This window comes from Mustela erminea, chromosome 13 (assembly GCF_009829155.1).
Source record: "Mustela erminea isolate mMusErm1 chromosome 13, mMusErm1.Pri, whole genome shotgun sequence".
NCBI lineage: Eukaryota > Metazoa > Chordata > Mammalia > Carnivora > Mustelidae > Mustela > Mustela erminea.
Genome location: NC_045626.1, coordinates 52,228,667 through 52,517,024, shown reverse-complemented (window position 1 = coordinate 52,517,024; position 288,358 = coordinate 52,228,667). Strand labels below are relative to the sequence as shown.

The following is a 288,358-nucleotide window of genomic DNA, read 5'->3' as shown; positions in this document are numbered from 1 at the left end:
CAAAAACTTTGTATATACAATTCAACTGTATTTAGCTATACCTGGCCATATTTTTTTTTAATTAACATATAATGTATTATTAGCCCCAGGGGTACAGGTCTGTGAATTGCCAGGTTTACACTTTACAGCACTCATCATAGCACATACCTTCCCCGATGTCCATACCCCAACCACCCTCTTCCTACCCCCCCACTCCCCCCACCCCACAACCCTCAGTTTGTTTTGTGAGATTAAGGGTCTCTTATGGTTTGTGTCCCTCCTGATGCCATACCTGGCCATATTTAAATAGCCATTGTTTTTATTTTACACGTAGTACAAAATCAACAGGAATGATAGGATTTTTTCCAATTTCAGCCATTTACTAATAGATCTTGTTAATATTTAGAGTTAAATAATCAAGGTACAAAATATAAGTCTGGGTAAGGAAAGAATTACTACTTGCCTAAGAGACCGTCATGGGTTGGAAATGTAGGTTGCTTTTTTGATGGAAGCCTAGGGAATACTGTCATTGCTAAGCAAGTAGTAAGCAAGTTGGCACAATGACTGTGGAAGACTTTTCGCACCTGGGAAGTGGCCCAAGAAAGAAGTAATATCATAACACTCTGAACCTGCTTAGACAGGTAGAAGTGGAAATTTTATGATTATAGTTTCTCACTCCTTTCCCACTTGGAGTGTGAATATGTTTGTGTCATAACTCAAAGGGGTTAATTTGCTTTTAGAAGGAGCATGGTGAACTAGGGCCTGGAGGCAACTACCTTTGAACAGCTGTTCCTTTGGCAAGTTTTGCTAGTGCAGGGGAATGAATGCCACTGTTATTTAATTCGGATCCCCCCCTCCCCCCCACCCAAAGTTCAGCCTTTTTCATTTTATGATAGTATTCAGTAGTCCAGCTGGAGCTTTTTTGTCCCTCAGCTGAAACCAGCTAAGTAGTGGTATGAATACCCTTTTCTAAGGTATGAAATTCCTGCAGCCTACAAAAGCCCATTGAAGAGTTGTCACGTCAGAGTGCTAGAACAGGAAGAGACTTAGAGCTGTCATTCCAGCTCTGCTGTGTCACGCATGAAGAATGACCCTCAGAAAACAATCTGAAGCTGGGAACTGGGGCAGAGCTGGACTGACACCCATTTCAATCCAGCTCTCTCTTGAAGGACAGATATATATCATTTTTACGTTTCACTTAAACAACAGGCAGACATAACATGGATATAACAACTAAAATATCTCCTTATGTTAATATAATAGCTAAAATATCTTGTTATGTTAACAAAATGTGTGCTTTTAAATATGAAGTTAGAGTTTGTTCCCAGGCCGAAGTGACATAAACATACCCAAGTCCTTATGTCCCCACCTGTCTTCCTCCAGCTTCTACCACTAAGTGAGCACCTGCTGCCAAGGGAAAGAAACTCAGGGAAAAAACAAAGGGAAAAAAACAAGGGAAAGAAACTTCCCAGGGTCTGAGTTCCGAAGGGGAGGAAAAGGGTTGGAGAGACGGAAGGACAAAACTGGACGGCTGGATCAGTTAGAGAGCTAGAACCCATTTCTCCAAATTCTCAGCCCGGTAGTTTACACAACTTGTAATTGTTGTTTTCACAAGGTAAGAACAATAATAAAATCTGCTTTACACCCTGGTACCCTGATTGGATTTGTATCAGATATGTTAGATTCCTTACACCGTTTCATATACAGTTTTTTTCTTTAGAGAAAGAAGTTCAAGTCTATGGTATAATGGGACAGGAAATCTAAGGCATCTAAGAGAAGCTGTACTATGTACCTTTTCTTTTTCTTTATTCTTTTTCCTTCCTTCTTTCCTTCCTTCCTACCTTCCTTCCTTCCTTTTTTTGTTTTTGTTTTTGTTTTTGTTTTTGTTTTTGGGGTAGGGATGCCAGATACTGGACGCCCAGTTAAATTTGAATTGATAACAGGGACACACTCATAAAAAACATTATTCATTGTTTATCTGCAATGCAAATTTGACTGGGCGTGCCGCATGTCTATTGGTTGTCTCTGGCAGCCCGTTGGGCTGCGCCCCACTGAGCTCCACTCAGTGGAGCTGAGCTCAGCTTCCGGAAGCAGGTTATTTGCCAGACTTGCTGTGGAAGTTGGTTTGAAGTTATTTGGATTTGATGACCTTCTCCTTTACTCCTTTATGCAAGAATCCACTTACCAAGGCGTCTAAAGGAAGTGGTAATCAGATACTGCTTTTTAGAAACTATTAAATAAGCAGTTGCCATCCCTTTTTCTCCACCTTCCTTCAGGCTTGGTGACGGGATCACTGGGATATAGTCACTCTAAATTCTGTTTTGCATACCCTTTATTGGAGTAGCGTTTTTTAGAATGGCATTTATTTATTCAGTTATATTAAACCTGTAACTGATTTTTTCTTCTGGAACATGTGAGCAGGAGGTGAGGAGCAGTCTCTCTCTCTTAGCAGCTGGGATTTGGTTCATTTCTGCAGATAGAGACGGGCCTTCCTGGCTGTCTCCCTGGGATTTCCCGGGGTACAGCGCCTGGGCGCCCAGTGAAGATGAACAGTAACAAGCACATGGCCTCCAGCGTCTGACGGCTCTGCCACCTGCTACCTGTGTAACCAAATGCCGTGACTTCACCTCTCCACGCCTCATTTTCACATCTGTAAAACGAGGATGTTATTATGAGGATGGCAGGAGTTAATAAAGGCGGTTAGAACCTCGCTAAGGCCATTAGTGCTCGCTAAGTGTTAAATCAGTAGATCAGCCTCCTAGGCAGTTCCTGTTTTCTCTAGAAGCCACTAGTTAAGTGGTTATAACTGTTCCACCCAACCTATAAGAATCCTAAAGGAATGTCTTAATAACTCGGGAGGAGTACAGGTTTAGAGAATTTGGCCATTCTGTATGGGAAAAATATAAATTGTTATCATCAGGGATGGATCCTTTTTAAAAATCTGGGAAATTTTAAATCACAAAGAAGGACATGGGGGTGGCGGAAGTACCCTTTCCACTCCTGGGTAGCAGAGGGAAACAGGCAACTATTGGCGCGGATGCAGAAAACGGGGAAGCTTCTTGCACAGTTGGTGGGAATACCACTCTGGAAAACAGTATGGAGCTTACTCAAAAAGTTAAAAATAGAGCTACCCTATGATCCAGAATTTGTACTACTAGGTATGTAGCCAAAGGATACAAAAACAGTGATCCGAAGTGGCATCTGCATCCCAATGTTTATAGCAGCAATGTCCACAATAGCCAAAGTATAGATAAAGCCCAGATGTTGTCCATCAACAGATGAATGGATAAAGGAGATGCGGTAAACACACACACACACACACACACACACACACACACACACACAGAGGAATATTACTCAGCCTTCAAAAAGAATGAAATCTTGCCATTTGCAACAACATGGATGAAGCTAGGGGGTATTATGCTGAGTGAAATAAGTCAGTCAGAGAAAAACAAATACCGTATTATTTCACTCAGATGTGAAATTAAGAAACACGATAGATGAACATAGGGGAAAGACAGGAAAAAATAAAACAATAAAAATAGAGGGAGAGATAAACCATCAGAGACTCAGCTATAGGAAACAAACTGAGGGTTGCTGGATGGGAAGTGGCTAGGGGGTTGGGGCAACTGGGTGATAGACATTAAGGAGAGCACTTGAAAGAATGAGCACTGGGTGTTCTGTGCAACTGATGAATCACTAAATTCTACCCCTGAAACTAATAATACACTATATGTTAACTAAATGAAATTTAAATAAATTTTTTTTTAACTAAAAAAATTAAAATCTGGGAAGTTTTAGATCACAAAGAAGGATATGGGAAAGTGGAAGTACCCTTTGCACTCCTGGGTAACAGAGTGAAATAGGCAACTCCTCATTACTGACTCTGAGCTACTCTGAGTGAGTGACCCATGTGGCTGCTCTGAGGCAGAGCCTCAATGGATCCTGCTTCTCCTGCAGAGCTGATTACCCAGTCTCAGCCTTCCTCCCTTGCCTCCACGATATTATCACCAAACTGGCAAAGAGAGGATTTGATAACACATTCGAAAACTCAACAAGCACAGCACTAATAGAAGACCATTGATCATGTTGTTGTGTGCCAGCAGGTATGGAGAGAGAGGAGGAACAAGCTTCTTTATCGGGATAAATGAAATGTAGATAATGGCAAAAAGGATATAAAAATTTTTAAAAAATTGAAAACAAACAAACACTGCAGCACTAAATTATGAAAGGAGCTTCACCATAACACTTGGTGTAAATGTCTGCTTTGAACACTAGGAGTCATCACGTCTTAGGCCCTTCCAGTGGTGGTGGGTATCCAGTAGCAATAGAGTCTGAGCACGGAGTTTTTGTTGTTGTTGTTTGCGGGGGTTTTCATTTGTTTGTTTTTAGAGAAAGAGGTGGCAAAGGGAGAGGGAGAATTTTTTTTTTTTAAGGTTTTATTTATTTACTTGCCAGAGAGAGAGAACACAGGCTCCCGCTGAGCAGGGAGCTGCTCACCGGGATCCTACCACCCTGGCTGGGATCAGGCTCTAAGCCAGAGGCAGTCATTCAACCAACTGATCCACACAGGTGCCCTGAAGGAGAGAGAATCTTAAGCAGGCTCCACGTGCAGCTCAATGTGGGACCCCACACGGGGCTCGATCTCACAACCCTGAGCCAAAATGAAGAGTCAGACACTTAACCGACTGAGCCACCCAGGGCCCCTGGGCACATATAGTTTTAAAAAGCTCCAGGGGGTAGGCATAACCAAGTTGGCAAGTTCTAAATCCCTCACTTAACATTATTTTACTTAATCCTAGCAAAAGTCCTACCTGTTAGTTTCTGTCTTTCTTAAATTGAGACCCAAGAAGGTTGAGAAGCTTGCTCAGGTCACACAGCTCACATGGGCAGGACCTCACTGTGATTCTAGGTCTTTGTGGCTCCAAAGGCCAGATTCTTACAGCAGACATGGTTAACCCCTCAGTGTTCCTAGCTGCTCAAAGAGAGTTCGAAGGTCTCTCTGCCCTGCTTTGGGGTTCTGCCTTTAAAAAAAAAAAAAAAAAGAAAGAAAGAAAGAAAAGAAAAAAGTTTTTTTTAACTGTTTAAAATATACAAATAAAATTTTACCATTTTAACTATATATAGGATGCAATTCAGTGATATTAAGAACACTCACGATGTTATGTAGCCATCATCACTATCCCTTTTAGAACTTTATTTTTATCATCCCAAACAGAGGATTCTTCTTTTTTAATAGGAATTTTCTGGCCACAAATAATGAATCATGTGGTTGGATGCAAGAGGCTTTCTTTTTCTTATTTTTTTTTCATAAGTAGGCTCCACTCCCAACGTGGGGCTTGACCTCATGACCCTGAGGTCAAGAGTTGCATGCTCCACTGACTGAGCCAGGCAGGCACCCCAAGAAGCTTAAAAAAATTTCTTTTTATTTATAAAACCCAGTGAAGAAACAAAACATGGCAAAAATAAATCACATCTTAGTGACATCTTTAGAATTGTAAGGTTAGATATACTTGAGAATTATTAGATAATTTTAAAAAAGCAGGATAATTTAGAAGGATCTCTGTTTGACTTGTGCTTCACGCAATTCTCAAACCTCTAATTCCACTCCACATCTGGCTACAATCTCTCCTCAGCCCCTGAGGCTGCTTGATCTGACTGTGGCAAGACTTCTAGGCAGAGCACAGCCTCACTGGCCCTGTCAGTTCCTCTCAAAACGCGCCCCACTCATCACGCAAATGTGAGTTATTGCATGCAACATCTACCAGTGGAGTCCTGCCCAGTGACTCCTTGTGAGACCTTGACATGAAATGCATGGGTTTCCCACTGTCTAGCCCAGTGTTGGCCCAGATGGGGGCCCAAGAAGGAAGATCGGGATGCTATGTATATGAGGCTCAGGGCTAGAGAGTAAATACATCATCCCTCTATTTTAGCCAAAAGGGCCCCAGTAGTAAGCACAGAGGAAAGAATGAGACACTTGGGGCTGGATGGTAGAGAAAGCCATTTATAGCTTGGACCCTAAATAGACAATCTTCCCCATATCATGAAGACTGTAGAAACTTCTGTCTTATTGTACTACGTGGGGAGGAGCCTCAGAGTGGTTAAGGGAGCTCAGAGAGAGGCCAAGAGGCAACGGGGCAGGAAACACAGTCTAGCTTCACAGTTAGTAGGCAGATAGTATTCTACAAAATCGTCTCCAGAGTAGTTTCTGAAAATCCCCATCTATTTTTTTTTTTTTTTTTTTAAATAGGCTCCATGACTTGAGCTAAGATCAAGGGTTGGATGCTTAACAGACTGAGCCATCCAGGTGCCCCACTGAAACCTCCATCTTAAAATCTACACTATGAGCAGTTGTAAACAGAGATGGAAAATTGGTGACATAAAGGAACAGACTTCTAAGAGTGGACAGTAGGACACTGTTCCTGACACAGGGCTCCTGAACCTGGTAAGTTCCTAAGTGATAAGAAAACTAAGAGCATCTTTTGTCCTAATCTTTGACCCTGGTTCCTGACATAAATTCCCTGGAATTTCCTGGATGATAGGAATGTCTTTTATTCTAATGAAGCAACTCTAGATGGGGTTCTGGGTGGCTTCTGGATGGGGGCTGGTCACTAGAAGGACCAAGCCAAGATTAGAAGCTTGGAACTTTCAGCCCCACATGCCATCCTTCGGGAAGAGGAGTGGGCTGAAGATCAAGTTAATGATAGATCATGCCTACGTGATGCCTCCACAAAAACACCACAAGTATGGGAGGTGGGAGAGTTTTAGGTTGGTGAACGTGTTTATAGGCTTGGAGGGTGTTATACCCCAACTCCAAGGGGATAGGTCCTACCTTATACATCCCCTTTATCTGGCTATTAATTTGAATCCTTTGAAATATCCTTTGTAATAAATTGGCAGTAGTAAGTAAACTGTTTTCCTCTGTTCTGTAAGCCATTCTAGCAAATTATTGAACCTGAGGACAGGGTCATAAGGACTTCCAATTTGTAGCCAAGTCAGAAGTTGGGGTAACTTGAAGACCTACCACTTGCAACTGGTGTCTGAAGCGGGGGTGGGAGGGCAGTCCTGGAAGTATAGGGTCTGGGCTAACTTACCTACTCTAGGAATTCAGTGAATCTGACACCCAGCTGGTGTCAGAGAATTGGGGGATGTGGGAAAACCCCACAAATAAGGAGACAAAACTATTGTGTATGAGAGGAAATGAAAATATGTGTTTTTCCTAGACAGACACATAGAAATAGGTCAATGGAACTTTGACTACAGAAGGAAAAAAAAAAAAGGCTAAAGGATTCTAGAACTGAAGTAGAATGAAGACAGCCTCCTAAAGCAGTTTAAGTGGAGACAAATTGGAAATTGGCACAAGAAAGTCACCCTGAATTATAGTATGTTTGCATGTTTATATTAACAATAAGCTGTGGATTGCAGGTATTCCTTGGTGTGCATTCAGTCCTGATTAACTCTTCTGTTGCTTCAAATCAAGTCTGATTTAAAGTTCTGTCTAGGGGCGGAGCCTAGGTGACTTAATTGGCTAAGCATCTACCTTCTACTAAGGTCATGAACTCCTGGTCCTGAGATCCAGCCTCACGTTGGGCTCCCCGGACTGGGGAACTTGCTTCTCCCTCTCACTCTGCCTTTCCCCTCTGCTTGTTCTCTCTCTGAAATAAATAAATAAAATCTTAAAAACATATAAATTAAAGTTCCTTCTAGATATTGGGTCTCAGTAATTCTCTGGATCAGATGGCTCCCCTTAACCATGAAAGCCAAGAAGGTAGTTTCACGAGTTGGGAGGTGAGCGCAGTTCCTTTTGTATTGTGTTAGCTGTGTTTTTTTCTTTCCAGCTGGACCACATGAGGTGCATGGTTGGAAAGATTGGTAGCCTTAGACGTGTGTCTGCGGATGTTGGGACAAGTTCATGAGCATGCCTGGCATCATAGAGGTCTGGAACTCTCCAAAAGAAGATCACCATATTCAAGTATGAAAGCCTTTGAGAGCTGAGCTGTTGGTGAGAAAGCTGGAAATTAAAGCCTTGTTCTTCCTGTTACTGAGCCGGTGACCCAAGGACAAAAGCTTGGAGTAGATTAAGCTGTCAGAACCACAGTTACAACATCACCCTTCCTAACTTCCTTAAGGAACAGGTGAGCCTGCGCACATTGGAAAACTGGAAGGCCCTATCTAAATGTACCACAGTGCTTAATAAGCACCTGGGCATATTAATATCATGTCTAGGTTTAGCCAGGGCCCCTGAGTTGCATTTGTTACGTAGTTTCCAAGGGCAACCATTCTGTATTACATGATGCAAATGTGTGCTATGATTCTTTAATTGTTAGCCCCCAAGGACAGGTGCTGGAAGTAAACTTCCTAAAACAAACTTCAAGTCGGCCATCCCTATGAAACATTCTTATTTGGGCAAACGGAGCGAGGCTTACAGAGGTTTACAAAGGATTTCACGATGCAGGCAGTGCCAGCATGCAGAAAGATCACTGTTGTCTTCATAAACTTCCGTGAGCATTACAGTCTCCCAAAGGAATAGTCAGTCCCCTTATACCATCAGGGAACTGGCTGCCCCCTGTCCAGTCCAGGCTCCATTTTTTGTAGAGTTATGTCACAGTCATAATTCTACAAAAGTTATGACCTTTAGACAAAAGGTCTAAGGTGAACAGTTTCTCAGATTCTGATTCACACTTATCAAATTCACAAGAGGTAGGTGTATAAAATAGAATATCAACCAATATCAACTGATTAATTAAAATAAAGTATCAATTAATTGATGGAATATCAGTAGTACAGATACTCATGTTTGCTGATTGGCATGTTCATTCCCTGAAGACAAAACTTTGAAGAAATTTAAGCCTCCTTGCAGAGCACAGAATCAGAACAAAGGAGGGTTGGGAAGTGCCTAGTGCCACTGCCACTGAGCTCTCAGCCTGGGACATCATTTCTAGCTCAGGATGACCCCATCACATGCACCAGCGGGGACCCACTCCCTCCCTTTCCCCTGCCACCCTATGAGGTGGCTAAACAAGTATAGTAGGTCAGGGCCACAAGGTTTTAAAAAAGAAAATAGAAGATTAAAATGCCAGAACGAATTGTATCTAGCAAAAGCAAGATTTGTTTAGTGAAATTTTTTTCGGAAACAGGAAGGAAGCAAAGAAGGAAGAAAGGGCAGGAAAAAAGAAAGAACTGGATCTTGCGTGGGGAAAAAAATGTGATTACTTTCCCCAAAATGTATGCAAGTCGCTCCTATTGAGACCCTGACATCTTTTATGTATTTAATAAATATCTGTTGGGTGCCTTCTCTATACCAACAACTCCTCTCATAGAGATTACAGTGGGGGAAAGGATTCTGGGAGAGATTAGAAAAAAGGAAGCAATGAAGAGACAGGTGAGATAAGACAGGCACTAAATAAATAAAGTACCCATTGGGTTTCCCCTTTTTGTAGTCCCAGTATCTGGTGACAGCCACTCTTGTTCCAAGTACCGCTGGCGATGGGCTCATCCAGTTCCACCGTCCTGGCGTTACGCCTGCCCACTGGCTCCCAGGAGCGTCCTTGCTTAGACAGATCCTTTGCAAAGCCACCGCCTGTCCAGTGTTCCTCTTCTACCTCTCTCAGCTCCTCGTGGTGCATATTACCCACGTACATTCTTGAAATAGCCCTGTGATTTTTTTTTTTTTCTCTAAAAAGTTATCTGAAGATAATCAGGCAAAATACCACCTAAATGTACATTTCAAGGGCCTGAAGGAAGAAAACTAGCAGAATGTGACATAGCTGGAAGAAATCCTGGAGCCCATCTTCTCAATTCCCTTCTTTTCTTCTTCTTTTTTTTTTTTTTTTTCCTTTTTACGCTTTTATTTACTGACAGAGAGAGACACAGCGAGAGAGGGAACACAAGTAGGAGAGAGGGAGAGGGAGAGGGAGAAGTAAGCTTCCCACCAAGCAGGGAGCCTGATGTGGGGCTCGATCCCAGGACCCTGGGATCATGATTTGAGCTGAAGGCAGACACTCAATGACTGAGCCACCTAGGTGCCCCACAATTCCCTTATTTTCTGTTGGAGAAACTGAGATCCAAAAAATCCCAACTTGTTCATGGTCAAAGTCATTTGGTAACAGATCTAGCTCTAAAAACCTGGGACTTAGCCCCCCTGTCCAGTGCTCTATCACTCTGTCATATAGCCTGTTTGTTATCAACTGAATGATTATGTGCCCCTCTAAATTCATATGTCAGTGCCCTAACACCTGATGTGATAGTGTTTGGAGGTGGGATTGGAAGTTCAGAGGGTAGAAGACTTCATGGAGAGTGGGACCCCCACCTCCAGTGGGACATTGTTGGCCAGTGGGATTATTGGCCTTATAAAACGAGAACGAGATTTCCCCACCTTCACCCAAACATGCGTGCACTATACAAAGGTCATGTGAGGACACAGCAAAAAGAAGGTCATCTACAAGTCAGGGAGAGTGTTTTTATCAGCAACTAAGTAATCCAGTACCTTATTCTTGGCCTTCTATCCTCCGGAATTATGAGAAATAAATTTGTTAAGACTCCCAGTCTATGGTATTTTTTTATGGCAGCCCAAGCAGACTCAGACACTGAACAAAACAATATCCCAAAGAGGACACAGAGACTGCTTCTTTCTCAGGTTGCTGGATGCAGCCTTGTCTTGTTATTCTGTGGTTCTATAACATAGCAGGTGTGGCCCAAACCAATTAAAACATTTTCATGATGAAAGAGTGAAGGAGTTCTATTGTTCACTGGGGTAAAAAAAAAAAAAAAAAATTTAAGATTTATTTATTTACTTGATTTGTCAGAGAGATAAAGAGAGAGAGAGAGAGCACAAGCAGAGGGATTAGCAGGCAGAGGGAGAAACAGGCTCTCCGCTGAGCAAGGAAACCGATATGGGGTTCAATCCCAGGACCTTGGGATCATGATCTGAGCTGAAGGCAGACACTTAACCAACTGAGCCACCCAGGCATCCCTGGGGTAAAATTTTTAAAGCATTTTGTGCATAGTTTTAATAAAATCTCCAATCTAGTAACTGAATTTATTCATTCGTTCATTCATTCATTCATTCATTCAACCAATAGGTACTGAGCCTTGCTATGAACCAGGCTGTGTTCTAAGTGATATATCAGGGATTATTTGAGAGTAAGACCCTGCCCTCACACAGCTTCATAAAGGGGTGGGGGAATGGGTGATAGACACAAAGATGCCCCCTCTTGAAGGAAGAGCTTGCTGCCCAGCTGTGGGGAGTGATCAGCAGCGGACTCCAGCTGTTGGCTGTTTCAGGGTTGGTTCAGCTTCAGGCTGCTGTCTTGCCTACAGTCAGCCCCTTCCCAGGGCAGCGCATAACCAATGGCTGAGCAAGGCAGTGGTATAAAGGCCTTTTCACTGGTCATTTCAGCCCAATACAGGGCCATTCTTCTTTTCTTTTCTTTTTTTAAGGTATTTATTTTAGGGGTCAGGGATGGACAGAGGAGGAGGGAGAGGGACAAGCAGACTCTGTGTTGATCCCATGGCCCTGAGATTATGACCTGGGCCAAAATCAAAGTTTGAACATTCAGATGGGCATACTTTTCTCTTGAATTTCCCACCAAATTGGCCAATAATTTTTTGTGCCTCCATCAAAATTTGACTTCACCATTTGCCCTCCTGCTTCTCCTAGATCTTCCTTTCACAACTGCTGATCTCTAGTAAACATCCTGCGTCCCAAACTCTGGCTCAGTGTATGCCTCTAGTCACTGCACCAGGGACTATTGCATGTAAGTGTGACTTTTGTGTAATTGTGGTGAAGGCTTTTTAAAATAAGGTAATATTTAAGCATCTCAGTAAAGACCTGGAGAATGTCAGGGAGCAAAGCCTGCAGAGATCTGAGGGAAGAGCATCTTAGACAGAGGGAACAGCTAGTGCAAAGACCCTGAGGCAGGAGGGCATTTGGCAGTTTGAGGAACAGCAAGTGAGCCAGGGAGTTAGAGCAGATGAAGGGAAGGAGGAAACAAGATACAAAATTCGTTAGGAGTGAGGGTGAGGGGTGATTGAGTCCATCATGTATGGAAGTTTCACCTACAAGGAGCTGAATTAGTTGCTGTGGAGAGAAGACTGGTTAGAAGTTGTAAGGTAAGAGAGGGAAAGAACATAGAGTAGATGGATAAGACAAAAAGAACAAATCAAAACACATTGCCTCATATTTTGTTGAATCTGTCCCTGAGTCCTGAGCATTTAACAAAAGGCATTCCTACTGAAACAAAAAGAAAAACAAAAGATCAATTGTTGGAGTCATCAATAAACCCTGTTTTTGAGTTCAGAGTATAGCCAGTCAAGATTTCTAGACATTGTGCTAAAAGCACGTTTAGGTGGTAGAGGGAGGCAATCTGACAGATTTTACTCAAAGTCACCCAGCTTCAGCTTGCAGGGTTTTGGGAAAAAGATAGCTAAAAGACAATTTAGAAGCACGAATAAAGATCTGGGCAGTTGGGAGCTGGGTTTTGGTGATGCCACATCAAGAAGGTGGGAAAGAAATTAGAAACATTAATTTGGAGGGCTATAACCTGGTACTGAAAGAAACTAGAAGAACTGAGATTTGGGTAAGGACTGACAGAATGTCCAAGATGGCAAGATTGAGTCCAGTTCACAGGTAGACAATAAACCTCCAAGGACTGGAATCTGATAACTTGTAAGAGTGGGTTAAAACCTAAAATTCACCTCTAGAGTCACTCATACTTTTGATCAAAGATAATCAAAGAGAGATTATTTTTGCAAAATAAGTCTAGTCTCATCAAATTTGGCCTAATTATCTCTGTAAGTGCAACAACAATGGTAGCTGACCCCACAAACCTTTTTTTTTTTTTTAGTTTACTTTGCTGGAACTTTCCATAAAGAATCTCAGATTGGACTTTTCAAGCCTCTCAAGGGTAGGAAGTCAAGCCAAAAACTCACTACCAGACTCTACTTGCAGTATCTATAGATTTGGGTGAAATTCTCTCCTTGAGGTCCCCAAAATATCCTAAGTTTCCTGAGCCTACCAGGAAGTGACCCTAAGTGACCCTCCTTACCTACCTGTAAGATTGGGAACTCCATAAGCCAGGCTGGTTTTTCCAAGAGTAATTTGTAAGCATTGGATCCATGTCGTAAAACTGTCTGGACATATCTGATTCTATGTGTATCATTCTTAAATGACATTCCAGTAGAAGCCTTGGTTATCTAATCAGTGTTTCCAGTTGTGTTCTCTTATGGGGAGGAACAGTCTTTTTGAACTTAAACATTTTTGGCTTTAGGTGGTCACTTTTGGTAACTCTTTTGATTATGTTTGGTCCCTCAAGAGCTCCTGATCAGAGTTAGGGGCCTAAAGCCAGAGTGACTGTGGGTTGTTGAGCAGCTGGAGTATGAAGGGAAGGGTCTGGAAGTGGTGGGCAGAGGGCTGGAGAAGGTAAGCATCTGAAGGGGAATATATCAAAGGGGCTGAAGGGAAAATGGAAATTGGTAAGGGAAGAGGAAGGAGTGGAGATAATAAGAAAGGAAAGATCTTAGAGCTACCAATTTGGAGAGATCTTAAGTTTTTCAAAGTAGCCTCTGAAGTCTCAAATGATCTTTAGTAAAAATCACAGCAATAAGAATGGAAGAGGACAGTTAGAATAAGGTAAGAATGAAGTTTGCCTCCTTGGCAGACTCTTCCTTTCATGGGCAATTTCTCTGTAGCCTGCAATGTTGTTTGATAGCATTTTACATACAGTAGAACTTCTTTAAAAATTGGAGTTCATGCTCTCAAACCCTGCTGCTGCTTTATCAACTAAGTTGTTATGGAATATTCTAAATCCTTTGTTGTCGTTTCAACAGTCTTATGGCATCTTCACCGGGGTAGATTCCATCTCAAGAAATTCCTTTCTTTGCTCATCTATAAGAAGCAGCTCCTCATCTGTTTAACATCATGAGATTACAGCAAACCAAATATAATAATGAAAAAGTTTGAAATATTGCCAGAATTACCAAAATGTGACACAGAGTCATGAGGTGAGGAAGTGCTGTTGGAAGAATGGCTCCAGTGGACTTGCGTGACGGAAGGTTGCCATAAACCTTCAGTTTGTAAAAAACAAACAAACAAACAAACAAAAACACCAGTATCTGTGAAGCCCAATAAAGGCAACAGCAATAAAATGAGGTTAGGTAGTTCTAACCAAAAAGTTTTCTCCTATAAATCTGAAGTTTGGAAAATCCCTTTTAGAAAACACAGATTAACAGGACAAAGACAAGGTTTACTTACAGGTGCACAGGAACAAGTACCATAGAGCAGAGAGGTAAAGGTTTACTTAACAAAAAGAGGGTGAATTTTGGTTTCAATGGGAAAATATGGAAGATTCTATTAGTCTTTTTGATGCCAACAGTAGCTGAATTTTCACTTCCTAGTGCTAATTGTCAAAAGGGAACCTCCCTCTGAGGGGCTCAAGGGCAGCTGTATTTTCAGGAGGCTTTGCTTAAGTTTAGATATTGTTTCCTTCTGTGCCTGCTGGTTGTTCAGCTGTTTGTTTATTTTTATTTTTTTTAAAGATTTTATTTATTTGAGAGAAAGCAAGAGGACACAAGCAGGGGGAGCCTGATGCAGGGCTCAATCCCAGGACGCTGGGATCATGACCTGAGCAGATGTTTAACCAGTCGAGCCACCCAGACGCCCCTGGATGTTTTAAGTTTACAGTGATTTCCATACCGCTTTGATGGGGTACTAATCCCTTCATTGGTTAGCTTTGGGAATTGGGCATAACTATTCTCTAACCTCCTGTAACAGAGTCATAGGCTGAAGAAAGCTTGCTTTAAGAGAAGAATACCCCCATAAAGTTGAGAACCCAAAAACAGGATTTCCAGGTAACTTGTCTAGCCTAAATCATGTCAGTTGAATTACCTTGGAAGTTGCAAACCAATAGTCAGACAAGTACAGAATTCAAATGAACATCATTTTAATACCACAAAAGAATTATGAGGTCCTAAGAATAAAAAAGAATGTAGGAATTAAGCAAATTCCACTTTCTTTAGAGAGTCAAGGAAATTACAGTTATATATTTTCAAAACCAAAGAAATGCAAAACCTAATTAAGTGCTGTAGGGCGGGCAAGACTTCTCTAAGGCAAGAATCAGAGAGTCTTTGTCTTGGGTTATTTGATCCATGCTCTCCTGAAATTAAGGGTAATTGATACAGCAACGCAAGTACTACTCAGTTCCTCACAAGTAAGAATTCAGTTAGCATCCTGGGTTAAATATTTGGTGTTTATGCAACCTCAAGCAATAATGACATGGGGAAATCATAGTTTGTATGGGAAGTACTTATGTCCCCAGAATGATTTGAGGGAACCAAATTTGTGGTATTTGTGTTTTTGGCTTAAGGTATGTGCACTTATTTGGTATCTTTTATACTTGTCATGTTCGCAGGTAATTGAAGTATTAAAGTAACTGCCTCGTCAATCCAATTTAAAATGTGCAAATACATAATTGATTTGGAAAGTGATTAAGTATATTTCCAGAACCGAATTATTTAAGAGAACTCCACATTCAACAAGTGATAAGTTTAATTTAACATATCAGATTTATAAGAATTATTTCATTTACATGGCCATACAAAAGGATGAGATCACAACATTTGGACTGACCTAGAGGATATTATGCTAAATGCTAAATGAAATAACCCAAGACAAATAACATGATTTCACTTACAGACGGGATCTAAAAAAACAAACGAATGAATAAACAAACAAAAAGTAGCATTAGAATCAGACCTGTAGGGACACCTGGGTGGCTCAGTTGGTTAAGCAGCTGCCTTCAGCTCAGGTCATGATCCCAGCGTCCTGGGATCGAGTCCCACATCGGGCTCCTTGCCCCGCAGGGAGCCTGCCTCTGCCTCTGACTCTGCCTGCCACTCTGCCTATGCTCGCTCTCTCTCTGACAAATAAATAAATAAAATCTTTAAAAAAAAAAAAAAAAAAAAGAATCAGACCTGTAAATACAGAAAATGAATTGATGGTTGCCAGAGGGGAAAGGGAGTGAGCAGATGGGCAAACTGGGTGAAGGGCAGGGGCAGTTACAGGCTTCTGGTTATGGAATGAGTAAGTGACAGATTTTAAAGGCATCGTATAAGAAATACAGTCAATGATATTGTAATAGTGACATAGGGGGACAGATGGGAGCTGTATTTGCTTTGAGCACAGCGTGACATGCAGGTTGTATGCCCGAAACTAATGTAACATTGTGTGTCAGCTGGACTCAAAAATTTTTTAAAAGATTTTATTTATTTGGGAGAGACACAGCTAGAGAGAGAGAGTGTGTGTGCGCACCAGAGCAGGGGGGAGCGGCAGCAGGAGAGGGAGAAGCAGACTCCCCGCTGAGCATGGAGCCAGATACTGGGCTCCATCCCAGGAACCCAATCCTGGGCTCCATCCCAGGACCCCAAGATCAGGGACCTGAGCTGAAGGCAGAAACTTAACCGACTGAGTCACCCAGGCATCCCAGCTATACTCAAATTTTTTAAAAAAGAATTATTTAGTGCTCAGGAATGTTTTATTTATTAAGTCAGATGATTATTTAATAAAATCAACATATATTAAATTTACAAGTGTAATTTCAAAGGTCCTAAAATATTTGATTATGTTTATAAATAGGACCATTTCGATGAAAGTTTTTTTAAAAGTCATTGCCAAACGTGTTAGAGTTATAAAAATAGAATTTATAAGCTAGACTTAAAAGCCTGAGAAAGGATTAGATTGTGAGATTTGTATTTTAATATATTGAATTTTTTTTTAAGATTTTATTTATTTATTGGACAGACAGAGATCACAATCACGCAGAGAGGCAGGCAGAGAGAGAGGAAGGGAAGCAGGCTCCCCGCTGAGCAGAGAGCCTGATGTGGGGCTCGATCCCAGGACCCTGGGATCATGACCTGAGCCGAAAGCAGAGGCTTTAACCCACTGAGCCACCCAGGTGCCCCTTTCATATATTGAATATTAAGATTAAAATTAATTTGGGGAGCATCGGGGACTCAGTAGGTTTAGCATCTGTCTGACTTTCTGGGATGGACCCCACCTCAGTCTCTGCACTCAGCAGGGAGTCTGCTTTTCTCTTTCCTTTTCCCTCTGCCCCTCCCCTGCTCATGCTCTCTCTCAAGTAAATAAATAAAATCTTAAAAAAAAATTGGGGCGCCTGGGTGGCTCAGTGGGTTAAGCCGCTGCCTTCGGCTCAGGTCATGATCTCGGGGTCCTGGGATCGAGTCCCGCATCGGGCTCTCTGCTTGGCAGGGAGCCTGCTTCCCTCTCTCTCTCTCTCTGCCTGCCTGTCTGTCTACTTGTGATCTCTGTCTGTCAAATAAATAAATAAAATCTTTAAAAAAAAAAATTTTTTTTTTCTGCCCATAAAACCACCACCAAGGACAAACCCAAACTCACATTTGACGTAGATTGTTGTGAAGATCAAAAGCAACAACCACCATGAAACAATTCTGAAAGCTCAACATGCTCTGTAAATATAAGGGGTGAGGGAGGCCACCGTGGGCTTTCCAGCACCATTGAGCTCCTCCAGGAGCTCTTGGGGAGCCTATTCCCTTGGAAATGATTGGTTAGGAGATAGCTATTGTTGTGTCTTCGTGTGATTCCCATGATATCAGTGACCATCTAGTGAGAAAACCCAGTCTCAGGGTGAAGCCCACACAAGGCAGAGGAAAGAGAAGAGAAAGGGGAGGATACGGGCGTAGCTATTAAGATCAGGCTATGGCTAATTAACCTCAAGATTTCACGTTGTAATAAACTTTGTTATTGTATAAGTGGATCTGATTTATGGTTTTCTATTATTTGTAGCCTAAACTATTTCATGGACATCAGAGATTATTTTAAAATCCATAGGGCAGTGCTTCTCAAGCATTTAAACAGGTAAATAGCAGAGCTGAATTTGATTTCACTTATTAGCCTTGTGACTGCTCTGGGCAAGTTTGGCCTCTGAGCTTTACTTTCTTACAAGGTTGTTGCAAAGATGAAGTAAAATAAGTAAGGTTTTAGTGTCAATTTCTTCAGCTATAATATACAGTATTAGCAACAAATAACCCAACTTTAAAAATGGGTAAACAAGGGGCACCTGGGTGACTCAATCATTAACCATCTGCCTTCAGCTCATATCATGATGCCAGGGTCCTGGGATCCAGCTCCGCATCGGGCTCCCTGCTTGCCGGGAAGCCTGTTTCTCCCTCCCCAACTCCCCCTGCTTTTGTTCACTCTCTTGTTGTGTCTCTCTGTCAAGTAAGTAAAATCTTTAAAAAAAAAAAAAAAAAAAAAGGAGTGAACGACCCGAATAGGTATTTCTTAAAAGAAGACACACAAATGGCCGATGAATATATGAAAAATTGCTTGACATCACTAACTATCAGGGAAATGCAAATCAAAACCACAATGGGATATCACCTCAGTCTGAGTGGTTATTATCAGTAAAACAAAAGACATGTTGGTGAAGATGTGGAGAAATTGGAACCATTGCACATAGTTGGTGGCACAGTTGCTATGGAAAATAGTACGAAAGTTCCTCAAAAATTTAAAAGTAGAGGGCATCTGACTGGCTCAGTAAGAAGAGTGTTGGACTCTTGATCTTGGGGTCATAGGTTCAAGCCCTACATGAGATCAGCAATCCCACTTCTGGGTACATACCCAAAAGAATGAAAATCAAGATCATTGCAGCACTCCTTACAATAGCTTAAATATGGAAACAATCTAAATTTCCATACACACACACACACACACACACACACACACACACACACACACCATGGAATATTATTTACCCTTAAAAAAGGGAAATTCCGGGTGTTTGGGTTACAGACATTGGAGAGGGTATGTGCTATGGTGAGTGCTGTGAAGTGTGTAAGCCTGATGATTCACAGAGCTGTACCCCTGGGGCTAATAATACATTATATGTTAATTTAAAAAAACAAAAAAGGAAATTCTGTCATCTGAGTGAACATGGGTAAACCTGGAGGACATTATGCTGAGTGAAATAAGCCAAACACAGAAAGACAAATAGTGCCTGATCCATTATATGTGAAATCTAAAAAAAGTTAAATTCGCCATGTATACATATAACAAAATACCACATTGTACATCTTTAAAAAAAAAAATCTAATTAATTTGTTTAATTTAGAGTGAGATGGACGGGCAGAGGGAAATGGAGAAAGAGAATCTCAAGCAGACTCCACTCTAAGCACAAAGCCCCACGTTGGGCTCTATCTCACCACCCTGAGATCATGACTTGAGCCAAACTCAAGAGCCTGCAGCTTAACTGACTTTGCCACCCAGACACCCCCATCTTAAATATATATAATTTTTTGTGTATCAGTCACATTGTGGGGAAACAAGATCTCAGGACAGTGCCTGGTACATAGCTAGCGGTTACTATTACTGATATTTTAAAATACCAAAACCGACTGCAAAAACCCTCAAGAAATGTCTCCCAACAGCTGCGCCTAAAGGTGGATTTTTATAGCCTTGGACATTCCCTCCAACCTCTCCACTATCCCTTATCACCCCTGCCAGGTCTTCAGTGGAGCATTTGGAGAATTTATGGGTCTTTGGAAATATCCCCCCAAGGGATTCTGGAGGTTTAAACCAGAGAAGATGGAGTTCTCGTAGTAGTTTATGTCTGTCCCTCTTTTCCCTTAACGTGTTTATTGACACGGGGGATACAGAGATGAACTTCAACCCTGTAAACTCACAATCCAATGGAAGCAGAGACCAGTCTATGGAAAAAGTTCATTAACTCACGCCAGGTGCTGTGAGGGAACTCTGCAGAATGAGTAACGAGGCACAAAGGAGAGAGGATTTTCTTCCTGGGGAAGTCGGGGAATGACTCAGAGGTGAGGTGCTGGTGGGTTGCTGGTGAAACGTTGAGTAGAAGTTTGCTAGATGGATTCAAGGGGGAGGCGGGACAGGCGAAGAGCTTTTGCTGAGGAGGCAGGATTCTAAGGCAGTGGCTTTCCACCGTAGCTGCGCTTTAGAATCACCTGGGAAACTTCTAAAAAACAAAACAAAACAAAAAACAAAAGAACCCAAAAAACTGGTATTTAGAACAGTTAAATTAGAGAATTAGAATCTCTAAGGGTGGGGGCAGGGGCGGGGAAGCAGAAAGAGGACAGGTAGTAAATGTTTAAAAATTTTTCACATGATTCTAATTTGCAGCCAACATTGAGAACCAATGACTTAAGACCAGGATTTCTATAAAGAAGGGGCCTGGGGCACCTGGGTGGCTCAGTCAATTGGGCCTTCAGCTGGGGTCATGGTCCGTCCTGGGATCGAACCCCACATTAGGCTCCCAGCTCACTGCAGAACCTGTTTCTCCCTCTCCTCCCCGCTGTGTGCTCTCTCTGTCTCTCCCTTGCTCTCTCTCAAGTAAGTAAAAAAAATATTTAAAAAGGGGAAGCATGATGTGAGGTTGGGGAGCATTAAGGGGGAGATGGGTTTGAGTTGGCAGGATGGGCAGAAGTCACATATGGAAGATGGTTAAGTAGGCCATATAGGTAGTTTTGCTCCAGATTTAAAAAAAAAGAAAAGAAAAGAAAAACCACTAGCTGCTAAGAGACTACCTTCATGGAAATGTTACAATCGGCAGCTGTAGGAAACTCTTCAGCTTTATTTATTGAATGAGTAAGCCAGCAGCTCAGTCTTTAGAAATTAGACTACTTTCGAATCCTTACCAGTTTCTCTGTTCTTCCAATGTTCTAATCAAAAGTCTGGCCAGCTTGGCAGTGATAGTCATCAGTCAACGGTATTCAGAATTTTGCTAATTCTATCTAGAAAGACATTTTTTTCATCGACCTTTGACCTTGGATGGAGCTATAGCTACTTCCAATGTCGGCAGTTCAGATTTCAAAGTATCTGAGTAACTAATATTTTCATTTTGTTAACATTCCCCAAATCTTTCTCTGTCTAGTATGTAATTTGAGGAAGCAGTTGGGCTTTTGAAGTACTTGGCAGCCCTCTCGTCTGGTGAATATTTTAGTACCTTCAGTAACCCTTCAAGACTGGCAATACTCTTTCTAAAGATTTATTCAAGTAAATGTGATAATCCAAAATTAAAACGCTGCCAGATTTTGCATTTGCAAAAGTAACTTTGATAGCATGGGGCGAACAAATGGATTTTTGTCAACCATGAATGCGGCTGTTTTCTTTACTGATGGGAAGGACGGGAAACAAAAATTATAGGGTAACCTATAGGCATATGACAAATTCTTTGACTCTTCTAAACGCTAATAAGTTCATTATATTTTATTGGATTAGATAAAATACATTGCACTCTATGGTAAAAGAAATAAAAAGTGTTAGAGTAGAGTTCTCCTAATAGCTTCCTAGAACGAAGTGTCTGAAGCTATTTAACAGATTCATTTAAAATCCCTATGGGGGGCACACCTGGCTGGCTCAGTTGGTAGAGCGTGCAGCTCTTGATCTCCAGGTCATGAGTTGAAGCCCCACGTTGGCTGTAGTGATTACTTAAAAATAAATAGATAAGATCCCTTATTGGTAAAAAGAAAAATCCATAGATCCCTGAAATTCTTAATTTAACAAAATCTTGAGGCATTTTCTGTTTGGGGTTTTTTGGGTGTTTTTTGTTTGTTTTGTTTTACTACCTATTCAATTCACACAAAAAGAAAAATATTCTCAAAATATAATCTGTAAACCTACTGGGAAAATCTTTCCTAATTAGACATCAGATAGAAGATAAATTTCATGGCTGTTCCGTAGTGCATTCATTCATTGCTGCATAGTATTCTATTCTGTGAATATGTTGTACTCTCTTTATTCGAGTTTTGATAGAAATTGGGTAGACTGATTCCTTCTGCTTTCTGCCCCCCCCCAAATTTGTTTTAGCCATTATAGTTCCTTTGCCTTGTCTTATAAATTTTAGACTGATCTTGCCTGTATCTACAGAAAGTGTACGGAGATTTTGAAAAGAATTGTGTTAAACTCGTATATCGATTTGGGAAGAACTACCATTGTGCGGTGTTGAGTAGCCAGCCCATGAACACAGGACAGGCTCTGGAGTGTTTGCCTATATGGCTCCTCCCTGGGTCCTTGGACAAGAGAGAAGAGGCTTTTCTTGTTTTTGTTGTTTTGTCTGTGCCCGTCGGCCTTTCTGGGTTGGCGGCTCCTTCAGCCATAGGTGTTGGCCATCGGAGGCAAAAAGCAAGCCCAGGGCTTGCTTGTCTTGAGGTCCCTCACTGATCTGCCTGCCTCTCTCCACTTCTCAGAGCTTTCTTTTGTATGTTTTACATACAATGTCCAGGGCTTGGGGTTGTATTTACTGGGAAAATAGGTAAAAGTACATGTGCTCAACATTTCCAGACACAAACAGCTCTCTCCCATATTTTTAGCACAGAAATGTTCTTTCACTGTCTTGGTGGTAATGTGATTTCCATTTTGCAGACCTAAAAATCCTGAGAGAACCTTTTAAATGGACACATGTGACCTTGCATGACTGATAAAATAAAATAGGCTGAATGGACACAAATCTGAAAATACTTCTACCCTTTCCCCATGGTCCTCCCCCCCCCCCCCCCCCCCCCCCCGCAGAGGACTCTAACTCTAGCTCCTCCCTCACCACCTCCTCCTCTTCCTTTCCCATTTCCTCACCTTTCCTCCCTTCCCTGCCCCTCCTCTATTCCTTTATCTCTTTTTCCCTGGGTTTCATTGTGATAATTTCAAAAACCGTGCCTGTGGCAAATATACTCTCATACACTTTTCAGAGGGCTTAAATAACAAACAATATTTATCAGTCACCTCTGGAGATTTGCTCAGGGCAGAGAGATGCTTATTTTTGTAGCTCAAAGGAAGGTCATAAAAACTCCTAGAGATTCTTAGGAATTCTTGTGGGAGTAGTGAAAGGTAGTTGTGGGTGATAATTCTTAGAGCAGTGAAGGGTTTCAAGTCTGGAATATATTTCAGGTGTGCCCCAACCTAATGACTGAATTCATCACTAATTATTATGGAGTGTCATTTTTCCTCTCTGTAAATAGACTTGGTCCGACCAGCTGTGTTCAAGGAAGTCTGGGAAGCCAGATGCAAAATAATGTGGTTGATATTCGGCAGTTATATTTCTGCCTGAAGCAACATCAAGATAGGGTATTGTACTTTGCCTTCTTGAAGGATTAGCAGGTAGCTGTTAGGATGAGCTGATAGCTGTTAGGCCTCCTAGATCAGAGAGAAAAATCTACATGACTTAACCAGGGAAAACTCTAAATGTTATGCAAAGCATAATGTCTTTCCTTTTAACCTGGTTGCTCTAGGAGCTGCCCTATCACTCACTGTTCAAGGCTCAGGGCACAATGTAGCCCGGGAAGTGTACATTGTGTTTTAATCTCTATCAGTTAAATTGCAGAAGATGTGCCCATTAGGACATTTTTTTTCCCTGAAACTAAATGAGGGACTGAAACAGTGCAAATGTCAAGTGCATCTTGATAGTTTTTACTACGGTAAGCAAATCTTGTTAATTGTTAAACTTCTGAAATGATCATAGGATAAAATGACAGGCTGATAAATGCAAAACACCAAACACTTAAAAGACGAAAGGGACCTCTCTGTGAAGCCAAATATGAGGAAGTACAGGAAGGCTGGTAATCTTACTTCATTTCATTCTGATCTTAAAATCTACCTCTTACCATATTTTTACATATAATTGACAAAAATGTAAAAGATTGGTAATGCCCAATGTTGGCAAGGGTGGGAGGAAATATATCCTCTAACGTGCTTGGTTGGAGGATAAATTGGTAAACCTTTAAAAAGGTAATTTAACACAGTCTACTAAAATTTAAAATCTGCTCGTCAGGGCACCTGGCTGGCTCAGTCGGTAGAACCTGTGACTCTTGATCTCAGGGTCACGAGTTTGAGCCTCACACTGGGCGTGGAGCTTACTTATAAAAAAATGCACAGAGGCATGTTGGTGGCTTAGTCGGTTAAGCATCTGACTTCAGCTCAGGTCATGGTCTCTCGGGTCCTGGAATCAAATCCCACGTAGGTCTCCCTGATCAGTGGGGGGTCTGCTTGTCCCTTTCCTCTCCCTTTGTGCCGCTCCTCACTCGTGCTCTCTCTCTCTCAGTCTCTCAAATAAATAAAAAAAATTTTTAAAAATGTACTCATTGGGGCGCCTGGGTGGCTCAGTGGGTTGAAGCCTCTGCCTTTGGCTCAGGTCATGGTCTCAGGGTCCTGGGATCGAGCCCCGTGTCAGGCTCTCTGCTCAGCAGGGAGCCTGCTTCCTCCTCTCTCTCTGCCAGCCTCTCTGCCTACTTGTGGTCTGTCAAATAAATAAAAATCTTTAAAAAAAAAAAATGTACTCATCATTTGACCCAGTAATTCTACTACTGGAAATTATCAAATGGGATATGTTTGCAAAAGTATGCCCATTTAGAGGCATGGAGAGTTGTTCATTATAATATTAATCATAATGACAAAATCCAGGAAATAACGCAAACATCCATTGTAGGAGACCAATTAAATACATTATGATGCACAATGTTGAAGCCTGAGGTAACTTTGTATATTTCATGAGAAAGATCTGCAAAATATGTTATCATGTGGGGAAAAAAAAAAGCAAACTATAGCAAACAGCATCTAGTATGAAGTCATTTGTGTAAACATTTTAAAGTCTACATACGTATTTGCATAAACATTTCTTAGAGGATAAGTAGTTACTGACACTAATTATATTTAGTCAGTATAGTCTAGGGGACTAGAATTTGTGTAAAGAAAAAAAAGTCATTTTATATCCTTCCATACTGTTTGAATTTGTTTCTATGTAATTTCTTATATTTTAAGACAGATTTATTTATTTATTTATTTATTTATTTATTTATTTATTTGAGAGAGAGAGCACAAGCAGGGGGGATGGTGGGCAGAGGGAGAGGGAGAAGCAGACTCCCCACTGAGCAGGGAGCTACATGTGGGGCTCGATCCCAGGGCCCAGGGATCATGACCAACCCAAAGACAGATGCTTAACTAACTGAGCTACCCAGGCGCCCCTGTAATTTCTTATTTTTTAAAAAAATCACCTCTCCCTTGGGGACAGATAACTATGCAATTCATCTACTCAAAGAGTCTACAAAATTCACATTTTTGTAGTCTCATAATTTTAGAGCTATGACCTCTTACCTCATAAATAAGAAAAGTGAGGCCCAGAGGGTTCAGGCAGCTTGGGCAAAGTGAGTAAGCTGGTGACAAGGCCAGGAGGAGCAGTCAAGTCCCCTAGGCCCTAGTCAAGTGACCAGCCATTGCACTTTGCTACGTTGCTGTGTCAGCTCTGGGAGGTTGCTCCAAATGCACCTGACATTTCACTCAATTTAGATCTCGTTGCTAAACAACCATTCCCTGAAAAATACCCTATTTCATATATGTTAAACAGTGACCTCATAATTCTTAAATGTTTTTCATTAAATAAGTTTGAAGTAGCCTAAATGCATTGAAATAAACAATCCCTTTCAAACTGAGGTGGCCAGACACCACCCAATTCACTGGTACCTGGATCTGTTTGCAACATGCAGTATGTGAGCCCCACATCGTACCCACCAAACACAGCATGTGAGGGGTCAGGCAGCCCAGGCAGTGCACTGTGCTAAGGGGGCTAGAAATGCGCTTTGGAAGCTTAGGTCGATCTTCACTAATTTTTAAATTCTTTTTCATGAAGATGTAACTTCCATTTAGTAATGGGCCAAGTTGTAAGTGCTCAGCTTGATGAATTTCCACACACACACACACACGCGCGCGCGTGCACACACATGCACACACCCTGTAGCCATCACCCAGTTCAGGCACCCAGCAGGCTTCCCGGATCACTTCCTGTCAATATCCCCAATAACCCCTATTCTGGCCTCTGTAACCAAGCATTAGTTTTTAAGCCTCCATTATTCAAACAAAACAAAACAAACAGAAAGCACAGCTGATGATATGGGGTAGTGAACTGGATCAGAAAGCGGGGTCAAGAGTGCTTTAATCTATTCCATTTTTTTTTTTAAGCATCTTGTTATCTTTTAACTTATCGTCCTTGTTCACAGTGTTCTTTTTTAAAAGTAGCGTGTGAAAGATCTTACACGGAATACATCTCTTTTAAAAAGACTTTTTCTAGACCTCTTTTGTTGTAATTTATTTGTGCTTGAACTTTGACACGCTCTACAGATCAGAGAAAACAACGCGGAAGGAGGAAAAGAATTACAGAGGGACATTGATTGTGTGTGTGTGTGTCTTAAGTTCTGTGTTTCATACCTGCTGTACTTCTCACTGCTTTTACTCAGAATCAGTGCCTCCCTCTACCTTCCCCAACATGTGGGTGTATATCTATTATGTTACATATTGTTTCTATTATATATAAACATCTATTATATAACATCATCTATTGAAAGATTACTGTTTCTTATTTAACGGTTAAGAATAACTGCAGCAAGACTGTAAAGTTTGATTATAAACACTAGGGAGAGAACAGGTCCTTAAATGGACTTTGAAGTTTGGAAGTAATTACTCGGGAGTCCCAAAGCACTGACTTAGATGATGCTGAAACTAGACCCCAGTCCAAAGGGAGTGTCTGGTGTGGGATACCAGTGTGTTGGGGGTGGGGGAAACTCCCAGCTGAACACAGCACAGCTCAGAGTTTTGGTATCTGACCATCAGCTGACCTCATGTGATCTCACCTACCCAGTGCAGATCCCCTCGGGGGTTACAGGGACGCTGGGATCGAGAAAACTCCAATACCCTTTCCCCTGTGTCAAAGGAAGCTAAGAAATACATTTCAGGAGAGACTGGAGAAGGCAGTGACAAAGACAGCTGTGACTCTTGTAGATAGTGACACTTAAGGTCCGAGAGCTAGGATTTGAATAGAAAAGCTTTGAAAGCAACTGGTTACAAACTTCCTGTGGTGTTGTAGCAAAAGGCAAAGGTCAAATTCACCACTGATCTGGTGTATAACTATAAAGTCAGTTCTTCAGTATAAGTCTGAAATGTTGAAACAAAAATGATAATTGATACTTACTGAAAATCCTTAAAATCGATGGTTTCCACACCCTTTAAACTAATCTTTATAAATCTCTTTTGCCACGTTTACCAACAAATACAAACATTCTAGGAATGGCAAGAGAAAATCAGAATCCTGACGATGAAGAGTAAAACCTCAGGCTGACACGAAATGATATTTTGCTCCAGAAATCGGAATCTGGAGATGAGAGGCTACAAGTCCCATTCTTGTGTCTGCTTTCACAGAGGGGTGAAGTCTCCCCAGATCGAGGCTTGATCGTTGCAAGAGCTCACAGTAATGGCTGCCGTTCTTGCAAAGAGTTCTGATTCTATCCAGTCTCCTGTAAGTTAGGATTTCGGAGCTGGGGGAAGAACAAAGACTACAATTCATGTCTCATGACCCGGGTGGGCATATTCAAATGAAAACCAGAATCAGCAGTACATTCCCCTGGGATTTACATTTTCTGGGAAAAAAAAAAAAAAAGGAAAAGAAAAGTCTCTGCCTATCCAAGATGGATATAAAATGAAATACCCCCCACCCTCCCCTAAAAAAGCAAAGCTACTGAACAATGTTTGTTAAAAAAAAAAAAAAAAAATCTAATTGCCACAGTTACCAACCAACCTGAAGGACCCCTAAGGGTTAGTTAACATAATAGAAACACATAACAGGGAAAATGCAGAATTGTCTTCCTCACAGGGACACGGGCTAAAGAGTGAGTCATCAATATATGACAGCTTTCTAGATGCTGAGGCCAGTATTATCATGGGGGGGGGGTGCTGTTTACAACATTAAGTGTCCCATTAAAACAAGGAGAGCAAAGAAAGAAAAGAAAGTTTCACACTAAAGTGTAGGAATCTAATTTTGAGGTAAATACTGTATTTCTACTCCTGTGTAGCACTCAGCTGTGTTTAAGCAAAGATATTATTGGTAAGAGCTCAATAAATGTTAGTTATAGTTATTATATATTTATTGTTATTATTCACTCTAATCAGGCCTTTTAAATGAGCCAGACTGTCGTTATAGACCAGTCTGGTTTTTTCAGAGACAGCTATCTAGGGAGAAAAATACTAAAGATGTGTCTCATGAAATAAAAATCTATCAGTAAGATAGTTTTTGAAGCTTCCCTTAGAATCCCTTTTTTTTTTTTTTTAAGATTTTATTTATTTATCAGAGAGAGAGAGGTGGGGAGAGAGCGAGCACAGGCAGACAGAATGGCAGGCAGAGGCAGAGGGAGAAGCAGGCTCCCTGCTGAGCAAGGAGCCGGATGTGGGACTCGATCCCAGGATGCTGGGATCATGACCTGAGTCGAAGGCAGCTGCTTAACCAACTGAGCCACCCAGGTGTCCCTTTTAGAGTCCCTTTTAAAGTGTCATAAAATGTCTTCATTTACTGAGTAAAAAGTATTTCTTGGGCTACCATAACCAATAGAGTTAGGAGCAAAAAAATAGCCTGCAGCACAGGAAAGGAGAATATTATTATTCTTGGTGAAATTTTAATTTTATAAGTAATCTAGTACTTAGTGTTCTATGAAAAATAGAAGTGTATATCTTTGGGTAAGTGAGAGTCATCACATGTCATTCTGGATTACTACAGTGTCCATGACAGGGACATAGGAGCCACTAAAGAGATGAGTTTTTCTTATTCTGATAAATTTATCCACTCAATTTAAAAATACATATTTTGTCTCCATCTAGGAATATTTGAAGAGGACTTTGGGATAAGATAAAAAAAAACTGGGAAAGCTAGATCAGAGCATCTCCTAAAACTAAATGAAGGGAACAAAAAAAGAAATGCACAGCAAGCTACATGTGAAACCCCTCCTTCCCCCTGCACACGGTTGAAACCCACAGGCTTCCTTTATCTTTTCTTTCCTCCGTTGGCAGGGGAGTGGTGTGGCTGCCAGGGAGCGGCAACTGGCAGGTGAAGCAGAGGGGAAGGGGAGGAAATAAATGCCTATATTTTTCCTTAATCAGAAACAAAGCCTTCATGGTTCTACTCTTAATTGGAGAGCCACTAGAGTCTAAGAGTATATATACTCTATCGATAAAGTGGGATGCATTTTAGGACAGTGGTTTTAACCCAAGTACAGCCAAAAGAGCAATGACCAGATCGCCCAACATGAGAGCCCATGGCCTGCACAAAGCTCTTCTCTCCTCCCATCCCAAACCCCAAGCCTGGAGACACCAAGAGTTGTACCCACTGTCTGTTCTTCCCTTCCTCCTTACTTAAAAAAAACCAACATTTTTACTGGGCACAGGCACTCAGAAAAAAAGATATTTCTATGCTACCCTTAGAGTGAGGTACTCATAGGTGTTAAGCTCTGGATAATGGGATATAAGCTGAAGCAACTGTATACAACTTATGGGAAGGTAGTTAAATGGAGTGGGCATTCCCATTTCTTCTTGCCTCTTCCTTTCTGGCTGTAAAGCAGCTCTGATGGTTAGAGCTAGTGTGATCTGGGACCACCTGGTGAACTTGAGTTTATGACCCTAACACTACAAAGTATCATATCAACTGGGAGGGTTGGCCATAGACTGCTAAGTGAGTGAGGAACAAACTTCCTTCTGGTTTAAGACACTGTTACTTTGAATTTTCTTTCCTGTAGACGAGTCTAATTCTCCCAATAAAGTCTCCCTTCAACCTGTCCTCAGGCAAAAACACAAAAGACTCAGTCTCAGACTGAATTTCTAAAAGGAAGAAAAACAGGTCTCAGAACGTTGTGAACAACATTGTAATAAGAATTCACCCATGGGGCGCCTGGGTGGCTCAGTGGGTTAAAGCCTCTGCCTTCGGCTCGGGTCATGATCCCGGGGTCCTGGGATCAAGCCCCGCATCAGGCTCTCTGCTCCACGGGGAGCCTGCTTCCTCCTCTCTCTCTGCCTGCCTCTTTGCCTACTTGTGATCTCTGTCAAATAAATAAATTAAATATTAAAAAAAAAAGAATTCATCCATACCATATCTGTGAAAATAGGAAATCTGGATGCCCCCCCATGTTAAAAAGTAAGATGAAAGGAAGATTGTACAAAGACAAGAAAAAAACACTATATGGAAAAAGAGCATGAACAAAAGATTAAATATATCTGGGAAGAAACATATATTCTACAAAATTCTAAGGCAAATGCCTTGTATTCTATGAAAAAAAATTAGAAAGTATATAAATTCAGTGAAACAAGAAATCAAAAGTGAGCTAAGGCAATAGAAGGCTAAGATTGCAATGTGTGATAGTTAATCTTATGTGTCAACTTGATGGGGCTCCAAGATGGCCAGTCATTTGGTCAAACATTGCTCTGGGTGTTCCTGTGAGCTGTTTCTGGATGAAATCAACATTTTAATCTGTAGACTGGGTAAAGCAGATTGCTCTCTCCAATGTGGATGGGTCTTACCCAATCAGCAGAACACCGGAATAGAAGAACTAAAGGGCTGAATAAGAGGAGCTCCTCCTGCCTGACTTCTTCTGGGACATTGTTCTTCTCAGGCCTTTGAACTCAAACAGAAATATTGGCTCTTATTGGGACTTGGGCCTACCAGCTTTCTTACTGGAACTTATGCCATCAGTGCTCCTGGTTCTTAGGCCTCAGGCTTGGACTGGAACCACAACATCAGATCTCCTGGATCTCCAGCTTGCAGCCTGCAAACCTTGGGGTGTTTCAGCCTCCATAATCATATGAGCCAATTCTTTAGGTCTCTGTCTCCTAACAAACAGGATATACATAGATATAAATGCCTTGTGCATATATATATATATATATATCCCGTTGGGTCTCTTTTTCTGGAAATCCCTGACTAATACAAAACAATAAATTAAAAAAAAAAAAAGGAAGAAACACAATAATGCATTGTTTTGTTTTTGTTTTTCACCAATGCATTGTTTAAAAAATTAAGAACAGCAAGAAATGAAACACACGTGGCTGAAAACTAATTTAATAACATGAAGGAAAGTTCTGCAGTAATCACAGAGAATGCAGAGGAAAAACACAAAGATTTTAACAATCTTAGGAAAGAAATTAGATGCAGCGTAGACAATAATAGTCTGACATCAGGATGGCTGGTATCCTGATTCAGAGACCACAATAAATGGAATAGAAATCATATTGAAAGATCCCATAGAAGAAAAAAATTGAAACAAAGAAATACAACTGCATGTGGAAAGGTCTACTGTGTTCTAAGATGAATTGCTTAAGAAGGATCAATACTAAACAATATCTTAGCTAAGTTACTAGGTTTTAAAACAAAGAAAGAATTCTTCAAGCTTCAGGGCCACGAAGGTAATCACCAATAAAAGAGAAAAACGGGACTGGGTGTCAAACTTTCCCAGATCAGTAACAGACTATGAAATTCTAAGAGGGAGAAGAATTTGACTTGAGAATGATAAACTGAATCACATTGCCTTTAACTATAAAGGCAACACACAAACATTTTGCACTTGTAAGGAATATAAAATTTATGAACCCTTGATTTAAAAAGACTCTGAGGATTAAACAAAGCTAGCCCAGAAATGAATCAAAATACAGGAGCTCGGATAGAGTAGTGATTCCCAGAGTGTGGTCCCTGGACCTACAGCATCAGCATCACCTGGGAACTTGTTAGAAATGCAGTGTGGGACCACGACCCAAGAACTATTAAGTCAGATATTCTGGGGGTGGGGTCCAGTAGCCTCTGTTTCAGTAAGTCAACCCTCCAGGTGATTCTGATGCATACTGAAGTTTGAGAACCACTAGAATAGAGAATCTGTGGTCACAGAAGAGGTCATGGGCATTGAATCCATTTAAATAAAGAAAGGAGTTTCAACAACTAGAGGAAATTAAAGAAGAAGATAAAAATTTTATTTTAAAAAAGCACTGAAAGGGGTGCCTGGTTGGCTCAATAGGTAAGCATCCAGCTCTTGATTTTGGCTTAGGTCATGATCTCAAGGTCATGATCTCAGGGTCATGAGATTGAACCCCACACTGGGCTTGGCATGGGTCTGGTGAGATTCTCTCTCACCCTCTCCATCTGCCCCTACCCCCACTCACGCATGTACTCTCTCTCTCTCTCTGAAATAAATAAAATCTTCAAAAAAAAAAAAAAATAGGGGCGCCTGGGTAGCTCAGTCAGTTTGGTGTCTGCCTTCAGCTCAGGTCATGATCCCAGGGTCCTGGGATGGAGCCCCATGTCAGGCTCCCTGCTCAGTGGGGAACCAGCTTCTCCCTCTCCTTCTCCCTTTTCCCCTCCCCACCTGCTCGTGGTCTCTCTCTCTTCTCTCAAATAAATAAGTAAATAAAATCTTTAAAAAATAAAATAGAATAAAATAAAAACACACTAATATGTATATACGCACATACATGTAACTAGCAAAAATCAGGAGATAGGGACATGTGAAAGGAAGTCTAAATGTGATAGTTTTTCACCCTTTCTAATGCAGAGTTAATAGATAACTCTTTACATTTTATCACTAAAAGATAGATATTTCATCTATTATATCAATTCATAAAAGGTAACTATTAGAAGACCTACAAGTGGGAGTGCCTGGCTGGCTCAGTTGGTAAAGTGTGTGACTTTTGATCTCCAGGTTGTGTGTTTGAGCCACATGTTGGATGTAGAGATTACTTTAAAAAATAAAATCTTGGGGCGCCTGGGTGGCTCAGTGGGTTAAAGTCTCTGCCTTCGGCTCAGGTCTGGGATCAAGCCCCACATCGGGCTCTCTGCTCAGCGGGGAGCCTGCTTCCTCCTCTTTCTCTCTGCCTGCCTCTCTGCCTACTTGTGATCTCTGCCTGTCAAATAAATAAATAAAAATTAAAATTAAAAATTAAAAAAAAAAATCTTTAGGGGCTCCTGGTGGCTCAGTGGGTTAAAGCCTCTGCCTTTGGCCCAGGTCATGATCCCAGCGTCCTGGGATTGAGCCCCACATCGGGCTCTTTGGTCCTCGGGGAGCCTGCTTCCTCCTCTCTCTGCCTGCCTCTCTGCCTAACTGTGATCTCTGTCTGTCAAATAAATTAAAAAAAAAAAAATCTTTATAAAGATTGTTCCATTTAAAATAAAATAAATAAATAAAATAAAATCTTTTTAAAAATAAATTTATTTATTTATTAGAGAGAGATCACAAGCAGGCAGAGAGGCAGGCAGAGACAGAGAGGGGGGGGATGCAGGCTCCCTGCTGAGCAGAGAGCCCAATGCGGGACCTCTGGGATCCTAGGACCCTGGGATCATGACCTGAGCCGAAGGCAGAGGCTTAACCCACTGAGCCACCCAGGTGCCCCCAAAATAAAATCTTTTAAAAAAACCCAACAGGGCCGCCTGGGTGGCTTAGTGGGTTAAAGCGACTGCCTTTGGTTCAGGTTGTGATCCCAGGGTCCTGGGATTGAGCCCCCGGATCAGGCTCTCTGCTCAGCAGGGAGACTTCTTCCCTTCTCTCTCTTTCTCTCTCTCTCTGCCTGCCTCTCTGCCTACCTGTGATCTCGGTCTGTCAAATAAATAAATAAAATCTTAAAAAAAAAAAAAAAAAACTAATGTTGGACAATAAGAATAAGCCTTTCAAATTACCGAAAAGAATGTACACTTTTTTTTTTTAAAGATTTTATTTATTTATTTCACAGACAAAGATCACAAGTAGACAGAGAGGCACGCAGAGAGGGGGAAGCGGGCTCCCTGCTGAGCAGAGAGACCAATAATTTGGGGTTTGATCCCAGGACCCTGAGATCATGACCTGAGCCTAAGGCAGAGGCTTAACCCATTGAGCCACCCAGGCACCCCAGGAATATACACTTTAAAGCAAGAGAAATAGAAATCATGAAGTAAAACAAAGGGTGCATTAAAAAATCTAAACTATATTATGACAATATTAAATATATAGCATATGAGCAACTATAAAAGTATTAAATACATATTTTAAAAGAATGAAATTGTTTAGAAAACAATTAAATGCTGAAGAGAGTTATCAGAAACAAAGTTGTTCAGAAATATTGAAAGGGAAAGCTAAATCAATGCATCTCAGGGAAATGAATACCATAAAAACAGAGCCAGCATCAAGATCAGTTAGGGATGAAGTCAGCAAAATAAAAAAAAAGTGAGAAAGGAAAAAGAGGGGAATTTTACAATGATAAAGCAGTAAGGATATAAACTGTTATAAATCTGTACAGATCAGATTTTATATTATTGAACTACATGACAAAAAAATTACAAATGCAAAGAGAATTGGGAAGAAGACAGTATTACTAGGAGACATTAACTCTTGGAAACTCATTTCCAATTCATCTTTGGAAAATAAATATACAAGAGTAGCCAGGAAACAGCAAGGAAAATAAATAAGAAAAAAAAAAAAAAGCTAAAAAAGAAGAGAATTGAGGGAGACTAGTCTTACCAGATATAAAGCAATCAAATGCTAGGAGAAAATGTGGGAATATTTTAAATATATAATTTTGAAAAGGAACTTCTTTCTAAGCAGAGTATACCACCACAAGCCAAAAACAGAAAAGACATGGATTTAGGGGCACCTGGCTGGCCCAGTTGGTAGAGCATGCAACTCTTGATCTCGGGATTGTGAATTTAAGTCCCATGTTGGGTGTAGAGATTACTTAAAAATAATAAAATCTTTAAAAAAAGAAAAGACTAGCATTTAATTTTATAAAAATGTAAGATTTCTGTTTAACTAAAAATCACATCATACAGTTTTTTAAAAACAAGCAACAATATTGGGGAAATATTTGCCACATACAATACTGAGAAGAGCTAATTTCAACAACAGATTTAAAAATTCTTACTAAAGGGGCGCCTGGTGGCTCAGTGGGTTAAAGCCTCTGCCTTCGGCTCAGGTCATGATCTCAGGGTCCTGGGATCAAGCCCTGCATCGGGCTCTCTGCTCAGTGGGGAGCCTGCTTCCTCCTCTCTCTCTGCCTGCCTCTCTGCCTACTTGTGATCTCTGTCTGTCAAATGAATAAATAAAAAACTCTTAAAAAAAATTCTTACTAAAAAAAAGTTTGGTTAAATTGAATTTGTGAAATGTATGAGTAAACATACTACCAACTCCTGAAAACTTTTGTTTTTTAATAGCTTTACTGAGAAGTGAATAGCTTTACTGAGTGAAGTGAAGTGAATTTGGTCAGATTTGACATAGGATAAACTATGGCCACATGAAAATAATTATCTGTCCCCTCCAAAGTTTTCTTGTGTCCCTGTAATTTCTCTGTCCCTTGTTCCTCTTCCCCATCCTCAGTCCCCAGGCAACCAGTGATTTTCTATTAATCCCTATAGATTAGTTTGAATTTTGTGATTCCATATAAATGGAGTTATACAATATATACTCTTTTGTTGTCTGGCTTAAAGAAGCCAGAAGCATAAATATTTTGAGATTTATCTATGTTGTTGTATGTATCAATAATTCATTCCTTTTTAAAATCATTGATTAGTATTCCATGACACTATATATTTTTAGATGATGTCTTCTTATATTGTTGATTGGTATTCCATTTATAGATACAACTTGTTTAGCCATTCACCTGTTGACAGTCATTTGGGTTGTTTCCAGTTTGGGACTATTACAAATAGCTGCTATGAGCATCATGTGTAAGTGTGGTATGGACATATGCCTTTATTTCTTTTGGATAAATACCTGTAGGTGGTATATCCTGATCTGTAAGGTTATCCAAAATGTATTACTCATTATAAATTAAATATAACATGTATGCTTTGATCTCCTGCATGTACATTTTAAAAATATATACGCTTTTATATGTACTTCAGCACCAATTCCACAGTTTGACTGAATTCCAAATGGCTGGCTGTTAAAATCAATATACAGTTAAAACTAAGACTGAAACAGATGATACCACTATAGGATGAACTTCTGGGTTACTACAAGAATAAGGCTGAATTTTTATTGAAAATTTAAAAATTATGGGGTTCCTGGCTGGCTCCGTCAGAGGAGCATGAAACTCTTGATCTTTGGGCCATGAGTTTGAGCCCCATCTTGGCTGTAGAGATTACTAAAAAAAGATAAATAAATAAATAAAATAAACTTTGAGGTGTCTGAGTGGCTCTTTCATGCAGTGTCTACCTTCAGCTCAGGTTGTGATCCCAGGGTCTTGGGATCAGGCCCCATGTCGGGCTCTCTGCTCAGCGAAGAATCTACTTCTCCCTCTGCCTCTGTTCCTCCTCCTCCTCTACCCCTGCTCCCTGCTCATGCTCTCTCTCAAATAAATAAACAAAATCTTTAAAAAAATCAATCAATCAATAAACTTTAAAAATAAATAAATAAATAAAAATTCAAATATTAGTTAAATATTTAGTAGTCACATCTTTAAAGATTGCCATCATGGTTCAGGAACAGGGATTCCGCAGCGGGGTCAGAGGGTCAGCATGTCCTGTATTCACAGCACTGCACATTTATGACAGGGAAGTCAGGTGTTCTCTTTCAACCGGCTCCTTTAATAACATCATGTGTGTGTATTCTAGAGAAGAATATAATTTAGGAAATTCAGTAGCATGTTTTCTAGGAGGAACTTTGAACCTCAGATTTATAGATTGGGTAACTCTCCAGAATCTTTTTACTTCAATTATTGAAAATAGTTGACAGTCAATAGAAGTCATTTCAGCAGGATTCTGTTTATATATTTTAGCTCAATGGACTCAAAGCTATAACGCCATTGTCTTCTTGAAGTATTCTCATAGAATCTTTTTTTTTTTTTAATTGTGGTAAAATACACATGATATAGAATTTACTATCTTGGCCATTTGTAAGTGCACAGTTCAGTGGTGTTAAGTACTTTCACAATGTTGTGTAACCTTCACCACCATCCATCTCCAGAGCTTTTGTCATCTTGTAAAACTGAAGTCCTTGACCCATTAAACAGTAACTTCCTATCTCTGTTCCCCACAGGCCCTGACAACCACCATTCCACTTTCCATCTGTATGAATCTAACTACTCCAGGTACCTCGTAAAAGTAGACTCACACAGTATTTGCCCTTTTGTGATTGGCTTATTTCACTGAGCATCATGTCCTCAAAGTTAAACCATGGTGCCCGGCATTTTGAAGTTAGAAGAGTGAAAACAAAATGTGTTTGGGGTACCTCCTTTTTCTCTGTACCTCTATTTAATCTTCATTATGTCTAAATGTGTCGCAGTTGTTGTTACATGTGATGGAGTTTTCCTTCTCTGGACAATCTAAAATGATAACAAAGCTGACATTCTGCATTTAATTCATCTTTAGAAGATGTGAGGAATTCTCAAATAGGATTTTTTTTTTCTTGAAATAATATGGCCTAATTGGAGTTAAATAGCAAATAATCAAAATTCTTAAGAGCTATTTTATTCACTCGCTTTATCAAACAAGTCTGTAGATACTAGCCTTTTGATACTCTCTAATCTTACTTATTGTCCTTTGTATTAATGCTTAACTTTTTATAAACATTTACAGACTCAAAAAGGACGTTTTATTCTTTCCTAAATTTCTAAAATTCTGTCTTACTTATTTGCATTATTCATTGTCAATCTATTGTCTTATTTAAACTCTGAAAATTCTCGGTGATGGCTTTTGTTTACAAACTTAACTTTTACTGCATTAATTATTAGAACACTTTTTTTTTTTTACAGTGGTAAATACAAATTTATACTTTAACTGAAAGAATTTCAACATAAAACACTTGGGGGAGATATTTCTCTCCAAATTATATTTAGAATGCCTCCTGTGTTTACAAGTGACTTCAGATATTAGCACTCAATGTCTTGCCTTGTTTGGATTGTGGGTGTTTTCATGCTGATTAGCTGTGATGATAGCTATTTAGCCTAATCAGAATTCGCAGACCTTTTCCCTAAAAGGCTGGAAATGAAATACTTTGGGCTTTGCAGGCCAGTTTCTGTTGCAACTATTCAACCCTGCCACCTAGTGTGAAAGCAGTCATAGACAATTATACGAAGGAATGAGTGTGGTGGATTTCAATAAAACTTTATTTACAAAACAGAAGAGAAGCCAGATTTGGCTGATAAATTGCGGACCACCCCCCCCCCCACCCCGCCCCGCATCGATAAGTAATTGTGCACAAGACTCAGAGTGCCCCGACTGAAGGTGAATTGGCATTTAACTGACTATTTAGTCTTCCACAGGCCTAAGCTGAAGCCAAATAGTGATGCAAGGCAGTTGGAAGAAAGGCAGGTGGGGATAAGAGGCCCTGCCCTAAAAGGAAATCACCCTTAACAGGATTTTACACCACCCTAGAAGGAGCCCTCCACCCTTTCCCAAGTGATAGGCTGATAACAAAAACCTGATTGGGTGACAGATGCAGGGAGGGTTAATGAGATTAAAACAGCCCACCAAAGAGCCCATAAAAGCCCCTAGATTTAGAAACTTTGGTGGCAACCTTCACGGGTCCCTTCCCTCTTCTGGTGCTTCGTACTATTGCCCAATAAACTTTGGCTTTGCTGCCCACCACTCCGTCTGGTCTACCTCTTCATTCTCCAGAGCGGGGTGACCAAGAACCGTAACACCGAAGGAGAAGAAATCCTGTAACAGTGGCAGGATTTGGCAGAACATTTAGGCCAAACTGATGTACAGAGCTTCTAGAATATATACCAGTATGAGCAAAAATAAATAATAGGCAGTCTTGGTTCCCTCTGGAGAGGAGATTGGGGTAGATAGACTTTCTTTTCTTTTTCCATCCTTGTTTACTCTATGAATTTTATATCATCTGCATTTTACTGCTTTAAAACAAGTCAAAGAACATCTCCTCACTAAATGACTTGGGGTACACAGAATGGGAGAGTTTGATGTTTTTGTATCAAATCCTTGCTGTTGTGGTATTTTCTTTTTAACTGAAAGATTAAAATTAGCAGACCTCCTGAAATTCCCTGATGCTGATAATATGTGGCAACTCTTACTTAGGATAATATGATTTAGTCTGTTTTCTGGCACACTGCCAGCACTGCAGACTCAACCTCGGGGTGGGGGTTGGAAGAGTGGGGGTTGTCAAAAGGTACAAACTTCCGGTTATAAAATAACTAAGTCATGGGGTTGACTATTGTGAATGATACTCCATTGCATATTTGAAAGTTGCCAAGAGAGTAGATCTTAAGGGTCTCATCACAAGAAAAAAAAAAGTGTACCTTTGTATGATGACAGACGCTAATTAGACTTACTGTGTCCATCATTTCACGAGGTGTACAATATACAAATCTCAAATCATTATGTTGTACACCTGAAACTAATACAGTGTTACATGTCAAGTATACCTCAATAAAAAAGTAAAATAGAATAAAAAAAATCATAGAGTAAAAAAGAAAATCAACCTGGAATTCCAGTCCATGTGTTCAGAAGAGTGTAAGAAGCACAAATAAGGAACATATTGGACTAAATAAGATCGGAAGGTGAAACAGTTTATTTGGTTCCTTGATTATGTTTTTAGTCGTCTCTTAACACAGTGATCATATTATTAACATTTTTTTTTTACCTAAAGTTATTTTATAATTCTTGATAATTCTGTGCTATAAATCAGAATATTTATCAACAAGCCTTGGAGAAATATATTAATGACTGAAGTGTCTTGAATACTTGTAATGAGCCAGACATTATGATAAGTGCTTACCATGTATTATAATAAATGCTCATAACATCCCTCTGAAGTGGGTGCTAATGTTATCCTCATTTTACAGATGATCAAAAATTAGGCTTAAGGAGGTTAACAATTTTGTGCAAAACAAGACAGCTAATAAGTTCAACTAATAAGCTGGTAAGCACTGAGATTTGAACCTGCACAGCCTGAGTAGAGTCCTTCTTACTCTCAGTATTTGACCTGATGAGGGAGAGGATGGAGTGGATAATTCAGGAAGCCTTTCAGATTGGCTGTGGAATGCACTCGACCTCCCAGAGTAGAAGGGGTGAGAACAGTTACAAGGGGCCCCAGAGTCACCTCCCTAAATGTTATTGACCGAGGACGTTGACTATAGCTGGCATTCCACTTCTGACCAAATGTCATTTGGGCTCCAGGGAAAAACAGTACTTTTCATAGCATACTTAAAACTTGTTCAGGTTTTACAATTTATTGGTGTTAGTGGACCTGCTCACTGAAAAATGCTTGTAATAAAAAGAAATCAACATCACTGGTTCAATTCCTCCTTGAACCTAAAGGTTTTAATGCAGTGAAAACACTGCAGGGTTTCTCAAGATGCTTTGGAATGCCCATAAAGACAAACTCAGAAGCAGACTGAACTTGGGTGAGGGCCAAATGTGACAACAGAAAAGAAACAACAGGCAAGATCAGAAGGAAGTGATGAGTGCCGAAGCCAAGGCCGGAGGAGCCAGAAGATTATCTGCAGAGCATGAAGCAATGTGTGCCACTCGCATATGTGGCTGTAAAGAGGAAATAATGTAAACATTTTAACAAGGAGGCTCCCTCAAATCCTTGAAAGCCTGTGTTTACCCTCTGAATGACCGAAGCCCATATAAAGATAATATTCACAACCAAGCCAGTACTTTGCTGCAAACCAGGGCTGTGTGAGATAAGTCCGCCGAGGAGATGGGAAGGTCAAGGTCATGTGGATCGTGATGGCGCAGCAGGCTGTTACTGTTGTGCTTGAATGTTACTCTGTTTTTACTTTTTCTTCTTTTTTGCTGAAGTCTGGCTTTATAACTGAAAACAGAACACTGAAACTTATAAATGCTTTACAAATTTTATTTCTATTTTTCTTGTCCAAGCTCCAGTTCCTTCAGAGCCTGGCGACTCTATGGTCATCTAATTAATCTGAAAATCCAGCATAATTGGTCTGTGAATGGTGTCATGTATGAAAGTGTAAACACCACACTCCTCCCCAGAGTTTAAAGTCACTGGAGTGCTTAACCACTATGCTTTAATGTCCCGGCTGTTAAATGAAATAACACAGATCCAGATTACCCAGTGCCCACCAAGAATGAAAGTACACTGCGAACCCCACAGTGACTGGGGTTCACTGTGGAAACGTAGGGCGCTGGATGTAGTTCAGTGGCTTCTACACCCACTTTACATCAGGATCTCCAGAGGTTTCCTATGAAGCATATTCCTGGGCTGTTTGTTGAGAGATTCTGATTGGAGGGGTCAGAACAAGACACTGTTTTAACACACACACACCCCGCCCCCGCCAATGTGCTTCTGAGGTTTGGGACTGGGTTTTGAGAATTGGTGTTAGCAAATGATCTTCACAACCTCTGCCCCTATTTTTATCAGCCAGGCCTTACCTTGCCTCATGCCCCTGCCCCAAGGCCCTTCCTTCTGGAGTCTTGTAGTTGTTTCTCTTCTGGTCTTCTGCCCAATCTAGGCCTTCTTCCCTGTCACACTGGCATGTCCTCCAACTTCACAACTACCAAATACACTCCCTCCTGTCCTTAAAAAGTACTTTTACGGAACACCATTGGTATAAATTGGGCAAAACCTTTAAATGGAAGGGTTATAAGGATACCAGTAGAAAACTTCCAGAGTGCTTAAAATATGTGTTTTGGAAGGAATATTAAAAGTTAAACAAGAAGAAGTGATAATAATAAAAAAATAAAAGTTACAGAGGAAGGTCGCTTTGTATATAAAGAGCCTCCACTTAATCCAAAAGATCTAACTACCAGTTGAGAGAGGACACAGGGTCAGAGTTATGACATCATGGGGTGAAATCATCAAAATCTAGACAGGAGAGAGCTCTAGAGTTTGCTAGTCTGAATGTGGTCTGTGGTCCAGTAGCATCACCTCACCTAGGAGCTTACTAGAAATGCGATCTTGGGCTCCCTGACCGATCTTTTTTTTTTCTAAAATATTTTAAAAAGATTTTATTTATTTGACAGACAGAGATCACAAGCAGGCAGAGAGACAGGCAGAGAGAGAGGAGGAAGCAGCCTCCCCGTTGAGCAGGGAGCCCGATGTGGGGATCCATCCCAGGACCCTGGGATCATGACCTGAGCCGAAGGCAGAGGCTTTAACCCACTGAGCCACCCAGGCGCCCCTAAAGCAGAATCTACTTTCAAAATAAGATCTCAGATTGATTTGTGTGTAGTTTAAAAGTTTGAAAAGTATACTGTACTGAACGAGACACTCAGTATCTTCAACAAATAAATTGTGAGGGGAAAAAAGAGAGAAGGAAATGTATACATTAAAAGAGATTAAGGAATCTATTCAACAAGATGCAATGTGGGGGTTTGTTTGGATCCTGATCTGAACAAACTAGCTGTAAAAAAATTTTTTTTGAGATGCTTTCCCTTTTTTTTTTTTTTTTTTTTCAGGTTTTTAATTTGAATTCCAGTATAGTAAACGTAGTGCTATATTAGTTTTAGGTGTACAATATAGTGATTCAACAGTTCTATACATACTCCGTGCTCATCATGATAAGTGCACTCTTAATTCCTTCCAGTCACCTATTTCACCCATCCCCCTGCCGTAACCATCAGTTTGTTCTCTACAGTTAAGAGTCTGTTTCTTTATCTCTTTCTTTTTTTCCTTTGCTCATTTGTTTTATTTCTTAAATTCTGCATATGAGTGAAAGGATAGGGTATTTATCTTTCTCTAACTGACTTATTTCACTTAGCATTATATACTCTCTAGCTCCATCTATCTTGTTGCAAATGGCAAGATTTCAATCTTTTTTATGGCTGAATCATATTCCATTATATATATACATATATTCCATTGTATACCTTCTTTATCCATTCATATATCAATGGACACTTGGGCTGATTCTGTAGTTTAGCTATTATAAACAATGCTTGCAATGTAATTTTAACACTAAGTACCTTTTTAGGGTCTTTAGGTACTTAACACTAAGTATCTTTTTAGGTCAAATAACAGTGTAAAGCTCTAATCTCTCACAAGACTGGCCTCCGTTCAGACACCAGCCCTTGGGGCCCACTATAACCAGAAACATAAAACAAACGAAATTCTATGGAGAGTAGTTCAGTGTAGCCAAATTGGTGTATTACAAGGCCTCCACACCAATTAATAAGTGCCTGGAAATAATTATTTAAGGGCCAAACAACTGCATAAAGAAAGCCTAGACACACATGGCAAACCCAGCCCACACAGGAAAAATATTTGCTTTGTCATGAATTATTCCTTCTTCCCTCCAGTATAAGAGCATGAGATATCCCATCAATTCTCTCTGATCTGAATTCCATCTTTTTATGCTCTCCCAAGGATCATGCTTCATCAATTAACCTCACAAAAATGTTCTCACTAAGAGCACCCACTACTTCTCTATTGTCAAGTCCAATGGACACCTGTTCTATTTCATTGATGCAAGAGACTTTGTTTCTTCTTTCTTGAGACTCTTTGCTCTTAGCTTCCACCACATCTCTTGCATTACTTAGATGCTTTCCAGAATGAATATGGCCCAGATGGCCATCAAGCACCTACCATTCAAAAAAGTTCAACACTTAACTCATCATCTTCTTCTTAGAACTCTTTCTTCCTGAACTCTCCACCTCTCACTATTGTACCCACCCAGCTACTCAAGCCAGGAAGTGGATGACCCTAGATTCCTCCCCACTCCCATAGATGTGTCCTACATTGGTTCCTTTAGGACTTCTAGAACAATCACCAGGAGCTGCGGGTGTCCCACAAAATCAGGCTACTGTGGTAACTACTTGCACTTTCTCCCTTCATGCTCTGCCCCTCCTGGGCTTAATTCCCTCCTCTTGGTTAAGTTTGAACTACTTTCTTACTTAGTCTTTGATCTCACATATGTTTTGATGCTGTCTGGTCACTTCTCCTAAACTCCTTTCAGTTCATTCAGCCTGTAGTGATATCCTAACCCCTTGTTGTCAAGGAAGGAAAATCAGAGTTGTCCATACTATGGGTTTCATCTCTTTTCTTGCCTTTTCTGGCAACTGCTGCCTCACTTTACCATCTTATCCCTTCTCTGCCGAAATGCTGCAGAGGCCATTTACCTGGTCTCCTACCTCTAATGTTTCTACCCCTGATACATTCTCTCTGCTGCCTTCAGTTATCATTATAAAACACAAATCTTATTAAACCATGTGATTCTCCAGCTTCGGATCTACTCAAATGCCTTAGTTTGACATTTAAAGCCCTTTATCAGGCACCTGGGTAGCTCAGTTGGTTAAGCTCAGTTGATTAAGCCACTCTGGCTCAGGTCAAGATCCCAGAGTCCCACAACAGGCTCTGTCTCTGCAGAGAGTCTGCTTCTCCCTCTAACCTTCTTCCCTCTCATGCTCTCTCTTACTCTCTCTCTCCCTATCTCAAATAAATAAATAAATAAATAAATAAATAAATAAATAAATAAAATCTTTAAAGCCCTTCATCTTTCCTTGATACTTCTGTCCTGTCTCAGATCTTATGTTTTCAATATGCTGGCAACTTGTAGTTCCTCATGAACCATGGTCATTTCTCATTTTATATACTATTACCTCTTTCTGAAATGCCCCACATTCTTCCCCACATCTGCTCTCTTGCCAGCAGTCAGCAACAGCACACACACCCGTCACCACCACCCCCACATGGCCTGCTGGCACCCTCCCACATGCCCTTCCAGCCTCAACTTGATCATTTCTTTTATCAGCACAAACCTAGGCTGGTTTGAATGCTCATGGAAGATGCCCCTATGTTACCCTAGCTTAGGTTATATAAACACTAGATGATCAAAATCCTATACATTTAAAAAAAAAAGATTTTATTTACTTATTTGAGGCGGGGAGGGGCAGAGGGAGAGAGAGAGAGAATCTCAAGCAGACTCCACACTGGTTGAGGAGCCCGACGCGGGGCTCCATCTCACAACCCTGAGATCATGACCTGAGCTGAAATCAAGAGTTGGACGCTTAAGTGACTGAGCCACCCAGGGGCCCCTAATCATATACCCCACTAGATTGGGAACTTTTTCTAGTCCTACATCTCTAGAGCCTAACACAGCTTTTGGCCTATGGTAGGTTTTTCATACACATTTATTAAATTAATAACTAAGTAACCTAATAAGGTAAGCTACATGAGATATATGGCATCTACGTTCCATCCTTTGACCAGTCTCTTTGTTCTGGGCTGTGTGCAAGGAGGGAGAAGCGAACATGCTGGAGAATCTGAAAGGAACTGGAGAAAGCCCTGGATGCATGTTCAGGAAAAGTAGATGAGTGCCCGTCTCGTAGTGGCGGCAAGAAGTGAAGCAAGATGACATAACCGAAGGGTTATATGCAACTGGATATTCCACTTGCCTGGATGCCTGAGGAGCGGGGAGGAAAGAGGGTCTCCACATACTGCTTCTTCAGTATCTTCTAATTCATTCATGTTCTTAATTCCCCACTGCTCTAGCCTTATTTAGGTCGGGTCCTTCCAAGAATATGGAGCTTTCAGCAACAGGAGCAGAAAGGTGTCATCCAGGCTCAACCAATACAGACACCAAAGTCCTCAACGTCTTTTCCATAGCACTGTTATCAGGAGCCCCCCAAACTCATGGTATTCAAGAGTGTTTTGCTATGTGGTAACATATTTTTGGCAGATCTTAACCATTTTTGTAGTAAAACAATCGTGTTTTACTATTTGCTAAACATGCCACATTAATCCCTCTTTCATCTGAGGTAACAAGCAGGATTTTATCCCTTTTGTGCAAAAGGAGGAAGTGCTTTAGGGGACGACTATTAGATTGACCCTGCATTATAGAATATATTCTCTTGTTGATTATCAGAGTTTTAATTTTTAATGGGAAATGCAAGCATGAATTCCAAATTCTCAAAAAAGTATTTACAGTGAAATTAAGTCTCCCTCTCATCCTTGGCCCGTGGCTACCCAAGTCCCTCCTCAACGGCAACCATCTTCTTGTACGTCTTTCCAGAGACATTTGATGCATTTATGTTTGCATGATTACACGTGTGTGTACCCACAGATCCATTCTGAATATGAATATGATTTCTCAATGTGGTATGAACTTTATCTGGACTCCACTTTAAATCGAGGCCACAGATTTCCATATCGGCTTGCCACTCCTGGCCTCTATGACACAATGAAGCATGAAGGTTGGGGAAATGCACTGGACCTCTGCCTCTTCCACCCTGACCACCACTCCCCCCACAGGTCAAGGTCAGTCTGTTGGTCAGAGGTAACTGCCACTGGTCAGAGGTAACCCATTCTGCTGCCTACTTCCAATTTAGCCCAGATGCAAAGAAAGTAGGGTGACCTCTTTGTATTGTCTAAATCAAACATGTCTTTTCAAATAAAAGAAAAATGTGCCACAGAAGACTTTAAAAATTGAGGTCTGTTTTGAAATACTCAAGTCAAGTAGCAAAGTGGTGAAGGTGACAGGCATCTGGAACACAGGTGGAAAAAGAAACAAAAATCCACCACAAAAACCATATGCACGCATACAAAGATGGATATATACTGAAGAGATAAGCAAAGATACTAACATTTTCAAACTCCACAATTGTGGAGGGATAGAAGTGCTTGTTTTTTGTCTCTTTGAAATGCTTTGGTCTGTTTCCACTTTGTATAAATTTGATTGCATCCATTTCCCCTCCATTTCACTTTATTCACTCAGTTCTTGGTCAGTCCTGCCAATTTGAAGGGCCAGCCTGGATTTGCACATCTTTCCAGTGTGACCATCTCAGACCGGTGACGGGTTTTTCTCCACCCACTTTCTGGGTAGTACACAGTGGATTTGCTTCACATCAACCAGTCAACTACGAGTCATGGATCTCCCACTCTGCATGGCAAGGCTGTTTAAGGGAGGTTCCTGCTCTGGTTGGGTTGATGTTACAGAAGAGGTTGGGGCTCTCGACTCTGTCTTTTATCAGGGAAATAGCCAGATCGCAAACAGGGTATGTGTGTGTGGGGGGAGTTCCATGAATGTGATATAGTTTAAGAAGGATTCTACAAAAAAACTCCCTGGTTCTCTTAGAGACCTGAAATGAGGGTAGGGTGAGAGATTGAGATACAAACCTTTTTTCTTGGGAAGTTTCTAAAAATCACCGATTAAAATCTGCCATTACAATTGTTCTCTGAGACTGCTCTGTTTATTCCCATGGATGCAGGCATTGTTCCCTGTTTGTGTCTCTGTTACCAGAGTCTTCTCTTTGTATATCCTTTCAAGGCCCTTTCAAGGGCCCCAAAGGTGTAAAAACTCAGTGTGGGGAAAAGTGAGAGGGAGAGTGCTGAGCTCAGGAGCAATGTAAAAACAATGGGGAAAAGCTCTTGGGTTGGACACAGCAGCCAGTTCTGCCCAATAAACTGGGTGAGGGGGAGGAGGCCATGGGAAGCTAGGGAGAGCCCAGAGTAGGAGGCTAGTTCTGCCCACAACTGCCTATGATGTCTCCAGGAAGATTGGAGGGATCAGAGGCCTTAATCTTCTGACCTGAGAAGTGGGAGCTTCTCTCCAGATGCCTTTCCGCAAGCAGACCCACCTTCAGTGTTTATAACCTGGTAGGGACCTAACATAGAAAATATGTTGAATTTCTTTAACTCCAAAATAAGAAGGAAATCTTGAATATTTTCCATATATTCAACTTTTTAAATTAAGGTCTTAAACCTTGTTTTAGAGAGAGAAAGAGAGCACACAAGCAGGCAGAGGGAGACAGAGAAGCAGGATCCCCGCTAAGTGGGGAGCCTGAGGTAGGGCTTGATTCCAGGCCCTTGAGATCATGACTTGAGCTGAAAGCAGCCACTTAACTGACTGAGCCACCTGTTTGCCTGAGCTCTTAGTTACCATTGTTTCCTGGTTTGAAAGCAAACAATGGGAGTGCTGGGAAAATAAGCATCATTGTTAGAGCATTTTATAAAAACCATCTTTGACCTCTCTGGTGAGCTGTTAGGCCATCAGCTGTAGTCCCAGCACAGCCACAGAGAACAGCTGTGTTTGGGGTTCTGGGAAAGGGAGAGAACTAACCTTTATTACAGGCATCCAGAGAGCTAAGCTGTCAGACACTTCCAGAAAGTAGGTTCAGAATCTCTATGTTATTCACAGCACTCAGACATAATGTCCACTTCAGTAATTAAGAACCGAATAAATAAGTCACACATAAGAAGATAACTTGAGAAAAAGTACAATGAGCATAACCTCCTAACATGAGCCATTGTTAATTTCCATTCAGATTATTACAAAACGTGAATCAAGTATTCACATTCAGTTTTGCTGTGCTGGTTAGCAACGTCCATGAGGAAATATGCTTCGTCATCATGTTCATTCAGAATGGGTGTCTGAAAGGCAGGATTGTACACTGGGAGCAAAATCAATTGCAGCATAAGCGAGACCAATAAAAGATTAGGCTGCCTTCCTGCAAGACCTGTTGAAACAATATTTATTCTTACACACACCCGTTCATACACACCCCACAACATACTCCTGGTATCCTTCTGCCAAAACACTTCAGATCTGTTAACTTCATTTTTGGTTCTGACGGTATTTTCTTTTCTTTCTTTCTTTCTTTTTTTTTTTTTTTAAAGATTTTATTTATTTATTTGACAGAGAGAGAGACAGAGAGAGAGAGAGAGAAAGGGAACACAAGCAGGGGGAGTTGGAGAGGGAAGCAGGCTTCCCGCTTATCGGGGAGCCTGATGCCGGGCCAGGACCATGGGATCGTGACCTGAGAGCCAAAGGCTGACACTTAACGACTGAGCCACCCAGGTGCCCCTCTGATGGTATTTCTAAGAGGTTGAGGCAGGAAACACTAAGAAGCTGTCTTGTGGTCATTTGTGTTGGGACTGATCTTATTTAATAAGCTTAGCTGTGTGACTTAATAGAGTATATTATATAGAACTACTAATAGAAATGGCTCTCAACATTCTTCAAGTAGTAGTAATATTCATCCATAGAACATGATTTTACAAAGTATTTTCATACCCATCCACTGGCTCTGTGCCTTGGTCTTCTCATCTCTAAAACAGAAGTGATAATGATAATACTGACTTGCACAAGAGGACCCTGTCAATAAATGGAGGTCTCCGGGCTTATGAGAGCAAAGGCCATAATCTTACTTCCATCAAAATTCCTTACTTCAGTGTGAAAATAACGAGAACGTTGCTGAGGTCTTGGCATCTTCCAGTCAATAAGTATTTGTAAGTGAATGAATGATTGATTCATTGATTGAATGGATGAGTGAACGAATGATACAACATTGTAAAAAGGAGTCTGAGAGATTGCTCCCTGAATTTTGGGGTTCACAAAATAGTATGAATTTCACTGCAATAGACTTTTTAAATTAATTCTTTCCCTTTAAGAAGCAATTTTGATAATGTCATAGCATTGTTGGGACTAATATTCTACATATTTATTCTTTTGCTTTATCACTCAAGTTCATGAAGGACTGTTACGACTGTACCAAGAATAATAGTGCCATCTAGTGACACTTCTGATTATTGTCTCTAAAATTGTATATGACAAAAGGTGATGTATGCAATCTGTGATCCTCAGCATTTTTCTGTTCAAGAACTTTTCTCAGAATTTCAATGTGATAAATTTTCACATTCCCATTCATATTTCCCAATGATATATTCACAGAGCCTATTCATACAAGATTTTTCAGTAGTTTATGTTTATATTTCAAAGACTGTTTCTTTTAAGATTTACCGGTTTTGAATGGCAACAGATACAATTATTTTTCAGGATAAATAATATTATATATAGATAATAAAACATCCTGTTTTCAAAAACATTAAAATTTTTTTAGAAGATTATATTTATTTATTTATTTGACAGACAGAGATCACAAGTAGGCAGAGAGGCAGGCAGAGAGAGGGGTCAGCAAGCTCTCTGCTGAGCAGAGATCCCAAGATGCTGGGCTCAATCCCAGAACCCTGAGATCATGACCTGAGCAGAAGGCAGAGGCTTAACCCAATGAGCCTCCCAGGTGCCCCTAAAATATTTTTTAAAAAGTCAATTTACAGTCAAGGAAATTTATTCACTATTTATTCACATATGGATTGCTGAATTTTAAAAATTTAGTTCTATGCAATTATTTTATTAGAAAAGATAATCCATTAGATGTATAATTAAATATAATTTTTAATAAATATTAATGGTTTTCATATATATGATATAGAGTATACATAAATTTACAAATTAGAAAAAACTTTGGTTAGGCTACAGATATTATTTAATTAGGAAACTATAGGTTCAATGGGAAGCCCTGTAGCTCTTAAAAAGCTTGAAAGCTAGTCTTGGTTCAGATACTGTCTAGTTATATCAAGCTGAGCAAGTCAGGGAAAGTCTGCAACTCAGTATTCTCAACTGTAAAATGGGTTAACAATACCTACCTTATCCACCTGCCAGAGTTTGGGAACTTCTTTCTGATGGTAAGAAACTAATAGTGTTATTTCCAATAATCATTTTCCTGGGAGGGCAGTTTCTGGAACTAGACTGGCTGAACTCAAGGTACAGCTGCATTGCCTCCCAGCTGTGTAACCTTGTAAGTCACCTCTCTGCTCCTCAGTGCTTCATTTGTAGAACAGGTGTAATAAAAATACCCACCTCAAAGGGCGGTGGGGTAACACGCTTAGTACATAGTAAATATTCAGTAGTACAGTTTTAACTATGAGATTGAACCACACATCCCAGTGTGATACCCAAAAGATGAACTGTCAACTTGAGATCATCACTATGTGGTTCTCAAAAAAGGGAAAGCTACTAGAGTTTTCACCATCATCACCAGCACTTACTGAACACCAGAAAGGAACAGGGTCCTAACTCAGGTGCCTTACAGTACTGGATTCCACAACTCTCTTTAGAGATCCTATAGTCAAAACAGAAGGGGATAGGTCAGGTCAACGTAAGATATAAGAAACAACTGCATTTTTTATAATCTTGAAAATTTCTTCCCTTCCAGTCTTTTAAATCTGCCCTTAAGCGGAGCAACAGAATAAATCAAACTGAGAGCAGCTGGAATGATGTCCGACAGACAGCAGTGAGGCAGGGTTGGGGCAGAGGAAAGAGATAGGGAGAGGCTTTTTCTAGCCACCTCCTCTACTATTTCTAGAGTCCGAGCCGCCCTTGCCTCTAACCTGGATGACAGTGATATTCTCCTAACTGGAAGCCTTCTTGCTTCTCATCTTGCCCCTCCTTTTTATACACAATGGCAAGGTTAAGTTTCCAAAACCCGAACTCATCCTTCTTCCCTCCCAAAACCCTAGGATCCCACACTTAAACTAAGCAGTAAATACCATCCCGTGTCCTTGTCCAATGCTCTCCCCATGCTCCTGCGTCGTGGAAGGAAAAGTGACCTCTTCTTGTCATGCAGTTCTCTGCTTAATGTCTCATCTCAGAGGCCCTCTGCCACACTTGCTCTATTCTTTGTCCTACAGTACTTGTGTCATATTTATGGCTCCCTGACCTGCCTCTCACCAGAGAATGTGAACTCTAGGAGGGCAGGCAGCATGTCTGTCCTGCCTCCCGGTTATCCCCAACGCTTACAACAGTGCCTAGCATAGATCAAGTGGCTGATCAGTCTTGGTTTAATGACGGTCAAGACTGTCACGGTAGATTTTTCCCCTTTCCTTAATGACATTCAGCGATCCTCCACCTGGTGTGACGCTGAGTGGTGACTTGAAGCTTGGACAGTTGCTTTAGATCTCACTAAAAAAGCAGGAATAACACTTGCCCTACCTACCTTGTGTGCTGTGAGGATTTGATAATAAAGGTGAAAGATCTCCTGAAGTGAGAGCACTCTCCTAGACCGTGACAATGAAACTGCTCTCTCATTTTAAAGATGATGAAAAGGAACCCCTCAAATATTAAGTGGCAATATGTGGCCAGGATTTGCCTACCATACCAAGCTCTAAGGTACAAATATTAAATGATATGAAAATGCATTCATTTGCAGCAGATAAAATACCAATACAACACTTTTAAGAGAGGGAATAGATAGTTGAACAAGACTGGGAAAATTTTTATTTTTTTCCTTTTCTAGGTTTTCCTCTCTAACTTTGCACATGGCCTGGCCTTGAGGATTTTCAATGAGCTCTGAAACAGCCACGTCTGTTTTCTAGTCCTTGCTATAGCCTATAGTCTATACACCACACGAACACCCTTCACACATAATCTTGCTTAAAATCGTTTGTCTTCTATTTTTTAACGTGATACTTCTCTGAAATTCTGTTCAAATAACCAATTTCCACAAATTACTTCAAATTTCAATGACTGCAAAATCATGTTAGAGTGTAAAGGAAATGTCTTGACCTTTTAGGCGTTTGGGGCTTTTCACAGAGAGCAGAGGGTTCCAGGACTATAAGCTCTGGAGTCAGGCCCCCAGGTTGTAATCCTCTTACTTACTCTAGTGACTCAATCACTCAACTCTGCAGAGCTCAGTCCCCCAACCTGAAACACAGAGCTAACAAAAATCTGTCTCACAAGGTCACTGGGAAGATTTAGTGAAAAAAATCACCCACATGTGGTGCTTTATATACAGTAAATGTTAGTAATAACTATTCTTTTCTTCAGAATTTTGCCTCACCTTCTTAGGCTCTAAGATCCATAAAACGTTAAACGTTTTCTCAGATATATCCTATATATATCATCCAATAGTTTAAACATCTGACTTACTATAAGTATGAAAAAAAGAAAGGCAGTAAGTAGTTTTTACTGCATAATGTTAATTTGTACTTAGAAGTTCTGAAGAACACTGTCTCACATTAAGTGAAAAATCAGCTTTACCATGAAATTTGAATGTGAAGTTGAAAATCTGAAGAAAGAAAAAAAAAGACTACCCCCATGCAGTTTAACTTTCTATTAACTTTCTATTATATTTCATTTGAGTCAGCATAATCTTTATTTCAAAATAATGTTTTTATTATATAAAAATGTAAAAATCCAGCAAAACCAGAAATACCGGATATATTTTCCTGGGCTTTCACATTTGTTGATTTTTATTCGCAATCTCTTTTTCAGCACAATTTACAACCTCAACCCCATTTGCAGTTTGATTATACAAGTGCTAAGTGGCAGAAAGGTCTAGAATAAATACATCAAAAAAAGAGGCCAAGCCGTGAAACTAAGTTGCATGCAACAGGTCTCTATGAGGGTGGGGGAAAGTGTCTAGGAAATAAAATGGAGTAAGACAAAGCAATTGGAAGGTTTTAGCTAAAGTTCTTTCAATCATCTTTGTCTTTTGCTCCATGTTTAAGGATGCGCGTGAATTCGATATAATTGAAATTTCCCTTTTTGTCGATAGGCGCTTCTCTGTACAGCTCATCCACCTCCTCGTCTGTAAACCGATCTCCCATGGTTGTCAGCAGCTCTCTCAGGTAATCTTCCTGGATGGTGCCTGGCAGGCAGGAGACAGAAGGAGTCACGAATACTTCCTGGCACTTTAATGGTTCATTTCTAAACTAGGTCAGTGTTGCAAAATACGTCAGAATATCCACATTTACATGAACAAAGTAAATTGGTATGCTAAGGCAGTATGTAACTATATCATTATGTTTGCCTATTATTTTGAGTTCTTTCATTTCAGAATTAAAAAAAAAAAAATTATTTATTTGAGAGAGTGTGTGAGCAGGGGACAGGCAGAGGAAGAGGGAGCAAATCTCAAGCACACTCTGCATCAAGCACAGAACCCAACATGGGGCTGAATCTCGGGACCCTGAGATCATGACCTGAGCTGAAACCAAGAGTCGGAAGCTTAACCAAGCTTAACCCAGGTGCCCCTAGAGTTCTTCCATTGTAAAAGCACAGTTAATACATTATAATGCTTACAAAATTAATTTGAAGCAAGTGTTTTCTAGAGGAGGAAAAAGAAAACCCTCTGTATTTCAGAAGACCAAATGTGCATGAGGAACAGTGCAGTTGTGACAGGTAGAGACAGGAAGGAGGGTGCCAGGTGTATCTGAGGAAGTGTGCAGGTGGCTGAGGAGAGGGTTAAGAGAGAAGAAAAGGGGAAATGAGAGGAGTAAGAAATGTGAATAGCAAGGCTTTGCTATCTCTTTAAAATGAGAAAAAAAAAAGATTTTAACTGTTCAAGTAACTTAATTATACTTTTTGGTGAGATTTAGAGTCACTTGAAGAAGTTGTTTTCATTGTCTAAAAAAATATTATTTAACAGACAATTCCCCATGTGGCTTTCAGGCAGCTCCGAACCAAATTCAAAGATTAATATCATAAACTGGGCAGCTTTATGACCTATATGCCCGTGACCTCCCATTCGTGGTCATATTATACTATTATAAATGGTAGTTTATTCATTTTTTTAAAAGTTTTATTTTAAAAAAATGAATAAACTACGCCTGGGTGGCTCAGTTGGTTGAGCGACTGCCTTCGGCTCAGGTCATGATCCAGGACTTTCGGGATCGAGTCCCGCATTAGGCTCCCAGCTCCTTGGGAAGTCTACTTTTCCCTCTGACCTTCTCTTCTCTCATACTCTCTCTCACTCATTCTCTCTCAAAATAAATAAATAAAATCTTAAAAAAAAAGTTATATTTTACTCATTTTTTTCATTTCCTAAAAAGTGTTTCATATAGTTTGGAATGAGGGTGGGCATGAACAAATAAAGAGCACTCACCAGTTGCTTCTTCATCAAAGCATGCAAAAGCGTTTCTGATGACATCTTCTGGATCTGTGCCATTTAACTTCTCACCAAACATCGTGAGGAACATGGTAAAATTTATGGGCCCTGGAGCCTCATTCATCATGGCCTCAAGGTATGCATCGGTTGGATTCTTCCCTAGAAGATTTCACATTTTAATGTTTAAGGACAAAGAACTAATTTCAATACATAATTATTTTGCTACTGCCTTGCTCCCCAGTATATTTTTAAAGTACATCATCAGCACATGGAACTATTTTTTCAATTAACTTGCATTAAGAACCTTTTAAAAAGACAGTTTTTAACAATGTAAAAAATCTTTGCTATATCATTATAAAAATGTATTGTGGACACAGGTTGAATGTTTTTCATTCATGATACTTTCTGCAAGCTTTCTTTCACTATTTTCATCAAAAACAGGCACCTGAGGGACACCTGGAGTGGCTTGGTCAGTTAAGCGTCTGCCTCTGGCTCAGGTCATAATCTTGGGGTCCGGGATCAAGCCCCACATTAGGACCCTGCTCAGTGGAGAGCCTGCTTCTCCCTCCCCTTCTGCCTCTCCCCCCAGCTCATGTTCTCTCTCACAAATAAACAAACAAACAAAAATAGCCCCCCAAATACAGGCACCTAAAACCATGAACCAGGTAATGACACATTTCTGCATCTTGAATGTCAATAATGTTAAAAGTACATCATGGCACTTCGAAGCCCGTTGCTTAAAAAATTGAAATACTTGTATTTCCAATTGTGGCACAGTTGCCCATAACTGGTATGCGTCAAAAATTTTATTTAGTAAGCTGGTCATTTAAGCCAAAACTATTAGGTTGGTTTAGAACCGAGAGCTCACTTTGAACAATGTTATCTATTAGTCAGTTGCCAGACATGATTTACTCATATGGTGAAACTAGTTTAGTATTGCTCATAATGGGAAATCTTCACCTCAGTTTCAACGGAGACCACTTCTCCCTATGGAGGGAGAGTCCTCTGACCCTCTCTGTGAGGTCAGGAGAAAGTCCCCTGGACTGGCCAGTCTTGGCGGGAACAACAAAGCGCTTCTCTTGGTCCAGGTATTTTTGAGGCTCCCAAGGTGAAGGAAAAGCAGCTCTGAATAGAAGGTCTTGAATAGTGAGTTTGAATCCCAGTTCTGCCACTGACTGTGTGACCTGAGGAAATGTGGCAGCTGTCTAGGATTTACTTTTTTTTTTTTTAAATTTGTAAAATGGACTAGTTAAACGTGGTATCTGAAAAGCCCCTTCCAACATTAAGTTTGTAATGATTCTCCAGGAAAAGTACATCTTAAGTTAGATACTCATATCTGAGGAAGCATCTGAATGTTACATCTAGCTAAGTGCTAATGACAGTCAAATCAAGAATTATGCTTTATATGTAGTTTTCCTCCTGGGAATTTAAGTGAAATTTAAATGCCAAGTGGGAACCTGTCTTACTGTATATTACCTGTCTCACTCATTATACCTGTTCAACATAAAAATACAAAAATTAGGCTAAAATTAGTTTCAAGATTCACTGAATAAGTGAAAGGATCCACTTTTCTACCTTCATATTTAATCCAACTCTATAGCCATAGTTTTGGGGGGAAAATGTCTAAACTAAAGGTGTCAAGAAAATCTGGGTACCGAAAAGAAGCAGGGACTTAAAATGAATTGGTTTAGGTTAAGCACCTATGGGCCCAATTCAGGGCATCCGATATAATTTGTTGATTTGAAAGGTAAATGAATACATATCTTTAAAAAGCATGCGTTCCCCAAAATGGAAGACCCCAAAGTCAGTCTCTTCCTCTACTATCCCTCATTCACCCAACAAAAATAGAGCATCTACTATGAGCAGGGTACAGGCTTAAGTGTTCACTTTTTTTTTTTTTTTAGATTTTATTTATTTATTTTAAAGTTTTTTTTTTATTTTTTAAAGATTTATTTAAAGAGAGAGAATGAGTAGGGATGGGGAAGATGGGGAAGAGGGAGAAGCAGGCTCTCCGCTGACCAAGGAGCCTAATGTGAGGCTCAATCCCCAGACCCTTAGATCAAGACCTGGGCAGATACTTAACAACTGACCCACCCGCGTGCCCTGAGTGTTCAATATTTGTAATACAACTAAGTCCTTCAGTTTTACTCCACCATCTTTTCATTAGTGACCTGTCCCAAAAGAGGACACTTAAGTTAAAACACTAGGGTCCAACCCACCTCCAAGTTAATAACTTAGTTCAATATCCTGATTTTACTCTCACTCTGAATTAAGAAAATGTAAAATGTTAAAAATTGGTGCATCTAGGTAAAAATGTATGCATGTCCATCACACTGTTTTTTCAACTTTTTGCAGGCTTAAAAGTTTTCAAAATAATATGTTAGAAAAAAGAAATAAAATAGAGGAACAAAACTGTGTTCTGGTTACTAAGCAGAAAAGAATAACAACCTTTCTCTTTGCCCTCTCGCCTCTGAACTGTCCTTTTTGGCTAATAGTCAAGAACAAGCAGAGAGCAGAGCCTAACTATAGGCTATCCCTGACCTGCACCCCTTCTTTCCCAGCAAGTCTACAGAGAACTAGGAGGCTCACCATTTCTAGCTGTAAAATCGCTGCTGACTTGGGGCAGAACGTGGAAGACCCTTCCTTCTCATCCTTCTTTTTAAGATTATACCAAACAAGAACAAAATCATACAAGGAATAATAAATTAATACCCACATAACCAGAATAACAAAGGGGCAGTTTGTTTGCTTTAAATCTTGTATCTTTATATTTTCTTTACCTTAATTGTAAGAAAATTATAAATAAAATCCTCTTGTGACTGGTCAGCCCCAACTTGGCACTTCCTACCTAGACATCTCTCACTAGGCCTTTGAGATAAGGAGAGAAAACTTACACATCACACAAAAAAATAATTCAAAAAACACTGAAATATTATTTTTGGGAGGTGGGCATATTAAGAAGATAAAAGCCTACCTAGAGAAGCAAGCATATCATGCAAATCCTCCTTGTCAATGAAACCATCTCTGTTCTGATCAATCATGTTGAAGGCCTCTTTGAACTCCTGAATCTGTGACTGGTCAAACATGGCGAATACGTTGGATGTTGCGCGCTGGGGGCGCTTCTTGGTGGTCTTGGTCTTTGCCTTTTTGCTCGACATGGTGGCTGTTTAATTCTAGAGTTAAAAAGAAAAAACATGAAGCAAAAAAGAATGCATTACAAAACACCTCAAGTTAGTGAGTAAAAATTTCTTAATGTAGAATTATTACTTCAATTGTGTAGGAATACATTTCATTTTTATTTCCAATATCACAATTAAATGGTTAGGAAAAAGCAGTTTTGAAAAATTTAAGAAGCAGAATAGAAATCATTTAATAGCTTGCCTCCAAATTTCATGAGACTCATTTTTTTTAAGTGGAAATTAATTTAAAAAATACACAGCAATAGCTAGCATTTATTGAGTAGCTTACTATGTGCCAAGTACTGTTACGAGGATTTGGGGCTCCCCTAAAGAGAAAGACTCCAAAGCTGACATTTCATTTAACTTTTTACAAGGATCATCCTATTGGATCCTCCTAATAATCCACTGCAATAGGTACTCTTTTTACTCCATTTTTTACCAGTATTGCATAACCTCTCTAAGCCTTGGTTTTTCAAAACACAGTATGAAAACCAGGGAACCTCACACAACCCTCAGTTTTACAGCAAAACAGCCTCTATTTCAATGCCAGTGAGACTTAAATGAGAAAACATTCACAAAGGAACTAGTATAGTCACTGTATGGTACATGTTCAAAAGGCTCTCATCTTAAAAAAATGATTAAAACCTACTTTTTTTTTTTTTTTTTTAAAGTGATCTCTATACCTGACATGGGGCTTGAACTCACATGGTGCTTGAACTCAGGACCCCAAGATCAAGTCACATGCTCTATCAACCGAAGTCAGCCATACACCCCAAACCTACTCTTTAATCGTGCATCCCTTCTAGCTTCATCCTCATTTCCCCTTTCCTTTGACAAAATGTTTAGAATAGCAGTCTGATCCTCTCAACTGTCTCCCATTTTCTCATCTTTCCAGTCACTCCTCAATTCTCTATAATATGGTGCCAATGGTAGCTTCCAATACTCTGATGAAAGCCACCAATAATTTAGATGTCAAATAGGAGGTGCCTGGGTGGCTCAGTCAGTTACAAGTCCTACTCTTGATCTCAGCTCAGATCTTTTATCTCAGGGTTGTGAGTTCAAGCCCCATGTTGAGCTCCACACTGGGCATGGAGCCTACTTTAAAAAAAAAAAAAAAAAGTAAATGTCAAATAGCATGAACACATTTCATTCCATTTTTTATTTGCAGTTTTAAATAAACACAATGCAAAAATACTGTCAACTTTGGAATTAGAAAGTCCTAAATTCAAATCTCAGCTCCACCATTACTAGCTACTAGCTTGGAAAACCCAGAAAGACCAGATCAATTTTTCCATCCAATGTCTTCATAACTGTCCTATGAGATATGTATTATCTAGGTTAAAATATAAAACCAATGGCCCTATGTAGTAAACAATTTTGTCCAAAGAGAGTCTTGGCCTTTGTCCTCTCTGCTTCTGGGAGGTAATCTCTAAGCCTGTGGAGTGTCCTGCCTATATCTGGGGTCTTGGGTCACATCAGACAATCTAACAATGTAATTTATTATGGGGGTTATGGGTCATGTTATCAATTTGACCTCCCAAGGGGCTAGAGACTAAGGTCAGCCACAGAGTAGCTAACAGTATCTATGTGGTGGAGCCCCAGTAAAAACTATGGCTATCAAGGATCAAGTGAGCTTTCCTAGTTAACAATACTCCATGTATACTGTCACATCTTGTTGCCAGGAGGAGTAACACTGTCCCTGGAAGAGGACAACTGGAGCTCTGCATTTGGAACACTCCTGGACTCTGCACCACACATCTCTTTCCTTGGCTGATTTTAATCTGAATCCTTTTACTGAAATAAACCATAACCAAGGATATAACAGCTTTCAATGAATTCTGTGAATTCTAGCAAAATTATCAAACCTGAGGGTTGTCTTTGGGGGCCCAAACTTGCGATTGGCATCAGAAACGAGGGTGGAAGGGGCGCCTGGGTGGCTCAGTGGTTTAAGCCTTCGGCTCAGGTCATGATCCCAGGGTCCTGGGACAGAGTCCCGCATCCCGCTCTCTGCTCAGCGGGGAGCCTGCTTCCTCCTCTCTCTCTGCCTGCCTCTCTGCCTACTTGTGATCTCTGCCTGTCAAATAAATAAATAAATAAATAAAATCTTAGAAATAAATAAATAAATGAATAAATAAATGAGGGTGGTCTTGGGGGCTGTTGTTTCACTCTGCAGCCCCATAGTATGAAAGTAAATGAATGGCTGGGCAGTGGCTGACCAAGGCAATTTTGGACTTTGGTCTCTAGGACTTTTATTTTTTTTTTTTATTTTTTTTTTAAAGATTTTATTTATTTATTTGACAGACAGAGATCAGAAGTAGACAGAGAGGCAGGCAGAGAGAGAGGAGGAAGCAGGCTCCCCGCTGAGCTGAGAGCCCGATGTGGGGCTCGATCCCAGGACCCTGAGATCATGACCCGAGCCGAAGGCAGAGGCTTTAACCCACTGAGCCACCCAGGCGCCCCTGGTCTCTAGGACTTTTAGTCATGAATTTTCTTTTCTTTTCTTTCTCTCTCGCTCTTTTTTTTTTAAGTAAACTCTATACCCTACATGGGGCTGGAACTCACAACCCCGAGATCAAGAGCTGCATGCTCTACCAACTGGGCCAACCAGGCACCCTAGTCTTGGGCTTTTAATCTACACTGTTTACTTCTCTTTCTTCAATTAAAAAAAAAACCAAAAACCCAAAACAAACAAACAAAAAAAAAACCACCCTCCACCCCAACCCCAACCCTGGGTATTCTGAAGCTTGGCTTAGTGGTACAAGTTTGAAGTACACCAGCCTTAGAATTCTTATTCTAAACAAAGAGTTCATATTCCAACACCTTCTCTACTCCATGTAAGTGTTAGTTTTCTCCTCTGTCCTGTAACAGTTTATTTGAGTTTAGTTATATTGAAGGTTAAATCAGAGACAGAATGTGGTCCACCAGCAAGGCACTTGTCTATGCTTTAATTCTTCTTCCTATTCCAAAACTAGTGATTACAACTTTTTTGTGCTAAAAATTCTGATTCTATTTCTTTAAGATATAATATGTACAAAAGACAGTAAATCTGAAGGCAAGTACTAGTTCTCTCAATATCTACAAATTATATTTGTAATAGACTCATTTAGAAAAACATCCCAGAGTAAATTTTTATTTTTATTAAAAATAGCCAATTGTGTCATGCTAACCCTACAGCTACCCCAAAAGTCTATAGTATTGAAACATTTCTGAAGCTTGGTTGGGGTTCTCCAAGAAGCTAATGCCAAGAAGGGATTAAATATGCAAAGGTTTTTATTAGGAGCAATTCCTGTGAGAGAACGGAAGGTAACCAGTAAGGCCAGAAATGTCACTAGATGGTAAGGCAAGTCTGACCCCAAAAGTGAAGGCAACAGGGAAGGAAGGTGAAAAACAATCAAGGGCAATTCATCAACGGCCCTAATCAAAACAGATTACAGAACAGGTAATAAGCTCAATGTAATAACACCATAATTTCTTCTAAAAAAGTTTTTCTCCCTGTACTTCACTTTAAGACAATACACATTTATATATATATATATATATGAGATACCTATATGCTACACACATACACACGTATCAGCTGAAAAGTGAGGTAAAGTTGTAGCAAAGCAATCAATCTGAAAGAACTATCCCCTCAGAAGAAACTACCATCCTCTTTCCCCTTTCCATCTGAGATAAGGAACTTGGCTTTCTCTACTTTCTCGCTTCCCACTCACTTTCAACCCATCACAACCTGGCTTTTTTTTTCCCTCTACTGCAACTGCTTTCAAACTGCCAAATCCAGTCTAACTCCTTGGATCACTCTGCTGTGTTTGACATCATTTTATGCCTCTTTTCTTTCTTTTTTTTTTTTTTAAAGATTTTATTTATTTATTTGACAGGCAGAGATCACAAGTAGGCAGAGAGGCAGGCAGAGAGAGAGAGAGAGAGAGAGAGGGAGAGAGAGAGGAGGAAGCAGGCTCCCTGCAGAGCAGAGAGCCCGATGTGGGGCTCGATCCCAGGACCCTGGGATCATGACCTGAGCTGAAGGCAGAGGCTTTAACCCACTGAGCCACCCAGGTGCCCCTATGCCTCTTTTCTTCAGAGCCTTAACAACTCTTGGCCTTGGTGACCTGTCCAAGACAAACCATAAGAGACTCTTAATATCACAAAACAAACTGGGGGTTGCTGGAGGGGAGGGGGCTGGGAAGGATGGGGTGGCTGGGTTATGGACATTGGGGAGGGTATATGCTATGGTGAGTGTGTAAAGTGTGAAGTGTGTAAGCCTGACGATTATAGACCTGTACCCCTGGGGCTAATAATACATTATCTGTTAATAAAAAATAAAAATAAAATTCTAAAAAAAAAAAAAAGAAATGAACTGTCCAAAATGGAAAAGGGCAAGTTTCCCAACCTTGAAGACATTCTGTTATAACAAGGGAGACTTTTTAAAAAAAAGAAAAGAAAAAAAAATTATTTCGAGAGAGAGAGCACAAGCAGGGGCAAGAAGCAGAGGGACAGGGAGAAGCAGCAGGAAGCCGGACATGGGGCTTGATCCCAGGACCCCAGAGTCATGATCTAAGCTGAAGGCAGATGCTTAAATGACTAAGCCATCCAGATGCCCCACAAGGGAGACTCCTAGTGATATTGGAAAGGTTGGCTTATGTACAATGCTACATTTGACTTGATGATACCAATTTACTCTTCTCTGTTCTACTTCTATGACTGGTCCTCCTCCATTTCTTGTTAGGCTTTTATCTTCACTCACCTACATATTCATGTTTCCCAATATTCTAGCAGTCCATGGCTTATTAAAATTCTTTCCATTCTGCTTTCCTTGAATGATCTCATCAACTCTCACTGGTCTGACAACATTGATGACTACCAGGTCTGTATGTTCAGGCCTGACCTTTCCCTTGGGCTGCAGACTCTTTTTTTTTTTTTTAAAGATTTTATTTATTTATCTAACAGATAAGAGATTACAAGTAGGAAAGAGAGCCAGGCAGGGAGAGAGAGGAGGAAGCAGGCTCCCCGCTGAGCAGAGAGCCTGATGTGGGGCTCGATCCCAGGACCCTGGGATCATGACCTGAGCCGAGGGCAGAGGCTTTAAACCACTGAGCCACCCAGGCGCCCCTGGCTGCAGACTCTTAATACCCAATTGCTTGTGAAAGGTACCCATCTGGACACCCCACAGACACTCATAATCAATGTGTTGAACACCAAATTCATTATCTTCCTGTTTCTAAATTTTCTTAGCTTTCTGTCTTCTCTCAGTTAATGACACCATCATTTACCAATTTGCCAAGCCATAAACCTAGAGTCATTCCCAACTCCTCCCTCTCCCTGGTGAATCAACCCTTGCTTCTTGAATATTTCTCAGGCTTGCTCATCTTCCTCATTCCTCCCCCACCACCCTAAACTGGGTCTTCATTATTTCTGTGTAGAATATTTCTATAGCCAAATAACATATCTTCTTGCTTTTTCATCCCTCTAAACTGCCCTTTACATTCCAGCCAGTGGTGTCGAACATATGAATATGACCTTACCTTTCTCTTAAAAATCTTCTTTGGCTCCCCACTGCATATAGTGCAAAGTTTAAGTTCTTAAGCATGGTCTACCAGGTCCTCCTTTCCATACACTAGAATGACTTCTTGTCACTGCTTGTATGGAACCATGCAGCTTCTTACTTTGTGTACTTCTGTTCTTGCTATTTTTCCAGCCCCCAAATGCTTTAAGACCAGCAAGAAAATTAAAGGTTTACTTAACTTAGGGCTCCAATACCATTTACTGAGTGACTCATGTGCTAGGCACATTATGTGCGTTAAACTTCACATACCTGCTTTATAAATATGAAGAAACTGAAGATCGAAGCTATTAAAAAACTTTCCCAAGGTCACCTAGTGGCAGAGCTGGGATCCAAACCCCATTTATTAAAGGTTATTTTTACCTTTATATTACTCACTTTGTACTATATGTTCTAATCATTTTACCACAATTTTTTTTTTTTTTTTGACAGAGATCCCAAGTAGGCAGAGATGCAGGTAGAGAGAGAGGGAGGGGGAAGCAGGCTCCCTGCTGAGCAGAAAGCCTGATGTGGGGCTCCATCCCAGGACCCTGGGGTCATGACCTGAGCTGAAGGCAGAGGCTTTAACCCACTTCAGCCACCCAGGCGCCCCTTACCACAAAATTTTTAAAAAACTTTCAATACTGACCCTTTTAAAAAAAGATTTTATTTATTTATTTGAGAGAGAGAGAGAGTGTGCAAGAGGGTAGGGGGAGAAGGAGAGAGAACTTCAAGCATATTCCTCCCTGAGCAGGGAGCCCCGTGTGGGGCTCAATCTCACAACTCTGAAATCATGACATGAGCCAAAATCAAGATGAAAACACTTAACTGAGTCACCCAGGCATCCCTCTCCTCCCCTCTCCCAATGATTTCTGAGCAGTGACTTTCCTTTGAATTCAAGTCCTCAAGTTTTCAAATAAATTCAGACAATAACTGGGGAAACCAACGTACAGAATAGAACTGCATAGTGGAATGGACTGTGTAATCTAGATTAATTTAAAGTGACAGTATTTCCTACCAGTCATGGCCCTGGTTTGACATCATAAAGGCTTGAAACTTTTACCTTGGACTGTCAAATTAATGTTTAACCTATACATGTTAAAGAGAAAACAATAATCCAACCCTATCCATAAAACTATAATTACAGAAAAAAATGCATATAGACCAGCATATAATGTAATCAAGAGCCCTCAACAGCAGTAAAAATTTCTCATTTCCTCCTCAAAATTTTTATTTCATTATTTTGGTAAATTTCTCATATAGTGTGAACTAAAGGTTATATGTCCTGGTCACAGAGTTTACAAGAAGGGCGGGGATATAGGAATACTGGTATATGTGGCTGTGGTGTCAATGTATTTACATAATAATCTACATGTCTGCAAAACACTTGCAATACTGATGTATAAATCAAACCATGGGCACGGTAATCACTAATAACAGAAACTGCTTGTGAACTTCATCAGCCTATATGACTTTATTGGCTTTATGGGGCATATTCTGGCAGCTACCTAGGACATTCCTTTGAGGCTTCTTCCTTTAAGTGTTTTAAGTCAGTTGGTTGCTGTCGCCATATGGCAAGTAAACATTCTCTCACGGCAGTTCACCTTCTGGTCTCAATCTTGGCTGCACATTAGAATCATCTTGGAAGTTTAAAAAAATTGATGGCTAGGTCCTAGTCTGCTCTAACCCAAACTGAGTGATGATGGGTGGGGCCCAGTGACTGCTATTTTAAAAAGTGCATTGGGCGATTCCATGCAGGAGGGTTGAGAATGAAAATTAACCATTTAGAAGGCGCTATTTATGTACTGAGTCCCTTCAGTTTTAAAAATTTGGTCATTATGTTTTAATGGAGATGTTAGAGACCTGGATACTAATGCCAGTTCTATCATTCACAAGTTACATGACCTTGGGTCATTTTGGCTTTCCTAAGCCTCATTGTCCTCATCTATAAAATAAAAGAAGCAGATCAGAAGTCACAAACTGCAGCTACCAACTATATGCAATTTTCAGGGAGGTTCATTTAATTTTCCCAGGGGTGATTTTTTAAAATGCCTCTTTATTTTTTTAAAGATTTTATTTATTTATTTGACAGACATAGATCACAAGGAGGCAGAGAGTCAGGCACAGTGAGAGGAGGAAGCAGGCTCCCTGCTGAGCAGAGAGCCCAAAGCGGGACTCGATTCCAGGACCCTGGGATCATGACCTGAGCTACAGGCAGAGGCTTTAAGCCACTGAGCCACCCAGGCGCCCCTAAAATGCCTTTTTAAGTAACTGAATTAGTTTGCCAACATTTTAAAAAGCTGAATAGTTACTTTAATAAAAACAAATTTCAGACATCTTGAAAAACTGTATAAGGGGTCACTTGACCGGCATTCCCATGTTCCTGTAATAAATGAGTATTCAGTAAGCAATTCCCACTACTCCCTACAGCTTCCTGTCACAGCTGGAATTTGTTTATGACTGAGAGCGTCTGAGAGCTCTGAACTTGTTCCTTGGCCTCCAAGAGCATCTGAACTTGTTCCTTGGCTCCAATGGTATCAAACTCCAAGATGGCCCTGTTGCCCTTGTGCAATCCCATCCAACAGTGAAAAGCGCTGACCTGTGTAGGGAGGTAAAATAATTTTCCTTCTACCCTTCTGACTTCTTGGCTGACACTTCTGTAATTATAGAGTCACAAGAGACAAACAGAAATTTACTAACATGTATATATATGGGAGATACCCAGGCAAAAGCTTATTCTGAAATGTAACTTAGAAGTCAGCTTAGACATCATCTCCAGCTAAAGACAAAGGGGGAAGTATGTGTGAGGGGAAGAGGCTAGTTGCAGAAGTTGCACAGTAAACAGGGTAAGGCTTGTCATGTAGACTAAAGTCAGGGTTTTCTCCACTGATAAAAGTCTAAAGTTGTCTCCTGAGGGTAATCTTTGTTCTTGGAGGGGAGGAAGGACACCGTTGTACATTTATGTCCTGCTTTTAGGCAACTAGGACAGAGAGCTTTTCTTTTGTCGGTTTCTTCAACTGCCTTCAGCTCAAAACAATCTGTATGCCAAAGTAGCTTATTTTGGAGTGGCATATTCTGCTACTCTTCATAACCAATAGGATATTGCAAAAATGATGGTGTGTGATCTTGTAATATACCTTCTGCCTTGCTCTTCCTCAAACTACTCAATCTGGGGCAAGCCAGCACCAGGACACAAGGGCCCTACAGAGCCCTATGGAAAGGTCCATGTGCAGGGAAGTGAGGCCCCCCGCCAAGAGTCAACACCAACTTGCTAGCCATGTGTGTCAGCCATCTTGGATGCTGCTCTTCTTTCAAATGATTGCAAATCCAGGTGACACCCAGACTACAACCTCATGAGACTCAAAACCACTAGCTAAGCTGTCTTGGAATTCCAGACCCTTGGAAACTGTTTATTGCTTTTTTAAGGTACTGAAATTGGGGTAATTGGTTATATAGTACTAGAAAACAAGTAAAGCCACTGTGTTTCTTTGGCCTCTTTAATATTTAAATAGGACAATGATTTATTTCAGAATTATGGCCACAGTCAAGTTTGTATTAGATAGGGAATTTTGATTCCAGGTTAGAAAATTTTAATTCCTTCTATTCTCCAAGTCTGTGGGCTTTTCTTTTTTAAAAAAGATTTTATTAATTTTTAAAGTCATCTCTACACCCAATAGGGGGCACAAACCTACAATCCTGAGACCAAGATTTGCATGCTCTACCAACTGAGCCAACCAAGCACCCCTCATTTTTACCATTTTAAAAAGATTTTTCTAGTAATTTATAACCATTCCATATAGGTTTTTAAATGTTAGGCCAGAGTTACTCATACTATTTAATTACTTTTTTAAAAAGTTTATTTATTTATTTTTAAGTAATCTCTTCCCCAACGTGGGGCTCAAACTCATGATCTCCTGAGATCAAGAGCCGCATGCTCTGACTGAGCCAGCCAGGTGCCCCTTAGGTAGGTGCCTCTTTGAACTGCAACAGAGTCACCACTTCCTCAACATTCCCATCAACACTATCCTATTCTTCTGATGCCTATGCTGATTTTGCTAGTTCTTCTTGCTTCCTAATTGGAGTTTTTTCCAAAGATGTACTTGAACTATAGTGCCTTTCTCAGGTACTGGTTGAAAAATCAGGAGCATAAAGCTTCCTTTTAAAAATGAGATAACTGGAGAGGGAAGGGGAGCTGATTTTGTGAGCAAAGTCATGATGAAGAGTTCAAGTTCCAGCCAAGCTCCAGCAGAATGGTAGTGGAGGCCCAGGGCCAGGATGCTTAGGGGATCTCTCCTCTAGCAAGGCCAATTTCTAAATAGAGGCACAAGGTGAGGCCTAACAGTAAATGAATGCAAAAAAGCACAGAGCGGTTCTGCTAAAAGTTAAGGTCATTTCTGATTTAATTCTCACGCTCAGCATGGTCTGTCAGAAACTTTAGAAATTTCTCATGGATTCCCATGGTCATTATTGTAGTCAAGACTAATGTTAGTGCTAATTAGGAGGATCAAATGACTGGATACATGAGCAACAGTCTGAAAACAGCAATCATAAGGAGAATTTAGTATATAATCAAGCCAGAACAGTTCACAAAATTAACCTCATATACTTAATGACATATCACTGTTTTTATACTGCATATTTAGGCCAGTATGTAATCAGTTCAATAAATTATTATATCTATTATTTCTTTTACAGAGCCAAACACAATTTTTACAGCTTTCCTCTTGGTACCAGCTAAGCTTTCCTCATAGTATATGTATTTTAATATTTACCACATACATTATAATGCTGTCATTTTTAAATTACGGGTTTTATGATCATCCCAGCTGGCAATAAACTTTCCATCTCCTGAACTCCCATATATTATTTTGTTTTATTGCAGTGAAATTTATATATGGTAAAATGTAGAGATCTTAAAAATGAGTTTTTATAAATGTGAACCCCCATGTAACCACCATCCCAATGAAGTTATAAATGTTAACATCACTCAAGAAAGTTCTTTCCAAGTCAATGACCCTCTCCCATAGGCAACCATTGCTCAGATTTCTATAAATAAGAAATTTATTTTTTAAAAAATTTGAAAAGATTTTATTTATTTATTTGACAGTTGGAGATCACAAGTAGGCAGAGAGGCAGGCAGAGAGAGAGGAGGAAGCAGGCTTCCCGCTGAGCAGAGAGCCTGATGTGGGGCTCGATCCCAGGACCCTGGGATCATGACCTGAGCCAAAGGCAGAAGCTTTAACCCACTTCAGCCACCCAGGCGCCCCTATAAATCAGAAATTTATTAACTATAAATTAGTTTTGTCTGCCTTTGACATTTTTTTAAAAAAGATTTTATTTATCCATTTGACAGATAGAGATCACAACAAGTAGGCAGAGAGAGAGACAGGCAGAGAAAGAGGAGAGGGTCAAGGCAGAGGCTTTAACCCACTGAGCCACCCAGCGCCTCTGTCTTTGATATTCTTCTAAATGGAATTATATTCTTTATTCCTGACTTCTTTCACTCAATATAATATTTCTGAGATTCATTTATCTTGTTGCTTTTATCAGTGGTTTATTCTTTTTTTTACTGCCTAGTAATATTCTCTTGCCATGTCATTTGCTTACACATTTTTGTGACCTTTTTACCTTGGATTGTATGGTATAATAGTGCCTTATACTCAGTAGGTACTCCATAAATATGAGTAAAGCAAATACATACATATGCCTCCTTCCTATCACAAACTGAGATACACATACATATATAAGGTAGATCCTGGATCTGACTCCCAAAATAATCTTTTCTCTATGGTCTATCCATAGTTCAGCATTAACTCTACTGGAGTCTTCCCCAAGAGATCCTCAACAAAACTTACCAGCTAACCCGTTCCATATCTGGAGGAAACAACGCAGATAACAGACAATAACTGAGTGCTAAATATGTGCTAGCTCTTGGTCTAAGCATTTCACATATATTAACATATTTAACCCTCTGAATTAATGATATAGGTGCTGTGATCTCCATTTCTCAAAATTAGGGCAAAGAGAATAAACAATTTGCCTACAGCCACACAGTTAGAAAATGGTAGAGTTTATATTTTGTATCTGTAATCAGGAAGTCTAGCTCCAGAGCTTGTACCACTGGCCCTTAATATCCTATATATATATACAGCTCAAATTCTCTATCATGAAAACATGGATAGCTGGTTGGGGGTACCAAGCAATGTTACCACACAGCTAAAATGCAGAATAAGGAAAATACGAAAGGTGCTGGCAATGAAACTCATCCCCAGATATCTGATGTCTTTGAATCCCAGAAAGGAGGGACAACCAGCCCTATTTATAGGCTCTTTTAGTTCCTAATACAATGACCTTCACCTGGGGATCTATCCTTCAGAAGTTTCAGTTCATCCTGTCCAAATTCAGTCTCATGAAAGCATAAATGATTATCAAGCCAGCCATTATAAAAGTTGTTTCATTCAACAGAGCTGAACAAACAAAAAGCTGTGCACTTAGTTACGAGGTCCAGCGGGGTCCACCTAATGCTTACAGAGAAAATGGACGGCACATGTGAATCCTTCAAGTGACCTCGGGCAAATTATCTCACTTTTTCAGTTTCCTCAACTATAAAATTGAAGATAATCTATAAAACAGATAATCTATTTCACAAGATAATCTGTAAAGTTTTTGAATTCAAAAATGTTATGATTCTTCTCTTATCAAAAGACCATTCTAAAACCATCTTAAACAAAGGCTGCCAAACTAATCCTCTAAACACCCCCTTTCTTCATATTACTCCCTTTCTAAAGAATCCAAAATGACTGCCTAATGCCTCTTACATAATCTCTTATTTCTCCGTCAAGTTTTCAAGACATCTGTAAAAACACCTCACTTATTTACCTACCTACCCTTATATCCAGCTATTACTCATTATATTTCTTGTTCCATTCAAGCTAGTCTCTCCCCCCGCGGCCTCTTTCTCACACAACACAATTCCCACTTTTTCAGCTTTTAGTCTTGTTACCTCCTACCACAGATCCTGCCAAAAATACTTAAGTTCTACCTCCTAGGGCTAAATCCAAGGTCTTCAATAAGGTCATAATTCTTTCTCCAGGAAATCTTTCTTGACTTTTGTTATTCGTCCTTTTCTTCAATCAACACGAATGAACTAAATCTTTACAAGATGCAAGACACAGTGAGAGTTACAACTCCTGCGGAAATCCTTACATTTTAGCCTGTACCAACCATGCACCCCGACACAGGTGCTCTAATAGTTTCCTCGGACACTTCATCTAAGGCAAGAAGCAGGCACCAGTAGACTCCTACCCACCAAAGCACCTAGCACCATGTCGGGACACAGAGCAGGTGCTCAACACCTTCATCGGCCGACTGGGCCCGCGAGGGCAAGGCGCTGGCAGCGAGGCCTCCGGGAGGTCGGAGGCACCAGGTGGGTGAAGTCAGCCGGGTGACGGAAGGGCTGGTCTACCCTCTGCTGGGGACCCAGCCACCTCTTCCGACAGGGCGTCTCCCCAGCCAGGCCTCATCTGCCCGGCCGCTGCCCGGCTTCTCAACTTCCAGACGGAGGCCGGGCCACTGCCAAGACCTTCTCGCCCACCCTTCTCGCCCAACCTGACAGGTCCCGCAGTCCCCGGCCCCCCGAGCCCCGGCCCCTTGGGGCGGGGTCCGGCGACAGGCGCTAGGCCGGAAGGGAGGAGGGACGGACGCGGCCCGAGGGGTGTCGTGCGCGGGGGCAAGTGCCACTCACCGCCGCCAGACACCAGAACCCGGGCTGCCCGGCGCGAGACGAGGTGCGACGGCGACGATGGCTGGGCTGCGGCGCGACAGTGGCGGCGGCCGGCACTTCCTGCCTGGAGAGGTGGACCGGAAAGCGCACCGGAAGGCGCGGCTGGATCCAACTCGGGACGGGGGGGAATGCGAGAGGTGTTCTCGCTCAAGACCGAGAGAAGTGCACTCTGTGGGCCTCGGAGCCGGGCTAGGGCCGGCGAACCACAGCCTGGCCTTTAGTTGTCTTCTGTGGCCTGTGGGATCTGCAGCTGCATCCCCCCTTTGCGTGCTGCTGCAGGCCCGCGGCCCGCCCTCCTCCCCCGCCCGGCACGGCGAGTTCCCGCGGCCCTTCCGCATTCCCCGGCTGCGGGGCGCCGGTCGGGTCCTGGAATTTGACCTGGTGGGGCAGGGCGGGGCTCGCTGCGATCCCTCAGGATTTGGGGGGTCCCCCGGCGCCAGAAGTCGCCTATCCTGGACTCTCAGAGTTAGCACGGGGAAGTAAAGCTCGCGTAGTTCCATTTGAACTTGAGGTAAAACAAGTGATTGTTTAGGGTGCGTCCCACGTAATACGGAAGGTAAGAGGGCGGCGGCCGGGCGGACTCTGCCTGCTGGAAAACCCTTTCTTTTTCAACCGGGCTCCGACCGGAGCTTTTCTACCGTCACATTTTAAGGTTTACCGCCTTACAGACCACGGCCAGCCTATGACCGTTTCACTCCCCTTCCAACCACAAGAAAGTCTTATTCAAAATACTCGTTTTCCGTTGGGTCGATAGATGACAAAATTGCACACACACATACTTAGAAGCGCTCACACATTATAAAATGTTCTTCGTCAAAACAGGAAACCACGAAGCTACGTTATTCAAGGTTTGTTCTAAATAGTGTTTGTGCCCATAACCTTCAGTTCCCTCACTTGGAATAATAGAGATGAATAGCACTGTCTGGGTAATGGAGAGTAAGTCAACTCAATACCAAACCTTTATTGAGCACATGTGACTGAAAGTGTGACAGATGTTGGGGGGAGAGGAATAAAAATGCCTTTTATATTCTGGAAGTCTTTGATGAGAAATTCCTTGATAGTAGGAGCGATGGATTCAGTATTCTATAGGAGTTCTTAAACAACAGCCCTGCAAGCAAAACCTGAAGGGCTTTGGAAGATTCTTGAGCCCAACCCCAGATAGTCAGATGTAGTAGGTCGAGGCTGGGGCCTTAATTTACATTTCTAATAAGCACCCTGGGGATGCTGATGCTGTGGTCCAGATCATTGCAGACTGCATTTTTCTCATAATTCGAAAAGCAATTTATGAAGTCACACCTGGTTCTAAATATTTACTTTCCCTTGGCTTCAGTCTGCTCTTTGGTTCAATAGTGTCATTTTTAAATTCTACTCGGAATCAAAAGATTTTGGCTTCCTTAGGTCTATGTCGTAGAGTTCTTCAAGAGGTTTATTACCATCCTATAGCCCTCATTTTGGCCACCTTAATTAAGACCCTGACTGTACTTTGACTTTTTGATCTCCATTATGTCTTTATAGAATTGTGCTTTTCAGTATAATGGTCATTAACTACATGTGGCTATTTAAATTGAAATTTAAAACTCTATTCTTGGGGCACCTGGGTGGCTCAGGTGGGTTAAGGTCATGATCTCAGGGTCCTGGGATTGAGTCCTGCATCGGGCTCTCTGCTCAGCAGGGAGCCTGCTTCCCTTCCTCTCTCTCTGCCTGCCTCTCTGCCTACTTGTGATCTGTCAAATAAATAAATAAAATCTTAAAAAAAAAAACCTCTATTCCTCAGTTTTATTAGATATATTTTATGTGCTCAATAGTCACATGTGGCTAGTGTCCTTATTGGAAAGTACAGAGGGGATTTCTATCATCACAAAGTTCTACCGGAGAGCCCTGTTCTAAACCATAATTCTAGGGTATACTGTTTTCTAGATTCAAAAGAAAAATGTAATATTTATTAATGAAAAGCTGACTATCTTAATATCTAACATTTAGGTAATGGCTAATTAAAGCATATCCTTGTCAAAGATAATTGTGGTCATTGAAAAGAATGGTTAAAAATAAAAATGGTGGCTTTACCAAAATATGAAAAGTAAGTTAAGGTGTATTAAACTACAGTAATGAACTGTATATTCATTACAACCATAAAATGTATGTGGATAAATAAGAGACGTTATGGCGTTATTTGAGTAGGCAGATAGAATCTAGGGTAAAAGGATACAGGGACTTGGACATTCAAGATCAAGTGGAAATGGGAGAAGTAGGATTGGGAAAACTGGGCATTTCTTCCATGTGATGAGTTCTGGCAATGCCTTCAAGGACAATAAAAAGCCATGTTTCAGGGAAATCAAGAAATTGTACACTTAAGGAAGACGTAGAAAGATACAAGTCTACATATTGGATCTACCTAGGAAATCTAAAGTGAATTATTTGATCATCTAGTTAGTACCAGGAAACTAATAGGCTTTTTAATGTACTCTCACTCAATCCTGATTACAACCCTTTAGTATAATAAAATTCTAGTTTGAGCTAATTTAGTATCAAACAACTATGGACCTTTCTCCTAACCTCAGCCTTTTATTCCAACTACCATTAAACTCCCATCACCTATCCTTCCCTCTTTTAAGGGGAAGGAGTATTGATTTTTATTTCTCTCAAAGGATAATCCTACAACATGTGATCTAGGTTCTATTCCTTCCTGTCTCCTGGATATGATTCATTTTTGTGTCACTGATTGTTTCCTCTACACCTCCTCCGTCTAAAGACAGGTTTGAATCTCTAAAGATGAGCCCTTCGATCTTGCCGTTTCTTTAAGCTTCTCTTCATTGCCATGCTTCAGAACCTCCATTGGTAAACAAAACAAGAATAATTTTTGAATACCTACTGTGTGCTTTAGTGTTTCTCATTTTCACAGCACACTTGGGAGGTTATCATCCCTGTTATATAGGTGATGAAACTGAAGAATGACCTGCCCAAGGATACAAAGCTAGCGTGAAGTAACAGGTGAAATTCACTCAATCAAGTCTGGTCCCATATTGCTCTTAGTCACAAAAAGTACTACTTCATATATTAATACATTATGTTCCTATTATGAACCAATAGCATTTCTTCCATTTTACAAATGAATAGGGGTCCAGGGAATTTAATTTATTTAAGGTTATGAAGCCATATAGAAAAAATGGGATTAAAATGCAGATTGGCTTGATCCCTAAACTTAGGCACTGTCCGCCATTTCATGCTGCACTATGGATCCTGCATTCAAAACTCTACCTAGGGACACCTGGGTGGCTCAGTCAGTTAAACATTTGCTTTCAGCTCAGGTGATGATCTCAGGGTCCTGGGATTGAGCCCTGCATTGGGCTCCCAGCTCAGCAGGAGCCTGTAGTCTGTTTCTCCCACTCCCTCTGCCCCTCCCCTGCTTATGTTCTGCCTCTCAGATCAATCAAGTATTAAAAGAACAAAGAAACAAAACAAAACAACCACCTCTACCTAATAGAGCTAGCAAAGGTGACCAATGACTTGTCAAATCTCGTGGCTCCATTTAAATTTTATCATATACTCAGCTTTTCTATGATTTAGCACTGCTGATTAACCTCACTCTTAAAACGATTCACTTGATTTCCACAATACTGTTTTTGTGGCTCTACCTCTTCAAGCCCTTTTATCATCTATCTGATCTTTCTTACAACTCTTCTGCACATCCCTAACCTAGGTGTTACACCTCTTGTGTCCTTTTTTCCTTCATACTTATGAAATGATTGCCTTTCCTTTTCAGAATATGATTTTACTACTCTCATATGGTTTGGCTTTCTCCCTTTTCCTCCCAGTAGCACTCATCACTTCCTGCTCTTGAGTTCTACGCTCCTTGACTGACTTCAACTTGGACCGTGGAGTCCAGTGATAATATAATCATAAGCAGGTGGATAAGGGACGCTACTGCAGTAGGCTGGGTTCATGAGAACTTTGGAATGTAGGACTTTCTTCATGGAGACTGTTTTTTTAGTCAAATCCATGTTGGAGTTAGATGCTTTAGTCTTTCTTGGCAATTGTCTTTACTTAAGTAAAACCTAGTTACTGTGTAGAGAATGCTGTTACCATATTAGGAGACTTATTTCATGCATGGGAGACCATTCACTATTCCTAATGGAAGCTGATTCTTTGAGCAGTTATTTGAAATGAAGGGGATACTGCAAGAGCACATTTTAGTAGATGAGACCACATTGTTTCTGTAGTGGAAACAATGTTATTTGGAAATTTATTAAAAACAGAAGTGACCCATGTTTTCAGTTGAAATGGAAATTCAACAAACAAGATTTTGGCATCATGGCTATGAGCCTAGGAAAAATATATTTTGCTTAACTCACTGCATGAAATTCAGAAACACATAAAAGGCAGCGAGTTAAGGGTGCTAAGATTCTAATCTTGAAGGGTGCAGAAACAGTCTTGTTACTGGTCTTTCTACTTCTGTTCTATAAAGTTGGCCACACCAGATTAAAGGATCTAGCTCACCTATCCTGTTGAGTGCAAAGGTCTGCTGCCTTGAAGGCATTCAGTAATTGTTTATTGAATGAGGTAATGGCTTTGTCCAAGGATAGTCTTGTTAATAGTAGCATAAAACATAAAGTTGTTAGAGTAATTGTCAATTACTCATTTTTGTAGGCCATCAACCCTTCTCAGCCAGCTTTTTCTTACAATATTTCAAGGACCTTTTAAAATTTATGAATATTTTAAAGTTAGATTTTTGAAGCCTAAAGCAAATGAAACTCTATCACTTCCTGATTAACTCTGAAACAGTCCTGCATTTCTGCAAATAGCAGAAGTTATTTTTAGGGCTAAAATAATGATCTCACTTTCCCAGGCATGTAGCTTCAGCTGTTTTGATTGTGGGCAGGTCAGGAATGTCCAAAATTCATACATGGCCTCATGGTGACTCTCTGCATAAACAAACGTGGTATTTCAAGAGGGACCGTTGTATTAAAAAAGAAACTACATGCAATAAAAAATACTGGATTGTATTTCCAATATTTTGAAATACAATACAAAAAAATTTTTTGGTAAGAAACATTCCATAGAAACTTTTGGGCCTAAAATAGTTTAAAAATTAGGACAAATTAAAATTACACTCAGTGGCCTGGTCTAATTTTAAATGACATCAAGTAATGCACAAAAGCTTAGAACAGATAAGGAGGGACGTTGACAGGTATGTTAAACTTTAGGGTTTAAAGCTACCAAAGCTAGCATGTCTATGCAAATTCTATAGAAAATTATTTTTAAAACTGAAAGACAAAGTACAGGAACCCCGATTAAGGCAGTTAAAACTGGATTTCTTTGGGAGGGGGAGGAATATATAGTAGAGAGAGGATTGTTAGGGAAACTGGAAGGAATAATGGAGAGGTCTAACAACCATATCATTTTCTAGGATTTGTCTCATTTACCCTTCTTTAGAAGATGCAACTAAACAAAAAAGCCGATTTTGGTAAATAAGTTTTAAACAAGTAAGTTTTTTATCATAAAGTTTAATTATGGTTCAGAAAAAATTGAGTGAATAACTTTCTCTGAAAAAATATACTGACTCTGTGTAGACTGCAGTTATTTTGGGGGGCTGGTAAGTTAAATTGCCCTTTTTCTATTCTGAAAATCATAAAAAACCCCATTTCCAGTCTGATTATAGAGATGCATGTGCCCAAAATGGCTGAGAATAAATACAACAAGAAAGGCAAAAGCTGCAAAGCTCAGGGCATGCAACAGACTCTAAGAGAAAGTCTCAGAAATACCCAAAGTGGCAACAAGGAACGTTTGGCTGGAATCTGAAGTTCTTTTCAGTCATCTTTGTCTTTTGCTCCATGTTTAAGGATGCGCGTGAACTCAATATAATTGAAATTTCCCTTTTTGTCGATAGGCGCTTCTCTGTATAGCTCATCCACCTCCTCGTCTGTAAACCGATCTCCCATGGTTGTCAGCAGCTCTCTCAGGTAATCTTCCTGGATGGTGCCTAAAGAAGAAAGAACTGGGGATCAGAATACATACTACTCCGAGGTTTACAAGGAACATCTACACTTGAGCAAGTGTACAGTTCATGTTAAGAACTATAAACATGCAAATATAGGAAATATGGGCTCTTCACATGCTTAAGCCAGCCTCAGCAGACAGCTGCCTAGCTCTATCATCCTGCTCTGCTCTATCAACTTCTGTCCCCAATCTTCGTAATAGGGCCTAAATCTACACCTAAACAACAATAAAGTACGATTAAGGAATCTAAGCCTCAGGGTTCCTTAAAGTAGCATGAATGTTTACAGTTAGTCTTTTTTTTTTTCTTTTCTTTTCTTAAAGTAAGCTCTACGGCCAATGTGGGGCACCCCTGGCCACACTTACTCTGTAAGCAAGCAACACTGAATACCATTATCATAAACATCAATAAAGTGCTTCAGTAGAAAGAATACTGGAGTCTTGAGGTCCAATTCTTTGTTTTCAAGATTTTATTTTTAAGTAATCTCTATATCCCAGGTGGGGCTCCAATTTACATCCTGAGATGAAGAGTCACATGCTTTACTCACTGAGCCAGCCAGGTGCCTTAAGGTCCAGTTTTAACAAGTTACGTTACTTCAGGCATTTCACTTTATCTCTGACTGTAGGTTGTTGGTTTTTTTAAATATGTACAAAGAGATTTTTAATTTCTTTTTTCTTTTTTACACATCTAATTTAAACTTTATAACAAATACAGCCAGGCCCTGAGTGTGTAAAAACATCTGAGCATGTATCTGAGCATTAACTGTCGCAGACACTGGGCTAGGATTTGGGAACGTGGAATGCTGAGTCAATGCTTTTTACTCTGGATTTGTAATACATAAGATTGGATTATACATCAAAATCACCTAGGGAGCTTCAAAAAAAAAAAAAAAAAGTCCAGATGCCACTCTTGATTTATTACCTGGCACTGATTTTTTTTTTTTTTTTTTTAAAGATTTTATTTTTAAGTAATCTCTACACCCATGGGGCTCAAACTCATGAACTGGAGATCAAGAGTTGCACACTTTTCCAGCCAGGCACCCCACGGCACTGGTATTTTTAAAAGGCTTCCCAGGTAATTCACATCATGATGGAAAACCGCTAATGTACTAAGACAAAGTTGACAAATGACCAAACAGAGATTTTTGAAATCTGTAATGTAAAAAGAAAAATCTGATAATATTCTTGTATGTGAAATTAAGCTAAAACATAGACAATATATTCCTATAAAATGAGTTTTAAGAAGGTCCCTTCACAAAAGAAACTCTAAACTTACAGGGTTTTTGCTAATTCCACTCTACATTTAAAAATGTTTCTCAAATGTTAGACTTCTAGCTTGTAGAAATAAATCCTCATCTCCAACCATGTCATTCAACTATCACATAAACCTATCGTCGACTATGTGTGAGGAGGTGTGGTAGGTGCTTAAAGGGGTTACAAAGATGGGAACCTAACACGAAGACAGCCATTGCTCTGAGTGTGGGGAGACTGTGATGACTGGGATTAAGTACACAACTAAAATAGAAGGTCAGGAAGAGAGATAATAAAATACTTCAGATGTAAAACGAAAGGAGAGGCTTCAAGTTTTCTTGGGACCAGGAGAAAACAGTATAAAAACATAAGACTCTATAAAGAATGTGATCATTGAGATGAGTTTGAATAGGTAAAGACATTTTACTCTTTTATGGCTTTATTCCCTTCCATTAAAAAAGTAACAACTGCTCACAGTCAAAAACTCAATCAATACAGAAGTGCCTTTAGGAGGAAAAAAAGTAAGTTTCCTCTGCCTTTCCCTCCCCACACCCAATCCTTTCCAGGTATGACTGTTCAGAATTTGAGTTTTAAGAGGGAAGAGAAGGAGGTATGAGGAAGGCACAGAAGCAGCAATGGTGGAGAGAAGTTAGGACAACAATGCATAGAAGAGCTTGGAAGTTGGGAAGATAATACAATAGTCAAGGATGGTATACCTGAATAGGCCTGATAAGGCCATACTGTGTGTGGAGACCATGCTTCCAACAGCAGACTGCACTTGGACTATTTCAGATAGTTCAAGTAGGGGCGCCTGGGTGACTCAGTTGGTTAAGAGTCCACCTCTTGATTCTGGCTCAGGTCATGATCTCAGGGTCATGGATCGGGTCCCACATCCAGCTCCGCACTAGGCATGGAGCCTGCTTGAGATTTTCTCTCTCCCTCTCCCTTTGCCCTCCCCACCACCCCTCTTTTTCCCTCTCCCTCTCTAAAATAAAATAAGCTAAAATAAAATAGTTCAAGTGATATGTAACTAAAGGGTGTGCCTCCCTTCTCAAAAAAGATGCAATGTGAGTTACTCCTTTACGTGTCCCTTACATGCACTTCTGCCAAAGGATCAAGCATTTATGTAGTTAACTTTTTTTTTCCTTTTAAGATTTTATTTATTTATTTGGCAGACAGAGACCACAGTAGGCAGAGAGGCAGGGAGAGAGAGAGAGGAGGAAGCAGGCTCCCTGCTTAGCAGAAAGCCCGATGTGGGGCTCGATCCCAGGACCCTGAGATCATGACCTGAGCCAAAGGCAGAGGCTTTAACCCACTGAGCCACCCCGGCGCCCCTAACTTTTGGGGTTTTTTAAGAGTTAATTCTATGCCAGCAGTACGCTAAGCACTTCATATATAAATTATCTCACTTCCTCATTTCATCCATACAAGAACCCTATGAGGTAGGTAATATTACTGCCCATTTTGTAGTTATAAAAACAGAGGCTTAGAGTTAAGTAATTTGCCCCAAATCACACAGCTATCATATAGAAACCGGCATATGAAACCAGAGAGCCTGATTCTAGAGCAAAAAGTTTAGATAACTAGATGTAAACAATCTGAGGGCTGAGAGGTACCTGATAAATATAGGACTGTACTAGGGTCATGGCCTATAGCAATCCAAACTTTTTCCAAGATTGCTCTGGTGAAAGTTATTCATTCAACACAATTACAGAGAGACTAACCCTTGTGGAGTTATTCTAGTAAAAGGGTAACATAAGTTTCCTAGAGAAGTTCCAAATGCACCTATTAAACTGTAAATTAAATATTTAGGGGTAGAGGCAGTAAAATGAGTGATTAACATGCCACAGGAAAAGCCTGTCCCTAAAACAGGTATGGTATAAACCTGAGGATATTATGTCATCATAGTTCAAGTTATTATATGTTTTAGTTACCACAACCAAAAATTAAATCACTTGGTAATTAAAGGTTACCTCAGACTTACCAGTTGCTTCTTCATCAAAGCAAGCGAAAGCATTTCTGATGACATCTTCCGGATCTGTGCCATTTAACTTTTCACCAAACATAGTGAGAAACATGGTAAAATTTATGGGCCCAGGAGCCTCATTCATCATGGCATCCAGATACTCATCAGTTGGATTTTTTCCTAAATAAAAAGGAGGGTCATAATTTTAATTACATCACAAAAGGCACCAAGTATTCAACATACTGAACATTTTGACATGAGAGATTATCATTTATACACTTTGCTGTTTGTATTCACAATAGTAAAACTTTGGGGAAAAGTCTTCTCAATGAATAAGGCCTGTATTAAGAGTCTAGAAATTGTATGCTATTCCACTGGGATGTTAGGAGGAATAATACTGTTGCTCTCATAATACCAGTGTTTAGAACACACACATATAATACACTGGCCCCCAGCTCAATCCTGAGACCTAGCCAGGTGGTCCAAGGACCACACTTTGGGGAACACTGTTCCAGACTTTCAATCTTGGTAAACTACAACATTATTAGATTGGTTTCACAGGCATTATAGAAATTCTATTTAGTCTTTAATATTAAAACTGATCATTACCTAAGGAGGCAAGCATATCATGCAAATCTTCCTTGTCAATGAAACCATCTCTGTTCTGATCAATCATGTTGAAGGCCTCTTTGAATTCCTGAATCTGTGACTGATCAAACATGGCAAATACGTTGGATGTTGCGCGCTGGGGGCGCTTCTTGGTGGTCTTGGTCTTTGCCCTTTTGCTCGACATGGTGGTGTTTAAATCCTAATTAGGAAGGGAAATGCAAAAAGAAAAAAAATAAAGATTATTAGAAAGTAAACTGAATAAAACTTCCTGACATGTCTGAGCTACTTAGAGATGTACCTAAGAACTACTCAGCAGAATAGTACCACTTAGCAAAAAAACTCACTCAACTAATCAAACTATTACTTACAAAACCAAACTAAAAAGAGAAAAGCCAGACTCATGTTTTCATTTTGCTCATCCTTAGTAGTCACGATATCTAATAAACAGCCTGTCACTAACTTCGAATTCCAGACTAAAACCAACATAAATTCAAAGCTCAGAGCCTATGAACAAGATTTTATGTCTCCCATACTGCTGGATAGCCAGATAAAGTACTGATAACCAAATCTACTGGTTTAATAGCAATAGAGAAAGCAAGAAGCAAAATAGAGGTACCCTGGGGAAATAGAACTGGTTCTATACTCCAGTGTTATGGCAGTACAAGGGAATACTAATTCATCTTCAGCAAGTCTATCCTGCAGCCCTAGCCTAAACTAGGTATCCCACTCTAAGGCAGACAGAAAAGTATGAAGGAAGACTAATTGATGGAATAGATCTTCATCTCTTAATTTCCACTGTCAAATAGCATTCTTCCACTTGCAACTAACAATTTTAACTGTACCCTCGCTTCTGGAATCCAAGTAGTTTTAAAAACGTATTTGTTGAAAAGCTAACTGAAAAGTATAAAAAACTATGAATTCAACTATAATTTATTTCCGCTCTATCCAAACCAATTTCTTGCACAGAGCCAAGCTAAATCACTTGAGGTGACTACATTCTCTAGACAAAAATCATAGCACAACAGTTTTAAAAGCTCTTTAGTTCTTTTTAAAGAAGTTTTAGAAAGCATTTTAAGAGCTATGGAAGCGAACTTTGTTCTCCAATCTAAATTTATCCCCGTAAAATTTAAGTTAAAAATTAAAAAAAGAAAAAGCCTAATAATGCCTAAAATTGAAAAGGCAATTTTCCTTTCAACACTCAATCTTTAAAAGACTACAAAAATTCGCTTGGAATGAAAAGCCACATAGCTGTCAGATAACAAAATTTTACCGTACCATCCTTCAGAGCCGGGGTGGCAATGGTAGTCTGCAAAACCTCTACCAGCAAGACTAGGCCACTGTATTGAGTTATATTCTTCCAAGCAGGCCTAAAATAGGCACTCCTGATTTCACTCTCTGACCAGGACAACAATTTTAAAGCTTACGTTCTGAAAACAACATTTAGCTATGATGTAGCAAAACACTATGCCCTTGCTCTAAAAATAAATCTGTGGACTGCAAAGAATGAAGTACTACCTAGATCTCAGCACTGCACAGTGACCTCAGAATACAATGGTTCCTATGAGCTTAAAGTTATTTCTTACATTCTTCTTTGATGATACCACATCACCCAGACTAAATTCAATTATAGAAATAATTAGAAAAGCTCTGCTTCAGATTTTTTTTTTAAGGCTAAATCTGTTCTCAGATTTTAGTAGGAAATTCCACAAAGGAGAGTCACAAATTCCAGGCTGTCCAACAGAGCACTCGGTGATACATTGGAATGTGGTTTTTGGTAAGATATACCCTACCCAACACAGAAGTTATGATATACACTCCTCCCCAATTAACAAGGTTTCTTTAATCACAATTTGGGAGGCTGCCTATCATAATTTATCTGCACCATTCTCGAATGTTTATTATTCTGCAACACCTTTTGGGGTAGTGAATACCATTATTATCTAAACTACACAGGGCTGTAATTTTTCCCTCTATTCTAAATGTACTTGCAAAAACTACAAAGAATTACAGTGCATATTATTCCTCCATCTCTTAACTGTACTCAAGGACTTGGGCGAGTGTCTGAGACCCAATGAGTGACACAGATTGACCAGTCCACCTTTTTAGTATTTTAGGCATGCCATGTCTTTGCAAACCAAAGCATGTCTTTAAAAATAGTCTGTTTTGACAACACTGTCTTCCCCTCATGAGGCAGGAATGCCAGCTATTTTAAGAACAAAGAAACTGATGAGAATCATAGGTCAAATGGTTGGCAGATTTTTTAAAACTATAAAACCTCATAATATTAAATTTGGTGGGCAACCTCTAGGTACCTTTTAAAAACACTTAGTTTGCACTATAAAGTTATATATATTTGTTTTAATTTTAAAGTATTTCCCATTAGTCATTCTTTTATTCATTTTATTTTTCTTTTTAAAAGATTTTATTTATTTACTTGACAGAGATCACAAATAGGCAGAGAGGCAGCAGAGAGAGAGGAAGGGAAGCAGGCTCCCTGTGGAGCAAAGCCCCGGACCCTGGGATCATGACCCGAGCTAAAAGGAGGGGCTTAACCCTCTGAGCCACCCAGGCGCCCCCATTAGTCTTTCTTTTAATCATACGTTATTTAAATCTGTATTTCATTGTAAAATAGTTTGTAAAAATTATAAAGGTTTTTGGGATTTTTTTTTTTTGGTCATCACTTTGTCTCACGAAGAACTTTTCTTTAGCTCAATGAATACTTAATCATTAGTCTTTAATATGATCATTTAATGACATCAGTGTACATCAAGTATCAATAGTGTTAAACACTACTTAAGAATTAAGAAATGTAAGGAAGTGTCCTATCTTCAAGAAGCTTGAAATCTAGTTGGGGAAGCAACTCTAAAGAAATTAAATGATTGGTTAAACTTATGATATGATTCACAGTTTTCATTCCTGAAACAGGACTCTTAAGTTAAAATAATGTGTGACAATAATGAAAAATAAAAGTGGTAAATGATTATCAAATACTGTAAGCTGAGAAAGATCTTTTTTCTAAAAGATTGAGGAAGTGGGGAAAGACCTTGAAAAACCTTGTACCATTTAAGAGCTGCAAGACATCCTTAGTATTAAGAGATTCAAATAATAGTTTTAATTCTAACAAATTAAGGTAGTTAATTCTACCAAAACTGGTAGTATAATGTTAGGCAAGTTACTACCCGGGCCTTTTTTTTTTTCCAAGGAGATTGTGTTCTTGTGTATGAGTTTATCTTCCACAGAAACCAGGAGCCCCCCAGCAATAGGCAGTTCAGCTTCACAGTAAGTTGCTCTAAAGGGAAGTGTGGCGTTTTTTCCCTACCAAACTAAAAGTATGGGTGGAGGGGTGCCTGGGTGGCTAAGCTAGTTAAGCATCTGTCTTCGGCTCAGGTCATGATCCCAGGGTCCTGAACTGAGTCCCACATAGGGTTCCCTGCTCAGTGGGGAGCCTGCTTCTCCCTCTCCCTCTGTGCCTCTCCCCACACCCCTCATGTACACGCATGTACTTTCTTTCTTGCTCACTTGCTCTATCTCGAATAAATAAAATCTAAAAAAAAATATATGGGTGGAATAAACACTGACGTAGAGGGACCCAAATAAGTGACAGTGCTATAATCCCAAAGAGCAGATCACTTATGATATTATCACTGTCTTCCCTTCAGTATGATTCTAGTTCATTATCCACTTTTACTTTCCCCAAACGAGTGAGACTAACTCTCCTCATGTAACAAGCCTTCAGCAAATGCACAACTCCCACAGAAGTTTAGAAAGTTAAGGTAAGAAACATTGAAAATACTTTATGCATCAATGTAAGCATTCTTTATATAGGACGGGAAGATGTAGGCATCTGAGATTTTCAAGTTAAGAGTATTCTCACTCATTGTAAGTAAGAGCCTGGAGTCTATTTTTGAAGCACTTAATGAAAGATCTTTGGCGTGAAGACGCATTTGTTGTATGAAACTTTAAAGCAGGGAAACTTTCAGTACAGGTGTCTATGAAATATTAAAGAATTTCAGATGCACAAGAAAGTGAATGAAACAGTCAGTGGTGGTCAAGAAGATTCAGTTTACAGATTTACAGGACTATAACCTTGTTTTATTTATTTTTCTTTAAGATTTTATTTATTTATTTGACAGAGAGAGAGATCACAAGTAGGCAGAGGGGCAGGCAGAGAGAGGGGGAAGCAGGCTCCTCGCTGAGCAGAGAGCCCAATGTGGGGCTCGATCCCAGGGCCCTGAAATAATGACCTGAGACCAAGGCAGAGGCTTAACTCACTGGGCCACCCAGGGGCCCCTAACCTTGTTTTAAATCAGGAGAGGTAAATGTCGGAACAATGTATTTGTGTGTGTGTGTGTGTGTGTGTGTGTGTGTGTGCGTGTGTGTTTTAGTTTGATCAAATAGGAAGAGACTCAATTCAGGGTTATGACAAAAGGAGGAATAAAAATCACATAAGGAAGATGTTACATAGATAAAGTGGTAGAAGAGGCTTTTCCGACACATCAAGGGAAACCGGAACATTTTTCAGCCTCTCTACATACTATGGTTTCATTTATAAATTGGTATTGATCCATACTAATATTAAGATTACTCTAGTTATAATCCTAGAATGTAACATTTATGAAGTGGTAATAAATGTAAAATAATCTAGAGGTTTTTCTCCCTACAGAACAGACACCCAAACTGATCATATTCTAGGAAAATATACATTCTTCAAGGAAAACACCAATCTTAGAAAACACTTCCTAGTGGTGCGCCTGGGTGGCTCAGTCAATTAAGTGTCTGACTCTTGATTTCAGCTCAGGTCTCAATCTCAGGGTGTTGAGTTCAAGCCCTGGAGGGGTTCCACCCTGGGCCTGGAGCCTACTTAAAGAAAAAGAAAACAAAACAAACAAAAACACTTCCTAGTGTAATAGCATGTAGTATCCAGACCAAATCAACTGTTTCATTTAATCAATGTACTTTATCCTCAAGCTAAGCATGTGATTTTTTGGAGCCAACCGCAGTTTTAAAAAAAATACATTTTCAGGCTGGTGCTTCCTTTCCAAATGAACCAAGTTTTCACTTCCTACGCAAACTTCCGGTTGAAGGTAGGATTAGATCTCAGACTGCCACACCCAAAGTTCTTAGCGTTCGACAATGGCAATTAAGTTGTCAGGGTTTGCTTGCCAGTAAAGCCTCACTCTTGAAAATGGAAAGCTTTTCTGGTTAAGTTTTACCAAAAGCCTTCCAAAACATAAAACAGACAGTAGTTATTTTAAGAAATACTCTCTCCTTTCGTCTTCAGATATAAAACATTTCGCGTTTAACTTAAAATCTCAACTGAACCCTTATTTCTGTTCCCAAGTTCTGTTTAGAAATATATTCTTTCATATACCTACTCAACTACTGTAAAAGGAAATATTTCGGTAAACTGACATAACCCAAAGTCTCCATCCAAAAGGAATTTGGTGTTGCATTTTGGAATTTTCTCAAGCTGCAAACTACACCGATAACCCCTTTGTAAAATATCACTTAAGAAAAGTTCTAATCATAGAAGGGGATGCTGAGCTGAGGAAATTGCTAATTTGAGTTGGTTATTCCTACTAAACGTGGCCACACAGCTGCAACAACAGCTGCAGCATGGGGGACACTGGGCTTCGGATTTTGCGCAAACTCTCCTGAATCGGGCAAGTTTACGTTAGAAACTAAACTTAGTGCTGGAGTCAGCGCCGCAGGACTCGGGTTTCGCAGGCCCGGCTGTCGCCGGAGTTCGCGGCGCCAGCGAGCTAAGTCACATTTGCTGAGCTCCAAGTTTGGGCAAAGGGACAAAGTTCGCGCCTCGGTACTTCCGGGCGTGACTTCGATCCCGGAGCTCGCCCTTGAGCCCGGAACCAGGGAACCCGCCAGTACACCTGCCCAGGTGCGCTCCCGGCGCTGGCGGCCCGCCGCCAAGCCGCAGCCCACCCAGCCGCCCCCGAGGAGATGGGTCCCCGGGATGGGCCTCACGCGCCGGGTCGCGAGCACCACTCACCCTGCACAGCCGCGAGAATCCGAGCACTTGGGTAACCCCCTCGCTGCCCTGGCTGCTGCTATCAACACTCTTCTACTCCCAGACCCCCTAAAGCCAATACTTCCGGCCTCCGCTCAGCAAACCGGAAGGGAGCCCAGTCACCATTGTCGGCCGACAGAGTGGGCTTGACTTAATAGAAAGGGGACGGGTGGGGGGAGTCCCCAGTGTGCTGGAAGGGTGCAGTTTTGAATGAGTGCACGGGAAGGTGTATAAAGCGGGAGACTCCGAACACAGAGTATTCTGTAATGGTTCGTGTAAAGGTTCGACTGAGTTTTTGTCTTTTTATACCTCCTCTTACAAGGTAAGCTTTTCTTTCCCCCTTTCCTGTTGGCAAATGGGTGAGCCTGTCCTGTAGGTCGGCCTCCCGGCACATTCCAGAGCACGGCCAGGGGCGGGGCCCGTTAGCCCAAGTCCTTTTAGGGACATCGCAGAGAGGGCTGCGGGCCCACGTGATCCGCCCCCGCGCGGCTCCAGAGCGCCAGGCCCCAGGCGCGGGCGGGTCGTGCGCGTGCGCGTGCACGTACGCGCGGGGCTCGCTCTCGGTCTGCGTCTTGGCCTGTGAGGCTTTCGGGTGGGAGGCTTAATCTCTGCCTACTGTGCTGTCTTTTGAAGAGTCCCACCCCTCCTACACTGGAGCAAACCTTCGGAAGTCCCCAGGGCCCTCAGCCAAGCGGTCACTATCTTTTTTCGGCCCTGACGGATTTCGTGAGGTCACGAATGATGAAGAATTCTTCCTTCTTCAAAAACGTGGGCTGGTATTTTTCCCACCAGCGCCCCGGTTAACAAGGAAAGACTGGATCTGACTAGGAAGGAAGACCGATGACCGGCAAGAGCTAATTGAATCTTGCCCCTACTTCTCACTGTGATGCAGACTTGTGGCCTGGTGAAAATAGGAGTAAAAAGTCGGGCCTCTTTCTTAGCTCTCCTTTCCTTGGGCAGCTTCTAACAATGCATCTTATTAAAGGAAAGCCCTCCCCAGTTCTGTCCTTTTCCGTCCAAGTCTGGTGAGGAAGACTGGTGCCGGTCACCTCAGCTCTTCTGAGCTCATCTGTGACAGGAGTGAATTGGATCCGGTAACGCTGAGATCACCTCAGCACTAATTAAGTTCCAGTGCCTAATGTGGGTCATGTAGCGAGAACAGTTCAGACTTGGGGTGGCCTATGGCTCTTGCCTCACACTTGAATCACCCTGCTGAAAAGGAAGGTAAAAGCTGCTGAATAATCTATTCTAAATATTAACTATAGGTTCGAGGACACCAGGAACATTTTATCTGTTAACCAGTGGCATATTTCAAAGTTAACATTGAGGTAAAATCACTGAAAAATAAATGCCCTAATTCTGTAGTGTGAGTGACACAAAGATGATTAGTTTCGTGCACTGCCTTGATAATAAGAATAACTTGTTGTGCTGGTTAAAAATACAAAATACTGGTGCCTTACCTCCAACCTAATGATTCAGAATCTTCTAGAGCAAGTCCTGTGAAGCCATCTATTTAACTGGGGTCTAAGTTAATTTTACTCTGTGGGGATGCAGAACTAGACAGCTTAGGGCCTAAGACTTACACAGTGACAGGGCCAACTCCAGATGGCTTGGTGGTAGGGAGCCGCAGTTTGGTTTTGGAGTTTGACTTGGGCAGCAGTGTGAGCACCCTGCAGTGTACTCACACCTCCACAGAGTGGTGGCCTGCCACCACTGAGAGCAGGAGCCTTTCAAATGCTGTCCATATCTTTAATCCACAATGAAATGGGTAGTTCAGTGTTCTCAGTTCAAAAAGTAGCAGGATTCTTTGCTTCTATATTGTCAGATGTGCTTGGTTTGTCTTCTTTCTTTCCAGTCAGTCAACAGGTATTACACAGCAAATGCATTTCCAAGCAGTGTGGTGGGTATTATGGTTTACGCTATTTGAACTAGGGCATAGTTGCTACCTCTGGGATGGAGGGAGAGGGAGCAGAAAGAGTTGCAAATGCACAGGGAGTATCAGGGAACAGTTGTAAAACAGATCATTGCAGTGCAATTAAGTCAGGCATTTAGAAGGAACACAGAGAAGGAAATAAACCTGTCTGGGGATTTGTGGAAGGTGGCCCCTAAAGGACTATTAAAGAACTGATTCTAAAAGTCAATGGGGAAGGGCACCTGGCTGGCTCAGTCTCCAGAGCATGTGACTCTTGATCTGGGGTTAAGAGTTCCAGCCCCATGTTGAGCATAGAGCTTACTTAAAAAAATAAAATAAAATAAAAAAGAAAAGAAAAAGTAAAAGTTAAAAAAAAAATCAGTAGGAAAGGAAAGGAGAGATTCCAAGCAAATGGAGGAGCATGCTTGATTGTCTGAAGGTGATCAGTAGAACTGGCTGATTGAAGATGAACAGGAATGGTGTGGTCAGTGTTCATTCATTCATTTATTCATTCCATAAGTAACTCTGGGTATTTAAAGGTTAACAAGCCAGTGTGGAAAATAAAAATCTTAATAAAATGTTTTTCAAATTTCCATCTAGTGTACTGATACCTAGTTTTAATGATTGGACCCACTGCCAAAGACCTATGACTCTATGATATCTCTGTTCTGAACCTCACAGGAGACTTTTGCCCTCAGGTAACAATCTCCTTTTTACCTTATTACTAGAAGTTTAGAGACTTGGGTTCTTCATATCTTTCCTTTAGCCTACTCGGTAACACTGAGGGTGGGTCCCTCAGCTGCTCTGAGCCCCAATTTTCTGATTTGTAAAATGGGAATAACATCCGTCCTGCCAGTTTTATAGAGTTTTCTGATTAAACGAGATAGTTGATGTGAGAAGTCTTAAGTACAGTGTCGCTCTCGCCAGCAAGAACGACCCGCAAAACGTGATGAGGAGCAAACTTCTTTATTAGGGTTTCTTTGTTCTCCTCTTCTACAAGCAAGTTCTGGCAATATATACATGTAGGCGGTCCAGCCCGACTATCCAATCACTGCCCCGTGCACGCGGTCTCCTCGTGGACCCTTACGTAACCGCGTAGGGCTCTATTGTTCTCAAGCAGTGATCATGCATTTCTCTCTTGGCTCCTGGTGCTGTTCATGTGTCAGCCACGAGCGCACCCAAACCCTACCTAGCCAATCATTCTCACTTCCTCAATCTTCAGGCATTTTCGTCTACGTGACTCCTTGCATCTGCTGGATGGCTCTCCACAGTACAGAACAGTGGCTTTCAAACTTTTGATTGAAACTCAGTGTCTAAGAAATTTGTATCACTGGTACCTGTGTGGCTCAGTTGATTAAGTGTTTCTGTTTGGTTCAGGTCATGATCTCAGGGTCCTGAGATCGAGCCCTGCATCGGGTTCCCTGCTTAGTGGGAAGCCTGCTTCTCCCTCTCCCTCTGCCAATCCCCCTGCTTGTGCTCTCTCTCTCAAATAAACACATAAAATCTTAATTTTTTTTCTAAAAATATTTTTTTTCTAAAAAAAAAATAGAGATTTATATCACTAAGCAGTATTTGAGTACCTATGATGTTTTCTATTCTGTGTCAATTTTATGTCCTTTAACTTTTTAAAAATGCTCCTTAAGACCCACTACATGTGAGTTTATGATCCACTAATGCAGAGGTTCTCAACCAGGGGCAACTTTTTCCCCTAAGGGAATATTTGGCAATGTCTGGAGACATTTTTGATTTTCACATCCAGGGAGCTGCTACTGGCATCTTGTGCAGAGAGGCCAAGAATACTGCTAAACATTCCACAACGTACAGGCTAGCCCCCCACGGCAGAGCATTATTTGGCCCATAATGTCAGTACTGAGGTTGAGAAAACCTTGCATTAATGTTTCAGGAACTCTGAGTATATAGTATTTGATTCTTGTGGGGTACTGTAATTCTTAAAAGGACACTATTGCTCTTGCCTTGAGGTGAGGCTTTTTTGTGAGTCCAGAGAAATCCAAAGGGAGAAAGAAAAGGAGTTTACATTAGTACATAACTATTATGTGCTTGGTATTCTACCAAAGCATTTTTATCATTTAGTTCTTACAACAACCCTGTGAGGTGGGTATTATTACCTTCATTTTACAGATTAGAAAACTAAGCTCAAATACTTTAATGATTTGCCAGTGTTACCCAAAGGATAATAAGAGAACCAGGATTATAACTCTAGTCTCTGTGCTTGTCAGGGAATAGGATAGAAGGGAGGACTGGGGCCAGAATTTCTTACTCGTGTATTCCTAACTTCTAGGATAGTGCCTAATTATCCATGAATGCCAGTAAATATTTGGTAACTGGTTATTTGTTCAAATGCACATAACTGGTAAATAGCCTAACCCAAAACCCACATTTTATTTTACAATCCTGTGCTCTCTTTGGTTCAAGAAGGGAAACTCCTTACCCAAACAACAGGAAGCATGGCTGAATTAACCTTTAGCATTTACTGCCGAAGTTGGTAATTTCCTAGTGATCACTTAAATTTTTATCGCATGTAAGAAAATTTTGAATGGTGAGAGACATGGCTTACATTCTGGTTTTGCCTACATAAATGGAATTCTAATCCTTTCTACACAAACTAGGATGTGACAAATTAGCATTAATCCAGGAAAACAGTAGGAGGAGCTCCTTTCTTTTAAATGAAGTTAAGACCTTTAAATTAATCTTTATGGAAATTAGTTTTAAAGCTCCAAAGCTACAAATAAGTGTATTAAAAGGGAATAGAAAGTTATACATAAAGAATTCTTTTAAAAATTAATTGCAATTATTTTAAAATTCAGGAATGATATACAAGATAAATGAAATAGTGTGGAATTGAATTAAGAATATTTGGGGGGTGGGGTGCCTGTTTGGCTCAGTCGGTTAAGCTGCTGACTCTTGGTTTAGGCTCAGGTCATGATCTCAATGTCCAGGGATTGAGCCCCATGATCACTGAGCTCCCAGATCAGCAGGGAGCCTGTTTGAGAATTCGCTCTACCTGTCTCCCTTTGCCCCTCCTCCTGCTTGCATGTGCTCTCTTTTCTCTTTCTCAAATACATAAATCTTTAAAAAATAATATTTGGAAAAAGTTATTATTTTCATACTAATAAATTTGGAAAAAAAATTCCTTAGAAAAATTAAAATGCTAAAGAAGATTCAAGAAAAGAGAATATGAATAAACCAAACCAAGAGAAGAAATAAGATTTATCTAGAAAATAATTTACCTTACCCTGATAATTAAAGAAATGCTTCTCTAGTGATTAAAAGACAAATACAAAATCACAAACTGTTTTGAAATATATAGCTTAATGATACTACTAATAATTTGTTAATGAATGAATATAGTAATCAACTTATATTTGCTGAGTTAATCTTGTGAAGCAGATTTTTTATTAAATACTCCCAAATAAAACCGATACTTAAAGCAAAAATTATGGCTTAGGCTTACTTCAGTCAGTCCTTTAGTTTTCTAATCTGAAAAAGGGCATAATGATAGCATCTACTTTTGTCATCCATTGTGGGCATTAGGCAAAACAGTCCATATAAATTTCTCAGAGAAATATCAACTTTAGTTGTGTTAAGGCAGTTTGGAGTTTGGAGTTTGGAGTTAAGGCAGTGTTTGGAGTTTGTAGAGTAGTTATTCTACCTTAACTAATACACCAATGCTTTGTCTACTCAACTGGAGGAAACAAACTGAGTGGTCACAATTTAAGTAATGACCAAAGACCTCAAATGGGCCCTTGATGTTATCTTGATGCTCCTGCTCTCTTAGATGTCAGTGTTATAACTTTTATTTCCTAGTACCTCCAATACCTTTTCTCCCATCCTTGTTCTCCATTGAGGACCTTATTTCTAAGTCACTGAGAAAAAACAGACACTCCCATAAGCTGTCACCACTGCATCTACCTACTGAACAGCATCTGTCCCCATATGTTGTCTTCTCCCTTTTTTTCTGTTAAATAGGGGAAGTACCCTCCTTGCTCCTATGGAAACCAGTTCTTCCATTTGCTAACTCCTGTTACTCTAGTGATTCTACCTTCTCCTGCATCACCACGTTTTCTCTCTTTCTCTCTTTTGGATTATTCCCATCAATAGGTATGCAGTAATATATTCAGTATGTAGCAGTTAGAAACATGGTTCCCCAAAGATGTCCATGTCCTAATCCCCAGAACCTGTGAATATGTTAGGTTACATGGCAAAGGGGAATTAAAGTTGCAGATGAAATTAAGGTTGCTAATGAGCTGGCCTTAAAATAGGAAGATGTCAATGTGAGTGACATCATAGCTGGAAAAGCAAGAAAACAGATTCTCCCCTAGAGACTTTAGAAGGGAACATAGTCTTGCTGACACCTTCATTTTAGCCTAGTGAGATCCAAGGTACAATTTTAATGGTAGAAGTGTAAGATAACTAAATTATATAGTCTTAAACCACTAGATTTGGGGTAATTTGTTACAGTAGCAATAGAAAATTAATATATTACAAACAAAAACAATAACAACAGAAAACCCTCTTCCTGGTGCACTTTCCTTCTCCAGCTATTGTCCTATTTCTTTGTTGGCCTTTATAAAACTCCTTAAGAGTCACCTAGCTCCAATTCTCTCTTAAGCCCTCTTTAATAAGGCTTTTGTTCCCAAGCACTTCACTGACCATGTACTTATCAAGGTCACCAAATGACCTTGTCTTCCATGTCATCATGGACAATTCTCAGTTTTCAAACAGATTTGATAAGGTGATCACTCCCTCACCTTTGAAACACTTTTCCTCTTTTTTCTAGGATGCCTCACTCTCCTGGTTTTCCTTGTTCCTCATGGCACATTCCTTATGGCTACTCTTCAGTTTCCTTTGCCAGTTCCTCCTAATTTCCCCAATTCCTCAGAGTAGTTAAAGATTTAGTGTTTGCCTCTTTTTTCTGTCAATACTCCTTCCCTAACTGATCTCATCTATTTTCATGGCTTAAAATACTACTGAGATACTGATTAATCTCAAGTATGAATCTTGGCCAAGACCTCTCTCTGCTCTGGATTCTAGACTTACGATATAGTCACTTAACATCTCCACAAGGAGGTTTATTAGGCATCTAAAATTTCAGACTCCCAAATTGATCTTCTAACCTTACCTGTAAAACCTGCTCTTCCGGACATTTTCTCCATCTAGGTTAATGGCAATTTCATCCTTTAAGTTGCTCAGGCCAAAAATATTTTACTCATCTTTGTCACCTCTTTTTCTTTCCTGACTCTCATCCAATCTTTTAATCAAACCATCTCCAGGGTCTAGAACAGCAGTTAGCCAAACCTATTGGTTAAGTCCTTCAAAACATGTCAATCTGACTATGTCCCACCACCCCTACAGCTACTATCCTAGTATAGGTATCAGGCCTGGATTTTGCAGTAGCCTTCTAACTGGTCTCCTTACTTCCATGTCCCCCTAAATTCTAGTCTCCACAGCCATAGACTCATCCTTCTAAAATAGAGATTAGATCATATCATTGTTCTGCTAAACACCGTCCAGTGGTGTCTCAACTCAGTGAAAGCCAAATGCCTCTAAGCCCGCAAAACATCAGACTGAATGAACTTTCACTAATTGCTCAGCCATATTGATCAGGCTATTTCTTGAAGGAGGTATTTTTCCTCTTCAACATCTTTGTGTTTGCTGTTCCTTTTGATTTCAGTGATCTTTCTTCTAATGTTTTCATTGCTTTCTCCCTTAGCTCTCTTGAGTCTTCACTTACCACCATCTCAGTAATGCCATCTCTGGTCATTTAAGATTTCATCATTCTTTTTCCACCTACAGCATTCTCTTCTCTTGCTTTACTTTACTTTACTTTTACTACTGCATTTATTATTCTGACATAAAACATACTTTTTTTTTGTTTAGTGCTTATTTTGCATACTAAATTCTGTGAAGACAAAATTTAGGGGATTGTTTTGTTTACTGAAGTATCCCAAAGCCCAGAACAGTAAGTAGCACATTACAGGCACTCACTAAGTAAAAATACATATTGGGGGTGCCTGAGTGGCTCAGATTGTTAAGCACATGCCTTCGGCTCAGGTCATGATCTTCAGGTCCTGGGATCCAGCCCCATGTCAGGCTCCCAGCTCAGCGAGGAGTCTGTTTCTCACTCCCCCTCTGCCTCCCCACTACTTGTACTCTCTCTGTCTCTCTCAAATGAATAAATAAAAAAAAAATCTTAAAAAAAAAAAACCCAAAACATTAAAAAATACACATTGAGTGAATGAAGAACTGGAAGGTAGAATGTGAAGGGAAAATGGCAAAAATATGAAGCCTAAGAGGTAAGCAGAGACCATGTCCTGAATGACCTCTAAGCCATGTTTCTGAAGGGTTAGTGGGATACCACTGATCTGCCTTACTTATGGGATTAATATGATCAGATTTGTATTTTTTAAAAATCGCTCTGATAATAGTATAGAGGATTATTAATAGAAGGTAGGCCTCAGAGAAGAAGGAATCAGGATTTCTGACAGATGGTAATGCCAGTCACTGAGATAAGGAACATGGGGAAGAAATAACTTGTAAGGTAGTTATGGTGATGTTAGGAAATGACCATTATAGTTTTGGACATTTTGAGGTAGTGGGTTAGAAGATGGTACTGAGGCTTTCACCAAAATGTAGCACAAAGAGACAAAAAAGTAAAAATATAAAAGAGCTGTCAAAAGTTATGGAGGATGTATTGAGATAGTCCATTGTATATTTAATAGGAAACCCAGAGCAAGATAAAAATGATGGAAAATGATCTTAAAAGAGATAATGATTGAGAGTTTTCCAGAATTGAAAGAGAGTCAATATAATCTTTATTCAGGTTGAAAGTGCACTCCACATTCGAACAGAAAAAATAGATCTGTACCAAGTCATGTCCCAGTGAAACTTCAGAACATCAAGAGTAAAAAGAGAACAGTACAAACCTGAAGACAGAGAAGAGACTGCCTACAACAGAAACAACAGTTGAGCAGCATACTTCGTCCAGCAACAATACATGCTGCAGGAGGGTGACTGATCCCTTCAAAGTGCTGAGAAGCCCCACCTGCTCCTCACACCATGTATGTGTGGAATCCGTGCACAGAACACTGACAGCTCTCTCCAAAGAATTCGGTGTGCTGGTCTCTCTAGAATCTTTCAGGTCTAGAGATTGGTCTCCTCTTCTCTTCTAATTCCTGAGGCAGAACATCATCTTAAGGGGTCGCAAAATTGATTTCATAATTGTAGCATATCCTGAATAGGTATTCTGACAACTAATGTTTGCAGCCTTTGGGACATCTTCCAAAATTCTGTGATGACAGGAACTTCATATTTAACATCCTATTACACTGAAAAACATTAAATCACTTTGGATTGTTCTCTGCTTTTTCATGTGTGTTTGCTTGCTTTCCAACTAGCTTGAAAAACATACCCTCTATTAGTTTTACACTTGGTAAGTAGAAGTTTTTCAATGTAACTTTTCACAATAATAATCAATTAATGGATTATTTGTTGGGTACTTCTTTTTTTTTTTTTTTTTTTTTTTTAAATATTTTATTTATTTATTTGACAGAGAGAAATCACAAGTAGATGGAGAGGCAGGCAGAGAGAGAGAGAGAGGGAAGCAGGCTCTCCGCTGAGCAGAGAGCCCGATGCGGGACTCGATCCCAGGACTCTGAGATCATGACCTGAGCCGAAGGCAGCGGCTTAACCCACTGAGCCACCCAGGCGCCCATTGTTGGGTACTTCTGATAAGTCAGGCACTTGAAGTATCTTCTTAACATTACCTTTCAGTCGTTGCTGTGAAAGATGATGACTTTCACCTCTGTTTTGCAGATGAGGAACTTGAAGCTTAGAGAGATTAGTAACCTGCCCAAGGGGAAGAGAAAAGCAGGAATCTAATTTGTGTCCTGAACTTTTAGCCTCTATGCTATATTGATTGGTAAAACATGCTAATTATTGATAAAATTGGGGGTGCCGGGGTATCTCAGTCAGTTGAGTGGCTGCCTTCAACTTGGGTCATGATCCCTGTGTCTGGGATCGAGCCCTGCATTGGGCTTCTTCCTCTCCCTCTGCCTGCCACTCTGCCAACTTGTGCTCTCTCTCTCTCTGTCAAATAAATAAATAAAAATTTAAGAAATTATAAAAATGATCATATTAATAATTTGGAGTGGGGATATTTGCCCGAAATGTTGACTTATTTTTTTGTTTTTCCCAGGAAAAGAAACTCTGTGGTCTCTTGCACACTTTCCAGCAAGAATTAATGCACTGAAATCAGTGCCTTGGGGCAGTATCTGTTTTGCCAGCCACCTGTAAGTATATTACAACTTTTGATTCTGAGTTCTTCTTTCTCCTGGAGAAAGAAGTTTCTGTTTTGTATGGATTGTCAACATTTAACACCGAATACCTCCTTTTGCATAGATTCTGTTTTGCATAGATTCTGTTTTGTATAGACTGTCAATACTTAATAATGAATACCTCCTTTTGCATCATCCTGTGGAGTGCTGATTCCATAAGGCATTAGCTCACTGGTCTGACAGCACTACCCAGTAATCCTTGAAAGACCAAAAAACCAGAAGTTAAATTTGAAGGGGCTTTTCCAAGATAATTTCTTGCTTCAGGAAGATGAAAGAGGAAGGTGATAAATGATAGATGAAAGAAGAAGATGATAGGAAGGTACATATACTTCCCAAGGGTGCCACCTTCTGTTTTTATTTCCATGACCTTGCACAGTGCCAGTCCTGTCATGTGTGTGCAGTGCAACCTAAATTAAAACGGTAAGCCTTATTCAAGAACTTTGAGGCCAACGTGTTAGAAAACAATAAAGGAGACTTAGGAAGAGGGTGAGCGATGGAAGTAGTCCGGTATTAAAACGCAAGCAGATGTATGTTATCAGACTTCTGTATGGCCGCTAGGTCCAGAATGAAAATTTTCTTGGTACAGAATGTAGTTGTTGTGGCTGGATTAACCACAGATAGATTAGAGCTTGTTTGGATATATAAGCCCAATAAAAATTACTGCTCAAGATGGGAGAACAATGAATAAAATCTTGTATGTTAGTCTGTTAATTCTTGTAGTAATTTTGTCTATTTAAACTCTTTTCATATAGAGTACATTAGATGTTTGTTAAAATAATGTGTATAACAGTTACATGAAATAAATTTCATGTAAGTATACAACAATAACAGTGTGTGTGTGTGTGTGTGTGTGTGTACTAACATTAGCACCCTTGCCTGATGTGATGTGCTTTACATGACTTTAAAACATTACAAATATCACAAGGGAACAAAATTCCAGACCTCTAAAGCAGATAGTATTAGGTTTAAAAACAGAAAAATTGGTCAAGGAATGAAAAATGTTAATAGAAATAGATTGGAAACTGTAGGGTTCAGCATATGACTTCTCAAGTGTAATAAACAATAGTGACAGAAATAGCTATTTATAAAAGGTAGTTGAGAAAGAGAATATTAAAACTGAGAAAAATAAACTTGATTTAAGCCCTCATAGCATAAACAACAATAAATAGCAGGTGAGTTCCAGTCAAGGATAAAGCATAATAAGTTGAATGAAATAGAATTGTGTAAGTGTCTTAATTGGAGAGAAGAGTATTTGTTTTGAAAAATGGTATAGGGGCTCAAAACCACAATGAGATACCACCTCACACCAGTCAGAATGGCTAAAATTAACAAGTCAGGAAATGACAGATGCTGGCAAGGATGTGGAGAGAGGGGAACCCTCCTACACTTGCTGGGAATGCAAGCTGGTACAGCCACTCTGGAAAACAGCATGGAGGCTCCTCACAAAGTTGACAATAGAGCTCCCTACGACCCAGCAATTGCACTACTGGGTATTTACCCTAAAAATATGAATGTAGTGATCCAAAAGGGCATGTGCACCCGAATGTTTACAGTAGCAGTGTCCACAATAGCCAAACTATGGAAAGAACCTAGATGTCCATCAACAGATGAATGGATAAAGAAGATATGGTATATATATACAATGGAATATTATGCAGTTATCAAAAGATATGAAATCTTGCCATTTGCGATAACGTGGATGGAACTAGAGGGTATTATACTTAGTGAAATAAGTCAATCAGAGAAAGACAATTATCATATGATCTCCCTGATATGAGGAAGTTGAGAGGCAATGTTGGGGGGTTTGGGGGGTAGGAAAAGAATGAAAATGAAAATGAAACAAGATGGGATCAGGAGGGAGACAAACCAGAAGAGACTCTTAATCTCACAAAGCAAACAGGGTTGCTGGGGGGAGGGGACTAGGGAAAGGGTGGTTGGGTTATGGACATTGGGGAAGGTATGTGCTATGAATTGTGTAAACCTGGCGATTCACAGACCTATACCCCTGAGGCTAATAATACATTATATGTTAATAAAAAAATAAAATATTATATTAAAAAATGGTTTAGGGGCATCTGGTTGGCTCAAGTGGTTAAGCATTTGACTCTTGATCTCAGCTCAGGTCTTGATCTTGGGGTCATGAGTTTGAATCCCATACTGGGCTCCCCACTGAGCATGGAGCGTACTTAAAAAAAAGAGTTTAAAGTATTATTGGTATATAGTAAACCACACATATTCAAAATGTATAAATATCATTAGTTTTGACATGTGTACGCTTGTGAAATCTTCACCACACTCAAGCTCTTGAACATATCCATCACCCCCAGACTTTCTTCATGCCCATTTGTAAAGCTTCATTCCTGACTCCACTTCTTACCTTACTCCACATTCAGGCAGTCACTCTCTGCTCCCTGTCACTATAATTTGGGCAAATAAAAGTTTTTGACCAGTGAAAGTATTACTGATTATAAGATTGATGGTTCTACTTTTATAAAAGTCAAAATGTAATGAAAACAAGGAAAGAATTGAAATGGAAATGTTTTATCATAAATATGACAGATAAAAGCTTAATATCCATAGTATTTCAAAAATTTATTAAAAAGGATGTTTTATTTTGACTTGTTTGATAGCAAGAAGAGACACAGGCCAGTCAGCTCAAGAAAAAGGATGCCTATGTTAGGGATATACATGAACTGCATCTAAACTGGAGAACTGCCAGAAAGAGAGGTAGCTTCAGGTATTTGACTCTGGTTTTCCTTTCATGGGCTAAATGATTGTTCTTGGGTTAGGTCTCTACTTCTTTAAGCACATCTACTTAGTTTTTTCTCTACCAACTATCTTTCTCTGCTAGCCCTAGTTTCTAGTCCCTCATCATTTCAGTTTATAGCTCCTCTGACTCCAGTATACACAAGGCAGCTCTTTGTTCAGCCTTTTCCACTTTTGCTTCTCCTGTTAAGTGCATCAACACTCAACATTTCTGAATTCAAATTCTTAAGAGAGGAATGTGATTGGCTTAGCTCACCATTTTGGACCAGGCCATACACAGCAAGTTGCTGGCCAGGATATTCATCAGTTACTTCTCGGTCTGAAATGACCCTTCACTGTGGGTCAGAGAGCAGGAATCACATGGTGCAAAACATTAGCATGTACTATAAACAGGACAGGCACTGAGTGCTTACCTGTCCAGTAAAGAGGATAGTCCTTGAGAGCCAGATGGAGGTGGATTCAAATCCCAGCTCCACTATTTATTAGCTATGTGACTTTGGATAACTTGCTTAACCTGTCTGAACCTTAGTTTTCTCATTTATAACTTGGGGATAATAACTGCCTTGTATAATTTTGTGAAAAATAAAATACATGTAAAGCATGGTATAGTAACACATAGTAGGTCTCAATTAATGGTAGCTATTTTATTTTGTTTATTATTATATTAACAGATTGATAATGCTCTCAAGAAAAATAATCATCTCCATGGCAAAGGTCAAAAGAGCTCACATATAGACAAAAACCAAATAGTTAGCTGACATTGAAAAAAATGTCGGTTTTACAACTTTTTAGTGAACTTAAAAATAGCTCTGAGATAGATATATCTCACATCTGTTAAACTTGCTAATAAATTAAAACTATACATTGCAATATTGCTGTGGCAATAAAGAAAGAGTACATTCATATTTGGTAGATGACATTGTAGATCAGCCTCATTATTCCAAATAGCAATGTCATAAAATGTACACTTTAATTCATAGATCCTTTTTGGGGAAGTATTTCCCAAGGAGGTAATTGAAAACAAAAACCTATATTTGTGCAAAATATTTATAGCTCTCTTTTTAATTCAAACACTTTCATCTTTTTAGAATGGAAAGAGACATAAGAGATTATTTTTCCTTTGGGCTGCACATTAGAGTCACTTAGGAGCTTTTAGAAATACTCATGTCCCATGCCCAGAGATTTTGAGGTAATTGTCCTGATATATGGCCTGAGCTTGAGTGCAGTTTAGAAACTCCTTAGCTATTCTAATGTGCAGCAAGGAAGGAGAACCACTCTTCCAGTCCCACACATTAGGGAAACTGTGAAAAAAACAGAGCCAGGGAGGTTAAAAAGGACGCTGAAAGGAGCACACATAGATGTAATAAAAGAGCTAGGTTGAAAATGGAGATTTTGTTCCTAATTCCTAACCTTTACTTCTAGTCTTTTTTTTTTTTTTCTTTTTTAGATTTTGTTTATTTAAGAGAGAGAGAGAGAGAGAACATGAGCAGTGGGGCCGGGGCAGAGGGAGAGGGACAAGCAGACTCCCCACTGAGTGGGGAGGCCAGTGCAGGGCTCAGTCTTAGGACTTGGAGATCATGACCTGAGCCAAAGGCGGACACTTAACCAATTGAGCCACCAAGCACCCCTGACTTCTGGTCTTGATGAATAACTGGAAATGCCCATGTGTCCAATATTTAGAGACTAGGTAACAAATTATTATGCAAAAGTACAGTGCATTCATTAATTGTTATTGGCTATCTGTGGACAAGGTAGAACATAGTATGTACACACTGATGAGAACCAGGTGTGATAGTGGTGTATCTATTGCTATCCTCACCAAGAGAGTCCCAGCTGAACTGTTGAGTTCTTCCTTGGGAGGAGAGAAGCATGGTTCTCCCTTCATGCTCTACCTCCTGCCCAAGGTGGCCAAGTTCCCTGAGTGCCCATCTCTGTTATGGGGAGTGGGGTTGTTGATGTCCAGTACTGCTGAACTGTGGGCTGTCCATGCTGAACAACAGGGAATCAGAAGTTATGTTTTAAAATTGTGACATATACATAACACAAAATTTACCATCTTAACCATTTTTAAGTCACACAGTTCAGTGGCATTAAATATATTAACATTGTTGTACAGTCATCACCACCATCCATCTCCAGAATTTTTCATCTTCCTCAGTTGAAACTTTCTGCCCATTAAACAATAGCTCCCCATTTCCCCCACTCCACTGCCCCACCCTCTGGCAACTACCATTCTACTTTCTGCCTCTATGAATATGACCTAAACACCTTCTATAAATAGAATCACACGTGTGTCCTTGGGTTTGTTTTGTTTTGTTTTCTTTTGAGAGAGAGAGCACGAGTGTGTGTGCATGTGCATGAGAGGAGGAGGCAGAGGGAGAAAGAGAAAGAGGGAGAAAGAGGGAGAAAGAGGGAGAAAGTCTCCTCACTTCACGCCCAGTGAGGAGCCTGACACAGGGCTCCATCTCATGACCCTGAGATTGTGACCTGAGCCGAAACCAGGAGTTGGACGTTTAACCTACTGAGCCACCCAGGTGCCTTCAACACGTGTCCTTTGTGACTGGCTTATTTCGCTGAGCTTAATGCCTTCAAAGATAAGTGTCAATTTTTAAGGATATATATTCTTTGTTTTTCTCTCTACTCCCTTTTTCTTTCTTCCAAAGGTCACTTTCCTTCTGGGTTGAGGTCTCCGCATCCCTCCTATTGGTCCTTGCTCTCCTGCACAAGTGGCTACTATGCCTTTTGCCTCATCTTTTCTAGGCTCCATATTATCTAGTGAGCAGAATTTGGAAAAGCTTGCTCAGTCAGCTTGTACCTGAAATTTGCTAAGTCTGAAGGTTTGTTTTGTTTTTGTATCTTTGTTTCTGTTTTCAGTGTGGACTCGGAAAGAAAGGGGAGGGGACTCTCAGAATATGAAAGAGAGAAGGAAACAAAGAACATAACCAAATTAGTACTTGAAGATACATGCCTGCCTCAGTTGTAAAACTGGTATCTACCTAATTAAGAAGAATTGAAGAAGTTACAGAATTGTATCACAAGTGGATTGTTTTAGGTATGAGCAAGTATTGCATACTGGTTAAATGTGTAAACTCTGGATTTGGGTTATCTGAATTTGAATCTTCACTCTCTTTTTCTTCAGTTTTATTGAGATATAATTGACATACAGCAATGTAGAAGTTTAAAGTATACGAAAAGTCCATTAGAAGGCGCCTGGGTGGCTCAGTAGGTTAAGCATCTACCTTCAGCTGAAACTATGATCCCGGGGTTCTGGGGTCTAGTCCTGCATGGGGCTCTCTGCTCAGTGGGGAGCCTGCTTCTCCCTCTCCCTCTGCTGCTGCTTTCTCTCTGTCAAATAAATAAAATCTTTTTAAAAAAGTTTATTGGAGGGGCACCTGGGTCGCTCAGTGAGTTAAGGCCTCTGCCTTCAGCTCAGGTTGTGATCCCAGGGTCCTGGGATTGAGCCCCACATTAGGCTCTCTGCTTAGTGAGAAGCCTGCTTCCTCCTCTCTTCCTGCCTTTCTGCCTATTTGTGATCTCTCTCTGTCAAATGAATAAATAAAATCTTTAAAAAAAATAAAAAGTTCATTGGCATGAACTGGGTATTTGAAGTATAGTGGCTTTTCATTGGCTGAGTTATGACAGTTTCAAATTGACTGGGCTGTTGCAGGGGGAAGAGAAAAACCTTCCTTCCTCCTGATGAAATAGTAAAGTAGAAGCTAAGTAGTATGGCTTGCAGGGTGCATCTCTTCTGGGGGATCTGCAATTGACCTCAGCTGGAATGGCATGAGAACTCTCCCCCCAACCCCTGTGGCCTTCTGACTCCATTCTAAATGAGGTTTCCTTTTATTAATTTTTCTGTGTTTATTCACATTGTTGTGCAAATATCACCACTATCGATCTTCAGAATTTTTGCATCTTCCTGTATTGAAATTCCACCCATTGAATATTAACTCCATATTCCCTCTCCCCCCAGCCCCTGGTAACCACCATTCTACTTTCTGTCCCTGTAAATTTGACTACGCTAGGTACCTCATGCAGTATTTGTCCTTTTGTGTCTGATTTCACTTACCATAACATTTTTAAGGCTCACCCATGATGTAGCATGTATCAGGACTTCATTCCTTTTCCCCATTGTATATGTTCACAGTTCTTGACACTAATTATAAAAAAAAGAAAAGAAAAAACCCACACTATTTGGGAGTTACTATTGACATTGGCTGAGTATCACTCTAGACATCTATTTGTGAGTGGACAGACAGAAAACTAGGTGGATATAAATAATGTTAGAAAACGGGCTTGAGGGGGGGTGCCTGGGTGCCTCAGTCAGTTAAGCAACCAACCTGTGATTTCAGCTTGGGTCATGATCTCATGCATTGTGAGACTATGCCTGCATCAGGCTCTGTGTTCGGCAGGGAGTCTGCTTGAGATTCTCTCCCTCTGCCCCCTACCCATTCACTTTCTCTCTCTCAAATAAATAATTCTTAAAAAAAAAAAAAAAAAAAAAGGAAGAAGGAAGGAAAGAAAGAAAGAGGCCGAGGAAGAAAGGAAAAAAAGAAAATAAATGGGCTTTGGGGTCTTGCTTTCTAATACAAATCTAAAGTTCCCTTGACTGGACGATAGGCACAGGTAGGCTTCTGGGCTTAGAGACTTAGCCACTCCTAGAACCCAATCACCAGCTCCCAAGCAGTTCCCCTGCCCTCAGCCAATCAATGGTTAGTTGGCCACCATAACTCTGCTTTTATGTGCTTCCACCTCTAAGTAGTTCTTTAGTCCTGAGGATTTTTTCTGTATCACATTTCCTACTTTTCTTTATTTGACAATTATTTATTCATGCCTGTCTTGTGCCAAGAGCTATGCTAGGTACTGGGAGTACTTAGACAAAAGATTCCTCTCCTGCCCTCTAGTAATTCACAGTACAAGAGACAGAAAAGCAAACACAAGCATTAAATATAGTTTTATAGACTTCCTATCCTAGTGGAATTAAGAAAGTCTTCCAGGAGAGATGGCCTCAGGATAAGAAGGCTTAAAGGAGTGAGAATTAAGGAAGTGAAGAAATGTACATGTGCTGGACAGGGACAGGGAGAGCAGAGAAAACAGCAGGTATGAGGGAACTGGAGTAGATACCTGGAGTTTATGGAGGCACAAGCAATGACCTGTTTTTGGAATTTCACAAGGCAAGAAGGCAAGTGGCAGGGAGTAGAGCTGGAGAACCGTGGAGGGTAAAGTAGCAAATATTACCTTATGTCATGATGCCGTGATTATTTTTTAAGTAACCACCCACCTTTGTCTACCCAACTGCACAGTGTCTACTTTAGAGACATGAGTTAGTCACTCCTGGACCCTGAGGCATGGCGTAGTGCCTGACATAGTAGGTTTTCAGTACATGCTCTTTGTCCATGTATTGGTGCATGTTTTGTAATTGTTAACTACTACCAGCAGTTTTAAAAAAAACTCTTGATTTCAGTTGGAATTTAGTTTTTGTTTCATTTGCATTGCATTTCTAAAGAAGATTTCTTTGTTTATTCCCTCATACATAGACTAGTGATATGCTACTATTTCCTCTACTATAAAAGGAAAATTACTAAGTGGCTAATATAATTTATATATTTGTTTTGGCTTTTAGGATACACTACTGTTCATGAAACTCAGCACTTCACATTTGTAAAAATGTTAATACTCTATTTATTTGTTTTAAATTAAAACAGTTTTTTTTTTTGTTTTTTGTTTTTGTTTTTTTTTTAGTAATGTCTACATCCAATGTGGTTCTCAAACTTGCAACCCCAAGATCAAGAATCTCATGCTCTCTGCCTGAGCCAGCCAGGCACCCCCAAGAATATTAATACTATTAAAGTTAATTTGAAGAGAGAATGTATCTACTTTATTTTTAAAAAATATTTTATTTCTTTATTTTAGAGAGAGAGAGAGAGAGTGCATAAGCAATGAGAGGAAGAAGGAAAAGGAGAGAATCTCAAGCAGACTCCATACTGAGTGTGGAGCCTGATGTAGGGCTCGATAATGATCTGAGCTGAAACCAAGAGTCGGATGCTTAACTGACTGAGCCATCCAGGCGCCCCTGTATCTACTTGAAAATTACTTAAAAAAAATATGATTCTGAAAGCAAGTATTTAATTTCCAGATTTTACAGTTAAATGCTTTTTTGCTTATTTATTTGTTTTTAGGTTTTTTAAAATTATGTTATGTTAGTCATGATACTGTACATCATTAGTGTTCCAAAATTTATTGTTCATGTATAAGGTGATGGGTTATAAGGAGGGCACATATTGCATGGAGCACTGGGTGTTAAACATTATGCGTTGAATGCTTTTTAAAACTATTTTCTGTTAGATGGTTCCCTGGGAAATTTGAAATTAATAGTTGGTTAGCATTCCATTAAGTTTTGAGCATAATCACACATCTGTAAGGGCATTATGATTAAATCAGAGTAATTGACACAATGATTGTTCATCTATAAGGGAATCATGATTGAATCACAATAATTGATTTTTATGAATCCAGCTAAATTTTTCTTTTTTAATTTTAGTTTAATTATGCAGTATACCACCATAGGTGTGTGATCTACAGAGCTGTATTTTAGATAACCATGTTGTTAAAAAAGGCTGAATCCAGATCATGCTATTGCAGAAAGATCACTTAATTTACTAAGCTGGGTCTAGCTTATGCTTTTTTGTCAAATCTTATTACATATTTGTTTGAAATAAACTGTTTGACTTTCACTGGGACCCTGAGTGTCAGTGAATAAATGATACTATTTTAGTTTTTCCACAAGTGTGTGTGCACTTCTCTAATGTTGTATTCTTTTTTTTTTTTTTAAAGATTTTATTTATTTGACAGAGAGAAATCACAAGTAGATGGAGAGGCAGGCAGAGAGAGAGAGAGGGAAGCAGGCTCCCCGCTGAGCAGAGAGCCCGATGCGGGACTCGATCCCAGGACCCGGAGATCATGAGCTGAGCCAAAGGCAGCGGCTTAACCACTGAACCACCCAGGTGCCCCTCTAATGTTGTATTCTTAACACAGATCAAAAGTTCAGTAAATATTTTATTGATCTAATAATTGTCTTTTAAACAGGAAGCAAAACTGAAATTCTTTAGTAACAGTTCTTACTTCTAATGGACATCGGCACATAATCTCTCTATATACACATACAGACACCCACTTAAATTGTTGAAAGGCAATATAGTATGATATATAGGGGACTATGTCCTGAGTTGAACAAAACTGAGTTTAAATCCTCTGTCACATTTAAATCTTCTGTCACATACAGTTGTGTGATATTAAGAATATCAGCCTCTCTAAGTCTCGACTTCATAATCCATAAAATGTTTTTATGTGTAATTGTTCAAATAAGGTATTATAAAACAGTTAGTATTAATTTCTGACATATAGCAAGTAGTTATTAAATATTAGCTGGTATTATGATTTATATCACTTATTTTTGTTTACTTTTCTTCTCTCCTGCTTTGAGAAGATTTGAAACAACTTACCATGTCCTATATAGAAACAGCTCAGTGGGAACCATTACAATGCGTGGTAGATAAAACTCATAAGCACTACCATTCTATATTAGATGTTTAGAGAACAAATGGATGCTTGGGGAACATGAAACTTCAAAAACTCTCAAATGGATTCCAAATAGCTAAAACGTCCATATCCACACTCATAGAAGGTATATGTAGGTGAAGAAATGCCATGTTGAATATTACCAGGAAACAGCATCAAACTAAGTGGAGTATATTCTTTTGCACAGTTTGCATATCTCAGAAGCTGCTATTTGTTATGAATGGAGACTTCAGTTGTGCTTAAAGGCCATTTCAAAATATCTAGGTTCTTGTAAATGAAGTGTCACCAAAAAAAGTGCATGGGATTCAGTGTCCAAATATGGACTGAATGAATTGCACTTGTCATTTACTAGCTCTGTGATCTTTGGCAAATGACTTTGCCTTTTGAAGCCTTGATTTCTTTGGCTGTTTAATGACGCTAATAATACCTGGCTTGCAGGGCACCATGAGAATTGAGTGAGGTAAGTAAAAAGTATGTATAAAGTACATATAAAGGTGTGTATGAAGTGCTCATCACAGTGTCTCCATGTTAACTGTAGTTATCAAGTAGACTGTAGTTAACTGTAGTTATAAAGTAGACTGTGATATTGGGTGTGTTCAGTATTTTGACAGATACAAGTGATCTGTATTCAGTTGAGGTAATATTGCTGTAATATCATGTCAGAACATAAGCAACCAGCTCAATATGTATAAACTGAACAATGAGTTTTCAAATTATTTCTGTAATAATAGTTGATGTTCACAGAGTATTATGGGCCAGTCACTGGGTTAAGTGCATTATTGCATTTAATCTCCACAGCATTCCCATACTTTGGATATTATTTTGTAGAGAAGGAAAATGAAGTGTAAGAAGGAGAAATAAATTGCTTGAGGTTGGATGGCAACTAAGTGCCATCCATGGCCAGGAATCTAGCTCTGGTCGGCCTCCAAAATGTAGGCTCTGACCACCAGGTTATACCACCTATTAATTTGTTACATAGTCTGAAAAGCGAAGAAAGAGAATCTCCTGTTAGACATACTGATCCTACTCTGAACTTAGGAAAGATAAAATGTGTTGCTTCTCAATGGCTTTAATTAATGAGTAAAGGGATTCAAATACTCAAGCTACAAACTATGACTTTGAAAACTTTCCTGATAATAGAGAAACAGTGACTGTATTGTCAGACCAAAATCACCACCATGTGTAACCCATTTTTTAGCTTGTTTTCTTTTAGTTAGCCTCAAGTTCTTTTTTCACCTTGTGTCTTTTAAATGTACTGTACATGTGTTACGAATAGCACACCCAGAGCCATATCTTGGCATTAAAATTCCATGAAGTCCATTTTGGGAGTCAGATTACTACACCTATTTTTAGTTCTCAACCACAAATTACTTTTTCCATTACACTTGTAAATAGTGATAAAGAGATTGAAACTAGCTCCTACAGCCAAATAAAAATCCTACATTCGGTTTAATCAGGGCAGACCCATTGACTGGCATTAATGTAATTACATTACTGAGGCAGGCAGCTACCTGTGAGTGCCTCTTTCTTTCTCTCGTTAGGACTCCCCTCCCCATTTGCTGCTATATTTGTCTGCCTCCTTGGCCATAAAAGGCTGGCTATGTGGCTCTGACATTCTACTGCCTGACCACATGCATTATTTTTGAACTGGTCCCCCGGGTCCTGCCTTTAGCCCTGCCTCTTCACTTTTTTTTTTGGGGGGGGGGGTTATTCAACCGCTGTGGGTTTTTCATTCTCCTATCCAGCTCCACAGCCACATCAGAGCATTTCCACCACCGCCACTCCTTTGAGCAGGGGTAAGTGTGACACTGAGGTAGAAGAATGCACTTGATATTTGATGTGCTTAACAGCATTGCATGCGTGTGGTTCTATCTTGTGAGTTCAGTGGTTTTCTCAGAAACAGGTCAGAAGAGCAGAGAAATAGCGAAGGGGAGCCCCTGGGAAGGAAGACAAAAGCAGCAGGGTGCCAGTTTTCGCTGGCACAGCTCTCCTCTCACATCCACACTGTTCTTTTTAAGTTAAGCTACTATTCCTGGAACCATAAGGGGATCATGGAACTGTAAGTGTGAGTCCAAGTACTCTTTCCAAGTTATAGTTCAGTTGTTTGGTTGAAATCTGGAATGGATGAGGTGGCAGGATATAATGTGTTTTCTATCTTCCATATGCCTACAATAGTCTCTGATTATAAATCAGACCAAAAGGAGGTAAATTAACTCTGAAGTCCCGAGTTTCTAATTCAGTGATTTTGTTCTGGCAATGCCATGTGGATAGTGTGAGAGTGGATTATGATATTTCTAACTTGGAAATAGTTAAATAATATTTCAGTGGCAACATAGAGACCCACAGAATGACCTAAAGTTAACATTTTCTGTGAATGACTTTAGTCAGCTTTTGACCTCTAATGCCTATACAAAAGTATCATATCAGGATTACAATCATGGAATTTGTATTTCTTCCAAAATTCCCAAATTGTGTTCAGAAAGGAAATGCGGGTCTTAAAGGAACAGAAGACAACCAAATCATCTTTCTTCCCAACATACTCTAACTGTCATGTGTTGGGGATAATCTTCACTTACTTGATGAAGAATGAAGAAGGTAGCTGTACCTTCAGTCCAGAGGTCAGAGTGGTGACAACCATCTCTGATGGCTTAAAGCCAGGCCCTTGTAATACATTATGGATGTGTCTGCAATATGAAGTACTATGAAAAAGAAATATTTTGGGGAGAATATAGAAATAGAGTAGGAAGTAGCATTGGGGAAAGATATTCAAACATTTTATTTTGTGAAAATGACAGCATTTCAAGTCATGTTAGCATATATGAACTTAGTTTATAACATAATGCATAGGAAGGTCATTCATGATTTATTTGGATGTCCTTTAAATAATATTTGCCATGTTATGATGTACTATGTATCATTAAAGAAACTTACCTATTATCTTTATAACTGCTTAGCATACTTCTGTATTAGTATAATATAATCCTTTTGTTTTATCAAAATTTATCTAATAATTATTCATTACATATGGTAATTATTTCTGTATGTTTTAGAACAGAAGAAGCAATCTATTTAAGGGTTGAAGCAAAGTTGCTTGCTAGTAGCTATTTTTTTCCTCTTGGGAAATGCCATGTAGACTGATATCTTCCATGAGCCCCAAGATAAATATTTCTGGAGTGCAGTTTGCTGGATTTTCTTCTCTAGGGAATACATACCGGCTTTTAAAAGAGTTTAAATAAAAAGTAGATTTAAACTTGACAAAAAACATGACAAGTTTAAAAGGAGTCATTCCTTATTTAAAATAATCAAAAAAGAGATTTGGAAAAACTGATTATCCCACAGACAATTTTGCTTATAAAATTTAATATTTAAATTTTAAAATGTAATTTATGTTTATTTACTTGAATGTTTAAATGTAATTTAAATGTTAAAAAGAACATTTCAGAACACCCACAGAAGCATTAAAAATTGGGGGAGGGGCTTTCATAAAACTATTACTGCATCCAGGTAAGTTAGCAATGTGGCTGATGGACTTCTGTCTGCGGATACAGTATTCAAGAAGCTCATACAATGTGAAGCCTCGCCTTCCTGTGCTAAGCAAACTTACCTTGGTTGTCAATTAACTATTAGCTCAAGTTCACAATACAAATGGCTACAGTATGACTGACTTTTGTACTTCTTCATGTAAGAAGCCTAGAAGTCTTCATATTCTTTAAGGGAGCAAATAGTTTGTTTTGATGCTATACACTTTTGAAGTGTTTGTGAGATTTGAGAGAGTTCATTATAGGATAATACTTGGCTCTTGAACAACATGGGTTTGAAATGCATGGGTCCTTTACACACTATTTTCTTTTTATAAATATAGTACAGTACTGTGAGTATATTTTCTTTTTGATTTATTAATATTTTATTTTCTCACTGTATGGGCCCACTTATATGCAATTAAAAAAATAAATATAGTGCAGTACAGTAAACATATTTTCTTTTTGATTTATCAATATTTTCTTTTCTCTAGCATACCTTGTAATAATACAGTATAAAGTACATGTAAGGTGCAAAATATGTGTTAATCCACTGTCTATTTTATTAGTAAGGCTTCTATTCAACAGTTGGCAATTGGTAGTGAAATTTGGGTGGAAATCAAAGGTTACTTGTGGATTTTTTACTGTGAGGGTTGGGGTGGGGTTGGCACCTCTAGTCCCTACATTGTTTAAGGGTCAACCATATAAGCAGACTCCAGCGTTCAGTCCTATGGCTTCTCATCTGTTTTTTGGCTTTATGTACCATCTATATATTTGTGACTGTTGAATGTATATGTCCATCCTGGACCTTTACTCTGAGCTCCAAAGTCATGAATCCAACTTACCATCCCACTTGGATGTCTAGCAGGTATCTCAATTACAGAATATTTCAAACCCATCTCCCATTCTTTCATCCCTAACTCTGCTTTTTACACTCCTGCCCATCTCAGTTAATAGCAACTTCGATCTTCCAGTTACTCAGGAGAAAATCCTCAGGACCATCTCTCACCCCTCTTTGTTTCATGGACACAAACCCGCAACCCTGAGATCAGGAGTTGCAAACTCCAACGACTGAGCCAACCAGGTGCCCCCATAACAGCCTTCTTTCTAATTGGTCTCCTGGCTTTCATTCTTTCCCCTCAATAGTCTATCCTTCATACATAAGGAAGAGTAAGTCTCAGCTTGGAACCTTCTGATGGTTTTTCAGCCCTTTCACAGTGAAAGACAAAAAATCACTACAGTGGCTCATCAGACCCTACACCATTCCCTCACCCCTAACATCTCCTATACATCCACCCTGCACCCTGCTCCTTACAGCTTCACTGCCTAATTGAACTTCACTACCTAGAGTACAACATGCATGCACACACCCTAGTGTCTGCAATGGTCTTCCATCACGGCCACTCTTCCAATATTATTATGCTCAGATGTCACTTTTTTTTTTTCCCCCCAGACGTCACTTTGATGCTCAGAAAACATCCCTGATGAGGCAGTTTAAAATTGCATCCCCCGTCCCTTTTCTGATTTATTTTTCTCTGTTGCATTTAGCCCATTCTGTTGTATCTTACCTTTTACATATTTTCTCTATTGACCATCACCTGCAATAGAATAAAAAGTTCTATCTAAGGTTATCAGAGCAGGGATTTTGTTTGTTTCATTCATTTCTGTATTTCTTTTTCTTTTTTTTTTTATTTTAAAGATTTTATTTATTTATTTGACAGAGATCACAAGTAGGCAGAGAGGCAGGCAGAGAGAGAGAAGAGGAAGCAGACTCCCTGCTGAGCAGAGAGCCCGATGCGGGGCTTGATCCCAGGACTCTGGGATCATGACCTGAGCCGAAGGCAGAGGCTTTAACCCACTGAGTCACCCAGGTGCCCCTCATTTCTGTATTTCTTGTGCTGGAATGGTACCAGGCTCATAGTCGGTGCTCATAATTATTTCTTGAATGAAAACCACGTTGGCTGTACACAGACTCTCCATCATTATATATTTTCCCAGATGAAGTCCCTATCAGGATGAAATGCCAGAAAAATTGAAATACACATTATGAAAGGTCTGAGGAAAAACACAATAGCTAGGCTAGGGAAACTTTGTAAAGACCTCCTAGATATCAAAACAAAATCCAAAAAACCAAACCCACACAAGAAGTTGGCTCAGTGGTGGTAGGGGGCTTATGTGGGCTATGAAGTAGAAAGTTTGTTAAGTAACCGGTTAAGCTAACCTTCACATCCTTTCCATTTGCTCTTTGGAAAAGATTAGAGTATCTATTTTTACATATTGATTTAGATACCTTGTTTCTTAGTAGTTCACTCAAAAGTTGCTGCTTTCTTGTAGGTCACCTGGTTCCCTCCAGGGCACACCATGTCTCTGCCCTTTTATCAGAGGCTCCACCAGCACTATGACAGCAGCTACCGTAACAGGGACCTTCGCAGCACCATGAGCCAGTACCAGGAGGAGAAGAAAAGTTCTGCCATCTACACCCACGGCTCGACAGCCTACAGCACCCGCTCCTCTGCTGCGCACCGCCAGGAATCCGAGGCCTTCAGCCAGGCGTCCACTGCCTCCTACCTGCAGCAGGCCTCCCGGGCCGCTGAATCCACCCATGCATTCGCAGCCAGTCGGAAGACAGCCTCAGCCTACGATTATGGCTATTCCCATGGGTATGTCAAAAGCAGTTAGCAGTTAGCTTTGAGCAGTTAGCAGTTAGCTCAAAGCCACACTCCGAAAAGCCCTCCTACACCATGTTTTCTTTTCTTTTTGGTCAGGCAGCCCTATTTAATCAGGTGTGGAGTGGGGGACCTGAGTAGCTCAGTTATTAAGCACCTGACTCTTGGTCAAGCAGTCTCCTTGTCCCTCTTCCTCTGCTTCTCCCCTCGCTCCCTCTTTCTTATTCTCTCTCTCAAATAAATAAATAAAATCTTAAGAAAAATAAGTCAGATGTGGAGTGAGGCCATGTATTTGGGAGACCTGGGACTTATGTGTACCTGTTTCACTTTACCTTTTGAGTTTCACAGCTTCATAATCACACTGGCATGTCTGGCTTTCATTGCCAAGTGTGATAGTGCTAGAAGCAGAGAAGTTTTGCCACAGATTGATTTCAACATTCAGTAGCAGCAGAGCCAGAAAATATCATTTCAACGCTCACAGCGGGTTTCCTTGCCCTCAGAATGTTTCTACTTAGATGGGAAGCCAGTATAGAATTTAAAATTCACAGGTCACAGGCACCCAAACTACAGCAGAGATGCGTTCTCCTTTTTCGGTATCTGAGAGCCAATATTAGAATTCCGAGCCACTGTTCAGGCAGGCAGCAGATATTTCTTTTCTTTCTTTCTTTCTTTTTTTTTAAATAAAGATTTTATTTATTTATTTGACAGACGGAGATCACAAGTAGGCAGAGAGGCAGGCAGAGAGAGGGGGAAGCAGGCTCCCCGTTGAGCAGACAGCCCGATGCGGGGCTCAATCCCAGGACCCCGGGACCATGATCATAGCTGAAGGCAGAGGATTTAACCCACTGAGCCACCCAGGCACCCTAGCAGATATTTTCTTTAGCTAGAGCATTTTACACAACCATGCCCCATCTCAGTCAGCCTAAGAATACCAGGAACAATCCTATATTCTGATAAAAGTAGATGTATTAACCTACTGCAGTGAGGGAGACAACACAGCAGAGGAAAAGAGAGAGTTACTATATTAGGAGTTTACATGCACGTCTGGTATGCAAAGCAAACCCAGGGTCCTGTTTCTATTGGAAACAGTGAAATTGAGATAAATTAGGACTGTTCTATCCAGAAGCCTTTAATGTGGAGCTCAACCCCTGGGTTGGGAACTGAGGTGGCTGCTTTGTGTCAACAGCAACTGGAGTCATCCAGGCAATGTCTCATTCTTGCTGATAAAATTTCAAACAGCAAACTTACTGATCATCTTTGATATTAGAGAAGAAAGTTTCTCAGTGAGTCTGTAGTCTCTTAAAGAAGGTTATCACAACCCTTTTTAGCAGCAGCATCCCTGGGAGAAACGTTTCCTATGAACTTTGCCATTGACTTCTCTGTCTGTTGTTCCAGCCTGATGAATGCTGGGCAGATGCTTACTTTCTCAGCCCAAGCCAGTTTTTATTTTCTTGGTATCCATAATGAAATGTTTCATGGCGATTAAAAAATACTTGCAAGATTCATGTGATTTTATTAAAAATCTATCTATAGTCCGCAGAAGGAATTGCTGAACTTGAAAATGTAAACATTTCTGGGATATACAGTAAATAACCACCTGCTGCCTCCATTCCGCCTCTCCAAAGCATCTGGCATAGATTGCATTTTCTTAGTTATCAACATAATATAATTTTAAGTCTTACAAAATTTAAGCCCACAAAATATCTGTTAGGACAACTAGAAAAGGGTTTCTTTCTGGAAGTTAAAGAAGTTATTGAGGGAATAGTGCAGTGGTTTGTATGAATAGAAATGAGGGTAGTTTCTGAAGGCAGAAATTACTGAATCCGTGTTGGGTTTAAGCAGCACCTGATCTATGGCTGTGGTTTCTTGGGTACTGACAGGGACCTCCTGGGAGCTTGTGCTCTGTTTAACAGAACCAGGGTCTGCTGGGGTTTGCCTGGAATGTCTGATGGCCACATTATGAAATTCCATTTAAAATGGAACAGGATCATTTTGCAATCTCGCTTTCATGGGATATTCACCAGGACTTGGTCTTGGCTGTAAATATGGAAATATTGCCAGTAGGGTGAATTAATTTCTTTTAGCCCTTGCTTTAAATGAACTGCCTTCCAAAGGAAAGTTGGGAGGAATTAACACCATGTGTATGTGACAGCATCATTTTGTTCTGAAGAATGTTCCATAGAACATTAAGAACCCCGTTTAGGAAAGCAGCTGTCTTTTAATAGAGGAGGATTACATTTTAAATATCCATGTTCATGAACTGTCTGTGCTGAGTCTATAGAAGATGTTAATGTAACTGCTTGTGTACTTCCTTCATTTCACCAGGGCTAAAGAATCTATAGCATTTTATGCATTTGTATTTTAAAGAGATTTTTACTTCTTCAACTCGATTGCTAAATTTTATGTTAATTTAATTTAATTATTTTTAAAAAGATTTTATTTGTTTATTTGACACAGAAAGAGACAGTGAGAGAGGGAATATAAGCAGGGAGAGCAGAAGAGGGAGAAGCAGGCCTCCCATGAGCAGAGAGCCCGATGTGGGACTCGATCCTACGATACTGTGATCATGACCTGAGCCAAAGGCAGACGCTTAATGACTAAGCCACCCAGGTGCCCCAAATTATTTTCATTTTAAGCAAAATCTTTTAACCACATGTGTAATACTCTTATTTATTTATAATGGGATATATTATATTAAACATTAGTAATTAAACCTTCGAGCAATTTTATATTTTGTTCAGAAAACATTTACTCTGTGTTATCTTTCGAAGACTTAGCCATTTCAGCTTTAAAAAGCCTCAAATAGTAAGGTTTTTACAGGAAATGGAACTGTAATCATTTTTCTACACTCAGCTTCCCATCATGTTCTTTCCTTCAATGTCTATATTTATGCTGGTTGGTAAGTTGGTAGCTATTCATTAATGGCTTAATGTTTGAGGAACTCAAACTTCTTGGTAGAAACATGTTGACCAGAAATGTTGACCTAGAAACAAGAGAAGAAAGAAAATGCCAATATTTTTTCGTTTGTGTAATGTAATGTAAAGGAAAAGAAAGTCAATCTAATCCTGGGGTTATTTTAGTTTTTCTTTTTTTAGACCTAGAGCTAACAGGTGCCGATAATATTCTTTGAACATTTCAAAATCTTCAGAATTCCTTTAGGTTGTGTTTTTGCTCTCTCAAAATGGAATATCGTTTGCCTGCTAAATAAAACATCTCTTTGGATTATGAAAAGTGTTGATTCAAACCCCTAGGTTTAGAAATGCAATTCTATGCAATGTATGAAAACACTAGGCTTGATCTATTTTTAGCCTCTGCTTTGTAGTTAGATGTCCAGTAGTAAAGTGGAAACTATGGAGATTTATATGTGCTCAGGGCTTGGCTGACCTCAGTAGGTCTTAAGAACAATGGCCTGTTCAGTGTCAATGTGGTTGTAAGCACAGATCAGTTACCAATTGAATTCTGAGCCAAGGGTTATAAAATAAATCCTGGAAGGCTTATTCTAAATGCCTTTATTCTTAGTCACAGTGAGGAAAAAAACCTCCTAAATTAAAGTAGTTCAGGAAGACAAAATGACACAAGATTATTGTTTTATGCTAGCAATCCATAAATACTATCAGAGATTAAAGGAGAAATGGCACTCATAACTACCATTAGGCAATGATTCTTAAGTTCTATCAATGAATGGAGGGTCTTAGGTGATCTGAAATTATGTGCAAAATTAGGCACAGTTGAGAATTTGTTTTTGCTGTGAAAGATGGTAGCTTTCACTAGATTCTCAGAGAACCCCATGACTCAACAAAAGTCAGAACCACTGTGCTGGAAAGTCAACATACAAACATCAGACAACCCCGTGTGTGGCCTGACTTAATGCCAATATTATATGAAATTAGGGTGAAATAAGGCAGATATTTACAGGGGGTATGGTATTATGAGAATTAGGGTCCCTTCCTTTCTTTGTTTTGAGTAAGCTGGATCATACATTAGGTGGAAATAATAAGTGAAATATTTTGTTATACTTGATAGAAATGAATAACTTTCAAAAAGCAGAGACAACACAGCATAGTTCTTGGATGATGGGGGGATTTAGAGTTGTTCCTCAACACTTCATAGAAATGGTAGATATTTAATTGCTTGGTTCTAAAGAGATTGACATTCAGCCCATATGATGCAACTTAGCACAGCACCCTCTATACCACTGTATCCTTACAATAACCCTGAGAGTTTGAAATTATATCCCCATTTTTTAAAATGAGAAAATTAGAGACCAAATTGAGAAATAAGAAAATGAAAATTAAATTATGCCCCCAAATTAAAAATGAGAAAATAGAGACCAAATAAAGCAAATTGATTAAATAACTTTTCTCTCTTGCACTAAGAAGTGGTAGAATAATGATTTGAATCCCTATCCTCTCCCAAGCCCCCCATCCTTTACATGGGTACCCAGTGACAGTTATAATCATCTAACTCTCCATGACCTCCTGGCCACCAGATTTTTCTTGAAGCATCAATATATAGCTTTTCATTATATTTCCTTTTATTTGCCCTCTTTCTGGAGAAGCTATTGAGCACCAAAATAACTAAGATTCAGAGTAGGGAACAGGTGATCTTAGGAGCATTCACGAATGCCAAACCTGGAACCTCACAGACTGTTTCACTTGTCTCTTAGAATGAGACACAGTGACTTGCCAGGGACTATAGAAGTCACCGGTGTGGAGAAAACTGAGACATGAGTGACTTGCCTGGGGCATTCTGCCCAACATTGCTTTGTGTTCTCATCTATGCTCATATCACATTGATCAACTGCCCTCGGTTGTTACCGAGATAATTAAACTATTGTTATATTGTTTTGAGACTATTGTTATAGTTTGCAAAGAACATGCTAATGCTCAAAACAATTCCAATTAAGACAGAAAATAACAGTGCTAAAGATAGAGACCACTAAACACAGAAACATTCATCTCTTATTGGTGATGAATGGATTATAGCAGAGACTGAGGGGGACCTGAAAACTTGCTCCGTTTCCCACCCTAGTGTGGTTTCAAAAGACGTTACCAAAGAAATCTACTGCCTGTGGACATTTTTGTATCTTGACCTCAGCTGTTGGCATCAGACTAGAATCCACTTTCTATGTATTCATTTCCAGATGTTATAATGCAAAGTGGATAGTCTTTGGGGTCAAACAGGCCTGTGCTTCCTTGCAGTTAGGCTGGTGACTTCTGAAGCTAGTTAACCTCGCAGTTTCTTCATCTGTGAAGTGGGGAAAGAGTTCATCCCTCATGTTGCGAAGTCTAAAAGAAATAATGACATAAGGTACTTAGTATAATAGCTGGCACATGGGGAACAGTCATGGAAGTTTAGGTATTGTTCATTCATTAAACAAATATTTACTGAGTGCCTTTTGTGTGCTAAGCACTGCACTAGGTGCTTGGGATAAACTGCTGAACAAAACTGACAAAGGTTCCTGCCCTCATGGAGCATATATGCTAGCATGGAGAGGCAGGTCATAAACAATAAACAGAATGAAAAAGACATTGAATTTTATATCATGCTAGAAGGTAATAGATGTTATGGAAGCAATAAAAAATAGAATAGGCTAAGAGGGATCAGGTATGTGGGGCACGGGTGTAAGTCGGAATTTTAAATAGGGTAGTCAGGCCCCTTCAAGAAGGTGATCTCTGAGCAAAGACATGAAATAGCAGAGGGAGTTATCTGGGGGAAAGTTGCACCAGGCATCAGGAATAGCCACTGCAAGGCCTTTCAGCAAGGAGCAGGATCAAGGCCACTGAGGGAAGGGAGGAGGTGAAGATGACAGAAAGGGCAAGGACAACCATATAGGTACATCATGGACCAGTGTAAGAATTTTTTATTCTGAATTAGAGGGAACAAGTTGTGACAAAGTTTTGGGCAGAGGAATGACACGAGCTGACTTAAGTTGTCACAGGGTCGGTGTGGCTGCTGTGTGGAGCAAAGACTGACACACAAGCAGAAGCAGGTTTCCCAGGTAGGAGGCTAATGCTGTAGTCCAGGCAGGAGCAGATGGGCAGTCAGAACAGATATGGTGGTCTGTTAGTTAACGCTGAATTCTGAATTCCACCAGATTTTTTTCCATAGGGCTTTTCAGCTCCCGTAGCCACATAGGTTTGAAGCTGGGAAAAGATCCATGTAGATATTCTGTATACAGTGAATTTTCTGAGATTCTCTTTAGGAAATATGAAGATGGTAAAACCATATGCTTATTCTCCATTCCCCAAGATCCAACAAAGTAGCTTGTCCCATTGTTAGTGTTTTTTATGGTACTGAAGAAGAAAAGCACCTGAAATAACCATAATTTTATGGGGATTTGAGTCCACCTGTAGAATCAAGTAGCTGAATGTGAATTACAAAAAATTACTGAAACATAGACTGTTGTGGGGAATGAAGTTTGCTTAGAAAGCTACTGATACATCCAGGTTGTGTATTCTTATCTTTTCTCCTCTGGAAAGAGTCTTATGGCCTCTTTTCTAAATAAAAGTTTAACTATTATGTATAAGGAAAAAGCACCATGGTTTCTGGGTTACAAAAATCAGTAGGTCAAAGGAAAATCCAGTGAAAGCAGAAAAGCCAGTTTCTTTTCTCCCCCAAGAAATAGAAATACTTCCCCCCCCCCCAAGTTTATTGCCAATTGCTTCTTGAAAAGGCAGTTATGCTCTGAGTCCCAAAGACATATCCTGAAGTCCAAGGAGAGTAGCCCTCACCATGTGTCAGTCTCCTGTCCTTACTCTCATTACTTTAAACATGTGGCCTGGATGGATAGAGAGAACTAGAAGTATCACCCCTGATAATATCAGCTTTATATAAACAGCAGTTTGTAGATCCATGGAAGTGAAATGGGTGAAGCAGGAAGAGATCAAAAGGCTCATCTAACTCAAGCCCTTCCTTTCACAGATACTTACATTGAGGCCAGGAAAGATGTGGTTCATTCTCTGCTATCAATGCTTTATTTCCCAAAATATTATTTGATGGGCTCTTTTACAAGTTAAATTCAAGTTTAGGTGATACAAGATACTTCCAGAATGGTATTCATCTTCCCCAGACAGGTGAACCATCCTGTAGGAAGGAAGGCATGTAAAGTAGGAACAGAAGGAGTCAGCCAAAGGTGGAAGAAGGGCAAAGTGGTACCTCCCAGGCTCTGATATGAAATATTAGCTCTGTTCCTGGCTGGTTGGGCAGTGAGGTGTAACTGAGCTTCCCCACCAGTCTGTGAACTCTGGAAGCCCACAGGAACCGTTGCAACAGGCTTGACCTTTTCCATAGCAGCCTTTCTAGATGAAGCAAGAGAAAGCAGTAACGTCGCAAATGAGGAAGGTAACTTCCATGCCACCCCAGGGACCATCCTCAAAGAGGAGTGGGGTGTGGGTTTCTTGGCTGTCTTGTAAATAAGTTAGTAAGACTAACCTTAAAAAGTCACAGATAATTTTTAGTTTGCAGATTCAGACTTTATAAGGCATCTCCTGATACTGTCTTCAAGCATCTTGCATAATACAGAATTAAGGAAGTAAGGAGTAAACACTTTCACTCCTGCTTAAAAATTGCTAAAATAGTCAGAAATGGATAAAACCTGAAGGGTATATGTAGATAAGAACCATAAAATATTTCAGTCTCTCAGTGTTTTACTCCTGCGCCTTTTCTAGAACACATGATTGACCTACATTCATGTTGAGAAGTGGTTGAGACCCCCATGGTACTTGCTTTTAGATCATGGCTATGCATTAGCTGTGGAAAGTTACCAAAAGGAAGATAAAATGTTACTTATCATTGGAGATTTAAATAGTGGAAAAGTAAAGCAATATATAGAAAAAAATGTGGTTATATTCCTATTTAAGTAACTAAATATTTTTTAAAAACTAAAAAGGAGATATTTCTATGGATGAGAGTGAAATGGAGAGGGGGAGAAAGGATAAGTTTAAGACAAATATTGCAAAAACAAAGAAAACCCCAAGGATGGTTGTTTATTATGACACTACTTGTCAGTAAATTTTGAGAGTGATATTGATCAAACTAAGTTCATGTTTATATCTTATAAGAAGCTTTTTCTGCAAAGTATATTAGCAAAAAGAAAGGACTCAAAGCCTCCTACTTATCTGCTAACTTTGATGTTCTCCTGAAACCTCCACAAGTGTTGAGATTGGGAAACAAGGGAATTGAAAGGTCAGTAGAAAGTGTTGAGCCTGACATGATACCCATATCAAAGGAGGATCACAGAATGAAGTTGCTCTAAATCAGAAGTAGATACAAAACAACCTTTTTATAAAACCCCAAAGAAAGTATTGTCTTTCAAGTTTTGCAAGAGGGAAAAATGTGGCTGATGGAAAAGTAAAAATGAAAAAAGAGCTGGCAAACTTCAACTGCTTCTTCCTGACCCTCCAGGGGGTCCTGAAGATGAAAGAGATGGAACTTCAGATGCAAGAAACCCCCAGGAGTGGCTGACTAGATGAGCAAAGACAGCCAAAAAGGATGGTTTTCTAGAAGCTGACCCGTAGTTCTCTAAAACCACTGCCTCTTCCTTTCTTCTGGTAAACAGCTGAGCACTTTGTTTATATGCAACGGCATTAGGTTGTAAATATATATGAAGATGCAGTTTTAAAGGGAAACTGTTTTAATAATAAAAAAAAATGAGTCCAGCTCTTTTGTGACCACGCAGTAAAGCCGAATGACAACACATATCTACGTCAGCAATAAAAATTGAGTTTTTATTTATTTTTTTATTTTTTCTTTTAAAGATTTTATTTATTTATTTGACAGAGAGAAATCACAAGTAGATGGAGAGGCAGGCAGAGAGAGAGAGAGGGAAGCAGGCTCTCTGCTGAGCAGGGAGCCCGATGTGGGACTTGATCCCAGGACTCTGAGATCATGACCTGAGCCGAAGGCAGCGGCTTAACCCACTGAGCCACCCAGGCACCCTTGAGTTTTTATTTTTAAGTTTTTGTACCTACCACTGTGTTATCCTAGGATGACCTACCCATCTTTAAATGTCCAGCTCTTCCACAAAGGAGTCCCTGATAACCCCAGACAGAAATCGTCTTTCAAGCCTGTGGACTCAACTTTTTTTTGCACTAGTCTTTCTGCTTCTTTGCCTGCCTTCCTCTGTCCTTCTGTGCTTTCTTCCTTGATTGACATTGTACAACACGTCACGCCTGGTAGCTTTAATTCCGTACTAAATTGTAAAGCTCTCAGAAAGCAAGGGTCTTTAATATATCTTCATATCTCTGTCCAGCCTTAGTCAGCCATAGTATTTTGCAGACAGCAGAATGAGAATAAATCTGTTTCTAGACTCTGTTGAATAAATCAAATGGTTAAAGAAAGTTAAAAAATAAACCTGTGAAAATTTCAGTGCTACTCTAACATATAACACAGACCAAAAGGCTATTTTTAAGTTAACCTTCCTCCTGTACCTTCTAAGATATCGGCTGGATTGTATGCTAAGTTGATGTTTTACTTTATGAGAAACTATTCAACTGCTTTTTCCAAAGTGACTTTACTGTTTTACATTCCCATAGCAATGTATGAAGATTTCAGTTTATCCACATTTGTTATTTTCTGTCTTATTTATTATAGCCATTTTTGTGGATATGTAGTGAGTTTTTTTTAAAAAAAATATTTTATTTATTTATTTGACAGACAAAGATCACAAGTAGGCAGAGGGTCAGGCAGAGAGAGAGAGGTGGAAACAGGCTCCCTGCTGAGCAGAGGACCCTATGTGGGGCTTGATCCCAGGACCTTGGGATCATGACCTGAGCTGAAGGCAGAGGCTTTAACCCACTGAGGCATCCAGGTGCCCCTGTAGTGGGGTTTTAAATTGCACTTAATAACTAATGATATTGACCACCTTTTTATATGCTCATCAGCCATTTGTATATCTTCTTTGGTGAAATGCCTGTTCAAATCTTTTGCTTATCTTTTAGTTGAATTTTTTCTGCTTATTGTTGAGTTATCAGAATTATTTAAATATTTTATATACAAGTCCTTGTTTAGATATATATTTGCAAATTTTTTTCTCATTCTTTTCATTCTCTTAACAGTGTCTTTCAAGGATCTGAGCTGAAGGTAGATGTTTAACCAGTTGAGCCACCCAAGCACCCCTCTCTTTATCTTCTAAGAGTTTTAAAATATTAGCTTTTACATATAGAAATCTGATCCATTTTAAATTAAGTTATGTGTGTGATATTGAGTAAAGTTCTAAATTCATCCTTTCACGTATGGATGTACAATTGTTTCAGCATCATTTGTTGAAAAGACTTTCTTTCCCTCTTTAATTCCTTAGCACCTTTATAAAAGATTAGTTGACCATAAATAGAAAGTTTTTTTTTCCCTCTCAGTTCTGTTCCACTGATCTATATGCCTGTCCTTACATCAGTATCACATGGGTTTAATTACTGTTGCTTAGAAAAAATTTTGAAATTGGTGAATATAAGACTTCAAACTTAGTTCCTCTTTTACAAAAAATCTTTTGCCTATATGTTCCTTCATATTTCTATATAAATTTTAAGGTCATCTTGACAATTTCTACAAAGAAAAACATTTGCTGGGATTGTGTTAAGAATCATATTGAAACTATAGAACAACTTTGAAAAATGTGCCATCTTAATAATACTCTCAAGTCTTTCAGTCCATGAATATGGAATTTTTTTTTATTTAGACTTTTTTCACCATTACCATAATAATGTTTTATAATTTTCAAATACAAGTTTTATACTTCTTTGTCAAAGTTATTCCTAAATATTTTATATTTTTGGTACTATTATGAATGCGGTTGTCTTATTGGATTTTTGCATTGTTCATTGTTAGTACATAGCAATATAATTAATTTTTGTGTTTTGATTTTGTATCTTGCAACCTTGCTGAACTAATTTATTACTACTAGCATTTTTGTGTGTAATTGTATTTCTTAGGATTTTCTACATACAGGATTCTCTCAGCAACAACTAAAGATAGACTTCTTCCAGTTTTTGTTTTTGTTTTTGTTTTTGTTTTTGTTTTTAACTGCCTTGGTTGGAAGCTTATACAATGTTGAATAGAAGTGCAAGAGCAAATATCATACCCTTATTCCCAATCTCAGGAAGAAAGCATCTGTTTTTTTTAGCTATTAAATCTGATACTAGCTATAGATTTTTCATAGATGGCCTTTATTGCATTGAGGGATATGCCTGTTTTGTTGAGAGTTTTAACATGAAGGAATGCTGAATTTTGTCAAATACTGTGATCTATTGAGATGATAATGTGATTTTGTTCTTTATTCTATTAGTATGGTATACTATATGAATTGATTTTCAAATGGTAAATCAACCTTGCATTCCTGGGATAAACTCCACTTAGTTTTATATTATATATGTTGCTGGATTCAGTTTGCTAATATTGTGTGAAGGATTTCTGTATCTATGTTAATGAGGGATATTGGTCTGATGTTTTATTATAACGTCTTTGTTTGGTTTTGATATCAGGTAATACTGGCCTTATAGAATAAGTTGGGAAGTGTTTCTCTGGAAGAAATTAAGGTGCAACTGTTATTATTTCTTCTTTTAATGTTTGATGGAATTGATCAGTGAGGCCATTTAATTGTGCAAAGATTTTAAAGATTATTTATTTATTTGACAGACAGAGATCACAAGTAGGCAGAGAGGCAGGCAGAGAGAGAGAGGAGGAAGCAGGCTCCCTGTGGAGCAGAGAGCCCAATGTGGGGCTCGATCCCAGGACCCTAAGATCATGACCTGAGCCGAAGGCAGAGGCTTAACCCACTGAGCCACCCAGGCGCCCTAATTGTGTAAAGGTTTTAAATTACTAATTCAACTTTTCAATTTGTTACTATTGGTCTGTACAGAATTTTAGTTTCTTAAGCTTGTTTTGGTAATTTGAATCTTTGTAGGAATTTTTCTATTTCATTTAAGTGATTGAATTTCTTGATAAAAATGCATCTACCATGTTTAATTGTGAGCCACTTAATTTCTGTAGGGTTGTATTGATGTTTCCTCTTCCATTCTTGACTTTGGTAATTGTGTCTTTTCTCTTTTTTCATTGTTAGCTTAGTGAAAGGTTTGTCAATTGTCTTGATCTTTCCAATGAACCAACCTTTGTTTCACTGATTTCATTTGCTGTTGTTCTTTTTTTTTTCTATTTCACTGATTTCTTCTATAATCTTTATTATATCTCCCTTCTCTTTGTTTCATGTTTAGTTTAATCTTTTTTCTAACTTCTTACAGTGCTCAAGCTATTAATTTGAGAACTTTCTTCTTTTCTAAGATAGACACTTAAAGTTACAAATTTTCCTCTAGCCTCTGCTTTGCTGTATCCCATATATTTTGATATGTTGTGTTTTTTTGTTTTCATGTAGTTCATACCTTCTACTTCTACTATGATTTCTTTTCTCACCACCAGTGAGTTATTTAGAAGTATGTTGTTAGTCTCTTGATACTTGAGGATTTTCTAGATTCCTTTCTGCCTTAGATTCTTATTTAGTTCTTCTGCTGACAGATAATAAATTTTATATAATTTAAATCCATTTAAATCGATTGAGATTGTTCTGTGAGATAGCGTATGAATTGTCCTGAAGAATGTCGAAAAGAATATGTACTTTGTTGCCATTGGCTAAAGTATTCTAGAAAGTTCATTAGGTCAAGTTGATTGATAGTGTTATTTAAGACACCTACATCCTTGCTTAATTTTGTCAGTTCTGTCAGTTATTGAGACTAGATTATTTAAGTCTCCAGTCTTTTTTCTATTTTCTGTTTTTTCTTTCAATTATGTCACTTTTTGCTTCATGTATTTTAGGACTCTGTTTGTAGGTGCATATACATTTGTAATTGTCATACTTTTCTGAGGAATTGACCCTCTTATCATTATGAAATGTTTCTCTTTGCCCCTAGTAATATTTTGGTTTAAAGTGCATTTTTTAATATTAATATAGCCATTCTGGCTCCTTGTGTTTGTCATTTGCACAGTATATCTTTTTTTTTTTTTTAAGATTTATTTATTTATTTATTTATTTGACAGAGAGAAATCACAAGTAGATGGAGAGGCAGGCAGAGAGAGAGAGAGAGGGAAGCAGGCTCCCTGCTGAGCAGAGAGCCCGATGCGGGACTTGATCCCAGGACCCTGAGATCATGACCCGAGCTGAAGGCAGCGGCTTAACCCACTGAGCCACCCAGGCGCCCCTGCACAGTACATCTTTTTCATTCTTTTACGTTAGCACATGTGTGTCTTTGAATTTTTTTAAAGCTATGATTATTTTTAAGATTTTATTTATTTATTTGACACAGAGAGAGAGATCACAAGTAGACAGAGAGGCAGGCAGAGAGAGAGAGGGGGAAGCAGGCTCCTGGCTGAGCAGAAAGTCTGATGTGGGGTTTGATCTGAGGACCCTGAGATCATGACCTGAGCTGAAGGCAGAGGCTTAACCCACTGAGCTACCCAGGTGCCCCAAAGCTATGATTTTTAAGTAATCTCTGTGACCAAGGTAGAGCTTAAACTCATAATCCCAAGATCAAGAGTGACCTGCTTCACTAACTGAGCCAGCCAGGTACCCTTATGTGTCTTTGAATTTATGATATGACTTTCCTAGCAGCATACATTTGGACTTTTAAAAATCCATTCTGACAATCTCTGCTGTTCCTTCTTTAATCCCTTCACATTTAATAAAATTACCCAAATGGCTGGATTTACATTTGGTATTTTTGTGGGTTTTTGATATATCTCATATACTTTGTTCATTTATTCCTCCTTTATTGCTGTTTGTGTAAAATAAGTATTTTTAGCGTACTATTTAATTTCTTTGTTTCTTAACTTTATTTTTTGTGTTTTTTTTAAAGGAATTGCTTTAGAAATTACAATACACATATTAACTTACTCATTCTACTTCATATTTATGCTAATTTGTTACTGGTAGAAATAGAAACTTTATTTCACTACAGTTTCATTTCCTCCCCTGCGTTTTATGCTATTATCATATATATTACAATTATATATATTATAAACCCAACCATGGACTGTGTTAACTATTGTTTTATGCAATCTTATATCTTTCAAGGAATCTAAAAGAATAGAAATATATTTATTTACCCAATCATTTACTTTGTGGTGCTCTTCACTTTTTTGTGTGGATTTGAATTTCTGTCTGGTGTCATTTCCTTTACACCTTAAGGGATTTGCTTTAGCATTTCTTGTAAGGCAGGTCTGCGAGCAATTAAGCAGTTTTTATTTGTCTGGGAGTATCTTTACCTCGCCTTCAGTTTTGAGTGATAGTTTTATTAGATACTGAGTTTTTTATTGAAGTATAGTTGACACACCATTCTACATTAGTTTCAGTTATACAACATAGTGATTCAACAAGTCTTTACATTATGCCCTGCACACCACAAGTGTAGCTACCATTTGTTACCGTATGACAGTGTTACAGTACTATTAATTGTATTCCCTATGCTATAAACATCATTTCCATAACTTATTAATTCCATAATGGGAAGCCTGTATCTTCCACTCCCCTTCACCCATTTTGCCCATCCTCCCACCCGCCTCGCCTCTGGCAACCATCAGATTGTTCTTTATGTTTATAGGTCTGTTTTTTGTTTTTGGTCATTTTGTTTTTTAGATTGCACATTAAGTGGAATCACATGGTATATGTTTTTGTCTGACTTATTTCACTTAGCATAATGCCTTCTTGTTGTACCCATGTTGTAAATGGCAAGATCTTATCCTTTTTTTTATCATTGAATGATATTCCATTATATATATATGTATACACACAGACACATACATACATACAAAGAAATATATATATGTATGTATGTATGTGTGTGTGTGTGACATGTTTTTTATCTATTCATCTACCAATGGACACTTGGGTTGCTTTCATATCTTAGTTATTGTAAATAATACTGCAGTAAACATGGGGTGCATATTATCTTTTTGAATTAGTATTTTCATTTTATTTGGGTTAAATACCCAATAGTGGAATTACTAGAATCATATGATATTTCTATTTTTTAAAATTTTTATTTATTTTTAATTTTTTAATCTTTTATAAACATATTTTCTTCAGGGGTACAGGTCTGTGACTTATCAATCTTACACAATTCACAGCTCTCACCATAGTCCATACCCTCACCAAAATGTCTAACTCAGCCACCCAATCCCTCTGCTTACCCCCCAGTAACCCTCAGTTTGTTTATTGAGATTAAGAGTCTCTTATGGTTTGTCTCCCTCCCTATCCCATCTTATTTCATTTTTCCCTCCCTATCCCCTACAACCCCATGCCCTCCCTCTCAAATTCCTCACCAGAGAGATCATAGATAATTGTCTTTCTCTGATTGACCTATTTTGCTTAGCATAATACCCTCTAGTTCCATCTACGTCATTGCAAATGGCAAGATTTCATTTTTTGATGGCTGCATAGTATTCCATTGGATTTTCTACTTTTAATTTTCTGAGGTGTCCCCATACTATTTTCCACAGTGGCTGCACCAACTTACATTCCCACTAACAATGTGCAAAGATTCTTTTTTTCCTACATCCTCATCAATACTTGTTTTTTCTTATCTTTTTCATTCTAGCCATTCTGACAAGTATAAAACAGTAATCTCATTGTGGTTTTGATTTGCATTTTCCTGATAATTAATGCTGTTGAGCATCTTTTCATGTCTCTTGGCCATCTCTGTGTCTTATTTGGAAAAATGTCTATTCAGTTCCTCTGCCTGTTTTTTAATCAGATTTTTTTAAATGTTGAGTTGTATAAGTTCTTTACATGTTTTAGATATTAAACCCTTACCGGATATATTACTTGCAAATATCTTCTGCCATTCAATAGGTTGCCTTTTTTTTGGTTGATGGTTTCTTTTACAATGCAAAAGCTTTTTATTTTGGTATAGTCCCAATAGTTAGATTATTTTTGCTTTTGTTTTTCTGGATGTAGAATTCTTGATTAACTTTTTTTCAGAACTTAAATATGTCATATCAATGCCTTCTGGGATATATTGTTTCTGATGACAAGTCAATCTTTAATATGTTTTTCTCTGGTATATGATTAACCATTTTACTCTTGTTACTTCCAAGATTTCTCTCTGACTTTATCTAGGTGTATATCTCTTTGTGTGTATCTTATTTGGGTTTGTTGAGCATCTTAGATCCATCGAGTAATAGTTTTCATCAAATTTGGGGAGCTTTAGGCCATTATTTCTTTGAATATATTTTCCTACTCTTTATCTATCCTCTTTTCAATATTACTGTTAGTAATATATTCATATGTTTAATATTATTCCACAGATCTCTGAAGGTTTTAAAAATTTTCTTCATTCTTTCATCTTTCTGTTTTTTTATTTTTTTAAATTTTATTTTATATTTTTAAAGATTTTATTTATTTGTCAGAGAGAGAGAGAGAGAGCATAAGCAGAGAGAGGAGCAGAGGAAGAAGGAGTCTCCCTGCTAAGCAAGTAGCCTGATGTGGGACTTGATCCCATTGTCCTGGGATCATGACCTGAGCTAAACGCAGACACTTAACCAACCTAGGCACCCAGGTGTCCTGTCTTTCTTTTTTTTAGATTGGATAATTTTTATCTTCAAGTTCATGGATTCTTTATTCTTCTATCTAAAATCTGTTGTTGAGTCCCTTTAATACATTTTTCATTTAAGTTATACTTTCAAACTCCACAATGTTCATTTGACTCTATTTTATAATTTTCTTTTTTAAGGTTTATTTATTTAGAGCCTGCTTCTCCCTTTCCCTCTGTCAACTCCCCCACTGTGCTCTCTCTCTCTCAAATAAATAAATAAAATCTTTAAAAATTAATTTATTTATTTGAGAGAGAGAAGGCATGCACATATGAGTGGGGGAGGGACAGAGGAAAGGAATCTTAGGCAGACTCCCTGCTGGGTATGGAGCCCAATGTGGGGGTCAGTCTCACAACCCTGAGATCATGAACTGGGCCACAATCAAGAGTTGAACATGTAGCTGACTGAGCCACACCCTTCTGTTTTGTAATTTCTATGTCTTTGTTGATATTCTCTCTTTTTTTGACTCATTGTCATAATAATTCCCTTTAATTCTTTAAACATGGTTTCCTTTTTTAGTCTTTGGACATATTTATAATTACTGTTTTGAAGTCTTTGTTAAATCCAACATCAGGGTGCACCTGGAGGCAGTTTTTACTTACTGATTTTTTTCTGTTGGTGTGGATTACATTTTCCCATTTCTTAGCATGTCGCACAATTTTTGTTGTTGCTAAAAATTGGACATGTTAGATAATATATTGTAGCAATTCTGGATTCTGAATTTTCCCTTAAATGAGTTGTCATTGTATTTTTTTTTATAAACATATAATGTATTTTTATCCCCAGGGGTACAGGTCTGTGAATCACCAGGTTTACACACTTCACAGCACTCACCATAGCATATACCCTTCCCAATGTCCATAACCCCATTCCCTCATCCAAACCCCCTTCCCCCAGCAACCCTCAGTTTGTTTTGTGAGATTAAGAGTCACTTATGCTTTGTCTTCCTCCCAATCCCATCTTGTTTCATTAATTCTTCTCCTACCCCCATAACCCCCCATGTTGCATCTCCACTTCCTCATATCAGGGAAAGCATATGATAGTTGTCTTTCTCTGATTGACTTATTTTGCTAAGCATGATACCCTCTAGTTCCATCCATGTCATCGCAAATAGCAAGATCTCATTTCTTTTGATGGCTGCATAGTATTCCATTGTGTATATATACCACATCTTCTTTATCCATTCATCTGTTGATGGACATCTAGGTTCTTTCCATAGTTTGGCTATGGTAGACATTGCTGCTATAAACATTCGGGTGCATGTGCCCCTTCCGATCACTATGTTTGTATCTTTAGGGTAAATACCCAGTAGTGCAATTGCTGGGTCGTAGGGTAGTTCTATTTTCAACATTTTGAGGAACCTCCAAGCTGTTTTCCAGAGTGGTTGCACCAGCTCGCATTCCCACCAACAGTGTAGGAGGGTTCCCCTTTCTCCACATCCTCGCCATGTGTCATTTCCTGACTTGTTAATTTTAGCCATTCTGACTGGGGTGAGGTGATATCTCATTGTGGTTTTGATTTGTATTTCCCTGATGCTGAGTGATGTGAAGCACTTTTTCATGTGTCTGTTGGCCATCTGGATGTCTTCTTTGCAGAAATGTCTGCTCATGTCTTCTGCCCATTTCTTGATTGGATTATTTGTTCTTTGGGTGTTGAGTTTGCTAAGTTCTTTATAGATTTTGGACACTAGCCCTTTATCTAATATGTTATTTGCAAATATCTTCTCCCATTCTGCCATTTGTCTTTTGATTTTGTTAACTGTTTCCTTTGCTGTGCAAAAGCTTTTGATCTTGATGAAATCCCAATAGTTCATTTTTGTCCTTGCTTCCCTTGCCTTTGGTGATGTTCCTAGGAAGATGTTGCTGTGGCTGAGGTCAAAGAGGTTGCTGCCTGTGTTCTTAAGGATTTTGATGGATTCCTTTCTCACATTGAGGTCCTTTATCCATTTTGAGTCTATTTTCATGTGTGGTGTAAGGAAATAGTCCAATTTCATTTTTCTGCATGTGGCTGTCCAATTTTCCCAACACCATTTATTGAAGAGGCTGTCTTTTTTCCATTTTTGACATTGTTTCCTGCTTTGTCGAAGATTAGTTGACCATAGAGTTGAGGGTCTATTTCTGGGCTCTCTATTCTGTTCCATTGATCTATTTGTCTGTTTTTTTGCCAGTACCATGCTGTCTTGATTATGACAGCTTTATAATAGAGCTTGAAGTCTGGAATTGTGATGCCACCAACTTTGACTTTCTTTTTCAATATTCATTTGGCTATTCGAGGTCTTTTCTGGTTCCATATAAATTTTAGGGTTATTTGTTCCATTTCTTTGAAAAGAAAATGGATGGTATTTTGATAGGAATTGCTTACATATGTAGATTGCTTTAGGTAGCATAGACATTTTCACAATATTTGTTCTTCCAATCCAGGAGCATGAAACATTTTTCCATTTCTTTGTGTCTTCCTCAATTTCTTTCATGAGTACTTTATAGTTTTCTGAGTATAGATTCTTAGCCTCTTTGGTTAGGTTTATTCCTAGGTATCTTATAGTTTTGGGTGCAATTATAAATGGAATTGACTCCTTAATTTCTCTTTCTTCTGTCTTGTTGTTGGTGTAGAGAAATGCAACTGATTTCTGTACATTGGTTTTATATCCTGACACTTTACTGAATTCATGTATAAGTTCTAGCAGTTTTGGAGTGGAATATTTTGGGTTTTCCACATATAGTATCATATCATCCGCGAAGAGTGATGGTTTGATGACTTCTTTGCCGATTTGGATGCCTTTAATTTCCTTTTGTTGTCTGATTGCTGAGGCTAGGACTTCTAGTACTATGTTGAATAGCAGTGGTGATAATGGAAATCCCTGCCGTGTTCCTGACCTTAGCAGAAAAGCTTTCAGTTTTTCTCCATTGAGAATGATATTTGTGGTGGGTTTTTCCATAGATGGCTTTGATGATATTGAGGTATGTGCCCTCTATCCCCACACTTTGAAGAGTTTTGATCAGGAAGGGATGCTGTACTTTGTCAAATGCTTTTCCAGCATCTATTGAGAGGATCATATGGGTCTTGTTCTTTCTTTTATTAATGTATTGTATCACATTGATTGATTTGCTGATTTTGAACCAACCTTGCAGCCCTGGAATAAATCCCACTTGGTCATGGTGAATAATCCTTTTAATGTGCTCTTGAATCCTATTGGCTAGTATTTTGGTGAGAATTTTCGCATCTTTGTTCATCAAGGATATTGGTCTGTAGTTCTCTTTTTTGAAGGGATCCTTGTCTGGTTTTGGGATCAAGGTGATGCTGGCCTCATAAAATGAGTTTGGAAGTTTTCCTTCCATTTCTATTTTTTGGAACAGTTTCAGGAGAATAGGAATTAGTTCTTCTTTAAACGTTTGGTAAAATTCCCCTGGGAAGCCGTCTGGCCCTGGGCTTTTGTTTGTTTGGAGATTTTTGATGACTGTTTCAATCTCCTTACTGGTTATGGGTCTGTTCAGGTTTTTTATTTCCTCCTGGTTCAGTTGTGGTAGTTTATATGTCTCTAGAATTGCATCCATTTCTTCCAGATTGTCACATTTGTTGGCGTAGAGTTGCTCATAGTATGTTCTTATAATTGATTGTATTTCTTTGGTGTTAGTTGTGATCTCTCCTCTTTCATTCATGATTTTATGTATTTGGGTCCTTTCTCTTTTCTTTTTGATAAGTCTGGCCAGGGGCTTATCAATCTTATTAATTCTTTCAAAGAACCAGCTCCTAGGTTCATTGATTTGTTCTATTGTTTTTTTGATTTCTATTTCATTGATTTCTGCTCTGATCTTTATTATTTCTCTTCTCCTGCTGGGTTTAGGGTTTCTTTCTTGTTCTTTCTCCAGCTCCTTTAGTTGTAGGGTTAGGTTGTGTACTTGAGACCTTTCTTGTTTCTTGAGAAAGGCTTGTATGGCTGTATATTTTCCTCTCAGGACTGCCTTTGCTGTGTCCCACAGATTTTGAACCGTTGTGCTTTCATTATCATTTGTTTCCATGAATTTTTTTCAATTCTTCTTTAATTTCCTGGTTGACCCCTTCATTCTTTAGAAGGATGCTATTTAGTCTCCATGTATTTGGGTTCTTTCCAAATTTCCTCTTGTGATTGAGTTCTAGCTTCAGAGCATTGTGGTCTGAAAATATGCAAGGAATGATCCCAATCTTTTGATACCGGTTGAGACCTGATTTAGGACCCAGGATGTGATCTATTCTGGAGAATGTTCCATGTGTACCAGAGAAGAATGTGTATTCTGTTGTTTTGGGATGAAATGTTCTGAATATATCTGTGATGTCCATCTGGTCCAGTGTGTCATTTAAGGCTTTTATTTCCTTGTTGATCTTTTGCTTGGATGATCTGTCCATTTCAGTGAGGGGAGTGTTAAAGTCCCCTACTATTATTGTATTATTGTTGATGTGTTTCTTTGATTTTGTTATTAATTGGTTTATATAGTTGGCTGCTCCCACATTAGGGGCATAGATATTTAAAATTGTTAGATCTTCTTGTTGACAGATCCTTTGAGTATGATATAGTGTCCTTCCTCATCTCTTACTATAGTCTTTGGCTTAAAATCTAATTGATCTGATATAAGGATTGCCACCTCTGCTTTCTTCTGATGTCCATTAGCATGGTAAATTGTTTTACGCCCCCTCACTTTAAGTCTGGAGGTGTCTTCGGGTCTGAAATGAGTTTCTTGTAGGCAACATATAGATGGGTTTTGTTTTTTAATCCATTCTGATACCCTGTGTCTTTTGATTGGGGCATTTAGCCCATTAACGTTCAGGGTAACTATTGAGAGATATGAATTCAATGCCATTGTATTGCCTGTAAGGTGACTGTTACTGTATATTGTCTCTGTTCCTTTCTGATCTACTACTTTTAGGCTCTCTCTTTGCTTAGAGGACCCCTTTCACTATTTCCTGTAGAGCTGGTTTGGTGTTTGCAAATTCTTTCAGTTTTTGTTTGTCCTGGAAGCTTTTAATCTTTCCTTCTATTTTCAATGATATCCTAGCTGGATATAGTATTCTTGGCTGCATGTTATTCTCATTTAGTGCTCTGAATATATCATGCCAGTTCTTTATGGCCTGCCAGGTCTCTGTGGATAAGTCTGCTGCCAATCTAATATTTTTACCATTGTATGTTACAGACTTCTTTTCCTGGGCTGCTTTCAGGATTTTCTCTTTGTCACTAAGACTTGTAAATTTTACTATTAGGTGATGGGGTGTGGACCTATTCTTGTTGATTTTGGGGTTCTCTGCGCCTCCTGGATTTTGATGCTTGTTCCCTTTGCCATATTAGGGAAATTCTCTCCAATAATTCTCTCCAATATACCTTCTGCTCCCCTCTCTCTTTCTTCTTCTTCTGGAATCCCAATTATTCTAATGTTGTTTTGTCTTATGGTGTCACTTTTCTCTCGAATTCTCCCCTCGTGGTCCAGTAGCTGTTTGTCCCTCTTTTGCTCAGCTTCTTTATTCTCTGTCATTTGGTCTTCTGTATCACTAATTCTTTCTTCTGCCTCATTTATCCTAGCAGTGAGAGCCTCAAGTTTTTATTGAACCTCATTAATAGCTTTTTAAATTTCAACTTGGTTAGATTTTAGTTCTTTTATTTCTCCAGAAAGGGCTTTTATATCTCCTGAGAGGATTTCTCTAATATTTTCCATGCCTTTTTTTGAGCCTGGCTAGAACTATTCTGAACTCTATATCTGACATATTACCAATGTTTGTATTGATTAGGTCCCTAGCCTTCAGTACTGCCTCTTGTTCTTTTTTTCGTGGTGAATTTTTCCACCTTGTCATTTTGTCCAGATAAGAGTATATGAAGGAGCAAGTAAAATACTAAAAGGGTGGCAAAGACCCCAGGAAAATATGCTTTAACCAAATCAGAAGAGACCCCCAATCATGGGGGGGAGAAAGGGGATAAAAAGAGGTTCAGAAAAAGAAAGAAACAATTAAAAAAATAAAACAAATAAAGAAAAAATATAAAAAAGAAATAATATATATATTAGATACACTAGTTAAAAAACGTTAAAAAAGAAAAGGGTAAAAGTTAAAAAAAATTTAGCAGAAGAAGAAAAAAAATGAAAAACAAAACAAAACAAAACAAATTAAATTAACTGCAAGACTAATGAATCATGGGGAGAAAGCCATGAGTTCAGTGCTTTGCTTTCTCCTCCTCTGGAATTCCGCTGCTCTCCTTGGTATTGAACCTGCACTCCTTGGTAGGTGAACTTGGTCTTGGCTGGATTTCTTGTTGATCTTCTGGGGAAGGGGGCTGTTGTATTGATTCTCAAATGTCTTTGCCCCAGGCAGAATTGCACCGCCCTTACCAGGGGCCGGGCTCAGTAATCCGCTCGGGTTCACTTTCAGGAGCTTTTGTTCCCTGAATGCTTTCCGTAGAGTTCCGGAGGACGGGAATGAATATGGCGGCCTCCCAGTCTCCGGCCCAGAGGAGCCAAGAGCCCGGGGCCCCCACTCCTCAGTGCGCCCTCAGAGAATAGCGCCCAATAACTCCTGTCTCCCTGGCCTCTGGCCGCGCTCCAAGCTCACCCAGGCTGTGACCGGTTCAAGGTAACCCCAAGCTGAGAGCTCACTCCTCGGCTCTGTCTCTGTAGCCGGCTTCCCCGTTCTAATACCTGCAAGCTCTGTGACACTCAGACATCCCTGATCCTTCTGTGACCCTGCGGGACCTGGGGCCACGCTGACCCCACGTGGGCTTCACCCCTGTTTAACCTCTGGAGCGATGTCCCTCAGTGGAACAGACTTTTAAAAGTCCCGATTTTGTGGACGCCTGGATGGCTCAGTTGGTTAAGCAACTGCCTTCGGCTCAGGTCATGATCCTGGAGTTCCGGGATCAAGTCTCACATAGGGCTCCCTGCTCAGCAGGGAGTTTGCTTCTCCCTCTGACCCTCCCACTTCTCATGCTCATTCTCTCTCACACACTCTCTCTCTCAAATAAATAAAATCTTAAAAAAAAAAAAAAGTCCCGATTTTGTGCTCCATTGCTCCGCCGCTTGCTGGGAGCCAGCCCCTCCCCCCGTGGTCTATCTTCCTGTCGCTTTGGATTCACTTTTCCACCAGTCCTATCTTTCAGAAAGTGGTTGATTTTCTGTTTCTAGAATTGCTATTCTTCTTCTCTTCGATCTCCCATTAGATTTGTAGGTGTTTGCAACGTTTAGATAAGCTATGTAGCTGATCTCCTGCTACCTGATGTAGCCTCAGCCTGCTACTTCTCCGCCATCTTGACTCCTCCTGTCATTGTGTTTTGTTTTAATAACTTGTCTAAATGAACTTACAGAATCTATTTACTGTGTGTGTATAAACTGTGTGACTACTGATGTCTCTACTCAGTTTCTTTTTTAAATTATCATTCTCATTTTTAAGCCTGAATTTATAGGGATCACTTTGTGTTTGCATGGATTAAGGACAAGTCAATGAATGATGACATATTGTGCTTAAACAAAAGCTTTCACTCTCCGGCAGTAGATCTGTATGTTTTTTGGGGAGGACATTTAAAGTTCAGGTAACTTTTAAATATATACAGTCTATCTTTGCTTACTTCTAGACTCTCTTGTCTGTCCTCTGCACCTGAACACAGGTCCAGTCAGCCAGTGATGTGTGGATAACTTGCGTCATCTTGTTTTTTCTGTGTAGGCACGTGAAGACTTTTGAAGGCTTCCCGTGGTAGTCTTATTTCACAGATCTTCCTATTAAATTGCCGGCTGATCTGCCAGTCTGGACTTTTCCCAACTGTGATTGGAACCTGAGGCTAACTGAGTCACTGGTCTTCCCTTGTTTGTTTACCATTTAGATTGCTAGTGTTTCTCACCGTGCTGCTGGATATGGAGTTTTATCATGTTCTGCTCCAAATCAAGTCAGCCCCCTCTGGCAGTGAACACTGATAGTCATGCCTTTTTCTGCTTTGATAAAAATACCTTATAAATTGACCTGGGGGAGAAGTGGAGGGGAAAAGTCTAGGCAGAATGCCACAGAGATTTCCATTGTTCATACGTAGAGTTCAGTGACTTTTTAATGAATAACTACTTCTTGGTGTAATATATGCCTTTGGTTGATTTTCAGAGACCTGAATGGGTTGGTTTTGACACCTGTATCCAGTTTTATCATTGCTTTTGGGGAGAGTAATTACTGAAGTACTCACTTCATCATACTATAAGTCCCATCTCTATATTGGTCATTTTAAATAACTCCTCAGCCAATTCTGATGTGAAGCCAAGGTTGAGAATCTCTGGATTAGGGTATAATGACAGAAGGATGAATGATTTAACTTCATTCAATAAACATTTATTGAACACCACTGGGCACTGGACACAGTGCAGATACAAAGATAACTGAAACTATCAGTATCTATGAGTGGTCATAGGCAGTGAGAAGGATAGAGAAAGCAATAATGCACTATAACCTGAGCATATAGGGATGGGTGATGCTGGGTTTGGGAGCACTGTCAGCAAAGGGCAATGCCTACAGCCCATCATTCTTCTGAAACATGCCAGTAGGTTATCACATTTCAGAAAGTAATATAGCCAATAAGCAGATCCCTACTTAATATAAGTATGAATAAAGTTACTCTTCCTGGGGAAGTAGGACAATTTCCCCCAAATTATATGATAATTACAAACATAACTTTGAGGAACCAGCACTTTATTTCAAGCAAATTTTAATGAGTTTTTTAATGCCATATTTTCAACTGAACTGTGATGATTTTATAACCTATGAATAAATTCAGAAATAATGTATCACTATGGGAGTCATTACAGGCAGTATGATTTGGTATTATAGCCTCCAAAGTGGGGTGTCCACAAAGGCAAACCATGGAAAGATAGGAAGAAATATTAGCACTACTATTTTTTTAAAAAAGTCAAATTTGGTCTTTAGAATGTTTCTATTGACCGAATGTTTTATAAAGTGTGACTATTTATATAGAAGTATATGCATAGACCATATAAATAAACATATATAAGTGCATGCCCCCAGTATTTTTGGATTAGGAATACTAAGTCACAAAAGTCAGACCACTAGTATAGTGGTAAGAACATGGACCTAGATGGGTGCTAGTCCCTACTTCAGCTACCACCTTGCTGTGTGACCATGGGCAAGTTACAAAGGCACACTTATGTCTCCCAAATCTTTAAAATGAGGAGGTATTCTTCAAAGAGCTGGAGCAAATAATCCAAAAATTTGTATGGAATCAGAAGAGACCCCGAATCGCTAAGGAAATGTTGAAAAACAAAAATAAAGCTGGGGGCATCACGTTACCTGATTTCAAGCTTTATTACAAAGCTGTGATCACCAAGACAGCATGGTACTGGCATAAAAACAGACACATAGACCAATGGAACAGAGTAGAGAGCCCAGATATGGACCCTTAACTCTATGGTCAATTAATCTTCGACAAAACAGGAAAAAATATACAGTGGAAAAAAGACAGTCTCTTCAATAAATGGTGCTGGGAAAACTGGACAGCTATAAGTAGAAGAATGAAACTCGACCATTCTCTTACACCGTACACAAAGATAAACTCAAAATGGATAAAAGACCTCAACATGAGACAGGAATCCATCAGAATCCTAGAGGAGAACATAGGCAGTAATCTCTTCGATATCAGCCACAGCAACTTCTTTCAAGATTTGTCTCCAAAGCAAAGGAAACAAAAGCAAAAATAAACTTTTGGGACTTCATCAAAATCAAAAGCTTCTGCACAGCAAAGAAAACAACGAGGCAACCCACGGAATGGGAGAAGATATTTGCAAATGACAGTACAGACAAAAGGTTGATATCCAGGATCTATAATGAACTCCTCAAACTCAACACACACAAAACAGGCAATCATATCAAAAAATGGGCAGAAGATATGAACAGACACTTCTCCAATGAAGACATGCAAATGGCTATCAGACACATGAAAAAATGTTCATCATCACTAGCCCTCAGGGAGATTCAAATTAAAACCACATTGAGATATCACCTTACACCAGTTAGAATGGCCAAAATTAACAAAACAGGAAAAAACATGTGTTGGAGAAGATGTAGAGAAAGGGGAACCCTCTTACACTGTTGGTGGGAATGCAAGTTGGTGCAGCCTCTTTGGAGAACAGTGTGGAAATTCCTCAAGAAATTAAAAATAGAACTTCCCTATGACCCTGCCATTGCACTCCTGGGTATTTACCCCAAATATACAGATGTCGTGAAAAGAAGGGCCATCTGTACCCCAATGTTTATAGCAGCAATGGCCACGGTCGCCAAACTATGGAAAGAACCAAGATGCCCTTCAACGGATGAATGGATAAGGAAGATGTGGTCCATATACACTATGGAGTATTATGCCTCCATCAGAAAGGATGAATACCCAACTTTTGTAGCAACATGGACGGGACTGGAAGAGATTATGCTGAGTGAAATAAGTCAAGCAGAGAGAGTCAATTATCATATGGTTCCACTTATTTGTGGAGCATAACAAATATCATGGAGGAAAAGGGGTGTTAGAGAGGAGAAGGGAGTTGGGGTAAATTGGAAGGGGAGGTGAATCATGAGAGACTATGGACTCTGAAAAACAATCTGAGGGGTTTGAAGTGGCGGGGGGGTGGGAGGTTGGGGTACCAGGTGGAGGGTATTATAGAGGGCACGGATTGCATGGAGCACTGGGTGTGGTGAAAAAATAATGAATACTGTTTTTCTGAAAATAAATTAATTAATTTAAAAAAAAGAGCTCATTATAAATATCCTTGAGATCACTTCCAGTTCTGGGATTTTTTAAGTAGTTTTGTTCCTTATTTTCCGTCAAGTATAATTATGAAGTTGAAAGAACAGAAGGTTATCTTTTGTTGTTGTTGTTTGGTATTTGAATTGGATGAAGGTATAAGCCTATTTCTGAGTTTCTGGAATATTTCCAGAGAGAGCTCTCTCAACTTCAGCTACATCCATTCTCTATGGTGCTGCTGGTTGTAGATGTGACGATGCCATACACACGATGAAGTTTCTTTAAATTCTGTTAAATTTAGGCATAAATTTAGGCAGAGGAGATACTCCAATTAGTAGCAGGACACAAAAATTTGTACTTAGACACAGTTACAGATGTGCAAGTGCGTGTATACACATACAAATCAATCTTTAACTATTGCTTAATTTCATCGCCTTCATAAACCGAAATTCAGAAAACTTCAAGAATTAAGCTCAGTACATAAAGAGCATTAATTACAGTTTTAATAGTTAAAAGACCCAAATAGATCCATGCACATCAAGTTTAGTGTCTACTCAGTAACTGACTTTAAGGTGGAGGATTATTTTTAAAATTTAGATATAACTAAAAATCCAAGAAGTTAGCAAAACTTTATTTCATCTTTTAAAAAAATTATTTAGTTTAGTTTTATTTTTCAGGTTAGTTTATAATATAGGGTATTATCAGTTTCAGGGCTAGAATTTAGTGATTCATCAGTTGCATGTTATACCCAGTGCTCATTATATCAAGTGTCCTCCTTAATGCCCATCACACAATTACCCCATCTTCCCTCCCTCCCTCCCCTCCAGCAACACTCAGTTTGTTTCCTAGAGTTAAGAGTCTCTTATGATTTGTTTCCCTCTCTGTTTTTATCAAATTTTATTTTTCCTTCCCTTCCCCTATGTTCATCTGTTTTGTTTCTTAAGTTCTGCATATGCGTGAAATCCTGTGGTATTTGTCTTTCTCTGACTGGCTTATTTTGCCTTTTGATTTAAATTAAAAAAGGATTAAATTTTACATATTCTTCTTAAAATATTCTCCTCTAAAAACAATATTCGTCTTTAGAGTTCATTAGAGTAAGATGTTAGACCTCAGTGTTCTTGGATCATAACAAAATAGACTGTTGATGGCTTTTTCTTCAAATAATTAGTTACACTGATTGTTATATAGTTCCTTAAAACTCGATGTTTCTCTGACTTCGTTTTGTTTGCTATCTTCAGTAAGTGAGTTATTGTTAAATAGACTGTTGGAATAGTATTTTAACCTCTAATCCCTTACATGCTTTTTTTCCTCTTTTTTTTTAAGGTTTGCCCATTAATTTCAGAAAGAGAGAGGGCAAGAGCTGGAGAGGCAGAGGGGGAGAGAGAGAGAATCCCAAGCAGACTCCTTGCTGAGCATGCACAGAGCTCAGAGCTCAATGCAGGCCTGATCTCACAACCATGAGATCACGACCTGAGCTGAAACCAAGAGTTGGCCACGTAACAGACTGTGCCACCCAGGCACCCTGGACTGTTTTTTTTTTTTTTTTTTTAATTAGTATTCAAAAGCTTGAAGAAACTTTAAAGAACATAACAAGGATTTTTTTTTTCTAAATGCTTTGGATTTTCTAAATAATACTATATAATGTAAAACATCATAATGCTTTTTGTGAAGTTTTTTGTTCCAAATAACATGAAATGGAAACTGATGATAAGACCATGAATCGTTACCATAATGTTCAATATTAAAAACCAGCTGCTGCGATTTACCTGTGAGGATGGAATAATCACCTTCTGGCACACTCTATGTAATAAGTGCATCATTTTAAAGATTCATCTTAAAGGGAAAGTGACAGAAAAAAAGAACAACAACACAACAAAAAGAATGACAAGTCATAGCTGTTTCAGTGTGAATAAATGTTGAAAATATGAGCTCATGAGAATGATTATAGACACTAGAATGAAAGTAAAAAAAAAAAGAACAAAAACAGAAAAGTGAAAGCAAAATGAAAAAAATGCGAGTATCCTATAAATGGGAAAAAGGAAACTCTTAAACTCCAAAATTAATTTTATTTTGCATGGTAATGAGTTAAAGAGGGGAAGGAAAATACCACTTTAAACTTAGACCTGTATTAGCACAGCCTGTACTTTGTAATCTTCTGGGGGTATAGAATGCAGTCATTTTGCTGTTGCCTGGAACAGGCAGCCGGGAACAAATTTCACTTAGCCTTCCAGTTGGTAACCAATCCTCAAGTTTGAATTCAAGGTTCTAACCTGCTGACGTAGACTAGGACCTAGATATTCACCCAAGGGAAGGAGCTAGTTAGTGGGAGAGGAAGAAGTTGGCCACTCTCTTTGGGGGGCAAAAGGCAGTAGCCCATCCTATAACACCAGGCCCAGAGCCATTGCCTGCCCCCCCAACCCCCGTGCTTTCTAGAAGCCCTACAGTTCTGTGCTACTTGTTTAGCAGAGGATATATTCACTCGCATTATTATGTATTCCTTTTGCACTATGTATATGTTTGGCCTGTCTTCTGATTTTGATTTAGGTCATCTCTTTGCTTTTCCTAATGCTTCTTGAAGGTTGAGAAATGATCAGGTTTGGATGATTTGGAAGGTTTTTCTGTTTCAGCTGGGCAGCTTGCTCTTCCCATGCCACATCACACACAAACTTTACTTTCTTCCCACATTTTCTCTAGACAAGGGGACTTCTTAATACTGTTTTGTTTTAGGATCATTTCAAATTACAAGGATAGTAGAGAGTTCTGGTAGAGTTCCGTATTGTGAACATCTTTCATTACTATGTAGACCAGGAACTTTTCACATGAGTCCATGAATTAATTAGAAAGAGACCATGAACTCCTGAAATTCATGCCCATTTGTATATATTTGAATGCAAATGCATTTCATTTTATTCAAGAACTACACAGGTTAAGATTGATTGTACTTTTGGTTTTATCAGTCCTTTCTCTAGGTACAGTCTCTGCTCTCATGTTTCCTGCTGTGCTAATACTTTTTTTGTTGTTTATTTAGAACACCGTCTACCTCCAAATGCACATTTTCACAAATGTGCATGGGCAGATTTTTGTGTACAACAAAACTGACGAAAAAAAAATTTTTTTAGAGATTTTATTTATTTGACACAGAGAGAGAGAGAGAGAGAGAGAGATCGCAAGTAGGCAGAGACGCAGGCAGAGAGAGGTGGGGGTCCAGGAAGCAGGCTCCCCGCTGAGCAGAGAGCCCGATGCGGGGCTCGATCCCAGGACCCTAAAATCAGAAAATGTTCTTTATTACACCCCTGAAACTCTCTCAGTCAACACTATGTTTACACAAACTATATTAACTCTTGTTTGATAAACTCAGTGTTTCTTCTAAAATAGGAGTCTGTCTACACTACATAAAGGCCTCAAAGGTGAACCTAGGTGTCCTGCATCAAGATGGTTTGGTGGAGAAAGGAGAAGGGCTCCCTGTCCAGAACATTTTATATTTTGTCAATCCCCTGAAAAGATTTGGATAAAATCATTTTTATAGACTTACTAAATTTCCTGAACTTTGAACATTAACTTAACAACAAAAGGGTTTTGGATCTATTACAAAAGCACTGCTGTTTTTCCTTGAAACTTTTGAGGAGGGCGATGGACAAAGCCATGAAATTATCATAAACCAATTTTTCTCTTGTGTCTGTATAGAGTGCATTGTATGAGGTCTTTCTCACTCCACTTTAGTTCTAAAGATAAAAGGTACGATAACATTAGAAATCTAGGATTCTATGAAAACTCCCCCAAGTTGAAACTACCCAATAAGCATTTTTTAATATTTTCTTTAAGAAAATACTTTTTATTTTCTTATAAATTATTTTTTTATTATTTATATTTTATTATTTATTTTCTTATACATTATTTTCTTATTATTTGTATTATATTATTATTTATTATTATAAATTATTTTCTTAATATTTATTAGAGAGAGAGAGACAGATGGTGAGAGAGGGAACACAAGCGGGGGAGTGGGAGATGGAGAAGCAGGCTCCCCACTGAGCAGGGAACCTGATATGCGACTTGATCCCAGGACCCTGGGATCATGACCTGAGCTAAAGGCAGACGCTTAATGACTGAACCACCCAGGTGCCCCATTTTTGAATATTTTCAATACAATTTTTGGTTATTAGCTAATATTGGGGGTTTTGTTTCAGACTTACAGATTCTAGTCTCATGTTAGAAGATTATTCATCCAAGTTGAGTCCCCAAGCAAAGAGAGCCAAGAAGAGCTTTCTCTCCGGGGAAGAGAAGGAAAATCTGCCAAGTGACTATATGGTGCCCATTTTCTCAGGACGGTATGTATGCATTCTTTTCCTGGCTTTAAATACTAGAAAGTGAAGAGTAATGTTGTCAGGTAGTCATAATAATTGCAGTTGACATTTATTGAGCACTTAACTGTGTCCTGATTGAGTAAAGTCTGAGGAACCTTGGAACTCTGCACTGAGGGAGACATGTTCATTGTGAAAATCTGCCATCATCTAGGATGGCTACATGACAAAAGAGAATGATCAGGAACTTAGTTCTAGTGATGTAACTGACTGAAATTAGAAGGAGAGCATTGGATGCTTGTGATTGGACACTACATATAGTCACTAGAGTAGAAAAGAAAGGTTCAGAACTATAAAATACTGGATAAACTTTTAAAAAAGTGGTCAGATGTTATATTAAGGCAGAGGGAACCATTGTGGTTGCCAGTGTGGTTTAATTATTATTCATTAGGAAGAAGAAAAATCTTAGATAACATAGACTAAGAACAAGAATGGCCTCATAATTTGAATGCCTGCCTATTTCCCTATATTTGTTTAATGTAAAAAAGATTACTATTTATCTTGGGGCAAACTTAAAACAGAGTAATCATGAAATCACAAGTCCATTAATGCCAAATTTCTGTGTTTATAAGGTAAATATGTGTGTATGTGTGTGTGTGTGTGTTCTTTTTTAAAAAATATAAACTTTTTTTTGAATGATTTTAATAGGTAGGGGAAACATGAAACCTGCAGGAGACACCAAATTAAGATTTAATGGGAACCTTCGGAGGCTTTCCTGTTTATTTTCCTTTGAATGCTAAACTCTCTACAGGGCTAAGGTGATACTAAAAATGAGGGCATCCTCTCAGGGCAAATGCCATCAGGAAATTCAGGAGGCAATGACCTAGTTGTCATTGTTGGTGACCTACTTCTGTTGCCATGTGTTTTTCTTCCCATTCTTCTCTGATAGATCCTTTTGGAATTGTTTCAGAAACTAATGTCATAATTATTCCTCTGATTTCAGTTAGGAAAGTAAGGGCATAAATAATATGCTATTTTTAGCTTTTTCTTTGATAACTTTGATATCTCTGATTTTTTTAAGTGAACTTTCTATTGAAATATGCATATTTTGCTAAGTATGCTTACCCATTCTTAGCCCCTTCACAGTTGGTTTAATATACATTGACATTCTTTATAGGAGATGACTAGTCTAGAGGAATAAAATATTTTATTTTCTGCTTTGTTCCCACTCCTTTTTAAAAAAATATTTATTTTTTTAAATTTTTAAAAAAGATTTTATTTATTTATTTATTTGACAGATAAAGATCACAAGTAGGCAGAGAGGCAAGCAGAGAGAGAGAGAGGAGGAAGCAGGCTCCCTGCTGAGCAAGAGAGCCTGATGCGGGGCTCGATTCCAGGACCCTGGGATCATGACCTGAACCGAAGACAGAGGCTTAAACCCACTGAGCCACCCAGGTGCCCCTAAAAAAATATTTAAAAAGCATGTTAAGTTAGCATTCTCCTACGTGGTATATGTCTCCATGAAATGAGGCTTCTTCCTTTCACATGAAATGAGGCTTCTTCCTTTACCACATGAAATGAGGCTTCTTCCTTTCAGTGACTTCTTTCTTCTAAATGAAACCATTTTGTCTCCTCAAGGCCAGTCTCAAGAAATGATCATTTACAAAAGAAACTGTAATAAAATAAAATGCAAGGAAAAACGTATCCTCTTGGTTTTATTTCTGGTTCTCCTTTTTCCCTTTTTAAATACGGATCCACCTCCTATATTCCACTACTGTGTTAAAAATAACACTTCATGGGGCGCCTAGGTGGCTCAGTGGGTTAACCCACTGCCTTCGGCTCAGGTCCAGATCTCAAGGTTCTGGGATCAAGCCCCGAGTTGAACCCTAGTCAGGCTCTCTGCTCGGCGGGGAGCCTGCTTTCCCTTCTCTCTCTGCCTGCCTTTCTGCCTACTTGTGATTTCTTTCTCTCTGTCAAATAAATAAATAAAATCTTTAAAAAAATAACACTTCATAATGGTGTTGACAGTATTAACAATCTAGGAAGAAGATGGGGAAACTTTGTTGAATACCAATTGTTTTTGGTATTAAGATTCTCAAATCTTACTAGCTGCTTTATACAGACTATCTCGGCTTAAGGATCTCATGTAAATTTAGAATTTATTTATATATACAACAGTTCTGGGCATTGCATTATATCAGCTGAGTTAAGAATCCAGACCAAGCACATAGTCCCATATCAGGATCGCAGACACATAAACGATATCTTATTTTACAATATCATAAGTTAATCTTTTATTATAGACTCAATCCTATTTAAATGCCCTAAAGAAACCAACAAAATGACCGTCAATAAGTTATCTAATTTCTCTGAGTTTTATTATCATATGTCTAAAGTAGAAATGATAAGAGTTTTCCTCATAAGGTTATTTTGGGTGTAAAATGAGATGATGTTTGTAAAAAAACACTTGGCAACAGCATGGCCACCGTAGGAATTATTATTGTTACCATTATGGATTAAGATGATAATCACTTCTGTATATGAAGAGTTAGATGCTGATTTACCAGGCTTTTCTTTGTCAGGTTTTCTTTGGGTACAGTACACAACGTCTAAGTTCTGATACTTTGAAATTAGTAAAAATTAGGCAATCCTATCAGTGCCATCCACAGTATCCATGTTTTGCTCTTATTATATTTTAGCCAAATGCATGTCAGTGGAATTACAGATACGGAAGAAGAAAGAATTAAAGAAGCTGCTGCTTATATAGCCCAGAGAAATCTTCTTGCTAGTGAAGAAGGAATCACGGCATCCAAACAGTCCGCTATATCCAAACAGTCTGCTGTCTCCACACAGTCCGCTGTCTCCAAACAGTCTGCTGTATCCAAACAGTCCTCAGTATCCAAGCAGTCCTCAGTATCCAAACAGTCTACATCCACTCTTCACCAGGAAGAAGCTTTTGAGAAGAAGTCAAGGAAAGTAGCAATTCGAGAGAAGGCAGAGCGTGTGTCACTGACAAAAACAGTAAGAAAAGACAATTTAATGTAATTTACAAATGCAGAGATGCATGCAAGGAGAAAGACAGCAAAATATATGGGTCAAAGAAAGACTTAATAATTTTAAACTCCATGAAATTTTAGGTTCTACAGAAATTATGGTTCTAAAGAACTTTAAGAAGTCCACCTTAGGGGAAAGTAAAATATGTTGCTGAGGCTTAGAATGTTAAAAATTAAATGTATCTTTTTAAAAGGGGAAAAGAGGGGCACCTGGGTGGCACAGCTGGTTAAGCATCTGACTTGATTTCAGCTCAGGTCATGATCTCAGGGTCCTGGGATTTAGCCCTGGGAAGAGCTCTGAGTGGAGCCCAACATGGGGTTCCATGCTCAGCATTAAGTCTGCTTGTCCCTCTCCTTCCCCTTCTGCTCCTCCCCCTCGCTAAAATAAATAAGTAAGTAAGTAAATAAATAAATAAATATTTTTTTAAAATGGGGAAAAAGAGAAGGCCTTTGGTCTAAATACAAAAGTAAGCCTCCAAGTGGAAAAATGATAACTTGGATTTTTGTTATTTTAGTAGCACAGGTTACTTTGATTTCATCATATTTTGATTTTTTTTTTTTATAGTTAGAAGAAACTGAGGCATTTCATAGAAAGTTGAATGAAGATCATCTTCTTCATGCTCCCGACTTTGTCATTAAGCCTCGTTCCCACACTGTTTGGGAGAAAGAAAGCGTAAAATTACATTGCTCTGTATCCGGCTGGCCAGAACCTCGTGTCACATGGTATGTTATCTATATGAAAATTACTCACAGAATCTATTACACAAAACTAGTTTTACCTTCAGTGAAGATATTCAGCATTGTGATATGCAAGAGTCAAAGAAAGTACCTACAAGTTTGTACAGATTTTTAAAATAGTGCAGAAAGGATTCCAGGACAAATATTTTATGAATGAGAAGAAAGAACAGTCTCGTGTACATTATGATATATTATGATACTTCATAATCCTGCTAATCCTTTTATAAAAGGGGTCTTTATCTTGCATAAAGTATTAAAATGTAGCCAACATACTTACATACAAAGAAAATATATGGCTATGACTGCTATGGGCCATACAATTTAAATAAAAATTTTCTCCCATATACTATAGGAATTATTTTGTGATCAGAAACAATACTCTTTTAAAAAAATACTTAAAACCCAGAGGGCTTCATCTCTACTCCTCACATGTGCTGAGGTCTTAACATACTTTCTAAAGCCAAATGAAAGAGGGAAACCAGATGGAAGATGTTATTCAATATGGAGTCTTAAGAAATTTTCTTTCCATAAAGAATAGGCACCAATCTTCTCTTTCCATCATATATCCTATTGCAGTTGTCAATGACCTCGTGATCCCTAAACTCTAAACTTTCCTGTTATATGTTATGAGTACCTGCCACAGACAGCAGAAGTACGAAAATGTTGGAGCCAACCTAAAGAGATGTTTTCTGTTTAATTCCCTGACACAGATATTTTGCATGCTGTTTTTTATATTTAGGAGTGGAGGTAAATGCACCCTATGTTGCAGTGTAAATGCCACATGAATGTCATTACCACCTGCAAAGGGCCTGACTCCTCCTTTCTTGTCCATTGTCTCTGTTGGTTAGCCACCAGGCTAGGACTAACAGAGGTAACTGACAAAGAACACATTACAGTGAAAATTAAGTTTAAAAAAAATCAATTTACAAACGTTAAACTATAAAGGTATACTAATTTTTTTTTAAGTATAAACGTATACTATACAAAGCTAGGAATCAATCAGTCTTGGCCTCACCTTTCTCTGCAACTATGGAGTTGCATATGTTGGCCCATGAAAAGGATAGTTCCTCTTAAGAAACTGATTACTTCTCACCTCATAAAAAAAATCTAAACTTTCCAACCGAAATGTGTGAAGAGTAACAGATTTTCAGCTCTAAGAATTACTTGGTCAGTAAGACATTCCTCTTATGAATTAAACAAATAATTGGAGTCCTTAATCAAGTAGATATACTTATTACACAATATTCTTTTTTTTCTTTCTGCATTTTAGAAATTAGAGTTAAAGATGATTCTCAAAGGACACAAAGGAATTTCTGGGAGATAAATACTAATCTCTTAAGCAGTTGCTTATTTTGCTAAACATGTAGCTGCTAAAATACAACACAATCATGCCATGTACCACTGATGTTGTTACTGAGCTAGAGTGATGTGTTTTCACAAAGGAAGAGCTCAAACTCTGTCAGAGATTAAATTCCTGTAGTATGTTTGTGTTGGCTGAAAAAGAAGGATTTTAAAAACAAGCAAAAAAATATAAAAACTCCTTACAAAAATATGAGATGACTGAATTGTCAACTCTTTGAATTCTAGTTAAATTGAAAAATAGAAATACTGTCAATTTTCAGTTATTTTCATTAATGAAGCTGAGAATAGTATGATTGGCTCCCCAAATCTTTCATATCTGGCTTTGAAATACTTTTTTTTCTTAATATGGAACTATATGTCCCAGGGACTCATTTTAAACCAAAAAGAAGACAGAGACTTAAGATTTGTCTCAGGAATAATTGGGAAGCGATTCATTTACTGGAACAAGTCTTCTCAAGTTCTTGCACATCCTTTAGTGCTTGGAGAAGACAACTCCATTCTTTATAAAATTTTCTCCATAGGGATAGATCAGACCATGTCACAGAAAATCCAATTGCCTTGCAAGTCAAGTATAGGATAAATATGAAAACAAGAGAACCAGTGGACCACTAAGAAAATAGTTAACATACTTCAGAGAGTAAGATTTGCCCCTGGATAAAGCTTAAATTTAGACAGTCATCAGGCAGATAAGTGGAAATTAGCTATGGCAGTAAATAAGGTCAGATCCAGGTTTTGCAGGGCATGAAGCTCATACAAGTGGGGGACAGTCTTTACAAAAAAGAATGTTAATAATATAAATTAGGCAATGAGGTTTCAGGAGAACCTTAATAATGAGTGACCCTGAAGCTCCCTTGGCCTCCAGGTAAACCCTCCCTGGAGGTAAACTGTGTGTAGGATTAGTGTACCTTCCTGGGTATGCTGCCTTTTAAAAAATAATCATTCAGCGAAGCACTAATTTACTTGGTAACACTGGTACAGAGTACCCAATCTTCAGTAGGCATTCATCCCCTCAATGAGCAGGGGACCCACAACCCAAGCACAAACCAAGGTTGTTGGTGAGTACTTTGCTGACATTTGTGTCTTTTTATTACTCAACTGTAGCCTTCTGGGCCTGACACAGAGTACAAGTATGAAAGAAATAATTGGGAATGGCCTTCCTGAATAGAAGGAGGTAAATCACGGGAACAATTTTGTGAGGATGCTTTCTGCATTTGTTCTACCTCCCCTTGTAGCTGCTAGGTCCTTAGACATGTTTTTCAAGGGCATGTGTGCCTGGGCCCTGGCTTCCTTAGATCTAGCCCTTTCCAAAGAGGGTTAAGTTCCAAGTTTCCACTAAGCACCCACGGGACATGGAAGTCCCTGAGGTCTAACAAATGATACGAACAGGCAGCAGCTGTTCTTTGGCCAGTCCCATGTACTGACCAAGTCCATCTAAATGGAACCTAGAGGTTACCCAGAAGCACTAATGACAGGAGCACATATCACTCATCAGGGCCAGGTGCAGAGAGGCCAAGGAGCACTGTCCGATTCCCAAGTCACTTTGAGAGCAGAAGGAAACCTGTTTATGTGTTGGGTCCGGGAGAGAAGTTAGTTACAAGATGCTTCTGCACCACAACAGTGAAGCTAGCTATCCTGAAGGAGGGCTTTGTCAACACAAAAGGAAACATATATATATATAATAGATAATATATATATGTTTATTATATATTTTTCACCATATATATATGGTAAAAAATGCTAAAGTTGTTTGACTTAATTTCATCGGCTAGATTTATATAATAAATTATATAATAGGCTATATTTTGGTTTGAAAGAAGAGAAAAAAAATTTATGTTTGTATTTGTTTTACTTGCATAAAATAAACTTGGGAAGGATTCATAAGAACTCAAGGAGAACAGTAGCTGTGGGAGTAAGCTGGATGGCAGACAGAAATGTTTGAAGGAGACCATTCCTTGTGTACCTTTATACTTTCTGGTTCTTGATCCATATAAATGTATTGCCTATTTAGATTTTTTTAAATTATAGGAAATAGGGAAGAAGAGAAAAGTTCTCTCTTAAAAAGGGAAGGAATTGAGTTAATTTTATACTTTTTAAAAAAAGATCCAGATTTAATTGGATTTCCAGTCCAAAGTCTAGATCAATTTTGTGAATGAAAATCTGGATTGTAATCTGTGGGGAGATTCATGCAAGCTCATTGGTTCAGTGTGTTGGTGTTAGTGAGTAGCAGTTCATTCATTTACTCACTCAACACCCATGTTTTTGGATCTGTCTGCAAATACGAGGCTAGATCATCAAGCGGGACATTTAAATACTTGTTTGGAATTCTTCACATTGCCCCTAGAGTTATTGCCAAAGAGACACTTAAATTTGTCATTGGGCATAAAAATAGTTCAAAACCCTCAGGATAAAGTAGTATAAGAGATGTATTTCAGAAAGACTGTGGATATTTGGAAAAGTCTTATTCTGTTTTTCAAATTATGAGAACTTATAAATTCCATAATAGAATAATACATTGAATTTACTTATAAGATTTAGAGTTATTCATGATATTATTTAAAGTTAGCTTTAATTACTACTGTATTATTTTTGGAAAACAACCTACATTTAAAATAGTTTAAAATTAAAATTATTTATAATTTACAATTACTTCCCAACATAAGGGCTTGGGGTTTTATTTTAGATTTTTCTTATTTAGTAAGTCCACAGTCTAACCTGATGGGATAGATCTCTCTTAGCCAACTGGCTTTTAAAGTGGGTAATAGCTATTTATTAAAAATATGAAGTTGGATGCTAAGTAGTAATCAGAGTTTGTGGTGAGATTCAGCATGTTAAAGATCATTTTGGCATGCATTGCTTGTTGATAGATAAAAGTCAGAATGAACCTTTTTGCTTGGCCATGCCCTACACTGCCAGAGAGCTTTCACTGTTTCCTTGTTGTCGAGTTAGCCCAAGATTCAGACATTTATTTGGGGGAACGAAGTCTGTTTTACACACATAAAGGAAGAATATTATTCTACAAATACAGTATAATGAGAGCTCTTTAACTAGTAAGTAGTTCATAAACTCTCCGTGAAAATGGTAAGGAAAATGGTGTACCTCTGAATATTCACGAGAATTTCAGAAGGCTTGGGGCACCTGGATTGCCTGGCACAGTCAGTTAAGATTCTGACTTTTGGATTTGGTTCAGGTCATGATCTCAGGGTCCTGAGATTGAGACCACATAGTCAGAGAGCTCCCTGCTCAGCAGGGAGTCTGCTCCACCCCCCCCCCCCCGCAACCGCTCCTTCTCCCACTCATGCACTCTTTCTCTCTAAAATAAATAAATAAATCTTTAAAAAAGAAGAATTTCAAAAGCCTTTTGACAAATAATCCCAGAGTCTAGGTTACTCTCCAAAATTAGCCTCTGACTAGCCTGTTTGGAATTTCACTTTCCAGAAATAACAAGCTGTGAAGAATATACAGAGCAGGCCAAAAATCCTTCTTTTCTTCCCTGACCTCATACTGGAAGACAGGCAATTTCACAGTGACCCCAAACCTGAATGACTAGGTAAAGTTCTCGGAGAAAGAGAATTGCCTCCTAACTCAATCCTTGTCTGCCGCCTTACAACAGGCTTTTCTTACACTGACATCTGAAGTTCCAAAGGAAAGACTAGGGGATCCTCAAAGTGTTGGGTGTCGTGCGCGTGTAAATTTTAAACCGACGTCTCGCGCCAGGTGGTCACATTAGAAAAGTCATGGGTATTTAGCGGGGGAAGGAATAAAGGTGCTAAGTGGGGTAGTGCTGGAAAGCAAGGAAGGTGAAGCAAGCCCTGGGAGCTATAAGATTCTGTTTTAACTCAAAGTTTATGGAGATATGAACATCATTTTTGGTCAGAAGTCAAATTGAGTGTCACTAAATTGACTGCTCAAGCACCACTTGCCATAGCCTTTGGTGTTCTATTTCTCTCCTTATGCTAAAAAGAACTACGGAAAACCCCAGCTCATGCACAAACCTGAACAAGAGGGAACTTTTGAGTCAAGTGTGAAATTCCTGAGACCAGCCTGAAGAACATGCCGATTAACTTGCTCTACCCTGTCATTCATCAAAATAAGGAATGTTTGAAATTAGGCGCACAGAGCAGATTTCTCCTTCTAGGCCATCTCTGCTCGAGTAGCCCTGTCTGCCTGGAGCTCTGTGATGAGATGGCCAGCCAAGGACGCTCTGGGGCTGGCAGGGAATGGCTAGCGCTTCTGCTGTGGGTGGGGTGGAAGGCTGTGCCTCCCCACCTGCCGTGCAGCTGTCATTCCTCAGCCTGTGCAACCCTCTCACTTCACAGCTGAGGGAACCAAGACACAAAGAGCCTCAATTTACTTTCTTGGCTTGTACTTATTTTAAATTATCCATGTCATGAAGTACGTGTTTGTCGGAACTCTGTTCCTTCAGCCGAACATTATGAAGGCACAGTTAATCTATTGTTACACAATAATTCTGTTCAAGCCAATTTAACAAACACTGAGTGCCTAATATTTGCCCGTACGTGACTCATCCTTCCTTGAGAGTGGGAATAAGTAGAATAAATATAGAGTAAATATGCATCAGACACTACCCCTGTCACAAAGGCAATGACAGCTTAATAGAAGAGACACCTATCCAACCATAAATCTGATGAAGGTTCTATCTTGCAGCTTGACGCAAGTAACAATGGTATAGAGAGGCAGGAACAGTTAATATCGTGTGGGATTTCAGGGAGGACTTTATTTAAGAAATGGCATTTGAGCTGAACCTCGAAGGATGAGCTGGGATTTTGCTAGGTATAGGAGAATGGCACATTTTTAAAAGTACAGAAAATGAATAAGTTTTAGGGACATAGGGTGTGTGTGTGTGCGCGCGCTCGTGTGAGTGTGCAAGTTGGGGAGAAGAAGGAACTGACGGAAGATTATTTCCTTTCTTTATTTCCCCTTTCACTACTTTCCTTGCTCCCAACCCTCGTTATAATCATTTACAGAAGTCTAACGAAATAAAATGCAGCTAACCAGAGAATATTTGGAAAATGGAAGCATCATATGTTGTCACGAGCTGGATGCTTGGGTTCAAATCTCAGTTCTGCTATCTAGCTGTGTGAACTGGGGCAAGTTACGTAACCTCTCCATGCCTTGGTTTCTCCATCTGGAAAATGATATTTAAAATAGTGCTATCTCAGACAGTTGTCATTAAGAATTGAATTTTCTTCTTCTTTTTTAAGATTTTACTTATTTATTTGAGAGAGAGAGAGAGATAGCAAGAGAGAGCACGAGCAGGAAGGTAGGGACAGAGGGAGAGGGACAAGCAGACTCCCACTGAGCAGGGAGCCTTTTGTGGGGCTTGATACCAGGACACAGGAATCATGACTTGAGCCGAAGGCAGACACTTAACCGACTGGGCTACCCAGGTGCCCAAGGATTGAATTTTCTTTCTTTCCTTCCTTCCTTCCTTTCTTTCTTTCTTTCTTTCTTTCTTTCGGGATTTTATTCATTTATTTGACAGAGATCACAAGCAGGCAGAGGCAGGCAGAGAGAGAGAGAGAGAAAGAGGAGGAAGTAGGCTCCCTGCTGAGCAGAGAGCCCGATGCAGGACTTGATCCCAGGATCCTGAGATCCTGACCTGAGCCAAAGGCAGAGGCTTAACCCACTGAGATCCAGGCACCCTGTGAATTACCCTAAGTGCGTAAAACACTTAGAATCTTCCTTGGCTCATAGTAAATGCTCTGTCTCCATTGTGATTATTAGTGTTATTTACATTTTGCACATGAAGCAGGGCGTCTAAAGGGGAAACAAGTGAAATCTAGCTCTTCTTTTGGATGGAAAATGGCTTCAGCAGAAAAGCCTGGTCTTACTCCGTAGTCATTGGCTATTGAGGGCAAGAGGACGGGGTAAAGAATCAAGGTGCTACTTCCAGACTCAGGAGATGGTGTCTCAAGAGGGGTCCTTCCATGTAGGCCCACCGTCTGAGGGCTGAGAGGCTTAACCAGGAATAGGACAGCCAGAAAAAGGAAATCTCTCAGCTTTTATTTGTCAGACTTTTTCTTTCATGATTGGTATTTAAGTTCTTCCAAGCCGAGAGCCATGCTTGCTTTTAACAGAACAAAACACTTAAATACAAGAGCTTTCAATACAATGACACTGTTTTTAACAACAGGCAAGAATGTTAGTAGGAAGAATGTTTTGCTTTCATCCTACACAAGACAGCCAACAATAAAACCCCCAACACAAAGACTTCCTTTCTGTGTTGCCAACAGTGGATAAGTTTTTCTTTAGGTCTTTGATTGGAGTATAATATACACACACAAAATGTCCATATTACATATAAATGTAGAGCTTTGATGAGTTTTTGTAGACCACACACCTGCATCACCAGCACCCAAACATGAAACCAAAAATATCATCCCCCAAGATGCATCCTCCATATCTGGGGTCTATACCCCAGGGAAATCACTCTCTTGACTTCTGACAGCAGTAATTTGGTCTTATATGATTTTGTACTTTATATAAATCAATCATTATACTATGTACTCTTTTTTAAAAGTTTTTATTTTTATTTTTTATTTATATGAGAGAAAGGGAAAAAGAAAGAAGTAGACTCCCTGTTGAGCAGGAGCCTGATGCAGGGCTTGATCCCACGACTTCAAGATCATTGCACCACATTGTTATAAACAGTCAATTTCTTCGTGTAATATTTGTGCTAGAGGAGAGGAAAGCACACTCATCAAGAAGTTTTATTGTATTTATAGTGTATTTTATTTAGTCTGCCGTAGATTTGTATTTATTGAACAGATGCTGCTGCTAACCTCAGTGTCGTGTTTACAGTTGTCCCTTCAAAAACTCAGAATCACTTGTGTGTGTGCTTCTAATCATAAAGCTATTTTTATTTCCACTTACTTTGCCTTGTTTCCATTGTTTCACAGGTATAAAAACCAGGTACCGATCAACGTCCACGCAAACCCTGGAAAATATATTATTGAGAGTCGATATGGAATGCACACTCTGGAGATCAATGCGTAAGAGGATGCCGGGGTCCATGTGTGTCGCTTGACAATTACCTGGGGAGGCATCCCAGCAGTTAACTACCACTGTCCCCCTTTCTTCCCAATGCAACATGCTCACAAAGTGATCTTACATTTGAATTTAAAGATGATGAGAAAAAAAGTTCATTTGTACCTTTTAGCTTATCCTTTTATATACTTCAGAGCTTTTCTTAGAAATTAGTGAGAAAATAATTTACATAAATAGGCATTTATATTTAATGATCCTTCCCCATTCCAAATCAATATTATCACCATCATCCTTTTTTGCCTTGAATCAGCAAAGGATGGAGAATGAGGTGAGTAGCAGTGAAAGGAAGCTGCACTGGGATAAATTCTCTCCTTCAGCTCCCCAGGAAGTGCAGGAAACTATGTACCAAGCCTATCAGACTACAGATGGAGGCAGGACTGGACATGGGATTTTTTAAAGCAAAATTCAAAGCAAAATTTAGAAAGCCAACCCCACATCAAAATTTCTGAGTCCTCAAACGTTTATTCTATCTCCTAATAGAGTTTTGAAACCCAAGCCTGGTTATGTAGATGAAGCAGTCCCACCATTTTCAGTTCACATGAAACCATGACATGCTGAGATGTCAAAGTAAAATTTATATCATTCTGATCAGAGCAGATGACACACGTGGTACTGGGTTTCAAGAAGGACCCTAGGGCCCTGGGACATTGGTCAAGCACTGACCTTGACCTAAAGGCACTTTAGTTCTGCCAGTTGGGGATACTACTGAGGCTGCAGAGAGCTACGTGGGTGCTTTATAATTAAATAGTTATGAGAAAGGCAACCATATTGTCCTTCCTGGAGTTCCATTGATGTCCATAAAATTTAAACGAGAAAGAATTTTTCACAAATGACACTAAATCCAGAAGGTCAACGAAGAACACAGACACTGGTTATGATGAGACACAAAGTGATCTGCTTTGAAATCTTAGCTTGTTCATCTCTGAGATCATTCTCTCTTTTACTCCATTATTAAACACATCCCAATTTCTGTATTATAACTTACAGGAACTTCCAGATGGCACTGTTATGTTGTGCTGTGGGCTGAAACTCCAAGTGTAACCTGAACCTTAGTTGAGTTGAGAGATAAATACCATATTTGTACTTTGAAGCTACAACACCAAACCACACATTAGACAGATCCAGATCCAGTTCGTAGCTCAGGGAGGCTGTGGGAGTCCTGCAGGAGAGGCTGTGTCTTTCCCTCTCAGTTGTTGCCTCCAGAGTGAAACTACCCCCAAGGGAGGTCAGCAGGAAGGCTGTACCCCTGGGGTGCTCTGGAAGGTTATCTGCATGGCCAGACATGTTCTGCTGTTGACACCACTTTAGACTGGTCAATTGTTAACACTATTCATGCTGTAATGTACATGCTCAACAGATTGTTGACATGGGGTGTTTTGGATATTTTAAATGAACCTGGACTAGGGTCACAGTGGACTGTAGGTGTCCTCCTTCCACACTGTGCTGCTGGCCTGAAACTGTAGTAGGTATCTTGTGTTATGTAAAATCCTGCAGGGAGCTGGATAGGGGTCAGCTTCATCAAAAGTCCCCCTGAGCCACATGCTGGTCAGTGATTTGCAGTGTGCTGTGTTAGCAAAGAGATCCTTGATAGAAGAGCTTGCAGCAGTGCTCACTCATCTCCATCTTGTCCTTTCAGATGTGATTTCGAAGACACTGCTCAGTACCGGGCCTCTGCGATGAACGTTAAAGGGGAGCTTTCAGCATATGCTTCAGTTGTGGTGAAGAGTAGGTTTACTCCCCATGTTTTATTCAAAGTGTATTTAAAAAAATTTTTTTTTTTATGGCTAAAAAATAAATCAGGAAGCAAGTTCACGTGCATTTCTGCTTTCTTTTTTAGGATATAAGGGAGAGTTTGATGAGACTCGCTTCCGTGCTGGGGTTTCCACCCTGCCCCTCAGCTGTAAGTTTAAAAATATATTTGCTAAGTGTCATCTCTATTTAAAAGACAGCAGCATAAGCCATTCCACAATGCTGAAATAAAAGGATTATTATAATATGTGCTAGTATGTGTATAATTGCTATTTACGCTGGGTTTTACTTTTTAGATTCTTTGGTTACTATTCTCTTTCTGAATATAACTGCTTCATTCCGGTTTTCTAAAAGCCCAGATATGATGGGCTAAAATGGCAAATGTTTTTAAGTCTTTCTGTGTTAACTGAAAAAGATCATGACACAAACCTGGGTGGGTGATTTAACCATGCTCACTACACCTCCCCCCAACCCCCCGCCCCACCCCAAGTCTGTCCCGTATCAGAGCGTCCAGGTAAGCATCACCTTCTGGAGAAATCCATGTATGACTCCCACTGCCACCCCCACATCTACTCAGTCAGGGTTGGGTGTCCCCGGTGAGACCACGGCACCTCTATCACAGCATCCACCACACTGAATGCTGTTAACTGGCTTACAAGCCACTTGAAGGCAAAGCTGGACCTTTTATCTCTAAACCCCAATTCCTGACACAGAATACAATGAAGGAATAAATAAGTACATTAATTTATGAAGTGCAATTTAAAATGAAATCTAGGGGCACCTGGGTGACTCTGTTGGTTAAGCACCCAACTCTTGATTTCGGCTCAGGTCATAGTCTCAGGGTTATGAGGCCAAGCGCCATGTTGGGCTCCACACTGGGCATGGAGCCTATTTCTTAAGATTCTCTCTCACCCACTCCCTCTCCTTCTCTGAAAATAAATAAACAAACAAGTAAAATGTTGTCTAAATGTGCTTTAATAATAAACTATTAAAAATACTCTTTTTTTAAAAAAAAAGATTTTATTTATTTGACAGAGAGAGATCACAAGTAGGCAGAGAGGTAGGCAGAGAGAGAGGAAGGGAAGCAGGCTCCCCGCTGAGCAGAGAGCCCAATGCGGGGCTCCATCTCAGGACCCTGGGATCATGACCTGAGCCGGAGGCAGAGGCTTTAACCCACTGAGCCACCCAGGCGCCCCTATTAAAAATATTCTAATCTGTGGTAATTTGTGAACTTCGGTCATTTCACCTATGTCAGAACATCTTTTCATAGAAGCAATAAAAGTAAAACCCTTAAGGTTGTTCAAATAATTCGATGCTTTCAGGGGTCAGACCGAGAAAGGTAGCCAAGCCTGAACTTATTTTCTGATTACTAAAAAATAAGTGATAGTTTTGAAAATGCTTGATGAAGATATTTTCTCATGTGTCAGTTTTTCACCTTTCTGGTTGGTTTGATCTATTTCATGGGATGGCTCCTAATTTTAATATTCCAAGTTTTCATTTTTGGTATCAATACCACGGGTGGTTGGGAGGCAATGATGGTAGGAGTGAAGAAGGAACACACCCCAAATCATGCTTTTCTCGCATCAGTTGATTTATACTGAGATGGAATAGTTGAAAATTCTGAACCTATGACTGACCTTCCATTGTCCCTAAGACAGGTTTATTAATTATTTATTTTCAATCATCTGAATGTATCCTGCTCCTTCCCCTGCCATATCATCATCCATATTTCTTCCACTTCTCGCTTCTCCATCAAACCAGGCTCTAAAAGCCCAGCTCAACCTAACTTCTCTAACTTCTTAATCTTTCAGATCTTTCTCTGACTGGTCCCTGAATTGAGTGCAGTTGTTCCTAACAAAGAACAGAGGGCTTTTATTCATTTACCCAACTTATATATTATGCATCTGCTATGGCTAGTTATAGGTTTAGGTGCTTGGAGTATGCTGATAAGTATCATAGATAAAGCTCCCTGCCTGTGGTTCTGTTTTAATAGTTATTATATACTGATCAGTTGTACCAGACAGCATACTAAGACATTTTGTTACATACAGTGGTTGTTTAACACTCTCTCAAAGCCTATAGGTGTCTTTTATCTGTGCTGCACAGATGAGGAAATATTTTTCAAGAGGTTAAATCATGAGGTAAGACCACACATAATGGTAGAGTAGGGACTTATAAGTTAGTCCTTCTAACTCTAAACCATATTCTTTTTTTTTTTTTTTTTTTTTTTTTTTGGTGGAGTGAGGAGCAGAGGAAGAGGGAGAGAGAGAAGGGGAGAGAGAATAAGCAGGCTCCATGCCCATCACAAGCCCAAGGCTTGATCTCATGACCCCAAGACCATGACCTGAACCAAAATCGAGAGTCAATTTTAGTATATGTGCTGCCGAAGCGAGCACCCAAAATCGAGAGTCAGATGCTTAACTGACCAAGCCACTCAGGCACCCCTCTAAACCATATACTAAAATAGGAATTGCCATTTTCTGTAAAGGACTCCTGTAATTGTAATTTGTAAACTAACTAACTTGTAAATTATAAATACTTTAGACTTTGTGGGCCGTATGGTCTTTGGCACAACTACTCAATGCCACCGTTGCTACACTAAAGTCACCATAGAAATGATGAATGAATGAGCATGACTGTGTTCCAATAAAATCTTATTTATGCACATTGAAATTTGAGTTTCCTATGACTTTGCACATGTCACATCTTTGATTCTATCTCAACCATTAAAAAATCAAAAAATTATTTCTAATGGTGCAAAGAAGGAGGCAGTCCAGATCCAGCTCACAGATTTGCCAAACCCCGATATAACCCATATCTCTATTTTGTAACCCTTATCTCTACCCATAGGCAGCTTTGGAGCCCGCCTGGCCTCCCAGACAACAAAGTCTGATTGAATTGTTTCACTTTTGATCTCAGTGGGACATCATCATTTAGAAATTGAGTAGATGGAAACTGTGCTTCAAAGAGTTGTTTCACTCTTGGTTAGTGGCTGCCAGAGGACACACAGATTCAAGGCACTATCATGTATTGCTGGAGAGTACAGCTTCTGGAAACAGCCTGCCAGGGTAAATCCTGGCCCTACAGGGTCATTATGGGCAGTTAATTCGCCCTCCCTATGCTTCTGTTTCCCCACCTATAAAACAGAGAGATGAGAATGGAACTTACCCAAGAGAGCTGTTATGAGGTTTGAGTTAATAGATATTTAACACTGGGAACAATACTTGGCACAAGTTGAACTCAATAAATTCTGGCTTGCATTTTCAAATTACTTCTAAGAGGCGTTAGGAAGAGAGATGAAATATCAGAGATGGGCCTAAATTCTAGAGTCAAGGCAGCTATGGGTTTGAATTTCAATTTCACACATAATACCTTTGAAACCTGGACATTAGTTGTGTATTATTTTTGTGAACCTCTCCATTCTCATCTGAAAGAGAGGGAAAAAAAATGTGCTGTGGGGTTTTTGTAAGGATTAGACAACATGTCAAGTTCAAGTATGTGGCATGGTAAACTGTTAACAAGTCATTTTCCCAAGCTCTTTCCCTTGAGAAAAGAAGAAATAAAACCTGGGAGGCTTTTTGATGTAGGTATTCACTCAATCTGTAAGTAAGATATTTTTAAGAAAAATATTTTTTAAAGTCACAATATTATAAACTTTTCAGTTTAAAATTTCTTATATTTTTTTTTCTCACTCAGATCATTAAAAACACTGAAGCAAAGAATTTTTCCATTAAGTTAGAAAACTCTGTTTTTATGAGTAATTGATATGGCTGGTTTGTCTGGAGAGTACAGTGGCTGAGTTTTAAATGAACTAGGAATCTAAAAAGTACATATATTGTGCTAAGTATTTAAGTCTAACCTAAATGTGGTATTCACTTACATCCTGTGTGAGGTATTATGCCTGCCCCTTAAACCTGCCCCTTAAAATTCTATTCATTGCAATAATAAAAATAAATATTGAGCTTATCTGACCAATGAAGCAAGAATTTCCATTTCACATCATAATATATGGGAATGTGCCATGTACTTCTTTATAAGATTTAATTTTTTCCCAGATAACTCTTTTGATCAGTGTTTGCTGTGACCACTTATTAAAATGCTAGTGTCTCTTTGATGAGAAAAAACAAAATTACTGATGTTTGTTTTTGTTGTACCCAGTTGGTGTGACCCCTTATGGTTATGCATCCAAGTTTGAGATCCACTTTGATGACAAGTTTGATGTGTCTTTTGGAAGAGAGGGCGAGACAATGAGTCTAGGCTGCCGTGTAGTTATCACTCCTGAAATTAAGCACTTCCAGCCAGAGATCCAGTGGTACCGAAATGGTGAGCCTTTATGATGAATTCTCACTTAGGTTCTTATTCACCAGATGGGGAGCAAACGGGGCTTGGCACCAGAGCACAAGAGTCCATAGACCACAGACTTGTTTATCAGAACTGACAGAATCTGGACATTAGAAGGCATGACCTACTGGACGTTGAAAGAGTTTTTATACTTATATCAAAGTAGCAGGACTTTTGTAACATATTTGCGGAGGTTGTAATTTCTTATCACCAAGTAATCTGTGGAAAGGATGACAAAAAATGCACTTTTGTAAATTACTTATATATTCATTTTATAAGTTAATATTATTTCGTAAAATTAAGGGAAGTCCACTGAATCCATTGGGACTGTGGAGCATGCCCACTGACCCCTCAGCATGGTGGGCAGAGAGCAGTGTGCTCACTGAGCAGTTGGCCTGAACTTCAGTTGTGCACCCCAGTACCTGGAGCAGTCTGGAGCATCTGGGTCCAGACCGAAGCCAGTAATGGCAAAACCACTGTGAATGGGGGAACATGGCCCCAAGGGAAGAGGAGGAGCTCCAAGTGGGGGCAGCATGGGAACCTGTAGTCGGAGCTTCCCAGCCTATCTGTCCTTCCCCAGAGCTCATTGCTATGCAGTCTGCACAAATACTAACTTACTGCCCTGAGCATCCGGACAGGAACTACTAGCAAGCAGGCAGTAAACTTTGTCAGTAAAATATTATAAAGTAAAAATCATGTAATAGAGACATTGCAGTAAAGTATATGAGGCAGTTGTTGGAATTCCGTAAAAAGAGTTTAGAATCCCTGGTTTTGAAAACTGCTATAAATGTACAGCAAATATTCAGAGGCTTAGAAATGTAAATTACATTTAAAGATTGTCACATTTGATGAAAAAGAACACTATTTTCATATGAAACTGTGAATGAAGCAGTATTCACAAGGAAGATAATCTTAAAATTAATTTTTCCTTGTAATTGAAGATACAGCGATAGAATGCATGAACTGACACATGAATTATAAACAAATCATTTTCAGCCTCTTGTATACCTTCCACAATTTACTGAATATGATAGAGAAAATATCAAAATATTATTATGTAAAATTACATTTAAAATTAAACTCAGACTTATGTGAAACTGATCTACATAAAGTCAAATTTTCTTAGAAATTTTGTCCCCTAAGCATCATTAACTCTAGAGTACTAAAATTTATATTTTGAAATAATGTACCAGAAAGTTAACCAATGTAAATGTCACAAGAATTTATCTATATAATTCTCTATAGTATAAAACTATATAATATTTTAAGTATGTAATATCCTAATAGCTATAGTAATAGTTGCATCAGCAGCAAGATCCTTCTCAAAATTAAAAATTATCAATTAATTTCTGATCTTGAATTTGCAAAGAGTGACTGACTGAGGTTACTTTTTTTTTTTTTTTTAAGATTTATTTCTTTATTTGGGGGGAGGGAGTAGTGAGGGGAGGGTCAGAGGAGGAGGGAGAGGAACAAGTAGACTCTGCCTGAGCACTATTGTGGGGCTCAATTTCATGACTCTGAGATCATGACCTGAGCAGAACTCAAGAGTTGGCCACTCAACCGACTGAGCCACCCAGGTGCCCCTCAATTATACTGAGTTAAAATGAAGTTGCTGAAAGTATAAATCTGATGACCTACTTGAAAAGCAAGCCTGAAATATCTTATCAATCAAGCTATTACATTAATAAAAATTATTTTTGTATATAAAACTTATTGTGAGAAAATATTTTTTGCCAATTGTGTTACCCCAATTATATTTTATATAGAGTAAAATATTTTTGGAGGAAAAAGCCTTATATATTAGTGTCTGTAACTGTATTTTTTCTCTGCTTTTTGAACAGGGGCTTTGCAATTTCATTTTGCACTGGACCCTGCAGATTATGTATTTGGCCCTGCTCCCTTCGCTTCTGATATAGTATTTTTTATCAATGTAAGCATGGCAGAATGGCTCAAATCCCTAGAGACTTCTACTGACAGTAGACTGAAGAGCTTTCAGTATGGAAGAAGAGGGAGAGCGAGAGGGAGGGAGGGAGCCAAAGAGGGGGGGAAGGATGGGAAAGGAAGGGAGCAATGGAGGGAAAACTCAGTTAATTTTCTTACTTTTAAAAAAATTTCCAGGAGCACCTATTTCTTCATCCAAATGGGTGCAAACACTTTGGAGTGGAGATCGAGCGACACTGACGTTTTCTCATCTCAACAAAGAAGATGAAGGCCTCTACACAATCCGTGTACGAATGGGAGAATACTATGAACAATATAGCGCTTATGTCTTTGTTCGAGGTAAGGCCCAGCAAAAAGCAGAACACCCAAGAAGGTTTAAAACACGGAGGCCAAGTCAATCTATCCAAACATGGTTTTTGTAAGATGAAAGAGCCATTTGAAAATTCTTCCAGAATACATGGCATAGAGTTGTTAACTTCCAATAAAATTAGAACTCCTATAAAAAGGTTAATCCTGAGGCACCAACCCAAAGCTACCAGAGCCAGACTGTGTTACTGTCAAGGATTTTCAGGATTCTATCCTCAGTGAGTTACCAGTGCAGCTCTTTACAGGTGTTAGAGTAGAGATGCTCTATCCCAACAATACAAAAAGCCATTTCAATTTACCGAAGCTGCCATAAAAGAGTGGTGGGCTACAGGGGACTTACTCTTTAATATCTATTCCAGGGAGCAATTTCATTATTTCACTCCAGACCCCTTTTTTATAGTTTCACCTTTAATGAACTAGGAAACAGGGTGCTACAACTTAATCCTTAAGGCAAGCTGTGTGATTTTAGGAGTCTTTCTTTGTTCACCTGTGTCTTGAATGGTTTGGCTCTCTACAAGTGGGGATATTATTTCTACATGGGATCGCAGCACATCTGGAAGACCACTGACACTTCCAGGCAGCAGGCCTGTTATGTGTTCTCTTCTGTGCTGTTAGTCAGGTGTGGCCACAAGAGGGGACACAGGAGAAGATCGGGAAAATAAAATTTATTGTACTTAGGGAAGGAGCAGAGGGAGGTGAGACCTTAGGCCATGACTTTTATTGGCGTTTCTGTGGGAAAGGGGAGGCAGGGCAGGATAAACAGTTTAGGATTGGCTAGTTTGAATCATTTTGGTAGACTCTAAGCTATAGGCTTGGTCCCTAGCAGCCTGCTCCCTGGCCCTGCTAAGGTGTGGCCTCCTAGGGTGTGCAGGCCAGATAGAGGAGGCACAGCTCTGGATTGGTAGTTTGCTTATCAAAGGCCGGCTCCTGGCTGAGTGGCTGCGATCTCCAAGAATTGGCTAGCCCTGGGTGTGTGGGGGGGAGGGTAGTGCCTTCGCAGTCAGAAAGGCTTTTAAGGTGTCAAAACATCATAATATACAGAAAACTAAAGTATAAACAATATAGGAGACTTACTAATTTTTAAAAAGTCTTTTGTGTACTAAAGAGAATCATAAACTCATAGGAATTTTGATCAAAATGGAACTTTAGAGGTCAGGTGTCCTTAACTGGGATCCACAGACTCTCAAAGGGTCTGATTAAAATTGTATTTCAATATATTTAGTTTCTTTGGCAATCTCATGTATGTTATTTTATGCATTTGGAAGCATTATTTCAAGAAGGGGCCTCTAGACTTTGTCAGTCTGCCAAAGGCTGGCTCAAAAAAGTTAAGATTCCCATTCTAGTCAAATCCCTTAATTTTAAGATGCAGAAACTGAGGTTCAGAAAAATAAAGTGATTTACCAAAAAAAGCCTCACGGTTAGTTAAAAGCAAAAGTGGATCTAGGATACAGGTCTTCTGATGCCTAACCTAGGATTTTAATTAGGCTAAGCTGATGAAACAAAAAAGCTTATTTCTCCCCTATGTCTATCAATTCAGAAATAGGGGCGTGGTTCAGAGTCCCAGGTCCCATCTACATTGTTATTCCATGGTCCCCATGGTGCTATCCTGTGTTCTCATCCCAGCCTATGGGAAAAGGAGAGAGAGGAAGTGGATGGGGACGTGCAGAGTCGTATACATCACTTCTGCATGGTGAACGCTTAGCACAGGCACATCTCACAGTGAGGGAAGCTAGGGTGTCATGTGTTCAGCTGAGTGGCCATGTTGCCTACTGAAGCTGGGGCTTCTAGTACTAAAAGGAAAATGGATACTGGGAATGGTTAGCAGCACACAGCCCCCCAGGGAACAGTAGTAATTGTGGAATTCTGTCCTAGAACAACTGATAAAGATACATGAATATTAAAGAGAGAGAGAGAGACATGAATATGTACATCATCTGAAAATGTTTTAGACTTTCTACAACACAAAAGTATTGTGGGCAAAGTCAGATGTCAGGGTGTTAGCCTCTGGATAAATCACGTGAAGACAGACACACTGAAACTCATCAGCGAGTAAGTTTATGTAGACAAACCACCTGGAAAAATCTGGTTAGATAAGGACTGTATCTCTGGTGATTCAAGAAAAAAACCTTAATTACTTATGCCTTGGCGATTCTTTCATGGGCTTTGTCTAGAAACTCTGATACAGTCTAGGTTTTCTCAGTAACATTTCTCCATGCCTATATCCAGAATTGTGGCTCTCCACCAGATTTAGAGCAGGCTTCACATTATTGACTATAGACAGAGAGATGGCATCGAAATTTGGAATTTATACTTAAGCTAGTTTTCAAATCTACAAAATAAGGAAATGGAAAGATTCTAAAATTGATCAGTTTAGGGTAGAGACCAACAAGTGGAATTGCTGGGTCACATGTTAAATTTGTGTTCGACTTTTTAAGAAATTGCTAACATGTTGTTTTTTGGGTTTTGTTTCGGTAAAGATTTCTTTTTAAGTGATCTCTATACAAAATATAGGGATTGAAATCACAACCCCCAGATCAAGAGTCTTATGCTCCACCACCTTGGCCAGCCAGGCACCCCAAGAAATTACCATTTTGTTTTAAAGGACACTTTATGTGTTTTATATAAACTTATGTGAGAGAACTGAGAAGATAAATGGGAAAGACAAAATTGGAAAGATAAATTTCAGTAATTGCTTTGTGAATTTACGAACTTTTAGAAAAAAATGTTACTTATAAGTTTATTTTAAATGATATATTTTAGATTCTTTTTTTTAAAAAAAACCTTTATTGAAGTATACTTGATAAACTGAAAGATCCACCTATGTTGAGTAGACAGTGCTTTAGAGTATTTACAGAGGGTGCAGTCATCACCTAGCATCCGTTTAAGAACATTTTCATCACCCCTGAGGGTTTTCTTTGCCCATTCCACACTGTCATTCCCAGACCAGCCCATAGGCAACCACTAACTTACATTCTGTCTCTGTTTGCCTTCTTTGGACATTTCTGGATATGGTATGTGGAATTTTATATCTCTCTTCTTTCAGTAAAACATCTATTTTGAGGTTCGTTTATGTTATAACACATTTTAACAGTTTGTTCTTTTTTATTGCTAAGTACTACTATTGCAATGTATGGAGAAGACTCTTTTGGTCCATCCATTCACCAATTGGACAGTTGGATTGTTTCTACTCTTTGGCTATGATGAATAATTCTGCTATGAACATTTATGTTCATATTCATGGATGTATGTTATTATCTCTCTTGGGGAGAGACATATAAGTGGAATTACTGGGTCATATGTTAAATTTAAGTTTAACCTTTTAAGAAAGTGGTAACATGTTGGGTATTTTGGTAAAAATTTTGTTTTTAAGTAATATCTACACCCAACTTGGGGCTCAAACTCACAACCCCCTGATCAAGGGTCAGATGTTCCACCACCTCAGCCAGCCAGGAATCCTAAGAAATTACCGGCATATTTTAAATGACACTTTATGTGTTTTATAAAACTCTGTATACATTGAACTGCATGACACCATTTCAGTGCATTTTTAGAGCTCAGATGTTTTTGCTGCTCAGAAAATAGCTTCTGCACCAGAATGATCAGTGTATAAAGCACTGTGTCTGCAGAAACCCATTCCAGAGCTGCACATATTTTATTACATAGGTAGTGTGTGTTCTTTGTAAAAAAAAAAAAAAAAATTAGATCATGTAAATAGGCAAAGAAAAAAAAGAAGAAAGAGAAAAGCTATTCCAATGTTATTATTTTATTACATATTTTTCTAGACTTATGTATTTTGTATATTCTTTCCTCCTCTACCCCTTCCACTGCATGGAGGGAGAGAGATGATAAAGTGGTAAAGGACAGGCTAGAAATGTCTTGAAAAAACAATTACAAATGACAAATAGATGAAAAGGTTTTCACTAGTAATCAAAGAAATGAAAATTGAAATGATGTAACATTTTTATCATATTGCAAAGATTTAAAGGATTTTTAAAATCCACTGGGATAAAGGAATGAAGGGAATAGCACTCCTGTCCATTGCTGGTATCAATTGTTTCAACATTTCTCAGGATGTTTGCTACTATGTATCAAGAGCACATCCATCAATTCTAGTTCTAGGAACTGAAGTGGGCAAAGGTAAGAAAAATGTATTGGGAAAAACTAGAAGAAATCTAGATACCTACCCATGGGAGTTATAAAATAAAGTATAATAAATGCTCCATGTAAACAACAGAATACCACACAGCAGTGAAAACAAATGGTGTATATCTATTCTTACTGATATGGAAATACATTAACATGAAACTATATAGTCCAATCTTGTTTTTATTTAAAAAAAATCACTTTTGAGCTTATAAATATAGAAAAAAATCTAGAAAAATCTAGGCCAGTATGTTAGTAGTCGTTGTCTCTGAATTATGAAATTAAAGAGGATTTTAACATATTTTTTGATTATCACTTTTTATAAGAAAACACTGCTTTTATACTAAAGAGAATAGAGTTACTTATATTTCTAAAAAAGTTATTACTGGCTTGTGTCAGAAGGCAAAATATAGAGTAGCAGTCTAATCTTTTACACAGTTAATCAAAAGTACAAAAGTTTTGCTTTTTGGAGGGTTGGGAAAAAGGACACGGGCTAGGAAAAGGCCTGCCGCTGGCCAAGTGGGAGCAGTGGTCAAGCGTTCTCCAGCAGCTGCTGAGAGCCAGGAGCACAGATGTGTCCCAGCATAACACAGTATCTGGATTTGGCTTCCAGCAGCTCCTACACAGAACCTGTTTTTAGAAAGACTGTTTAGCTTACCCTAAGAATGGCATGGGCCAAGCAATGTTATAAATATGCTGAAAAATGGTTCCCTGGATTCCTACTGTCTGCCACGCTCTGTTACATACTATGGATAGTCTGAACCAGGGATTCCTTGTTGTTACATTTTGGGACTGTAGCAAAAGAACATGGATGGAGGTTGCCAGCTGTCTCCTCCCAACTGAGCGGCTTTCTAGCATCCTTCTTCTGTCACTTGAGGCCTATTAACCTCAGCATCTCTACCCCTTTCTAGTTCTGCTCTAACTTCACCATTAGTAGGTTCTCCCCCACCCCCAATCCAGTGCTTTCAAACCCTGGAAGGGAAGAATTTTCTTCCCACCGAAACGCTCGCTTTTAGGGTCCATGATTTAGTTATGTTCTCATATAGTACTCATGCCAGAGAAGTTGCCTAAAACACTTTCCTACAGGTTCGTGGGGGCAAGAGACAGAATATTCAAAACCAAAGTGATCTGAGCTCCTCACAGGCAGTGCAAACCTATCCCAAATTCAGAAGTGCACAAATATTTCTGCCTTAATATCAAATGGCTTAGTAATTCATAAGAGTTACAGAAGTATATAGCTCATTATAAAAGAAAAGTGTTTATACAGTCAACAGAAGTGTTTTCCTTGAGATGAGTGGTTCCAACACGTCGCAGCCTCCTCTCCGGCCAACTGCAGTTATGAAGAAGGGGACCAGAGGTCAGGAGAAATTGGCAATGTGAACCCCACCTCCAGGAACCCTGCCTCTCACTGAAAGGGTTATTGACCGATTATTTTCATCCCCCTTGGCTCTCCTCCTGAAAACATCTCTGGTTCACTCATTTAGCTGTGCCTGAAGACACTGCTGAGGAAACCACTGTCAGAGGATCTCATTTCATAAACAGTCACTGCCCTCTCTTGTATAATCCTGAACTTGTACTAAACTCTGATAAACTAAGCTCAGATGTGGATATTGCATCAGAATTCCTTTCGCAAGTGTCTCCAGTCTGGGAACAAACATTTGATTAAAGTGAATGTTTTCTTTTCTCTCCCAAAATGGGAGTGACCAGCAGAGGGAAGGGCGAAGCTTCGTGGTTTTTATTTGTTCCCCTTCAGAGAGGTTGGTATTTCTGAGTAACGCTGTATGCTAGATATTTAAGAACAGACTTTCTGGCTCAGCTTCCCTTATTAGACTTTTCTGCTAGTGGTTCCTATATCTCCATATTTATTTCCTTTATTTTTTATTTTTAAAAAAGATTTTATTTATATTTGACAGAGAGAGAGAGGGAGAACACAAGTAGGAGGAGCAGCAGAGGGAGGAGGAAAAGAAGGCTGTCCACTGAGCAAGGAGTTGATGCAGAGTTCAATCCCAGGACCCTGGGATCATGACCTGAGCTGCAGGCAGATGCTTAACTGACTGACTCCTGGGCGTCCCATATTTATTTTCCTTTAAAACATTTTGGGCAGGCGAAGGCCATGAGGCAAAGGTCATGGATTCTTTTTAGAGCCCTTTCTAACATAATGTTCTTTGTACTGATGATGAAAAGCACACATTGTCATGTTGGTAAGCAAATTCTAAGACCAGAACTCACTCTGCTTGGGCCAAAGATGTAGCTACTATGGGTGTGGTAAGAAATGTGTGCCCTAAGCTGGGGATCGCTTGACTGTGATAGATCTTGTCTGAGAGGTTTAAAGGGATCCTTCTGTACCTCCACAGATGCTGATGCAGAGATCGAAGGAGCTCCAGCCTCTCCCTTGGACGTGGTGTGCTTGGATGCCAACAAAGATTATATCATTATCTCTTGGAAACAGCCAGCTGTGGATGGAGGGAGTCCTATTCTGGGATATTTTATTGATAAGTTAGTACTTAGTCTAGTTCCAGTTTGAGTGATTTAGTCATAGAGATGCATGCTTGACTTCTTCCACCATTTCTACATGAAATATTTTATATTCTGATCTCCTCCTCTTTCTCTCTCTCTGTCTCTTGCACACACAACCCTATCTATTGACCTAAATTCCAAAGATAATTTTTGAATTTGACTACCAATACGAGTCACTTATTTGGCAAGAATGCTATGAATGTGTAGACCTTTTAAGAGGCCACTTTGGAAACAGCTTGTGTCCAATATATTTAATGTCTACATTCCTAGTATGCCAGTAATTTAAAAATATTAAATAATTGAAAGAATAATACTTTAGGAATATATATATATATATTTTTTAAAGAATTTATTTATTTATTTGACAGAGAGAGATCACAGGTAGGCAGAGATGCAGGCAGAGAGAGAGAGAGAGAGGAGGAAGCAGGCTCCCTGCTGAGCAGAGAGCCCAATGCGGGACTCGATCCCAGGACCCTGGGATCATGACCTGAGCTGAAGGCAGTGGTTTAACCCACTGAGCCACCCAGGCGCCCCTACTTTAGGAATATTAACAAAAACTTATTTATTTCATAGGGTGTGGTTTCAAGTTAGACAAAGAAATAACAAGTATCAATAGTATTAAATTGTGTTCTTTCTACAATTTTTTCTATTTACGTTCTCCAAAACTTAGAACCTCTGATATTTATAGTAACTGGGTCTTACACATTAATTATCCAGTGAATTTGGACAATACAGACAACAAATTTAGATTATCAACCTAAATACATTATTATCTGACTTAGTTTCTATTCAAATAGTTGCTCCAATTCTCTTCCATTTTTCAGTAATAGAATCTAATTGTAGAAACCACTAGGGACAAATAATCTGTGCCACTGTGGTACAACAGGTTTGTACCAAGGTGTATTAAACCAAATATTTATGGTAATAAGTAAATATATGCCCATTGGGCTCAATACCATCCAGAGAAATTTTTATAATAAATCCTATACTATTTAACCCTATACTAAATACTTCCACTTTATTTTGTCATTCAGTAATGATGACCTGTGAAGTTTTTGGTAGATTTTTTTTACATCCTTAGAGACTGCTTTATTGTCTTTGGCAATTTCCGAGGGATCTGCAAACTTAATCAGTGTAAGACAAGGGACAATCAGAAGTCCATTTTGCTCTGTCACAATAAAAAATAACCATATTGCAGCTAATATTTATTAAGCATTACCAATGTGCATGACACTGTTCTAAATACATCACATATATTAACCATTAACCATAACCACCATTTGAAAGGTAGCTACTCTTATCATGAGTAGGAAACAGTTGCTGGCCCAAAGCCACATGCTAGTGAGAAAACAGTAAGTTACCTAAAGTCCCACAGGTAATAAGTCGCAGAACTAGAATTCAAATACCAGCCTGGCCATGTATTTGTGTTTCTTTCTGCTCCAAAATGCTGTAGATATCTCCAGAGCAGCTACATTCCCCCCTTTCTTTCTGCCCACATGAGGGTTGGGAAGCACACTATAGTATCACTGGGTCACCATGACAGCATCTGCACCGGGAGAGAGGAGGAATCTCTGGAGACAGGGGCAGCTTGAATAATCATCGTAGGCCTCTCAGCTCCCTCCCAAACCCTACACTTAGCAACTCCAGAATTTCTATAAAGACAAGATTTAAGGGTTGGTGGGGGGCAGGGATTGAAACCATAGTACATAGCACTTTACATAAGGTTGAGGAAAAGTCTATTGTCTTTATCAAATAATGGAAAGGTGAGGCTGAGGAAGCAGAGAAACCTCTTGCCCTGATCACCTTTGCCCTGCCATTAAAACCCGTCCCCCATGCGAATTATTTGGGAATTAGACATGTTAGACATGGAGCCATCTTGGGGCAGTGACATAAACTAAATTTCAGTGCTCTGCTCATAAAAACTGATGAGTTAGTTAATCCTAAAGCTGTATAATTTAAGCACAGGCTGCAAGCCCCTCACCCCCTGCCGATCAGGCCACTAACATAATATGAGCTGCCATCTTCATCTCCAGGATGTGACCAGTCTATCCCAGACTACTGTAAAAGCACCTCACCAGAAATCAGAGGTTCCAAAGCACGTAATCTCTCCCTCCCAGGTGTGAGAGTTTCCCTGCATCTCACCAATCTCATCTGTTAAGAAACAAATATGTTACAATACTCTCCTCCCCCTTCTACCCACACAGCATGTAATGATCATCAAGTGGGCTCTTTCCAGGGGTGACTGGCTAGCGCAGTCTGTAGAGCATACAGATCTTGATCTCAGGGTTGTGAGTTTGAGGCCCACACTGGGTGTTGAGATTACTTAAGAAAAAAAAAAAAGCATGCTCTTTACTGTATGCTACAATATAAATAGGTATATTTAAGGTGTTAACTAATTCAAACAGCTTTATTTTTAAAAGAAAATGTATAAAGACGACAAAGAAGTCACCAATGGTGGAACTGAAGACATCAGCCAGGGAGATGTTTGGAGGATCTTTCCATTCAGTCTCTCCAATGTATAGATTGTACATACCTACCTGTTGCTTCTGTTTCTCCCCCAGAAAGTTCTTTGGCTTAGCACACTAGGCCCCTCAGCTGCTTGCTTTTAGGGAGTTTAAAGGAAGTATGCATGTTTAGGAAGGATCTGAGGTATTTTTATTTTTAAAGAAGACACATTGCAATTGAATAGAACTGAGTGGATGCAGTTAAGTAACTATTGAACCACACACTTGAGCTGGGTATGTTATGGGGAGGTCTGAAGCAATTGGTGGGGGAGGGATTTGCAGATTTGGAGCTATTAATTTAGTCACACTTCTTTTAATATAATTGCTGACCGCTCTCTTTCCCTTAGGTGTGAGGTGGGCACAGATAGCTGGTCTCAATGCAATGATACACCTGTGAAGTTTGCTCGTTTTCCAGTCACTGGGTTGATAGAAGGTCGTTCTTACATATTCCGAGTTCGAGCTGTGAATAAGAATGGAATAGGTCTACCATCTAGAGTTTCTGAGCCTGTGGCTGCTCTGGATCCAGCTGAGAAAGCTAGACTTAAAAGTAAGCATTTTTCAATTTTCAGGATCTTCTTGAACCTTTTTGTCATTGTTTTAAGTAACTACAATATATCTCTTTGCAAGGTTATTCCTCCCCCCTTCCACTAGAGGGAGAAGAGACTAGGAAATCCTTTATCTATCAGACTATCCTAGGGGGGAAAAACGAAACGAAAACCAATTTGTTTTTAGACTTGTCTCTTCACTAAAGGCTTTATTTTTTGTCTTATTTTTATTTGATTCAGAAAACTTTTCCTTGTTAAACTGAGTTCTGGGCATTCTATTTGAAATGAAATATGATAAAAGCCTGGGAAGCATTTTTATTTTTTGTTAGCACACTCCAAATATACTTTTCTTTTAATTCTTAATATTATAAGGTAAGTTTCTTAACCTAGAATTTGCCCCTTAGCACATTAATACTCAACCCAGTGAGCATCTTTATATCAAAGGAAAAACACATTTTTACAACATTATATCTCTATACTTGAGTTACCGTATTAGACAATCAAAAATAATATTTTCATATATTTAAATTCCACATCTAAACGTCAAAACCATGGTACCTGATTTATGCTCTACATTTATTTCATGGGAACCCATATGTATCCTCAGTAATAGAGACCATAAAATGACATTAAAAGATTGTTGGAAATTAACACTTCAGACCACACTGGATATTTCAAACTTGACTCTATAGACATTTAAGCTAGGTAAGTATTTGTCATGGCGGGGGTTGCTATCCTATCCTCAAGGGGCAAAATCATCGTGGTTGAGGACTACTGGTCTATGTCATATTTGCAGCATTATTCTTACCTTAGGTACATGTGTGGCATTGTAAAAAGCTAAGTAAAAAACCTTTCTCTAGGGACTTTTTCTAATCAAACTCCTTGATTGCCTGATTTTTTTTGCCTGCTGTCTGACTTCCCTCCCTCTTTCCTAATTCCAGCTCATACTTCATTTACTCCTCTTTTATAAATTCCAATGAAAATAAGGTTGAGTTTGTTTGAGTTGAAAATAGGTTATCTTGCAAATCACCTTTCTGTTTTTGTATTAGCTCTGGTGAAAATCTGTTGATAAAGCAGGAGTTAAACCATTCTCTCTATCTCTTACTTGTGGGAACACAGCAATGAATTTCCTCTTCAATGAATGAATAAATAAAATGAATTTAAATGGATTTTCCTCTTTTCCTGCCCATTTACCCACTTTCCTTCCTCCAGGTCTGAACTGGTTTCTTTTGTAGATAATACTTTTCAAAATATAATGGAAAGAAATTGCTTTCATTGAATTGTACTGTAGGATTAGCTCCCCTCTCCTTTTTTTGGCTGCATTATTACACATAAATAACTACTGGGCTTGCAGTTGTTCCAGAAACATTTCTCCCAAATACATGCTATCTCTTAAGGAGAGATGAGAGAACTTACATATTTCCAGAGATCTATACTGAACAGTAAATGAACTTAGGTTATTTACCTTGCTTGTGAAACTACAGTTCCAGAAATGTTGACTCCAAATAGGTGGGCTCTGTGCTCTATCAGATTGTGGGTTCCTTGAAGACACAACACCATATATATGCTCAGTAAGATTCATTAGGAAAATATGTAAGTAAACTAGTTAATCAAGCCAATTTGTGGCTACTATGGCCAGTTTATGAGTGCAGTTGAAACCGCATTTATGAACTTTGTGATTTTTACATTTATCTCTGTTCAGGTCGCCCGTCAGCACCTTGGACTGGACAGATCATTGTCACTGAAGAAGAACCTTCAGGTAAAAGCTCAGTTTTCCCCAGATACTGTTGCCAGTGTTTTGCCATGTGGTTTAGCCTTTATTATGAGGTTAAAGTGTATATTATTTAAGAAATTTTGGGAAGAATATCCTGAAATATGTAGAGATCATAAAGTAATGTATATTTTCAGAGAATCACTGTTTTTAAAAAAGGTTTATTGAAGGGGGTGCCTGGGTAGCTCAATGGGTTAAAGCCTCTGCCTTCGGCTCAGGTCATGATCCCAGGTTCTTGGGATGGAGCCCCACATCAGGCTCTCTGCTCTGTGGGGAGCCTGCTTCCTCCTCTCTGCCTGCTTCTCTGCCTACTTGTGATCTCTGTCTGTCAAATAAATAAATAAAATCTTTAAAAAAAAAAGGTTTATTGAAGTACGATTGACATAGAGTAAACTGATTTCTGTAAAATGTACAATTTGGCAAATTCTCCATGTGTATATACCTGTGAAGCTGTCACCATGATCAAAATAATGAACATAACCATCATCCCTAAAATTTCCTCATGCCCCTCTGTAATTCCTTTCTCCTGCCTCTGCCCATCACCAGGCCATCACTAATCTGTTTTCTGTCACTCTAGTTTGCGTTTTCCACACTCTTAAATAAATGAAATCTTACTCGTTTTTCTCCGGTTTTCTTCACTCAGCATAATTATTTTGAGATTTACTCATGTTGATGCATGTATCAGTTCAAGTTTGTTTTTTATCCATTTACTGTCAAAAGCTTCTATGAACATCCTTATTAAGTGTTTGTATGGACTTATGCTTTTTATTTTTCTTGGATAAATACCTGGGAGTTGGACAGATAGGTCATATGGTAGTTGTATGTTTAATTTTTTTTGTATATGTTTAATTTTTTTTTTTTAAGATTTTATTTGTTTGACAGACAGAGATCACAAGTAGGCAGAGAGGCAGGCAGAGAGAGAGAGGGGGAAGCAGGCTCCCTGCTGAGCAGAGAGCCCGATGCAGGCCTTGATCCCATGACCCTGGGATCATGACCTGAGCCAAAAGCAGAGGCTTTAACCCACTGAGCCACCCAGGTGCCCGTATATGTTTAATTTTTAACTGCCAACTGTTTCGAAGACGTTTGTACCATTTTACATTCCAATCAGCAGTATATGAATTCCATTTGTTCCACATTATCACCAGTAATGATGTTTCATAGTGGGTGCATAGTGGTTTTAATTTGCATTTCCCTAATACTGTTGGAAACCTTTTTTATGTATATTGCCATTTTTGCATCATATTTGAATCTTTGCCAAATCAAGTTTACTTAGATAGTTTTCCTGTTTATTCTAGAAATGTTATAGCATTAGCTCTTAGATTTCAATCTACGTTCCATTTCAAATTAATTTTTTCTATGTTATGCAAAGTAAGGGTCTTAAGTTGTTATCATTATCGGGATATTTTGCATATGGCTATCCAGTGATTTCAGCAATCAGTTAAAGATTATCCTTTCCCATTGAATTGCCTTGGCACCATTGCCAAAATCAATTGGTTGCATTTTTTTTTTAAATCTATTTCTAAAATCTCTGTTGTCAATTTTATTTTCTCTACACCAACCACACTATCTTGACTACTGTGGCTTTAGGTTGTTGTTGTTGTTGTTGTTTTTAAGCTTCCAGTTTTAAATAAATAAACAAACAAATAAATAAAAAATTTTAAAAGCTTTGTAGTTTTGAAATTAAGTAATATTTACTCCTCTATTTTTTTCCCCCCAAAGTTGTTTTGGCTATGCTGCCTTTGCATTTCCACATAAATTTGAAAAATCAGCTTTATCACTTTCTATAAAAAAAGCCTACTGGGATTTCAACTGAGTGTTTTATATCCGATCTTCTTGTTCTATCGGTTAATAGAGTATTGGTGAAATCTCTGACCGGATGGTAGATTTATTTTTTTCTTCTTGTAGTTCTACCAGGTTTTGTTTCATACTGTTTGAGGCTTTGTTATTCATGCATAAACATTTTGATTGTCATATCTTCTTATGAATTGACCACTTTGTTATTATAAAGTGACACTCTTTATCCATGGTAATGTTTTTTGCTTAGAAATCTATTTTGATACTAATATAATCATTCAAGGGTTTTTTTTTTTTTAATTAGTATTAGCATGGCATATACTTTCCATCCTTCTACTTTTGACCTATGTGTGTCTTTATATTTAAATTGTATTTCTTGTAGGCAGCATGTAGCTGGGTCTTGGTTTTTATCCAGTTGGGTAATCTTTGCCTTTTTATTGGAATGTTTGAACAATTACATTTTGTGTGATTATTGATACAGTTGGATTTAAATCTACCATCTTGCTATTTGTTTTCTATCAATCCATTTGTTTCCTTTCTCCTTTTTTTTCTACTTTCTTTTAGATTGAGTACTTTTTTATTATTCCATTTTCGCCATGGTATCTTATTAACTATAATTCTTTGTTTTGTCTTATAGTAGTTTAGAATTTTAATATATGTCTTATCACAACCTCCTTCAAGTAAGATTATACTACTACATGCATAGTTGTAAGAACTTAAAACAGCATTATCCCATTTTCCCTTTCAAGCCTTGGTGCTGTTATTGCATGGATTTTATTTGTGTATTACAAATTGCACAATACAATGCTATTATTTTGGTTCAAATAGTCACTTATCTTTCAAAGAAATTTAAAAGTAAGAAAAAACTTTTCAGTATTCACTCATATTTTTATCATTTTTGTTCTTCATTTCTTTGTGTAGATCTGGATTTCCATCTGATACCACTTCCTTTGTACGTGAAGCATTTCCTTTAATATTGCTTGTAGTGCAGTCCTGCTGATTATGAATAATTTTATTTTTGTATGTCTAAAAGAGTCTCTATTTCATCCTTCTTTTTGAAATAGATGTTCACTGGTTGTACAATTCTAGATCGACAGTTTTTCTTTCAGTACTTTAGAAATGATGGTCCACTATAGTGCAAATGTGCACTATAAAAATGACGTTGTTGGGGCACTTGGGTGGCTCAGTTAAGCACCTGTCTTTGGCTCAGGTCATGATTTTAGGGTCCTGGGATTGAGACCTGCATTGGGCTCCAGGCATTGCGCTCTGGACCCGCACTGGGCTCCCAGCTCAATGAGGAGTTTGCTTTTCCTTATCCCTTGCTGCTTCTCCTTATCCCTTGCTGTTTGTGCTCACTCTCAAATAAATAAATAAAATCTAAAAAAAAAAAAAAAAGAATGACTATTGTTATTCTTATTTTTGTCCCTCAGTATGTATCTTCTTCTCTCTACTGCTTTTAACAGATTCTTTTTGTCACTGGATTGAGAAATTTGTTTGTGATATGCATTAGTGTTGTTTCCTTGATGTGTCTTGTGCTTGGGGTATACAAGTTCCTTGGATTCTGTGAGTTTACAATTTTCATCAGCTTTGGAAAATTCTTCAGCATTATTTCTTTAAACGTTGTTTTTTTTCCTGTATCCCCTTCTTTCTTTTCTACCTCAGGAACTCCAGTTACATGCTACTTGAAACCAGGGGTCACTGATGCTGTGTTCATTTTCCCTTTCAGTGTATTTGCTTTGTGTGTTTCATTTCAGATACTTTCTGCTACTGTGTCATAATATTTTCCATGTCTTTATTTAACATGTTTAATCTTTGCCCTTTTGAACATATGGACCGTTCTTACAATAACTGTTTTTATATCCTTGTTGACTAATTCTATAATCTGTGACATTTTTGGTTTTGTTTTCATTGATTGATTTTTCTCCCCAGAAAGGGCTGTATTTTCTTGCTCCTTTGCGTACTTAATAACGTTTCATGAGATGCCAGACATTTTGAATTTACATTGTTTGGTGCTGGATGTTTTTAAGTTTTTATAAATGCTCTTGAGTTTGTTCTGGGGAAATGATTTGATCTTTCAAGGCTTGCTTTTGTTAAGTGAAATCAGAACAGACTTTAGCTGAGGCATAATTTGGCCATACTACAGAGGAAATAGCCTTCTGAGTAGTACTCTACCAGATGCCTGTGAATTAGGAGATTTCCACTCTAAATGGTTGGAATATGGACTCTCCCAGGTCCTTTGAGAGCTTTGAGGTTTATTCTCTTCAGTTCTGTTGTGTGGGTTTTCCTCCACCTCGGGTGGTTTTCTCACATTGATGTGCTAGTTAGTATTCAGGTGAGCACTCCAGAGGTACCCTCTGAACATCTCTGAAGCCTCCCTCTCTGTGCAGCCCTTTCCTCCAGTATTCATCCTTGTGACTCTCTCTGTAGGTACCTTCCCTTTCTGGAATTCCAGCTTCTTCTCCTCCACTTGGGGAGACTCCCAGGTTCTACCTGGGTTCCTCTTCCTGAGCTGCTGTCTTGAGATTCTCTCCAGACAATAAGCTAGGACAGTGGTAGAGCTCACCTAATCTGTTACTCTTCTATCAGGAATCATTGTCCTAAGCCAGCTAATATCCAATGTCTATAAATAGTTGTTCCATGTATTTTGCTTGGTATTTTAGTTATTGGATGTAGAGGGTCTAAAGTTTTGCCCTACTTACAAACTAATACGTTTCATACCACAGTTTCATTGATGTTGGCAAAAGATAAGAGATTACTAGGTCAGAGACAAAGGATTCTTTAGTCACAGCACAGTTAGACAGCACGAGCTTCCTGTTCTCATTACTTTCCTTTGCATTGTCCCCCCGCCAAGTTCCACAGGGTGGTAGGGAGCAGCACAGATGGATGCTGTACACACAGTAGATTTATGTTACATCTGACAAACCCTGTGCCCAAGCTTTCTCTGGAGAAGGGCATTATCTTTACTCTCCTGGTGAGAAAACAAGTCAACTTTCTGCCCTAGAAAATATACTATCTTTATATTCCAAGTTTGTTTGCTATCCAAACATCCTTGAAAAGATATTCTATACAAAGCTGATATAGGATGTATAGAAAGTATAACTTATGTCATTACTGTTTTTTAGGATCAGTAAGAAAATCAAAATTGCCAAGCAAGGAAAGTAAAATTGTGGCTTTGAATGAATGAATGAATGTTTTAGGAAGAATTTCAGAGATGAGGTAGTTCTTTATACTGTGGAGCAGTAATGAACTCTTTCTCCAGTGGGAGAGGAACATCTATGACTCTCTGCATATGCTGGTCTTCCCAGGGTGTGTGCTTTTCACTTTTCCTTGTTGTTTTTCAGAGGGTATTGTTCCCGGCCCCCCCACAGACCTCTCTGTCACAGAGGCTACCCGGAGCTATGTGGTGCTAAGTTGGAAGCCCCCTGGCCAGCGTGGCCATGAGGGCATTCTGTACTTTGTGGAAAAGGTAAGATCCTGGGATCAACATTATTACCTCAGGCCTCTTCTTAAAGATTTCTTTAAAGAAATAGAGATTAAATTTCCATTGCGTCCCGAACTCTTTAAACCCTTATAAACTATAAACAGTCTTCACCAAAAAATTGTATATCACATGGAACTTTGCCTGAAAGTTCAGGGGGCTTCTGGATCCATGGAGCTCACCCATAGTCTTCTAAGAGGTCCACAGACCCCAAATTATGACCCTTCTAAGCAGAGAAATGTTCCTGAAACTGTAGTTTGTTCATATGGCCCTGTTTTCTAGACACTCCCTTTGTCTCCCTTCCTCTAGTAATGGCTTTTCATTTCCCTACAACTTGTCTTCCGCAGTCAGAAATGAACATTCATGAGGGTAGATGAGCCAGAGGAATAAAAGTTATAGTACTTTCAGAATACCGTCAAAGAGCTGGAGAGTTAGAGAAAGTCCTTATGTGCTGCCATGCACTTGGCTAGTACTACTCCAGTGTAGATAGTAGTGTGGCATCAGGAATTACAAAACAGCATGAGACACTGGCTAGTGCTTTCTCTCAACTATCTTACAGTTTTATTGTAATTATGTTAGAGAGGGCAGCATATAATGAAAGCCTAAAATGGGTGGAATGATGAGAATTATATGTGAATCCATCATTTACCTGGGCAGCTGTAGTAAGTATTTCTACCCAGAAAATGGAGGTGAGCCACGACCTGGATAGGGTGTTATTTGTGGGAAGTGGCCAGTTGCAAGTGCAGCAGGAGGAATGATGGCTAGGTAAGGCCTCACTGCTCCAGGCAAAGGGCATTTAAAGAGAATTTGCTTAAAATGAGATTCTAATCCATTTGTTAAGAAAGTCTCGATTAAGATGTAATTGAAAAATGAAACAAAAGTAAGTTTATTTTATGTTATCTGTAAGAATGTTTACATTTTTATAACAGCCACGTACCATTTTATTTATTTTTAACACACCATTTTTTTTTAGAACAATGAATGGAACAATTGCTGTACTTTTTTGTGTGTACTTCGTTTTTATAAAATTTTGTGATAGCACAATAAGCTATCATTTACTTGACATTTTACTTTCATAGCAAAATTGTAGAAAAGGTCTTTATTTGGCAAATATCATGTAGCTCAGTTAGTTTTCCTAAGAGCTTTTCTCTTTCATCCTTAATGGTTTTCTGATCATTCAATTTCAGAACACCTACTAGGTCACCTTCCCTGGCAATTATTATAAGAGAATAGATATTGTAGATACATAAGTGTGTGCAAATATGCAAATATCTGCAAATCAGGTAACAACATAAAAGCAAAGATGACTATCTTTATGGCCTTTTAGTTATTTCAGATCCTCAGAGAAAATTATACTAAAACTAAATTCTAGGGTCTGTGGTTTTCCTATTTTAATTAATAAATTTATTAATTTATTTCCATGATAAAGACATTTAGTTCATATCTTTGAGGAGCACGCCTCACTTCTCCTGATCCCTAGCAAATTGGTAACAATAAATGGAGTATCTCTATAACATGCAATATGGGCATCTTTCAAAAGAGTCTGATTTTGGGCACCTGGGTGGCTCAGTGGGTTAAGCCGCTGCCTTCGGCTCAGGTCATGATCTCAGGGTCCTGGGATCGAGTCCCGCATCGGGCACTCTGCTCAGCAGAGAGCCTGCTTCCCCCCTCCTCTCTCTGCCTGCCTCTCTGCCTACTTGTGATCTCTCTCTGTCAAATAAATAAATAAAATCTTTAAAAAAAAAAAAGAGTCTGATTTTACCAAAATAATATTTAAAGTCTTATTGGTATTAATTTATATATTTTCTAGATGTTAGCCTCAAATTAAATATAACTTGAGTAGCATTCCTGATTTAAATTTTTTTTCCTGTATTTTTTTAAATAGAGGACAAGACTAGAGTGGAAAATGTTTGTTTCCTGGTGTGCTTAATACATACCCTTCACTGAATCTTTCTGAAATGCTCCACAGGAAAAGAGTTCTGAATAAGCTCTGTGACAATAATTACCATCCTTCCTACAGTAATGACATAGTAACAACCTACCACTGAGGCATTTTCTTTAGATGAGTCAACTTTAGCTGCCGTTGAACATTTCCTCTGGTCATATAAACTCTAATTTCTCCAGGAAAATCTATAACTTCCCTAGACCTAAATGTATGTGAGGCTGTGATTAAAAAGTGTTAAAAGTGTTATTCCACCAGTGAACCTATTAGTCTGGAACGGAGGGAACACTTATGAGTGCAGTGTGAGTAGACAGGTCTCTCTAGGCACTGCTGACATATACAAAAGGCCTAGGATGTTGACATATTGGGGAAGCAGAACATGCCCAGAGACTAGGGCACATTTACAGAAGAATTATCCAAACGTCAAACCATCCTACTCAGCTGAGTCTCAGGTTATTTCTGATAAAAAGCAGCTTCTAACATGTTGACCTTTCTAAAGCGCAACGTTTCACATGCTCTTGTCCTGCAGCTCGTTTTCCTCCCCAGAATGTGGATGCCCATGGGAATGTGCTTCTTCAGTAACCCCCAAGCTTGCACCTCTTTATAGAACTTGTTTCCAGAAATTGCATGCACATATAGTACAAACTTGCCTTGTGTGGCTGCACCTTATGCCCAGTTCTACCATGTTTGTGAGCCCTGGAATGGTTGGCATTTAATAGAGGGCATTGATGGGGCATACAGTTTGCTCAGGGTCACACAGTTAGAGACATAGCTAGGATTTGAACCTGGGCAGTCTGGCTCAGTTTTCATATACTGTATCCAACTAGTACACATTGTTGCCTTTCAATCTTCCCAAGCCTGCCTTCTCTGGAAAACTGGGATACTCACTCAGTGCTACCCCCACAAATTCAGAGCATAGTTGAGAGGATTAAAAAGTTACAATGCCATAAAGCTCTTAGCATAGTGAAAAGACAGCTATTATTTTTATAATGAAAGTATAAATGACTGATAATTGTTATATGTTCCCCAGGGGAGAATGTGTCAAAATGAGTCAAAGCCCTAAACTAAAGGATTAAAGGTCTGGGAGAATTTCATCCCTCAGTTAGCAGCAGATTGACTGTTTAGGGGGAATTTATCCTTTCTACCCTCCCACCAATAATGACATAATCGTGGAAGATTCTACAAAGGACTTTCGAGGTTACCTTGTCACATTTGCTTATTTTATGAATGATGAAACTGAGACCAAAGAATACTCACGTGACTTTTCCAAGGTCACATATCTTGTTATTAACAAAGCTAAGACTGCAATGAATGCCTCCGGTTCCTTTGCACGATACCACATTGCCTCCATTTCAAGTCAATGAAAGTTATGCCAAGCAATATATCAGTATTCTTATAGTCCCAACAGTGTATCATCTTTTCAGTTGGTCACTGTATCATGAGGGTTGGATTTCTAGAAAAGTCTCTTGAAAATGTTTAAAAGTTCTGAAGCAAAATCACTTCTGCTAACCTTGGGGCAAAATTGAGGGTTCAAATAGGCAGGATAAAGGATTACTGAAGACCAGTGGTAGTTTTCTCACTATATTCTCTACCAAAGAACAAATCAATACCACATCCTTTTAAGGATTTCAGAGTCACCCTAGATTATTTTAGTTCCAAGAAAAGAATTGCTTTAAATTTAGTTTTTCCCATTATTTATTCTAAAATATAGGGAAGGGAAAAAAGAAACTCTAATTCAAAACAATTCATTCATTCAGAAAAAAAAAAAATTGTTGATTATCTGGTATGTGCCAGATACAATTCTAGGCTCTGGGGTATAACAGGGAACAAGACAACTCCCTGAACTCATTTCATTGAGGAGATGACAAATAAATAACTTAATTTCAAATACAGATAACTGATTTTGAAAAAAAGAAAGCAGAGTAAGGGATAGAGAATGATGAGAAAGGAACAAAGAACTCTTTTAGATTCTTTGATAGACTAGGCAGGGAGTGATCAAGAAGGCTTTTTTGAGGAAGTGGTATTTGAGTACAGACCAGAATGAGATTATGAGTCATTAAATAACACTCAATTAAAATGAAACAGTTTATAACAATGAAGATTTAAGGATTTTGTATAGCATAATAAATCTATTTACCTCACAAAGAATTAGAAAAGTATCTGATCCCAAACTGTCTTCAAAATAAAGTCTTTTATAAGTAGATCGATGATCTTAGTTAACAAGTCAGTGAAGTATTAAAGTAGCATATTTATCAAATAATCCAAAGACATATTTGATTTAGAGAATCCTCTGGACTACAATGCTTCATTCCTAATTTCCTCCATATCGCTTCTCCAGTTCCACTCATAACAGGTAAGTAGTTTGTTGACTGATAAATAAGACTGCCAGATGCCTGGCTCAGAGTTCCCATCTATTCTTGCTGTGCTGTGAATGGGTCTCTCTGTTGGGTCTGCAGTGTGAAGCAGGAACAGAAAACTGGCAGCGGGTGAACACAGAGCTCCCTGTGAAGTCGCCTCGCTTTGCTCTGTTCGACCTGGCTGAAGGGAAATCCTACCGTTTCCGTGTCCGCTGTTCTAACTCAGCAGGAGTTGGTGAGCCCTCAGAGGCAACGGAAGTGACGGTGGTAGGGGACAAACTTGGTGAGTAGAGAGTTTGGTTGAACAAAACTGATTTGAATTCAATTCAAGAAAAAAAAAATCCCAAAAGCAAGAATCTCATTAGAATGTACCCATCCAGAAATAGAAGTTGTGGCATTCTTCTTTCACATTATAAATTTAACTGATGACTATACCTGACTGATACATTTTAAAAGTTATTATTATGAGCTATGAAATTATGAAAAGTAAACTTCTCCAGGAGTTTCAACAATATTGCTAATGTATTTTTTTTCTGGAGTATTTTCATTATGCCCCCAAAATAACATTAATTTTTTAAATTTTCTGCTTTAACAAATATAAAATAAAACAACTGTATGTTTGATATGATTACTTATATAAAATTTATATATGTATGTGTGTGTGTTCATATGTGATAAGATCAAATTTTTTGAAACCACCTGAGTTTGATCATTATTTTCCTCCTTTGTCAGATATCCCCAAGCCCCCAGGCAAAATCATCCCAAGCAGAAATACAGACACATCAGTGGTAGTTTCGTGGGAGGAATCCAAAGATGCTAAAGAGTTGGTCGGCTACTACATAGAGTCAAGCATTGTTGGCTCGGGCAAGTGGGAGCCTTGCAACAACAACCCTGTGAAGGGCCCACGGTAACCGCAATGTTGGGGTAGAGGGGTGCTGTGGGGAGCCTTCTGACTCTAGAGCAGGGAGGCTATGAAGAGGAAATGTACAGCAAATGAATCATTGAACATTACATCTAAAAGTAATGATGTACTATACGTTGGTTAACTGAACATAATAAAAAATAAAAATAAGAAATTAATTTTTAATTTAAAATAAAATTATGATCCCCCCCTGAAAAAAAGAGAGAAAATGCAGCCATGGACCCATAGAGCAGCACAAATATCCAATAGAGGGAGTTTGTTTTTTTTTTAAACATTATACTTTAGAGGCACCTGGGTGGCTCAGTCATTAAGCATTTGCCTTCAGCTCAGGTCATGATCCCAGCATCCTGGGATCTGCAGGAGGCCTGTTTCTCCCTCTCCTTCTCCACTGGCTTGTGTTCCTTCCCTGTCTCGCTGTCTCTCTCTCTCTGTCAAATAAATAAATATAATCTTAAAAATAAACATAATCTTAAATAAATATAATCTTAAATCTATATTTAAAAATATAATCTTAAAATAAAAAAATAAAACATTATACTTTAAATACCCAAATGAATTTAAAATTGAACATAATCTACTGCCATATATTTGGGGAAAAAAAGCCTACTTATGATCTTGAACACTTAGAAACACTAATGCCAGCTATGATGAATTCATTTTATGGTATTTTTCTGATTCTTTTTCTTCATACCATTTGTCCTTTTTACCCCTCTGTTCTGGTCTTTAGTATTTGGTGTGATACTAAATTTCAAGGATCTAGTAGACTCTAGCTGACATAAAGTACCCAGGCATTTTATTTATTTAATTATTTTTTTAAGAGAAGGGTGTGGTATAGGTGCAGGGGGAGAGGGAGACAGAGAATCGTAAGCAGGGTTCAGTCTCAAAAACCCTGAGATCATGACCTGAGCTGGAATCAGGAGTTGGATGCATAACCTATTGAGCCACCTAGGCTCCCTTCCCCTAAGCATTTTAAGTGAACAGGAAAGAACTATCAGCATTTTACAAATTCTGAACATGGTTAAACTCCGTGCTAAGGACACAGTAACACCAACAGAGGGGCATTCAGAATACTTTGCAACTTCTTTATATATCTGTTTCTAATCTGAAGAGAGTTATTTTTTTCTTGCTTTCAAATATTTTATCAATCAGCTTTGCAGGTTGATGATGAATTCTGACCTGCAACCAAACTCTGAGACTCCTTTGATTTACAACTAATCTGAGAGGAGAATTCGACCCCCAAAGTTGCCAAACAGGATTGTTATTTTCTGGCATGACCACATCAAACTCCAAGGACCCCCATAGGATGAGTTGTTTCTTTTGTAGAACAGGAGAATAGAGGCAAATCAATGAATGGGAGAAAGCAAGAGATTCATTTAGCCCATTTGTTCATTTCACTTTTACTGTGCATTCCCAGCCTTTTCCTGGGACCATATAGAAATATTTATAGAGGGTTAGGCAGGGTCTGCCTTTCCACAAACAGATAAGAACTTCTCAAGGACAGACACCATTTTTTATTCATCTTTGTGTCCACAATACCTAGCTCAGTGTCTGGAACACTGAAGTGCTCAATAAATATTTGCTGAACTGAGCTGACCTGAAGGATTGGCCTAATTTATGACTGCCTTCATTAAATAGTCCAACATTACTAATGGTGATAGAGTCATTAGCAGACCTGTTATTTCCTCTGGTTATAGTCTTCAGGATGGATTAAAATGTTAGAGTGATTCATGAAATAGCTACTTATAGCCATAATAGCTATTAAGGAGTAAGGTTGTTTTATGTGTAAAACTGCCCATGAATTCACACCTCATTACAGGATCCTTATATCTAAATGGTAATCTATATTTCATCTTATTTTCAGATTCTAGTGTAATTTCTCAAGTAATTATACCTCCCTGGCATGCAGGGAAGCAGGGACTACTAGGCCTCTATAACAAGGAGCAGCCAATGTCTTACAGTCACAAGTATATACCTGAAATAGCCTTTAATAATATTAGTACCACCTATTGTTTACTAAATGCCTCTTATATGCCAGGCCCTGAAATAGGCACTTTAAATACCTTTTCTGGCCTATCTTACACAAAAATTATTATGGAGGCATTATTATATCCATTTTACTGATGCACACACCAAAGGCTCAGAAAAGTTAAAGTACTTATTCAGGAAAAAGCCAGGACTCTGCATTGTTTGATGGAGGGAGTTTAGAAAATTGCCCTAATTAGCTTCCTTCTTGTCTAATGCACGAACGTTACCTGATCTCTGTCCCTCTGCTTCCTCCTTTTAGAAAACGAATGGTTTTTATAAAGCCAGATCATTCAGTTAAGCTAAAACCATCTTGTCTAATTTCCCCCCTCCTTTCCTTTTAGATTTACTTGCCATGGATTGGCGACTGGTCAGAGTTATATCTTCCGGGTTAGAGCAGTGAATGCAGCTGGACTTAGCGAATATTCACAGGATTCAGAAGCGATTGAAGTTAAAGCTGCTATTGGTAAGTTCCTTATGCATAACTTGGTAGATAAAAATGGATTTTTTAATAAGTTATAAAGGAAGATACCATCCTCTCCGGTAATTGTCTAAAGCTTCTAGTACTGCTTGATGATTCCATCCCCAGGTGATCATTTTCTGATTCCAGGCGACAGCTAACCTTCTGTAGCCGTCATTTTACAGATCTTCACCACTTATCCAGATTCTGTGTGCACCCATAGCCTTGTCATCTTCACAAGTCCGAGTTTCCTTAGATATTTCCCACTGTGTGAAACTCCATTCTAACTTCGTTCTCATGCTGGGAATGTGGAGGGCCATCCGGTTCCTTGAAGCGGTATATCACCCATAACACGGATCATTTTGTACCTAAAAGCCATTTCACCTGCGACAAAGCCTGGCTTGTTTTCACTAACTACACATTAACATGCTCTTTATAAACTCCTCTAAATTTTGTGCAAGACACATGTGGTTGCTTAATCATATGCTACATCTCTGCTCACAAAGTAACCCGCAGAATAAAACTGGTAATAAAGTAATTGTATGCATGTACATAATGTGCCTCCCAATCTTCGATAAAGTAGGGAAGGGACCCAGGTAGTTCAGAGCACCAAAAACGAAGTCTGTGATAGAGTAACCCATATTTGAAGGGAAAGTTATTTCATACCAGTTATCTTCAGTTAGCATGCTGTATTACTTTTTAATAGTCTCTATAATATGAATAATAGTGAACTTTTTGTTTTTTTGAGGTTGGGAGGTACAGGCCATTAATTATCCAATAATGTACATAATTCTAACTGTTATAAAATCAGGATCTTTAATGTAAGTCTTGTGTACTTTATGATCTTTTCCTCCCCTCAGTCTGTTGAATAATAAGCCTTAATTTCTTTCAAAAAACGTCAGAGGTTTGCTTTTTTTTCTTAAATATACTTGGGTTCTGCAGATCAAAATGGTTCCTGTTCTGTTCAAGGTTTTCTGTTTTCATTTCTTCTTTTCCCAGAATATGGAGAAGTTGAGCTGTTTCCTTGGTGTAAATTATGAGAAACGTATCCATATTTCTTGCCAGCCTGAGTGATTTCTGTTAAACTAAGATTACTTTTGTTCTGCATATGGTCCTGTTTTTCCCTTTGTTCTGTTAAGTAAGAGCAATTTGTACTGTGTCTGGGCTTAAAGTGTTTCTGTTGTTATCTGGCGATTGTAGGGGGAGGAGTGTCTCCAGATGTGTGGCCTGAACTGAATGATACACCTGGTGGACTAACAGACTCCAGGGGAGGCATGCATGGAGCCTCCCAGCCAACCTTTAAGAAAGATGCTTTGCTTGGTAGCAAACTTAACAAACCTTCACTACCCAGTAGTGCTCACAACTTGGGCCAAACAGAAGTGAGTAAAGTAAGTGAAACAGTTCAGGAAGAGCTTACCCCATCACCACAGAAGGCAGATATTAAGGGGAAAAGTAAGTCTGACCCTCTGAAAAAGAAGAAGGACATAGGTGAGAGTCGAAAAACTACAACTGTTCCATCTGTCTCCATCAGTGTCCTCACCTCATTGTCTAGATCACATTCTTCCATCTGTGTTTACTTTCATCTATGTTTATTCTTCATTCGACATGTTTTCAGCTATCCATTTGCAATACTTGTGTCTAATGAATTGTAAAAGTAATTTTATATGAGTTTGGCTTTTGTATTTACTTCACTGTGCTTAATGACAATAGAGTATTTAAAGTATTTTGGTTATAGAGTCCTTTTTGGTTTCCCTGGCAGACACAACTCTGGCCTTATTTTGCTAAGAAAAGCAGAACTGAGAGCTGGAAGAATTTGACAATCACAGGCCATATAGGGTCCTTTGAAATATTCATGTTTAGTACAGGTATAGGAAAAATATTTTACAAAGAAATCCCATTTCTTCAGGATCATAGTTATTAACTTCTGTTGTTCATCTTCAGGTTTTCAAGTTATCCTTCATATTTAACTCAAATAAATATGAGTAACAGTATCTCTTTGAGGAGCCATGAAGAGTTTAACAGGGTATCATAATCACATAAAGCTAAATTCTGTGCTGTATGAATCACATTCCCAGAACTGATTTATTTAAGACTATTTAGCAGCAAGCTCAGAATTTTCTTATTAGGATATTTGGTACTTGTGGCTTTTATATTTTAGATGACAGTGTTTTCTTAACAAATAAAAATGAAATGATAAGCATATACTGATACTCCACCCCAACTTCTGTCACTTCCATTTTTTTAAAACTTTATTGTCCCCTCAGCTCAAGATGAGATATTCATTTGAGAGTTGACGTTTAATATTGCTCTGTAATAGGAAGAGTGAGAGTGAGAGAGAGGGAGAAAAAGTTTTTTTTCTTTTTTAATATAAAGAATGAAGGAGGTTTGTGAGGGGGAAAGAGAAACAAATGTATTTCATTTTTAAAATCTTTATTCTTCTAAGACTCTTTTGAATAAAAATAGTGCTTTTTTCCCCTGTAATCCAAATAAATATTCAGAAAATTCTATGATGTTATTGCATATCTAGATGGGTTTCTTTCCACCATCTGACCCTCTCTTTCTTTATCAAAAACTATAATTTAGTAGTTGGGTAAAAAGTTGATCAGAAACCACATAAATGAAGAGAGACTTTTAAAACATCCTCCAAATGTTTTTCTGGTTAAGAACTAATAAACACAGTGACAGCTATATAGTATTTTGTACTACATGAATAATAGTCCAACATCAGGTTAAAAATAACTCAGCAAAAGGTATTATATACTAAAAGAAAAATATCATATGGCAGATTGTGCCCGTTTTTTGTTTTTTATTTTAAAGATGGCATTTAGCTGAGCTCCAAATAAGATTTTTTTCTGTGTGTAGATAGAACTTGTTTAGTCATAAAGTCTCACAAGGGTATGTATGCCTGAATGGTGAAATGCTAATCATTTGGAAATAATATGGAAATTCTCCGTAAGTACATTGAGACAGAAATTGATATACATATTTCATTTTCTTCAAGGAGCAAATAAAAACAAAACCACGTAAAGAAATGAAATATATATCTGGGGAAAAATATTTCTTCTTATGGGGAACAGAACCATTTTTCAGAATATTGCACCATTTTACTTTTAGTATTTCAAAAATTATTCTTCTGTGGAAGTAGGGGGGCAGTTCCTTTTTGTCTTTGGAATAATAATTACAGTACACTTTTCAATGTTTTTTTTTTTTTTCCTCATACACCAAACTGGGTGCCAAGTTACGGATCTGTCTCACATTTTAGTTTTATACTGCACGACCCTAGTGCCCTCCCATGTGGCACAAATGAAACAAGCTTAATGTGCTTAAAATCATAAATGCATTTCTGTCTACTCATTTGCTACTCATATTGCAACAGCTGCACCCTCTCCACCTTGTGACATCACTTGTCTTGAAAGTTTTCGTGACTCGATGGTTCTTGGATGGAAGCAACCAGATAAGACTGGAGGGGCTGAGATTACTGGCTATTACGTGAACTATCGTGAGGTAATTGATGGAGTACCAGGAAGATGGAGAGAAGCCAACATCAAAGCTGTCAGTGATGAGGCATATAAGGTAAATGACCTTCTGTAGTGTGGTGTCATATATATGATGACATGTTCACTTGCACACACATGCACACCCACACCCACACTCAGCGCCTTGTAAATGATTCATGTCATTTCTCCAGTGTCCATTGTCTACGTGACTTTTGTCGGAAATATACCAAGGTAAATAGAAGTAATCTGACTGATCAGGAAGGATTGGTATTTTCTGATTCACACATATAAACATAATAACTTCCTAGAATATTTACTATAAAATGTTTACTTGTGGTAAAAGTAAAAGTTTATTTCAAAACTTACAAAATTTCTCTAATCAATATGCTGCTAGCATCAAGGGTTCCAGGATCCAAATGACTGCATTTTTAACTTTCAGTGTTCAAATCATAAAGAATAATGGCATGAGTCTGACGCCCAGCCTCAGCTCACCACTTGTGAGGTATCCCCCACCATAGTGTCATCACGAAGGAGTAGTCCACATGTGTCTACCCACAATTTCTTTTCTTCACTGCTTTGTCCATCTCAGAGTACTTGAAGGGTCTCACTGTTGCCATAACTACGGCTCCCCTCTTTGGAGTGTTGTCAGCTAGAGGAAAGTCACCTCCCTTTATACTTCCAGAACCCCATCCTGTGAGGACAAGAGCAGGGTAAGGCTGGGTGAATGAAGCTTTCCCAAACTCAATGCCATAGTTCCTAAATTTAATGCTTAAAATTTATGAAATATCACAAACATACTGAACACATAAAAAATAAAACAAGAATACATAAAACAAAATTGTATTTTTATTCCATGTTGGTGTGTAGCTATGACTTCATTATTGTATGATATTCTGTTGTATGAGGGTCTCATAATACACTTTTCCATTCAGTTATTGATTGATGTTTGGGCATTTTCACATTGATAGCTATACCAAACAGTGTACCTATGAACATTTCTGTACATGTCTGCTGGCACATATATGCACTAGTTTCTCTAGGTTATTACCTAGAAGTAGAATTGCTGGGCCAGAGAATCTGTTTATCTTCAATTTTAGTAGATCGGAGTATGAGAACTCCCAATTGTTGCACATCCCTTTAACACTTGGTATCACACATTTTCAGTTTTGACAATCTGAGTGTCAAATGAGTCTGAATATCTTTTGCTATATATACATACTCCATTTTGAAATCTCCATTTATAACATGCCTGTACAAAGTTTTTGCCCATTTTTCTAAAAGATTTTCTTACTGACTTGTGAAGTTCTTTATATATTCTGAGCTTAAAACCCTTGGTAGCTGTGGAAGTTGTGTCTATCTTTCTTGCTCATTGGATAGTATTTTCTTCTCTTTATGGTAACAACACTAATTTTAATACCAAACTCATGATTCCCAGACTTAATGACATTTGCCGTGCCACTAGTGATTGCTCTGCTCCGCCCCCCCCCTCTTTTTTTTAAAGAGATGCCTTTACCATCCAAAGTCGTGGGGATATTGTACTAGATTTTCTTCTATAAGCTCTGGTTTGCCACTCACATTAAAGTCATTACTTTACCTATAAATTTTGTGTGTGATGTAAAGGTCAACATTCATTTTCCCCCTGTAGGAACACCCAGTTGTCCCATCTGTTGAAAAGTTTGTCCTTTTTCTGCTATTGGGCTAGGCTATCTGTATCATGTATTAAGTTTCTTTGAGGTACTTGTCTGCTTCTGTGTTTTCTGTTTTGTTCCACTGCTCTGTTTGTCTACCACTGGACCAATACCACATTAATTTAATCATTACCATTTCATAGCACATTTGATAACTGGTAGATCAAGTTATCTCAGTTTATTTTTTTTATTCCAAGGCTATTTTTATCCCTTTGTATTTTGATATAAATTGTATAATTAGATTACCATGTTCTACCAAAAAATAAGACAAGCAAGAGCAAACACAATAAAAAAAATTATACTAAAACATTTGAGAATTCTGATTGGGATTGCATTGAATCCATAAATAAATTGAGCAGTAAATAACATCTTTAAAATATTAAATATTCTAATATATGAACATGATATTTCTGTCCATTTATTTTGGTCTTTAAAGTTTCTCAATAAAGCTTTATAATTCTCTATAGAAGTTTTGCACATCATTTATTATTTTTTGTAGGTATTACATATTTTCAGTGTTTAAATAGTGTGGTTTTTTTTTTTAAGATTTTATTTATTTGGCAGACAGAGATCACAAGTAGGCAGAGAGAGGGGGGAAGCAGGCTCCCCACTGAGCAGAGAGCCCGATGTGGAGCTCAATCCCAGGATCCTAAGATTATGACCAAGCCCAAGGCAGAGACTTAACCCACTGAGCCACCCAGGTGCCCCTAAATAGTATGTTTTTATATCATTTTGTTATTGCTGGGATAGAGAAATATACATCATTTTTATATAGGTTTTTGCTAAATTTTCTTATTGTTTCTATAAGTTACCTATGAGCTCTTTTTGATTCTGTGTAAATCATCATATCATCTATAAAAGACAGTTTACTTCTTCATTTCCAAATTTTATATTTTTTGCTTCATTTCCTTAACTTTCTGCTTAAAATCTTTGATAAAATATTGATAGATGTGGTGGTCCTGGTCATTCTTGATTTGATTTTTATCTTAAAGGAAAGCATTTCTCCATTTTACCATTAAGTATTATATTTCCTATCAGTGTTTGATAGACAGCTGAAGTAAGTTTCCTTCTGTTCCTAGTTAAGAAATAGTTAAAATAAAAAAAGAATTAGTTAAAATGATGAAATATTTTTTTCTGAATCTATTGAGATGGTTATATGATTTTTTCCCTTTAGTTTTAATGTGGTATATTCCAGTAACTATCTAATGTTGAAATAACCTTGCCTTCCAGCCATAAATCTAAGCTAGACATTATGTATACTCTGTCTATATATTACTGGATTTTTTTTTTTGTTTATTGTTGTTTAGTATTTTTGCTTCTATGTTTATGAATGAAATTACCCTGAGACTAGAGTTAATTTGGTATAAATACCTGACAAGGACAGTACTGGAAAGGAAAATTGCAGGGTAATCTTACTTTATTGAGATATAATTAACATATCATAAAATTCACCCAATTAAAATGTTGCTTTATATATTTTGAAGGGGTGTTATTAGATGCATACAAAGTGACTTTCTATATTACTAACAATATATTTCCCTTCAATCTATATTATCTGTTATTAATATAAATTTATCAATTTTCTTTTGGTTGGTGTTTGCATGGTATATAATTTTTTTCCTTTGACTTTCTATCTATCTTTAACTTTATGCTTTATATATGTTTCTTGTTTCTTTTTAAATTTTTTTTTTAAGATTTTATTTATTTATTTGACAGAGATCACAAGTAGGCAGAGAGGCAGGCAGAGAGAGAGGGGGAAGCAGGCTCCCTGCTGAGCAGAGAGCCCGATGCGGGGCTCGATCCCAGGACCCTGAGATCATGACCCGAGCTGAAGGCAGAAGCCCAACCCACTAAGCCACCGAGGCACCCCTATATGTTTCTTAAAATAATATAGAGTTGGATATTTTTCTACCTGAGAGTCTTTGTCATTTAACTAGAGCATTTAATGTTATTATTACTTTTTTTGAAAAACCAATCATCTTTATTTTGTACTTTCTATTTGTCCTGCCTGTTCTGATTCAGTTTCTATCCTAACCTGACTACTTTGGAATAGTTATTTTTTTTCCTTCAGCCATCCCCTTTTCCCTCTACACTACCTTGAAAGGTATAGACTCTGGGTTTCTGTGTTTGTTTTTGGTGGTTACTGCAGAAATTACAGTGAGCAAATTAGCAGTCTGAATTTATTCTACTGTTTTACTCTTGTCTGAGAAAAATAGGGCCTCAGAATACCTAAGCCATTTATTCTATTCCCATTGTATGTTTCTGTATGTGTGCTTTTAAGTCAATTTTTAATTCAAAAGTATTGTTGTTATTGTTTTCTAGTCAGTAATTATTTAGATTTGTCTAGATTACATTAGTTTCTCTCCCCTCTCCTCTTGAAACTCTAACATGTATTTGACATTTTCATTCTGTCTTCCACGTCTTTTAATCACTCTGCTCTCTTTCATCCTTGTATCTTTTTGAACTGTGATCTGTGTAATTTCTTATAACTTTCCATTAGTTTACAAATTTGCTCTTCTTTTGCATCTGATTTCCTGTTAAACACATCCACTATTTTTCTCTGATTGTATTTTTCCCTTTTTAAGGTTACATTTTATAAAGTATTTTATAGTTTGCTATCTCCTGCAGATATTTTATTTTATTTATTTTTTTAGATTCCAAGTTTTTATTTAAATTCTACTTAGTTAACATATACCATAATATTAGTTTCAGGATTAGTCCTACAGATATTTTAAGTTTGTATTTTATATTTAAAACATAGTAAGCATAGGTTTTTTCTAATCTCTGATGATTCTATTATCTAATATCTTTGCAGGTCTGTATCTGTTATCATTAGTTTTGTAGCTTGGCTCATGATGTCTTATTTCCTATGTTTGGTTATCCTTGATTGTGGGCTGCTCATTGTCATTAAAATATTTTCATGAATAATTTGAGCTTTAGGATGAAGGCATCTTTCTCTGTAGAGGATTTGTATTTGCTTCTGAAAGGTGCCTGGGGATACCACCTGTTCAGTTTTTTTTTTTTTTTTTAAATACAAGGCTTTAATTTTTTGGACAATCAAGCAATATGAATTTGCACTGTATAAAGGCAGGTTATTTCTAACTCAACTTTACTCCCAAAGAGTAAAGACCTTTTAGGGTTCCATCTTAACTGTAGAGGGCTCTCTTTTATTATCCCCTTTTTAAGGTTGGCTCTAGGCTTTGATTTCTGTGTTCTTCTGCTTGATAAACAAAACGAAAGGTCAAATTTTTCTTTATTGGCCACTATCCCCAAGGTAAAATCCACTTTTTTTTTTTTTTGGTTCTGTATTTCCCTTTATTCTGTCCCGATAATTCTGTAACATTGTGACACTAATTTGATGCTTTTGAAAAGATTTTTAAAAGATATTTTTAATCTAGTATTTTGAATTTTTTAGCAAGACAATCTCTATAGCCTAGTTCACCATTGCCAGAAATAGAAGTCCCATGCTACAATATTTCACCTAAGCCTAGAATGACCAACTTTTCCCATTTGCCTAGGACTCTCCTAGTTTCAACACTGAAACTGCCTATATCATTAAACTAGGACCCAGGAAAACTAGAATGTTTAGTCATACTAATGGAGGCCCAAAACAGACTTGGTACCTGAATAAAGTACTTTTAGATCCAAGTTATCTACATGATGGTTTCTTCTTATTTAAAAAGATCTTCCCTTCTTAAAAGGAATGTGTGTGCATGTATGTATGAATCAAAAATAGAGTTTGTATTATTCTGTTACCATAACATGTAGCCGTTATATTCACCTTATACCCTAAATAACTGGCATCACAAGACCTCTTGCAGATGAACTTATGACTTCATGATCAAATCAGGTGTAGACTAGATCATAGATACATACTTGTTTTGTCTTGTTTTAAGTCATACAGTAGGTAAGCTTTGTTAACTCAGCTGGTTACATCAATGCCTCCATTTATTGAGCATTTTTTAAAAGCATTTTTTAAAAAGATTTTATTTACTTATTTGAGAGAGAGAGAGAGAGTGTGCACACATGAGCGGGGAGGGGCAGAGGGAGAAGGACAAGCAGACTCCCCTGAGCACAGAGCCTGGAACAGGGCTTGATCCCAGGACCCTGAAATCAAGAGTTGGGCAGTTAAGTGACTGAGCCACCTAGGCACCCCCAATTATTAAGCATTTTTAAGCTCAAAGGATTGTGTATAGTCCATAGATTTTTTTCACACTAATATAGTCCATCATTTCTATTTTGCAAATGTTTTCACATTCATTATTTTATCACATATATTTACCATAACTGAATTTCTTCTGAGGGATATAGAAAGCATTAAGTCACTCAGTAAGGAGCAAAAAATGACAAGATTTTGAATATTTTGATTCCTAGCTTAGAATTTTTGTAATTTTCATCTATATAAGCCTTAATTTTCTGTTAATTTATTATATTACAGTGTCCATGAGTCAGGAGTGTAGACTTGGCTTAGATGGATTTTCTGCATGAGGTCTCACAAAGATGTCAGCTGGGCTCATTCTCCTCTGGAGCTGGGTTCCTCCTCCAAGCTGATATACTTATTGGCAGAATTCAGTTCTTTCAGCTGTAAGTCTGGGGCCCTCTGCTTCTAGAGGCTGCCCTTCTCCAACTGTGTGTGGCTAGGCCATTCACAACCTGGCATTTGCTTCTTCAAGGCCATCAAGACAGTGCTCTCATTGTTAAAGTCCCAGACCCCATTTTGAGAGTTTTCATCTGATTAAATCAGGCCTACCCAGGATAATCTCCCTTTTGATAAACTCAAAAATCCTCTGATTAGGGACTTTAATTACATCTGTAATATCCCCTCTCCTTTTCCATATGATGGAACTACAATCACAGGACTGATATTCCAATACCTTTGCTATATTCTCTTGGTTGGAAGCAGGTCACAGGCTTCACCCACACTGAAGGGGAGTAGATTACAAAAGGGTATGACTCATTGGGGGTCACTTCAGGGTGTATCCAACACAGTGGGTAAGTAAAAAAAAATGTTGAACAACTTAAATAAATGAACCTGAATCAACATCCACTCTCTGAGATATTGTCATATTGCAGATTAGCAACTTGAAGGAAAACATGGTGTATCAGTTCCAAGTGGCAGCCATGAACATCGCCGGATTGGGAGAGCCCTCAGCAGTAAGTGCATGCTTCAAATGTGAAGAGTGGACCATTGCTGTTCCAGGTAAACCATGAAAACCATTGGAGTTTCTTCCAAAAGAACCTCCAACTTGGAAGTAAATTTAAGTACCTTATAGATAGTTCTAAGAGAAAAGCATTCTCTTGGCCCCTTATGTTTACCTGAGGTATTTTTATAATCCTACTAAATAAAAATACCAATATAAATAATAAATATAAATACCAACATAAAATGACTATAATTTCTTGTGCTTGTATTCCCAGTAAATCATAGTTATACCTCTGCTTGGAATAAGACTAACCCGAAGCACAAAATCCAAGTTCCACATGATCATTTAAAAGGAATTCTGAGTTTTGTCTGTGCTTCTTAAAGACCATCAAAGGGCATCTAATTCGTATCCACAACAAAATGTCTCAAAAACTTCTTCCTGTACTCCCTAATTCTTATGTATTCTCATGCCATTTATCAACCTCCCCCAAATATCTCTCTCCAAGCTCAGCCAATGTGGCTCCTCTTCCTTGTTGTCTCTCTCCTCCCTTGCTGCAAGCTCTTTGTTATATTATGAAGGTGTACTTCACATCCCTGCCCAGGACTTAAGTACTGGACTTGCTCCACCTATTTCCCTCACTTACTTCTCCAGTCCTTCTGCTCTCTCTGCACTTTTGTCTCAACTCTGCATCACAATAAAGTTCCTCAACCTGGCTGGAAATATTCTCCTTTGGAGGTTGCCACAGTGAATGGCTGACTGAACAGGGAAGAAAACGGGGAGAATGGTAGAAACACTTACCTGTGCTTTTAAAAACATATACAGCAACAACACTGAACAAATTAAAAAATTGAATGCCAAGAAATTTACTAAGCCTCTTAAGTTTCAAACAACAACATTAAAGTCTTTGGTGGGTGATTTTATTTTGCTTCCAGTGGTACCAATTTCACAGACCCAATGAGTGCCGCAGGATGACTTGATTCTCTCACTTGGATTTAATATTCAACATACACAAGGCCATACTGGAGTATACTGGGTAGATCCAGCCCTGTCTCTGATGCCACCCCCTTCCTCTACTTGAAACCCTAGTGCCCTTGAAGAACCATCATTTTTGCCTTTGCTTAGAGAGCTTCTGTTCACATCACTTCTCCGTCAAGTGTGAATTAAAAGATTACAAGAGAAACCCAAGAGCAGTTCAAGCACTCACTCAGCTTCAGTAAATATATGAGGCAAATATGCTGCCTTTCCATGTACCTTCTTTAAGCCAGTTGGTATTTCTTAAGCTCTTTCTCTCACCTACACAAAAGTGGATCTGTTTTTAAATTCTTGCAATTCCTGAATCAAGTTAAAATATGAGTAACTAGAAACTAAGAAATTCTGAGCAGACCTGTGGAAGATGTTTCAACTGAAAGAGATTTAGTTAGCAAAAGAGATTGCAGGATGAGTGCTACCTGTTTGGATGCCTCACAGGATTCTGAGGATGGCACAAGAAAATGATTTAAAAGTCCTTTGTAAAACAGAACATGACGTGTTATTATAAGGCATTGATGTTATTATTTAAATATATTACCATGTTATTTAAACCTCTTACCTTGTTGGAAGGCAGGGATGACACACTAAGCCAAGGGACAGGGCCCCATAAATATTGAGCTATCAATTTGCAAAATGCCAAAGCATAGCATGATAGAGGCTGTGTTTGTAGCTGGCTTTTAGGGCACTGTGAGTTAGTTCAGGGGATTTTGATTGGTTGGTTAGAAATCAGTTTCTTTTTTTAAAAAAAAAAGGTCAGGAAAAAAGAAAATTAAATATATCACCTACATAGCAGCTCGTGGTCATGGAAGGATGTGGGGGGTCGCTTATAGTTTAGATTCCCAAGAGTGCAAAGAGCACATGGGCAGGGAGGACATTTGACTTTCTTCCTGAACAGATTGGTCAAGTTACTTGGCTTCTCTGAGTTTTCTGTTGTCTTAAGGATGAATGAGATAAATAAATATAAAATACCTAGCAATGTTTGGGTCTCATAAAATACCTAGCAATGTTTAGCTGAGATCCATAGGCTTGATTGTATTTGTTTTGGTGAAAGTTCTTTGTAAACTGTAATTATAGTTTGTTTTTACTCGTAGATGGAATATATGCTTTATGGGAAGGATTTCCCTCCAGAAGAGATCTAGTTTATAACATATTCCTTTTTCCTGTAGAAGAAATATTACTATCTATATTCATATGCCATCATATAGAGTTGCTTTCTTCATCCTAATTTGAAAGTTAGGGGAAGTTTCAGATTTCTATCCAAAAATAATCTGAAACTGAATTGACAACCAAATTAAACTATTTTTGATAAAAGATGAGGACCAGAAGCCCAAGGACCCCTTGAAAGCAAGTTTTCATCCAGCTTCTGAATTAACTCTAACTGCCTTGCCCATAAAAGGACTTAGTAGATTGATGTAGAGCCATTGAGGAAACTTGATACAAAATGACCACAAAATACCTATTTCTACACAAATAGTAGATTTCACAAAAGAACACTGGATTCAGCTTTAAGACTTCAGATATGGCTCTAGATTTACACATATTTGCATTTTGACATGTATGTCATAATTCTTATACTTTGGTCTCCGTTTCTCTCTTTTTCAGGACCCCCACATAATGTCAAATATAGTGAAGTCAGGAAAACCTCCCTGGTTCTGCAGTGGAAGCCTCCTATCCACTCGGGAAGGACTCCCGTCACGGGTTACTTTGTGGACTTGAAGGAGGCCCATGCCAAAGATGACCAGTGGCGAGGACTCAATAAGGCAGCTATTAAGAACACATACCTGAGGGTAAGACAGTGCTCATATTTTGAGAAACATTTTTTTTAAAAAGAAGAAATGCTACCCTAATACTATTAACTCTAAAGTTAGCAAGATAAAACACATTTCTGTTGTGGTCTGTTTCCTATATTGGGCTCCTGGTAAGATTTCATTTGACAGTGGTTGGGATTGGGCAAAGTTTCTGATGCTTAAAGCAATTCGGTTATATTTAACCTGAATCCCTTAATATAGCTTTGGAAAACATCTACGAGCTCCCTCCTCTCTCTTCTTTTCCTCCTTTCCTCCAACTGCCCACCTTACATTTTGGTTACTCACAGTTTTAGAAAGGTGACTTTCTCATTTCTTCCTCTGATTGATTGATTGATTGATTGATTTTAGAGGATGGTTTTTGATTTGAGGGTGCTGTTTTCATAGCATTCATGCCAGCAAGGCTTTACCTGCTGATTCCTTTGAGTCATGCACTGTCTTACTTCATGGGCTCTCCCATGCTTGTGCTCATATGAGCTCTCAGAGGCTAGTGGAATGGGTTCACTCAACTCTTGACCTAATCCTCAGCCTTATCCACATCTTTGGCTTCCAGATTGCTCTAAAGTGTTCTAACTGAACAAATTCCTAACTTATCTGCCAGTGACTATTCTGCTAAAGCCAATGAATCTCACTTGTAACAAATAGATATCTCAAAAGAATGTTTTCTCCTATGTCAGGAGTGACACCTGGAGACCCTGAATCCACACTAGGGCTTCAGAAGCTGTGGGGAATATGATTCTGACTCATTACTTAGAACGAAGTGTGGCTTCACCACAGTCATACAGAAAACAGCACACTGCATTTAGTTTGCAGCCCTACCTGTTGCCAGAATAAGCCACTGCCTAGAGGGTGGGCCTTGGAAGATTCTCAGAGTATGCATGCTCTACAAGTTCTCTCCCATTGACCTGCCACTGTGGACTAAAGTCCATACTGTCTGTCAGCTTCTCTCCAGGATTGAGGTATTTACGGTCCCCATAAAAAATATAAATATATCCTCCAAGAGAGATGACCTTGAAATACACCATTAACTCATCTTAGCATATGCCAGTGAGCTCCCTAACCTCTTCCAAAACCTTGAGGAGGTGGGGAAGGTTGCATTTCATGGGGGAAAGAAAAAGGAGAAGGAAGGTCAGGAACTTAGCATGCTATTTGGTTATCCAAATGAGTCAGGAGGCCTGTAGATTTAAAGAAACCCCCAAAGAACATTTAAAAAAATCAGATACATCTGATGGTGATGGTGTATATTTATGGCCAGAATAATTTCCAAATCTTCAACTTGATGCAGCAAAGGATCCCAAGAGCTGAGGTTGGGCTTGACTCAGGGTAAACAAAACAAGGATAAGAAGCTAAGCAGAGGGTACCAACAGCCTAGAAAAAACGGGTGGGAAGAAAAAAATGATAGAGTTTAAACATATCAAAGAATGGTTAAGTTCACTCGTTTGAAGAAAGAAAAAGAAGAAAGGTGAATATAGAAGAGAGGGAGAGAGATTGACACTGAGATTGAATGTGCCCCACAAACCAGGAGGTTAATTTTCTGTAAGGAAATTATCTCAGAGTTTGTCCACAGTTTTTAAAGTGAAAATAGACTTACTGACTTTTCTGATGCCTATGATGAAAAATTCAAACAATATAGGCATAAAGAAGTAGAGATGTCCTATAATCTTTATACCCATTGTGATATAGATTTGCTCTCCTGGATGTTTTATATTCAGATACATTTCAAGCCTGAGGTGGAGAAAAACATGTACATGTTGAAAAGTTTAACCTGAAAAAAAAAAAAAGTTAATCTGGTAACCTTAAGTGAGGACAGGAGATAGAGTTCCACGAATGGGAGAAATTGAGCTCTACAACAAAATCGTCTGTGCACAGGAAGAGCACCTCTGTTCAAATGACATGGAACACCCATCACTTCTCTTCCTGCTTCTTTTAGGTACAAGGCCTCAAGGAGGGTGTCAGCTACGTGCTCCGTGTCCGAGCCATCAACCAGGCGGGTGTTGGCAAGCCATCGGACCTTGCTGGGCCTGTTGTGGCAGAAACCCGTCCAGGTGGGCTTTGACACTTTCATTAAGATTAATCTCATCTGTGTAAGACACCAGAGCAATTCAATCTTACTTTCTATGTTTTTCTTAATTTTCAAAATTATCAGTGTATGCTATCTGAATAGCTGATAAGTTTGGCCTGCGGATGTGAATTGTTTATCGCATCACAGGTGCTCTTAGGACAGGAATCAGCCAGGTTTGAAGTGATCCAGGGCTATTCTGGACTGTACCTAAAAATGGGGAAGTTCTTGGTCAAAGTATGTTTCCTGGATTATTTCAAGTGTACATTTCTAGGACATTATTCTGTCACCATACTGTGGCCTTTAAGTCCTACAAGAATATTTTCCCAGTTGTAGGAGCTGAACAGCCCAGTGAACAAGCATGATTCTTAAACAAAAGCAGAATTTATTTAATTGTATCTTTTAAGTCAAGTCAGGGTTCATCAAGTGTTTTCTGTGAAGGACCAGACAGTAAATATTTTCAGCTCTGTCACGATACTCAACTCTGCCATAACCAAAGCAGCCATAGATAATACATAAACTCATGAATATGGCTGTATTCTAGTAAAACTTTATTGTGCCAGTTATATGCATTATATATTTCATGTATTGTGAAATTTAAATTTTAAGTAATTTTCACATGCCTTGAAATATTAATTTTCTTTTGAATTTTTTTCAACTGTTTAATAAAAACCATTCTTAGCTTGCAGGTCATACAAAGAGGCAAGGGGCCAAATTTAGCCTGCAGGCCATAGTTTGCTGACTCCTGGATAAAACTAACAGCAGTTTTAACTGGATGATCTATAGAAAGGAAGAAACTTTCACTTCCCAGTTTCAAGAGATGCCATGATTGGACTAGGGAAGACAGTCTTCCCCTTTATTATGTGAACAAACTTTACACTGTTCACTGTGCAAATAGTTTCAGATTATTACATAATAATTACTTATCTTCCCATTTAATCTCTATTGCTTTTCAAAGTTATTACATATTTCAGTTCATAGAAGTTACAGTAAAGAAAGCACTGTAATAGTCAGCATAGGGAATACAGGCAACCACTTTGTATACTTTGTAAAGAGACAGATGGTAACTTGGCCTATCAAGGTGATCAGTTCATAAATATTGAATCACTACATTGTACATGTGAAATTAATATAATATTGGGCCAATTATAAATCAATAAAAAATAACTTCAAAAGAAACATCTGAAATGAGAGAGGATTAAAAAAGTATTAACCAGCTATTTTAAGTTTGCCTTCATTCTAGTCCAAGCATGTTCACTTCAATCCACATCGATTTTCAGATTAAAACAAAGAGTAGATATATAATGTGATATTTATTTTTATGATAAGGAAAGAAAGTAAACATAGAAACTTTTGCTCTCCCTGCATATTACTTGAAAAGTATATCAAAAGTATCCTTTTAGGAAGTATCTACCCTTCTCATCCTATTACTTCATAACCTACTTTCAACTACTCTTAAAACTGCCCTCTAAGACCTGGGTGTGAAAACTGACTTACACACAACTGTAAAAGTTGTCTGGATAAAGTGCCACACCTCATTATAAGTACCTTTTGTAAAATTCCATGAGAAAACAGGACAACGCTAGACACATACACACCAGATAAAAGACAATAGGTGAAGACACCAGAATATATATTTGTATAGGAAGCAGACTCTGAGGTTGCCACTACTAAAGAAATAGAAACAAATGCAGGTGCAAAAAGATACAACTGCAAACTCTTGTAAGAACATTTAGGTCACCAAAGAGGTAAACTCTTAACCTAATCATGGATCAGTTAAAAGCACCTTTGATGCAATGGATTCCAAATCTGATTAACTGAAGGAAGGTGAAATTGAGTTCTTATTTTCTCATCAATAGTCTCAGAATGGCAGGTTTTCAGGCATGACATTAATAAAACTGCCCCTACAGAAGTTTTACCATCAGAAAATGATCTTCTGATGAGCTCATGGGTAAAGAGTTTTGTTTCACTGATTTGGAAGTCATTTTTTGTGGCCATTCCATTCCCAGAATATAACTACAAAGAACAGCTGCAGACACTGACCCACAAAACAGCAGGAGATGAAGCCACTCTTTGGCTCACAGCCTAGGAAAGAACCCTGAGATGCACAAAGTCAAAGTCCTTCACCGTAAAGGAACACCAAAAGCCAGGAGACACGTGGATATGTTCATATGCAACAGGCACATTCATTCTTGGGACATACATTTCTTAAGCAGCTACGGTATGTGAGCACAATATGTGTGGGCAACAGGAGCAGAGGAATAGGATATCATCACTGTACACCGGCCTTACAATCTACATGGAAAACTCAGAACTTACAACATGGGGTGTGATGAGAGCTATAATAGATGTTCATAAAATATTTCTCATATCTGAATAGGCAGTAAACTGGGGTTTCATAAGTCCTTGTAAAAACTTACCTGTAGCATAAAGTTGATTGTATTTAATGATTTTCTTAAATACCAATATTTTACTTTTGCTTAGATATTTATTATATGTTAGAATGGACAGGGCAGAGGTAGGGAGGCATGTTATCAATTTCAAGATTTGGGATGTGAAATTTGGATTGCTATTGCAGAAGAACGACTTCTTTTGGAATGTATTATTAAAATTTCAGAAATAAAGCTCATCATGTAACAGCAAGCCTCAGATAAGTCTAACACGATATCACAAGTGTAATCTGAATTTGAGTTGAAAGTTAACTTAATCCACCAGAGTTAGAGGATCACTGGTCTCCCTTTGAAGTCAATAAATATGCCAGCAGACGTAGCTCAGGCCCTGCCAGAATGTCCAGTTGTTCTGCCGATGAGGATCCAGAAAAATAGACTCAGTGTATCAGGCTTTACCAAGAAATGTAATTAAGCTAGAAAAAAGCCTGTAAGAAGAATAAGCTGAAAAATATTTAGTGTATATTTGTTTAGTATATAAAAGGTACTCCTAATCTTGATATTTGATAGTTTTCAAATGGTATCTATATTGATTGCATCAAGCCTGGGGCAGAGGGGGAGGCGGAGGCAAGGCGAGCCAGATCAGATGGAAGATAAAAGAAAGACCTGCCAAGGTGTGGCAGGTGATCTGGAGGACAAAAAAAGGACTGGTGGTACAGGCTGTAGGTATTCTTACCAGAGACTCAGCAGCCAGCCAGAGAATTCAGGTGATGGAGAGGAGGGCCCAAACACAAGGCAGAGTCCCAACCTAACTTCAGTTACCAGAAGTTAGGACTTGGTCACTAGGAGCAAGGCAGGTTAGAAGAATGCAACACTAGAAGGAATGATTGAGTTGACAACCTCCTAACCAATTCCAGTTTCTGAAAACTGGTTTGTCATAGCACCTGGCAGGACTGAGAATGTAAACGAGCTCTCAGTAGCCTAGAAGTGGAGTCTTCAAGGATTCAGAGGAGGAAGCCAGGCTGGCTGTTCTGCTCAACTGGCTTCGTTTAGAACATTTCCCTTGTATTTGTTTATTAACTGTTCTCTTTCAGCCATTAAAACAGTAGTCCTCAACCTTTGCTGTACATGAGAATCATGCCAGGAACTTTTTTTGAAAAATACTGACTCCATCCAGACTCCACTGCAGACCAATTATATCAGAATCTCCAGGACTGAGCCTGGGCATAGGTTCATTTTTGTTTATTTAGCCACTTGGGTAATTCTAGCATGAAAGCAGGGTTATGAACTTTGATTTAACTGTGGGCTACTTCAAAACAGGAACTGTGTGTCTTTTCTTCCTGTTTGCAAGGGCCTGGTACCTGGTGTGTTGTAGTCATTTATTAAATGAAAAAGATAATGAATGACTACATGTTTGGGCCAGTGAGTATGACTCTGTTTTATAGCCACAGTGTGTAAACTTAACCCTAGATATTCTATAATGGAGGCCACGATGTGAGTACCAAAGTGGTAGGTCAGCCAGCAGTTTTGGTCTTAAACATAGGGGAGCTAAGTATCACGTAGACTGATTGCATTAATTCAATTCTCTCTGCTTCTATTCTGTCCCACTCTCTGGGTTTTTAAACGTGACTCATGTTTTTAAACATGAGCGCACACATGCACACACGTGCACACACACACACCCCACGGAAAAGGACAAATAACTAAAGCTTGTAAAAAGGATCTATGAATGCTGATGTAAAAGACTAAATTATATGAGAAAAATTGCCTATCAGATTATGAAATATATAGGAATATGAACAGTTTACTGTGGTTTCATTTTGGCTTTCAATTTTTCTTTTTTAAATCATCTTTTGGAGAGGAGGGACAGTTAATTTCCAAATCATTCATTTTAGCCCTGGGCTGTACCTTAACTCATTCACATACGAGGTGTGGTGGCAAGCCTGAAGGGACCATTAAAATGCCATTCCACACAATCTGGTATCCCCCTGTCCATATTAAGGATTTGTGTAGGGTAAGGTTGAGGCAGCAAACTCAAGACAATTCTTCTTAAATCCTTTTTACAGCAAAATAATCTCTTTTATTTTCTATAGCTAAATCTCCTGTGTTTTTACTTGAATTCTTCATGTTCTTGAGCAGATTCAAAGGTTGAGAAAATCTAGGTCCTGACAGATTTTGGTCCACTTTTCCAGCCCAACTCTGTTGGAGGGTGGGACAGCCTTTCACCCAAATGAGAATATCCATAGGGAAGCCTTGACTGTGACAGCAGAATATCAAGTTGACTGCCTGCCAGTTAAGTATCTGAGCCATTTTGATCACACATTAATCAGCTTCAGAGAATATAGCTCTTCAGATATTTATGAGTTCACCCATGAAGTGACAGTAGCTCAATGCTTGGTAAAAACTCAATTAGGCCACAGGACATTCTAAAAAGAAGATTTGAGGATGTTTTAACTATACCTTTCTTAACTCTGACACTGCACCAGGTCTATCTACACAGGCATTGTTCGAGGATTAGTCTGGGGCCTATTAGATATGCTGGCATGTTAACTAACTAGTTAGAATTCATTTTTTATTTATTCAAAGGTTTTTTTTATTTATTTGAGGGAAAGAGAGTGAAATGGGAGAAGGTCAGAAGGAGAAGCAGACTCCCCATGGAGCTGGGAGACTGATGAGGGACCCCATCCCGGGACTCTGGGATCATGACCTGAGCCAAAGGCAGTGGCCCAACCATCCGAGCCACCCAGGCACCAACTAGTTAGAATTAAAAAAATAAAAAAGAACAAAAAGAAATGCTGGCATTGTATTTGCTCTTCTTTTTTCTAGAGCATTTATAAAAAGAATCATCCATTTGAATATCATATATCTTTCTAAAAATTGCTATAGAATTTTTTGCCCATTATATTTTAAGAACTCCTTTATTTAAGGAATTCCACTATTGAACTTCCTCTTAGATTTTAATGTAGAAAAGTTAGCCCTGCCAGTTGAACATAGTTACTTCCTTAATCATACAAAGAGGAATATATAAGCCAACATGTCCTTTTTAGATACAAGAAACTCTGAGCTCTTTTTATGTTGTTTTTATCTGCTTTTTAAGTTGTTTTTAAAGTTGTTTTATTGGCTTTTAAATTTTCCAAAGAGCATCGTTTTGTTTTAAATTCTTCACACTTGTTCTTTTTTGTCCCATACAATTTTTAAAAAATATTTTCCCAAAACACTATTTTCTCTGTAAAGCTAGACCACAGGAGTCTACCTTTTTTCCAAAAGCAATCTCAATTCAATCTCCCATTATAGTATGATTGTAAAATACTTAGCTTACTGAGTTACTCTTTGTAAATACCTTCATTCAAAGAACTATGCTAACAAATTAATTAAAACTAAATATTTTTATAATTAATAGTAGTTTCACTTCATATTTTCACAAAAGATCTCTTTGTAAACTGCTTTACAAAAATTAATTTTCCAGAACAATTCAATGAGATAGCTCTATATTCTTCTCTCAATAACTGAGACAATTGAGACAGCAACTAAGCAGGGCTTTTCTGTTCTCCAAGTTGCATGGAGACCAAACTTGGCCATTCAGGAACCTGAACAGTACCACAGCTCAGTCATGCATTGCAGGTGGGCCAGACACCAACCCTGCCCATGTCAAGCTGCAGACACATACCTGCCACTGCACATAGGTACATCAGTCCACACAGGGGGTACCACTTGATAATCCAGGTTGGCAGTCAGAGGAGATTGCACTTCTGTGCTCCACATGACATTTTCTACACAAGTCTACTCCTTTAAGACTGGGAGAGGTAGCTGATTTACCTAATACATGGAAACAAACACAGAGAGTCAGGAAAAAATGAAAGGACAGAAGAATATGTGTCAAATAAAAGAACAAGACAAAACATCAGAAAAAGACATTAATGAAGTGGAAATAACCATCCTACCTGATACAGAGTTTAAGGTAATAATCATAAAGATGTTCACTGAACCCAGGTGAAAAATGGATCAATTGTGAGATCCTCAACAAAGAGATCGGAAATATAAGAAAGTTCCAAATAGAAGTTACAAAGCTGAAAAATACAATAACTGAACTGAAAAATATGCTAGAGAGATTCAACAACAGACTGGATAAAGCCAAATATCAGATCAGTGAGCTGGAATAAAACAATAGAACTGATGCAGACAGGGACATCTGAGTGGCTCAGTTAGTAGAGCATCCAATTCTTGGTTTCAGCTCAGGTCATAATCCCATGGATCATTGTATTGAGCCCTGGATGAGCTCCGCACTCAGAGGGGAGTCTGCTTGAAGAGTCTCTCCCCCTGCTCCTCCCCTACTCATGTGCTATCTCTCACCCTTTCTCTCTCCCTCATAAATAACTCTTTAAAAAAAAAAAAAAAAAAGAACTCACCCAGACAGAGTAGTAAAAAAAAAAAAAAAGAGAGAGAGAATTTAAAAATATGAACATAACTTAAGAGCTCTCTGAAAGAACAGCAAGAGGAATAACATTTGCAATCCTGGGGTGCCAGAAAGAGAAGAAAGAGAGAAAGGGCCATAAAACTTATTTGAAGAAGTATGGCTGAAAACTTTCCTAATCTGAGGAGGGAAACAGACATACGGGTTCAGGAAGCCCAGAGAATTTCAAATAAAATGAACCCAAAGAGATTCACACTAAGACACATTATAATTAGAAGGGTAAAAGTTAAAGGGAAAATCTTAAAAGCTGCAAGAGCAAACAGCTTACTACATACAAAAGAAACCCCATAAGGCTATCAACAGATTTTTCAGCAGAAACATTACAAGCCAGAAAAGAGCAGCATAACCTACTCAAAGTGCTAAAAGGAAAAAACTCCCAACCAAGAATTTTCTACCTGGCAATGTTATTTCAGAATTGAAGGAGAGATTAAGAGTTTTCCAGACAAACAAAAGCTAAAGGAGTTCATTACCACTAAGCTGGCCTTACAAGAAATGTTAAAGAGGGTTCTCTAAACCAAAAAGAAATGGCACTAATTAATAATAAGAAAATATAAGAAAGTAAAAATCTCACTGGAAAAGGCAAGTGTATAAAGATAGTGAATCAATCCCTTATAAAGCAAGTATGAAGGTTAAAAAACAGAAAAAAGTAAAATAAATTTAAAAACCACAACAATTAGTTAAGGCGTGCATAAATAAAAAGATGTAAAATGTGACATCAAAAATAAAAATATGCGGGTAAGAGAAAAATGTACAATTTTGGAATGTATTCAAATTTAAGTTACTGTGAAGTCAAAACATACTGTTACATACATAGGTTATATGTGAACTTTGCAGTAACTACAAAGCAAAAACTTAGAGCAAATATATAAAGAAAATGAGAAGGGAACCTGAACATAACACTTCAAGGGAAGAAAGAGAACTATAAAAACAACCAGAAAGTAATTAACAAAATAGCAGTGAGTACATACCTGTCAATAATTACTTTAAATGTAAATAGACTAAACTCCCCAATCAAAAGATATAGAGTGACCAATAGAATGGCTAAAAAAAAAAAAAAAAAAAAAAGACCCATTTATATTCTGTGTACAAGAGACTCACTTCAGATCTAAAGACATATGCAGACTGAAAGTGAAGGGATGAAAAGGATGAAAAAAGAGATTCCATGCAAATGGAAGTGAAAAGAAAGCTGGAGTAGCAATATTCGTACCAGACAAAACAGACTTAAAATAAGGACTGTAATAACAGACAAAGGCATATAATCATAAAAAAGTCAATCCAGGAAGAAGACATAACACTTATAAATATATATGCAGGGGCACCTGGGTGGCTCAGTTGGTTAAGTGACTGCCTTCGGCTCAGGTCATGATACCAGGGTCGGGGGATTGAGCCCCACATCCGGCTCCCTGCTCAGTGGAGAGCCTGCTTCTCTTTCTCCCTCTGCCGGCCACTCTGCTTACTTGTGCTCTCTCTCTCTGTCAAATAAATAAATAAAATCTTAAAATATATATATATATATGTGCACCTAGTAAAGGGGCACCAAGATATATAAAGCAAATATTGACAGACTTGAAGGGAGAAACTGACAGCAATACAATAATAGTAGGGGACATTAATACCCCTACTTACATCAATGGATAGATCATCCAAGCAGAAAATTAATAAGGAAATATCAGCCTTAAATGATACATTAGACTGGAGGGACTTAATAGATATATGTAGAAAATTACATCCGAAAGTGACAGAATAAATATTCTTCTCAACTGCACATGGAACACTCTCCAGTATAGATCACATTAAATCATAAAATAAGTCTCCATAAATTCAAGAGCACTGAAATCACATCAAGTATTTTCTGTGAATACAGTGTTGTGCAACTGGAAATCAATTGTAAGAAGACTAGAAAAACCACAAAAATGTTTGAGATTAAACAAATCTACTGAACAACCATTGGGTCATCAAGATAATCAAAGAAAACCAATTAAAAATATCTAGAGACAAGTGAAAATAGAAATTACATACCCAAATATTTGGAATGATGCAGTAAAAGTGTTTCTAAGAAGGAATACATAGCAATACAGGCCTACTTCAAGAAACAAGAAAAATCTCAAATAAACAATTTAACTTTACTCCCAAAGGAGCTAGAAAAAGAACAATGATGCCTAAAGTCAATAGAAAAAAGGGAATAGTAAAGATTAGAATAATAATAAGTGAAATAGAGACTAGGAAAAAAAGGGGAAAGATCAGTAAAACTGAGAACTGGTTCTTTGAAAAGGTAAACAAAATTGACAAACTAGCTATACTCACCAAGGGGGGAAAAAGAAAGAAGACTCTAATAAACAAAATTAGAAATCAGAGGCAATATTACAATTGACACCACAGAAATATGAATAATCATGAGACAATGAACAATTATACACCAACATAGAGGACTGCTTAGAAGAACTAGACAAATTTCTCAGAACATACAATCTTCCAAGACTGATTCATGAAGCAATAGAAAATCTGAATATACCGATTACTAGTAAGGAAATTGAATCAGTAATCAAAAAATTCTCAAGAAAAAAAAGTTCAGGACCAGAGCAGCTTCACTGGTGATTTCTATCAAACATTCAAAGATTCAATACCTGTCTTTCTCAAGCTCTTCTAAAAAAAATTGAAAAGAAGAAAGCACTTCCAAACTCATTTTATCATTATCCCAATATCAAAACCAGATGACACCACAAAAAAGAAAATTACAGGCCTGTATCATTGATGAACATTGATGCAAAAATCCTAAATAAAACATTAGCAAGCCAAATTCAACAATACATTCAAAGGGATCATCCACCATGAGTAAGTGGGATTTAGTCCAGGGATTCAAGGAGAGTTCAATACCTACTAATCAATCCTTGTGATACACCACTTTGACAAAATGAAGGATAACAAGTACATGTTCATCTCAATAGATGCAGAAAAAGCATTTGACAATATGGATGGGTCTGAAGATATTATGGGAAGTGAAGTCAGTCAGATGCAGAAAGACAAATACCATGTGATTTCACTCATGTGGAATCTAAAAGCCTAAAACAATGAACAAACAAAACAAAAGCAAACTCATAGATACGAAAACAGATTGGTGGTTATCACAGGGGAATGAGGGTGGGGGGTGGGCAAAATGAGTAGAGGGATTCAATCGTATGGTGATGAATGGTAGCTAGACTTTTAGTGGTGTATGCAGATGTTGAATTATAGTGTTATATACCGAAACGTATATAATCTTATAGACCAGTTTTTCCTCAATTAAAAAAAAGAGAAAAACCTCTACGAATTATTGTTCTAAATTCCCAGTTGTTCCATTTACCTGAGAATTTACTGCTAAAGCATCAATACTTTAAAATTAATTCTAAAACTCTTTGATGAAAATTCTTATAAAATAGATTAGACATGTTAGTATGTACTTTTCAACCTTGGATGCAGCATACTGAACCTTATCTACCTTTTTCTGTGTGACTCAGGGCCATAAGAATCAATCTTATTTATTGTACAGTGTTGGGATACGTGATGTCATTATGGGGTGAGGAGCCATTCGCTCCTCTATTAAATAATGTCTTTGTGCCTGCATTTAGGTTTTCTTCCTCCTCTCCTACTCTCATTTTCCTTATTCTCAGTGTGCCTACTGATGGTAGCTTTTTACTTCCCTCTGTTTTGGAGGTTTAATCTGCTGATGGAACCCAACCAAACAATTTCCTAGAATAATCTCAAGTGAAATATAAATAGATTCCAAGGGACAATCTATGAAATTCTCCTGAGTGTCCAGGAATACAAGTGTGTGGACTTTGTCACATCAGTGCTGCCTCTCAGAGGCTTGTTTTCCTTACTTCTTGGTTTGGAGCAGGGTTCCAGATGGGTGAAATATCACAGTGCAAAGGCTCTCTGTGGGATGGAGAGAAAGGCTAAGCTAACTATGATATTCATATTCTTTCAGTTTTGTGACTCCTTCGCAAAAAAAGTCAGATCTTTCACCTTAATAAAAAAAAATCACAATTCTTAACCTAAGCAATATTTTTTCTGTTGTAAACTTAAATCATACCTCCAATATAATAAACAGCAAGCATATGGATGATTCACTTCCTTTTGAAAGGGATTACAGAGAAGACAATGAATGATTAATATGAACAATCTGTCATGCCTCCAAAATAGATATTATGCAAAGAGCAAGGAAGGTTTAGTCAACCTCCATCAGATCTTTCCTCTACATAACAATGCATATACACAGAAATTTTCTTATTTGTATTCTCTTTGTGACTCAACCATGCTCTGTATCATAACACTGTCTGAACCTCAGCCCTCTTACATGTTAGTCTTAAGTTTTAATGAAAACACTTTTTCACTTTTTGTTATACAGTAGTGGATGATGAGGATTCATCATATGTTATCAGGAGTATCACTAGAACATGGTCTGCAACTTCCAGTAGGGTAGACTCACCCTTAAAAGTAATGAAATGGTGGACATTTCATTCAAATATAATTAAATGTTTATTAGATCATTATTTCAGTTTATCACCAAATATGAAAATAACCCTTTCATTTTAAAAATAATTTAAAAAATCTCTAGAACTAGTCTTCTTTAAGCATTTCATGTGTTTAAAAAAAAAATCACTATTTAGAGGCTTATAATAGAAGCACACACCCTGTCATCAATAAAGACAAAATGAAATCAGCTTCCTAGCTTACAAATCAAGATCTTCATGTTGCCACACATTGTTTGGGCACTATTTTCTATTGGCCTTCCCCTGGGAGGAGTTTTGCAGGTTTTTTTCCCCTGACAAGTTTTATTGCACAATAGGCCAGGATGCTGGCTTCTTACAACACAATTTAGAGAGAAGACCTTCAATCTTTTGGCAGTGTCTATTGGAAGATCTTTTTTAATGCCCTTTGAAGACAAAGCTGTACCTTTCTGAGATTAAATATATTTTTCCTAACATATGGAAACAAACTGAGTTTAGACTGGTAATCAAATGAGTGTCAACTTGAGAAGTACATTTTACCTTTCAAACTGGAGTTAAGCATAGATGGGAATATTTTATATGCTGTATGAACTCTAAATTGCTAAATTAGATGCCAGTGTAATTTGTTATAACTCTCAAAAATACAAGAACTCAAAGCACTACCTGAATTTTTTTCTTTTAAATCTAAAAACCAGTCTTCTTTAAACATCTGGATCTCTTGAAATTCATTTCCATTTCAATTTCCGTACGGTTTGATAGCAGTCATGTTTAGGTTGCTGTCATTCTCATCCAGAGAGGCAACTTTTGATTGATTTATGGTTGCTTGATCAACAGAGAAAGATCTTGGCCTTGAGTTTCCATGTAGTTCTCCATTTTTAAATGATTAATAAACATTAAGCCTATGAACACAGGCAATTTTTATTACCTCTACTGTCTCCCCTTCAATTTCCCCTTGGTTTCTTTACTTCTTAACTGTCCTTTTCTGATGAGTAGGTGGATATGGATGTTATCAAAGCAAAAGTCATTGATTTGGTCCTGATAAGGATTATTCAGCTTTCTTTTTGCCTCAGGCTGGCTTGTCCTTATTATGACCAACCCACTCCTTCCACTGTACCTTCAGTCACATCAAGCAATTTTTGTTCAGCCCTAAGCAAAGAATACTGTCCATGGTGTTGGCTTTACCAGAAAAACATGGCACATTCATTTAATTCCCTGCTGCAGTATAAAAGTTGAATTGTAAAGTAGGATTGTGCATTCACAGTGAGCAGCTGGAGATTTTCCCATGCACAGGCTCAAGGCCCTGGTTTGAGGCTACAGTAATGAATCCCAAAGTAAGGAATTCTTACTTCATTAATTTCTATCAGGAAATAATCAGTGCCTTGTTTTGGATCTTCTAGGAACCAAAGAGGTTGTTGTAAACGTGGATGATGATGGAGTAATTTCACTGAACTTTGAATGTGATCAGATGGCTCCAAATTCTCAGTTCAACTGGTCCAAAGATTATGCATCCACAAAGGACTCTCCCCGATTAGAGATTGAAAGCAAAGGCAACAAGTATGTACTGTTTCAGTCATAATAATGGGGTTTTATTTTCATGATAGGAGACTGAAGTAAGCTCTTTGCTTTCTATTTCAAATACTTAGTATAACGGAATGAAATCACAAATATTTTATATCTGGTCATGTAAAAAATAATAACAAATGTCAGCCTTAAAAAAAACAGTTCTTATAAAGTACTTTTCATGTTATTTCAGTTAAAAAGCTTTCTCATATGTTATCTCATTTGTGATGTTAGAAAAGCTTTGATTGACATAAAGTCAGCTCTAATGGTGATTCTCATTATTTTATGAAATTCTGTAATCTTAAAGCAATGGTGAGGATGTTTATGGAAAGAGAGCAAGGAAGAATTTGCTAGATCATAAATCCCACACAGCCTCTCTTCTTACAAGAGTATTCTGTTCCGCAGGACGAAAATGACCTTCAAGGACCTGGGGACAGAAGACCTGGGCATTTATTCCTGTGATGTAACGGACACTGATGGAATAGGGTCAAGCTACTTGATCGATGAGGAAGGTAATTTTAAAATCATTCCATTTATTAGGACACCTGAGTGGTTCAGTTGGTTAAGCATCTGCCTTTGGCTCAGGTTATGATCCCAGGGTCCTGGAATTAAGTGCCTCATAGGGCCTCAGTGGGGAGCCTGCTTCTCCCACTCCCTCTGGCCGCTGCTCCCCCTGTGTGCTCTCTCTCTCAGATAAATAAAATAAATCTTTAATTAAAAAAAATATCAGGGCACCTGGGTGGCTCAGTGGGTTAAGCCTCTGCCTTTGGCTCAGGTCCTGGGATAGAGTCCCACATTGGGCTCTCTGCTCAGCAGGGAGCCTGCTTCCCCCTTTCTCTCTGCCTGCTGCTCTGCCTACTTGTGATCTCTCTCTGTCAAATAAACAAATAAAATCTTAAAAAAAAAACAGTCCATTCACAAGTCTAACGCTGCTTTGATTCATCATTGAGTGATCCTCTAGAATCAAGTGGCTTTTGTTTTGGTAGTTCAAGTTTAATTTTTCTTTTTTTCTCCCTACAGAGCTGAAACGTTTACTAGCTCTCAGCCAAGAACACAAGTTCCCAAGTAAGTGTCCACAGTACATCCACAGGGTTTAGGTGGTGACTTCTGGAATAGGTCAGACGACAACACTGACAGGACTAAGAGAAGAGGCTTTTAAGAATACCTAATGGAATATACACTTTAGCTACAAATGCACTTTCCAGAAGGGCTGCTTTTATCTTGGCCATTGTTCTAAAGAGATACAGATACTAACATAGAAAACACATCCCATACTGTTACACAGTGAAGTAGTAGGTTACACAGGTGTCATAGCTGAGTAATTAAGTTCTTTACTTTTTGCCTATGTACTTTGGAATCCTATATATTATATGATCCTGTATACATTAACTCACATGTTTTTTAGGCAAACCAATCTCTTCCTAAGCAATTTAATGTTAGCACTTAACAGAAGAATCACACTTCTAAATAAAGATAATCTAACGACATTATCTACCATTTTAAACTCCTGGAAAATGAGGTAAAGATGTCCTAGTCAGAAAAAGAATCTCTCTGAACTATCTCTTCTGAACAAACTCTTCAATAAAGTACTTTCCACATAAAAGATTAAATTTCACAGTCCACACCTAAAAGAAGAGAAAGAAGTCTGAAATGATACTCGGAAAGTTCCACTGACCTGATAAGTTCTCTTGTCATTGATATCTGTTGGTCAAACTGGTGGGTTATCCAGGTTATATACCCTGAAGTTTGAGAAAACAAATGAAGAATGATAATACACACTCACTCTTTTAAGTCACGAATTTTGTTTCATTTCATTTTGTTTTGTTTTGTTTTACTCTTTAGACCCTAAAATACAGCTCCTTCACCAATACAGACTTTTCAGGAACTCAGTAAACTATATCGTGACCCACACTACAGGCAAAACCTTGTATGTTTGTATATGTCCATTTTCCTAGGAGAAAGGTCTGTAGCTTTCCCAAAATTCCCAGTGAAGGCTGTGATTAAAAAAGAAACACTCACTGCTCTGGAACTAATTGCCTGACTTCTTTTCCATTCCCAAGGATTGCTTGTTCTATCCTGAGGCTGAGTGTTAGTGACTATTGTCCTCAGCTGTTATGTTCTCAAAACCAACTTTGTTCAACAAAGCAGCACAGTGGGGTGTCTGTGAAGTGTGGATATAGAATACAAACTTTCTGAACTCAGGGAGAGAACCATTTCTCATCTGTACACTAAATCACCACAAAACTGGAAAAGTAATATTGTGAATGGTATTTTCAAAGTTATTATTATTTTTTAATTGCTTGGAAGGTAGAAGTTTGGCCTGTCCTTTCTATATTCTGTACTTCTGACCCATTCAATGAACCTGAGCAACTCAATTTTAATTTCCCATGTCTTAGTTTCCTTTCTAGAACTGGCTGTTGTAATCGTTTATAGCACCTACCGAATAGAGATGCTGTGAGAGATCCTTGAACTTTTCAGGAAAAATATAAATATTGAAACAGCAGTTATCCTAGAAAAACTCACTTGTAGAAGCTCTGTCTACAAGCTGTGCAGTATGCTCTCTCTTCATGTCCCCAGGGCTGTGAAGTAGGGAGTGGTAAAGAGGGTCACTATATTGAACACAGCCAGACCCCATTCGTGATCACACTGTCTCCTCCCAAACATTGGTGGAAATGGAAAGAAACAGCAGCATTCACTAATCTAGTTAGTCGGACAGTAAACATTGGCAAAGTGTCTAGGCAACAGCTGGTCCAAACAATGTTTACATTTAGGTTAAAGGATGATGATGAGACAACATGGGGTATTACTGCTGAATTGGAAGTGCCCAAGCCTCCCTGGTGTTCAGTGATCATATGGACTTGAAGACAGTAATTGTCTGATATCACTGTCACGTATGCTGAGATATTTATTTTGCATAAGCATGTTTACTCTAATTACTGGTTCTAGGAGAGAGAGTAGCAGAAAACTTGTATGGCATTTAGGTAGGCAGAAAGAGAACTCAACATGTGTTAGAAACTCTGACATGCAAGTATCAGATCTCCTAACCCAAGGGAGATTTGCTTAGCCCATTGGAGCAGCATTTTCAAGAATACAGCTCCCACACTTTTCTTCCTCCCACTTCTATTAGATCAGCCTGACTACATGAATATTTTCAGAGATCTGAGGAAGGGTGAAAACAGCAGATCTAATTTCTCAATTTATACCCACTTCCTCTCGGTAAATGTTGACATATCATTAAGTCTTTTCATGAGATTTTATAAGGTTTTAAATGGGTCTTGTTTCTTATAGAATGTAATAAAGAGTATGCTGTTCCTTTATCCCTTGGCGCAGTAATTCTATTTTAAGCTGTTTTCAAAAATATTTTGAAAACCACTGAACATATGCCTTAAACCTACAAAAAATAGATATTTTGCTGGAACAAATTAACTGCCAGAGAAAGGACTGTAAGGAAATTTAGGACCGAGATGAAGGAAAAAATAAAAATGTATAAAGCTAAAAACAGAAAATAGCCTAGTTGATTTTCCACTATTGATATTAAGCTGCAGTGTAGAGAGACAGCTTACTTGAAGATTCCAAGGTATTGTGAGGGAGGTGATGGAAGGTATAATTCAGTATTGTCAACATCCTGCATAATATCTCTTGATTATTATCCCTCTGGTGCACATATACTCTATGTGTACAGATATATGCAAACACACACACATATATATATATATATAAATTGCATCTATTTAGTATGTCCTCTTAGGTGTCAATATATTTTATAATTGATAGTTCTAGGGTGTTGTTGAAGCCACTGGAGGAGGAGAGAGGTACCAAAATATTAATAGCCAAATTTATGGAGCACTTATTATATGCCAGAGTACTTGTAGGGTGCTGAAATGGAGTATATCATTTAAACTCAACAGTGACCTTAAAAGTCTCAGTTCTAAGGTGATTTCATTTTAGAGGTATAGACTCTGAGGTCTGGAGAATTTAAGTAACTAGACCAGATGTACACCATGGATACCTGTGGTTAAGCCCAAGTGGTCTTTATAGCACCTGAGCAGGACATGACTATTAATGTGTGTACACCTGCTATTTGCCACCACGCCCTCTCTGGTGATTCCTGGTGGCCAGTGTTTCCTCAAGTGATGTTCCTATTACTCAGAGAGGGCAGTGAACACTAAAGGAGATTGAAACTTCCAGGAGGACATGCCCTTTCTTCTCTATCACCACTCTGGGCCCCTTAAGTAACTGCATCACTCATGTATTAGATTTCCCAAAATGAGGTCTTCAGACTTTCTCAGGAAATTCTACTCTCCATTTTCCTTAAGAATTACTTGTAGCAAGCAGGAGTGTCCTGTAAGGAGAAAGTTTAGCCTCTACTCTCACAACCCTCGAGTCTGCCATGATACTCACTACCCAACCTCTACTGTTCTTTAGAATGGACAGCCAGAGAACCAAGAGGAGCACAGAATAGAGGGAATAACCCTGGTCTCAACTCTGCTACCCACATATGTTACTAACATATCTGTTATGTTCCTTTATGTCCCGGGGCTCAGTTTTGTCATCAGTAAAATGAGGAGAGCAAAGAACTCACCCTTCTTGAGCACTGGTCATTATTCACAGTGTCTTAGTGTTGTCTGGTACCATATTCAGTCTTCTTGGTGGTCTTATGGGGTAGACAATACCCATGTTAGCAGTGAGGAGCATGAGCTTTCAAGAGGAGAGACCTGTCCAAGGTCACAGTGTGACATCAGAGCCCATCTTCTGTGTATCACGGACACCCCTCAGTAGATGATATCTGAGCCTCTGTTTAGTTCCTCACTGGAACAAGTCTATAACTGAGTTTCATAATGACTATGGAACAGTGCAAATGAAAGGGATCCCTTAAAGTTTGGAAAGGATAGTTTTAGGATAAGTACAAAGAAATTCTGACGTACATTTGATACAAGTTTGGGAAACTTACGATTCAAAATGTAGCATCTATTGAAATGTTGAGATTAGATAAAGCACCATTTAGAGAAAGCAAAGGCCGGTGATTTCTCCTAAAAGAAAGGAAGGACTACTAAACTTTGAGAGACCGCCTTGGTTTTCAACAAAGTTTGCCTTGGAGCTACCTCTGATACAAAACCATTGGCTGGAGGAGCCTTTATAGAGAACATTTTCAAGTTTCAAGAAATTTAGAAAACTGTTTTTCAGAGACAACTTCCAAAATTACACCCAGACTCAAATGTCTTGAGCGATACAGGTGTATGTCAGGGATACCATATGGTTCCTTCACGTTCTTTGTGAAGCAAGCCATGCTGTATCTTAATATATCTTGTTAATAGTGACTCACTTATTTGCCTCTGAAAAATGTTGCCTTGTCTGGGAGTGTGATTGAACTGGCAATCCAGTGGGGTGGATAGAATTTAAATGATAAGCTAGTTCATCTTGTGTATATCATCAACATTAGTTCTGTTTTGAAATTCATTTTTAAAAACATTTGAAAGAACCTCCAAAGTGAGTTAAATTGTTGAAAAAAATAAAATTTAACTCCTTTCCCAGTATTTTGAAGTAATTAAGATTATAGAATGTTGGAGCTGGAAAATCTCTTGATAATTTAGGATATTCGGTACAATCCCATTCATTTATAAATGAGTCAACTGAGGCCCAGATAAGTGAAGGGACCTGCCTAATATCACACAGTTGCTGATGTTGGACTAGGCTTCCGCTCTCCTGGGGCCAGCCCAAGACTATTTCATCACACTTTGTTATTGTTCCTAAAGCCACAGCGGAGAGTCACACAAATTAGCTGAAGGAATTCTGGAGTTAAGTTTACCTTCCTTATTATTTTTACAGTTGAGATAGCTATGACTCACAGAAGATGAATGATTTGCCCAAAGTGGCAGCAGGACTAGAACCCACATCTTCCATCCCTGAACATCATTCTTTCCCTACGATGTTCTTACTGTCTCCAGGTTTTGTAAGAAGCAAGGTGCTCTACTATCATTTCCATTGAGTGTTTTTTCACTGAAAAATTGGTATTAATACAATTGGTTACCAGTAAAATTACTATTTTTGTTTTTATTTTGCATAGCTGTCCCAATTAAGTCAGAGTTGGCAGTTGAAATCTTGGAGAAAGGCCAAGTCCGGTTTTGGATGCAGGCTGAGAAGCTGTCTGGCAACACCAAAGTCACCTACATATTTAATGACAAGGAGATTTTTGAAGGGCCGGTATGTTTCGTACTTTTTAGATTCCAAACATATCACTGTACAATGTGCTAAGGGAGCCCTATTAAAATACAGGTAAGTTTTATGAAAACCACTGGTTTGTGGGGTAGGTGGGAGAGTTTAAGGCATTTCACATGTAAAAAAGAAAATAGGTAGAGGAAAATATAGATTGATTATGTCATATTATCCAAATTGGGACACTATTGAGAATGGAAGAGGGTTCTAGTAATAGTTTTTCCAGGACAAGAATCAAACCGAAACTGTCCCAGGCAAATCAAGAAGTATGGTTACCTGGAAAAATACAGCGTTTCTCCTGAGAAGCAGAGGAGACAGCGTGCTTACCTGAACTCACATAACTCACATTAGAAATCTCAGCAGGAACTTGGTTCTTCATGGGGAGGAAATGACGTCTATTGTTCCAATGGATCAGAAAAAAATGCAGCAAAAATATCTTTCATTACTTTTCTGGGAAAAAATACATTTTTATTGTAAAAAAAATTGTAAAGATTCAGAAAGGACAAATCACAAATTCTTACAACTTTTTTTTTTTTTTTGGGGTTTTTTTTTTTTTTTTTTTTTCCAGCATAACAGTATTCATTATTTTTGCACCACACCCCGTGCTCCATGCAATCCGTGCCCTCTATAATACCCACCACCTGGTACCCCAACCTCCCACCCCCCGTCCCTTCAAAACCCTCAGATTGTTTTTCAGAGTCCATAGTCTCTCATGGTTCACCTCCCCTTCCAATTTCCCCCAACTCCCTTCTCCACTCTAAGTCCCCATGTCCTCCATGCTATTTGTTACACATTGATTTATACTTTTAGGTCTTTTTCTACACGTGTGTGTGTGTGTGTCTATTGGTGTCTTCTTTACATAGGTGATTGTATATATCTATTCTTTGCTTTGCTTTTAATAGAAGCATAGTTTCCATAGACAGAGTTACAACATTTGCACTTTATTTGTCCTCCCAGAATCAGGCCAGTACCCTGTGGTACTGAAGAACCTGGGGTTATGAGCTCTGGCTTTTACTGTGCTATCACAGGTATAAATGAGAGACTCAAAAGATGGGAGAGAGGTGTGATTTGTGGCCATTATTAACAACCTGTTCTCCTTTCATCAAGATATGTTTTAAAAACATTTCAGGATTCATTAGTGAAGAGGAGAATGAATAACATAAAATAGAAAAAAAATGTAATATATTTCTTTTCAGCTCATTTAGCAACCGTGTATAGAACCTGAATAAGTCACACAGATTCCACGGTGGCCCATCTTCTCCATTTTCAAAATAGTCTCCTTGATGGCTGTGTTCATCACCCAGCCAGTGGAGGGGAAGAAAAAAGCATTGTTGGCATCATTGTCTTCTGCCACAGCTGTTTAGGGACCACTGGTGCACACATGTGCATCGATGCACTCTCCTTTATGTGTTCACACAGGCTCTCTTGCTATTGCCCACATGCACACATACACATACATGCTCTGAACTTGAAGAACTGTTCATTGTCATTGCAGTTAGTTCTTACACTATTTCGTTGGTGGAAATCAGTGGCGTAGGCTAAGTTCCCTAGAAGGACAGTCTGAAATAGAATTTCTCTCAAGAGTGGGGATTAGGGAAACAAGCTAATGTAGAGGAAAGCAAAGCAAAAATGTGGTCTCAGTTGCAGACTGGCTTCCTGCAGGGAACACTCTGGAGCAAGAACTGCAGCATAGAGCTGATACCAGACCTGAGCCTTCATTCTGTGACATTTTATAGGAAAACTTCATTAAGTAAACTCCACTATAGAACCTGTGCTTGTATGCCCAGAGGCTAAGATTTATCTTTACATTGAAAAAAAGTTGCCTAAGCAACATATAAAATAAGCACAGAACAATAGGGTGAGTACAGTTTATTAGGAACAAATGGACTTCACATATTTTGGAGGCATTCTTATTTACATATTAATTCCACATATATTTATTAACTGCCTGCTATAGACCTTGTGTGCCCAAGATGTGAGGGATATAGCAATGGATGAGACAAAAACATGTCCGTCACACTGTTTTGCATTATTCTGCTAATTAAAACGAATGTAATCTAGAAGGTAAAATGGGAATCTAAAAACACCTTTTTGGCAACATTTCTGACTTGGGATAACAGAACTTTATTTGTATTTAAAAAAATTAAATATAAGACTTTATAGTAATCAGTTCTGGTCAAGGTCATATGTGCCACATCCTATTTTTCTTTTTCTAGGGAACAAGATTTTGAAAGCCCATCTTAAAAAAAAAAGTTAACGATAAATTTTGTTAAAATTATGATTCCTCGGAGTTTGCATTTATTCCATCAGGCATCAGCATCATATCTTCCTCACTGATTTCTGTTTTCCTTTCCACACTGAAGAAATACAAGATGCATATTGACCGAAACACTGGCATAATTGAAATGTTCATGGAAAAGCTACAGGATGACGATGAGGGAACATATACTTTCCAGCTTCAAGATGGAAAAGCAACCGGCCATTCCACTCTTGTTCTCATTGGAGATGGTAAGAAGTCTGTGGCACATTAACTCAAAGACTTCACTGTTCCCTTCAGTGCAAATACCCTGTGACATCAAAGTGGTCATGTGGAAGGCAGCAGGAAATGCTTCTTGTATTTCAAACATTGGAATCCAATTTCAGTGAATACTTTCCACAGTATTTCACCAGATTTAACCTTAGTCCACAGGGAAGACTGCAGTTAAATGATCTCCTGTCTAAACAAGTATTTATTACTAAAATTCTCCAGTTAAGGAGATTGCAATACAACGAAGACTGCATCTGTATCTCAGAAACAATGATAGTACTTTATACTGTGTTCGTACTTTAAACTACTTAAATTAAGAAGAAAAATATGCACAAGTGGTTCATGCCAGATCAATTAATTCTACTATATAGCTGGATTATATGTCAGTTACCATAAGCCACTGTAGAAACTACCAACATGTAAAATGTGGCATTTAACAAATGTGGCATTTGGAAAGGCTGGCCAAATCTCTACATTTGCAACATCCAATACTATTTCACTATTTCCTTGCTTCATGACCTTGAACGATTTATTTAACCTTCCTAGCCTCTTCCTTCATTATAAAAACTTAAATAGGTTGTCATGATGTATAAGTACATTATAATAATGAATATAGGGATCTCTGGGTGGCTACATCAGTTAAGTATCTGCCGTCAGCATGTGTCATGATTCCAGGGTCTTAGATTCTAGTCCCACATCAGGCTCCTTGCTCAGCAGGAGGCCTGCTTCTCCCCCTGCTTGTTCTCTCTCTGACAAACAAATAAATGAAATCTTAAAAAAAAAAAAAAGGAATATAAGTCAGCACAGTGGCTGGCATATACAGTTATACCACTCAACTCAATTCATACTTCTTTGTTTTTCTATTTTAGTTTATAAAAAACTCCAGAAAGAAGCCGAATTCCAGCGGCAAGAATGGATCAGGAAACAAGGTAAAAATGGGCAGTGAGTAAAGAGAAAAACTTTGTATTTCTTGAAAAAAAAATTCCAAGATTAATTCCGTAACAAATTTAAGTGTATATTATTGCTAGTGTTAATAATGCCCTGGTAAATTAAAAAAAAATTAAAAATATTTATTATTAAATTTATGTCAGTTTAAAATATTTTAAAACTAATCTTGAATTTTAAAGTATCACTTTATATATTTATGTATATAAATATACTTTGTATACATATATCATTTTAGAATTTAAGAATGAGCTTTGATTTTGCATTTGTGATTAATAGAGTGATTATTGATCATTAAAATTTTCTAGGTCCTCATTTTGCTGAGTATTTGAGCTGGGAAGTGACTGGTGAATGTAATGTACTATTGAAATGCAAGGTAAGGAGGAATCTGGGTGGCACAATAGGCTGAGCATCCAACTCCATTTTGGCTCAGGTCAGGATCTCGTGGGTCAAGGGACTTGAGCCCCACTTCCAGCCCAGTGTCAAGCTCCCCACTTAGTGGGGAATATTTTGAGATTCTCTCCCTTTGCCCGCCCTTCTCTCCCTTTCTTTCGAAAATAAATAAGCACATCTTAAAAAAAAAAAGAAGAAGAAGAAGAAGAAGAAAAGCAGGGTAAGAAGTAGGTAAATTTTAAATATTTGATACAAGTGAAGTAAAAATAACATAGAATGTGAGAAAGGAAAGATCAATTTTTCATCACCATTTGAACCAAAATGCTAAGTGACACATTCTTGCCATTGATTATTACCGTAATCATTGGTTGGGAAAATACATAACATAAAATGAAACCTAAAATAAGATAAAATAAAACAACATAAAAATATGGGAAGATAAGATGATTGCACCTACTAATTTCACCCTAGTTGATAAGGACTGGCTCTTTTCTTTTTAAATCAAGACTTTATGTTTTTTAGGAGAAGTTTTAGGTTCACAACAAAATTGCAGGGAAGGTACAGAGATTTCCCCAGTAGCCCCTGTCCCCATACTTGTATAGCCAGCATCTTCATCAACATCCCCCCACCAGAGTCACATATTTGTTCCAAATGATGATTCTACATGGACATGTCATAATTGCCCGAAGTCCACAGTTTACATTAGGGTTCACTCTTGGCATTATACATTCTGTGGGCTTAGATGAATATATAATGACCTTTATCCACCATTCTAGTATCATACAGAGTTTTTTCACTGCCTTAAAAAGCCTTTGTGCTCTGCCTATTCATTCTTCTCTCCCCTGCCCCCATTTAAAAAAAAATTAATCTCAGAAGAATCTCATAATGTCTTTGTTTCAGGCCAAATCTTCATTCTAAGTAATAGATGTATTCCACAGTCATTCCAGATACACTGTCTTTCCATGGAAGTGTAGCAATTTCCTATCTAGCTTGTATGACTGAGGCAACAATACCTTTGAGTATTGGCTAGCTCAGCTGTGGGTTCTGAAACCAGTGTGCTGCCGGGATGGAAGAGGCTTGGTCAAGAGTTTGCAGCTCATGACCAATCGTCTCATTAGGCCTAGGGGAAAATTTAGAAATAGAAGTCCATATCACATTCTGAATCATTTTGTACCTTAGCTCATGGTGTGTTCAGCTGAGTGAGTCATCAGAATGTTTTGAGGCTGGAGTGTGAAGGTCATGGCAACAGACAGTGACTCCAAAGTAGAAGCGTGGGTTTGGCATTGGCATTGTAAAAGTCAGAACCCAAGTGCTCCCATCTCTTCTAGGTCTGATGACATTTAAAGGAACAGCAGTCTACCAGAAATATGTCTGAAGATAAAGTCTAGGCTTTATTTAGCCTCTCAGGAAATGGCAAACTTCCTGAAAAACAGTTTCTCAGGCACCACCCAAAGCCCTCTCTCTCCTCTTGGCTGTCCACGGCCATGTTGCCCCTGACTCGCTTTCTCCTTCATACTACCCACCCCATAAACCATGCCTTCCCTGAGACCCACATGTCTATCCTCCTTCTTTCTGTTCTACCTGTTACACTAGCTTTCTGGGAGGTGAACTCTGGTGTCCTGTTTCAATGGCTTTCCTCAGGAGGATCAGCCCCTTGCCCAGATTCTGAATGTAGAAAGAGATTCTGAATAATCGTACATTATGTATTCATGCTGTTCCAGTGCCTGGAGTGATCTTCTTTCAGCTTCTCTGACAAAATCCTTTCTCTAGGCCCAGCTTAGTCATCTTTTCTGTAAAGCCTTTCCCTTCTCTGTCCAGGTAGACTGAACTTTCCTCTGTCTTGCCGTTGCTCTTTGTTTCATGATTATAGCAATTTTGGTACATTTAGCAATTTATATATTCATTATAGTTAACGGGGTATGTATAGTTAGATTCAGGAGACTATCATGGGCCAGCCCCATTTGGAACTACTCTACTCAACAGAATATAGGACAAGAACCCCAGCTTGCCTGCAAGGCAGTGCTGGGCACTCCTTACCTGCAGGAATCCACTTTACCACCCTCTGATGACAGCTAAGGTGCAAGGGGACAAGACCTACTTTGGTCAGTGTAGGAAATGCAATGGCTTTAAAAATACTTCATACTCTAAGCATCCGATACCTTTTGTAACAACTCCATATGGCAGAGCTTCCAGCGGTCCCCATGAGGGGCATGCCCAAATTACAAGTGTCAGCATACTTAGGGAAACCTAAAGCTGTGGAGTCCATTTCTAGTCTCTCCTAGTCCCAGCTTTTTTCCCAGTCAGGGGTCATTTTTATCAGAAGCGATGTCGCCTAGTAATAGTTACTTCCTATAATTCAGGGACCCGTTTACAGGATTATAAAGAATGTTTGTGTGTGCTGGTTTCACTATAAAGTTACCAGTGTTGGTTCTTATGTTACTTTATGTTTATATATATATGTGTGTATATATATATATATATATATATATATATATATATATATATATTTATATTTATATTAACATATTCTGTTATTTGTCCCAGGGGTGCAGTTCTGTGAATCATCAGGCTTACACATTTCACAGCACTCACCACAGCACGTACCCTCCCCAATGTCCATAACCCAACCACCCTCTCCCTAGCCTCCTCCCCCCCAGCAACCCCCAGTTTGTTTTGTGAGATTAAGAGTCTCTCATGGTTTGTCTCCTCCTGATCCCATATTATTTCATTTATTAACGGAAAGTTTTTAACATTTTAAAGCTTGCATATCCTTGATTGTAATTACCTTAAACATTTTTATTCATCTGTTTGTTTTGTGGTTATATCTCCTCTTTGGGGAATTATGTGTTCATTTCTTCAGTCATCATCTAGGTGTTAGGGATTGTTTTCTTGATTTGTATGAAGTCTTTTACTTTTTTATATAATTTTATATAATTTTAATTATATAAGAAATACAAGAATATACTCTTCTTTGTAGAACATTCAAACATTGTAGATCAAGCTCAAGATCCCTTTAACTGTATGAGTGTGTTTAGCCTATTTGAAGTTTGTATAGGTATAGGATTTAAATGTTTCCTCAAAATTGCTAAGGAATTAATTTATTAAATCATAGTTGATGGATGTTAACTAAACTTACTGTGGTAATCATTTTATAATATATACACATCTCAAATCAATATATTTACCTTAAACTTATATATTTTATGTCAATTTTATCTCAATAAACCTGAAAATACTTAAATTAAAAAATGTTTTTAAAAACATATTTACCTTCTACATTTATTTGCAAAACTTCATTAGTCTTTTTAAAAATATTTAGAGGGGTGCCTGGATGACTCAGTCAGTAGACCATGTGGCTCTTCATCTCAGACTCATGAGTCTGAGTTCCATGTATGTAGAAACTATAAATAAATAAACTTTAAAAAATAAAATATTTAGATACATATTTACTCATTTAGAGATATGCTTACTCATTCTGTTCTTTTGATAAAGGATTTCTGTGTGTGTGTGACACAAGCTATATTTTAATGTGATGGGATATGTCTGCCCATGATTTTCAGATATTTATTATTATTATTTATTTTATTTAAGTCTGCCTGCTATCATGTACATATCTATTCTTTTCTGCCCACCAGACAGGTTTTGTTTTGTTTTGTTTTGTTTCCACCAGACAGTTTTAAAATCAATTTTTATTGTTGGACATAGAAATGCTATTGATTTAGGTTTATTCACTTGTATCTATTTTATTTTAAACTCTTTATCAATTAAAATAGCTTTCAGTTGATCCCTTTAGAAATCTATGTCTTCTCTCCCTCCGATTTCCCCCAGCTCCCTTGGGGGAGATGAACTACCAGAGACTGTGGACTGTGAGAAACAAACTGAGGGTTTTGGAGGGGAGGGGGATAGGAAGTTGGGTGAGACTGGTGGTGGGTATTAAGGAGGAAGCACTGGGTATGATGCAAAAACAATGAATCTTGGAACACTGAAAAAAATAAAGTTAAAAAGAAATCTGTGTCTTCTAAGCTCTTCTAAGCTTTCTGTTCTATCCAATGCTACGTTAAGAACTATTTAGTTTTGTAAGAGTAGCAGTCCCCTATTTCAAGAAGTATAATTATTGTTTTTCTTCTAGGTGGCAAATATTAAGAAGGAGACTCATATTGTATGGTACAAAGATGAAAGAGAGATATCAGTGGATGAAAAACATGACTTTAAGGATGGTATATGTACCCTGCTTATAACAGAGGTAGGTGACTGTAAGTGTGAAATGTAAGTATATTAGTTCTGTACCCTACATTCTTCTAAAAAAGAGACTAGATTCTGTTTGCCTTTGCCCCACACGTTTTTAACACCTTACTTCTTGCTGCTCCAAGATCCCTGCCCTGACATCACCCAAAAAACAAGCCATAGGAACACAAAAGCTTCTCTCACCTTGTGATAAGGCATGGGTTTGTCAGCTATCCAATATCCCACCAGTATTGGCTAGATAGCACCAACTCTGGCCTCTCTGAACTACCTCTTTTCATAGTTGGGTGAGTGGCAGGACTATTAAGTGGATTCTTCTTGGTTTGCTCTTAAGCCTCATGATAACTTGTTCCCAAAAGTACAGAAACAATCAGACACAGTATTCAGTTAAGTACAGATTTTCATCTACATTTTGTCTAAAAGAACATATCGTTCAAATATATGAGATCATTAGTTTTTAACATGAAGGCAGAGTAAAGGATAAGGAATTTAAGTCTAAAATCAATTATAATCTTAGAGGATGAAAAATCAGGACTGCTAGCAGGTCAAATGATGACAGACAGGTTCATCTGTGAAGTCCTCATCACTCCCTTGGCCAGATGTTTGTTAAGTGTGTGATTTGACTGAGGGTCTATAAACCACAGGACCTTAAAAATGCAAACACCATTCTCTGAAGCTGCTATAATCTGCAACATGGTGTTTCCATTTCCTCTTAGTTTTCCAAGAAAGATGCTGGGATTTATGAAGTTATCTTGAAAGACGACAGAGGAAAAGATAAGAGCAGACTGAAGCTTGTGGATGAAGGTCAGTCTTCTCCTAACTGCTGGGGTTCATTTTGTGTGTTCTGTGTATAGAACTAACTAGTTAAGTTAGTTAACTAACTAACTAACTTAACTAGTTTTTACTTAACTAGGTCATGCTGAGTTTTTGTTCACAGATTTTGTTTTAATTTAAATTCCAGCAGAGTGAACTACTGTGTTGTTAAAAAATATTTCACTTTTAGTCTTCCTGGAAATCAAAGAGTACTTTTGATCTTCAGAGAACTTATAGTCCATTGTCCACAAGGGTTCTCTTTTCAATATAAATCATCATTTTTGTTTCAACCCTATAAAAATACTCCAGAGTCAAAAGCTACTGTGAGGGACATCTGGCTGTCTCAGTGGGAGAAGCATGTGACTCTTGATCTCAGGGTTGTGAGTTCAAGCTCCAAGTTGAGTATAGAGATTACTTAAAAAAAAAAAAAAAGTTTATTTAAAAAAAAAATAAATTACCATGAAAAACATGTCACCAAATAGTCTACTCTTAACAGATCTCAAGAAAGATTTATATATGAAATGTCAAGTTGTCAAGTCTCTCAGTTATTAGCAGAGCAAGAAAGCAATTTCCATTTTTCAGAGACTTCTAAGGACAAATATGTCATGATAAACAAAGACATACATGTGACCACCAAACTTCCAAGCATGTTCTTGAACAAGATCTTTAACATATTACTAACGGTGTCAGTCTGACTTTGATTTCATCTTCCTGATCCTGGTGGAGGCAAGACTAAATGTGCTTATTGGCAAGAAGCATTATCAGATGGAGAAGTATCAGGAAACCTGACTGGCTAATTCGTTATGAGTTGATGACACAGATAAGAAAATTCCACGTATGTAATCTAAGACTTCTTGGGACTCAAGAAGAGAATCCTAAAGCCAAGAACCTTCCTGGAAATCTCACTGTGGCTTTCTCTAGAATGTAACTATCGTGACAGTTACAAAGAATTAGAGGGAAAAATATATCAGAATAAGAGCAGGGATCTTTTAAAAGTTGATACAAATTAAGGTAGTATTCCCTCAAAGAGCATGTCTGCTCAGTTGATCAGCAAATTCACCTGTAGCCAATACCCTTCACCAGGCAGGTTAATGCTAAGATCACATGCTACTCAAAATTTGAGATCTGACCTTACGTTGAGCATTTTTATGCTAAAGCTCTGTCTATGAATTTCTATTCACAGCCTTTAAAGAACTGATGAGTGAAGTATGTAAAACCATAGGTAAGTTAAAATGGTCTCCCCACGACAATGCTTCACTGTTCTGGATAGGCTTACAGCTGTATGAACTATCCTGTTTTTCTCTTTCAGCTCTCTCTGCTACAGACCTGAAAATCCAGAGCACAGCTGAGGGCATCCGGCTGTACTCTTTTGTTACTTACTACCTGGAAGATCTGAAAGTTAACTGGTCCCACAAGTAAGTAAGTGGGAACTTAACTGCCATGTAGAAATTCTTTCTGCCGTGTGTGTGTGTGTGTGTGTTGGCAGGGGTAGGGTGGGAGCAGCAACAACCTTCTCTTCTTCCTCTCAGGTAAGGAGCCTTCTTACTTCCCAGGTCTGACGTTGACAAGTGTAGGACAGAAGCATCCCACCATTCCCTTAGCATGAGGTTAGCCCTTTCCCTCAACACGTGCATGGCGAGGCCAGTGATGGCTAAGATCATCTGTCCTTGTGATCTGGAACTGTCATCATCCATACACATCTCTGTAATGGAACTTCTACATCCAGAAGGTTGAACTTGGGCTCCCTCTGCTTTGCCAGGCAAATGAGATGCTTATCCCCTCTTTCTAAACATGGCTCACACCTACTATGGTCTGGAACAAAACTGAAGCAGCACACACCACAAGCCACCACATTTCCCATTATATGAGTTAATAGGCATTCACCAAAGAAACCTAATCCAGTGGAGCACCCGAGTTTGTTTTTGTTATCATTGATAGCAGTTGGCATAGTAGGGTATGGGCATGTCTGTTGTCCACCCTTGGAAGGCTTTGGGGATTCAAGATTATTTTGGGAATGTGTATTTGAGCTAGACTGAGCCTGCAGATCTATTCGAATCCCAGGTTCCTTTGTGGAGTATAGGTGAACCCAAGTTCACCTCTGGGATTCTAGGAGCTAAAGTAGGTTTCTATGTTCAGTCAGTCCTCCGTTATACTTTCAACATTGTTGTCCTTAACCACTGCCCTTCCTTGAAATGTCCTGAGCTGAAAGAGAACAGCCTGGCATAGAAATCTGATGGGGCACAGGTCCCTTCACTCCACTCTTCAGATGCAGGGGGTTCTCATTCCAGAAGTTCTTTAGGAGCCCCACCGAGCAATAGGTCAGTGTGGCAGCCCTTGGAGGAGGCACACAATAGTGTTTATTTGTATCTTCCCTACAGTGGGTGTCTATCACATGCTGGCCGCTGCCCTAAGCCCTTCACACATATGAATTCATTTACTATTCACAGTTCTAGGAGGCAGGTCTAGGAAGCTCAGGCTTGGGAATGACTTGCTTGAGGTCATACAGCTAAGTGGCAGTTGGAGGACTGAGCCCAGGCCTGGCTCCAGATCTCCCCACACAGTGGTGTTCTAGTTGCTTTAAAAGTCTAGATCAAGGGGTGCCTGGGTGGCTCAGTGGGTTAAAGCCTCTGCCTTCGGCTCAGGTCATGATGCCAGGGTCCTGGGATCGAGCCCCACGTCGGGCTCTGCGCAGCAGGGAGCCTGCTTCCTCCTCTCTCTCTGCCTGCCTCTCTGCCTACTTGTGATCTCTGTCTGTCAAATAAATAAATAAATAATCTTAAAAAAAAAGTCTAGATGGAACATTTAACTGCAACTGGGTCCCACAAAACAAACATTTGTGTTTTCTTTAAAATGACTACTATGCTTTGTCTCCCTCCCAATCCCATCTTGTTTCATTTATTCTTCTCCTACCCACTTAAGCCCCCATGTTGCATCACCACTTCCTCATATCAGGGAGATCTAATCTCACAAAACAAACTGAGGGTTGCTGGGGGGAGGGGGTTTGGGAGAAGGGGGTGGGATTATGGACATTGGGGAGGGTATGTGCTTTGGTGAGTGCTGTGAAGTGTGTAAACCTGGTGATTCACAGACCTGTACCCCGGGGATAAAAATATATGTTTATAAAAAATAAAAAATTAATTAAAAAAAAATGACTACTATGCTATAAAACAGTGTTTTTATTCTTTTTCTCCTTCTTTTCCTGAGCTCTTAAAAAAAGAAAGAGAGAGGGAGAGAGCGGGGAGAGAACAAGCGAAATTCCAATTTGAATGCTTGGGGTTTCAGTCCTTTGTTCTATTTCTTTCAGAACACATTTTAGGAAAGTAATTATAAGTTAAAATAGATCAAATTCTAGGAAATTCCTCTGTGACATCTAGGACATTCTAATATATCAGTCTGAAGAAAAAGAGAAGATGAATTAACTGAGTCATCAAAAAGCTTTATATCATCTTTAAAAGAATTACTTGCTCAAAAAAAATTAGAACATTCAGTTTTAAGGAAGTTGCTATTAGACTAGCAAGGCATAAACCTTTTATACTATTTGGTCTAGTCAGTTGAATGACTATTTTGTGTACCCGTGTGCCTATGAAAGATTCAGGAACCAAGGACTGATTGTCTTCACTGTCTTTACGTAAGTGTGGCCTAACAGGAAAAGACTTGAAATGGGTTTTAACCTTGACTTCATTCCTATCTCTCCTTGAATCTTAGGCAAGTCATTTAATATTTTGAAATCTTAGGTTTCTTTCATACGAAATAGGAACAGTACCTGTTCTATCTCATAATAGTGATGGAGCCAATGAGAGAATGAAATTTATGACACTTTGTAAACCATGAAGGGCTTTACAAATCTAAGGTACTATATTATTCAAGTTAGTCAGAGGTTAGAGAATTCAAACAGATTTATTGAGCAAAACCAAGGTCTAGCTTTCTAACTCCTTAAGACACATATATGTCTCAGACTCAAGTCTGTGGGTACAGATGGGTTCCTTTACCCTACATCTTATAGCAGTTTTTTTTTTTCCTTTTTAAAAAAATTTTGGGGAAGAGGAGGGATAGAGGGAGGGAGAGGGAGAAGCAGGCTCCCCACTGAGCAGGAAGTCCACCCTGGGGCTTGATCCCAGGACCCTGAGGTCATGACCTGAGCCAAAGAAAGATGTTTAATTGACTGAGCCACTCAGGCACCCCTCTTATGGCGGTTTGTGAATATATTTTAAAGAATGTACTATATAAGAAAAATGATGAATGTTTATTTGAAAGCTGAAACTTTTTTAGTGGAGATTTTTTGCTTTTCTGTTTTTAGTTCATTTTGTTTATTACAACTACAAATGTAATACATGCTTGTTTTAGAAAATATACTTATAATATCATATTACATATTAGAAAGAGTTTATAAGATAATATCATCCATAGTTTTCCTAGCCATAGTGTAAACTTTTTGGTGTACTTCTCCAGTCTTTTCTGTATGCATAATTGTTACTATAATTAAGTAGTTCTGTATACTGCCTTTTTTCTGATTTCCTCACATATTTACAAACTCTTCATAAAGTTTCTTTCAGCATCATTGACGGTACACCTACCTCTACCTTTCTCTTCATTTATAACAGTAACATTTCTAAATCATCAGATCACAAGGCCAAGTGTTCTATTGCTTTTATTCTCTAAAGAATGGAATGTATGTGTCTGCTCATGACCTGCTATAGAATTTGGAGGAACTAATGTCCAGGGACAGAGAAAGTGCCTCATTCATCATGGCAGACTCTGCTTTTCAGTGTTTTAAATAGCTTTGTAACCACTTATGTCAATAGATGTCAGCCACAGATGACCGACCCTCCTTAAGTCTGTTTTTACTTAGTTTGTAAAATCTGACTTACAGCCATAGACCATCTGCAAGAAATATGCAGTAATAGAATACATAGTTTGGACTTTTCACTTTAAAGACTCTCTTAGTCCTACAAATAAACTGAAGCAAAAGCAAAGATAATTAATACCACTGAGAATAATCGGTGTTGCAATCGGCCAGGGCCCCAGACTGCTGCTGGAGGTTAAATGTACAGACTGTCCACCCCTACTACCACCCTGGGCCTTGGAACCCAAGTTCTGTGATTCAGGGCCCACACTTTTTCTTAAGCTGAACATGCATGGTTCTCATGTTGTTCGAAACCCTGTAAAACTCTAAGCTGAGACCCTCAAAGACAGACAAAGTAAAAATCAGCTGTGGATGAAAGGAGACAATAACAATGTTTTCTTTGCTGTGAACAGCGGGACTCCTATTAAGTACTCAGACAGAGTTAAGAGTGGGGTCACCGGGCAGCAGATCTGGCTGCAAATCAGCGAGCCCACTCCAAATGACAAAGGCAAATATGTGATGGAGCTCTTTGATGGCAAAACTGGACATCTGAAGACAGTGGATCTTTCTGGACAAGGTAAATGAATATTTTACAGATTAGAACTTTTCTGTGGAGGAATGGACTTTTTAAAAGGAATGAAGGGTGATAAGAGGTCATTGCATCTGACTATTGGAGGATGATTAGAGATTTTAAGAAAGCAATTTTAATTCAGCATGGTGGTAGAAGCAAGAATTCAGTGGGTCTTGAAGTATCAGTGAAAAGTACAAAGTAGAGACAACACAGAAAGGAGTCCCTTTTCAACATGCTCACAAAGGAGGGCAGGCTGATTTACAGTCACCTGCGCAAGAACAAGCACTGAACAAGTTCTGGTGACTGGAGTTTGAGCATGTTTAAGAGTTTAAGAATTCAGTTGAGCTGGAAGATGTGAGTGACGAGAAATAACCAATGTATCCGTGTTCTGAAGAAAGGAAGGTCTGAGATCCAGGGCAGGGGTGAAGGCATTGACTTTGGAAAGGAGTAGGGATCACTTCTCTATAGAAACCAGGGGTGGGTGGGTTAGGGTGATTGGGGTGGGGGGGGTTAGGTAAATATGAATAAGCAAAGATCAGTAGTGAGAAGAGAAGAAAGTTGGAGAAGTTGGGTCCTTATGACCTCAGATGTCTTGGTCATCTGCCGCGAGACTGGGGGCATCTGGAGAGAAGAGGGAAGAGAAGCAGGAAGTAATGAGGGAGCTTGTGTTCCAAATCTGTGGCTCTTCATCTGTCAGCCCTAAGGTCTTGGAAGCCACAAGGTCAGGATGTTGTGCCCCGAGGCTCTTAATGTGCAGCTTATTTATCACTGTTCTTGCCTCCAGCTCCTGTCTCTATCATCCCCCTTCAAGGACCTGGGGCTCAGCCTCTGGGCAGTCCTTCCACTGCTCCTGTCTAGGTCTGCCTCACATTCCTTAGGGAGACCTTGGACTGACTTTGTCTTCCACCTCTTCATATACTAAAATGCAGTGTGAATATTCCAGAAGTCTTAGTGTTTTTAAACTGCAGAGAGTAGACTCACAAGAGCTCAGCCTTTCAGCAGTCCTGCCTTGAATTGTTTTGGGCTGAGCCACCAGGCCCTTCCTCCCGCCACGTCCCTCCCTACACCCCCCCCCCACCCCTCATCTCCCACCCAGGAGAGCTAGAAAGAGGAGAATGGCTGCCTTCAGGCTCTGCTGCTCCTGAGTCACAGGCTGTAGTAACAGGATTTCTTCTGTAGTCCCTCTGACAACCAAAAACAGCAACAGGAAGGGGTGGATAAATTTAAAAGTTAAAAAAAAAATTTCTTTTACTCTCTGGCCCACCCAAGCAGATTAGTTCAACGGGGCTCAGCTCTTTCTCAGTGTCGTGTGGGCAGAAGGAAGAGAACTGAACGTTTAGCCTAACTGGTCGACCTCCAGAGACTTGAAGCCTGACTTTTTATGCTTCTTTTTCCCCTCCATAAAAGGAGAGGGATGGATTAGTTATTAGGTAAATATTTTCAAGATGTAAAACATGGTGATTCCCAGACCACATAGGAGCAAAGAGAAGGTGAGAGAGATTTCAAAATAAAGCTGCCTTTATGCCCGAACTTTTCGAAGTGGCTTGCTCAGCAGGCTTGGGTGGGGGAGAAAGATATTAGAAGTCTGTAGCTCTCCTTTCCTTGCCTCACTGTCTTTTCTCTGGGCTCCGGCCCAGCTTGGAAGCATTGCTTCAGCCGGCACTGGTGGAGGCTGTGAGCGTAGTAGCTCCCGTGCCCTTTGACACAGATAGATGGGCCAGACTGCGTAATACGGAAACATTTCACTGTCCAGCTCGGAGGCTGGGCCCTGTGGGATGATTAATAAGAGAAAAGTCTTTTTGATGTTCAGGATGCTTATCCTGCAACCATCTTTATTACCATTTTATCTTTGGCAGAGCTAATCTTTTCCTCTCTGCTTGAAAGGAAGGCTTCTCACCAAATTGGGAGCTTCTAAAATCCACTACTTCATCTTTTCTACTTAGAAAGTATTTGCTTCTTCTGCAAGTCCATCCTGTTGCAGAGTCAACACGCAGGCACAGTCTTATTCAATCAGTTTAGTCATGTCTGGACTGACCACACTGACCTCAGACCGCGAACTTTAATCTGCTACTGTATGTTGTCAGTTCTGGGTGAGAACATTCTAACGTCTCTCTCTCTCTCTCTCTCTCTTTTTTTCTCTTAAAGCCTATGAAGAAGCCTATGCTGAATTCCAGAGATTAAAGTAAGTCCCTTGCCATTTGTGTGCCCTGCTTTCTCTGGAACATGGTGTGCTGCTCCCCCCACCTGAGGGTTAGAGAGGGTCTTTCATTTTGGCAAATGCCTAAAAACAGCACTTTCCACTGCTTTGCTGAGCAGCAAAATGTCTCTGAGGCAATGAAATGCAGTCAAGGTTTGCGACTTTGAAGTACCACTAAAACAAAATTCTTCTTTGTTTGTATGTTTGTTCGTTTCTCTCAACCACAGACAAGCTGCCATTGCCGAGAAAAGTAAGTAAAGACCCTTCTCATTTACTCCTGGCATCGTCTCAAAAAATAGTTTTTATTTTTTTTATTTTGACTGTAGACAGAGGGTGAAGTGTTTTTTTTTTTTTCTTTTCTTTCATTCCTTTTTTTTTTTTTTTAAATCTTAGGTGTTCTACATATGTTTTCATTTAGTCTCTTGAGTAAGAATGTCTGTGAAAAGAAGGTCTCAGATTACATTTTAAGAATGTCACTGAGCTCTTGACTTGAACTAACCCCTGGGTACCCTGAGAAATCTCTGGGTACAAGTTACACAATAAGTTGTTAATCACTTGCAGCAGGCACAACGTATTAGAAAAATGTATCTATATTAAAGAAGAAATAAAAAACTGTAAATTTGACATCAGATAAATCACTGTAACTCATCAAATACTCCTGCATTTTCCTAAGATCCCCTGTAGGATACAAGAAGCCAAATAAGGCCTTCATGAATACTTCAGTCTGCATAAACAAACACCAAACTGTCAAGCCTTTGTACCCAGAAACTGTGCTCACTCCTAACTTCCTTAGCTGTTGGCCTCATACATGGAGATTTCTAGATCTCAATCTTTTAAAGATTCTGAGAAACATGAACTAATTACAATAATCATTCAGGTTCTCTCTGAGTGTGTGAGGCAGAGTTTGAAAATTGTTGAGGGCTAAAATTATATAGAGTCAGTCGCTGGAATGGAGGGAACCAGGAGCGGGAGTGAGCAGTGAAGTCACCTGGCAGCCTTTCAGTAGCTCCAGGTCATTCAGGATGGAACTTTCCACCTTTGACTGCTTTCCCCTCTCTTCCTGCTCTTTTCTTCTCCCTTTTCTTGTGCTGGGTTTGTGAGTGGTGAGGCAGCTGCTAGCAGTGAATGGGGCAGATGCCAGCACCAGCACGGGGCGTGCCGGGGGAGTACAGCGTGAGAGGGGAGCCCTTCTCCTTGGTACCAAGTGGCCCCCTTCCAAGCCTGTATGCACAAGCAAGGCCAGTGTCCACAGTTGACCGCCACTCCCCATTGTTGAACTCTGGTGGGCAAGGAGCCCGCTCCTCCCTCCAGATCATGAATTCTTTCTGAAGTTTCTGCATTGAAGCAGTTTAGAGCTATAAGAGACTTGAGTGCCCCTGTGTTTAACCTTTTGTAAGCTGAGGGATGCTTAATTCAAACAACATCTTTCACACAGATCCAAAATGTAAAATAGGTAAAAGCCAAGTTAGTGGGCCCCTCCCAGGGCCCCCAAGGAATCCTGTGCGTGCTATGGAACAGGCCTGGATACCTTCATGTCCACAGGCATAATGTAACTCTTCCCCCATCCCCAGATTAGGAGACTATGGTCCACGCAGTGAAGTGACTTGCCTAATGTCACACATTGGGTGGTGTAGGAGCCAGATGAGGAGTTGAGCTTACAAGTGGTACAAGGGATGATGGAATCAGCAGGAAAATGTAGTCAAGATTCAAGACTCGTTCAAAGCTGTAGCCTGACTTAGTGAAGAAGGGAGTTGTGCAAATAGGGATCTAGAGTCAAACATTAATTGAAATGGGCCTAAAATTGAGAGGGTGGTGGCCACTGCGTTAGTGTGAGACAGTGTCCCTTTGAGCAGATTACAGAAAGGTGTCCTTCCCTGGGGCTGAGCCAGTTGTACCCAAAGCACAGGGCTTGGTGGGGTCTGAGGGGAGCAAGAGGTCAGCTCTGAATTTCAGCACCTTGTCCCACACCTTGTCCCCTCAGCTGGGGGCCTTTGTACTTCATGGCCATAGACAGTAGCCCTACATAGCCCTACACACCAAGAACTACCAGGAGACAAAAATGGGAAGCTCTCTAGGAAAAGCCCAAAGAAAGCCCACATCTGCAAAAGCCTCGTGGCATACAGCCTCCAATTATACTTTTTTTTTTTTTTTTTTTAATGATAAGGAAGCCCTTGAAAGAAGCCAAACAGACTTGGAGGCTGTCCATAGAGATCTGCTCTGCCTCCTTGAGCTGAGCCCCGCTGAGCTATAGAAGGGCCAGGGCTGAAGATAGTCATGAAAATTATAGGGCAGGTCTTAATACGACAAAGCCATCTCAAGCTGATAATTTGGGTAGAGGCACCCACACACACAAGTTATCTGTGCAAGGAAGAATAACATCTAAAATTACCGGACCTTTTCCTAATTTTGCATATTAAAAATAGGTATAAAATATTTGTTAGGAGAAGGAAACTAAATTGGAAAGTTAGTTTCCTGGGGTGCTTTTGTGAGTGTGATCACTGGCACTCATCATTTCAGTGATTAACCAGAAACACCTGTGCTTGCAGACCGCGCCCGAGTGGTGGGTGGACTCCCCGATGTGGTCACCATCCAGGAAGGCAAGGTAAGCATGGAGCACTCCTGTCTCTTCTTCTTCCCCACTAGCAATGGATTCCAGTGCCCTAGACTTTGTTCTGTCTAAGAGCTCCCACCACCTTCATCTTAAGCCACTGCTGCTTTGGCTTGACTTCAGAGTAGCCAAATACAAGAATCAAAATGGAGTCCATTTTTCAAGTCAACATAACGTTTTGTAGGCCAAACATTAGGATACAAGTAACCTTATGTGGGCACATGTAGACCACTTAGTCTCTTCCCAGAGGTACCCTTTCATATCACGAGAAGGAAAAAAGGTTCAATCACAACTATGTGACAAATGTAACTGGAGAAAGATGCGACCTCTAACACCTAGTGGAAAATGGGTTGTCCCCTTAAATACTTCACCTCTGAAGGGAAATATCTGAAGGGAAGGGAAACATCTTGTGCTGTGAATTTCAATAGGTTCTGTTTCAGTTGAAAACTGATTTATTTATTTTTATTTTTTTAAAGATTTTAGGGGGCGTCTGGGTGGCTCCGTTGGTTAAGCAGCTGCCTTCAGCTCAAATAATGATCCTAGGGTCCTGGGATCAAGTCCTGCATCATGCTCCCTACTGAGCAGGGAGCGCAGTTCTCCCTCTCCCTCTGCCTGCTGCTCTGCCTACTTGTGCTCTCTATCTCTCTGTCAAATAAATAAATAAATAATAAAAAATAAAGATTTTAATTTATTTTTTTACAAATGAAATTGAGAGAGAACAAGCACAAGGGGCGGGGAGGCAGAGGAAGAGAGAGGGAGAAGTGGGTTCCCTGGTCAGCAGGGAGCCGGATGCGGGGCTCCATCCCAGGACCCTGGGATCATGACCTGAGCTGAAGGCAGACATTTAACCGACTGAGGAGTTCAGTTGGTTAAAAGCCTTTTGGGGGGCACTCAGGCCCCCCAAAACTGATTTCTTTCCATTTAACTTTAAACTAGTATTTCCTGGCTCCATAATAATCTCTCTGAAAAGCAATGAACATACTTTCTAACCTGGATTCACTGTCTTCATCCTTCTGTTTCAAAAGCAATGAAAATACTTTCTAACTTGGATTTACTTGCTTCATCCCTCTGTTTCATTAAGACAAATTCAGTAAGTCAGCCATAATGGGTGGGTACTTGAAGGAAAATAAAACCTTTTCCCAGTGAAGACATGTGATGGGTAGACTAGGGATAAACAAGGCATGTGGAAAGGCTTTAGTGAGAGGCAGGTCTCATCCAGCTGCATTTCTTCATGGGTGGAGTACAGATGACCACAGCTGACCTGAAGCTCAACCAATGCCAGGTTGCTTTTGTCTTTAAACTCCGTTTTTCATGTTCCTCATTTAATGGGGTTCCAGATATTCAACTCATTGGGTTGTAGTGAGAATTCTGAGAGAGAATGTATGGGAAATGACTTTGTGATCTGTAATGGAAATAAATCTAAAATAGGGATAGTAGTTTTCCATGACACCTAAGGTATTTGGGAGTTTGGCTCGGTTTTTAAAAAAGTTTTAACCCCCAAGGGGCCCCTGGATAGCTCAGTCAGTAGAGCATGCAACTCTTGATCTCAGGGTCATGAGTTCATGCCCCACATTGGGCATGGAGCCTGCTTAAAGAGAAAAACAAAACAAAAGTTTTAACCCCAGGTCTGCTTGGATAAGTTTGATGACAATAGCTTGATTATTTTTCTTGCTGAAATGTGTTTATAGGATAATTCAGTAAGAAATGCTAATTAATCATGTGAGGGAAGAGATTTCTTAATCTCCCAGTTTTAAGCAATACTCTTATAGAAGAGAGAGTAAGTGATCATATAAGACCCTTTAGAGGGATATTTAGATGACTATCCTCTTCCTATGTATTGTGAGCCCTAGTTCTTTTCCTTATACTTCCTGGATTTCAGTAAGAAAAAAAAAAATGCAAGAATGGAATTTAAAATGTGAAGTAAATTCAACAATGTTGGCCATCAGAGAAATGCAAATTAAAACCACAGTGAAATATCATAACACCTATCAGAATTACTAAAATAAAAACAGTGAAAACAACAAGTGCTAATAAGGATGCAGAGAAACAGAATCACTTGTACATTGCTAGTAGAAATGTAAGCCAAGATTGTGAAGCCAGGCAGGAAAACAGTTTGGCAATTTCTCAAAGAAGAAAACATGCATTTGCCATATGACCCAGTAGTTATACTCCTGGGCATTTATCATAAAGAAAACAAAATTTATGTTCACATAAAGACCTGTATACAAATGTTCAATAGCAGTTTCATTCACAATGGCCCCAAACTGGAAACAGCCCAGATGACCTTTCTGGTGTATATATATAAATATATCCCATGGCACAGTATTGAGCCATAAAAAGGGACAAAATATTGATCCCTGCAGTAACTTGGATGAATCTGCAAGGAATTATTATGCCAAGTGGAAAAGGCATGCTGAAAAGGTTACATGCTATATGATGCTATTTATATAATACTTTAGAAATTAGGAAATTTTAGAAATGGAAAATGGTTTGGTGGTTGCCAGGAGTTAGAAATGAGGTTGGGGGCAGGGGATGGGGGTAGGTATAAAGGGCAACATGAGAGATCCTTGTGATGGAAATGTTCTTTATCTTGATTGAGGAGACGGATACATGGACCTAGACAAGGGATAGAATTGAATAGAACCACACACACACACACACACACACACACACACACACAAAACACCAATGAGTATAGGCCAAACTGGGGAGATCTGAATAAGAACCATGGGTTGTTATCACTGGCAATGTACTGGTTGTGTTATTACACTGTGGTTTTGTAAAGTGTTAATATTAGGGCAAACTGGGTAAGGTCCCATACAACCTCTCTATTATTTTTTATTACAGTTTCTGAATCTACAACTATCCTTAAATTTTTCAACAAAAAAGTAATGGTAAAGTAAAACGATCGGCCTAAACATTGATCTTTTGAAGTAAGAGGGTTTCAGCACAGATGGCAATATAATAAAATATCAGGAAATAGGAATACATTTTGGTAGAGCACCATCTCAACTACAACAGACTGGTCGGGGTTTGAGGGAGATGGAACCTGAAGATGAATCCCATTATCTGAAACAGCTGTCATGATTCTGCTGCTGGGCTCTGTGAGGCAGAGAAAATGCAAAGTGAGCAGGTGGTGATTATGGCAATGAGATTTCTCTACTGAAACAGAATCCAAATGCCACATGAGAGCAAAAGACATCTATGTGTTTATGAAAGCAAGAGTGCAGATGGGAACTGGCAGCCAACTTATTTGTGTGGCTCTGATGATGAGCCTTCCCAAAGCTGGGAAGCTGAGGCCCTCCAGAAATCTACTTAGGAGTGAAGTCAAATTATAATTGAAGCAGTTGCATGCCCCTGTTATCACATCACTCCACCCGTTATTCCAGGGTCTTTGTATTATCATCCTTTGGGTCCTGCCAAACCTCCAGAAAGTTACTTGAAGTTGGATCATTGTACCTGATCTGTCTCCTTCCCTCTCACAAAATGTGTTTTGCAGGCGCTTAATCTCACCTGCATCGTGTGGGGCGACCCAACTCCAGAGGTTTCCTGGTTAAAGAACGAGAAGCCCCTGGTCCCAGATGACCACTGTAGCGTCAGGTTTGAGGCCGGCAAGACTGCCTACTTCACCATCAGTGGGGTGAGCACCGCCGACTCTGGCAAATACGGGCTGGTTGTGAAGAACAAGTACGGCTCAGAGATAAGCGACTTCACAATCAGTGTGTTCATCCCGGAGGAGGTGGCTAGGAAGGCGACTGAGCAGCCCCAGAAAGGCAACAAGAAGGCCAAGTGACCAGGAGGCTGTACGAGGGGAGCTGCGCTGAGCTGCCTTGTGTTACTCACGTGCGAATGGCTTGGGTTAAGTGTAAGGAACTCTTCCCGCTTTCTACTCCCTATTTTTGTGCTGGCTCAGGGGAAAATCATAAAATCTCTCATTCATATAAAAAAGCATCAACTAACAACATTTTGATAGTTTTCTTTATCAACAAATTCTGTGTTAAGAAAATGCCATTGGTCGCACAAATACTAGGAAACGGTTTTAAGGAAAAGACCAGAATAAAGACAGAGGGATGTTGGATGATGGTCAGAGAGTAGGTGAATATGTTGTGGAGCAGCATTTGGACTTGACTTGACTTTTCCGGGGAAATTCTCATGGGTTGCAGTCATACTTCAGCATCCTGTCCAAAGGGGGATGAATTGTTAAGCCAAGCAGTGTGTTTTGTGTGTTGTTAATGATAGTGATGTGCATTTCTGTTGGCGGTCTTGTGATTTGGAGCCTCCTCAGTATTAATAAACGGTCCTCACGCCTCTCCTCTTTCCCATTAGTGTTTTTCTCCTTCCTGTTCAGCTGTTCAGTGGTGTGGTCTCTGCTGCATCCTTCCCACTGCATCTTACAGCACATCTTCTGATTTAAATTCCTTTGGGTTAAAGTAGTCCCTTCCTAGTATGATCAGACGAGCCATCCAAGGTCAACTGAGGTTCAAGGGTATGAAATTGCTCCATCATTGTACATCTGGCAGCTTAATGTACAATCAAGTCGATCCCATTGTTAAGGTACCCAAAGTAATTGCATGTAATGTGTCGATTAAGGATAATAAGAAGGTGTGGGAGTCTATTGCCAGAATTGGCGACAAAGGGTGCACAGCTAAGAAAAAGAGAACCCTGATTCTGAGTTCAGAGGACTGCCAGCTTTGGAGCCTGCCCCTCTTTGCAGGGCTTGCTGACAGGCAGCATTATGCTTTAGGAAATTTGGTTCTCCCCCTATTACTGTCCCCAGCCACCATGCAACACCACCACACACCCACAACCTGCCCACACGCAAATGCAAATGTGCACACTTGTGCTCACTCACAAACCACTGGAGGAAAACAGTTAGGATAAAAAAAGTTTTCTCTTCTCCATCCTCCTGCCAAAGGTCAGAGATGGGACAACAGACTCCTTTATAAGTTTGGAGGTATACCTACACATCCTCTCCTTTGCAAAGTTCAGGACTAGAAACTGCCTCCCATCTGATTCCCTTGTGCAGCTAAGTGTCCCCTGCTGTTGCCATGACATTGAACACCAGGCAGCAGAGAGATGCTGTGCTGTCACTAGCAGGCATGGCAAATTGATGAACTTCTCAAGGGTCAAATGCACCCTGCCAAGGGCAGCTGATCTTGAGCGGTCTGCAGCTTTCCCTCCTTCAGCAAGAGGGCTCTCTCTGAACGAGGGGACCAAAGGAAATTGAACACCAGCAGGGGAGCCGAAGAGAGGGAAAAGGAGAATAGCAGGACCTGTGCAGGTAAGAGGCCCCCGGGACTCTCCTCAGAACCCCAAATGCACCCCTCACAAGAGCCAGCAGCAAAGTCACCAGTGTTGGGGGAAAGGGAAGAAGGGAGGTATGTGCGTGAGCCGAACCTGCTACCCCCACCCCCAGTTCCATATCACTGGAGCCCAGACCAGAGAGAAAACAGGAAGGACTTTGAGTCCAATGAAAACACAATTTTAAAGCAGTGTGTCCTAAGTTCTGAAATTATGTGAAAACTTGTGAAATGAAAGTGTGCATCAGAGATCCCTGCCATCCAGTCCAGAGAGACCTGATGGAAAAGGTGGCAGTGAGGGACAAAAAGGCTTTCATACTCATAGCTCCGTACACTGAGACTCCTCAACAAAATGGTTATAAGAAGTATTTCAGGGGCACCTGGGTGGCTCAGTTGGTTAAGGGTCTAACTCTTGATTTCGGCTCAGGTCATGATCTCAGGGTTGTGAAATGGGGCTCCATGTCAGGCTCCACACTGGGTGTGAGTCCTGCTTAAGATTTTCTCTCTCTCCCTCTGCTTCTCCTGCACCCTCCCCTTCACCCCCCCCCAAATTGTTACAGCCACTGTAACAATGAAACTGAATCAGCTACATTCTGATTTGATGGCTTATGTAAAAAGCTGCTGTTCCTACAGGGAAAAATAGAACAAAAGTATAGATCTATCAATTTAATGATGCTGAAAGTCTTTCTAACTCATGAGAACTCATAAAAGTGTGACCTGCTAAATGTGAGCTACTGGTACACAGAGGATTGTACTGGAGCACAAAAAAGACTATTCAGAGTTTTGTTTTATAAGATTAATATTCAATCTACTGAAGTAATAAATTAAAAAATCTAGATCTTCCTAAATCCTTGAAGGTTAGTTTTAAAATCTCATTTTCCTATTTAAAAATCTAGCCATCAAAAAGATTGAAGGATACCTTGATAATGTAACTAAGTTCCCTTTAACTTATTAAACTGTATTTATAAATTAATCTAGTTGCTTTCCATTTTAGGTACTACTATTATCTGACTTAACAAATAAAAACTTTCCAAAAATTTCAACAACTTTAATTGCCTATGAAACTAAGCATGTTGAAATGAAAAATTTGAGTTCTCTTAAATGTTCTAATTTTGTATATAAACTCAGTAAGCCTTCAGCATAAAATCACAATCAGGGATGCCTGGGTGGCTCAGTTGGTTAAGCCGCTGCCTTTGGCTCAGGCCATGATCCCAGGGTCCTGGTCTTGAGTCCCGCATCAGGCTCCTTGCGCCACAGGGAGCCTGCTTCTCTCTTGCCCTCTGCCTGCCACTGTGCCTGCTTATGTGTGTGTGCGCTCTCTCTCTCTCTCTGTCTGACAAATAAATAAAATCTTAAAAAAAAAGTTGTAGATGGCAACTTTATAAAAAAAAATCCCCATCAGTTAACACTGTAAGTTAAAATCATAAAGCTGAGCTATTACTAGGATAAAACACTGAGTATCTAAAAATCAAATATGCACAGATGCAATAATGCAAAATTCTATTAATTCTAAGTCTATTAATTCTAAGTAGAATTAATAGAATTCTATTCTACCTAGAATTAATAGAATTCTATTAATTCTATAATAAAATTCTATTAATTCTACCTAGATAAATCCCCTTTGGCCTGGAACTGGAGTTAATACCCACTTTAGAACAAGAGATGTGGCTCAGACTGTTGAAGATGGGCAGCTGTATACACGGTCCTGCACAAAGCTGGGGTACATGAAGAGTAGCTTAGTCAAAAAATTAGGAATGGTAAAAATATCACCAACTGACAAAGAGAAGCTACACGGAAGCTTGCCATCTGCTTGGGGGTGGTTCTGGGTATAAAACCAAAGTTAATGGATTCCTCAAGCCAGTACTGCATGCTTGTGGGGTCCAAATTTACAGCACCACATGGTGTAGGAATCTCAGGCCAAGAGTTCCCATAAAAATGGCCAATGTCTGAGGCCCCGGAGAAGCAAATGTAAAACTACACTACAAGGGACTTCTGTGTCTGCCCACAAAGGATTACTGTTATGGAAATTGTCCTTCTACCATAAACAACCAGAAAACCAGGCTAAATATATGGGGGGGGAGGGCTGTTTAAAAAGGGCACTGGCAGGCGCACTTGCTTGGCTCAATGGGTTAAAGCCTCTGCCTTTGACTCAGGTCATGATCCCAGCATCCTGGGATCGAGTCCCACATCAGGCTCACCTTGCCTGCCTCTCTGCCTACTCGTGAGCTCTATGTCTGTCAAATAAATTTTTTAAAAAGGTGGGGGCACTGGCACATGGACACAGAGAACTATGAGGCCTGAGAGAAAAAGAAATCGAAAAGAGAGACCTATGATTGCCTGGACAGACTGTGGCCCTGGACAGAGAGTTCACGCTGCAGTTCAACCAGTGGGAACCCAAACAGAACCTGCCGGGCTCATTGAGCTGAAGGGACAGAGACTGAAGTTCAAAGAGGCTGAGTCGGCTAGAATTTGTGGGGAAAAGACTAGGGAGAAGCCAGTGGCACAGAGTTGCTGTGCTGGATAGCTGTGGACGGGTCTCTGGGGGAGCGCTGCTCTGTGGGTGCTGGAGAGACAGCCAGTGGGAAAGAGTAGGTCAAATAGTTCTTGGGGCTCCCACAGGCTGGGAACAGTTCTCCCTCCCACCAGCCTGCATGAAAGGACCTTGTTATATGTAGAACATCAGGGAGAGTCTCAGAAGTTTCTCACCTTACTAGCGGGGCTAAATTAACCCTAGACTAAAAGCTGCTCTTGATGCACCCTAACAAAAGGCAAAAGCAAGCCTCAAAAGGATCAAATATCTGTAATAACCTAAGGCTGTGTCAGAACCAAGAGCAGCACACTTTAAATGGACGCATTATCCAACAATGTGAAATTCATTATGGAGACTATCCAGTAAAAAATCAGCAGGCATACCAAGAAGCAGGAAAATATGACTAACAACCAGGAGAAAAGTCCATTTAAGATAAATAAGTCCTTTGGATGTAATGTATAGTGTGATGACTGTGATTAATAATACTCTATTATAAATTTGAAAGTTGCTAAGAGAGTAGATCTTAAAAGTTCTCATCACTTGAAAAAAATTGTAACTGTGAGGTGAAGCATGTTAACTAAATTTATTATGGTAATCATTTCACAGTATATGCATATGTCAAATCATCATATTGTATACCTAAACTAATACTATGTTATATGTCAATTATATTTCAATAAAATGGAAAAAATATATACAAATATTATGGAAGTATCAAGAATAATTCAATATTAATATTATTAGAGCAGATAATGAAAATTCAAAATAAATTTTAGTAATTTTAACACTATAGCAATAGCAAATGTAGTCATAACTTAAAGAAAGATGCTTGAGTAGCTTTTGAAATATAATAAGCTATGTGTAGATCAGTAATTTGTTGGTGGATTGTAGGTATATAACTTGAAATGTCATTAGTACTGTTTTATAATCTAATAAAGTAATGCAGACTTGGGAGACAAAAAGAAAAGTACATTGATAAAAACAAAACCCAGAAATAAAAATGATGATAGAATTAGCAGGCATGGACCTTAAAACACCTGTTATAACTATATTCTATATTTTCAAGAAGCCAGAGGGAAGACTGGATATATTGAGTAGAGACATAGAAGAACACCCAGGAAAGACATAATAAATTTGCTGGAGAACATGGAACAAGACAAAAATCTTAAAAGTAGCCAGCGAGTAAAGTGTATCATGTACAAAAGCAAGAATAACAAAAGACGTCTCAGGAGAAACTATAGAAGTCAGAGGACCATGGAGCAAAGTCTTTAAAATGCCAAATGGAAAGCAAGCAAAAAACTCTCAACCTAGCATTCTCTACCTGCATAAAATATCATTCAAAAATTAAGGCGACATAAATACTTCATGTGACAAACTAAAGCGGAGAGATCTACTACTAGCAGAATGCCCTCTGCTCTCAGTCTTTTGTCCTTGTGGGCACCCCTACCTCCCAAGCTTCCCCCAGTCCAGTCCCCATTCATCAGAACATGCCGGGAAATGTGCCTCTTCCTCACACACCCAAAACCAGGGGCCACTGTGCCAAGAGGAGCTTTCCATTTCCCTGAAAAGAAAACTGTGCTGAGGAGGAAGAGAAGCATATGAGTATTGCTGGAGCGGAATCAAGAGCTCTGAAATCCTCCTCTCGGGAGAAAGTTTCAGCAGTGTTGAAAGGAGAGATGAAGAAATGATGACAATGAAAAAAGTTCTTTGTTTCCTTCTCAAAACTGAAAGAGAGGGCAATTACCTATAACTTTTATAGACTCACAAAAATATAAGCTATCATTTTTTTCTACTCATTCATTCATCAACAAATATTGACTTAGCACTGGTCTATTCCAGGCCCTGTTCCTCATGGGCTCCTCAGCATGACAGGGTGACCCGCAGCAGTGGGTAGAGCATTCTCAGCCTCTGAAATCCCCGCCTTCTCCCCACGTTTAGGTCCAGTGACGGTGGAAAATCACAGGCAGCTTTGACCTCTGCACAAACTCTGCCAGAAGTCATGGAACTGAACTGGAGTGAGAATTGGTCTTTTTCCGTCTCTCTGGACGAGGAATGAGGCAAGACAAGAGTTTCTCAGTGTGTGGGCAGCGAGGTGATGAGGGGAGGAAAGGGGAAGGAAAAAGAGACTATTTATTGGCTTCTATGTGTTAACTTCATGTCTGTAAGAATTAGACTATTTTGTGTAAACCCTTTCAGTTGGACTTTTTCCTCGATTTTACATTTCATCAGGATTTTATTTATTTTTTAAGATTTTATTTATTTATTTGACAGAGAGAGGGAGATCACAAGTAGGTAGGGAGGCAGGCAGAGACAGAGGGGGAAGCAAGCTCCCTGCCAAGCAGAAAGCACAACTTGGGTCTCAATGCCAGGACCCTGAGACCATGACCTGAGCCGAAGGCAGTGTCTTAACCCACTGAGCCACCCAGGTGCCCCTTCTTCAGGCTTTTCATATTAATGTTTCTTATCTAGACTACATTATGGTTATTAACATTTCAAAAATTTGCTGCACACTTCTAATGCTGCATGAAAGAAGGCTGTTGCCTTAAAGTATGAGGCACCAAGGAATAGAAAACCTGTAAGTAAAAATACAACAATAAACTGTTGTCACCAGAGTATAAAAAAAATTTTATTTGTATTGTAAAATATGGTCATGCTCAAATCACTCTTTTTTTTGAGATTTAATTTATTTATTTGACAGAGAAAGAGAGAAAGCAAGAGAGGGAACAGGCAGGGAGAGAGAAAAGCAGGCTTTCTACTGAGCAAGGAGCCCAATATGGGGCTTGATCTCAGGACCCTGGGATCACAATCCAAGCTGAAGGCAGACACCTAACAACTCAGCCACAAAGCACCCATCACTCTGTCTTATGAAAAAGAGACATTTGGTTGTGATGTCCCTAGTTCTGCTAAAATCTGCATCAATGACATTTGAACAACTTTTATGTAGAAACAGATTGATTTCTGGCAGAGTAGAGATACAGAGCCAATTTGTCCCATTTCCACTCTATCTTAATAATATGAAACTAAAGCAGAGGGAAAATGCTGAAGATGTTCAGATCTCTGTTGATAAATAATTTAAAGCAAAATAAGTCAAGACACTAGGAAAAATTTTTAAAATTGAAACATATTACTTGAAATGTTATTATAGTGGTATGTTATAGAGATATAGTTGAACATAATTATCATTATATTATTTGTATATTATACTATACTACTATATAGTAGTATATATACTACTATATAGTATAGAGATATACTATGTATTTATATACTGTATTATTATGTATTGTACTATACTACTATATAGTAGTATATATACTACTATATAGTATAGAGATATACTATGTATTTATATACTGTATTATTATGTATTATTTAGAGATATGGTTGTATATTATAATTGTATTATATTGCATTATAGTTTATATTACAGAGACATACACACATGATAAAGATTAAGGGACTTGAAATCTCAAAAAAATTGCATAAAGATCTTAAACTGGTAAGACATTTGGAACTGTTCCTCATTTCTGTGGAACTACATTTACAAAAATGCAGTGTGTCTCTTGTCAACACAGGAAGTTTCTTACAAAGACATCATTCAAAACAAGAATCAAACCCCGGGAACTTTATTTAAAATGAAATGGAAAAAAAAATTCAGAAAGTATTTATTTCTCTAGCTCTTAAAGTATTTTATGTAGAAATTAACTGAGACCCTGCAAAAAACTATTCTAACCCAATTCACTTCTGCTGTGGACCTCTCCGTGAGTCCTTGAGAATTCCATATCATGCTAGCATGATGTTCTCTCCTGCTAAAGATATCCATCTGTCTGTATAAAAGCATATATTAATTTCACATTAATTTCATGCCTCTTCCACCCAGACTTCCAAAGTGCTCCCCTTCAGTAGCTAGCCGAAGTTCCACTAAGCATGTAAGGTCTTCAGATAAGTCAAATATTGATCAGAGATTTGAGGGACCATCTCAATACTTGACTTTAAGGATGAAGTATGGGTCAGTTTGGTGGTCACTGTTAGCACTCATTTTTTCCTTCGACAAGGATTTAGAGCAAAGATTGTGAGGATACAGATGAGTCAGATGGAGATCTATCTCAGATGTTTACCTCTAACTAATGAGATAGCAGGAACATGTAGAGCCATGTAGGCAATAAGCTCAAAAGGAAAATACAGGCAACAAGCTGTTATCTGAGTATGGAAGAGAGATGCAATACTTGCTTTAGAGTGTGGGGGGGAATAAAGAAGAGAATGGGATACAGGATTCATAATCAGAGAAGGCTTCGGAGAAGTAAGAGCATGATGAGCCTATGGGGTTTTCCATTGAGACTGAAGAGAGGGGTCTGTCTGTCTGCCTTCCTTTCTTCCTTCCTTTCCTTCCTTCCTCTTCTTTTCTTTTCTCTTTCCTTCTTTCTTTCTTTCTTTTAAAGACTTATTTATTTTAGAGAGAGAGAGAGCAAGGGGGCGGAGCAGAGGGACAGAAAGAGTCTTAAGCAGACTCCACACTGAGCCAGGAGCCCCACACAGGGCTCAATCTCACCACCCTGAGAACAGGACCTGAGCTGAAATCAAGAGTCGAAGCTTAACCAACTGAACCATCCAGGTGCCCTGGGTTATTTCTGTTAGAAATAACCATGGCACCATGAATCGCATTCCAGGAGCAGACAAGTCTACACAGGAATAAGCTGGAATAAATGCTTTCAAAGAAAGGACGTGTCTGGCAGAATTTGTCCTGTCCTTGTTATGGGCTGAATTGTATCTCCCAAAATTCATGTTGAAGACGTAAGGCCCAGTAAACTGAGAATGTGACCTTATTTGGAGATAGGACTTTCAAAGAGGAATAATAATTAGGTAAAAATGACCTTAGGCTAAGCCCTAATCCAATACTTCTGGTGTCCTTGTAAAAAGAGGAGATTAGGACACAGACACACAGAGGAAAAACCAGGTGAAGATACAGAGAAAAGACTGCTATCTACAAGCTTGGGAAAAGGTGTTGGAGGAGATGCTGCTGACTACTTGATCTTGGAACGTCTAGCCTCCAGAAGGGTAAGGAAATAAACTTCTGTTGTTTAAGCCCAGTCTCTGGTACTTTATAACAGCAGCCCTAGCAAGCTAATGCAGTCTCCATGAAGACTTTAGACATTTCCCCGGTTTGGATCTGGTTTGGTTTACCAGCTCCCCATCTTGTTGCGGCTTACCACTCCACCCAGTCAGACTTGTGGACCACTATCACGGACCATCTCACCAACTTGTCCTGACCTACAAGCCTTGTAGATGACACAAACCAAAACATAGCAATAAAGGCAGCAATAAGCATCTCCTAAAGACCTGCTAGGTTTAGGGCTGGATCACTGGAGTAGTCTTCTTAGGCTGCCAGGACAAAATGTCGTAGGCTGTGTGCCTTAAACAACAAATATTTATTTTCTCACAATTTTGAAGGCCAGAAGTTTCAGGTCAAGGTTGCAGCAGATTTGGCTCTATTAAAAGCTCTTTTGCTGGCTTGTAAATGGTGGCCCTCTCACTGCTCATGTGGCCTTTCTTTGGTGTCTGAATGTCAACACCAACCCTTAAACATATGAATTTGGGTGGATGGGAAATACAGTTCAGTGATCAGCAGCCATTGATGTTTATGTGGAAGCTACTTAGTAAGTATTTACTGGACGCTTGGGTGGCTCAGTGGGCTAAGCATCCCACTCTTGGTTTCAGCTCAGGTCATGATTTCAGGGTTCTGGGATCAAACCCCATGTCAGTTTCCATGCTCAGCACAGAGTCTGCTTGAGATTCTCTCTCCCTCTCCCTCTGCCCCTGCCCTGTCTCGACTCACACTATCTCTCTATATCTCTCTAAGATAAATAAATAAAATTTTAAAAATTGAAGTATTTACAATATGCCAGATACTGTTTTAAGCATTTTAGACATTGAGTGCTCTTAACAAACATATAAGGAAGATACTGCTATTGGACTTCTTTTCCAGATGAGGAAACTGAGGCACCGAGAGATTTTTGCCCAGGACTACATAACTATTAAGTGGCTCAGCTGGGTTTTGAGCCTAGGTATTTAGGCTCCAAATCCACGTTTTTAATAGTAAATTCTACCCAGCTGCCTCTCAGTTTATGTGTGGATAGATATATAGTCACAGTTTGCAAGGCATCCCAGAAGGCTTACCATTTTCTCAACTTCACTGGACACAGGTGAGGGAGGAGGAATGTCTGGGTGTTCTGGCGGATGGAGCCACTGCAATAAGACGCCCTCTCCCTATAACCCCTACATCCAAATGTATAGAAGTGCTGAATAAAATATTACAGAACTGTTTCTAAGACATTTAGAGCATGGGAGAAGAAAGAGAAATCTCTCAAAAATAAAATGCTTGAGAGCAAAGACATTATTTACTTCATTACTGACTCTCTAAAACTTAACATTGTGCCTAGCATATTAATAGGCATTTGATAAATACTTTTTGAAGGAAAGAAACTTTCAGGGACTGGAAAATAAACAGTAAGCTCAAAGTCAAAGTAGCGTGTGAGAGTAATTGGACAGATGAAGAAGGTATTAGAATTTGACACAGCTTTAGGAGTTGAGAGCTGGGGTTTTGATGTTCATATAGCCAATGTTCACAGATCAAATACATGATGTTTGCACATGTCAGAAGATGAAGCCACTAACCTATGTCAGAAGAACTCCTGTATAAGGCCAAGGAGTTGTCCCATTTGTGACACAGAGACTAGAACACTGAAGGCGACCTAAGAAGCCACAGGAAGTTAACCTGCCTCCCTGTAATGTGTCTGCAAAACCAAGGAAGGTGGGACTCATAGGAAACAGCATCCGCCACAGATGAACTCATAGGTAAAGGTTATAAGCCATCCAGGAAACAAAACCCCCAAGGGAGAATCACAAGTAAAATCATTCCTGTCTAAGAATGAGAGGTACTGGAACAACATGAAAGAATCTTTAGAATAATTGTGTTTATGATATTGAAAGAGGTAAAAGAAAAAATATGCAAGAATTATATACTATGGAAAAAAGAATATATTTATTTGGAAAAGAATATATAGAAACCCTACACATGAAAAACATATTAATTGGAATTTTTTTTAAAAAACTCAATGAACAAGCTAAACACTTGAGTAGAGAGAGAGTTCATGAAATGGAAGATAGACCAGAAGACACATTTCAGAATTCAGATTAGAGATATAAGAAAGAGAACCATAAACATTATTTCAGAGACCTGGAGGCTGAAACAAGAAATACCAAGTAAGTCGAACAACACTTCCAGAGAAGAAAGTAAAAAGAACACAAGAATCACTATTGAAAAATGATGGATATTTTATCCATTCCATAGGTGAAGCTCTCAGGTGAGCTGAAAACATAAAAAATAAATCCATACCTCTACCTCTCAGAACAGAATGCAGAGCATCAAAGACAAAGGGAAAATATTAGAATTAGCTGTGTGAATAAGGTCGGCTGCTGAGGAAACTGTAGCTGGGAGAGAGAACAGCGTGTGGCCAGTGTGCCTCATTCTTGCCCATTGGTCCCAAAGTCAGGCTTCAGTGGGCAGAGAGCACTGCTTTGGCAGGGGAGTCAGAGTTCTGTCTTGTCAACAGGGGGAGGTGAGTAGACTAGGGGAAAAAAACAACTAGACTATAATTTTATTACAATTTCAGGAACTGTCTCAAATATAGCATTCACAAAGACAGACTCTGAAACAGTGCCAATATGTTATTTGTAGTTCAGTTTGCATTTTCCTCAACTTTAATCTTGCTTCGATTTTGGACAGATGCCCAAGCATATTTTTTATTGAAGATAATTAAAGCATAAATTAATCAGTGAATAAGCTTCATTGTCATTAAGCAGCATCATTTGTTTATTCCAAAAGTATTTATTGAGCATCCACTAAGAGTAAAATACTTTGGCAAACATTTTAGAGTTAAGAACTATGAAGACATACAGCAGGACAATGGATAATGAGTTTCAAATGGTTTAGCTAGAATGATCCAGGCAGAGGGTTCAGCAAGTACAAAGGCCCTGGGCTAAGTCTGCATTTATCATGTTCGAATAACAGAAAGTAAGTCTGGAGCATAGTCTGCCTGGAAGAGAGTGATTGAGGAGAGGAGTGCTACAGGGTCAGAAAAGGAAACAAGGGTCAGATCACATGAGGCAACTTTAGAGTCAGGCAAGGAGAGTTTGGACTTCATTCTAAATCCTATGAGACCCCACTGGCAGATTTTAAGCTGAGGAACAACATGAGTTGATTAATTTTTTTAAAAGGTCCTTCTGGGTGCTTAGTGGAAAATGGATTGAGGAAGGACAAGAATGAAAGAAGGGAAAGGAATTAAATTGTTTTTCCACCAAGTCAAGAGAGAATTGATGACAGCTTTGACCCGGTTAGCAGCAGAGATGGAAAGAGGCACGCAGATTTGAGATATAATTTGAGGATAAAGTTTTGTTAATGCATTGGATCTAGTGAATAAGGGAAGGAGAGAAGAATCAAGAATAACTTCAAGACTTTTCGCCTGTCCACAGGGAGACGGATGGTACCACTCCTTAAAGTAGAAAAAAAATGGGGAGAAACAGGAAAATCAAGCATCCCATATTGGGCATACGTTAATTTTGAGATACTTATTAGACCCACAAATGGATATGACAGGTAAGAAGTTGGATGAAGTCTGTGGGCCAAAGGAGAGATCATGACAGAGATGGGTATTTAAGAGTCATTGGAGTTTACTTTTAATCTTTTTATTTTATTTATTTATTTTTTAAAGTTTCTATTTATTTATTTGACAGAGAGAGACACATCCAGAGAGGGAACACAAGCAGGGGAGGGGGGGAGGGAGAAGCAGACTTCCTACTGAGCAGGGATTTCCCCACCGTGGGGCTCGATCCCAGGAACTTGGGATCAGATGCTTAACGACTGAGCCACCCAGGTGCCCCATTTTCTTTCTTTCTTTCTTTTTTTTTTTTTTTTTTAGAGAGAGAGCACGAGTAGGAGGTGGGGCAGAGGGAGAGGGAGAATCTCAAGCAGACTCTGTAGCAAGTGCAGAGCCCAGTGCAGGCTCCATCTCACAACCCTGAAACCACTACCCAAAGCTGAAATCAAAAGTTGCATGCTTAACCAACTGAGCCACCCGGGGGACCCAGAGTCACTGGACTTTAGACACTACCAACAGTGGTGGGCTTCCAAGAGAGAACCACTTCTGGAAAGAAGGAAGTGGGGAAAGAGAGATCTGGTGCAGGCTGGCATTTAGAGTTCCAGAAGAGAAGGAGAACCCAGCAAAGGCAACTGGGAAGGAGTGGCTTTGGAGGTATGAAGAGGATTAGGGATTGTCAGGAAGGCAAAAGGGAAGAATGTCCATCCCAAACAGAGTGGACAGCTATATTGAATGAGGATGATTTGGCATTGGGTTTAGTTTTAGTAACAGAAGCCTTGAAGTGGGCTTCAAAGTAAATGAAAATTGAAAAGGTGGGGACACAGAGTACAGATCATTATTTCAAGTAATTGTGAATGTGGAGTAAAGAAATGACGTGGTAGCTGAAGGGGACTTGGGGTAAGGTCGGGGAGAGTTATCTAGGATGCTGGATAAGAGATGAAAAGATGCTGACGAGGCTGATTGAGAGGGAGATGGTGAAAATGCAGACTGAAGCCCGGGAGTAGGATGAAGGGATGATGTCCAGAGCACAGGCAGGTTTGGCTTTGCATAGATGGGGCACCTCTCCCTCTGTCATAATAGGGTAGAGGGCAGCAGACGTGGGTAGTTAATAGTGAGATGATGAGCAAGTTCCTATCTAATTGTTTCCATTTCCTTCATGAATTATAAGGCTAAGTCATCTGTTGGAAGTAAAGAGCCAGGAGGAAGATGAGGATCAGGTTAGGAAGAGAAGAGAGGGAACAATATAAATAGCTTAGAGAGCAGGAAATGCAGCGGGGTTTCCGGGGAATGCCAAGGGCCTGTAGAAATTTGGGACACCTAGTTGAGATGAGACTCCTCAGCACCATTGTGCAATTTCTACAGTAATCAGTTGCACAAGCGTACTTATGATGGAGGACAGGTGCTTTGACAGGTGAGTAAATGGAGAGAGAAGGGGAAGCAGGGTCAAGTCCAGTATGCAAGGAGGCAGTTACAGAGTTGGACCATGGAGTCTAAGGCTGGGCAACAAGGGGAGAAAAACATTTGAAAAATGTCCCGATGAGATAAAACCACTTGGAATGAAGCATTTCAGTAAGTAGGCCAGAGGATACCATGTCATGGCCAGAAAGTGGAAAACCTAAATTTGGGTTTTCAGAGATATCCCCTGTTCCCCAGCTTTCCCTTATGAGTAGGCAGAATAAGTCATAATCTATGGAGGAGGTTGCAGAAATAACAGGAAAGGTTCATTGTCCTCACCTTGCCCAGAATATATCCCCCTACTTCTTCACAGGAGGCTGAAAGCCATTTCTCCATCATCAAGTGACTTCCTGTTAGAATGTAAACCCTGCGGGAAAGATGACTTATCTCAACTCAGGCAGGCACACCTTATCCACGCCTTCTTTCAGTAATTAGTAAGCACCTCTCAGCAAAGGCTGTTCCCAACTGTGACAATGGACAAGCTCACCCTCAAGTAAGAATCCATTTATCAGATGATTTATAGCGAAAGGTTTTGATGTGGAAAAGAGCAGATATACCCAGCACCTGAACCAGAAAGTTTGCGCCTTTCCAATGAATCTGGGCCTGGCATTGTTTCCCTAAAGTTAGAGTATAACAAAAAGTTTTGTTAAAGGGGGTGGAAAAGCAGACATATGGATCAAAAGAGGTTTTTTTTTTAATTTTTAAAATTTTTAAAAAATATTTTATTTATTTTTCAGAGAGAGAGAACAAGTGAGCAAAGCAGGGGGAGCAGTAGGCAGAGGGGAAGCAGGCCTCCTGCTGAGCAAGGAACCCAATGTGGGACTCCATCCCAGGATGACCTGAGCTTAACCGACTGAGTGACCCAAGCATCCCTCAAAAGAATTTTAAAATATTTACTGTTAAACATAGAAATTCTACATTAAACAATTTATTATAAGGAAATAGACATGATGCACTGAGATGTTTGAAAAACATCTAACATTTTGCCAAACATCTAACATGTTGAAAAACATTTAACACAATGCTTATTCAATACCAGAACATGGAAAACAATCTTAATTCTAAAGTATAGGAGATAGACTAAGAAAAGCACAGTCATCCACCAAGGGAATGCTATGCAGCAATATTGATTGATATATTGCCTAGCTGGAAAAGAAAATGCTTTCCCCTTTTTTAAAATTTAAAATCATATAAATAAATAAAGAGGAAAAAAGAAAAAAGTTTGTATCTATACTTAACAGTTTGTATCTATAGGGTGGACTTATAGGTGTTGATTCTTTGTTTTTTTTTTTTTTTTTTTCTATCTTTGTGCTTTATTATGTTTTGTGTGAAGGCAAAACTAAATGTGAGCAAATCTGGTCATTAGAGAGAATGTCTAATTTGATTTTATTTCCTAGCTGTGTGGAATATACATTTATGCCAGCCTCATAATTCTCCAACAAATAAAGCTTTTGATTCACAATGTTTATTCTGACACTTTCTATCACAAAGAAGCAGTTGACTCAAACTGAATTACCTAATTATAAAAAGAAATTATTCTTGTCAGAAAATAATGATGCCTGTGTGCCTGGCTGGCTCAGTGGGTTAAGCCTCTGCCTTTGGCTCAGGTCATGATCTCAGGGTCCTGGGATTGAGCCCCATATCATTGGGCAACCTGCTCAGTGAGGGGTCTGCTTCTCCCTCTCCCTCTGCCTCTCCCCTCCCCACTTGTTCATTCTCTCTGTAATAAATAAATACAATCTTACAACTAAATTGTCTTACCTTGGGAAATATAGTTAATGCAGTAGCTTGAGCTGGAAGACATGTCATATTGTAAGGCTTGGCAGAAATAGTTCTGGCATCTTCCTGGAGTCAGAGTGGGGACATTTTGGGAGGAAATGACAGATGACAAGTACAGTGACCGCCCTCCATCGTGCTGGACACAGGAATCAGCAGGCAGCACTGTGCTGTGCTGCCTTCTATCTCATTTCCTGGGCTTCTACTTTAAACTCCAAACAGACTAAGAAACAAAAGGAGGAAGGGAAAGATGGGCAATGAATCTGAAGGTGGAAAAAGCAGAGAAGAAAAAAGAAAGAAAAATGGGAGGAAGGAGGAAGAGGACCATGTCACTTATTGTATTCCCATTGGAATAAAGGAGGGAGAGTGAAGACGTCCATTATAAGGGATTCATTTATCTCAACACACATGGATTAGGCCCCCAGGATGGCCTAGGCCCTTTGTTGCAATAAGAAAGAAAAGCATGTTTCTATCCCAGTAAACAAAACCAAACCAGTATTCTAGAATGTACTTTTTACTATTCCCCTGCTCAAAACTTCATGATCTTGCTCCGTGACCTGGGCTTATGATTTTCCAGACCCTAGAATCACTGTTTCTTCCACGTTGCCCCCACCAAATCCTAACTGTTCTTCACTGCTCATCTGCTCCCTGAAGTCACCTTTAACTTTTCCTTCTAAGCTCTGTGAGTATTTCTCCTTTGAACTCTTATTTCATTTACAGGGAGTACTATGTTTACATGTTAGAATGAAATTATTCTCTATTTGTATGTGTTTTCTATTCAGAGTGCAAAGTGGATCTCGTGGATTCCTCACATTAACACTAACACAGAAGTTGACATGCAGTGCATGTTAATTAATAGTTGCACTCTTATGGTAGTTGATGTCATGCACTGAAATAATGCTCTCAGACACCAGTCTGGGGGTTCGTGCAGGGCTGCCTCTACAAGGGAGAATAGTAACAGCTGAATTGTGCACATAGCTTTTATTTAGTTTTTTGTTTTTTTTGTTTTTTTTTAATCAGCAAAGTAAGGACAGATGTATCAAAGCATGAAGAAGAAATACAAAGAGATGGCAATTATTTTGAAGCCAGAAGCCAGGCCTATACCCTCCCCTATGCTTGGGCACACAGGGAGGGGGTTAGGGGATAAGGGAGGAATGGGATGTTCGTGCTAGCAATCACCCAAGGCAGGAAGGGGAGTTGAGAGTTACTTTACTTCATAGCTCCTTATCTACGCCAGGCCCCAGGAGATGATGGGATCGTGTTCCTACTGGGCCATTGCGTTTAACAGCCTGAGAACAAGAATGCTGCTAATGTTTCAGTTGCTCCCACAATCACTCCTCAGGGCTTACAGTACACTTGTGGAAATAACCGCACAGTTGACTGTATGATTACAGGGATTGTGGGATAGTTCGGGGTCAATATATTAATACTGACTGAAAAACACATCGTTATTGTCCTTTGATAACTAAGAAGTAACTTAAAGCAGATGATGATCATTTGGTTATACCAAGTATTTATAGAAATGTGTTGACATCATTTATTCACTCATTTATTCAATAAATATTTATTAAAGATTCATTGGCTAGGAAGATAAATCCCCTTGCTTCCTGCTTGTTTTGCCTGTAACTGAACGGGAAAAGTTAAATTCCAAATGGACTAGAAAAAGATCAACAAAATAAGCTAATGAATACTTGCCTAAAGCCACCCTAGCCTCTTAATGCCTCCTCCTGCACGAAAACATGTATTAGTTATATATTTACTTAGGCAAATTCCAAGAAGCATTATAAACACTTTGAGGGAGGGGAGCCAGAGAGAACAAGATACCTTATTCTTCTGTAGATTTTGAATAAAGAAAAAGTTCATAGATGTACTGATACTGCAAAACTAAAGCTAGTCATTATCAGGCTCATTAATATTGATACCAAGCATTTATTTAGTACCTCTATCAACTGTGAACTAGGTAATAAGTGTAGAGTAAAATTATACACTGCTCAGGAGAAGCTTAAATGCCTCAATGGAGAGAGACAAGAATGCCATGCATAAGTTTGCTGGCACTATCTGGAGGGGCTTGAAGGTACTGTGCATCCCCCAAGAGAAGGCAGTCTTCACCAACAACTCCTCTCAAACACACCCTGGTCAGGGCAACATAGAAATGTGCCTCAATTTTCCCATTCAATCACCAGGCAGTTCACACAGATCCCATTCTATTCTGTTGATTGCTATGAGCCCCTTCAACTTCTAGTCTCTCAGGCTCTTCTCTTCCTTTACACTCTGGGGTCTTTTTACCCACCTACCTTCCTTCTGCAGGATCTCTAACACTGGGCTTCATCCTGGGCTCCACCCAACCAGAACAGCTGCTGGCCTGGCCCACACTTGTCTACATCTTTCACATGTAGCCCACAAGACAGACAAATCCTTTCTCTTGCTAATAGCGACACTGTCTCTGTAATCTGTGAGCAAGGTAGAAAGGGGAGGACCAAGGAGAAGAAATATCCTGTCCTGTAGCATATCCACAGCCAAATATAATTTAGAGAAGAAATGATATTGAAAAAATAAGTATTTGATAGAAGTAACTTTGCCTCTGAGAAATAAAAATTCAACATAATGGTGACTAAAGCCAGGATAAAGGCATATTTTCCCTCTTATATAAAATTCCACAGCTAAGTGTCCGGTCCCGGGTCTACTCCACGGAATTCTCAGAGACTCAGCTCCTTCCAGCTCACTGCTCTATCATCTTGAGGATGTGGCCATGGTCTTCATGGTCCAACATAGCAGCTAGATCTCCTACCATCACATCCTCATTCCATATAGCAGGATAGAGATTGGAGCAAAGAGTAGAGACAAGGGATACAGGTCAGTTACTGTTGTTTTTAAAAAAAATTTTTTTTTTACAAATGATAATATTTTATTATAGAAAAAAATCCCAAATATAGGATTTCATAAATCCTAGTAAGTGAACAGGTATAACTTTAAAAGTACATACAGGGACACCTGAGTGGCCCAGTCAGTTAAGCATCCCATTCTTGATTTTGGCACAGGTCATGATCTCAGGACCATGAGATCACACTGGGTATGGAGCCTGCTTTAGAGTCTCTCTCTTCCTCTCCCTCTCTCCCTCCTCACTTCCCCCACCCCTGGTCTCTCTCTCTTAAAAAAAAAAAAATTAAACAAAAAAAAATATATATATACAAAGTAAAGAGGCAAAACCTAGAAACATTTTGCCTTTGAAAGAGAATATAATGTTCTCCTGCAGAGGTGATCCCACCCAGAGCATGAATGTGGCTCTGTCTCTCATGAAGATAACAGGTTTGCTTTCTGAACTCACTATACCCATTTTAATAATTTCAAAATGATAGCAAGAAGTGGCATTGAATAAATTGCTAAAACTTTTTGATTCTTAATTTTCTACTGACACTCAATAAAAAAGATTCCACGTAACACTTTATGACAGACTTTTAGTTAAAGCCTGATTGTTTTAACTTATGGAAAGGCCCAGTGAGACACTATTTGCAAATATATCCATTTTTCCCAGGCTTATGCCACAGTATTTTCATAGACCTGTATACATTAGATATCACGCTGTTCTCTTGGAATTGAGTTTAAAATAATATTGGCTGTTGCATAATGTGCAGCAAATCTGGCTATGTTCTAGCTCCCTAACCCTTTTGGCTGTCATTCTTTCAATACCTTTCCTCCACTTTGGAGAAACCATTAAGTAATCTAACCTGACACATTTTAATACTGCCTCTTTGTCTACTCTGCAAATCCTCAAGGTCAGTACAGACACAAACTCAAATTCTAAACTTCAAATTCAGGTTCATTTCGGCTTGCTGAAATGCCTTGGAGTAAGATATCCTGGGTAAAACCATTTTCTTATGAAAATGTTCCTGTATTAACAGCCTGGCTTATTTAGGCACCTAGAAAAAACACCAAACCTGAGTTCTAACTTTTTCTATTAGAAACACTTCTTGCCTAGCTGGCCAGTTGCTACATGCCAGTTGTCTCTTGAGGAAGATTCCCAGAAGTCACCACAGGACCATTCTACTTATATCTCTTTGGTGAGGACTTGATCACCTGGTTATTGCAAGTCAAAATAATCTGGAATGGAGTCTTTTCTGAATGGTATCAGCGCAGCTAAAAACTGAGAGTTTTCCTGTGGAAGAAAGAGAGAATGGACATTGCATGAGAACTAGCTTCCCAGCCACAAATAGCAAACAAGATACTTTAGAAGTAAAGAGTAGAAAAAGATCAATTTAAAGTGAGGAGAACTGAAGATCATTTCATGAAAGTTGTACTATTTGGACTGGTAGAAATAGGACACAACAAGTGAAATGAATAGAATGAATAAATACACAGTAGTGGGTACATGTACATTCATTTGTTCTCTCATTTCCTTTAGTCATGACATTTAAAATATTTTTTATTCTATAACTTTCAGTTATACATAAATATAGGAAGAATAATATAATGAAACTTCAGGGCTCATCAACCATTATGAGTAATTTGGAAATGATCGATAAACATTCATGAAGTAGGCTTTCAACCAAAAACATAGAAATGATAAAAATGCGGTGGGCCCAAGAAGATTAAGCATAGTGGCTATGTCTGAAGGAGAAATTCATTAAGGAAACGAATGAACATTTGGCAAAGTTGGGTGGTAATATAACAACTGATGTAACCAGGATACATATGTGTTAGTTCTTTACTATGTTCCAGTCATTGGTTGGAGGAACTTGGATAAAAAGTTCAGTGTTAGCCCGGTGGATACTTACTGTCCTATAGAAAGGCTCTTAGGCCAATAAATAGCCACAAATCGTGGAAGGTCTGGACTATCATGGCATGGAATATGAACAGGTAGTATTCAGGCAATAGGGAATTAACAGAAATAGTTGACCAGGAAATGACCAAATAGTAAATCCAAGTTTTGGAAAGATAATCGGTGCCCACATGGGGGATAGATTGTGAAGAGAAAAACAAAAATTGGAAAATAGTTAACAATTAAAAATGAATTTTAAAACAACCTGTATAAAAATAAGAGGAGAAAATTAACATATTTTGATGTCTACATTGTCCCATGCACAGTGGTTGGCCCTTTACATACATTATGCCTTACATTAATCTTCATGACAACCCCAAGAGGAAGGTGTTATCCACTTGATTTTTAGATGAGGAAGTAGAGGCCTGGAGAGTGACTTTTCCTGGCTCTATTCCTAGGTCCCAATGGAATCGGAATTTAATCTGTTTTGCTGGAGTCCATGTTTCCAACTGCACCACATGCCTCCATGTCCTGAACTACAGAGGTAGCAGAAGGAATGGGAAAGAGAGCACAGACATGAGGTTGCTCCTGAAGAACAGACTGAGTGAGTAGTGAAGTGGCATGGCTGGGGAAGAGGGAGAGATCAGAGGCATCCAAGACCACTGAAACCTCAAGCCTGAGTGTCGGGAGAATGGTAATGTGTTTATCTGAGGTAAACGAGACAGAAGATAAAGAGTCCGGGGAACAGATGCATTTGAATGTGGAGGTATTGTGTTGGAATTGATGTCTAGCAACCAGTTGGCAACTTGGATCTGAAACTGAGAGAAACACCAAGTCTCTCTACATACATAAAGAAAGTTCTGGTATGGTGTGACAGGAGCAGTACAGAGCATGTGAGGTCTCCCAAGAGAGAGGGACAGGGTAAGAGAAAACAAGCACCCGCGTTGACCTTAGTTACTGCCTTTATCTCCCGGATACAAGGAGGAACCTGGACAAGGCCTGGAAAAGGGCTGTCAGAAAGCAGGAGAAACAGGAACATGGCTTGTCCCAGGAATTGTGGAAGGTGACAGCCCCAAGATTCACAGTTAGGTGCGTGAACATTGTCTCACAGTCAGAGGGTTATCAGTGACCTCTTCAGGAGCACTGACCCTGCAGAGGTGGGGGGTGGAGGAAGGAGCAGGACAGTGGTGGGCTAGGAGAACACAGAGGCCGGCTGGCAGAGACACAAATGCCACATCTGTGGAGAAATCGTCATTGAGAAGAAGGAAGAGCTGAGTCTGAAGCAGGGTGGAAGAATGCCCGGCTGGAGGAAAGCCTTTCTTTTTAGAATGAATGGTATCGAACTGCTTGTGAGCAGAGAGAAAGGCACCGTGAAAACAGACTAGTTTTTCCCTGGACAAGAGGAAGGAAAAGGAGGCCAGAGGTAAAGGTGAGAGAGAAAACGTGAAAACTTGTGCATTTTTTGATGTACTTGGGCAGGTTTTCAGGAATTTGAGAGGTAACGTGGTAGATAGAATAAAGAGCAAGGGTGTACAAACATCTCTAAAGAGGAGAGTGGGAAAGATTTGGAACAGATGCATAAAGAACCAGCAGGGGAGGGGGGAACAGTGCTGGACCCAGGCAGGGGTGGGCACAGGACCGCTTCATGTGGAACCCAGCTTTTTGGGCTGTGTGGCATCTGAAGAATGCAGGGCTCACAGGGTCCAGGGTGATGGTAAGAGGTTAGACGCAGTGGCGCCTGGGTGGCTCTTTCGGTTAAGAGGCCGACTCTTGATTTTGGCTCAGGTCATGATCTCGTGGAGGTGGGATCGTGCCCCATATCAGGCTCTGTGCTCAGCGGGGAGTCTGCTTGAGGATTCTCTTCCTCTCTCTCTGCCCCAATCACCCTCTCTTTCTCTATTTGTCTCCCAAATAAATAAATAAATCTTAAAAAAAAAAAAATGGAAGAGCTTAGCTGTAAAGAAAGTCTATGACCTTAGATGCCTCAAAACAACCAATGGACCAGGGCAAGGGAGGACATTTTCCTGAGGGCAGAAACTGTGCCTGATGCCTTGTCACATCTCTCAACTCCTGGCATGTAGTACCTTCTCCATAAATATTTCATCATAAATGAGCAAGCTGAGTATAAGATATAAGGTCTCAGGAATATGCCTCATGGATAATGCAGACAGATGTAGGAGAAAAGAGGTCACTTGAGGCCGAGGCATTCCGGGCAGTGGAGGGAATCCTCCCAAGAAACTCCTCTTCGTTTATTTCTCTCCGCAGTATCTCGTTCTTTTGTCCTCTTTTGGCATGCAACTGTATCCGAGTTAACCCCTTCTCTCTGCATCTAGTACCATGTCTTGCGTCTTGCATAGAGTAGACATTCAACGCATGTCTACAGGATTGGATGCAAACCAAACTGTGATTGGTATTTTCTGGTGGTTATTTATCTTTGGGGAGCATAAAGCCTGCCCGGTATAGGAATTGCTGCTTCTGCTTCCTGTCACCATCCTTTGGCCTCATGATGAAATCTGTATTGCTCCTTTTACAGCTCCCTGGGTTACCTTTTGGCTTCCATTCCCTCACCCTCAGCCAGCCTTGAAACAAACCCCCTAAACTTTCTGGCACTGGTGCAGCCCTGCCTGGATCCTACATGGCACTTCCCACCGTGCCTCCTCACAGAGGGAGCCTTTGCCCTTTCAGGACTCCTCCCCAGCTTGCTCAATATTGCTTTGCTCCATCTTGACTACCTTCCACCAGTATTAGGTCTCTGCTCAGACAGTTTTGGGTAAACACTTCTCCCTGTTCAACCCAACCCTAGGCCATCCCTGGGTGATCCATATGCATAGTTAACCCACTTCAGCAAGCAGAGGCTAGACCAGAACTATTTTCTGGAATTCACAGACTACTCTTCCACAATGGAGGCCCTTTTTAAGAGGTAGGGGCACAAGATAGTCTGGGTGAAGTTACTAGTACTATGACAGTCAGATAAAGGAAGCCGGAATGGAAGCCCTGGCTGTGTTATATGTATTTCAAACCTTGTCAGTAAATCTTTATCCCTGAGGGCTAAATAGGGTCGTTTCTTCCTTTCTTTCTTAAATAGAAATCCTTGCTATTATAATTGAGAAAAATTAGTATAGAAAATATAGAGTCAATCACCAGCCTGGCTCTAAAAGCTGGACCCAGCACTCCTGACTAGCACAACTAGAAGGCAACCCATTGGATTTCTAACCTCAGATTCTTCCTTAGCTTACTAAATATTGCAGTGATGGTGGGGCCTTACATCAAATGAGTCTCACGGCTCACCGCCAAAAGTTCTTTGTCTTGTGCTAAAAGTTTGATTCATTAAAGGTCATTTGAGACAAAATCAAGTCCTTTGTGTGTATACAGTCCCCCCCACCCCACAGTGAGTCTGTAATTACTGTTCTGTTATAGATCAGCAATACTGATTGACCAACAGAGCTGAGTTGGATTCTTTTGGTGCAGCGGAAGAATCATGGAGCTAGACAGAATTGACCTCAAATCCACCACTTTCAGACTGTGTAAAAGTTACTTTTCCCACCTACGCCACTGGAAAGCAAGCGTAAGGACATTGTACTCCCATATGGAGATTTTGTGGGGGGGGGTAAATGAGTTTATTTCTTTAAAAAGTGCCCAGGGAAGCACCTGGCACAGATAGGGTGTATAACAAGGGGCTTCGCTTCCCATTTCCCTCCCTGAGTTCCTACCTTGCTTTCCTGAGGGTAACTTTTTGAAGAGCAAATAGAACATATTAGTAAGTGCTTCTGTACCCATTCATAGTACAGAAATCACTTGAATGTATAGAATCAGGAATTCATTTTTGTGACATTTCCTTACTTATGTCACCTAAAAATTCTACTGGAGCTATTTTATTTTTGTATGAAATATGTTTTTAAAGTGCTTCCTAGTTGAGGCAGCACTTTGGGCATGCATAAAGTAATACATACAACCTGGTGAGGCAGTTCAGGGTCAGGTTATTTGTATTTTATAGATGGACAAACTAATGTTCAGGAAGGTGAGTTCAAGGTCATGTGACATGTATGGGAAGAGTGGAATGCAGATCTCTCAACACCTCGCCCCCGTGACTTTCTCTCCCTAGCTGCACCAAGGTACTGGTCTTCCAAAGCCCAAGTGAGAAGTCACATGTGTTAGATGAATTCGTCACTTGCTATGGAGTATGAAAAGAACAACATCCTTGACGAGGACAGAGGGTGGAAATGCTAGTTGCCCCAAACATCTAAGGATTTCCTCTATTATGCTGCCGTGGAAAAACCCAGCTCCTCATGACCCTCCCCCGAGAGCCTCGTATAATTTCTGCATCACTGGAGAGAGTGAACACTTAGCCTTGGAGAGGACCGAGGAAAAGTGGGAGGGGAGTCAATAAATACGAGATAAGAATCAGGGCAAGAGTTGTTCTTGAGGAGGCTTTCGCGGTTTCATCGAGACAGATGGCAGCTGTCTATAAAATATGCTTGTAAGTCCTACTTCCTTCTTCATTTTGGTTTGTTGTGACAACTGGAGTTAAATTTTAGGCAAATAAATATATAGGAGCATATTTTCACTCCAAGTATTGGAATAACTCAAGCAATAGGATGCCTCACAAATTCCTCCATTCACTTTGGGCAGGAAAACTTCTTTCTGTGAAGCAGGTTTTCATGTTTTTCTGGGCTTTGTTGGGGAGGCAGGGGGAGATCGTTAAGATCCTTTTCTCTAGTGGTAAGCACTCCTGGTATAAGGTAACTAATCAGAGTTAGCCTGGAGCAGTCTCCCACTCAGGAGAATTATCTTCTTCCATTTGGTATCCCACACCTGCCTTTTGTGCTGTGCACCTGATGCTGTTCTTGGCTGACCACACTTCCAGCCTGTTGGGCTGCGATGTTCCTATCAGGCCTGCCTCCCACCCCAATCTATAGACCCCAAGAACCAGCCCCCTCGTGATATTCCTGTCCTGAGCTCCGTTCCCTCAGTGTCCTCTAAGCTGAGGGCTGAGGCTCCCACTGGTAATCCTGAGCCCTTTTGAAACACATATTTTATTTTCACAAAGGCCTCCAATGTAAAATCTGGGGTCCATGCTAGAGACCGTGTTTCAGGGGATCCGGGTCTTTCAGGATTCTAGTCACGCCACCTCTGTAGAGACAAATGATTGCTGGTAAACAGTGGAGGGAACTGCACCCGGATGATCTGACAGAGAGATAGATCATCTCACTCTACCAGATATCGAACGAGAGCATCTTGCCATATGACTCAGACAAGAATCTCCAGGAAAAACAAATACCATACAACATGAATTACTGAAATGCAGTGAAGCAGAAACTGAGTTGCAAAGGCCTGAATAGAAATGAGGCTCAATATTAAAAGTGGGGGAAAAAAATCAAAAACAAACATCTGTAAAGACGAGTGATAAAGGAGACTACATGGAAATGTGAGCAGAAATACGCTTCATGGAAGTAAACTTTGGACAATGACTGTCAGGTGAAATTAGGAACAAGAAGGAAATAACACGAGGTGCTTCTGAATGGCTGCTCTAAGGTGTGATGAGTATAATTTGACTTGATTAGACTCTTCAGAGTTTCTGATTTACACAATGCCAAGATAGACGCTCAGTGTCAATCTACTGTTTATCTCGGAAAACGCCTGCGCTTTCTTGTCTTGTTTTAAATTCAGGCGTGGGGTTCTTTCATTTTTGTCATACCAGTTTGTTTCTTTATGGTGCTGTCAGATGTCTAAAACAGACATGATGACCATCTCCCAAGAAATAAAATCAATCACCTTTAGGACTGAAAGGTGAAGGACATTGGCTGAATTAGTAATTCTCCTCTTGAGCCTGAAGAAGTTGTAAAAAGATTTTTTTTTCTCTCTCTCGTGTCTTTTTCATGTTTCTTCATTTAATTGATTTGTGCAGACATTGAAAGTTCCCTAGTTCTGTGTTCCTGATGATTGAAATGACATTGTTTCCCTGGTTTATACAATTTTAATGGATTGGGGGGAACATAATGTATGGGACAACTAAATTTTGCAAAAGCTTTAGATAAAGTCGAATGTCTATGATGGTGTCTCACATGTGCTAATTGGGCTTATGTATCGTGATGGTTTTGGGGCCTGCCAGTCTGAGCCCAAATGCCACTTCAGTAGTTGTGTGACCTTAAAAAAGTTACTCGATATTTTGGGCATCAGTATTTTATTTGTAACATGGAGGTAAAGAATGACGCCTACCTTTTAGGGTTGCTGTGGGGATGGAGGTCATGTACATGTAAAGCACTTATTAGGACAGTGTTTTATTATTATACAACAGGTTATATAGTCTTAGAGGAGCCACAGAAGGTTAGAGGTTTTGCCCATTTAAGTACTTAGAAGAAATATTTTATGTAAAAATGTGATTTGATATATACTTGAATGATTTTTATTATGGTATTAAAAAAATCTGTTTTTTTTCAGGTTGCAAAATGTCCAAACACAAAATACTAAACAACATGGTTAGGATGGAGACCTTATTTGGCTTAGTTGGTAGCTAGAAAGAACATCTATTTAGCACTAACTTCTAATAAAGAGCAAGTTTAAAGATGAAAAATGTTTGTCTTCACTTTATAACTTGACTTCTGCTTAAAGTGTTGGCCTGGCAGTAGGTATTTGTCATTTGGTGGCTGCCCAATGGCCAAACTGCTTTTTTTTTTTTTTTTAAAGATTTTATTTATTTACCTGCCAGAGAGAGATCACAAGTAGGCAGAGAGGCAGGCAGAGACAGAGGAAGAAGCAGGCTCCCCGCTGAGCAGAGAGCCCGATGCAGGGCTCGATCCCAGGACCCTGGGATCATGACCTGAGCCGAAGGCAGAAGCTTAACCCGCTGAGCCACCCAGGCGCCCCAAACTGCTTTCTTATATTCACAGAAAACCCTATTGTATGAATCTTGGTGGAGAAAACCAGAAGGAGACTGTGCCTTATTTGTCTCTGCCCTGTGCCATGTTTAGAATCCTTCCAGGTACACGGTATGCATTGGTTAAACTGAAAATGTAAACAGGAAGAAGAAAATTTTCACAACCAGGAAAGTCTCCACGGTGAGTCATGCGTTATTTTCTGTTCACAAGTAGCTCCACTGTGATTAACTGAATATCTTTGGGCAAGTCACACAACTTGCTCAGTTAGTTACTAGTTACTTAGTAGTTTCTGCATCATATATATGAAATGTAAACAAACCCATTCACCAGCTGGAGGGATGGAAGGACTAATCAATGAATGAAAATTAACTGGGGATAGCTATATAAAATCATATGTCTATCATATATGAAAATATATGTTTAATTCACAAATACATATCCCATTGTAAGGGTTTTTGTTTTTTAAGATTTTATTTATTTGACAAAGAGAGAGAGCAGAGAGCGCAAGCAGGGGGAGGGGCAGGCAGAGAGAGGGGGAGGGGCAGGCAGGGAGCCTGATGTGGGGCTTGATCCCAGGACCTTGATATCATGACCTGAGCCAAAGGTAGATGCTTAACTGACTGAGCCACGCAGGAGCCTCTATAAGTGTTTTTAAATTGGTTTAGTTGAACTCCTAGAACTTTCTATGCTACTTATTATAATAAATGTAAATTTACTCTTCATACAATTATGAAAGTAAAAGAAATGTTTTATCATGTGTCCAAATTCCAGAATTCCAGTTTCTGGACATTTAGGAAATTTTCCGTCTTCAATCTTCCCTTTTACTTAATTAGGAATTTATTTTATAGTTACCACCATTTTAAGCTTTAATTAAATTGTATATTTCCTACTTTAATATTCCTTACTCTTTGTTCTCCTTATGGGGCTTCTGCAAATTCAGCTCCCATTTTTTTTTCTTTAAACAGAGTCATTGCTTACTGCCCCCCCCTTGAGAAATGTGAATTAAAAATTTCCCATGACCTCTGTAATTACTATTTCATTCCCTTCCAAATATTTCAATCCAGTTCTCCTGAAATATGTGATCCAACGTTGGATAAGCCAACTTCATCTTTTAATACACATTTACATACAAAAACCACAACCAGAACACAAACATCCCTACCTAGACACCTCTCTGCTTTATGCCTTCCCACCTTCATCAGTTTTTGAGATTTCTGCAAAGAGTATAAGTTACTAAATCCAACAGACCAATCCCTAACATGTGTATGGCCATGGTGATTTATGATGCCAAGTTTAAAGCCAAGGTGATTTATGATGCTAAGTTTAAAAGAAATATCACTGCTATTCATTGATCTGCCTGCCATTTTATGGCTTTTCCTAATAAAACAAGACAGGAAAACATTTAATTACAAGTGCACTAAATTTGGAAGACATAAAAGTCTTTAGCAATCTTTAAAGATTAAATAGTGCGTGTGTGGGAGAGAGAGAGAGATGCACTTTGCTTCATGGAGTGTTGCTGCCATGCTCCTGAGACTTTGAACATGAAAGGAATTTTTTAAAGTGAAGTTTAATTCTTTGAAAGATCTGTCTTGAATCTTTTTATAAAACAGAGGAAGACTCTGATTTCAGCCTGGAAGGAAGGGCAAGACTGAGACAATGAGAAGCAGAGAAGTCAGGCATTTCAGATAGGAAGAACCTCATAACCAAAGCTGCAGACCGGGAATGGGTGTAATGTTTTCCAGCAGGGATGAGTTGACGAATCTGGCTGGTACCTAGAGGGAAGAAGAGGGAAACCCAGCTGGCGACTGGTGGAGGCAAATGCTTTGGGACAGGGCTGGGGAAACTGCTCACTGTCCTGCAACTGTTTTCCCACAGGACAATAGCTGTGTGGCACAGTCCACCCACTGCATGGACCAACCTTTGGTCCTCCTTAAGGCCACCTTCATCCATTTATGCATCAAATATTTATTAAACTTTCTTCTGCAGTATGCTCCACAGTGTTAGATGTTATTAAAGCGACAATAACAAACTAGACATGCATCAGGCAATCAAGTGTCAAATAATCTAGAAAGGGAGATAGGATTTACATATAAATAATCATCACGTGGGGCATTATGTGAGACACAAACAAGTGGCGTTGTCATTCAAGAATATGAAAGGAAAAATGACATCCAGTTGATGCGCCTAGCAAAGACTCTCGCAGATGCAGCACTTGCTCAGAACTTGGCAGAATAAGCAGAACTGAGGGAGCAGGAGAACATTCCAGAAAGGGATGTTTGAGCCAAGTTGAGAGGACATAGGTGGGAGGAGGGGGTGTATCTCGTTAACGCTTGGGACCAGAGGATAGATGAAAGAAGTGGTGCGGAGATGAGGGAGGGACGTGTGTCACCAAAGCTGTCAGAATTTCATTTTCTAGCTGAGGAAGGACCCCAGGGACGATGTTGTTGCTGTGTGTATTTCCGGGTTGCTGAGTTTTCTCTTAAAACCAGTCAGGCATTTAAAGCCCTAGAGCATTGATAGTCACAGAAACTTGAAACTGGGGAGTTGTTGACTTCTAACAAGAATATCGGTTACACCCAAGCAAACATCCTTCAGGTCCCACTATCTAACGACAATATGAAAAGGCATTTTAGCAAACATCAGGACAAGCTTTCACTGAGCACAACTCAGAAGTCAGTTGATAAGACTCTGAAGCTGAGGGCGCTGGCTTCTCAGGAAACTTCTATTACCAAAACAATAGCAATATAAAACTTGGTCTCTGAAGCTAAAATAGAAAAGCTAAAGTGATGTCTGCCCAGCAGGAAAAGCTTTACAGGCTCTTCTATACCATGATCTAAATTTAGACTCAAATCTGAGAAGAGGAGGGCAGATCAAGTGTTTGTTTCCATTGTAAATTCCACATTCCCAGTTCGAATTTCCTTTAGTATCTTGTAGGATCTTTTCAAAGCCAACCCCCCACCCCTTCCCAGCCTGCATCTGCTCCCAAACTGTAGGCATCCAGAGCTGTGTTTTCTGGCACAAGTTCATAAAACAATTCAGGAACGTTTGAGGAGATGAGAAATCTGGAAAGGAAGATGGTTACTTGATGGTGATAGCATGAGCTCTGGGGAAGACTTGTTCCCACGGTACCCCTACCCCTAACCCCAAACTGTTCTTGTCCAGTCATTACAATGTAATTCAGTTCCTAACAGTCAGTTCCTAAAGCTGATTTCTGATTCGGTGCAGAGGCGTGGGCTTCCTTCTTATCATTTTCTGCCTTGCCACTCCTCTGTTTGTACCTTTCCTTTATCTTTTCCTCTCCAGCTAAAAGACCAAGTCTCAGCAGCATGTGCTCTGTGTTGCTGGGGACGATGGAATGAGGGTGGGATGTGCTGGCTGAAGGTGAAGGACAGTTGGGAATAGCACATGTTTCAGCCGTGCAACTTGTGAGAATCCCTGTTCCAGCTGTCCGTTTTCTTTCTTTCTCTACCCTCTGAGGCAAGTGCTATATTCTTCTGTTCCTGGAAGCTAATACAAACGGGGCCCGTCCCTGAGTTTAAAGTAGTCTCTTTCCTCACAGAAGTTTGTGGAAGGTACATCATAACTAACCCAGTCAAGGGGTGCTCGCTCCATCGATTAGCTAATCAATTGATAACTACGTAACACTCTAAACTTGCTGAACATGTATTTCATATATTCTGGAGATTGTAATTTAATAACAAGACTTCCTTAGTAAAAACACCAAAACTTCAAGAAAATAATCTACAAAGCCATACCCTTTCACCCTGACTTTTCTTTTCTTTAAGATTGATTGATTTGAGACAGAGAGAGTGAGCAAGAGAGAGAGCATGAGTGGAGGGGCGGAGGGAGAGGGCAGAGGGAGAGGGAGAAGCAGACTCCCCGCTGAGCAGGGAGCCCGATGTGGGGCTCCATCCCAGGACCCCAGGATCATGACTGAGCTGAAGGCGGAATCTTAACTGATGGAGCCTCCCAGGTGCCCCTTTCCCTGACTTTTCTAACTTTGGAAGAAATTTGTCTAGCATTACTAAGCCATTTAGAGAAATAGGAAGGAGTGGGGGAGTAGAGGGAAAAACCTTTTCAGTTGCCAAGAAAATTCACTTAGTGAGGAGATTTCATGAGAGAGAACATGAGGAGAAGCAGAAGAAGGGATGGAGCGCACACACATCATCGGGATCGTTCTGTGGGACGAACACCCCCAAACTGAGGAGGAACAAAGAATGGCTTTTGAAGTCTTTTGGAAAAGGAGAAAGAGACCAGATGTACTTGGCAAACACGTTCTTTAAGAATAGTTTATGGTTGTCCCGACATTCCATTCAAATTAGTGGCTCTTCTGGAAAGAAATGAAGACAGTAGCTGCTGAAACAAGCAATCTGGAAGCACAAGAAAGTTAATATTCACAGAGAGGAAGTGGTCCGGGCTGGCCTCAGAATCCTTACTGTGGAGTGTAACAGTGAGTTGCTGAGGGTTTTCTTACAAGCTTGGGGCAGAGCCCTTCTTTGGCCAGTTAAAATCTCTCCTCCCTCCATAACTCCTAAAATTCATATTCTTGTTAGTATCATTTGTTTGGTTATAATGCACAGTACTTGCTGATAGAACTTGGCACTACAAAGGAGAAGGAAAACATCAAAGTGCTAATCAAATCCTTCCTAACATTTTCTCTAAACTGCTCAACTATGGAAAGTGGTGGGTACTCCAACAAGGGAATAATTTTCAGACAAATTCCATCTCCTAGGTGACACTGAGTGATCCTGAGAAGGTCTCCCAGATGTAGCTCTGCCTACTGAGTAAGGCAACAGTCCTAACTGCCTGGTCATGGAATAAATTGCCCCAACCATGATGAACAGCCCGACACTGAAGGATTCAAGCAGAGACAGAACAATAACATTCCTAAGGGGGTTTCTGCTCCTGCAGCAGATCAGACACATTTGCCTCCTAGGTCCCTTGTTCTATAATCCTGGCAACACATAACCCATGAAAAGAAGAAAGTCCATTTTTATTTAGGTGACTTTGTTCTCAGGACCAAGAATTACAACCACTGATTTAAAAGAAGGCCAAGAAACCTAACTGGAATGATTTGGAGGGAGATACATTGTGAATGACTTCTTATAAGCGTTTTTGTGCTTCTACTATTTCCTTTTGCACTTCTAGTCCATCTTTTCTTGCTTACCATTTAGAAGGATTTATTACAAAAGGAACTGTGCATTACACTGTTGAAAAGAACCCGTTCCTTGCAGCTTCTTAGGGAAGTTGTCAGACATACCAAGTTTGTCTTGCCAGCCATGAAGGTAAACTTACAAAACTCATAGGCACACAATAACGCTTTAAAAAAAATACAGAGATGTATTCATTTATTGGTTCATTGTCATTTGTCTTTCATTTATTTTAATTTTTATTGTAAAATAAAGAAACACACAAACACTTGTGTAGTCATCACTCAGGACACCCTATGCATAACGCTGTATGCTGCTTTCAGACTGCACCGGTTTCTCTTTCTCTTTCTCTCAACTTCTGTTACTGGCTTCATTGTTTTTTCTTTGTAGTTTTTATTGCCTATGCTTTTATCCCTAAATGATATATTATTTAGAGTTGCCCATTTGTGGAATGGAATAAGTAGAATCATCCTTTAATCTTTTGTTGCTTCTTTTCTTAACATTTTATTTTTGAGATTCATTCATGCTGATGCAATTGTATAGTATTTCTTGTCCAACTGTACCACAATTTAATTATCTATTCCACCTTTGGTGAACATTTGGATTCTTGCCCTTTGCAATTAGATCAATGCTGCCATAAAGATTCTTGCATGTGTCTCTGAATACATTTGTGCAAGGATTTTTAGAGGGTATATGTACATAACAATAACATTCCTGAATCTTCATGTATTTCTAGGTATTACCTAGAAAGTTGGAATACACTTTCCAAAGTTGTTTTGCATCTAAATTCCAACGAGCAGCATGTCTGAGCTCTGTTTGGAGCTCTGAGCTCTACACCCTTGTCAACACTTGACATTGAACAACTTTTAAAATTTTTGCCATTCTGATGAGTGTGTGATGTGTCTCATTTTAGTTTTAATTTATTTTCCCTAATTACTAATGGAACTAAGTATCTTTTCATATGTGTATGTACAATTTGTGCATGTTGTGTGTGTGTGTGTGTAAAATTCCTTTTTGTTTCTTTTGCTCCTGTTTCTACTGATTGCTAGACTTATTTATTGATTCATATGAGTTTTTCATATATTTTGGATGCCACTATTTGGTGGGTTATATATGTTGCAAATATATTCTCCTAGAATGATACTTATTTTTGCTTTGTTTTAATCTAGCTTCTCTTTTAATGAAGTTCTAACTTTAAAGTACTCAAATTTATCGATCTTTTTCATTATAGTTTATAGTGCTTTTTTCTTTATAGTTAGTCCTTTTTGTTTATAGAAATACTTCCCTACCTGGAATTTGTTAACATATTCTGCTATATTGTCTCCTAAAAGTTATCACATATTATTGAATATAAGTTGCCATTGGTTGTAAGAAACACCACGATTTCAGAAATGGCAAAATGAAAAAAGAAGTATATTCTTGAAAAGATGACAGCAAAGCAAGTTTGTTTCTCTTATATATGCCTTTAATTCAACTAAGACTGATTTGGGGATACGCCATGGAATGGAGTACAAACTCTTTTCCATGCGGATAATCAACTGCCTCCTCACCTCCTCACCTTATTGCAAAGTTCACCTTTTCCTCAGAGATCTGACTTGCCACCTCTACCATATATCAAGTGACTATATATACTGGGTCTGTTTCTGGGCTCTCTATTTTGTTTGATTGATCTATTTGTCTATCCGTGTCCCAATACCACCCTTACTGATTACTGTAGGTTTACTATACAAGAACATAAATCCTCCCTCTATGTTCTTATTCAAGAAGAGACCTCTGTTGGGGTTTTGAATGGAAATGCATTGAATCTATGGGTCAGTTTGTGGAACATTAGTATTTCTATGAGATTAGGTCTTTCTACCCAGAAATACCATGTTTCTTTAAGTAAGTCTTCTTCATAGCTTTTCAATGAAGTTTCATAATTCTCTTTATAAAAGTCTTGCACATGTTTATTTAGGATCTGAAAGTTAAACTGACAAAGACAGATTAACAGGAGAAAAGCATATAAATGTATTTAAGTTTTGCATGACATGGGAGTCTTCATAAAGAAAGACCTGAAGAAACAAGTTAGACCCATATATTTTTATGCTAGGTATGATGAAGAGTGGGCAGTCATGTAGCAATAGGAGACATTAAGGAGTATGTAGTAATTATAGTAAACATTATCATCTTTTTAAAAATGCATTTCTTTTTATTGTTAAATGACTTTATGTATTGACTTTTATACCCACAACTTTGCTAAACTCTCATGTTCATCTCAGTAGTTTAATACATATTCTTTTGAATTTCTTACATACACTATCATGTCACTGTGATTTGTTCCTTTCTAGTCTACATGTACTTTATTTCTTCTTCTTGCCTTACTCCACTACTTAGGTCTTCTAGTACGATACTAGAGGTGGTGGCATACTTATCTTGTTCCCCATTTTATTTTTATTTTTGAGAGGGAGAGAGTGTGTGTGTGCACGTAAGTGGGGGGGGGGTGGCAAAGGGAGAAGGAGAGAGAGAATCTTAAGTAGGTTCCACACTTAGCTTGGAGCCCCACATGGGGCTCGATCTCATGACACTGAGATCATATTAAGAGTCGGATGCTTAGCCTACTTAACAATCCATGTGTCCCTTTTCTTCACCATTTTATTTTATTTTTAAAAGGGCTTTTATTTATTTATTTGACAGAGAGAGCATAAGCAGGGGGTGCAGGATACAGGGGGAGAAGCAGGCTCCCATGTGAGCAGGGAGCTCCACGTGGAACTTGATCTCAGGACCCCAGGATCATGACCTGAGCCAAAGGCAGACAGTTAACCAATTCAGCCACCCAGGCACCCTTTGTTCCCCATTTTAAAAGGAATGGTTACTTATGTTTATTGTGGATTTTTGTAAATTCCCTTTATCAAGGAAAATATTCCTAGTTTATTATGGGTTCTTGTAGGTAGATATTGAATTTTATCAAAGGCTTTTCTGCACCTTTTGAGATCATGATATGATTTTTTCTCCCTTAATCTTTAATAGGGTGAGTTACATTAATTGATTTTCTCATTTGAAACTAATCTTAAATTACTGGGTGAACCAATTTTGATTATGCTGTATCACTTTGCTGGAAATAAATTGCTGAAATTTTGCTTATGACTTTGTGTCTATATTTTTGAGTGAGATTCACCTGGAATTTCTGTCTTTCACATTCTCCAAGTCAAATTTTGGTATAAGGTTATGCTAGTTCTCATAAAATGAGCTAAGAAATAATATCTTTTTTTCTATACTCTAGAATATCTTGTGTGAGATTAGTATTACTTATTCCTTAAATGTTTGATAGAAGTCACAGGTAAAATTGTTTCAGCCTAGATTTTTCTGTGCAGAAAATATTTAACGAAAGTTTCAAGCTCTTAAATGGTTCTGAGTCTAGTCTTGTTTTCTGTTTCTATTTCTTGGAACTTTTCCACTTCAACTTAATTTTCAAATTTAATTCACATAAATGTGTTCATAGAGCTTTTTTCAATCTGTAATTTCTGCATCATCTGTGATTATAACTTTTTCTTTATTCCTGACATTATTTGTGGTACCTTCTCTTTTTTCTTTTATCAATTTTACCAGAGGTTTGTAAAATTTTTTAGTCTTTCACAAATCCAATGTTTGGCTTGTTTGGTCCTTTTTAATGTTTCTTTGTTTTCAGTTTTACAATTTTTTTTACTGTTTTATTATTATTTTTCTTTTTTTTTTTTTTTTTTTTTTTTTTTTAATTTATTTAACAGAGAGAGATCACAAGTAGGCAGAGAGGAAGGCAGAGAGAGAGAAAGGGAAGCAGGCCCCCGCTGAGCAGAGAGCCCGACGCGGGCCTCGATCCCAGGACCCTGAGATCATGACCTGAGCCGAAGGCAGCAGCTTAACCCACTGAGCCACCCAGGCGCCCACTATTATTATTTTTCTTCTATTTTATTTTTGACTTTATCTTGCTGCTCCTTATCTAACTTCTTCACTCTTCATATTTCAAACTATTTTCTCTTTCTCTCTCTCTCTCTTTTTTTAAATGTAGGCTCCATACCCAGCATGGAGGTCAATGCAGGGCTTCAACTCAGGATCTTGAGATCAAGACCTGAGTTGACATCAACAGTCAGCTGCTTAACCAACTGAGCTACCCAAGTACCCCAAACTATTTTCTCTTCTAATATAAGCTTTTATGTCTATACATTTCCTTTTAACTACTTCTTTAGTTTCCTCTCTGAACTTTCTACGCATAGTATCAAATATTTAATACATGGCACTTAAATATTTTCAGATTTTCAGAATGATTTGTTCTTTGACCCATGAGTTTCCAAACAAATGGGTATTTCTAGCTATCTTTACTTTTTATCTTTTCAAAAGATGTTGTTTATTTATTTATTTATTTATTTGAGAAAGAGAGTGCATGTGCAAGCAGGGAGCAGGGCAGAGAGGGAGGGATAGAGACAAAAAGACTCGTGCACTGTGAGCACAGAGCCTGACTTGGGGCTGGATCTCAGTGCCCTGAGATCATAACCTGAGATGAAATCAAGAATCCGGGATGCTTAACTGGCTTTGCCACCTAGGCACCTCCCAGGTACCTTAAAAAAAAAAAAGATTATTGATAGCATTGCAGTAAGAAAGTATGGTCTGTGTGATGCAAAAATTTCAAAATTTGTTGAAACGTGTCATATGGTTTAATCTATTATTCTATTATTAACCTTATTCATTATTAAATAATATTACTAATAAATATAACACTATTTATATAAATATTATTTAATATTTCTTAAAGAATCATAATTAATATAAATCAAATATTCACAAATATCTAATATTTAATAAATAAAATAAATTTAATAAATTAATAAATGGAATAATATTATTATTAAGTAATATTGTTAATATTATTAAAATAATTGATTTTTTTTCTAGCTCTATGATTTTGCATTTGGAGTCCCAACTTTATTGGGACTTTTATTTAAACTGCATTTTTAAAGCAGATGCTGGGCTTTCACTTCTGCCCCCAAGAATTCCAAGGCTATAAAAACCAATATTCAGATTCATTAGATTCAGTAAATACCTTCCAGACAAAAGTTGATTTGGGGCTCTGCTTACCCCAATGGTTTCTGGCCTTAACTCTGTCCTGCTGCTACTGTTCAACTTGCCAGTCTATAGAAGCCAGAATGTCATTTTAGAATTTTACGCAGTATTTCTGTTGCTGTTATTTTCATTGAAAGAGTTAGTCCAGACACTTTGCTGAGCATATTATGGTAGAGGCAACTAATCAGAGGTGAAAATGGGTGGTTAAAAATGCAGGTTTGGGAATCAAGTATGCCTGGGGACAAAACCCAGGGTCATTGCTTACCTAGCTGTAAGACTTGAGGCAAGTCACTCAAACTCTGTGTGCCTCTGTTCCTTCATCAATAAACTGGTGTTAATGATAGAGATACTTCATAGGTTTGTAGTTAGAATTTCTAAAAGAACCGAGCATACAGTGATAGCTCAGAAAATGCTTTGTGAAAGGATTTCAACCTATACTTGAAAGATATGGAATGGAGGATATGAAATGGAGAATATTGCTCATGCACTCCCAGAACAGAACTTAAGAACTGAGAGACTGATTTCCTGTAAATGCCTGGTTTACAGAACACACACTTTATTTTCTTGCTATAGCATGAGTTTCCCAAATTGCTGTTCTCTGCTATTTCCTGGTAAACTCAAATTCTGTTAATTCTAGCTTGTATCACTTCACTTCTTTACTGAGATTGACGGTCCTCACAGAAGAGATGGTTAAACTGGGAAAAACAAAGTTATTTCTTTGTTTTTTGGGAGCTGCCAGAGGGAGGACATTAAAAACCACCTCCCTTCTAACTCTGAGCTGGGGAGACTTGATTCTTATTCTAGAGAAAATCCTCCCCACTTCCGGGTTTCCTTAAAGAGAACCCTTTTCACTGGTTCTCTTCCTTCTGACTTAGATCAGTTCCTCAATGAATTTAGAGTGTTGGGAATTAAAGACATAAAGGAAATGTCTTCAGGCCACTTCTGCTTTCCAGAAGTTCCTTGAGACAAGCAGAATGCTGGACTACATTGTTAAAAAGGGGTGGGGGGTGGAAGGGAGAAAGAAGAAAATGCACAGAGAAAGATAGAAGTTAGTATTTCAAAAATTATCTTGTTTCAAAAGGAATGGCTAAAGCATACCAGCTGAAAGAAGCCAGAAAGAATACTGGAGAGAAAAAAACACTCTGATGCTGTGCTAGAAAACAGACTTTTTTCTCTAGGCACGGTTTGCCAATAGCTTGTGCTACAGGTAGATCTGCAATTCAGAGTGGAGGTTACTTAGAAGTATGGGGAACTGGAGGGCAGAACCCCAGCTCAGACGTGTCTGCCATGGATCATAAGAGACGTAGCAAGGGCCTGACCGCTAGAAGGGTGAGGCCGCATGGTTATGCAACCATGGAGGACCCTACAGGTGACCAACATGGCAGCTCTGCTGAGAGCCTTAGAGTAGAAATGAACAGATTTCATATACATGGGCTGAAAGTAAAGGGAAACAAGGCTCCCTCCCAGGTTTTTTTCTGGCCAGGATGGCTAAATGGGTGATGGTGTAATTAACCGAAATAATAGATTTAGGAGGAACAGTTTTGAAGAAATAAACATGATGGACCTGAATTGAATGTCACTGGGCCATGGCAGTGGAGGAGATGTCTAAAGGCACCAAGCACAGGCATGAAGCTCTCAGAGGAGTTTCTGGCTGATTGGAGGAGGAGGGAGTTTCAAGAAGGAAATCGTGGTCAACTGTGTCTTACCCTACAGAGACTGTGAGAGAACACTGAAAGAGTTCCACTGTATTTGGCAACACGAAGGTCATTGCTGACTTTAGCCTAAGCAGTTTCAGGAGCCAAGAGGAGCAGGAACAGGACCAAGAGCATGAAATGAAAAAGCAGAGTCTCCTCTTTCTAGGTAGCGTGGCTACCTTGGGGAGAGCGAAGCTGTAATGTAAGTCAATAGCCTAAGAAGGAACAAAGGGACAAGAAAGTCTACTCCGGCTTCTCTTCTCCCCTCTCTTTCTCTTCCCTCTGCTCCTCCTTTATCTTAAGTAGTAGGAGAAGCCTGAGCCTGCTAAAGCTAAGGGAGTTGAGGAAGAGGGGACAATGGAAGAGTGAGAGTCCCCCATGGAGCTGGGAGTTGGTGGGGCCAGAGGACAGGTGAAGGAAGACATTCCTTCTTCTGACATTTCAGTGGAACAGGTGGGTATTTGGTGATTCCCCACAGACTTCTTAGGCATCGGGGCAGGAAATGAAGGGATATCATGAAACAAGTATTTAATGAGTCCCTGCTTTGCTTAGGCTGTGGTGTAAAGTCAGTAGACACCAGAGAATGAGGAAATATTAGAAATGCGAATCATTCGGAGTGAGGTATCAAACCTAAGATTGTTTGGAGGAAGGGAGGGGATGTCTAGGGCTTCCTGAGTGATGAAAGGAAGAAAGGAAGCTTGGCAGAATATTTCCCTCCCAAGGCAGAGGTAGCAAAAATAGCATGAAGGAAACAGGAAAAGTCTTACTTGGGGAAAATGGAAGAAAGAAAGGAAAGCAAAGGTTAACAGACATTAAGCTAAATTAGGGACTTAATAGGCAAAACAATCCTGTGAGAAAGGCATCACTATTTTCATTTTATTGATGTAGAAAGTGAGGATTCAGCTCTTTTTCTCTCTTCAATTCCACTTCTCCATAGAGGAGTAAAATGCTTTGAAATATTGGAAGAGAAATCCCAGTTCTTGTCTTTTAAAAATTTTATTTCGCTTGGAAGCCAATTGGAAGGCACAGAAAAGAGGAAACATTCTTGATGTGCTTGGGCCAGTGAAACTACCTAGTCTCCGTAGGGCCCTATTTAAGGATGGAGCAAAGCTTGGCAAATGCGAAAAAGGAGGCCAAGAAAGTTAGATGAGGAAGTGGCTGCCCGTGTTCCTTTCTTCATAACCACAGAGGGGCCCTGAGACTGGCAGCCGGTTTTCTGGGTCCTGGCACAGCCCAGCCACAGCACACTCCATCTGTGGGAAGAAATTTGCGGCCACCGGGCTCATCACGCAGAAGCTTTTCATGAATGCCTATTTTCCAAGATCCTCAAAGTTATATAAATTATCCCCGGAACGCATACTGAGAAATTAACTGACGTTTGGAAGTAACACATGCACTTCCATACATAACTTTTAATAATAACCTGCAAAAATATA

General features: G+C 39.1%; 3 protein-coding genes and 2 long non-coding RNA genes across 13 annotated transcripts; 2 read left to right on the top strand and 3 right to left on the bottom strand.

Annotated features, from left to right (window-relative positions):
• Positions 1-6,243: 6,243 nt before the first annotated feature.
• LOC116572325 lies at positions 6,244-14,085 on the top strand. Its single transcript, XR_004278231.1, has 3 exons — positions 6,244-6,424; positions 7,818-8,114; positions 13,807-14,085. It is a non-coding gene; the product is annotated as an uncharacterized LOC116572325 (long non-coding RNA).
• A 38,550-nt stretch (positions 14,086-52,635) lies between these two features.
• LOC116571863 (myosin regulatory light chain 12B) lies at positions 52,636-70,944 on the bottom strand. The gene is made up of 4 exons (XM_032310304.1): positions 70,831-70,944; positions 57,343-57,541; positions 54,366-54,527; positions 52,636-53,132 (listed from the first exon to the last, which is right to left on the bottom strand). The coding sequence occupies exons 2-4, from the start codon at positions 57,524-57,526 to the stop codon at positions 52,960-52,962; spliced, it is 519 nt and encodes a 172-aa protein (XP_032166195.1). The 5' UTR covers positions 57,527-57,541; positions 70,831-70,944; the 3' UTR covers positions 52,636-52,959.
• Positions 70,945-76,350: 5,406 nt separating this feature from the next.
• LOC116571628 (myosin regulatory light polypeptide 9) lies at positions 76,351-86,821 on the bottom strand. 2 transcript variants are annotated; one of them, XM_032309706.1, is made up of 4 exons: positions 81,962-82,060; positions 80,687-80,885; positions 80,096-80,257; positions 76,351-76,846 (listed from the first exon to the last, which is right to left on the bottom strand). In XM_032309706.1, exons 1-4 carry the CDS (start codon positions 81,962-81,964, stop codon positions 76,674-76,676), a joined length of 537 nt encoding a protein of 178 aa, XP_032165597.1. In that variant the 5' UTR covers positions 81,965-82,060; the 3' UTR covers positions 76,351-76,673. The 2 variants fall into 2 exon arrangements, with proteins under 2 accessions (XP_032165597.1, XP_032165598.1); XM_032309707.1 differs by lacking the exon at positions 81,962-82,060 and adding an exon at positions 86,694-86,821 and having other exon boundaries at positions 76,628-76,846.
• Positions 86,391-247,969, top strand: MYOM1 (myomesin 1). Of its 8 annotated transcripts, XM_032309705.1 has the most exons (42): positions 86,936-87,033; positions 95,465-95,754; positions 96,457-96,562; positions 96,839-96,932; positions 99,608-99,714; positions 113,174-113,499; positions 144,994-145,134; positions 147,807-148,128; positions 148,726-148,883; positions 157,181-157,273; positions 158,965-159,053; positions 159,166-159,228; positions 163,236-163,400; positions 165,537-165,698; positions 172,223-172,364; positions 175,237-175,436; positions 177,137-177,193; positions 182,341-182,465; positions 186,876-187,059; positions 187,509-187,683; positions 190,065-190,186; positions 191,381-191,668; positions 193,557-193,753; positions 200,439-200,565; positions 203,141-203,325; positions 205,274-205,388; positions 218,145-218,301; positions 218,713-218,819; positions 219,328-219,372; positions 224,372-224,508; positions 226,884-227,028; positions 227,917-227,976; positions 228,301-228,368; positions 232,515-232,628; positions 233,344-233,431; positions 234,624-234,662; positions 234,750-234,855; positions 238,697-238,860; positions 241,000-241,036; positions 241,279-241,301; positions 243,598-243,653; positions 247,159-247,969. In XM_032309705.1, exons 6-42 carry the CDS (start codon positions 113,201-113,203, stop codon positions 247,450-247,452), a joined length of 5,049 nt encoding a protein of 1,682 aa, XP_032165596.1. In that variant the 5' UTR covers positions 86,936-87,033; positions 95,465-95,754; positions 96,457-96,562; positions 96,839-96,932; positions 99,608-99,714; positions 113,174-113,200; the 3' UTR covers positions 247,453-247,969. The 8 variants fall into 8 exon arrangements, with proteins under 8 accessions (XP_032165591.1, XP_032165596.1, XP_032165589.1 ...); XM_032309700.1 differs by lacking the exons at positions 86,936-87,033; positions 191,381-191,668 and adding an exon at positions 86,391-86,582; XM_032309698.1 differs by lacking the exon at positions 191,381-191,668.
• On the bottom strand, positions 194,019-229,729 carry LOC116571629. Its single transcript, XR_004277933.1, has 5 exons — positions 229,560-229,729; positions 224,848-224,970; positions 222,890-223,022; positions 219,983-220,046; positions 194,019-194,368 (listed from the first exon to the last, which is right to left on the bottom strand). It is a non-coding gene; the product is annotated as an uncharacterized LOC116571629 (long non-coding RNA).
• Positions 247,970-288,358: the final 40,389 nt, after the last annotated feature.

Coding starts and splice junctions, on each gene's coding strand:
- LOC116571863 (XM_032310304.1), bottom strand. CDS start 57,526: ATGTCGAGCAAAAAGGCAAAGACCAAGACCACCAAGAAGCGCCCCCAG. Junction 54,528..57,342: donor TGATATGCTTGCTTCTCTAG/GTAGGCTTTTAT, acceptor GAAATCTTCTAG/GGAAGAATCCAACCGATGCA. Junction 53,133..54,365: donor CTTTGATGAAGAAGCAACTG/GTGAGTGCTCTT, acceptor CCTGCCTGCCAG/GCACCATCCAGGAAGATTAC.
- LOC116571628 (XM_032309706.1), bottom strand. Junction 80,258..80,686: donor TGATATGCTTGCCTCCTTAG/GTAATGATCAGT, acceptor CTTTTTATTTAG/GAAAAAATCCAACTGATGAG. Junction 76,847..80,095: donor CTTTGATGAAGAAGCAACTG/GTAAGTCTGAGG, acceptor TTTCTTCTTTAG/GCACCATCCAGGAAGATTAC.
- MYOM1 (XM_032309705.1), top strand. CDS start 113,201: ATGTCTCTGCCCTTTTATCAGAGGCTCCACCAGCACTATGACAGCAGC. Junction 163,401..165,536: donor GATCCAGTGGTACCGAAATG/GTGAGCCTTTAT, acceptor AAAAATTTCCAG/GAGCACCTATTTCTTCATCC. Junction 165,699..172,222: donor CGCTTATGTCTTTGTTCGAG/GTAAGGCCCAGC, acceptor GTACCTCCACAG/ATGCTGATGCAGAGATCGAA.